At 42.5% G+C, this 288,358-nt stretch overlaps 1 protein-coding gene and 1 long non-coding RNA gene across 6 annotated transcripts; one reads left to right on the top strand and one right to left on the bottom strand.

The window, feature by feature from the left end:
* Positions 1 to 48,054: 48,054 nt before the first annotated feature.
* Positions 48,055 to 277,409, top strand: ADAMTS20 (ADAM metallopeptidase with thrombospondin type 1 motif 20). Of its 5 annotated transcripts, none has more exons than XR_011030416.1 (40): positions 48,055 to 48,185; positions 81,336 to 81,691; positions 92,366 to 92,573; positions 110,323 to 110,585; positions 124,933 to 125,016; positions 129,205 to 129,329; positions 130,827 to 130,867; positions 131,608 to 131,713; positions 136,382 to 136,528; positions 140,263 to 140,404; positions 145,206 to 145,310; positions 145,610 to 145,752; positions 152,355 to 152,536; positions 152,636 to 152,772; positions 158,937 to 159,054; positions 163,573 to 163,668; positions 166,221 to 166,387; positions 169,610 to 169,739; positions 170,214 to 170,340; positions 171,837 to 172,047; positions 176,719 to 176,883; positions 177,807 to 177,971; positions 178,521 to 178,631; positions 178,794 to 178,901; positions 181,866 to 182,030; positions 182,118 to 182,411; positions 184,976 to 185,137; positions 186,351 to 186,527; positions 231,972 to 232,136; positions 234,305 to 234,478; positions 236,469 to 236,639; positions 237,136 to 237,336; positions 240,379 to 240,508; positions 241,890 to 241,981; positions 250,212 to 250,306; positions 253,833 to 253,966; positions 254,476 to 254,567; positions 259,072 to 259,176; positions 263,631 to 263,905; positions 277,102 to 277,409. XR_011030416.1 is itself a non-coding variant. In XM_068276561.1 (39 exons), the coding sequence occupies exons 1-39, from the start codon at positions 48,095 to 48,097 to the stop codon at positions 263,724 to 263,726; spliced, it is 5,781 nt and encodes a 1,926-aa protein (XP_068132662.1). In that variant the 5' UTR covers positions 48,055 to 48,094; the 3' UTR covers positions 263,727 to 266,080. The 5 variants fall into 5 exon arrangements, 3 of the variants coding, with proteins under 3 accessions (XP_068132662.1, XP_068132664.1, XP_068132665.1); XR_011030417.1 differs by lacking the exon at positions 277,102 to 277,409 and adding an exon at positions 265,710 to 266,080; XM_068276561.1 differs by lacking the exon at positions 277,102 to 277,409 and having other exon boundaries at positions 263,631 to 266,080.
* On the bottom strand, positions 181,779 to 229,769 carry LOC137563718 (uncharacterized). Its single transcript, XR_011030418.1, has 3 exons — positions 229,687 to 229,769; positions 184,670 to 185,072; positions 181,779 to 182,028 (listed from the first exon to the last, which is right to left on the bottom strand). It is a non-coding gene; the product is annotated as an uncharacterized lncRNA (long non-coding RNA).
* Positions 277,410 to 288,358: the final 10,949 nt, after the last annotated feature.

Here is a 288,358-nt window from a genome sequence, read left to right as displayed (position 1 = left end):
AGAACTGTAGTGAGAGGTATATGGAGGCTGCCATATTTGTTTCCATTTAAGCAATACCAGTTGCCTGGCTATTCTGCTAATCATCTGCATCTAATACTTTCAGCCATAGGCCCTGAACAAGCATACAGCAGATAAGGTTTTTCTGACAATTTTGACAGATATGACAAGATTAGCTGCATGCTTGTTTCTGGTGTGATTCAGACACTTCTTCAGCCAAATAGACCAGCAGGGCTGCCAGGCAACTGGTATTGCTTAAAAGGAAAGATATATGGCTGCCTCCATATACCTCTCACTACAGTTCTCCATTAATACTATTTTATCAGCAAGATAGAGAACACTTAGAGACTCTGTAACACAATTTTCAGCCTTATTTCTTCTATCCTAGAAGTTCCTATACCTGTTCTAATGTGGTTTGTCTTACTGCAGCCTTTCCTAGTTGCACAGTGGCTGTATTATATCTGTTATATAATCTAATCTTCTTTCCTCTGACGGCTTTGTCGGACTCAGCAGGAATGTGCTGCTCTTCTTGTGATAGGATAGAAGTTATACACACCCTCTCCATGCCCCCTGCAGGCTCTGAGTGAATCACAGACTGAGCTCCTCTCCGCCTATCACATGCTGGTTAGCAGCCATGTATTTTGTTTGTAAACACTGCCTAAAACTGGCAATTACAAGCCAGGATCACAACAGGGAGTGGCAGAAACAGCACAGAGGGGCACAGGAGAACATAATTAATAGAATGTTATGCTTTTTATTGTAAGAATTTTAGAGTACAGCTTCTCTTTAATGCTTCATTCTAACCACAACTTACTTTTTTATATTTTGTGTATAACACAGCACTTACTACAAACTAAAAATCAAGACCATATTTACTTTTTAACAGCCACCCGACACAGATTTGTGCTCAAAATATTAACCTGATGCCTAATGGAGTAATAATGCAAAACACAATTCACCACAGCATAGGGTTCAAAAAACAGGCTGGACAATATGAAACCCCAACAAATGTGTTCAGCAAAGCCATTTGGACCTACTTAACCAGATGCACCAATTTAGCCCCAGGCATGGCTTGCTTGGGATGAAATTTCTATTGGCATTTTCTTTTGCAGTTCCTGAAACTGAGATACAGGTTAGATGTTTTCTATTATGCCTCTCAGCTGGCAAGTAATGCACTTATAATGAAACATTTGGCATTCGTGTACCCAGTGACCATTCATGTAAGAGCATCAAAATAAAATCCTCAATGGCTGTAAAGGTTCTCTTTATTCTAATTAGGATCTATCAAAAGAAAAATAAGGTGGTTTTAACTGGACTGCTTGTATTCTAGAAGAGTCTGTAAAAATTGTGCATGTCGGGACTTTGAGTTCCATCACTGCAGTAGACACAACGGACACTGGACAGAACAGACCTGTCAGCCCATGTTTAAATGGATCCTCTGTTTAAAGCGAACACGAGGTGAGTTATATGGAGGCTGCCATATTTATTTCCTTTTAAGCAATACCAGTTGCTGCTGTCCTGCTGATCCACTGCCTCTAATACTTTCAGCCATAGACCTGAAAAAGCATTTGCAGATCAAGTGTTTGAACAAATTGTCAAAACTGACAAGATTAGCTGCATGCTTGTTTTTGTTGTACCTCAGACACTACTGCAGCCAAATAGATCAGCAGGGCTGCCAGGCAACTGGTATTGTTTAAAAGGAAACCAATAAGGCAGCCTCCATATCACTCTCACCTCAGATTCACTTTAACGTTAGTCTGTTGTGGTCCGGTTCTGAGGTGAACTGAGGCTTCATATATATGTATCGATCTAGAAAAGTGTTTTATGTTTAGAAGGTTTTTTTGCCCAATTATTCATTTGATTAGAAAAACATATCTAATTGGGCATCACAAAAAGCGGCAATTTTTCGCTCTTGGTGTTGTCAATTGTAAAGGTGCTGATTGAAAACAGTTGTATATGGATAGCTTTTGTCTATTCAAACGAATACTAAACAACCAAGACCTGCATATTTGAATACTTGCATTCTGGCTCAGAGGACCATGTGTGCTTTTGTAGAACAACAACTTGTGTTTTGTCTCTAGTTTCATATTAAGTAGAAAGCATGTCTTTTGTAACATATCTTTCAAGTGTTTTTACCTTTGTACACCATAGTTGTATTATCTGTTCCTGTCTCTCTGATGACCCCCACAGAGTCATTGCCCTTGTGGAATGCATTCTCTATATCATCAAAATAAGGTCAGTGCTTTGATTTACGTTGTCCTGGTAGAAACATCTCTTCCGAGGTGACGTCCTCTCTCGAGTGAGCAATGATTGGATAAAACAATATATTTTAGGTTTAAACTGTCTTTCTGCCAATGTCGTGTTAGTTTTATTTTGATGCTTCAGTTAGTTATATTAGCGGGGGCTGGTTTGTTTTCCTATGGTTGAACAGATGTTCGCAATCAAAGGTAGAAGATAAAGATGACTTTCCAAGATGAGATAAGGTGAAGCGATCATTATTTAAAAAGTACCATTTCCTCAGCCTGCTTTGACCTGTATTAATCACTGAAGTACTGTAATGTCTCCACAACATCTGACTTCGCTTGAGCATATATATGTATAAAAAATGGTTTAAACATTGAAAATAGACAAGACTTTGCTTTCTTCTTTCTTGCGTATTAACGTACAAGCTCGTATCATGCTGCGTTGCACCATTTGCACTATGGTAAATCTGAGAGGCTGACACAGATAAAGTCTGAATTCTCCTGCAGATGATGAGGAGTTTGCTTTTCCAACTTGACAGACTAAAACATACATGGATTTGCCAAGTTCAGGAGTGATGTATTGGTCTTCTTTGTCTCCAAGACTGCTGCCTTATTTCAAGGATGTAAGACTGGCTGGATAGTGTACTGGTTAAGGTCACCGCCTTTGACATGGAAGAGCAGGGTTTGAATCCTGGCTAGGGTCAGTAAGGAGCTCAAGGCAAGACTCACTAACACTGCAGGGTCGCCTCTTGAGCGCGTCCCAGTGGCTGCAGCTCTTAAGCGCTTTGAGCCCAACAGGAGAAAAGCCCTATACAAATGTTCAGATTATTATTATAAGACATGATCTGATTGGCTGTAATGCCTATGTGTAAAACAACTGCAGGGGAGGAGAAAGCAATGTTGCACTAAGGTCCTCTAGTGCAGGAGATCATTGGAGAACACGTTCTGCATTCCTGGTCTTGATTTCTTTGCTTTTTAGAAATTTTGCAACATCATCTTGGTCATATTGGAGCATACAGTAAAACCTATGTGATTTTCTTAATGCGTTTAGTGGGGTGCAATCTAGCGGAGTGCCGCATCCCAATATACTGCATGCGGTACTGCTTAACCACTTTAGGATCCTTGGTACGCATATCCACGCCCCTTTAAACTTCACGTGCGGATCAGGGGGTAGATATGCGTACTGCTGCCTTACCGTCGCGTTCACGATCCCCGCGCTGTTGTCCGCCGATCCACTGTCGCAGCCCCCTCCATCTGTGATCAGGATGTGAGAATCTTTTGATTCTCAATCCCGATCACAGTTCCAGTGTCTTAGGAGAGCTTGTTAAGGTCGCATAAGCTCTCAGACCCGACACTTCTGTGTTGGGCTGTGTTCTATTAATAGAAACACGGTCTCAATAGCACCATCTTGTGGCCAAAAAGTAAAATACACCTATTTATGCCACTATACTGTTTTCCATAGAAAGTTTATTATTATTTTTATTTTATTTTATTACTTTTAACCCCTTCCATCCCTGCCTCACAGTTACAGAAATAAAACACTTGTTAAAATTTTTTTAAAAAAAATACATTTAATTTTTTTTACATAAATAGTTACCTTAAGGACTTTTGTAATACGGATGTCATGAGTATATTTTTTCAAAAAAAGTTCTTGTAATAAGTGAAAAAGTATTAAAAATCCCTAAATGGAAAAATGCTCCTTCATTTCCAGTTAAAATATTATCACCATACATTGTACTAGGGACACAATTTAAACGTTGTAATAAACAGGACAAATGGGCAAATAAAATGTGTGGGTTTTATGTACCAAAGCACATTTTATTTTAAAACTATAATGGCTGAAAACTGAGAAATAATTATTTTTTTTCTTTTTTTCCTTATTATTCCCTTTACAATGCATATAAAATAATTCAGAGCAAAAACTACCACCCAAAGAAAGCATAATTTGTGGTGAAAAAAACAATATATAGATCATTTCAGTGTGATAAGTAACAATAAAGTTATCGCTGAATGAATGGGAGGAGCGCTGAAATGTGAAAGTTGTTTTGGTTTTTAAGGGGAAAAACCTGTGATCCTGAAGTGGTTAAGGCATGTGTTGACAGTGAAGCTTTCATTGACTTTATACTCCACTGTATGCAATGCAAAGGTCATATATAACCTGCGGTGTGACTTTTCTGTCCCATTGAATTCCTGATTTTACAAGGAGCACAATGCAACTCCTACTGCGAATGTAGATTAACTACTAAAGCAAAAAAAAAAAAACTAAATTCAAATGGTTTCCAATTCATTGGCAGGCAGCTGTGTAAATTAATTAACTGCAATCTAATCGAGCGGAAGCTTGCAGCTTTCATTTACCAGCTGTGGCTTCTGTTTCCTCTTAAACTGAGATTTGCATCTTCCATGAGAAACACTGGTTTCCAGGCGATAATCCCCATAGAAATGTGTTGCCAGTGAGGGAAATGTCCTTGAGTTATGGCCCATACAAAAAGAGCAGAGCAGTTTCCACCTGTGGATCAGGGATCATTGGTAAGCATCTGCTGGCTGCAAATCTATTTGGTGTAGGTCAAGCCTAGACTGAGTGAAGAAATCATCATCATTATTTAACACCTGTGAGAGTTGCCTTACAGACAACGAGCATCAGCTGTTAAAACTTGATATACTGATTGCTGCATTAGCCAAGGGATAGCTAATAGAGAAAACACATGGTACCAAAGGCATTGGTAACAACAGAGAATTATACTTTTACCATGGTGTATATAATTATTTAGAAAATATAAAAGTATACCCAAAGGAACTATTACAGATTTCCAGTTAATTTGGAAGATTTACGTGTGTTACAGCACAGTACTCAAGCATGGCTTTGTATTAAAGTCTATGCCGGTCTCCATTGCAGTTCACAGTCATTATAAGGCGTGCATTATGCAACTGGCCACTGTTAATCCAGCCTTACAGTGGGAAAAGTGCATTGGATCAGTTTAGGATTTAATTAAGAATATGACAGCTAGTGTCATTGATTAAAGTTAGGGAAACCAGCGTAGTTGCCCCCAGTGTAGCCAGCGTAGTTACCCCAATTAGCATAGTTGCCCCCAGTGTAGCCAGCGTAGTTGCCCTATTAGCATAGTTGCCCCCAGTGTAGTTGTCCCCAGTTCAGCCAGCAAAGCCCAGTGTAGCCAGCAAAGTTGCCCCCAGTGTAGCCAGCATAGTTGCCCCTATTGTAGCCAACATAGTTGTCCCCAGTGTAGCCAGCCTAGTTGCCCCCAGTGTAGGCAGCATAGTTACCCCATTTAGCAAAGTTGCCCCCAGTGTAGCCAGCAAAGTGACCCCCAGTGTAGCTAGCATAGTTGCCCCCATTAGCATACTTCCCCCAGTGTAGCCAGCATAGTTGCCCCCATTAGCATAGTGCCCCCAGTGTAGCCAGCAAAGTTGCCCCCAATGTAGCCAGCATAGTTGCCCCCAATGTAGCCAGCATAGTTGCCCCCATTAGCATGGTGCCCCCAGTGTAGCCAGCATAGTTGCCTCCATTAGCATAGTGCCCCCAGTGTAGTCAGCAAAGTTGCCCCCATTAGCATAATGCCCCCAGTGTAGCCAGCATAGTTGCCCCATTAGCATAGTACCCCCAGTGTAGCCAGCATAGTTGCCCCATTAGCATAGTGCCCCCAGTGTAGCCAGCAAAGTTGCCCCAGTGTAGCCAGCAAAGTTGCAACCAATGTAGCCAGCATAGTTGCCCCCATTAGCATAGTGCCCCCAGTGTAGCCAGCATAGTTGCCCCCATTAGCATAGTGCCCCCAGTGTAGCCAGCATAGTTGTTAAAGGAGGGGCTAGAAGGAGGGGTAGGGGACAGCCCCCTCCCTCACCTGGGTCCCCTCCTTCAGCTCTCTCCCCCTCCAGAAAAGCCGGCGGCGATGCGGCCCTGTGGGCGGGCGGAGAATTACTCACCTTCTAACTCCCGCGTTCCAAGCGCTGGAACGCAGCGTCCTCTCGTCACAGGTCTCTGCCTTCAATGCTGCCCACTGTGCTTCCGCCAATCAGGAAGCACAGTGGGCAGCATTGAAGGCGGAGACCTGTGATGAGGGGATGCTGCGTTCCAGCGCTTGGAACGCAAACGTTAGAAGGTGAGTAATCCTCCGCCCGCCCACAGTGCCGCATCGCCGCCGCTATTCTGGAGGGGGAGAGAGCTGAAGAGGGGACCTAGGTGAGGGAGGGGGGGTTCTGACCCCCCTCCCCGCCGCTGTCCCCGTTGCCCCTCCTTCCAGCGCTTTTTCCCCTCCTTCCTGCTCTGCCGATGTAGGGGCCAGGGGGGCTTGGCGACACCCCCTTGCCTGTCAATCACCCGGTGCGCCACGCCCCCCTGCGCCCATTGATAGGAACGCCACTGGAGTGATGCGTTGTAATGGATCATGTTATTCTAACTTGCTGCATGCAGGCTTTGTATTTAAGTCTATGTCCGGTCTCCATCGAAGTTCACATGCATCACAACACGTGCATTATGCAACTGACCACTGTAAACCTAGCCTTATTCAATTAACTTTTTTCTCCTAGAAGATGCAGTTAATTTTTCATCTTCTGTTTGAAATAACTTTTCATCACTCTGCAATTGAAAAAGTACCAAAAAGTTGGTGAAAACGTATTGCCAAAATTATTCTGAGTATTTTCTTGTTTGCTGGTAGCTTAACGTGTACCTGTAACAAAAAAAAGAGCCCCTGGGGGGTACTTGCCTCGGGAAGTAGAAGCCTCTGGATCCTAATGAGACTTCCCCTGTTCTCTCCTGCAGCTCCAATCCAAAGCTGGCAGCCCCTGAAAATCCACCAACAGGACCATACCAAAGCCTCATGCAGGTGCACGTGCGGTTTTCGTTCGGGCTTTGGCGGAAATACCAAAGCCCGATTGGATCCGCTTTACTGCGCAGGTGCGAGGATTGTTATGGTCCTGAAGGGTTCGGGGGTCCTGGTGCAGGGTCGAGAGGAGAATGGCGGATGCCTCATAAGGATCCAGAAGCTGCCCTGGCCCCCCTCCACCCTCGAAGGAAGTACCCCCAGGGTCTCTGTTTCCTTTACAGGTTTACTTTAAACAGCATTTTATTGATACGGTGTTAAAAAAAAAATAACACCTAGGAGAAAACTAATGCTAGTCATACACGGTTAGACCCGGCGGCACGATTAGCCGCCTGATCGACTCCCGCCGCGTCCCCGCGGCTGCCCGGATCGATTCCTGCTCGTCCTTATCTTTCACTCGATTTCCGCTATTGTCCGCCCGTGGGTATCGCGCTGGGAATCGATCTGCGCGGTGATCGGACCTGTCGGAAATTATCAATCCAGCCATCAGCGGCTCGATTGATAAGAAGAAAACGCACCGTGTATCCACAGCATTAGGGCCCTGGTGTCAGATTGTAGTTTTGCTGGCCATACTTTCTCAACTAAAGAAATACATTCACAATAAATAATTACTGCTATGTCTAAACAGGAAATGCATCTCTTTGTTTTTCTTTTCGGCAGGTAAAGGACATAAATCCAAGAGATAACAAGTGAGTGAAGTCCCAACAGTATCATGAATCAATTAACTTTACACACACATCTGTAAAACATGCCTTTGTTTACATTTTGCATGGAGTGTCTTTCTTACACTAGCAAACTATTTTTCAGGATACAGGAAGCAGAAACAGAGTACTAAGCTAGATTGCTCAATGCCATGGCTAAATGCACTTGAATGCTCATTGATGTAGGAGCTATCTGAATGCTTATTGTAGTACCTACATTAATACTGCAGCTGTCATTCTCTTGAATGGCCACTCAGGACAGGATTGAAGCCAGGGAAGAGATTTGAAAATTCTAGCACAAGAGCCAAGTGCTGTGAAGAACTCATTACTCATATGAACAGAGCCAAGCTGAACCGAGGGCATAGATAATAAACAGATGAAGCGTGCAGGACAAGCTATTTTTAAGCAATATTAATCCAGGATTTTTACAACTGTCATAAATAATGTTACAGAGGTGGAACATGCAGTGGATTGCTGGAATGGTGCATCCCAGCAATATGGTTGGTTCAATTAGCAATGATGCTGCATTAAAGGTAGAGCTGGTCTTAGACTTTTTGGTGCCAGAGGCAAACTTGTGAGGATGCTCGCATCCTCTGGAAAAAATAAATACAATGCATTTAAAAAAAAAAAAACGCTCACGCAATTGCTTGCCAAAGCGATTTTGTGAGCGTTTTGCGTCTTTCCTATACCTCCCATTATAGTAAAAACACCCGAAAATGGCTCAAGCACTGCTTTTGAAAACTGACAGCACCCTGAACGCTCTAGTCTGAACTACACCATAGCACAACATGGTGTAAGCGTTTTCTGTGGCTTGAGCAGTGCGGCAGCCCCAGGACCGCTCCACGGCGATTGGCGTGAACGGCCTTCTATAGAGCAAGCAGAAGAGGGCATCTCCAGTTGGAAGGCGGAGTGGAGCCTTCAGTCTCCCAATGGCGATCGCCGCTCGGCGACTGTTAGACACCATCTACTAGGGTAGTACAGCGCTGCGATCTAAGGCAGCGCTGTTCTGGGGACAGCCGTGTGACACGGCAGTACCCCTGGGGGACACAGAAACGATCGGCGGTGATAGGCTGAAGCTTATCACAGCCGATCGCAGTGATTGGCTGACTGGGGGAGGGAAAATATTTAAAAGAAATACGTTTTTTTAAATTAAAAAAAAACAATAAAAATATTTGTATAACAAAAAAAAAATAAACACGGGGGTAACAATCAGCACCCACCAATAGAGAGCTCTGGTGGAAAAGGGGGTGGAGGAAATCACTTGTGTGCCGAGTTGTGCGGCCCTGCAGCGAGCCCTTAAAGCTGCAATGGCCTATTTAATTAAAAATGGCCTGGTCACTAGGGGGGTTCAACACCATGGTCCTCAAATGGTTACATTTATGAATACATTTAAAACATTGTGAAACTGTACAAATAAGGCGGACAGAGAGTAGCCAAAATCTAGGAAGAGGTTGGTGCAGGCAGCAGGCAGAGTAGTTCAAATCCAGGCATACATCGGTCCAGGCAGCAGGCAGAGAATAGACAAAACCCAGGCAGAGGTCGGTGCAGGCGGCAGGCAGAGAGTAGTCAAAATCCAGGAAAAATTCCATAATAATATGGCAGAAGCACTTAGCTCAGAAGCAGTTGGGAACCAAATGGCTATATTGTTAACATCCTGTGCTTTCAAATGAGCTTATCTGCCATGGCAGTCAGGTGGCACAGGGGAGAGATCAAATTACAACTTGTGATTAGACACAAATCTATATACATGCAGGCTACATTACTCTGTTTACCTTCTGACCAGTCCAGATGAGGCTAAAATATCTATCTATCTATCTATCTATCTATCTATCTATCTATCTATCTATCTATACACACGCACAACATGCTCTTCATTTGGTTGACAGCTTCCACTTTAAATGCCGCAGTTCTTTTGTTTTTCACTTTTCTGGTCAGACTTTCATTTGGTTCTTTTCTAGTCAGACTTTCATTCCTGAAAATGAATGCCTTTTTGTGACAGTTTTAATTTTCCTGATTATATTAGCATTGGATGAAGGGGAGGCTGATGCAATAATTAAGGAGTTCTAACACCACTGGAAATGAATAAATGAATACACAGGGGCTATTTTGTGACCATGGAAATATTTACTAGTTGTGATTGTCTGCCAACCACTATAACCCATAAATTCCATGGAACAAAGGACTTGTGTCATTGTAAGTCACAGTCTCATTGTACATACAATAATGGATATGTGTTGCCAGACTACTGTAGAATGCCACTGACAGGCGATCCAATAAATTCAGCTTCTTAATTATTTTGTCTTTATGTAATGACATCATCGCTAAGAATATCTGTAGCGTAATAAAAAGGATGAAGTGACATTTTCATATGTTTAGGAAATCATGGGAGGAAAATATCTTACAATCAGATGTCATACCAAGATTGAAAGCAGTGTCAGTTTTGTGACATACAATGACTGCTTTAAATGGATAGTGGTTACTACTGCTGTAAACCAAATGACACTCACCACGTGGAAGCATGCTGGTACTAAAGAATAGTTAACATTTATTATTACTGTATTGCACTATAAACATACAAAATAATAAGGGTTCGTACTGCGCATGCACGGCCTGGCCACGTTCCCATCACCACTGCTCAGGTGCAGAACATTCCCAGCAGTGGCAGGGGAGTGTGCACAGGCAGACTGCACCGACTGGCAAATCTAACGGTACATCTACCGGGCAATAGAGGAGGCGGAGGATGGCAGCAAAGGAGTGAGTGTCATGGAGGGGGCTGGAGGAAGCCCTGGGTATGTATAAAACTTTTATACTGTGTTGTCTCAGGTACAGTTTAAATTTCTTCTTTAGGAATTGTACAGAACCAATTCTGTATAATTCCTGAAGAAAAAGGATGTAAAGTACAAATGTACACTGCCTCTGATGAAGTGGCCAGTGAGCTGTGAAATGTTTGTTAGGTTCAAGAAAAATATGGGATGCACCTAGGAGCAAGATTGTTTTTAGATTGCAAGTGTCAACGGGTATATACTGAACTTGTTTTAAACAGATGAAGTAAAGGTTATTTTTTAACCAGTATTATGATTTGTTTCTATGCTCGTGAAAAAAATACTGTCCAACTGAAATTTAATTATAAATGTATATGTACTGTATATACTCGCATATAAGCCTAATTTTTCAGCATAAAAAAAAGTGCTGAAAAGTTACCCCCTCGGCTTATATGTGAGTCAGTGGAGCAAAACAAATGGTGAAGCAGGTTTTTGTTAATGGTTGAGGAGCGTAAGGATTGTGCACTAGTGATACTGCTCTTACCAGCTTGCACCCTGCTGTGTCCATGCCCTGCAACCCCCTGCAACATGGTGTGCAGAGTGCCCTGCTCAAGACCAGTGTACCTGTGCATACCTTTGTAGCTGAGCTTGTGGAGAGGAGCATGCAAGCAGCGTGTCAGCGGTATAATGATCGGGGATTCAATCGCTGTGTCTCATATCTATGACACCATTTAGTGGCTTCTTGAGACACAGCTGTATAATTCTGGGGCACATTTTGCTATGGGTAAGGGGGCTGACTTGTACTGGGGAACATCTGGCTACTATTGGGGGGGGGGGGGGGCTTTTACATGAGTGAATCAGTTTTTCCTTGTTTCTGGGGGAAAAGTGGGTGCCTTGAGTTATACACGGCCTATATGCGAGTGTATATGGTATATATACAGTATATTGTGCAATAATAGTAATATTTCCAAAGCTTGCAATAAACCGTGTGCAGTTAGTTATTCAGGGCCCTTTCACATATAACATGTTATATTGCTGTGTGGTATGCTCCACGTCACAAGGGCAATGAAAGTTTATGGAGACTTTTGTACTCATGCAATGCATCTTGCTGCAATGGAAGTAGTCAAATTGGTGCAATCCCTGATCCGTGTCTATGGCACTGATTATGCAGTACTTATGCAGTACTGCAAGTCTATAGAGACACAGAAAGTATAAATGGTGGAGCGTGACATGCGTACGCGGAGAAATGGGAAGCACAGGGATGTACTTCCTGTCCAGCAGGGAGTATGTCACCGAATGGGGGTGGACCTATGCAACATGACCCTGTCGGCGCATTCTGCCACATAGTCATATGAAGTATTGTTTTGTGTGGTCTGGTGTTCACATGGCAGGCTCACCTGTCCTGGAATCATTGCAAATGTATAAAAGCAGCCTCAAGGTATTACCCTAATGTTGGTTTGAGGTCAACATATCTGATTTTTAGTTATTTTAATTTTTTTCTATTTGTTTTAAGAAAGGTAATTGTTGAGGAGTGGAAGAAAAGAAAGTGACACGAGGACCTAAGTTGTATTAAAAATGGCAGTGTTTAAAAATGTTTTAAGATTTTGCTTTCCTTTAAATGACTGGACTAATATTTAGTCTTGTACACTGTTTCTGAGAACTGCTGTACATCTGCATTGCATGAAGTCAACCAACTTCTGGCACCTGTGAACAGGTATTCCAGCCCAGGATAATTGGGCTACATTTCACAGTTCTTCTCTATTTCTTGGTTTTGCCTCAGAAACTGCATTTTTGATGTCACCCCACAAGTTTTCTATTGGATTAAGGTTCGGGGATTGGGATGACCACTCCATAACTTCAATCTTGTTGTTCTGGAACCAAGATGTTGCACGTTTACTGGTGTGTTTCAGTATTCTGATGTATTCAAACTGATCCATGATCCCTGGCATACGATAAATAGGCCCAACACCATAGTATGAGAAACATCCCCATATCATGATGCTTGCGCCTCCATGCTTCACTGTCTTCACAGTGTACTGTGGCTTGAATTCAGTGTTTAAATTCAGTGTTTTGGGGGTCATCTGACAAACTGTCTCTGGTCACTAGACCCAAAAAGAACAATCTTTCATCAGTCCACAAAATGTTGCGCCATTTATCTTTAGGCCAGTCAATGGGTTCTTTGACAAATTGTAACCTTTCCAGCACATCTTTTTTCACCAATGGGACTTTGCGGGGGCTTCTTGCAGATAGCTTGGCTTCATATAGGCGTCTTCTAACTGTAACAGTACTCACAGGTAACTTAAGGCCTTCTTTGATCTCCCTGGAGCTGATTGTTGGCAGAGTCCTTGGCATTTTGGCTATTCTTCTATCCATTCGAATGGTTGTTTTTTATTTGCTTTGTTCCATGTCTTTCAGGTTTTGATTGCCATTTTAAAACATTTGTGATCACTATAGGTTAGCATCATTTTCTGCACTTCTTTATATGTTTTCCCCTCTCCAATCAACTTTTAAATCAAGGTACACTGTTCATCTGAGCAATGTTTGGAACAATCCATTTTCCTCAGAATTTCAGAGAGAAATGCACTATAACCAGCATGTACAACATTTGCTGCCTTCCTTCCTTATATAAGGGCAATAATTGCCACCTGTTTCTCAAATAATGAATGACCTCACTAATTGAACTCCACACTATTATCTTGAACATGTCCCTTTTAATTAGTGATTCAGTTACACAGAATCAGCAGCATGCATGGCATGACTGTTGGGTCTGTTGGCTTTTTATTATATCACTACACCTGCTAGTAACTTATTTGCCATGTAGAAATGTCATTTCTACCAAAAACGGTGAGTGATCAGGTTAGTTATGTCTGACAGCTATTATTTTGAAGAGTATATGTATATAAAACATGCAGATGGTTCAAAATGTACTAGACACCTATCATGATAACATTCAATACAAAAGGACAATAAAACACAGTGTACTGTAAATGTAAAAAGCGCCTTTATGGGGTATTCTGGTATGTATCCTGAATCGGTAGTAGGGATGATTAATGAGATGCAAATAATTGCCTTGCATTTACATTTCATATAAATGTTGTACAGCTTGAACCAATATAATTTACATGACATTTGAATGCAAGGAGAAATTATTTGCATCTCATATCAATATTTCTAGGTGATTTTTTGCCAGCAGTCTGGTCTCTTCTGATACTGTAGAGGTACTGAGTAGAAAGCACAGCAGTAACATTATCTGCTCTCTCTGTGGCTCTGTGATTAGTATGTGATCAGGCTGATTTTGTAACTTGGAGAGCACGGATTGACAGCTCTTCTGACAGTTACAGAACTTGCCGAAAGAGCAACAGCAGGTTCTGTAATTGATATGGAGTGTGGTTACTGCTATGCCAGTACAAGCACAGTATATATACAGCACTTGGCTGATAATTGACAAGCCATGCCCTGTATATATAAAACAGAAGTAAGCTCAGAACTTCCTGTCTGCTCTAAAAGATAAGCAACAGCATAATAACCTTTAGGGCCCACCCAATGTGGTGTTTCGGCTGTGTTGCGGTCCCCCATGAGGAAGCCGGAAGGCGGCGAAATCGTTGAGCCGCTCGCTCGCTCCATGGGACGCCACGCCACCCTGCACACGCGATGTTACGGAGGATTTGGCTTCACCATCTGCCTGGCATGACCATCCATGCTGTGTTTCTGGGCCGTCATTGCCTTCCCCAGAGCGCTACCCTCTAGCACATTACAGCACAGCCGCCCACCTCCTGGTTATTGCATGGTCCCTACTGAACTGCACACCCTGGATCAGTGCAATCTGCCTGTCTAGTGCACACTGGACAAGGGCTTTGACACTAGGAACTGGTGAGATTGTTCAATGTTCTGACATGCTGCTTATCTGCTCATCTATGCTGCTTGGCCTGGCTTTGTACCTGTGCCGCTGATGCTGCTTTGTGTTTGGATGGATTTGGAACTGGGCTGTTGCAATTGCTGATTGCAGCAATAGCAGAGACTTTGCATGTTATGTTTGCTACTTGCATCAATCATTGGCTGAGCTGTGCCATATAACAACTTCCCAGTAACTGTGTGGAATATAATCCCTTAAGCCAGACACTGAGGACCTTTTAAATTGGTAGCCTGTGTGGGTGGTGCACCTGGTGTGTTGTATGAGGTTGTGTGCATGGTGGGGTGGCCATCCCATGCATTTTTAATGTTGCTAGTTTTTAATATTGTTACAATAAAATTTGTTATTGATTAGATCAACTTTTGAGGTCATTGAACAATTATTTTCACACTAGTCAGTTTCTTATATACCACTTCCTGCTATCTTTGGACTGCGTTGCGGTAAGTGTTTTTACCGCAAGAGGCCACTTAATCGATGAAAGTCGCAACTCGGGAAAACTACCCAGAGAGCGCTGAAAAGCACAAATAACAAGGGGGAAACTGCCTTTACTCACCAGCTTGATTCCTAACTATTAAAAGGGTCACTACAAGACATAAAAGAAACCCAGCAAACAGCAGCCCACGCTTGTCTCCTCCACTAATCTACCCCAATGCCATCCTAATGTGACTATTCCACTACAGGCATAATCTCCTGATTATTAGCGACTACTAAGCTACAAAACCTCATTCTGACATTGCAATACCTTCCTACTCCCAGTAAAGTGCCCAAGCCTCTAACTGAAACCTACTATGGCTATAAAAAAGAAAGATGCAAAAAAACAGTTAAAACGTACTGATTTTTATGTGAATGTACCTCACAACCCACAAGCTAAAAAACGCTGCATATGGATACAAATATGTCATTAGACACTCGGTCACCCAATGCTCCTCTTGAGCAAAGAAAACGCGGACATCCTGGACAGTCCATTAATCAGAATTCAGTGACACCAGTCAATCATAACTCTCCTCCGAACACCCCGACTACACAAAGTCCAGCAAGATCTAAACTCAGAATAAAAAGATAACCTTGATTCAACAACACAAGATGACCATACCTTGGAAAGTGATGATGATGATACCTTAGATCCACTACAAGCACTACCAATCAGGGCCGTGCAGAGGATCCTCAAGAGGGGGGTGCTCAAATTTTTTTAAAAGGGTACCAATCAATTGTGAAACATTATGTATGTAATTCTCCGCCCCGAAAGCAGTATTAGACAGTTAGACAGTGACCCCCCCCCCTTTCCTTGATAGCAGTGTCAGGCAGATTTTGTGTCAACCCCCTTTATAGGTGGAACTAAAAAAAATTGAATATCGTGGTGAAAGTCCATTTATTTCAATAATTCAACTTTAAAGGTGAAACTAATATACTGTATGAAATAGGAGCCCATTGCAGGTGTTTTTGGATGAATTAGCTGATCAGAGTCTGACACTTGGAGCCTAGAATATGAAACATTTTCACAATATTCTAATGGTCTGAGATTTTGATTTTGGGGTAAGCCATAATCTTCAACATTACAACAAACAAAGGCTTGAAATATCTCTTGAGTCTATTTATGAATTTGACCTTTTACATTGAATTACTGAAACAAATGGACTTTTGCACAATATTCTAATTTTTCAAGTTTCACCTGTATAGCAGTATTAGGCAGCTTATTTACTCCACCACCCTAAATCAGCAGTGAGGTGCCCACTATTAGAGCGGCAACAGTGGAGCCTGATGAAGGCCGGACTCACCTATCATAAGTGGGACTTCTTGATATAGCCTCCCAGGCTATATTACAGGCGAAGAGGAAGTGGTTGCCATTATACAATGGGTGCTAAGAATCAGTAGGTGCAAAGTTGCAGTAGGTGCTAAGATGCTACGATCCAGTTTGTGCTCAGTTGCAGTGGGTGTTTGAGGTGCCAAAGTACAGTATGAGTCAAGTGTCAGTGGGTCTCAAGGTCTAGTTTGTGATAAGTTGTAGTGGATACTAGGTAGTATTGGGTGTTATTTTGCAATAAATGCTGACTGAGCAGCAGATGGTGCTAAACAGTAGTGGGTGCCATGTGAGTGCTGGGTACAGGCCAAAGGTGGGTACTGGGTGCATGTAGGTGCTGTTGATAAGACATGAGTGGGTAGTGAGTGCCATGTGGGTTCTAGATGTGCACCATGGGTCAGTACTGGATGTTATATAGGTTTGGACCATGGGTCGGTACTGGGTGTTATGTGGGTACAGGCCATGGAAGGGTACTAGGTGCATAATGACTAGGTATTGGGTACCATGTGGTTACAAACAATGGTTGGGTTCTGGGTATGAGCAATGAAGGTTATTTATTGCCATGTGGGTTCTCGCATAGGTGGGTACTGGCTACTGGGTGCCATATGTGAGATAGTTGCTAGGTATGGGAAATACTAAATCCCATGTGGGGGCTGAGTGCTGGCTATGGGGAAAACTTGGTGGCCTGTGATTACTGGATGCAAAGTAGGTGTGGGTGCTGGTTATGGTGGGGGATTGGTCATTATGTGGGTGTTGAGTGCAGGTACTCAGTGTCATGTGGGTTCCGGGTGCAGGTACTAGATGTAATGGGGGTGCTAGGTGCATGTACTGGGTGCCAAGCAAAGGCTGGGTACAGATGAAACTAATAGGTTCCATGTGGGTGGTGATTGCAAGTACTGCATGCCATATGGTGCCTGAGTGTGAGTACTGGGTGCGTGTACTGGGTGCCACATGGGTGTGAATAATTGGGGCCATGCCTGCTCTGGTTGCTGGTTATGGGTGGGCATTGGGTATTATGTGGGTGCTAAGTGCAAGTATTCAGAACCTTGATGATTCTGGTACTCGTTATCATGTGTGTGTTTGGGGATACTAGTTATTATGTGGGTGTTTGTAGATAGTGGGTGCCATGTCGAGGCTGGGTACAGGTACTAGATATCATGTGGGTGGAGGTGTAAGTACTGGGTGCCAAGTCAAGGCTGGGTGCAGGTACTGGATATTGTGTGGGTGCAGGTGTAAGTGCTGGGTGCCATGTCGAGGCCTGGTGCAGGTACTGGATATCGCCACTAAACTTTTGTCACTTACTTCCTCCTACGGCCTGTCTCAGTGGTCCACTGCTCCAACTCACTCTAATGGTCATACACTTGACCTCATATTCACTCGTCTCTGTTCTATCACTGATTTCACTAATTCTCCTCTCCCGCTCTCTGATCATAACCTACTAAACTTCTCTCTCTCCTCCTCTCTTCCTACCACCCTGCCTCAAGCACGCTCATATACACGCAGGAACTACCGCAACATAGACATGCAATCTGTCTCTGATGCCTTGGCACCTCTCCTCACACAACCATTTACTGACCCTGACTCAGCAGCTGCACACTATCATTGCTCAATCATGCAAGTCATGGATGAAATCGCACCCCTCACCAATGTCCGCCCGCACCGTGTCAGTCGCCAACCCTGGCTGACCAAAGGTACTAAACAGCTAAAGGGGTGCTCTAGGGTAGCTGAACGCCGTTGGAGAAAAACTAATACTAATGAGGATTTCATTACTTACAAAAAAGAGTTGAACAAGTTTAAAACCGCTCTCTCTTCTGCAAAACAATCATACTTCTCCTCCCTCATATCCTCCCACTTGCACAATCCAAAGCGCCTGTTCAGTACTTTCAACTCCCTTCTCCGTCCACCCCCTCCTCCTCCTTCTTCATGCTTATCAGCTGAAGAATTTGCAACATACTTTACAGATAAAATTGCAAAAATCCGTAGTGTGTTTTCCACGCAGACATCAAACTCCATCTCCACTCCTCTTGTTGACTGCTCTCTTTCCAGTTTCTCTCCACTCTCTGAACATTCGCTCTCTTCCCTTATCTCCAAATCCCATCTAACCACCTGTTCTTTGGATCCTATCCCATCACATCTCATTCCACAGCTATCTACATCCCTCATCCCTGCCCTAACATCGCTGTTTAACCTATCCCTCTCCTCCGGAATTTTTCCATCCTCACTCAAGAGGGCTGTTGTAACACCACTACTTAAAAAACCATCTCTAGACCCCACTGAACTTGCTAACTACCGCCCAGTGTCACTTCTTCCATTTGCATCTAAATTACTTGAACGCCACATCCATGCTGAACTAAGTCAGTATTTATCTGCAAATTCCTTGCTCGATCAGTTCCAATCTGGCTTCCGGCCAAACCACTCCACAGAAACAGCACTCACCAAAGTAGCTAATGATCTCCTCACAGCTAAATCCAAAGGCTATTATTCCATACTCATCCTTCTAGATCTGTCATCAGCATTCGACACTGTCGACCACACTCTACTCCTACAGATCCTTTCATCTATAGGAATAAAGGACCTCTCTCTCTCCTGGATATCTTCCTACCTGTCTGGAAGGTCTTTCACTGTTTCCTATTCAGATCAGGCCTCCTCTTCACATCCTCTGTCTGTAGGGGTACCTCAAGGCTCTGTCCTCGGTCCCCTCCTCTTCTCCATCTACATGCACGGTCTTGGTAACTTAATCAGCTCATTCGGTTTCCAATACCACCTATATGCAGACGATACACAACTGTACCTCTCGGCCCCAGACCTTAACTCCCTCCTCACACGGGTTCCCGACTGCCTGTCCGCTATCTCCTCTTTCATGTCCTCTCGCTTCTTAAAACTCAATATGAATAAAACTGAACTAATAGTCTTTCCACCATCCCTGTCCACCCCTTTGCCTGATATTACAATAAATGTTAACAACACGTCTATAACATCAGTTCCCAAAGCACGGTGCCTGGGGGTAATATTTGATTCTTCTCTCTCATTTACTCCTCACATTAACTCCCTAACCAGCTCCTGCCATTTCCAACTGAAAAACATAGCACGTATCCGACCTTTTCTCTCCCATGACACAACCAAAATGTTAGTACATGCTCTTATTATATCTCGATTGGACTATTGCAATATATTGCTTGGTGGACTTCCAACTAACCGACTATCACCGCTCAATTCTGTACTGAACTCTGCTGCTCGACTCATTCATCTCTCCTCTCGCTCTTCCTCTGCTGACCCTCTCTGTCAAGCTCTTCACTGGCTACCAATTAATGAGAGGATTCAGTTCAAACTCTTAACCATAACCTACAAAGCTCTCCACAATCTCTCTCCCCTGTACATCTCCTCACTAGTCTCCAGATACCAACCCAACCGCAATCTCAGATCTGCACACGAGCTTCTTCTATCCTCTTCTACAATTACCTCCTCACATTCACGTGTACAAGACTTCTCACGTGCCTCACCCCTCCTCTGGAATGCCCTTCCACAACACATCCGCCACTCTCCCACCTTTGAAATCTTTAAACGCTCCCTCAAAACCCACCTTTTCCGACAAGCATATTCTCTAGCTTAGGCCATGCACCCACTAAATAACCTAATTACGCACTGCCTGTACATATACTGTATACTTCCCCCACCTCTTGTTTCCACCCCATTCCTTCAGATTGTAAGCTCGCAAGGGCAGGGCTCTCACCCTTTTGTGTCATGGAATGTTATTAATTCAATTGCTTGCACACTGTTAGAAATTTATACATTTTAGTCATCCTGTTAAATCAAATTGTAATCAGCAGTGCTGTATCTTGTATCAGTGTTCATATTTCCATGTATATCATTGTCTGTATCATTATGTATCCCTTGTTTGTTTTCTTACATTGTACAGCGCCACGGAATATGTTGGTGCTTTATAAATAAATAAATAATAATAATAATAATAATCATTTGGGTGCCGCTGTAAGTACTGGGTGCAGGTACTGGAAATCAAGTGGGTGAAGGTGTAAGTACTGGGTGCCATGTCGAGGCTGGGTGCTGGTACTGGATATCATGTGGGTGCATGTGTAAGTACTGGGTGCCATATAGAAGCTGGGTGCAGGTACTGGAAATCAAGTGGGTGCAGGTGTAAGTACTGGGTGCCAGGTGGAGGCTGGGTGCAGGTATTGGATATTATGTGGGTGAAGGTGTAAGTACTGGGTGCCATGTCGAGGCTGGGTTCAGGTACTGGATATCGTGTGGGGGAAAGTACTGGGTGCCAAATGTGGGAGGAAATGGTGCGGGGTTCAGGCTAGCATGCGAGTGCTTGGTATAGAGGGGAGGAAGGGTTCAATGTAAGATGGGTGCTTGCTTGGCATGGGGGTGTCATTGCGGGTACAGGGGGGGGGAGAGGTCCCTGTGGGTGCTTGGAATGGGGTAGGAACTGTGGGTGCTGCTGGGACGAGTAAAGGTGCTGCCGGGTGAGGAAGAGGTCAGTGTGGATGCTGGTGGAGGAGGGGGAGGTCACAGTGCATGTCGGGGGAGAGAGAGGTCCCTGTGGGTGCCGAGGAGGGAGGACATCAGGGTCTTACCTGCTCTCACTCTTGGCTAGAGAAGGTCTCCTGTTGGGGCTGCCTTTCAACAAGTGTCCTGGTTGGAGGCGGAGCTACCTGTGGGCAGTGGGTGGGGCTTACCCCAAAAGGGCGGGGCTTATTTTGCGCGACCAAAAGGGCCTTTTTTATTCAAATTAAAAAAGGGGGGTGCCTGGGCACCCAGAGCACCCCCCTCTGCACGTGCCTGCTACCAATAATAGATCAACCACTTTCTACAGCTATCCTAAAAAGCATGCTGATATCTTTAAAAGATTCTCTACAATCAGTTCTTAAAGCAATAACAGATAGAGTTGATAAAAATATCTCTGACCTAGGTGACAGAGTATCACACATGGAAACAAGGATCTCTGAAATGACCACAGCACATAATGAGCTAGTTGACGCTCACACAGAAACCACAGACGAAGTTGCTCAGCTTAAAGCTAAAATAGCCGACATGGAAGATAGAAACCGGCGCAACAACATTAAACTTGGAGGTATCCCAGAAAGTGTTGCTGATTCAGATCTCAGGCCTTTCCTTCAATCTCTCATCAAAACAATCTTACCTCAAACCACTGATCTCGATTTTACAATTGACAGAATTCATAGACTGCCCAAACCTAAATTTCTCCAACCCTCAGTCCCAAGAGATGACATTGCCAGAATCCACTTCTACCACATTAAAGAGACATTCATGTATGCTACAAAGAATTTGGTGTCTCTCCCAGACCCATACCACCACATCAAAATCTATACCAATCTATCACAAACAACATTACAACTCAGAAGAGAGCTAAACCCCATCACTGCAACACTGAGAAACAACAAAATCATATACAAATGGGGCTTCCCGGTCAAACTTCTGATCATCCGCGATGGAAGAACACATGTGATCCGCACACCACAGGAAGGCAGAAATCTTCTCAACCTCTGGAACATCTTCCCAGAAAGAGAGCCTATACCAACTCACCACTCACAAGATATCTGCCTCACAGCGATGGACACCACTACACCTCCAGAGAAGATATAATTAACTCAGAGGTCCTCACCTGCAAACAGGAGTTATAATGCCTGAACCATGCTTTTTCACCCTAACCTTATGGTTAAACCCCCACTTCAGGCGAACTTAGCTCTGTTGAGCGATTTACACTCTCCACCATTTGTTAACCCTACAACAGTTATGACAACAGTTATAGGATATGTTATAATTTTATAACTTTAATTTTAGTTATGTTCTTACTTTGTTGTTTATATACATAACATTACAACCATATAAACTTGTTAATGTGATGATATACTAATATGTGTACAGGAAATGGACTAGGTTGTAATGTCAACTTCTGTTATTTTGCTTAAAATTTAAATAAACAAAGTTAAAAAAAAAAAAACAACAAAAAACATGCAGTCTAGATTTTTTCTGGGAGGTGGTATTTTAGTTGTAGCGCTAAAACTGTTTACTGTAAGTGATGTGTAAAATGAAAAAATTATATATACTTGACCATGCACTGTACATGAACATGTCTGTAGGCACAGCTGTACTGAAGCTTGGACAATCATCAACAAGAAAGACAAAACATACCTTAAAAACATCTGGAGCACTTTGTGGATCATCTTTGATCATATACTCTTGACAGGTGGCAACAATTTTTCTCAATTCACAGTGGAGTGTAATGGTTTGAAGTCATATTTCAGCCACAACATATAGCCACACATTGACTACCCGATATGATTAAACACTAGGATGACATAAGACTTTTAAAATGTGTTTTTTTAATAAAATTACTTTTTAAACTTTGCACACAGAGATAAATGAACTAAGCATCAGTATGCATGCGGTAACCTTTCCATAAATTTACACTGGCTACTTTAATGCAACCCCCAGGCCAGCTCTTGGGACAGAAGTCTGTACTGCATATTATGTGTTGTGGCCATACATGCCTGTTGTCACAGTTACCGCAGGACATGTACTGAAGAAAGCATATTTGGTATTTTAAAATAAAATAAAAATGTGGGGGCAACCTCCAGACATATAAACTGATATTAAGTAGGTAGATACTGAGCCCTGCCACAAGCAGAAATATATGTTGTTGGCAGAAATTATGTCAGTTGAGCACCAGAGTCTGAAGTTAGAAGATGATGGTTGCTGCATCTTTTCAATCAAGATTTGAAAGATTGTGATGAATAGCAGAGGATGCCTTGCTTCAAGCAAGATAAGAAGATTCTCTAAGCTGGAAGATTTTTAGTAACAATGTAGGACCACTGCTGCAATTAGATAAGATAAAAAGATTATTTCATCAAGTCAACAGATCAAGATGTGATGTCTGAAGGAGAACCCCAGTCTTAAAGAGACTCCGTAACAAAAATTTCATTGTGTTTTCTACCATCCTACAAGTTCCTAAACCTATTATAATGTGCTCTGGCTTAAAGCAGCACTTTGTACTATCACCATCTCTGTAATAAATCAGCTTATCTTTCCTCTGTCGGACTTGTCATCCTGTGTCTGGAAGGCTGCCAACTCTTCAGTGTAATCTGCTATGCATGCCTCCCCTGCAGGCCCCCACTATGCACACTCCCCTGTGTGTGTGTTAGTTACATTAGCCAGCTTTTCTCTGCTCTCTTATCTTTTACAAGCTGGATAAATCCTCTGTTCACATACTGTTGAGTCACATACTGCAGAATTACAGACAACCAGGCAGAGCTGTCTGCAAGAAGAAACAAACAGCTTGTAACTCTTCAGTGAGCTGCAGGAGGAAAGAAAACACACAAATGATCTCTTGAGATTCAAAAGGAATGCTGTATACAGCCTGATTGTGTATGGATGTATTTTCTATGTGTGGACATGCTGTACATCAACCTACTTCCTGTTTTGGTGGCCATTTTGTTTGTTTATAAACAACATTTTTAAAACTGGTTTTGACTACTTCTAATGCGATGGGGAGCGGCAAAATTGTGACAGAGGGTAATAGGAGATGTCCCCTAACGCACTGGTATGTTTACTTTTGTGCGATTTTAACAATACAGATTCTCTTTAAGTCAACATAAAGAAAATATAAAATGCTACAAAATTTCGCAATTTTTTAGTTTTTTAGTACTTTTTATACTCTTGAAAGTGCTGTATGTGAAAAATGCTTTTCCGAGGAACCACCTTTCCAGCGTTCCAAAACACATTCTATGTACCAGCAACCTGAGAGAACTGTCACAAGCCAAGTTATCTAAACTGACAACCCTTGATTACACAATCTAAGAACTCTGCCACCATTTGTTTTCCACAATAATCAGAATAATTGATAAAGTTTGAGAAGTTTTTATTTAAGAGGTTTTTTTTATCCTGGAGTTTTCCTTTTAACTTTGAATGTTTTTGTTTTCCTGATCAAGAATTCAGATATATTCCTCAACGTCTTCAGTTTACGGTTGTAAATAATCTCTGTCTGATTCTGTACTGCAATTAAATGACTTTTATGAATATTGAGTATGTAGCTTTATGTTTATATATGTTAAATCCCTACCTTACAGCAGCTTACTCTCTGGTGTTTTGAACGTTCATGCAGACCCACAAGGGACAGTTTTAAAGGAGGTAATTAACGTGGTCGGTGAACAAGCCTTGTGAATTTACTATAGAGGATTGATTGGGGGTCCCGTGCGCTCCTCACTTAGATCAAAAAAACACCAATAAAAATTTTCCAATAAAAAAATTCCAATAAAAAAAAAATGTACAACAAAGAATTACTGCAGTTGGATCGCTATGTACGTTCAGAGTGTGTAACTCAGTAAACAAGTTGAACCAGGAAAAATGGTATAGCGCTCAACAACCTAAATTCATGAATGTCAAAAAACTTTCCACATTTACATAACACATAAAAACTATATAATGACAGAACCAGTCCTGTGTGTAACATAAAAGACTAAGATAGTCTCTGCACTTCCATAAAATGTCGAACACTTGATTCCTTCATTCAACTGTCATATAAATATCTTCATTTCAGGGTTAAGAAATTTTATACGCTCACCAGATTTAAGGGCCAACCTGCAGTGGCGTATCTAGGCAAGACAGCGCCCATGGCAAATACTAAAATTGCGTCCCCAGCCCCCCCCCCCCCCACACACACACACACACACACCTACAATCATCAGCATCCTGTCTAACTTTTTTGGACAGGGTAACCCCTTCATGCATTCAGAACACACACGCATACACACAAATACCAGAATGTAACAGTCACTATGAAATAAATGAGGCTATCCTTCTGATCCTCTGCCTCTAATACTTTAAGGCAGGAAACATACTTGACTGTTTTCATACTCGTTTTCTGCACAGAAGAACTGAAAACTCATGTTATTCAAGGGGCTAGTTCACACTTAATGTGTTTTTCTTGCACACAAAAAAAAAACTGACATTCTGCATGATAATTCTGCTCATTTTGTCAGTTTTCTGTATCAATTACATTAGCTGTTGTGAAAAAAAAGCACACATTTTCTGCATAGAAACACGCTTGGTGTGCAGAAAATGTGCGCAGAAAAAGCCGAGTTCAAAACTGAAAAACAAGTGTGATCCCTGCCATAGACCCTGCACAAGCATGCAGATCAAATGTCTATGACACATTTGACAAGATTAGCTGCATGCATGTTTCAGGTGTGTGATGTAGACTCTACTGACCAGAAAGATCAGCAGGATTTCCATGCAACTGGTATTGTTTAAAAGGAAATACATTTGGCAGCCACCACTCTCATATGAATGAAAGCAATGAAACATTTGCAGTGACAAATATAACATAATAAAAGGCTGACAACCTATTAAATATCAGTAGATAGGTACTGAGCTAGAAATATAATGCATTTTAACAACTGAGGTACATTGTACAAGAGAGAGGTTGTTAAATCTGGCCACAGAGATGCCAGCAGCGTAATGGTTAAAGTGCAGAGAGTGTCATAAATAAAAGTAAGTAAACAGCACACTGAGATAAGGCTGAGGAATGTGTGAATGACAGAGCTGAATGGATGTGAGATCTTGTAACCTCCAGACCAGGAGCATCTGCTGCTATCTCCAGGGACTGAGACATGATCTCTATTAGGGCGTGAGGGAAAACTTTGGAGCTCACCTCTCAATAGCTTGTAATGTAGATATAAGACAAAGGCTGAGACGGGCAGGCTGCTGGATGATTGTTATTCCCTTAGACTCAGGAATGCTGTCAGCAGCACTGCGCCCCCTGATGATTGAAGAGGGAGGTCGCCTGGGGCACGTGTCATGCCTGCATCCCTCCAGATACGCGTCTGCCAACCTGCCCTATGAATATTGAGTATGTAGCTTTATGTTTATATATGTTAAATCCCTACCATAAAATGTCGAACACTTGATTCCCTACCATAAAATGTCGAACACTTGATTCCTTCATTCAACTGTCATATAAATATCTTTATTTCAGGGTTAAGAAACTTTATACGCTCACCAGATTTAAGGGCCAACCTGCCCTTAAATCTAAGGTAAATCTAAGCTTCCATAAAATGTCAAACACTTGATTCCTTCATTCAACTGTCATATAAATGAATATTGAGTATGTAGCTTTATGTTTATATATGTTAAATCCCTACCATACCCTACCTTCCTTCATTCAACTGTCATATAAATATCTTAATTTCAGGGTTAAGAAACTTTATACGCTCACCAGATTTAAGGGCCAACCTGCCCTATGAATATTGAGTATGTAGCTTTATGTTTATATATGTTAAATCCCTACCATAAAATGTCGAACACTTGATTCCCTACCATAAAATGTCGAACACTTGATTCCTTCATTCAACTGTCATATAAATATCTTCATTTCAGGGTTAAGAAACTTTATACGCTCACCAGATTTAAGGGCCAACCTGCCCTTAAATGTAAGGTAAATCTAAGCTTCCATAAAATGTCGAACACTTGATTCCTTCATTCAACTATCATATAAATATCTTCATTTCAGGGTTAAGAAACTTTATACGCTCACCAGATTTAAGGGCCAACGTGCCCTATGAATATTGAGTACCGTATGTAGCTTTATGTTTATATATGTTAAATCCCTACCTTACAGCAGCTTACTCTCTGGTGTTTTGAACGTTCATGCAGACCCACAAGGGACAGTTTTAAAGGAGGTAATTAACGTGGTCGGTGAACAAGCCTTGTGAATTTACTATAGAGGATTGATGGGGGGTCCCGTGCGCTCCTCACTTAGATAAAAAAAAAACAATAAAAATTTTCCAATAAAAAAATTCCAATTAAAAAAAAAAAATGTACAACAAAGAATTACTGCAGTTGGATCACTATGTACCTTCAGAGTGTGTAACTCAGTTAACAAGTTGAACCAGGAAAAATGGTATAGCGCTCAACAACCTAAATTCATGAATGTCAAAAAACTTTCCACATTTACATAACACATAAAAACTATATAATGACAGAACCAGTCCTGTGTGTAACATACAAGACTAAGATAGTCTCTGCACTTCCATAAAATGTCGAACACTTGATTACTTCATTCAACTGTTATATAAATATCTTCATTTCAGGGTTAAGAAACTTTATACGCTCACCAGATTTAAGGGCCAACCTGCAGCGATCGGCATAAGCGCTTGTAACACTAGTCAGTGAAAATCCACACGAACCAACTCGCCTTGCTCAGGTCATGCAAATAAACATATAGCCATAGGGTAATACTGTTTGGCACGACTTTTCACCACAACCACTACAATCTCAGCTCCAGTGATTCCCTGAGTTTATATAGCACCCAGTGTGCCTTCACCCGATTTCAACAAAGACTCACCGTATGTATATGCTGACCCAGCACAGACCAGCTAAAGCGCGTTTGTGTTGTTCAACCAGAACGTATTGCACACCCAGATCTTCCCCTAGAAGTCAAGCAGGGCCCAACATAGTGTAATACCGTGTATTGATAGTAAAAATATTAAAATATTACTTGTGCACTCACAAGTTCCAAATAGTTCATGCGCATATCTAAAATCCTCCTCACCTCACCACCATAGAGGTGCCTGGCTCTTCTAATGACCACATATGCTATTGCTCCGTTGTTATTGCCTGATGAAGCGGGATCAAACCTGCGAACTCATTGCATATTTGGAGTTCATAAATAAAATATATTGACTGTCTTTACTACAGTCGTTGTGTGTCTACTTGGAGGAGGTAAGTCCACCACTACCTCCTCTATTTACCAAAAATTAGTTTTTTTAAGCTCATTTAGCTTCCTTTTATCCTTTTGTCGCCTCTGTTCTCCTGCATAGTATAACGTTTCTTAACCCTGAAATGAAGATATTTATATGACAGTTGAATGAAGAATCGAATGTTGGACATTTTATGGAAGTGCAGAGACTTAATCCTTTCTTTGACACACAGGACTGGTCATTATATAGTTTTTAAGTGTTATGTAAATGTGGAAAGTTTTTTTGACATTCATGAATTTAGGTTGTTGAGCGCTATACCATTTTTCCTGGTTCTACTATTGAGGATAACCTAGTTGCTATTTGAAAACAGCAGAATGTTGATACAGGGGCAGGTGTATCAAGACAGGTTCAAAGAGACCAGGAGGAAAGGTGGAGCAGTTGCCCAGCTCAATGAATTAGGATGCAGATTAACATAAAATTTGGAGCACTTGGATAAATCCATCAAGGCAGTGTTTCCCGCTATATCACATGTTATATGAAACAAGGATTCTTGGTAACTGTTACTCTTTTACAGCAGTTTTCTATGCAGCTGCCTTGAATCACCCTTTAGACTTGTTTCATAAATATCCCAACAATAAGTTTACTGGAAGAACTATATAGGGAAGGCTTCAAAGTGTTCTCTCTGGTTGTCATGTAAGGCCCGGTTCACATTAGCGGTTGCTATCCGGAATCGCCGTGCCGGAGCCGGACCGCATGCGGACCGGACGAAACGGACGCACGGCATAGCAATGAAAGTCTATGCGACCGTTCACATGCGTCCGTTTCGTCCGGACCGGATCCGGACTCCGGCGTCCGTTCCAACATGCGCTATTTTTTGGTCCGGCTGACGTATCCGGACCGGAGCCGGAATGTTGCATCCGGCCAATGGAAACCAATGAGAACCGGAGAGCGCACAACACACTGGCTATAAAAACCGGATGTTATACCACACTTCCTATGCTGACTCTATGGTATGGTGGCCATTTTGGATGGGGACCACATGGCACCAGCGTTCACAGAGTGGAGCAGCAGTGACTTCATGCTGGAGCTGTTTGGCAGCAACATGTCTGACGATATGTCTGATAACGAGGGGGTGAGGCCCTACACATCAGAAGACCTCATCCTACAGGTGCAGCAGGTACCAGCCCTGTGGGACAAGGGGGATGCGGACCACAGCAACATCAAAAAATGCAGAGGCCTGTGGAAAAAAATTGCCAAGCTGTATGTGGAGGACTTTGAGCACTTGAGCAAGAGACAGCAAGGCACAGAGGGTATGTTGACTAGAAGTTTTTGGGGGGGCTTGTGGTTTAGCTTGTGATGTATTCCACTTTTGCTATGGATTTGTGTCACCCACGTGTTGCCCACCCACCTGTTCCCCACCCACCTGTACCCCACCTGTGATGTATCCCACCCACCTGTGATGTATCCCACCCACCTGTACCCCACCTGTGATGTATCCCACCCACCTGTACCCCACCTGTGCTGTATCCCACCCACCTGTACCCCACCTGTGATGTACCCCACCTGTGCTGTATCCCACCCACCTTTGATGTATCCCACCCACCTGTGATGTCTCCCACCCACCTGCGATGTACCCCACCTGTGCACATAAAACATACACAATGACCAATTATTAAACATCAATTTATTGTAAAAAATTAAGACATTTAAAATCACTTAAAAACTTGAAACTCCAAAATAAACACATTTCAACAAAACATATTAAAAACCAAACATTCACCCTCGTCCTGGTGGTGTGGTAAAATAAAGTCTCAGTTGGTCCCTGTTCCGCAGTGACACTACCCTTGGCCTGGTTGCATACCTCCGCAGGGGCATTAGTGGAAGCACATTCGGGGGTTCCGGAGTCTCTCTTTCCTCCTGCCGCACAAAGTTGTGGAGGATGCATGCTGCCTTCACCACGACAACTGCGTTGCCCGGTTTCAGCAGCATGGGCGTGTGGAACACCCTCCACTTTGACACCAGGATCCCAAATGTGCACTCCACCATTCTCCTTGCACGGCTCAACCGAGCATTGAAGTGTAGCTGGCTGGCATCAAGTCCCCTGTCTGGGTACGGACGCATTACATGGTCGGACAGGGCGAAGGCCTCGTCCCCCACAAACACATAGGGGTAGGCCGGTGCCCTTGTCCCAGGCCAGGGTCTGTCACGGGGGAGACGCAGTCTGCCTTCCTCCATCAGCCGGCAAAGGGTCGTACGCTGGAAAATTCCAGAGTCATTGGAACTACCGTACGACCCCACGTCCACGTACACAAACTTGTAGTCCGCATCTGCCACTGCCATTAGAACAATGCTGAAGTATTTTTTATAGTTGAAATAATGGCTGCCACTCCCCACGGGTTTCTGAATCCGGATGTGTTTCCCATCCAGTGCGCCAACACAATTAGGAAACTTGCACTCGGTCCAGAAGCCCTGGGCGATCTCCTCCCATTTCGTGGTGTCTGGCACAGGCATGTATCTGGCCCTCAGTCGCGTCCAAAGGATCCTCGAAGTCCTCACGACGATGCCTGCCACCGTGCTCTTCCCAATACGAAATGTGACATGTAGCGATGTATATGTTTGTCCAGTTGCAATGTACCTACAAGAGAAATAATCGAAATCAATTTTTCATGTCGTTACAGGAGAAAGGTTCAAGACAAGGTGGCGCAATATACGTGATGCATACGTGAAATGGCTACGGAAGAAAAAACTTGCCGAACGAAGTGGCAGTGGCGGGGGAAAGCGACAAAAAGACTACCAATTTGCCAAGCAATTGTCTTTCATCAATGCAAGCCTGGAACCTAGACTGTAAGTACCACTACTGTGGGCAGGAACTGAGAGCTCATTTTAGCAGACAACTACCATGACTTCGGCCATGTATTGCTATAAACTGGCCTCAATTCCCATGGCTAGCGAACTTTTCTCACAAGCTTTATCAAATGTTTGGTAGAAACGGTTGATAAAGTGTTTGCTAGTGTTTGCTAGCTCTGTGAATTGACGCCACATGCTGTTTGGCACACCAATAAATATTGTTTTTATCTACAGGACTGAAGACAATTTGGAGCAAGAGGAACCGACCCAGGAGGCACGGTTCAGCAGTGAGGAGAGCTTGGTGGATGATGACGTCGCCGATGTAACCTATGTCCCCGAGGAGAGGAGTAGGAGGAGGGAGTCCTTAGCTATCCCAGCTCTCTCCTTTGATGTTGACTTGGGAGAAGAGAGCTTGGATGTTGAGGTTGCAGGACCGAGTGTGGATGAAGCTGCACCTCCACAATCGACCGCTATGGAAGCTCCCGGGGAACAAGAACAAAGTGAGGAGCACCGAGAGACTGCAGCACAACCAGCGCGCAGGGCAACCCCGACACAGGCCAGAGGACGGGAAGATGCTGCCACACCACCAGTGAGGACCACCACACCAGTGAGGCGTCGAGGTACCCTCCCCCCAACAAGGAGAGAGACAGAGTCCGAGATGTCCGGGGCTGTCTCCGGACTTCTCGGGATTCTTCAGAGCCACCAAACTCTCATAACCTGGCAGTTGCAAGATGAGGACAGGGGCCATATCATGGAGCAGTACAAGTCCCACATCACTTCACTGCAATGTGAGCTCGACGCTGTACATGGGCACTACAGGGACGAGCTTAAAATGATGCATGAGATGCACAGAGGAGAAATCGACCAACTGCGTGCGCAGCATCATCAGTCGGTGGGCCAGCTGCAGAACATGATGCAGCAAATGCATCAACAAAGCAAGGAACTACTGAAATTGCAGGCACACCCGTGTTTTCACACTGTGATGTCTCTAATACCATATTTGGAAAAGGTGCCTTCCCAAAACTTGATGGCGTGCCATTCCACTTTGCTGGAGGTGATCAAACAGCACATGGACACGCCATTATTGCAACCACCAATTTTTAGACCCCCACAACCAACAGCGGTGCCCACCTGGCAATCATCACAGATGTACACCGGCTACAGAGGCAGTCAATATGGGCCACCGCTGTCAGGGTCCAGCTCATCCACGACCAGCACCCAAGAGAGTCCAGATTTCCAGGCAGCAACTCCCACCTTTTCTAGTAGTGGTGCCGATACAATTTGAAAAAAAAAGTCAAATTGTTCCTGGACATGCTCCTCTGAATACCTCCGATCCTCGGAGTAAGGATACCATCACAGGGCTTTTTAGCCCAACCTTTTCCCTGCCCCATCTCCTTCAACCAAGGTTCAGAGGTGTTCAGATGACCATGTCAGGGAACTTTTGGTTTTGCTGGACTTGAACTTTAGGGCCTGGTGTCCCCGAAAGACACTACCTGGGTCACAACCTTGTGCCTGTTGCACTGCACCTGTAGTCCTGCACCTGTGCCTTTGATTCCTCTTGTTCCTTACTTTGTTGTTCCTAATCACTTGCACAAGACCCTTGGAGCCATGGGTGAAGGATACCTTCACTGGTCGGTGAGAGGCCTAGCCTTTTCACTGACCTGTGTCCTTCATCCATGGCTCAGAGGGTCCTGTGCCAGTGGTTAGGTTTTAGAAGCACTAATAATTTAGGGCCTGGTGTCCCCGAAAGACACTACCTGGGTCACAACCTTGTGCCTGTTGCACTGCACCTGTAGTCCTGCTCCTCTGCCATCGGTTCCTCTTGCTCCTCACTTTGTTCTTGTTCCTAACCACTTGCACAAGACCCTTTGAACCATGGATGAAGGACACCTTGACTGGTCGGTGAGAGGCCTAGCCTTTTCACTGACCTGTGTCCTTCATCCATGGCTCAGAGGGTCCTGTGCCAGTGGTTAGGTTTTTAAAGCACTTCAATTTTAGGGCCTGGTGTCCCCGAAAGACACTACCTGGGTCACAACCTTGTGCCTGTTGCACTGCACCTGTAGTCATGCACCTCTGCCATCGGTTCCTCTTGCTCCTCACTTTGTTCTTGTTCCTAACCACTTGCACAAGACCCTTGAAACCATGGATGAAGGACACCTACACTGGTCGGTGAGAGGCCTAGCCTTTTCACTGACCTGTGTCCTTCATCCATGGCTCAGAGGGTCCTGTGCCAGTGGTTAGGTTTTTGAAGCACTAATAATTTAGGGCCTTTTGTCCCCAAAAGACACTACCTGTAGTCCTGCTCCTCTGCCATCGGTTCCTCTTGCTCCTCACTTTGTTCTTGTTCCTAATCACTTGCACAAGACCCTTGGAGCCATGGATGAAGGACACCTTGACTGGTCGGTGAGAGGCCTAGCCTTTTCACTGACCTGTGTCCTTCATCCATGGCTCAGAGGGTCATGTGCCAGTGGTTAGGTTTTTAAAGCACTTCAATTTTAGGGCCTGGTGTCCCCGAAAGACACTACCTGGGTCACAACCTTGTGCCTGTTGCACTGCACCTGTAGTCATGCACCTCTGCCATCGGTTCCTCTTGCTCCTCACTTTGTTCTTGTTCCTAACCACTTGCACAAGACCCTTTGAACCATGGATGAAGGACACCTTGACTGGTCGGTGAGAGGCCTAGCCTTTTCACTGACCTGTGTCCTTCATCCATGGCTCAGAGGGTCCTGTGCCAGTGGTTAGGTTTTTAAAGCACTTCAATTTTAGGGCCTGGTGTCCCCGAAAAACACTACCTGGGTCACAACTTTGTGCCTGTTGCACTGCACCTGTAGTCATGCACCTCTGCCATCGGTTCCTCTTGCTCCTCACTTTGTTCTTGTTCCTAACCACTTGCACAAGACCCTTGAAACCATGGATGAAGGACACCTACACTGGTCGGTGAGAGGCCTAGCCTTTTCACTGACCTGTGTCCTTCATCCATGGCTCAGAGGGTCCTGTGCCAGTGGTTAGGTTTTTGAAGCACTAATAATTTAAGGCCTTTTGTCCCCAAAAGACACTACCTGTAGTCCTGCTCCTCTGCCATCGGTTCCTCTTGCTCCTCACTTTGTTCTTGTTCCTAATCACTTGCACAAGACCCTTGGAGCCATGGATGAAGGACACCTTGACTGGTCGATGAGAGGCCTAGCCTTTTAACTGACCTGTGTCCTTCATCCATGGCTCAGAGGGTCCTGTGCCAGTGGTTAGGTTTTTGAAGCACTTCAATTTATTAGGGCCTGGTGTCCCCGAAAGACACTTGGGCAGCTATGCCCTGCAACTCTTCCAGCACAAAGTTGGTGGTTGGTGTTCCTTAAAACTGACCGGGCTATACCATAGATATGTTATTTTTTTGTCTTCCATGTTGGAAGAATGTTTCCATGTTGGAAAGTGGTTGTTTTTGCAATAAAAAAATTTGTTTTTACATACCTCAGTGTGATGAGTAGTTGTTCTTGTGGTGTGACTGCTCTCCTGAACGTGGTATCCTTCTTCCTAAGGTCATCCTTCACCATCTCCAAAAGGGTATCAAACCTGTCAGGAGATGTAAAGGAAGAAGCTGTAAAGTATGTTGTGGGACAAGGTGTTGGGTGGAGGATGGGGGAGGTGTGTTTACAGAGGTTTGGGAGTGTTGTGGAGGGTGGGGGTGTAGTGAATAGCTAGGTATACAGGGGTGTGGGGGTCAGGGTGGTGTGTTTAGCTAGGTATACAGGGATGAGGTGTTGTGGGGGTGAGGGTGTGGTGTTTAGGAATGGTGGGGGTTGGTGTATTTAGGCCTATATACTTACAGGGGAATAGACATCCGAGTGTAGCTGTAGAACTTCTGTGGGTGTCTTCTGAGGTCCCGGTAGAGGGCCTGGAACTCTCCCTTCCTCTGCCTCCTGGCTAGTAGAGGGTGCACCCACCATCTCCTGCGAGGAGCACGCCTTCTCCCCACATAGTAGTAGGTAAACAGGAAGGAGAGAATTCCCAGGTAATAAGCGTAAAAAATGACTGGATCCATGGTCCCAACTGCTGTCTCTGTATCCAAGGATGGTCTCCACACGTCCAGCTGTCTCCAACAATGACCCCAGAGCTTCTGCTGACCTCCCAGAACCCCAGGTATTTATACAGGTTGTTATCTCTTTAAGAATCCGGATCCGGACCGCAACCGTGTTCATACCGCACGGAAACCGTATGCAACCGGACCGGATCCGGACAGGAACCGTACGGTTCAGGTCCGATCCGGCTCCGGTGCGGTCCGGACATCCGGTGCGGTTTTCGCAAAACCGCAAGTGTGAACGGGGCCTTAGCCTCTGTTTTGTATAAGTGATGCTGATTCTGATATTAATCTCATTTAATCTTTGCTTACCACTATGACCTGATGGATTTTGCACATCATTTCTTTTTTTCACAGCCTTATTCCGTAAGCTAGAACGTTTCACATTGCTTGCTACGTAGGACCCGTTGATATGTATGAAGCATACTTTGAAGTCTGTAAATGGATTTTAATAGCAGTTCACATGCTGACATGTCTAATAACTGCTTTGGAAGTACGTGAGGGGGTGTAGGGTTATGTTCTGGCTAGGCGCCAGTGTAATGCATTGCATATTACAAATGTGTAATTTCAGTGAACTCTAAGAGGTGTGACATGTTATTGTGATGGTAATGATATCTAATTTCTGCAGAAAACAAACTCTTTTCTATGATCACAGAAGCCTGTAATTTGTCATGCTGGACAGGCTCGTACTAGTAGTATTGGCTTAATGTTATCTGCCTTGGAATAATTTTCTTGCAATTTACATCTCTATGCTGTGAAACTTAAGGAGATCCTGAATTCTGAAGGCCAAAAACCTGAGGAGACTGCTAAAACTGTTTATCTACAAGAGGTCAAAGATCATGTTTCAGCAACATTAGGAAAATATTAATGAAAAGCATCAAACACAAGTTGGATGTCATATTTGGGAATCAGACCACGAGAATCTTTTCCTAAAACAGTTAGGGGCATAAATTATTCAACATACTCCATAAAGCACTGCAGAGAATTTCTGTTAAATAAATAAGCAATAATGTAAATAAATAATAATAATGCTCCCGTATAAACGGATCTTCTAATTACTCTTCAAATGTTAATAAAATATTGAAGTATGCCTTTTGCGTGAAGAGGCAAAGCTTAAAAGCAGTAGCTGGATAGTGCACTAGTTAAAGGCTCTGCCTCTGACACAGGAGACCAGGGTTCAAATCTTGGCTCTTCCTATTCTGTAAGCCAGCACCTATTCAGTAAGGAGACCTTGGGCAAGACTCCCTAACACTGCTACTGCCTACTGAGAGCATCCTAGTGGCTGCAGCTCTGGCACTTTGAGTCTGCCAGGAAAAAAAGTGTGATATAAATGTTCTGCCTTGTTTAATTTCCAATATGATCCAGACAGTACCTAAGCTGTCCACCACCTTGCTGTCTTGGAAAAGTAAGCAATTCTACTTTAAAGCACTAAAGGTAAACCACTCTCACTTGCACATTAATCATATTATCTTACCTATTACCAGTTTTCTATTACAAAAATGTAATTTCCAATGAAATGAACCTGCTTCAATAAACACTTGACGCTGAGTTTAGCAAAGGTAAGGGTTTATTGTATGTAGCCCTGCTTCTTTTCTTCTTTTCTTGCAGTGTTAAGAGTCATCAGTGATCCCGTCATGTAAGTGTACTTCATAAATGTGGCATATGACCTACAGTGATTCTGGTCAATCCCCTTTCTCCGCCACTTGATCATACTTCAGACTTTGCATTGGAGCAGAGGCTGACTTAGTCTGCTTAGCATTTGAAACTAAGTAATTCATCAATTTAGAGGGTGGGCATACGTCTATACATAGTAGACATACGTGCATTTATACCAATATGTAAATCACATCTTAAAAGGAGAGACAGATGAAGAGGAACAATGGGCAAAGAGATTTAGCACTGAATAAGGGACTGTCCCTTTAATAAAAGAGGAAGGTAAGCGCTATGGATGTGCAGCATATCCCACTAACTCTCTGACTTTATCTCCCGTTCACTTTAGATGACTATGCTGTACAAAGATTTAAACAGATTTTTTTTATGAAGGTGAGTGCATCCTGGAGGAGAAGTAGAGCAGTTGCCCACCATAACCATTCAGATTTCAGTTGCTAATTAAAAAAATGTGATTTGTTTCTCTTGACACTTGCACCAGTGGTGTTCCAATTTTCTTTTCTTTTCTTTTTGCACTTGCGTTGATAATTCACCTCTTAGGCTGGGTTTACACATAAAAGGTATCCAGTCCTGTCCTTTCAGTTTGATAGTTTGCATCAGTTTTGTATGAGTTTTCTATGGCTTGGTTCACACATAAACGGTGTACATTCCCGGGCCAGTTCTGTCAGTTTTGTATCAGTTTTCTATGGGTGTGTTCACACATAAATGGTGTACAGTTACAATCTTGTCATATAAAACTGATAGAAATCTGATGCAAAACTGACAGGACTGGACCAGAAATGTACAGATTTATGTGTGAACTAAGCCTAACTGTATATAACGATATATTCTGGAATAAGCATTTTAGACATGACACAGCTTTGATGCATAAAAATAAAAACGTAATATAAAATTACCTGTATTTCTGTAAAAGTTGTTTTGTGCCATTTTTCTTGGCAAACAAGTGATATTTATGAAATATAATCAATCAAATGGCTATTTCAATATTCTAAATCTGTGCACTGTAAGTGTATGCGACCAGTTATAGCTGTGACCTACATTTCACTCTTGCATTTGTACTGTAGTTGACATTCCCACTGTCTGATACAACAGCTGCACCGTGCTAATGGAACACCAAAAAGGGTGAAGTCCATTGGCGCAGTTGCTGTTTCAAGCCTGGCAGAATGCAAAAGCACACTGCCAACTTCTGATCTTGTGGATCATATCCTTATAACTTATCAAGCAGCACATTTCTCTGTCATGTTTGGTTTACTATGGTACCTAACACCAATATATATTTATAGTAAAATTTTAATAGAAATTTTGAGCACTGCCATATTTCTTAAATTTAGTATCATTCTGGCATACAATCCGTGCCACTCTCACACATCCAAGTGTGAAATGCTATCATTTATTTCCCTCCATGTGATGCAGACCTGACCTCAGAATGGACAGACTTTATGCACAACCGAATAGAGAAGGGGTAACAAAAAGTCTTGTCATAGTTTCACTCTGTACATTTTCACGTAAACCTATCTGCTGCAGCATCTAACCTAGGGTGCCAAAAGAGGAAGTGCTTTACTGCTCAATTGTATTTGATTACAAACATTTCAAACATTGAAATTTGAACTATCACAGCTTTGTATAAAAGCTGTAGTCACATTGTTGCCCCACAATGCACTTGTGAAGAACATTCTTGTTTCTTCGCCTAGGCTAGTTACAAGAGCAGGCACATCCTGTATGGTATTATTTCAATCAGTATAGACTTCAGATTCATTGCCATCTATAAATAAATAAATAAAATCAGTAAATCATTTTAAATGAAACTGGTAGTAATGTGGTATACTGTGCAGCATTTCCACTTCAAGAGCACTCTCTGCTTTCAGTATTCAAGCTCTTCTGAGCATTTACAAGACCCTAAGGCTTGGTTCACAGTGATCTGTGAACTTCAACAGGGACTGGCCATAGACTTTTATACAAAACCTGCATGCAGCGCGTTAGAATAACGCAATCCATTACTGTGAACGGGCCCATTGCATTTTATGGGCAGTAAGTTACCATGCAGAATTATTCTGCTATGCAACTGAGCACTGTGAACTAAGCCTGAGTTTGGATCAAACCTTGAATGCAAAATTTGGATATTAAGCCGCTCAAGGTGACCACTGCCAAATCCAGGGACTTGCCACAGCTAAGGAAAGCCCCATTAATCACAGTGCCAGTGCTGCTGAAGTGGTAAAGCTCCAGTCTAATATACAGAATCCCCTATAGGACTGGTTTATGTTCTTAACTGCAAATATAAATTAGCACAAATTGTTAGTGGTTCAGTTAGAACATATGAACCATTTTATCACATGTTTATGTTATCTTGTGAGGAATGATAAACAAGCCTGGTTGAAGGCTACTTTATCTTTGCCACTGGCCTTTATCCAAGAATGCTAGTCACAACGCTTTTCTGTGTTTTGTGTAATTTACTGAGCTGTGAAGTATTTAGTAGGTAAAATTCACTCAAAGCCTATGGGGCTGTAGAATATTCATATATCTCTTCCTTGTATTTTTCAGGAGCTTCTGTTCCAGAATCCTCCAAGCAGTTCTGCTCAGTGTCCATGGTCATGCCCTAGCCAGACATCCTGCCCCAATGGATTTTCTGCTGTAAGTGGAACACGTGCAAGGCCTGATCTGATAACCAGTATTAAGAAACAACATAAATGTTTGGCTTTCTAATTACTGTGGGAGGGAGAGTACACCACCTGTCAGAGAATGTTGTGGTGAATTGTGAAAACAGTTTTAGTCAATCGTTATTCTCCTGAACAGGATTAACATCAACTGATGGGTGGGGTCATCCTTCCAGATAAATGAAGTTTGCTTAATTATATCAAGAATTACCAGATGGTAGTGAAACCACCACCACTGCAATCACTTTCATCATAATTGTGTTGGTTAAACTACAGTAGCTAAACAATTTGTACCACTGACTTGCTTCAGCATCGCTAGAACTTCCCTAAGCTACTGCAGCACCACACTTTAAGCAGCTACACCACTTCTGTGTCCCATACAGACTTATTCATACCCAGTGGCGTAGCTAAGGAGCTGTGGGCCCTGATGCAAGTTTTACAATGGGGCCCCCCTAGTGCTCTATACATAACAATTGATACGGCGCACCAAAACCTGCCAATGGCAACTACAGTGTCAGAGGTGCAGGAAGGAGATGGGGAACAGTTTGTTAATGATTACCACTATTCAAAGCATGTATAGAAGTGATTATTATGAGCACAGGACCAAAATAGAGCTAATACTGTAGTTGAGGGAGGGCCCTTTGGGGCCCCCCTGACCCAAGGGCCCCGATGCGGTCGCTACCTCTGCACCCCCTATTGCTACGCCCCTGTTCATACCCATACTGTCCTGCAGGCAGTGGTGGCTTCAGATTCCTATTTCTGTGGGGTACTACAAGGGCACAGCAGCTAGTTGATAAACACACATACCATGCGTACAAAAAAGTACACTTTTCAACAGAAATGTTTTATATGACAGGATTGAATACAGTGAAGGAGGGACTTTGATATAAACCATACACAGAATGAACTGCTAAACATTCCTTTGATGTGTAAATGTATTTGTTAACTGCACTCCACCATTGGCACAATCACATTTTGTAAGCAGAGTACTGACGCAATGTACAGAGCCTAAAGCTGTGTATGCCATTTTAAATTTGTATGAGGGGCCCCCTAAAATCGCTTAAGTATCTGGCATGCTGAAGCTTTAAATGGCTGCAACTCCTCAGAATCTAAAATCATTTGCCAATTGCGTCAGGGGGCATACACAGGCACTGGCATTTAGTGCAAAATCAACAAACATATGGAGCAGTGCACTAAACACATATTGTCAGGGATACATAAACTAAGGGGGGGGGGGGGGGGGCTAGAATTTAGGTGAAGGACAGGTTGGGGAAAGAAGCAGTTCCTGTGCCAGGTATGTCTGGTGGGGATGGTTCTGTAGCGGTGGCCCAATGGGAGGAGTGTATTATTCTGTTTGTTCAGTCTAGGGGAGTGGAAATGGTCCAGTGTTGGCAGGGGGTATCTCCAACAATCCTCTCTGCAGCAATGGTGACCATTTGAAGCTTGTACTTGTCACCTGCTAATGCCTTTGAAGGAAATGGAGTGTGGGGGGTTTCTTCTGAAGGCTCCAGTACAAGTGCTACCATTTTTTTCTGCATTCAGAACAAGCCCGTTGTTCTGTTGTCTTGCACCAATTTCAGATACATTCAGTCCACAGATGAGGTGCAGTTGTTTGTGTATAGGTAGAACAGGATCAGAGATACTAGGCACTCCTGGGGGGCACCTGAGTTGGTGGTTCTGCTCCGAGAGGAGAAGTTCCCAAGCTTGACTAGCTGAGTTCTATTGGTTAGGAAGTTCTTGATCCACGTGATCAGGGAGTGGTCAACCCCAAGTTGAGTCAAGTTTTTCTGCAGGATGGTTGGGCAAATGGTGTTGAAAGCAGAACTGAAGTCCAGGAAAAGAATCCTAGCACAGGTGACGGCTCTATCAAGATGTTCCATGATGTACCTCAGGCTGATATTTGTGTTGTGATGGATCTGTTTGCCCTATATGCAAACTGGTGAGGGTCCAGGAGAGCATTTGTGGCATGCTTCACCTTGGGCCATGTCTAGTCTTTTGAGGATTTTCATGGCTGTGGGTGACAGGGAAATTGACCTGAAGTTGTTCAGATCCATGTTTCCTGGCTGAAACTGGAAAAATCTTAATTTTTTGAAGCAGGATGGAGCTTTGCAGTCCGCCATAGATTTGTTGTAAATGGAGGTAAGGACAGGGGCCAGTGGGCTAGCACAGGATTTCAGACATGTTTGTGACACGCTGCCTGGGCCTGTGGCTTTCCTGGTGTTCTGAGGACATTGTTCCCTTCCTTATCACACCTGTCTAAAGCCGCTCCATGGTGCACCACACTGTCATTCCTCCTCCCCCTCCCCACAGCACCAGTACATGTTGCTCTTCTATAGCTAGCAACAGGTGGTCTGACTAGTAAAAACTAGATCTGCCAGGACTGTTGACTGGTGTAGGGTTGGATGCAGAAAAAAACACCCAACATCCAAAACAGGCATGCAGACTCTGCTGGGAAAGGCAGAATATTGTTACATGACTTATGTCACCCCAGTGCAGCCACACAATTGGATTGCAACCAGTCCTGGCATTATCATTGCTTCTCTCCAAACTTCAGTACTCCCGCGAGGCGATTCTTGCGAGCCTGCATATATGCTGCTTGTTACCTTCTGGCTGGTATAATGTATACATGTGATGCTCTTTCTCATCAAGGCAGAGAGGCTGCTCAAGGGGGTGAACAGTCACTGTCTGCACAGGCTTCATTGTAAAGTCACTTGCATGCAGGTACTCCATTTTCCTGACAGATGGTTTGAGAACATGCACAGTTTGTCTGTAAAGTTTACTTATAGTGATGCTGTGATGTGACAATATATCCAGTTATTCAGGAGGCTCGTTTGGAAGTCAGCAAAGTTGAATAGGCAATCAGTACCACATTTGAGATCTTTTTTCATTTTTAATAGGTTTCAAACACTAAACTTAATGATATTTTTAATATCAATATAATTATTCTGTTTAGCGCTTTCCTCCTGTTAGACACAAAGCGATATGAGAGCTGCAGGCACTAGGGCGCGCTCAGTAGGCCACCTACTGTTAGGGAGTCTTGCCCAATCACCCCTTACTGAACAGGTCCTGGCTTGTTGAATAAGAAGAACCGAGATTCGATCCCTGGTCTCCTATGTCAGAGGTGGTGCCCTTATCCAGTACACTATCAGGCCTCGTTCACATTGCGTTCACATTCGCTGCTGTAAGTGTTAAAGGGACCTGAGACATCAGATGTGCAAGGTTACTGTTCTTTCAGATGCCCATTGTTCAATAGTGATACTGCAATGAGACAGTATTGTTTGTAATGGACCCCTGTTAGGCTAAATTCACACTATTTTTGCACACATACCTAGGTATTTAAACACAAGCATCCTGTGCGATAATACCACACTTTTCAATGTAAAATACAGGCTGGAAAAGAAAGCAGCTTACTGCACTGTTTTTTTCTGCATTAAAAAAACTCAATTGGATGTGAACCAGCCTGCAAGGGTCTTTACTACACTTTTGGGTGCAGGAAAATGCAGAAAAGGACATGCAGTGTAAACAAGCTATTAACCTCAGATCTGATGTGACGTCGCTACCCAAAAGAAGATGTGGACAACTTATTTCTGGAGATAAATGTTACTTACGTGTAGATCCAAGATCTATGAAGACTTATGAGACATGTGCATTGTGCAATAAGGTTTTGTACACATCTAAAACAGCAGTGATTTTCGATTCTTTTTGCACGTTTTTTTTTTCTCTTCCCGGAGCTTAGCTGCAGGGATGCTCAACTTCGGATTCGGGAGATACCCGGATAGTTGCAATCCGGATATCTCCCAGTAATGCTGTGCGGGGTGGGCTGGGGGGGTCAAGCTTTCCTCTCTGACGTCTTCTTCGCGCGTCCTTCGGCGCCTCCCACGATGCGGTCCACGCGGCGGTCACGTGACTACAAACACTTCCTCCTTTCGGGTTAAAGGAGGAAGGGTTTGTAGTCACGTGATGCGCGTGGACCGCATCGTGGGAGGCGCCGAAGGATGCGCGAAGAAGACGTCAGAGAGGAAAGCTTGACCCCCCCAGCCCACCCCGCACAGCATTACTGGGAGATATCCGGATTGCAACTATCCGGGTATCTCCCGAATCCGAATTTGAGCATCCCTGCTTAGCTGTGCTGTGATTTTGTATAAAGCGCTTTTCAAAGCTCTTTTGCAGAGCGATTTGTTTTTCACTTCCTGACGCAAGTCAGGAAGTGAACTCTTTGACCCTGAAAATAATACATATAATGTATTTATTCTTAAAAGTGCTGGGGAAATGGCTTTTCAAAGTGCTTTTTCAAGCGCTTTGCAATTTCCCTATACTTGAGCAAAAACGCTCAGAAAATCATACAAGCAGCGCTTTGCTGAGCGGATCGGAAACAAACCGCTCAGATGTGAACACTCTCATAGGGAATCATTGCACAAACTTTTTATGGTGATTTTCAAGAATTCTTGAAAAAAGGGCAAAAAACGCACTAGGTGTGAACGAGCCCGACATGATTGGACCTGATGATTTTATTGTTCCTCGAGCATTCTTTGTAATGTAACATAATTTAGTCCAGTGCTAAGATTGACATTCCCTCATAATGTAAATGATGTGTTGGAGCTAATGTGGAACCCTCATTGACATAATAGCTGAGAGATACATATGCTAGCAGGTTAATCTGTCCACATCCACCTAAGAACATCAGTTTAGTCCATTAGGCTGTGTTCCCACTTGAGCGGAGTATGGACATTTTTTGTCCATTCTCCACTCATTGCTAAACTAACAGTTTACAACGGATGCGTTGTCAGTGTGCAACTAATCGGTGAGATTCAGGCACTTCTGTACAGTCCGCGATAATCCCGGGCAAGTGGATTTTTTCACCATATAGCCTATGGGGTAATGCATCTAGCCTGAGCTACAGTCGGTGCCAGTGCCACAGAAAGTAGCTTCAGGTTTCCCTAGTCTGTTATCTATTCATACATTCTTTTCTGTCAGGATGTGAGTTTGGCACAATCTTGCCAAACTCACTGGCTACAGTTATAACAATGTAACCTAGAAAATTAGGTTCTCATTTTGCATAAACTTATTAGAATCGCATGCTGCAATTTGCATGGAAAATAGCATATAATGTAAGTTTATGGGTCACACAAAAAATCATATTGGTGTGCAATCCATAGTAGTTTTCTTTTTCTTTTTGTTTTATTCCAATATCTGGTCTTAGAAAGATCAACATTTGTACAATACTGACAAACAGAATGTGCAGAAACAATAGTCAGAGTACAGCAGCACGGAGGTGGGAAAAGCCAGGCCTGATCAGCTCTGTGCTATGGAACAGGTGTGAGGCGGTACAGCCATGCTCAGTTATGGATGGGGGTGTCGCGCAATGTTTTGTTGAGTTTCCGGGGGTCCTAAGGCTGGAGCTCAGGTAGAGATGGCCCTGCTTAGGCGAACTCATGGAGAAACATGTGATCAGTTGGATCAGCTGTAGATTTGTAAGCTTCTGATTTGCTGTGATGACTTCCTGGTTTAACACATGATTATGACCAGCAAATCAGAACCTTACAATTCTATCAGCGTATCACATGCTTCTCCATGAGTTCTCCTAAGCAAGGCCATCCTGAATCTCAGGCAAAGCTTCTGGATTATCCAGAGACTCCCCACTACTGAGGTGTGTATCCAATTTTTTCCCTTCTGGTTCACTTTTCATTGATTAAATGTTTAATAAATCAATCATATTGAACAAAAATCAGTTTAAAACTGGTGCCTCACATTTTGCGTTTGGATTAATGTGAGGACAAGATCAATAAAAATGTTCTTGTGCGTTCTGAGATTTTACATTATGGTTTTGGGGTGTCAAAACAGTGTTTTATCACTGGAAAACCATCTGTGGAACGGAGCCTAGTACAAAGCACATGGGATACAATTCATAAGCTGACTTCATAAACAAAAATCTAATACATCAAAATTAAAATGAAGAAAGGGAGGGTTCACACTTGCAGCATGCACTTCCATTACAATGTACATTGTAAAACAAAATGGCTAATAACACACCCAAGTGTTTATGTTGCACTGCTGTTTTTCCCCGTATGTGGAAATTACATTAAAGCACACCTGAAGGGTGCAGAAAGTTTAAACAAAAAAAGTGGGGTTCTAATGCAAATATCCCTAACCATCCTCCAACTGCTCCTTGTGTTTGGGGTCCCACCTGTTCTCTGTTTTTAAGACCACTTCTCCCACAGTTTTCCGGATGTTCACCCAAATGTTAAATGGTCGATTCTGAGCATGCCCAGTGAAAGAAAGCGTTTTTGCATATCCTCTTTTGCGCATGAGCGCTTCCATTTACTGGGAGTGCATTTTTGCAGCTCATGTATGGGCATGGGCACTTCCTCTTGATTTTTTTGACTGAAGGGGCCAATGAAATATTAATGGGAGGCAGAATGGGGAACAGGAGGGACCCCAAAGATAACGACCAGTCAGTGAATGGTGAGCAGCAGGTAATCTAGTCCCTGGGCCGGGCCGAGGCATAGGCTAGAGAGGCTCCAGCCTCAGGGCTCAGTGTAGGAGGGAGCGCAGAATTCATTCAGCTGTCATTACTAATTGTGTTTGAAGCAGAAATAAATAAGAAAAGGGGATACATAGCAGTGACTGCAAGCCATATAACTAGATATTAAGGTGTTGGGGAGGTTGTGGGCCCTGTGGCGCCTCTTAGTCTAATAGTAATCAGTGTGTGATGGCTGGGGTGGCAGGGATGGAGGGGTGCACTTTGGTGTCTCAGCCTTGGGTGCTGGAGGACCTTGTCCCAGCTCTGTGACTAGTCCACCATGGACTTGAGGTCGCATTCACAGTGGGATGTTGCAGAGCTGCGTGATCTTATAACATAGCTTACCACACTGTAATGATAAGCCTATGGGACGTTCACAGTGCGACGTTAGCGTCACATTGTAACGTTTAGCGTTATGGTAACTCACTGCTTGCAGTACGTTACCTCTAAACGCACATGTTACAAAAAAGAAAAGCATACTTTTTATTGCCTGTATGCTTTCCTATGCCTACTGTATGCCACGGTAATGCAGCATTAAAGTGAATGGGAACCCGGTTTTAAATTAAAGTCCGATACTCACCTAAGGAGAGGAAGGCTCTGGGTCCCATAGAGCATCCCCTCTCCTCTCCCGGTCCCCGCTGTTGTCCTGGCACCCCCGTAGCAGTAATCGACCGTTTCGGTCAAATACCGCTGTTTCCCAGCCGAAGGGAGGCTTCAGAAATTCTTCGGGAGCCCGAGTGCTCCCGAAGACGGGCCGCTCTACACTGTGCACGCGCACGCCCTCTATGATGCACTCGCGCATACTACGGCTCCCAAAGACTTCCGAAGTCCCCTCGGCGGGGGATGTGAACGGGGGAGCCAGCGCAGCACCGAGGGCACCGGGAGAGGAGAGAGAAGGCTCATTAGGACCCAGAGCCTTCCCTCTCCTTAGGTGAGTATTTGACTTTTTTTGTATTTACATATGGGATCCCATTAGCTTTAATGTGCCTTACCACTTTTTTTTTACGTTGTGTTGTAATGCTGCGTTGTGACTTTAACGTCACATTACAACACAACGTGCCACTATGAATGCAACCTCAGGCTTCTTTTACACTGCAAATTGCAACTCTGATTTTTCCTGGATGCTAGCAACACAAGAAGAAAAGGGCAGAAAAAAACAGCATGCTGGACTTTTAAAAATCGCATCAAAATCAAAATCGCTTGTAGTGTAAAAGAGCCCTAACTCACATTATTCCCCCATTTCAGGGGTACTTTAAGGACCCTTTTCCATTGTGAAACGCGAGTCCAGTTCCATGTATTTCCACTACCGTGCTTCTGACGTTATTTTTTTTTTTGCAATTTGAGGGGTGTATTATGGCACGTTTGCTGTTTGCAATGGGAGGGAAAACACAAGCGGGAAAAATGTTGAATTACCGGAATTCCCAAATAAATGCCTAGCACTGCAATTGCTATGCAAATTTCCTATGTTACTGTACTTTGCACAGGTGCAAAAATGCACAAATAATGCAGTGGGGCCACCATTTGCAATTGGGCAAGATCGCGTTGAAAATGTATTGCGGGGTTGTTTTGAAAGAACCTAGCAATATGCGATCTGCAATCGATCAGAATAGGATCACAAAACGCTGCTGGTGTAAAAGGCCCCTTTTTCTTGAATGTGCCCATTGATTTACACGGACTGTCACATCTAATGTGAGTTTTCGCACGTGTGGGAATAATTGCACCCTGTGTGAACTTTCCCTATGACCGAAATCTCACGTTTATAGGCTGCAACCTTGTTTCAAACTGTGTGCTCTAAAAATAAAAAGTTATGTTTCCACAGATTCGTGATAACACATTCCCAATTCTGTACATCAGGGATAACCCTGATGGAACAGGTGGAAGGAGAGAGCGACTGTCCCAGCTCTACTCCCACCATGCAATCCCTGTATGCAGCAGCCTCCATGCAGTTGTAGAATAGATAGGCTTTCTTCCAGCAGAGTGCTTGCAGCCAGGGCTCGCCCACTAGGCGGGCTCTTGTTTGATGTCGGCTCCTGGGATGGTCAGAGTCAGAGTAGCTGGCACTGGTCTGCTCTCTTTGGGGTGAAGGTGCCGCAGCCAGGCAGTGTCCGCATGTCCCGTCTGAGCAGGACATTGGAGGGAAGGTGCAGGAGAGAAGCGATGCGGCGGCACAGCGAGGAGCTGACAAGCAAGCGCTGCCGCTGCTGCACAGAGACGCCCGGCTGCTGAAGCGGGAGTAGTAGCTGGGACGGCTACCCGGGGATCCGAGGGGCGCAGGTTGGGGGAGAGCGAACCAGGGAGGGGAGAAGAGGGGTGAAAAGGGTCCCTAGCCCTTCTTTGCTCCGCTATTTAGGAGAGAACATGCTGGTTGCAAATTGGTTGGCGGGGCTGATCTGTCATCTTTGCGTTCTGCACACTCGCTCCTTGGAAAGCCGGCTTCACCCCAAGCAAGGTAATGCAACAAGTCACTCACTGACAGCATGGGACTAACCACAGCACCGGCCTGCATGGCTAACCTCAGTCTGCTGATCTGCGCCACCTTCTTGAAATGAATGGAAGCCAGTGCCAACAACTTACACGGGGAGGATGGTCGAGCCAAAATATGTTTGTGTGTGTAGATATAATCATCTGCTCTATATGAGGCACCATCAGGGGAGAGACTGCAGCAGACGATGCTATATAACATAGCTGGATCTTACTCTGCTTGGGCTAAAGCGATTGAGTTCTTGCTGAGACTTGCAGTTCAGAGAGGTGAACATACAGCCTTTAATTGAACATTGCACATGGTAATCAGCATTCAGTTGTCTGTTCATAGTAAACAAAAGTTGTACCTCTTCCAGTGAGGTGTAAAAGTCACACCATAATGGTATCCCCTTTATCAATGGCAGCAGAATCACTTTATGAAATATAGAATGTTGCAAGCAAAATATAGTCACAGGTGCACAACTGAATGCCAAATAAAGAAAAGAAAAATCAGTTGTCAATCTACATTGTTTAGTTCTGAAATCTCACTGACAGGTCACCTGGTCTCTAACTTTGAAAGAGTTTCAAGAAGTGGCAAAGATGAGATTGTCATTTGTACTAATTCCTCGCCATGGGGTTAATTTACAAAACTTCTCATACATTATCTCACCTGACTTATTCATAAATTAACTGTCATCATCCATTCACAGTTTATCTCTCCTTGTCTCGTGATTTGTCTCCCAATAACTTTATCTCCCCTTACAGTGAAAATAAGAAAAGTGAGATATGTCAAGAGAAAAGCTTTGTGAATCAATTCCAATGTGTTTCTGCATGCTGCTGATACTTACCATGTAATGTAAACTCAAGACTGTAAGCTCCTTTGGGCAGGTTTCTTACTAATTTTGAATATAGGTATGTGTTATTCTTTCCTGTTCTGTATGTATTTGCCTGACATGATGTGTAAAATGTCTGATATATAAATCTGTAATAACTAAAGCACATGGTTTTGGTATGCAGATATTACATGATTACCTCATTGTTTTATTCTGTAACAGAATTCACACACTTCTTGACAATGTGTAAAGGACTTTCATATGTAACAAGAATTTGTCATTCATACTGAGTACTGTATGATCATTTACATCTAATCTTTATTAACAGTAACATGCATGAAATGATGTGCATTTGCCTGTAATTGACACCTGACCAGTGCATCAGCAGGTGTTGTGATGTAAGTTCTATAAGCTGAGCACCTGTGAAGATGTATTGAGCATTAGACCTGGTTTCCACTATGCACTTTGCATCATGAGCATGCTATGGAGAGTGTAAACTGTCACAACACATGCTCATCAACCTGTTAATTGCAACAGGATGAATGCTTTTTGTGTTTTGTTATCCAGAAATGCTGTGTGACGGTGTGTAATGAGCTTTGTTGGGATGGAGACATGGACATGTCCTTTGGGCAGCGCGTTCACATGCAAATGTTTATTGCGTTACACATAGGCCTCTGTCTGCAGTCCTGTCCAAAAAGGGGCAAGTTTGAATATTCCTTCTATCCAGTGATGCAGCTCTCCTCACACCTTCCCCTTTTATATCTGGGGAGAAACTGAAGATAGACAGGGAGGTGTTTATGGTGAACTTCAAGTGAAATGATTTCTGCATAATTATTTCATTTGCTCTTGCTGTCATGTAGTCAGTTTATATACTCAAAAAGCAAAAAAAAAATAAAAAAAATTAACACCTCAGTAGTGTGTCTGGATGGTCCAAAGGCTTTCCAGACCCTTCTAAAGCCCATTGTTCCAGTGAAGGGTCCACCCAATCCTGTTTGAGGAAAGCTTGTCAAATAGGTTTCTTCTAGCCGTGCTTCCTTCCGCAGATAAGCCCCTCTGGACTGGGCATGCATGAGTAAAGGTAGCTATATACCTGTCTAGCCGCGAGTAGATTTTCCATCAAATAATAGATCACTCTGAATCTTCAGAGAGGGATCAATTGAATCTTCAGAGAGGGATCAATTGCTTGCCTACACTCTGCAGACAGATTTCCAATAGATTTCAGCATGATTCCATTCAAGGGAAAGTGCACTCAAGGACTTTTCGTAAGCCCTGTAGTGGAAACGCCACCCTCCGAGCAACTAGCTGTCATCCGAAGCATACTATAAGGGGGGTCCCTGTTGGTGAGTTCACCGGGGTCGCCGTAATTGCTCGGAGACAGCTTGGCTCGGGGAGGAATTCAATAAAGTGGAAGCCAGACTAAGGGATAGGGGGTATCCCGATTGGATGATCAATAGAGGAAGAACTAGAGCCAATTCCAAAAGTAGGGACCAACTGCTTAAAACTTTGGGGGATAAAGACCCTAATGCCCCTAAACCCATGTTTGTAACAACTCATAGTGTCGAATTTGATAAAATTGTCGCAATTCTTAAAGGAATACTTAAGTCTGATGAAAAAAAATACTTTTACTCACCCGGGGCTTCCCTCAGCCCCCTGCAGCTGAACGGTGCCCTCGCCGTGTCCCTCCGATGCACCTGGTCTCACCTGGTCTCGGCTAATTACCCGCGTCCCCGGCCGCAATAGCATTATAGAGGGCGCTATTGCGGCCGGGGACGCGGTAATCAGCTGCGTTCCCAGCCTGTCGGCCGGTGACGGCGAAACCGGAAGTGGCCGCCGGGAAGACCAGGTGCATCGGAGGGACACGGCGAGGGCACCGTTCAGCTGCAGGGGGCTGAGGGGATCCCCGGGTGAGTAAAAGTATTTTTTTTTTCATCAGACTTAAGTATCCCTTTAAGATAAACCTTCTGGAGGGCGATGAGGATCTACGGAGTATTTTACGGCAATGGGTACGTTTTGCAAGTAGTTGGGCTCCACTGTGGCACGATTACTGTCTCCTAGTCTGTACGAATCCCGAACCAGATCGCCTACCTGGCTGAATTTGCTGGGCTCGTACAGATGTGGAGTGAAGACATGTCACCACTGTAGGGTACACACACACAAACTCGGGTGGCCACATTGGTTTCAAACGGACGTAGATTCCCCATTAAGCATTTTATTTGCGGGACGTCTAATGTGGTATACCTCATTACTTGTAATGAGTGTGCCCTACAGTACGTGGGCTGCACCACAAGACCTTTACGCGCCAGGATAGGGGAACATTATTGTGTCCCGGTTTTGCTTAACACTAATGTTTCTAACGTGGCGAGACAGTTTCGCCAGGTGCACCAGGGTGACATGTCCTCTTTTTCCTTTCACGTATTGGAAAGAGTCTCGCCTACCCAAAGAGGAGGTGACACTACCAAACTGCTTATGAGCCGTGAGGCGTTGTGGATTTTTAGGTTGGGTACGAGACGCCCTAAAGGTTTGAACTTCCGCTGGGACCTGGCATTAATAACATGATACCCGGCTTTGCTACTCATGCTGCTCTTTGTTTTTATCTAAATCTATTTTTTATTTTTAACTGTTTATATTTGATGTGTATGGTTGCTACATTAGGGTTAGGAGTAACCCTGTATGTTATGTAGTTTTAAAGAGAACCCGAGGTGTGATTCAATTATGTTTCTGGGGCACAGAGGCTGGTTGTGCACACTAAGACCAGCCTCTGTTGCCCCATGGTGTGCCTCCATGTCCCCCCTGCACGCCGCTATACCCCCCGCAGTGCTGGCGACACGCAGCGCGTCGCTAGCACAATGTTTACCTATGCGCTGTCAGTCAGCGCCGCTCCCCCGCCTCCTCCGCATCGGCGCTACCCACCCGCGTCACTTCCCTCCTATCAGCGGGAGGGAAGGGACACGGGCGGGTAGCGCGGAGGCGAGGGAGCGGCGCTGACAGACAGCGCTTAGGTAAACATTGTGCTGGCGACATGCTGCGTGTATAGCGGGTATAGCGGCGCGCAGGGGGGACATGGAGGCACACCATGGGGCAACGGAGGCTGGTCTTAGTGTGCACAACCAGCCTCTGTGCCCCAGAAACATAATTAAATCCCACCTCGGGTTCTCTTTAAATGGTCTCTCCGTGACAAAGTATGCATTTGTGTTACAACTGTCAATATCTATGCTGACTATTTTGTATTGTGAATATCCCTTCCTATATGTTGAGTTATGGGTGTGTCTGGGGTTTCTGAGAACCACCCACTCCACAGGAGGAGGGTATATAGGGGGCCTTTTGTGTTGTATCAACTCTAGCTATGATTAAGGACCAGTAGGACCAAAACATGTCAGCAGGTGTTATGTGATGACTTTTTGGACATGTCCATAAATAAAGGAGCTTGATTTTAGGGGCATTGTGTGGACATCCTTTCGTATTGAGTTAACTGCATTCATGTAAAATGGCGCTGGGAAATTAGGGAACAGGGTGAAGCCAAAAAAACAGCTCACCCTGCTATTGCAAATTTTCCTGGTGGCGTACATTACTATTCCTTCTCCAGGCTGCCAAGGACTCTGGTAAGATGAAGTCCAGTGGCTAAATTGCATTTTTTTCCCTAATGTGTGCTCTGACTTTTGCAGGCGCCCAATTACCATCTAAGCACTGCTATAGCCGTTATTTACATTACAGCCTATGGCTGCGCCCAAATGTCCGGCTCTCTTTTTACCTGTCTCGGATTGATTAACTTTTCTTACTTCCCACTTCAGATTTGCTTTAATATTGTATGATCTATGGTCTATATTTTAGGATAATTAATGTTGCTAAGGCCAACCTAGTGTAGTAGAGTACCTGTTATTCGCAACTCAACTAACCAGCAGTCTCAACCCCCAAGGCCAACCTTTTTTAGGCTGTTTTTGGGCTCTGCTGTGCATAAAGACCAGGTTCCACAGCTCCCCCAATGTTAACATATTACATTGTGGCTAGTGGCACACTAGGCAGAATCGCTAGTGTTTCAGAAAACACTAGTGTTTTTCCCCATAATGAAAGTCTATTGGCCACAGGAAAACCGTATATTGTTTTTCCTGTGGCCCATTGTTTTTTTTACAATAAATTTTTATTGAATTTAAAGCAATAACAGTAACAAACATTCAGGTATAAGTTGCATCATGGTTTGTTTTTTTGTTTTTAAATGTTACAGCTATCCTAGAAGAGCTGGGCCCACTAGAGCACTTTCTGGAGCATTTTATGCTTTCAAGGAATCACCGGTGGTTCCAATTCATTGGGGCAAAGTCTTTGGCGTTAATTCCACTGCAAAGTTTGGATTTTCCTAAATTGCAAACACACAGAGTTTTCAGAGCAATTTCATTCCAGGAATGTGATCTTGGACCCTGCATTCCTTGAATGAAATTGCTCCGAAAATGCTGAGGACAGGAAAGGGCTCATTATATTGTGTACAAATCATCATTATCAAAAATGCTCAAATTTTTATAGCAATGTGTGCTAAGGAGGTGAAAAGGGGATTATTTTTATCCTGCCCCTTGACTACAACCAATGTTAAGAAGCATGTGTGGTAGTATTGCCCAGGCACTAGTGTCCCATGCTTGCTGCTTCAGCTCTCCTGGGAAACGCCAGCCCAGCACCTGGGCACTGCTGCTGTCCACTGTGAAGCATTGACCTTTAATGCAAGTAAATGGGCCAATGGGATGAATTGCAAGGGACCAGAGCCACCCTGGGAGATGGCGAGGGACGAGCGGCCTTAAGAGGGCTTGAAGGGACTCTGAAAACAGTAAAAAGATGTATACATACCTGGGGCTTCCTCCAACCCCATCTGCTCGGATCGCTCCCACGCCGCCATCCTCCGCTGCCTGCAGCTTCGGGAACCGGGTACCATCACGTCAGTAGGCTCCAGTCTATGCAGAAGTGCGCTCTTTTCGTATCTCTCCAGCAGCTGCAGGAGTGATATGTAGAGGACGCACTTCTCCTGCGTAGACTGTAGCTGACTGACGTAAGTGATAGGACCTGGTTCCTGAAGCTTCAGGCAGCGGAGGACGGCGGCGGAGCAATCCGAGCGGATGGGGCTGGAGGAAGCCCCAGTTATGTATAGATCTTTTTACTGGTTTCAGCTCTGGTACACTTTAAGGAAACCCCAGGGAAGTATGGTACCTGAGACGCTTCTCGTTTAGGCTGGGTTTACATATGACATAGCGTGAAAAAGGTGCATTTTATGCAGGTGCGCGTTTTTTTTTAATATATTTATGCAAATCACTAGGAAGACAACAGGAAGCAGAAACACATCAGAGATCTTTACTTTGTAAGAAAAAATGCATAAAAAAAAATGCAATGCATAAGTGTTACCATAGACATTCATTATGTGCGTTTTGGCAGCCAGCCTGCATATTATGCAACACTACAAGCGTCTGAGGAACGCTTACTGTAAATCGCAAGTGCAATGCTGGTCCTTCTGCATCCCATAGACTGGCATTGCTGCATAAGCTGCCATGTGTGCACCCGTCCTGAAGATAAACTTTAAAGGGAATTGGAATATATGGAGACTGGCATATTTATTTCCTTTAAAGTAATGCAAATTGGCTAGCTTTCCTGTTGATCCTCTGCCTCTCGGACTGGGAGCATACTAGGCAGAGATTAAACCGCACACGTACACATTTTTACATGCGGCCCATAGACTTTCTTTAGCGGAAAAGCAAAAATGCTAGTGTTTCTGCCTCGTGTGGTCCTAGCCTTATATTTTTAGCCATCGACCCTTAAAAGAAACACTAGGTGAGAAACATATGGAGGCTGCCATATTAATTTCCTTTTAAACAATACCAGTTGCCTGGCAGCCCTGCTGATTTTTCTGGTCAGTAGTGTCTGAATCGCATATCTGAAACAAGCATGCAGCTAACCTTGTTTTTTGTCACGAACATCTTGATCTGCATGCTTGTTCAGGGTCTATGGCTAAAAGTATTATAGACAGAGGATCAGTAGGACAGCCAGGCAATGTGCATTGTTTAAAAGGAAATAAATATGTCAGCCTCCATATCCCTCTCTCCTCGGGTTCCCTTTAACAAGCATGCAGATCAGGTGCTCTGACTGGACCTATTTCCTACATTTAGTATATGTTTTTCCTATATGCAAATTTTTGTGAATTGATACAAACTTTCAATCCCGTATTTTGCGATTTTATAATTTTTATTTTTTTAAATTATTTATTTTGGTTCAGAAATTTTGTTTTCTGGGTGCTTTTTATACAAATTTTCAGAAAGCTATTTTTAATGCATACCAATAAAGTTAATTTTACTTAAATGTATCTAAATAACTTCGAATTTGCATTTTTGGGGGTTTATTTATTTATTTATTTTTTGCATTGCTAATGTAAAAATTTGCAGTTCACAATAACTTGCATTCATCTTATTTATTGAATTTATATAGTGCTAACATATTACGCAGTGCTGGACAATACATAAGATACAGACAATGATAATGGGGTAACAGACAACACAATACAGGAAATAAGCAGTGAGGCCCAGTGCACACCAAAACCGCTAGCAGATCCTCAAAACGCTACAGGTTTTTGGAGCAGATTTCAGAGCGATTCTAGGCTTGTTTAGAGACGTTTTCTAGACATGCCTAGCGGTTTTTGGAGCGGTTTTGTGTAGCAGATTTCATATATTGTTACAGTAAAAGCTGTTAATGAACATCTTCTGTAACTAAAACGCCTGGAAAACTGCTCTGATCTAACGTTTTCCAGAGCGGTTTAAGCTTTTCCTATGCTTTACATTGAGGTAGAAATGCTTCTGCAAACCGCAAAAGTGCTGCAGGACCCACGTTTGCGGTTTGCTAATAACCTCAAACCGCTGGTGTGCACCATCCCATTGAAATACATTAGCCAAGCGTTTTCACAGGCAGAAGCAGTTTAGAAAACACTTCAAAAACTGCTCGGTGTGCACCAGGCCTAATGGTGGCCACACACCATACAATTTTTAAAATATCTGTTCAATTTAAGAATTGCAAAAAATTTTTCTGACTAATTGTAACATTTCAAAATTATGACCAATGTACCACACACCTATGTTCAATTTTTTCCTCAATTATGATAAAAATGATTGGAAACTCAGAGAAAATTGCTAGGGTGTGTATAATAATAAATTAGCAATCCAACACACACCATACAATCTTTAGTAGAAATTGAAGAAAAATATCTGGCATTCCGGATCGATTTAAATCGAAAAAAACGGGAAATCCGATTGGATTTTTCAGTCGAATGAAAAAAAAAGCTTTCGATTTTTTTCAAGAGATACGATTGTTTTTATCAAATTACTGTAAAATCGGATCATTTTATTGTATCGTGTGTGGCCACCTTGAGACACACGGGGCCCTATGCAATTACCAAACTCGCCAGCGCTAAGTGCTGGCGAGTTCTTAAATTGGGCGTCAGCAAGGTCGCCTAATGCAATTGCATTTAACACCCCCCAGGGCGGAAAATAACTCGCTTGGGCGATATAATCGCCCAGCAAGTTCCTTTCCCCCTATGCAATTGCATTTTGCACCCCCCTGGGAAGCGATGCTTTCCGCCAAACATAGGTGCTAACTTTTCACCTGCTCTCAGGATGATTCTCATTGGGCCACCTAGTGGATGAATGGGGAGCGGGAGACTCAAAGATGCTTTGCGCCCGGCAAGAATACTCACATAGACAGAGATGAGCGGAGGAGCGGCGTGGGACATGCGGCGAGCCGGAACGATGGAGGTATGTTTTTTCTGAATTTCCCAGCAGCGACGAGCGGCAGGAGGCGACGGGCGGCGGGTAACAGCCTTGCGACGATGCACGCATCTCCCGGGGATCGAGGCTGCAGTGGTGTGGTGCTGAAGGACAGCTCCCCAGCACTAATGCCTCGCTCCACATCGCTGGCCACACAGGAGCATCGCTCAGCGAATACCTAGTATTTGCCTGAGTTATGCTCCTTTACGCAAGGACATCGCTCAGGTGAAACTGGCAATTGAATTTGCTGGTAAATCCTGCGCGATGTGAGGAGATAAGAAGCTCGCATGTTTTCAGCTTCTTATCTCCTTGAATTGCATATGGCCCACAATGTTAGACCATACCCTGGAGTAGTAGTTCCAAGTCATTTAAGTTCATGTTGTTCTGTGAGCAGGATGCATGATCAGGTAGGATACACGAGGGAGGTATGCATGTTAGCTGCAGAAAAAAGCATGCAGAAAATTTTGGATCTGCCATTGACTTGCATTATATGTGCAGCAAATACGGATTTCCCGCAAGCGTTTTGCCACACAATTGTGCATTTTGCAGAGCGTTTCCACTAGTTTTTCCATGGAAAATTGTATGCATTGTGCGGGGAAGTGGTTCAAGTTTATACTTTTCCTTTTTACACTATGCAGAATTGCATATGCCTCCAAAAAACACTGTAGCACCATAGACCATAATTATATGCGATTATGCATGCATATTTTTTTTTTTTGTCTGCGGCAAACGCTGTGTATTAGTTTTAAGTGTATATGGCACATAGAAGGATATGTCCTTAAGTTGTGCTCTGCACTGTCTTTACTTGATGCACGTCTCTAAGCTTGACTTGTACAGCCAATCCAGAGGTATGTGCGAATGAGGTGAAGATTCCGTCATCACGCTGAGCGCAGGCCCTTGCAGTAAGGCCCATCCTCTCAAGAACCAACCTTGTGGCGGGGCAAATTTTCCACTACAGTGTACGAATTAGTTTAAGTGTGACCCCAGCCTAAATGGAATTTCCAATTTTAATGTAAAGTTTGGTCCGGTATTAGTCTAGGACCAGAAATGCAGACCTCAAACCAACAAACGTTGATTCCGGTGATACCTATAATGACTGACTGTACATGGTTTATTTAGTCATTGAGGGTAGGAACACACTAGGCAGAATCGCATATGCATTTTCCACTATCTGCTATGGAAAACGCATATGCAATTCTGCCTAATGTGTTCCTACCCTCAAGACATCACCTCAATCAATGATAGTTGGTTGATGTCTCCAATTTTACTGTGAAAGAGTAGTCCCTTCCATTACTCTCTTTACAAGGGCTAATGACATTTCAGCTTCTTTACCTTATTTTTGTGTATGTATAAAAAACAGCAGTACTACAATGTTCCTTGCACATAGTTTCAAATAAACTAGTGGGCAAACAGAGGCGCCAGCAGGATAAAAACAATTATTACAATTTTTTAAATATGCTGGGAGGTAGTGGTGGACTTGCCTCCAAAGAGCAGACTAGACAACTGTCAAACACATGCAGCGCCTTCACAGAGGCGCTACACGTGTTGTTTGACAGCTACTGTTTTTGTCCCATGCCTATAGCCTGATGAAGCGGGCTTTGACCTGCGAAACGCGTTGCATCTATTGGGGTAACAATAAAGTATTTATGCCAGACAGTTGTCTAGTCTGCTCTTTGGAGGTAAGTCCACCACTACCTCCCAGCATATTTTAAACATTTTAATAATTGTTTTTATCCTGCTGGTGCCTCTGTTTACCCACAAGTTCATAAGCGTCCACCCTTGGTGGAAGGGGGACCCACCCCTATCTTTCTTCCTTTCTACAGAGAGCGACATTTTAACCCTGAGTGAGGACAGGCCTAATCTCCTCACCTGCATTTACAGTGGTTACCTTAGCGGTGACCTGTGTTTGTGAGTATAATTGTCTCACCTTTTCATTGTACCAACTTACCCTCTGCATACTACATTATATTGGGCTCTCGGTGTAGTTTCAAATAAGTATTACAGTAAATCCAACTGCCAATCACTTGATTGGTCCAGGTGATGAAAATTATTACAAAGGATTCCTGCTCTGTTCACCTGTACAGCAACCTGTGATACAAAGAAGAATCAAACAGGACTGGAGCTTAAAGGATAATTTAAGTGAGAAGAATATGGACGCTGCCATATTTCTTTCCTTTTAAACTATACCTACAGTATTGCCTGTAGACCCTGATTATCTATTTAGCTGCACTAGTGTCTGAATAACACCAAAACAATTATGCAGCTAATCTTGTCAGATCTGAGAATGTCAGAAACCCCTGATTTGCATGCTTGTTCAGGGTCTATGGCTAAAAGTATTAGAGGCAGTGGATCAGCAGGGCTGTCAGGCAACTGGTATTGCTCACAAGGAAATTTATATGGCAGCCTCCCTATCCCTCTCGCTTCAGTTGTCCTTTAAAAGAGTCAAACTACACTGCACACTGCGTCACAACGTGGTACTTTTCCCCACTGCAAGGGCCAATGCGAGTCTATGGAGACTTGCACACGTCGCGCGATGCAACAGAGTGTGCCAGAGTTATCCAAATCGCCGCAAATGCAGATGCAAATGCTGCAGCGTATTACCCCCTGATCCGTGCCTACTGCATGGATTATGCAGTATTGTAAGTCAATAGGCAATGCAGACAGTGTACACGATGGTAGCGTGACCCAGCTCGCATGCGCGGACCAACAGGTATCCCAGTGATGTACTTCCTACCCAGCATGCTGTGCTTCCAACAAATTTCAGTCTCCCGCTGCTCTGAGGACCTCTCCAGTCTGACGCTGGAATAAAGCTTATATCCAAGTATTCCACCTGTAGTAAAAGGACAGAGAGGGGGAGGAAAAATTGTGCAACAGCAGGAACTACAAAGGGTAGGAACACACTAGGTAGAAAAGCTATCATTGTATAAAACACTATTGTTAACGCATATAATGTTAGTCAACGAACCGCATGAAAAACCGCATGTGTTTGTGTTCTGCAATACGCGTTTTTAAAAACGCTGATCTTGCATATTTTTCCAAAACGCACTTAATGAAAGTCAATGGTGACGCGGAGGTATTGCATGTTAGTGTGTTTTCTTATGCATTTTCTATGCCCTTTTTTATGCGTTTAAAAAAAAAAACAAGTTTGTTGATGTGTTTTTGGTTCCGGTTGACTTCCTAGTAATTTGTTTAAAATGCAAAAAAGCATGCAAAATGAATACTAAATGCATATGCGATTTATATATGCAAACAGCAAATGCAAGAAAAACACATGTGCGGAACAAAAACGAAAACACACAGATGCATATGCAGCAAAATGCTACCTTTCCCGCGCTGCCTAGTGGGTTCCTACCCAAAAGAAGTAAAATAGCTGTTGGCTGTGTGGGATCACATATGGTATATTGATGAAGGGGAGAACCTACAGAACCAATCACTAATGCTGTTTCTGCATAGCTTTACTGTAAGAATGCTTACACTGTTACACTGACAGTAGTGGGGCTTGGCTAAGTGTGAGGCTAGTGGCATACTAGGCAGAATCACTAGTGTTGTGAAAAAAAACTAGTGTTTTTGCAGATGATGAAGGTCTATGGGCCACATGTAAAAAAAAATTGAAATGTATTCCCTGTTTGTGGCTGCTTATTCCTGCCAGGACGTAGATTTAAATTATGGCGCTTGCACAGACCCGCTGCTACCGCTGATCACGCCACTCACCCACTGCCTCAGGCCCCTCGCTCTGGCGTCGTGGCCTTAAGGGGTTCACAAGTGGTTAAAAACGCACATCTTGCTGCATCATTTTCAAAAAAGCACATAATGTATCTTAATGGAGACACAGAGGACTGCATGGGACGAGTAACTACCTCGCTCCAAAATCCCATATCTCCTTGTAGGGACATAGCTACTACATCCCTTCCCGATCGCCCTAGAAACCCATGCGCTCCGGTGTTCATTGATCTAAGTCCCCGTGTGAATGACTGCGGCCATCTGTGAGACGGCACCGTCATTCACAAAAGCCGATACTTACACATCCACACATAACTTCCTCTTTGCACCCGGGCCAGTTCTAGCTACAATGGGGCCCTAGGGGGCAAAAGTAACCTGGGGGGCACCATGAACTGGAGTGCTGTAAGAACAGTGGTGGAAATTTTGGCGGAACCGGTGCCACCATAGGCCGTAATAGGAATTACCGCTATAGCGGCGCTCAGACAGTAATTTGGGTACCTCAATAGACAGTGCCCAAATTACTTTAAAAACTGGTGGCCATAGCTGGCATCCGAATTACATCTTTCCCCACAATCTACAGCGACCTTTAGGGGAATATTAATTAACGTCACCGGGATGCATGAGCAAGGTGAGCCATTTTTCGGCTTTTCCCTGTGCCCAAACCTCCTGGAGGTTTAATTATAGGTACCGTATGCCCTTAAACTTGAACAAGGTGAGTGTGTTCCTGTCCTCACTGCCTCCCTAATGCTGCGGAGGGGGCGTGGGGCTTGGCCACATAATTTAGTGGATGATGGGGACACTTGGGGGCCCCTATGGATGCTGGGGCCCTGGGGCAAATGCACCCTTTGCCCCTATGGTAGCGCTGGCCCTGCTTTGCATACTACGCATAGGGACGTTATGCGCAGGGGCATCTTGTGGCCAAATAGTAAAATTACTTCTAAAAACATTTTTTTTATTAACCACTTAAAGAGAATCAGTACTCTAAAATTCTTACAATTAAAAAGCATACCATTCTCTTCATCATGTTCTCCTGGGCCCCTCTGTGCTGTTTCTGCCACTCCCTGCTGCAATCCTGGCTTGTAATTAACAGTTTTAGGCAGTGTTTACAAACAGCTTACTGTGTGACTCATGCAGAGCTTGGAGAGGGTGTGTAAAGCTTCTGCCAATGACAAGCAGTGCTGCACATTCCACACATTCCAGCCTCAGCCCGACAGAGCCAACAGAGGAATGAAGATTAGAATTATTACAGTGACAGTGCAACTAGAAAATGCTGCAGTAAGACAGACGACATTAGAGCAGGCATAGGAACTTATAGGATAGAATAAATAAGGCTAAACATTTTGTTACAGAGTCTCTTTAAGGACAAGCAGGCGTATTTAAACGTGCTGGAGCCTCTTAACGGTCACTCCATTGGTGGTAAAAAAACAAGATATAGATCATATCATTGTGATTAGTAGTGATTAAGCTATTGGCAAATGAAAGGGATGAGCACTGAAAGGTGAAAATCGCCCTTGTCCGTTAATGTAAAAAAAAGTTTGGTGTGAAGTGGTTAAAAGACATATTTTTACATTTAAAACTAACCCCTTACCTCCCACACTCCCTAATAGTTACCCCCCCAATTTTTTCGAATATATCTATCTATCTATCTATCTATCTATCTATCTATCTATCTATCTATCTATCTATCTATCTATATATATATATATATATATATATATATATATATATGTAATGATCGCTGCTGCAGCAGCTATTACTGGAAGTAGTAGTGCTGCAGCTCAGGCAGTTCTGATCTATTTCCATGCAAGCTGCATAGATTTGTCTGTCTTTCCCTGCTGTCAGCTTGTGACTGATTATCATTCACCTGTGTGGGAATCTGCATGTCTGCTCCCATTGGATGACCTCAGTATAAAGATCTGCTTCCTGCAGGGTTTCCTTGGGTTTTCATAGCTTCAGCTTAAGCCTGCCTTGCTGTCGCTTTAGCCCCCGATCGTGTTTCTTGTTATAAAGATACTTTGCTGGTCTTTGCATCATATATTGGTTCATTGCCAATATATATGCATACCAGCACGTTTATTATTTTCCTTGTATTTGTGTTACGTTGATACACCAGTGTCGCTGATGTATATGTACACGAACTGTTTATATCCTGTGTGCAGTTAGTCAGCCTTCCAGCACGTTTTGGTAGGTTGCGCGTACCGTGACCACCCGTGCTGAGGTAGTTACCCTGCTCCTGGTTCTGTTTGTGGATTGCGTTCATCTCTGCGAAGAGATAACGAATCCTTCTGACTCCTGTTCTGTTACCGTTTGTGGATTGCGTTCATCTCTGCGAAGAGATAACGAATCCTTCTGAATCCTGTTCTGTTACCGTTTGTGGATTGCGTTCATCTCTGCGAAGAGATAGCGAATCCTTCTGAGTCCTGTTCCCTGTGTTACTCCATTCCTAGTCAGCGTTCCTGCTTATGTCCTATATCGGTTCATTGCCGATATATACATATGTTAGTCAGACGTTACAAATAGTTTCATTGATAGCTGTAATTGTAATACGCTAGGAAAACATACTTATTGTATATTTATCTGTGTTACGTTCATCTATCTTAATCCTGCTATTTTCTGACTATCCTGGCCTGTCTTTGTGAGGCACGCCATCGCCGCATCGCATTGGCTGCCTCATTCCAGTCTGTCTGGTTTTGGACGCTTGCTGTCGCTAAGTAGCCGCTAGCTAGCAAGCGTTCATTCTGTCTACCTGTCCTGATCTCCTCAGTTCTGGTTTGTGCGCTCAGCGCTACTTTGCGCTGAGACGTTATAACGAAAGCATTGTTTGTGGCTGTCAGATCTGCACCGGCTCTGTGCGCCACAATCTCCTATTGGAGTCAGTCCTCCCCTCCACTATACTAGGGATAGCCTGTTTCCTTGTGCTAGTGTGTGTACCTCCTCCACGCCAGCTCATGCGTTGCATGCTGACTGTGGAGAATACACCACCAAGCCTTACATTATGAAAACCCCATTACCAATCCCCATTGTGGGGGGGATTCCCAGAAAGTATGACACTGTTAATTATGGTTCCTGTTCCTTTAAGAAATTTGAAGAACTTAGCTCTGAAACAGAAAATGAGTTTTTCTCTGAATGTGCCAGGTTCCTGACCAATCCTGATCTCCAAGCGACTCCTGTTTCAACCTGGGCACTCCAACTAAGTTATATTTTGTTTAAAGGGGAATTATTCCAGTGGGCATTTGATGTTCTCAATCATTCCGATTTGAAAGAGAGACCACTGGAATTTCTAGCGTTTGTGATCCATAACTGGTTGCGCATAGATCCATTGCCTTTTCCTCTTAATGAACTCCTGGCAGCAGGTCAACCAGCTACTCCTTCAATTGCTTGCAAAAATGTTCAGCAAGCAGAAAGTGTTACTGATAATTTTCCTGCAGCCTTGAATAAATCACCAAGAACAGCAGGGAAAACAGCAGGGTCTAAGGCCAAACGCAAACGTTCTAAGAAACGTGTCCGATCTGCAGAGTCGTTATCCTTAGCGACTGAGACCTATAATGAGATTCTGCCATTAACAGATAATGAAATGCAATTGTCTTTCAGGGGAGTTAAATGGACTTATGAAACTACTAATGAACTTTCCTCCCTGGCTAGGGAAAATAAAGATTTTTGTTTAAAAGAATTATCTGAGTATGATTATGAGGAGATATTACAGAGTATTGAACAAATCAACTTATTTGTGAAGCAAGGAAAGTTTGCATACACTACAGTTCAGCACTTGCTACAGGTATTGGAGATTCTTAGGAATAAGGAATCTGCCAATCACCTGCTAATTAACCCAATATATGTCCCTGCTACAATCATATCTGCAAACCATGATCTGCCTGTTAAGTATGCTTGGAATCCTCCATTTGAGAAAGGAGAGATGGAAGCTCTGGTCAATGAATGGAAGAATGATTCAAGTTCATTTTGTCAATTTTACAGTGCAAAAAGTGAATTAGTATTGAATGCATGCATTAAGTCTGCCTATAACCTAATAAAAACTGGTGTGTGTGGGTATGACTTTGTGGCTCCATGGATTGATGTGTGGGAACTGATTTTGGATGATTTTTATGTGACTCCGAATTCGCAAATTTGGCGTTCTGACCCGCCTGCTTCAGCACCTTTGGCTGATTCAGCAGGTGATTCGGAGCTCTTTTTGTGTGAAATTGAAGTTCCTGCAATTCCACCCTGTACCATGGATAACTCAGTGTTACTTCCCAGTAAAACAGAAGCCACTGATACATTCTTAACCTTGCCCTGCGCACATTTCTCAGCAGAGAATCCAGAGGTCCTGCTGACTTCCGAGTCCAGCCTAGCCAGTACTCATGACTCTTTGTTTAGTGAAACAGACACCAGAAAAATCTTGCCTGTCTCTGCAAACACTTCTGCAGAAATTACCTGTGTTAATAAAGTTCAACTCCTGTCTGATCCAGCAGATGCCAATAGATGCACTACATCAGTTTCCGAGTCCCAGCAATCCTGTCTAGTAAACTCAGAACCCCAGCATCTGAATTTTCCAATTTTACAAATGAATGGTGATTCAGATGCGCAAACATTGTGTCTTGATCTTCCTGTTTCTACACCTCGCTCTAGTTTCGTGAATAGCTCAGAGCATCTGCTCTGTGAACCTGAAATCGCAGAATTATTACCTTGTTCAGAAAATGTTCCAATAAATTTGCCCTGTACCATGAATTGTGCAGTAGATCTCTCCAATGAAACTCAGGTCACAGAATCATTATGCTGTCCAGCAGGTGCTTCCATGGTTTTGCCCTGCAATATGGACTGTTCAGTGATCCTGTCCAGTGAAGCTGTGGTCGCAGAGTCTTAGGCCCCGTTCACACTTGCGGTTTTGCAAAAACCGCACCGGATGTCCGGACCGCACCGGAGCCGGATCGGACCTGAACCGTACGGTTCCTGTCCGCATCCGGTCCGGATCCGGTCCGGTTGCATACGGTTTCCGTGCGGTATGAACACGGTTCCGGTCCGGATCCGGATTCTTAAAGAGATAACAACCTGTATAAATACCTGGGGTTCTGGGAGGTCAGCAGAAGCTCTGGGGTCATTGTTGGAGACAGCTGGACGTGTGGAGACCATCCTTGGATACAGAGACAGCAGTTGGGACCATGGATCCAGTCATTTTTTACGCTTATTACCTGGGAATTCTCTCCTTCCTGTTGTTTACCTACTACTATGTGGGGAGAAGGCGTGCTCCTCGCAGGAGATGGTGGGTGCACCCTCTACTAGCCAGGAGAGAGAGGAAGGGAGAGTTCCAGGCCCTCTACCGGGACCTCAGACGACACCCACAGAAGTTCTACAGCTACACTCGGATGTCTATTCCCCTGTAAGTATATAGGCCTAAATACACCAACCCCCACCATTCCTAAACACCCCACCCTCACCCCCACAACACCTCATCCCTGTATACCTAGCTAAACACACCACCCTGACCCCCACACCCCTGTATACCTAGCTATACAGTACACCCCCACCCTCCACAACACTCCCAAACCTCTGTAAACACACCTCCCCCATCCTCCACCCAACACCTTGTCCCACAACATACTTTACAGCTTCTTCCTTTCCATCTCCTGACAGGTTTGATACCCTTTTGGAGATGGTGAAGGATGACCTTAGGAAGAAGGATACCACGTTCAGGAGAGCAGTCACACCACAAGAACAACTACTCATCACACTGAGGTATGTAAAAACAAATTTTTTTATTGCAAAAACAACCACTTTCCAACATGGAAACATTCTTCCAACATGGAAGACAAAAAAATAACATATCTATGGTATAGCCCGGTCAGTTTTAAGGAACACCAACCACCAACTTTGTGCTGGAAGAGTTGTAGGGCATAGCTGCCCAAGTGTCTTTCGGGGACACCAGGCCCTAATAAATTGAAGTGCTTCAAAAACCTAACCACTGGCACAGGACCCTCTGAGCCATGGATGAAGGACACAGGTCAGTGAAAAGGCTAGGCCTCTCACCGACCAGTCAAGGTGTCCTTCATCCATGGCTCCAAGGGTCTTGTGCAAGTGGTTAGGAACAAGAACAAAGTGAGGAGCAAGAGGAACCGATGGCAGAGGTGCATGACTACAGGTGCAGTGCAACAGGCACAAGGTTGTGACCCAGGTAGTGTCTTTCGGGGACACCAGGCCCTAAAATTGAAGTGCTTCAAAAACCTAACCACTGGCACATGACCCTCTGAGCCATGGATGAAGGACACAGGTCAGTGAAAAGGCTAGGCCTCTCACCGACCAGTCAAGGTGTCCTTCATCCATGGCTCCAAGGGTCTTGTGCAAGTGGTTAGGAACAAGAACAAAGTGAGGAGCAAGAGGAACCGATGGCAGAGGAGCAGGACTACAGGTGCAGTGCAACAGGCACAAGGTTGTGACCCAGGTAGTGTCTTTCGGGGACACCAGGCCCTAAAATTGAAGTGCTTTAAAAACCTAACCACTGGCACAGGACCCTCTGAGCCATGGATGAAGGACACAGGTCAGTGAAAAGGCTAGGCCTCTCACCGACCAGTCAAGGTGTCCTTCATCCATGGTTCAAAGGGTCTTGTGCAAGTGGTTAGGAACAAGAACAAAGTGAGGAGCAAGAGGAACCGATGGCAGAGGAGCAGGACTACAGGTGCAGTGCAACAGGCACAAGGTTGTGACCCAGGTAGTGTCTTTCGGGGACACCAGGCCCTAAATTATTAGTGCTTCTAAAACCTAACCACTGGCACAGGACCCTCTGAGCCATGGATGAAGGACACAGGTCAGTGAAAAGGCTAGGCCTCTCACCGACCAGTGTAGGTGTCCTTCATCCATGGTTTCAAGGGTCTTGTGCAAGTGGTTAGGAACAAGAACAAAGTGAGGAGCAAGTGGAACCGATGGCAGAGGAGCAGGACTACAGGTGCAGTGCAACAGGCACAAGGTTGTGACCCAGGTAGTGTCTTTCGGGGACATCAGGCCCTAAAATTGAAGTGCTTTAAAAACCTAACCACTGGCACAGGACCCTCTGAGCCATGGATGAAGGACACAGGTCAGTGAAAAGGCTAGGCCTCTCACCGACCAGTCAAGGTGTCCTTCATCCATGGTTCAAAGGGTCTTGTGCAAGTGGTTAGGAACAAGAACAAAGTGAGGAGCAAGAGGAACCGATGGCAGAGGAGCAGGACTACAGGTGCAGTGCAACAGGCACAAGGTTGTGACCCAGGTAGTGTCTTTCGGGGACACCAGGCCCTAAATTATTAGTGCTTCTAAAACCTAACCACTGGCACAGGACCCTCTGAGCCATGGATGAAGGACACAGGTCAGTGAAAAGGCTAGGCCTCTCACCGACCAGTGTAGGTGTCCTTCATCCATGGTTTCAAGGGTCTTGTGCAAGTGGTTAGGAACAAGAACAAAGTGAGGAGCAAGAGGAACCGATGGCAGAGGTGCATGACTACAGGTGCAGTGCAACAGGCACAAGGTTGTGACCCAGGTAGTGTCTTTCGGGGACACCAGGCCCTAAAATTGAAGTGCTTCAAAAACCTAACCACTGGCACATGACCCTCTGAGCCATGGATGAAGGACACAGGTCAGTGAAAAGGCTAGGCCTCTCACCGACCAGTGAAGGTGTCCTTCACCCATGGCTCCAAGGGTCTTGTGCAAGTGATTAGGATCAACAAAGTAAGGAACAAGAGGAATCAAAGGCACAGGAGCAGGACTACAGGTGCAGTGCAACAGGCACAAGGTTGTGACCCAGGTAGTGTCTTTCGGGGACACCAGGCCCTAAATTATTAGTGCTTCTAAAACCTAACCACTGGCACAGGACCCTCTGAGCCATGGATGAAGGACACAGGTCAGTGAGAAGGCTAGGCCTCTCACCGACCAGTGAAGGTGTCCTTCACCCATGGCTCCAAGGGTCTTGTGCAAGTGATTAGGAACAACAAAGTAAGGAACAAGAGGAATCAAAGGCACAGGTGCAGGACTACAGGTGCAGTGCAACAGGCACAAGGTTGTGACCCAGGTAGTGTCTTTCGGGGACACCAGGCCCTAAATTATTAGTGCTTCTAAAACCTAACGACTGGCACAGGACCCTCTGAGCCATGGATGAAGGACACAGGTCAGTGAAAAGGCTAGGCCTCTCACCGACCAGTGAAGGTGTCCTTCACCCATGGCTCCAAGGGTCTTGTGCAAGTGATTAGGATCAACAAAGTAAGGAACAAGAGGAATCAAAGGCACAGGTGCAGGACTACAGGTGCAGTGCAACAGGCACAAGGTTGTGACCCAGGTAGTGTCTTTCGGGGACACCAGGCCCTAAAGTTCAAGTCCAGCAAAACCAAAAGTTAAAAAGCCCTGTGATGGTATCCTTCCTCCGAGGATCGGAGGTATTCAGAGGAGCATGTCCAGGAACAATTTGACTTTTTTTTTCAAATTGTATCGGCACCACTACTAGAAAAGGTGGGAGTTGCTGCCTGGAAATCTGGACTCTCTTGGGTGCTGGTCGTGGATGAGCTGGACCCTGACAGCGGTGGACCATATTGACTGCCTCTGTAGCCGGTGTACATCTGTGATGATTGCCAGGTGGGCACCGCTGTTGGTTGTGGGGGTCTAAAAATTGGTGGTTGCAATAATGGCGTGTCCATGTGCTGTTTAATCACCTCCAGCAAATTGGAATGGCACGCCATCAGGTTTTGGGAAGGCACCTTTTCCAGATATGGTATTAGAGACATCACAGTGTGAAAACACGGGTGTGCCTGCAATTTCAGTAGTTCCTTGCTTTGTTGATGCATTTGCTGCATCATGTTCTGCAGCTGGCCCACCGACTGATGATGCTGCGCACGCAGTTGGTCGATTTCTCCTCTGTGCATCTCAAGCATCATTTTAAGCTCGTCCCTGTAGTGCCCATGTACAGCGTCGAGCTCACATTGCAGTGAAGTGATGTGGGACTTGTACTGCTCCATGATATGGCCCCTGTCCTCATCTTGCAACTGCCGGGTTATGAGAGTTTGGTGGCTCTGAAGAATCCCGAGAAGTCCGGAGACAGCCCCGGACATCTCGGACTCTGTCTCTCTCCTTGTTGGGGGGAGGGTACCTCGACGCCTCACTGGTGTGGTGGTCCTCACTGGTGGTGTGGCAGCATCTTCCCGTCCTCTGGCCTGTGTCGGGGTTGCCCTGCGCGCTGGTTGTGCTGCAGTCTCTCGGTGCTCCTCACTTTGTTCTTGTTCCCCTGGAGCTTCCATAGCGGTCGATTGTGGAGGTTCAGCTTCTTCCACACTCGGTCCTGCAACCTCAACATCCAAGCTCTCTTCTGCCAAGTCATCATCAAAGGAGAGAGTTGGGATTAAGGACTCCCTCCTCCTACTCCTCTCCTCGGGGCAATAGGTTACATCGGCGACGTCATCATCCACCAAGCTCTCCTCACTGCTGAACCGTGCCTCCTGGGTCGGTTCCTCTTGCTCCAAATTGTCTTCAGTCCTGTAGATAAAAACAATATTTATTGGTGTGCCAAACAGCATGTGGCGTCAATTCACAGAGCTAGCAAACACTAGCAATCACTTTATCAACCGTTTCTACCCAACATTTGATAAAGCTTGTGAGAAAAGTTCGCTAGCCATGGGAATTGAGGCCATAGCAATACATGGCCGAAGTCATGGTAAATGAGCTCTCAGTTCCTGCCCACAGTAGTGGTACTTACAGTCTAGGTTCCAGGCTTGCATTGATGAAAGACAATTGCTTGGCAAATTGGTAGTCTTTTTGTCGCCTTCCCCCGCCACTGCCACTTCGTTCGGCAAGTTTTTTCTTCCGTAGCCATTTCACATATGCATCCCGTATATTGCGCCACCTTGTCTTGAACCTTTCTCCTGTAACGACATGAAAAATTGATTTCGATTATTTCTCTTGTAGGTACATCGCAACTGGACAAACATATACATCGCTACATGTCACATTTCGTATTGGGAAGAGCACGGTGGCAGGCATCATCGTGAGGACTTCGAGGATCCTTTGGACGCGACTGAGGGCCAGATACATGCCTGTGCCGGACACCACGAAATGGGAGGAGATCGCCCAGGGCTTCTGGACCGAGTGCAAGTTTCCTAATTGTGTTGGCGCACTGGATGGGAAACACATCCGGATTCAGAAACCCGTGGGGAGTGGCAGCCATTATTTCAACTATAAAAAATACTTCAGCATTGTTCTAATGGCAGTGGCAGATGCGGACTACAAGTTTGTGTACGTGGATGTGGGGTCGTACGGTAGTTCCAATGACTCTGGAATTTTCCAGCGTACGACCCTTTGCCGGCTGATGGAGGAAGGCAGACTGCGTCTCCCCCGTGACAGACCCTGGCCTGGGACAAGGGCACCGGCCTACCCCTATGTGTTTGTGGGGGACGAGGCCTTCGCCCTGTCCGACCATGTAATGCGTCCGTACCCAGACAGGGGACTTGATGCCAGCCAGCTACACTTCAATGCTCGGTTGAGCCGTGCAAGGAGAATGGTGGAGTGCACATTTGGGATCCTGGTGTCAAAGTGGAGGGTGTTCCACACGCCCATGCTGCTGAAACCGGGCAACGCAGTTGTCGTGGTGAAGGCAGCATGCATCCTCCACAACTTTGTGCGGCAGGAGGAAAGAGAGACTCCGGAACCCCCGAATGTGCTTCCACTAATGCCCCTGCGGAGGTATGCAACCAGGCCAAGGGTAGTGTCACTGCGGAACAGGGACCAACTGAGACTTTATTTTACCACACCACCAGGACGAGGGTGAATGTTTGTTTTTTAATATGTTTTGTTGAAATGTGTTTATTTTGGAGTTTCAAGTTTTTGAGTGATTTTAAATGTATTAATTTTTTACAATAAATTGATGTATAATAATTGGTCATTGTGTATGTTTTATGTGCACAGGTGGGGTACATCGCAGGTGGGTGGGATACATCACAGGTGGGTGGGATACATCACAGGTGGGATACATCACAGGTGGGGTACAGGTGGGTGGGATACATCACAGGTGGGGTACTGGTGGGTGGGATACATCACAGGTGGGATACATCACAGGTGGGGTACAGGTGGGTGGGATACATCACAGGTGGGGTACAGGTGGGTGGGATACATCACAGGTGGGATACATCACAGGTGGGGTACAGGTGGGTGGGATACATCACAGGTGGGGTACAGGTGGGTGGGATACATCACAGGTGGGGTACAGGTGGGTGGGATACATCACAGGTGGGTGGGATACATCACAGGTGGGATACATCACAGGTGGGGTACAGGTGGGTGGGATACATCACAGGTGGGGTACTGGTGGGTGGGATACATCACAGGTGGGATACATCACAGGTGGGGTACAGGTGGGTGTGATACATCACAGGTGGGTGGGATACAGCACAGGTGGGGTACAGGTGGGTGGGATACATCACAGGTGGGATACATCACAGGTGGGGTAGAGGTGGGTGGGATACATCACAGGTGGGGTAGAGGTGGGTGGGATACATCACAGGTGGGGTAGAGGTGGGTGGGATACATCACAGGTGGGGTACAGGTGGGTGGGATACATCACAGGTGGGGTACAGGTGGGTGGGATACATCACAGGTGGGGTACAGGTGGGTGGGATACATCACAGGTGGGTGGGATACATCACAGGTGGGATACATCACAGGTGGGGTACAGGTGGGTGGGATACATCACAGGTGGGGTACTGGTGGGTGGGATACATCACAGGTGGGATACATCACAGGTGGGGTACAGGTGGGTGTGATACATCACAGGTGGGTGGGATACAGCACAGGTGGGGTACAGGTGGGTGGGATACATCACAGGTGGGATACATCACAGGTGGGGTACAGGTGGGTGGGATACATCACAGGTGGGGTACAGGTGGGTGGGATACATCACAGGTGGGGTACAGGTGGGTGGGATACATCACAGGTGGGTGGGATACAGCACAGGTGGGGTACATCACAGGTGGGGTACAGGTGGGTGGGATACATCACAGGTGGGGTACAGGTGGGTGGGGAACAGGTGGGTGGGCCACGGGTGGGTGGGCAACACGTGGGTGACACAAATCCATAGCAAAAGTGGAATACATCACAAGCTTAAACCACAAGCCCCCCCCAAAAACTTCTAGTCAACATACCCTCTGTGCCTTGCTGTCTCTTGCTCAAGTTCTCAAAGTCCTCCACATACAGCTTGGCAATTTTTTTCCACAGGCCTCTGCATTTTTTGATGTTGCTGTGGTCCGCATCCCCCTTGTCCCACAGGGCTGGTACCTGCTGCACCTGTAGGATGAGGTCTTCTGATGTGTAGGGCCTCACCCCCTCGCTATCAGACAGATCCTGCTCCATATTGCTGCCAAAGAGCTCCAGCATGAAGTCACTGCTGCTCCACTCTGTGAACGCTGGTGCCATGTGATCCCCATCCAAAATGGCCACCATACCATAGAGTCAGCATAGGAAGTGTGGTACAACATCCGGTTTTTATAGCCAGTGTGTTGTGCGCTCTCCGGTTCTCATTGGTTTCCATTGGCCGGATGCAACATTCCGGCTCCTGTCCGGATACGTCTGCCGGACCAAAAAATAGCGCATGTTGGAACGGACGCCGGAGTCCGGATCCGGTCCGGCTCCGGTCCGGACGAAACGGACGCATGTGAACGGTCGCATAGACTTTCATTGCTATGCCATGCGTCCGTTTCGTCCGGTCCGCATGCGGTCCGGCTCCGGCACGGCTCCGGCACGGCGATTCCGGATAGCAGCCGCTAATGTGAACCGGGCCTTATGCTTCACCCAGTACTTTGGATATTTCAAACCCTCTAGCAGAAGGGTCTGAGGCACTGCTTACCTCAGTTGGTGTTGCAGTAATATTCACTTGTCTAGCAGCTGTTTTGGAATTACAGTCTGCTCTAATAAAACTTGATGAATTTCTGTCCAGCAAAGCAGAAGCCATTGAAATATTGTCCTCGTCAGCAAGTGTGTTAGATACCTTGCCCTGTACACAGTCTGATTTAACCAATGTTGAGTCCCTCTCCAGTGTTGTAACAGCCGAGGAACTCCAGCCCTGTCCTCTGAATGTTTCAGAAGTCTTGCCCTGTAACATGGATAATTCTGATTCTCTGGTCAAAATAATAGAAATCTCAGAATTTCAGTCCGGTCTGATGAGTGTTCCTGAAACCCAGCCCTGTATCCTGAAAGATTCTGGTTCTCTGGCCGCTGTGGCAGAGGTTCCAGAGTCCCCTTCCTGTCCAGGGAATTCCTCAGTTTTGCCTAGTCCAGTGGGGGCTGCTGCAATACTGACTTGTTCTGCAGCGCCTCATGAGCTCCAATCCAGTGTATTAAATGAGTCTCTGTCCAGTCCAGAGGTAGTTGTGGAGTCCCTATCTGGTTCAGTGCATACATCAGAAGATTTGTCCTGTCTTGTTAGTGCCCCTGAATCTGATTTGTTACTGACTTTGCTGGAATCAGCGACATCTAAGTCTGATCCAGCATTCTCGTGTAAAAGTCCAGTAGTTGCGAAGTTTAGTCATGATGATTTTTTTTTGGCCAGTCCTGGTTTTGGTCCTGTCTTGGCTGACCCTGAGGCTCACAGTTCCTTGACATGCCCAGAGGTTTCTCTTGTGCCGGTGTGCCCAGATGTTCTTTGTGTGCCAGAATGCCCAAGTGTGTCTAAGGTGTTAGCGTGCTCTGATGCTTCCTTAGTGGGAACACGTTCTGATGTTGCCAGTCTGCCTGCATGCCCAGAGATGGTTCTGGTCCCTGAAAGCCCTGATATTGATGTTTGTCCTTGTGGCCCTGACTCGGGAATTGCCCTAGGTTCCATAGGGGTTCTTGATAGTTCTCCATGTGAGCCTAAGGGGCATTCTGACCTATGGGGATCTCTTTGGAGCTTCAAGGTGTTCTGGGAGGTCTCTGAGAAAACTTGTCCTGGTGCCTTGGACTGGTTCAACAGTGGGTTTTGTCTTGGTAAAGACAGTACCGGTGGGCATTGCAAAGGCTTTGGCATTTCTGAACGGTTCCTGGAAGGCGGTGGGTATCGCTCAGGGAATTTCGGAGGGCTTTCTTCTGGAAATCATGGTTCTGATGGGTGTCACACTGGGGCTTGTAGTACTGATGGGCATGGTTCTGTAGGTTCTGGTTCTGATGGGTCCAGTCTTGTGGGGACTGATTCTGGAATTTGGTCTTGCCGGGCTGTCCCGGTCATCATGAATTATCAGTCAGACTGTTTTGTTGGGAATTTCAGTTTTGAAAAGCGTCTGGAATCCGCTTTTAAAGGCGGGGGTACTGTAATGATCGCTGCTGCAGCAGCTATTACTGGAAGTAGTAGTGCTGCAGCTCAGGCAGTTCTGATCTATTTCCATGCAAGCTGCATAGATTTGTCTGTCTTTCCCTGCTGTCAGCTTGTGACTGATTATCATTCACCTGTGTGGGAATCTGCATGTCTGCTCCCATTGGATGACCTCAGTATAAAGATCTGCTTCCTGCAGGGTTTCCTTGGGTTTTCATAGCTTCAGCTTAAGCCTGCCTTGCTGTCGCTTTAGCCCCCGATCGTGTTTCTTGTTATAAAGATACTTTGCTGGTCTTTGCATCATATATTGGTTCATTGCCAATATATATGCATACCAGCACGTTTATTATTTTCCTTGTATTTGTGTTACGTTGATACACCAGTGTCGCTGATGTATACGTACACGAACTGTTTATATCCTGTGTGCAGTTAGTCAGCTTTCCAGCACGTTTTGGTAGGTTGCGCGTACCGTGACCACCCGTGCTGAGGTAGTTACCCTGCTCCTGGTTCTGTTTGTGGATTGCGTTCATCTCTGCGAAGAGATACCGAATCCTTCTGAATCCTGTTCTGTTACCGTTTGTGGATTGCGTTCATCTCTGCGAAGAGATAACGAATCCTTCTGAATCCTGTTCTGTTACCGTTTGTGGATTGCGTTCATCTCTGCGAAGAGATAGCGAATCCTTCTGAGTCCTGTTCCCTGTGTTACTCCATTCCTAGTCAGCGTTCCTGCTTATGTCATATATCGGTTCATTGCCGATATATACATATGTTAGTCAGACGTTACAAATAGTTTCATTGATAGCTGTAATTGTAATACGCTAGGAAAACATACTTCTTGTATATTTATCTGTGTTACGTTCATCTATCTTAATCCTGCTATTTTCGGACTATCCTGGCCTGTCTTTGTGAGGCACGCCATCGCCGCATCGCATTGGCTGCCTCATTCCAGTCTGTCTGGTTTTGGACGCTTGCTGTCGCTAAGTAGCCGCTAGCTAGCAAGCGTTCATTCTGTCTACCTGTCCTGATCTCCTCAGTTCTGGTTTGTGCGCTCAGCGCTACTTTGCGCTGAGACGTTATAACGAAAGCATTGTTTGTGGCTGTCAGATCTGCACCGGCTCTGTGCGCCACAATCTCCTATTGGAGTCAGTCCTCCCCTCCACTATACTAGGGATAGCCTGTTTCCTTGTGCTAGTGTGTGTACCTCCTCCACGCCAGCTCATGCGTTGCATGCTGACTGTGGAGAATACACCACCAAGCCTTACAATATATATATATATTTAAAAAACATAAATAGTTAACTTAGGGACTGAAAGTTTTTAATATGTAGGTCAAGAGGGTATATTACTGTTACTCTTTAAATTATGGGCTTGTAATTAGTGATGGATGCACCTTTATTTCCAAATTATTATTATTATTATTTATTGTATTTATAAAGCGCCAACAATAAATAGGGATACATACAATATTTAGGGGTGACATACAGCAAAATGACAATACCTGAATACAAGAAAGACCAGATCATGCAGCACAGTATGAGTACAAGGTAATGCTTAGTCAGTCACTGGATGGAGCATGGAGATTAGGCAAGTTAGGCCAAATAAAATATTGCCGCCATACATTGTACTAGGGAAAAATTTTAAACTTTGCAATAAACGGGACAAATAGAGAAATAAAATGTGTGGGTTTTACTTGCGGTGGCACAGGCTGAAAACTGAGAAATAATGATTTTGTTCTTATTTTTCCTGCTAAAACACATTTAGAATAAAATAATCCTTAGCAAAAAGTAGCCCCCAAAGAAAGCCTAATTGGTGGTTATAAGTGAATGAATGGAAGGAGCGCTGAAATTTGCTCTGTTTTTTTAAGGGGAAAACCCTTGGAGGTGAAATATGATACTATATTTTACTCCATCATACTATTGTTCCAAGAAACAAAAATGTACAGTGCATCGCTCCTTCTGCCTGTCCATATGCTGACATTTTCAAAATCCAGGAAAATCAAAAAGCCCTCCTAAATTAATAAAACCCACCTCTTACAAAATTAAAGTTATAAATCAAATAGCTCTGATTTGCTGTCATCACATCCTGTTTTATTTAGCACATGATTATGAGTAGCAAATCAGATATTTACACATCTATCTCTCCTGACCAAATCAATCACATGCTGCTCCATGAGTTCTAGACATGACTATCACTAATCACTAAAATGCTATTTTCATACATTTCTAGAAATGATCACGGTCATGTGATCATTTAGATCAGAGTCCCCATCTAACGTGCCTGGCATACTGTAGTGCTGGAGAGCATCAGAGAACATTCGAGTATTCTTACTACAAGCAGTGCAAATAAGGAAAGCTCACTGGGCACAGTGCAAAAGCCACTAACATGAAGATTCAAGAGTACACACTCGTCTGGATTCACAGTGGTCAGTTGCATAATGCACGCGTTATGATTAGAGATGTCCCGAACGGTTCGCCCGCAAACGGTCCAGGCGAACTTTGGGTGGTTCGTGTTCGCCGGCGAAGGTGAACTTTTGCGAAAGTTCGATTCGCCCCATAATGCTCCATTGAGCAGAACTTTGACCCTCTACATCACAGTCAGCAGGCACATTGTCACCAATCAGACTACACTCACTCTTGGAGCCCCACCGCCCCCTTTTAAAAGGCAAGGTACTCCAGCCGTTTTACTCACTCGTCTGCCTACAGTAATTAGTTAAGGGACAGCTGCTGACAGACTCTGCTAGGGAGAGTTTAGTTAGGCTCTTGTAGGCTTGTTCCTAGCTGATTGTTATTCCTCCCTCTCACTCCTCCTGGAGGGAGGAGGGTCTCCTCTTCCATGGAATTGTAGTATTTCAAAAGCCAGCTCACATACCATGGCTAGTAATTGAACCCACTCTGGGCTGGGAATTGAACCCAGATCACAGTGTGTGGTAGGTAACTCACTTAACCATTATACCGCCAACAACACTACATGCTGAAGCCAGCCTAGCATGTACTATTATGATCAATCCAAGAGAAAAATTAGCTTGCTTAACCATTTGTAGCATGTCAAAAGCCAAATCACATTGGCTGGGAATTGAACCCGGGCTGGGAATTGAACCCAGGTCTCAGTGTGTGGTAGGTAACTGACTTAACCACTATACCACCAACACTACATGCTGAAGCCAGCCTAGCATGTACCATTATGATCAATCCAAGAGAAAAATTAGCTTGCTTAACGATTTGTAGCATGTCAAAAGCCAACTCACATTGGCTGGGAATTGAACCCGGGCTGGGAATTGAACCCAGGTCTCAGTGTGTGGTAGGTAACTGACTTAACCACTATACCACCAACACTACATGCTGAAGCCAGCCTAGCATGTACCATTATGATCAATCCAAGAGAAAAATTAGCTTGCTTAACAATTTGTAGCATGTCAAAAGCCAACTCACATTGGCTGGGAATTGAACCCAGGTCTCAGTGTGTGGTAGGTAACTGACTTAACCACTATACCCCAACACTACATGCTGAAGCCAGCCTAGCATGTACCATTATGATCAATCCAAGAGAAAATTTAGCTTGCTTAACAATTTGTAGCATGTCAAAAGCCAACTCACATTGGCTGGGAATTGAACCAAGGCTGGGCTGGGAATTGAACCCAGGACTCAGTGTGTGGTAGGTAACTGACTTAACCACTATACCACCAACACTACATGCTGAAGCCAGCCTTGCATGTACCATTACCATTACCATAGCTGGCTTTTGAAATACTACAATTCCCTGGACGATGAGACCCTCCTCCCTCCGGGAGTGCGGGAGAGAGGGATTCCTGATGTCATAAAGCAGTGTAGGCCTACAATTGAACATTCAATGAGATTTCTGACCTTAAAACACTGCATTGTAGTAAATACAGATTTTTTTCTGGGACTTTTGATGCATATTTTACTCAAGCATGTCTTCCTCCAGGTATTAGACCCATTGAGACATCTTTTCTATCATTTTTCCAGTCAGCAGAAATTGTTCTAAATTTTAAAGTTCGCCTCCCCATTGATGTCTATTGCGGTTCGCGAAAGTTCGCGCGAACCGAACCCTCCGCGAAAGTTCGCGAACCGAAAATCGGAGGTTCGATACATCTCTAGTTATGATTAGCGTTGCCACCTCATCCCTGTAAATACTGGCACATATGAATTATACATGCGTTGTGGCTAGTTAGATGCAGTTTAGGCACTGATTATATGTGAGTAGCCCCAGAACCTGTATAACTTAGATGTGCCAGTATTTAAAGGGATGAGGTGACAACCCTAGTTATGATGTGTGTGAACTGCAATGGAGACCGGACATAGACTTTAATACAAAGAATAACGTGGTCAGTTACAACGCAGCACTGTGAACAGGCCCATAGAACTGTATAGGCAGTGAGTTACCATGCAGAATTATTATGTAACACAACTGAGCACTGTGTACTAGCTCTCAAGCAGTAAATAAACAAAGATGGTGAGTTTCACCACATGGCAGGTCTGATGGCCTTTCCACATGTAGAGTCACTTATTCAAAGAACTGAAAGGCAAGATCACACTTGCTTCTGCGGAAAACAGCAACATTTTTGGCACTTGGCTAACTTTCAGCAACAGGAATCACATGTAGGGTGTGAAAAAAGGGAATTGAGCCTGTATATTTTTTGACATGGACAAACGCAGTTGAAAAGAACTTGAACACGATTGTCCATAAAGAATCATTAAGTGCATTTTCTCATGCAATTTTGCATCACAGAAAAACACATGCAATTCCCTGAAGTGTGATCCCTGCCTAAGTGATTGTCAGGCTGTTGAACTTGCAGTATTGTAACCAAGCACTGTAACTTGTATGAATTGTACATCTGCAGTTGGATAGACACATCAACCTCAAGAAACTTTTTTCGAATAAATTTAAATCGCCCTCATTTTATTATAAAAAACATTGCTTTCCCTGGGATTTTATCCAGTAATTATTTTTTTTATTTTCTGAAGAGCTGCTAACTACTCCACATGCCATCTATTGTGGTTGCCTCTAGCAACCCACCTTTGTAAGCAGTATTCTACTTGCTTTTAGCTCCATTGTCTTAAAGAGGAACTGTAACCAAGGATTCAAGGATTGAACTTGATCCCAATTAGTAGGCGATATTGCCTTTCCCATGAGAAATCTTTTCCTTTTCTCAAACGGATCATCTGGGGGCTCTGTATGGCTGATATTGTGGTGAAACCCCTCCCACAGTGTGATGTCAACACCTAGGTACTGATATCACACTGTGGGAGCCTTGTTGCATTGTGGGAAATAACAGCTTTTACCAATTGCCAAAAAAAGCAGCATCTCTGCCAGCAGTAAAGATGTCGCCATGTGATACATTTCAGAATTTAAATCAGGGAAAGGAAAGAATTTACAATGGGCAAACACTAACTAAATCATTTATAAATAATTATGGTAAAAATTAAGAACTTTTTTCATTACGTTATTTTCCCTGCAGTGTCTCTTTAAACTACGTTATATTGGCTCTTCTGTTCTTTCTGTTTTTTGTTTTTTTTTTGCCCGAGAGTTTATACTTGAGGACGCCTCACCGGATACAGCTATCGTATGTCTATTTTAAATGACTAGTTGTACAATGTCCCGAACCTGAATTGCCAGCAATGTGCATGCACAGTGCAATTTATGCTCATGTTCAGAACTATGTTACCTATATTAGTGTTTATGTTACGGCCAGAACCCGAAGTGTGGCCACTTCGCGTTCTGGCCAGCCACTTCGGGTTCTGGCCGGCCAATGTGCGAAGTGGCCGCAGCGCAGCGGCCAATGTTAGAAATGTAATGTTTACACTTATTTTACAGCCGTCTCGCTGCGGCCAAATGTATTAAAAGTTGCTTAATTTAATTAAATATAGCTGGCGGCAATGTGATAGATGAAGCCGCCGGCTTTCGCACTGCCTCCTCCTCCTCCCCCCCCCCCCCCCGCCTCTCTCCTCTCCCTGCCTTCCATACAATACGGAGCCGCCGGGAGAGTCGTTCGTCGTGGCAGGAGAGCAGAGCGGGGAGGCTGCAGACATTGCTTCTGCCCGCACCCGCTCTGCAGGAACGGCAGGATTCCCCTGCCGCGACGAACGACTCTAGGGGACACGCGTGTCCCCGCCCGGCTGCTCCGTATGTTGTATAGGAGGCAGGGAGAGGAGAGAGGCGGGGGGGGGGGAGAGGGGGAGGAGAAGAGGAGGAGGAGGCAGTGCGAAAGCCGGCGGCTTCATCTATCACATTGCCGCCGGCTATATTTAATTAAATTAAGCAACTTTTAATACATTTGGCCGCAGCAAGACGGCCGTAAAATAAGTGTAAACATTACATTTCTAACATTGCCCGCTGCGCTGCGGCCACTTCGCACATTGGCCGGCCAGAACCCGAAGTGGCTGGCCAGAACGCGAAGTGGCCACACTTCGGGTTCTGGCCGTAACATTTATAACAAATGTGCGCATGTATCTTGTTTACATCTGTAGATTCTGGCTATTCTTTCTATTTACTTTATTCTTTTTCTTTTTTTTTTAGCCGATTTTGTGAAAACCCTTTCATCATATGAGATTGTTATACCTTCACGAATAAATGACTTTGGAGACACATTTCCACAGACCCAACACTTCAGAAGAAGGAAAAGGGACACAGATGTTAAGAATTCACAGCCTCATGTCAATAGGACATACTACCATGTTGCTGCCTATGGACAGCTCTTTCATTTTAACCTCACCATCAATGCAGACTTTATTGCTGACTCATACAGTGTCGTCCATATTGGAGAGCCAGTGTACGGTTTCCTTGAATCTTCAGACCTCGAACACTGTTTTTATAGTGGCCATGTTAATGGTATGGAAAAGCATCCAGCTATTATGAGTCTTTGTGGCGGCATGGTGAGTTTATTATTGGCCTGCTATACCTTAATTACCTGTATTATTGTTACCCTGTGGGACTTATGTGTCTGAAAGAAAACTTGTCCAATAATTGTCTCTGGTGTACATCTCTAAAATGAAACTGAGAATTCTATTGTTCTCTACAGGGATAAAAAAAAAATTATTTGTTTTAACAATTTTTTTCGCTTTAGTCTACATACCTGCTTTAGATCATTCTTGCCAGGTTTACCAATAGCCACAGTCGGCATGTGCTTAGAGACAGCTAGTAATACAAAGGCAATTTGATACAGTAAGCACTGCCCCTTTCTATTGCTGCTGCTTTCTGCCCACTCTCTCATCTCTCAGTTCAGAGTTTTTCCAAGGAAGCACACTAAATTATGCAGAATGATGTTCTTCTGATGACACTTGTAATGTAGGACACATGTAATGGCTTCATTTGGATTTCTATATCTTTTTTTGTGTTTATGAGCACTTCAGGGTTCTGGCTGGCCAATTTGAGAGGGGGCCCGGTGCTGCTGCCAAGATATGAAGTATGCTTCTTTTTTCGTACTTTGGCCAACAAGTACGCAAAATGACTGGTCCTGGCTGGCCAAGTTCAGAAGAAAGCATTCCTGCAAGAAAAGAGAGTCCAATGGCATTGCTCCATGTCCTCCTCCACTTTTCACTTCTTGTTAGGATTTATGGCCCTATTCACAACCCTCTGTCTCCCGCTCTGTACTGATTAAAGAAAGCTCTGGAGATGGATATTTGTGGCCAGCACCATAAATCCTGGTGGAGCAGCAGAAAAGAGGTGATGACGGGAGACGCAGAGCAATACGGACAGTGGAGGACGCACACGGAGCAACACAGACAGCGGAGGGGGCATACGAAGCAACATGGACACCGGAGAGGGGACACGGAGCAACACAAACAGTGGAATGGGGACAAGGAGTAGCAGGGACAGCGAGGGGGGGGGGGGGGTGACACCTAGCAACTCAGACAGTGGATGCTTTTTGTGGGGTTTGGCCTGCTAAGTCTGGCCATCCTGCGTTCTTTCTCGCCACAGTTTGCAAAAAAGAAGCATTCTTCATGTATTGGCTGCAGCAGCTGGATACATCTTGAATTGGCCTGTCAGAACGTCTGCGTTCATGCCTGAAGAGGAGTGCAGCCCTAAAGTTAATACCGACAAGCGTTTGTCTGTAATTTTCAGGGGTCCATGCTTGGCAACAGTGGACTTCAGGATGGCGTGGGAAGCCTCTATAGGATCCAGAGGCTTCCTTCTTAGGTATTTCTTTTTGTAACTGAGGTTCACCTCAAGTGAATAGGTGGGTGAAGCCAATTAACTTACCTATGTTTTTGGGACGTGGAGGAAAAACAGAATCCAGTATTCCACTGTGCTGCCTGATTATAGTGTTTCTTTTTTAATAGCACAATGCATAGCTATCATATATTGCAGTTGTACTTGCACCACAATATAACTGCATCTTTTCCTCTGTGTTCTTGTAAATATAGATTAACTATGGGACCACCTGCTGCCTGTGCGCAGGGCATGATTAGCCTAATGTTCCTGAAAACTACCATTGTAAGGACACTTTTAACATGGTTTACAGGATATCATTTTAAGTTTCAGAAGAATTGTTTGATCTTGTATCAGTAAAGCTATTTAGATCATTTAGTCTTATGCCCCTGAGCAGTCATTACATCAAATTGTTGCTTAAACATATGATCACAAGAAATATAGTCTTTAGTAGTTTTGTAAAGTAGAGACATACCACTACAGTGAAATAATGTCTCGATTGTTTTCTCTCGGATAACCGCAAATATCCTATCAGCCTAACTATTAAAGGGAAGAGAGAAGAAAAGAAAGGAGCAAATGGATATGGATTTAATCAAAATATATTTCATGCACGTTAAAGACTAGTGTACATAAACCTTTGAGTTCATATCAAGGCCATTCTTCAGAGATAGGTAACCATGTTGAAACGTTGGTCTCCTTATATAGGCATTTAATCAAAAGAATCGCACACCTATAGTAGAGCAGTAATGGTGCTGGAACCCGTAGCAGCGATACTCCAACAGTCAAAAGAGGGATCCACACACAGTCTTCAAGGAACGACGTGCTTTTATTGTTCCAATGCACACATATAATACACACCAAATCGTCTCAGCCGACAATCGTTTTGGGGCCAATCAGGTCCCCTTTATCAAGGCATAAGCAACAACGAATATGTTGTCTGCTTATGCCTTGATAAAGGGGACCTGATTGGCCCCGAAACAATCATTGGCTGGGACGATTTGGTGTGCATTAGAACAATAAAAGCAAGTTGTTCCTTGAAGACTGTGTGTGGATCTCTCCTTATATAGGCATTCACCTTTTCACAGAAGCCTTTTGACTACTTTGTTGTTTGATTATGGCACTGTACATTTTGATTCATGCTTGTATGCTCTGTTCCTGGTGGCTTGCTATATATGACTTTGTATACATATTGTTTGCTACAGCAGCCTTAGATGTATTTGTATTCTCCTTTCTCTTGGGTAGTTTTTATATTTGCTTTTTGCATTTAATTATATCTTTAACTTTCTGATGTGTACTTTTGACCCAGATCATAACTTGCCTTAAAACATGCTGTACTGTGACTATTGGCATATACCATGTGTGTATTGTGCAATATGACTTATTTGTAACTGTGGATCGCTTGTATTGTTAACGTTTGTACCACATAATAGTGACTTGTTTTTAAATGCAAATTAGTCTTGTTTTGTTTCATTCCTCAGGTGTGTTGCATATGCTATTAGTACCTATACATCTGCCTCTGAGCATTATTGGTTTCCTTACTATAGATGAACATGCCCTTTTATTGTGTTACAATACCAGTCTAAAGCCAAACTTAACGCAAAAATGTTATTTTAGCTATTTTCTGCAGACAGATTTATATGGTGATATTACAGTTTGTTAATAATTGCATGAGGCAGTTATGGATGTGGACAAGCTTATGTTTGCGGTGGTGGTAATGTGAATTTGGCACACAGTAGAGTTGTTGTTTCTAAAGATGATGTCTAGTGCACATCTGTTTGGCAAATAGGCAAATGACCTGACGAAGGCGGGGATACGCTGAAACGTGTTGTGACGTCACCGACACATGTTAGCACCACAGCAGGCACCCTCGATACTCCCTCCAACTTGATCCCAACTGCCATTGGCTATGGCAGTTCCCAGTCTGCACCCCATTGGACACTGTTGTAAGGGCCTTCTAAGCCCAGATTTATGCTTGATGTTACCTTCTCATAATAAGTGCATTTTGTATTGCGCAAGCTTTGTAATTCATTAAAGCGCTCCCCTCTTTTGTTTATTTATGTACACAAGGTTAATGGGAATTTACAAGAAACGTTAGAATGTGACCAATGGTATTATAAGGATGAATTGGCACAGCTGCTGCATGGATTCACTTCCGACAATAACATAGCATGCATTGAGCAATTCACAGAAACTGCATTACCTAGATATCCTAGAAACATGCATTTTGCTACTTGCCTGTGCACAGCAATTTTACTGTAATGTAATGAATTTTCACACATCACGCTCCTCCCATTCATGCGCCAATAACTTTAATGCCACTTATGACACCAAAATGATCTATACATAGTTTTTTTCACCACAGGCTTTGTTTGGGTGGTACTTTTTGCTAAGGATTATTCTATTTTAGCTGCATTTTAAAAAAAGTAATAAGAAAAAAAAATGAAGAGAAATAATTATTTCTCAGTTTTAAGCCATTATAGTTTTAAAATAAAATGTGCCGAGATAAACACATTTTATTTTCACATTTGTCACGGTTATTGCAACATTTAAATCGTGTCCCTAATACAATGTATCTTCACAATATTTTATTTGGAAATAAAGGTGTATTTTTTCCGTTTGCGTTTCTTTATACTAGATCAATAATTACAAGCCCTAATTTGTAAAAGTCCCTACGGTAACACTTTATAATTTTCTTAATGCTGTCATTTTTTTTAAACAATAACAATATCTGTAATGATACAGACAGGAGGGAGGAATAAGGGGTTAAAATTGGGTATATTTTTTTTTTACCATTTATAGATGTATTTTTATTTTTGGCCACTAGATGTCCCCATACTATCCTGTGAACTGAACAGGACACAGGAAGTAGTGAAAAGATGTGAATCACTACAGCATCTCATTGATGCCAGAAGATGATTCACTGCTGGGTCAGTGATCAGTGAGTACCGATCAGTAATCTGCCGTGGGAAATCGCAAAAGACTCGGGGAAATCGGGGTTGCCGTGTGTGCGCGTGTCACTGTAAAAACCGCGGTACGTATATCTAAGCCCCTGATGCTAAAGTGAAGTCCACAGGGGCGTAGATACACAATACAGTGGTGGGGAACTGGTTAAAGGACAACTATTGCAAAAATTTGTAACATCTAAAATACATGTATTTGGTAGTTGTATATGTAGTTGTACATTTGTCCCAGAGTCAGATTCACTATAAAGTTATTTTTCCTATGTTGTTGTCATTCACAGTAGCTTGTAAAAATCGGACAGATTTTGAACTAATCCGTCTCGTCATGGGGAACTCCTAGTATTTTCTTTGCGTTTTGAAGCTGGAAAGCCAGTGTCCTCTTCTGCACACTGTTCTCGTAGTTGGATTGTGACACTGCCATCCATTGAGTGCTTTGAAAATAAAGGCATTCCTGAGAACCCCCTGTGAGGAGATGGATTGGTGCCAAATCTGTCAGATCTGTTACATTTCTACTACCTACTGCAAGTGATAGGAAAATAGGGAACAAGTAATTTATAGTGCATTTTATTGCCAAAGCCACAACTACCGGTAATTCACTTGTATTTTACTATTTACCCATTTTTGGGGATAGTTGTCCTTTAAAAATCCAAATATGACTTTGCGTTTCCAGGGAAGTCCTATTTAGGAGGTGAAATTCTCTATCTCATTAGTTTTCCATTCTGGTTTGCTTGAGCCTAGTTTAACCCTTGAATCTTTAAACCCTTGCTAAACTCTTCAGAATTACAGTGCTTATAAAACTTTTGGTGTCAAAATAAATTGCTGCTTTTAAAATAATGCAATAAATAATAGGGCCAATGTAAGCATTTCAATTTAGTTTATTTTGTAATGTAAACTAAATAATCCTTGAAAAAACATTGTATCTAAGTTTCAGTTGTTTGTTTTACAATTACTTAACACAATATCGCTAATCTTAACATATGGGTAGCATGAAATAAGGAGCCGTGTTGCTGTAATGTGCACGCTGCAATTACCATTTGCAACCTCTCAAAACTGCTTCTGGAATAGAAAGCTCATGTTACCATATACCTGTCGGTTACTGTTTCACAAAGCATTGGATTGCTGACTGATTGAACATTTGCAGTCTTACCTTGCACTATGCACTACCTGGAATCCCAGGTCCAAATCTTGATCACGATACAATTTACACAGCTCTGCGCATTTTAGAGTTAAAATTTAACCTCTCAAATGAAAAATAGTAATATGTGACACCAGGAAAGTAATAGATATTGCTACTACACATGCAATGAATTATCTCTTGAGTTTGTCTTCAGTTAGTTCTGATGCTGCGGATGTCTTTGACAGGTTTTAGTGCTCCATTTGAATTGCTATGTATAGAGTGCTTGACAGGCATACATTTAGTTTCCAGCTAATTTAGGCCCAAATGATAAATAACAATTTAATTCCGTGCTTGAATAAACTACCTCTGCATTGGAGTGCCGGAGTCCGTCATCCTTTTTTTCAGATTGTAACAATTTAATTGCGGTAGAAGAATATCGGTAGACTTACCGATATTCTATAACCTGATTCATATAGTGAAATATCGGCAATGTTTGCCGATATTTCACTATAACCTAACCTCTTCCTACTCTCACACAGGACTCCCTTGGTGATGCCTAACCTTAAGACCCTCCTGGTGGTGCCTAACCCTAAGACCCCCCCTCCCCAGTGATTATTAAACCCTCCCCGGACAACTAATAACTCTCCCTTTTTTAATGAAAGCTGGACGCCATTTAAAGTGTACCAGAGACTTCGAATTTATACTTACCCAGGGCTTCCTCTAGCCCTATAAGCACCTCCGGCGCATGCGCAGAAGACCCCGACTGATGCGACTGAGCCAGTTACCGGGGCTGACTGAGGCTGAACAGCATGGAAGCTCCGGGTAAGTATAAAATCTTTTGCTTTCGAAGTCTCTGGTTTCCTTTAACAATAAAACCATAAATCACAAATTAATTGGAGCCCCGATAACAATAAAAAGTTAATCGCAGCTGTCCACTTAATAGCTTAGCGGCTGGTCCCAGCGTCTTCTATTTAACTTGCACCCATTTTTGGCTGCACTTTTATTAACTCCTCGCTTGACAGGGCCCAATATAACATATACAGTGGGGCCCATAGGCCCTTGACTGTGTCACTGCAGTATGTCTACATAATTTTCCTTCCTCTATTTTGCACAGAGCACCAGTCTCTCTTGCAGCAAGGCACCCCACAACATGATGCGTCTACCCCCACGCTTGATGAGTGGAACTATGTTCTTTGGCTTGCAAGCCTCACACATTTTCCTTCACACTTAAAGGGAATCTGAAGTGAAAATAAACGTATGAGATAATTATTTTATATGTTTATTATAGCTAAGAAATAGAACATTAGTAGCACAAAAACCAGTCTCATATTGTTTCCAGTACAGAAAGAGTTAAGAAACGTCACTTATCTATGCAAAATGGGCTGTTGGGATATGGTTAAGGGATTCAAAAGCTGCTTTTGTGCCAAAGCATGTTCCTTTGAAGGAGAAAGAATACGTCTTCTTCCTGAGCGGTATGATGATGATTATTTAGTATTTATATAGCGCCAACATCTTCCCTACCATAGTCATATGTTGTCTATGTATGTATCGTGTAGTGTATGTATGGTAGTCTAGGACCAATTTAGAGGGAAGCCAATGAACTTATCTGTATGTTTTCGGATGATTGTCTGGTCCCATAGTGTATATACTTCCATGTCATTGTTTATACAGACCAATATGGTACCCAAGGGTGAATCAGATTTGAGAGGTCCACAATTTTTTTCTTAGGTCATGAGGGATTTCTTTTTTCCCCATTATGCCATGAAAAGAAGCAGTACATTTGATGGTAGGCATTCACATACATCCACATGTTTACTCTGATTACACTAATTAGCTGTCAGAAGCTAGTTATCTTATTGCCTAGGTGCTTAAAAACATTTCTGGAATTTTGCTTGCTGTTTGAACTTAAGGCACAGTTAACAAAGTAAATCTAACCTTGTGTCCCACTGGAACTGTAATATAATTGCATAGTTAGTTGGGTTGAAAAACGAGTTCCACCAGAAAGTATGGTACTAGCATAATAACACTAGCCTGCATCCTTACTGCCATATACCAGTTAATCCAGAGGAAGGCAAAAGCCCTTACAAGATTTGGATCAATTAGCCCTAAAAGGGAAAAAAAATCCCTTCTCCACTCCAGATGGCAATCAGATAAAATAATAATTCCTTTTTTTTTGTATAGCGCTTTTCTCCTGTCGGACTCAAAGCGCTTGCAAGACAGCCACTAGAGCGCACTCAGTAGGCAGTAGCAGTGTTAGGGAGTCTTGCCCAAAAAACTCCTTACTGAATAGGTGCTGGCTTACTGAATAGGAAGAGCTGAGATTTGAACCCAGGTCATCAGAGGCCGAGCCCTTAACCAGTACACTATCCAGCCACCACTGGATAGTCCACACTATCCAAAATCCATGGATCAACATCACCAGGAAATACCAAGTATAGCCATGGATGTATTTCAATGCAAGTAAAACTTCCAAGCCCCCTTTAAATGCAATTAATAAAAAGTCACATAATCTCTGAATATAATTTGGAAAAAAGTTACCTTTTCCCCATACAAAGCAGATCTGTTGCATCATAACCCAAATTTATAGTTTTTTCATTAGCATAAAACCTGTACAGGGGATATGAAGTAAGTATAAAAATCCCCCCAAAATGTATGTAACTTCCTGGAGATATAGGGCCATATTCTATTGCTGAACTCGCCAGCGCTAAGCACTGGCGAGTTCTTAACTTAGGCGATGGGGGCATCGCCTAATCTTACTAAACTTTAGACCCCCCCAGGCGGAAAAGAACTCGCTTGGGCGATATAATCGCTCAGCGAGTTTTTAACACGGTATCCAATTACCCTGTTCATGCCTCCGGGAAGCGATGCTTCCCGGCAGACATGAGCGTTAGCTTAGACCTGCAAAAAGCAGGTCTAAACCAGCTAACGCACGTCGTCGCCGCAGCATCTGGGGGTCTCCTTTAATAAGGAGACCCCCAGAGCTCCCCGTCGGGTCGCCGCACACTTTAGAAGCCCCCGCGCAGCTCTGCAAAGACTCCCCTGTCATTATACATACCGCGGCCGATCACCCGACGCCTCTCGCTGCAAAATCCGTCACGTAATTACAGTGTATCTGCAAGTAATTACAGTGTACTGCAAGTGGGCCGAATACTTTTGCAAAAGACTGTATATATACAGTATATCAGTATATCATTATGATATATATATATATATATATATATATATATATATATATATATATAATACATACATACATACATACATACATACATACATACATACATACATACATACATACATACATACATACATACATACATACACACACATATATATATATATATATATATATATATATATATATATATATATATATATATATATATATATATATATATATATATATATATATATATATATATACATATACATATACATATATACACACACACACACACACACACACACACACACACACACACACACACACAGTGGCTTGCAAAAGTATTCGGCCCCCTTGATGTTTTCCACATTTTGCCTCATTACTGGATACTGGAAGTATTGTTAGAATTGACTAATTTAGCCTACTTTTGTTGCTGGGAATGAGGAAGTTGTTCATGCCCAGCAACAGACCGCAACATGGCAGTGCTGACATGTCACTGATTAGTGGACTGACTTGAATGGGTTTCATTGTCCCAAACATGCTGCAACTGACAATGTGATTGGGCTGGTGAAAGCCTTGCAGTTTGGCCTAGTTAGCAGTGATGTGTCATCTGTTGCCACGGTGACATGTCACTACCAGACAGCATCACCCATGGTCCCTATGTATTCCCAGCCAGACGTGCACAAAAAGATCAGTGCTGACGTAGACCGAGATGAGGCCAGCTCTTATTAATCAATATAATGATGGGGGGCACTGTAGTCTAATTATTATTTGAGTGGCCCTCTTGTTTTGTTTAAGGCACTATGGTCTTGATTCTCTAAACAAGACTACTTAAATTGAGCAAAAAAAAAATTCCTGTGCTCATGCTATGTGTTGTAATGCTGCATAGCGTAAACTGCTAACTTACACCCACTCCTTTCTAAGTACCGGCCGCTTTTTTAATCCCACCCTGAGCCTGGTTGGGTCCAGTGTCTTTGTAGGATGTGTTCCCACACTTTGATTGGCCAATAATTGTTATTTTGGGGGCATTCTGCCTTTTTTTTTTTTAGATGGGCACACTACATAATTGTAATTTGAAAGGTGCTTTTCAAACTGTTATTTGTGGGGACACACTGCCTAATAAGGGGGCCTTCACTTTAAGTTATTTGTTAAGGTTGGTACTCTGCATAATTATATATAGCACACACCAGGCAATCTGTGCACCGCTTCCTTTAAACACTTGATTTATTCTCCCATACAGTACATCAGCAGGTATATAGGCAAAAGTCCAGTGACAGCATTTTCATGCACATTGACATTAAATTGATCTGAGGGCAGTCCTCCCCTCCCCTGGTCACCCTCCCGCACCCGTCCATGGCACAGGTCAGATCAATTTAATGTCAATGTGCATGAAAATGCTGTCACTGGACTTTTGCCTATATACCTGCTGATGTACTGTATGGGAGAATAAATCAAGTGTTTAAAGGAAGCGGTGCACAGATTGCCTGGTGTGTGCTATATACGAATTCCTGTTTCAACAATATCTGTCTGCACGCTTCCACACGTAGGACCCCAGGTACAGCAAGGAACAGGACGGGATTGTGTATTAATCTTCATAGGGTGCAGCAGACCTTACTACCCTCCTTATACTCAGTGCCGGGCAAACCAGCATCTTTTGTGTACTCTCTGCATAATTATGCTGTTAAGAGAGGAAGGGGGCAGGGTATTTTGGCTATTTATGTTTTTTAAGGGAATACTATGCCTAAGTATGTTGGCCGTGGAGACCTTTGCCCTAAATTTGTGGCTTAGGATGCTCTGCCTAATTGATGTTGGTATTTGAATACTCTCTCTGCATAAGCTGTTCCGTAACTTGCAACAGTTCCTGTAATTACTCAGTGAGACCCTCCGATATATTTTCCTCTAGAAGAAAGCTATACTGCCCACATGCACAGACAGCAACAAAGCCTTTTGGAAATCACAGTGTTGTTTGGGGACATTACTGTAGCCCCAGTATTTTGTCACTGCATGCCGTTGCAGCTGTTTTATCTTTAAAGATTTTGTTAGCCATCCAGACTGTTTAGGTCCACAGAGATCCTCACAGAGAGGCAAAATTCAGGTTGAATTGAACCCATAATAGAATGTTTCTATTGAAAATGCATCATTTTATTTTGTTGCATAGGTTGGCACTTTTAAAGCACATGATGGGGAGTATTTTTTAGAGCCGTTAATGAATTATGATTCCGAGGAACATGAAGATGAGCACAGCAAGCCACATCTCCTCTACAAAAAGCAGCAAAAGACCGGGGAGGCTTCTGAGAAGACTGGGGACACTTCTAAGAAGACTGGGGACGCTTCTGAAAAAGCCGATCCAAACTGTGCAACCTCAGGTACAATTACATTGCAAGACTTCCTCAATGATCAATATGTATTCATTAGTTCTCAAGAGCTTCTCAGAAGTGCTTTCATAGTTTGCATGATGAAATGTTGTGAAATGTGGATATCTCAATCTTAACAAAATGTACTGTTTAAATGGTCCAGAAGCAGGCATATGCCTGGGTTTAAAGATACAGTATGTGATCACATGGAGAGTTCCATATTTACAAAAAAATGCAGCCTATATAGTTGTTGCCCGCATACAGAATTGTTTTGAATCAGGGTGAGGCATATTTTCTAAATATTCGGATTGCACTGTATGTAAATGTTGTTTATATAGTTGCTGCAATAGTTGCTTATACGTATATAGAACATATTACATTACCCATGCAGAGGCGTAGCTATGCTTTTGAGCGCCCGGGGCCCAAGAATTTTTTTTGCCTCCCCCCCACCCCCGAGCAAAAAAAAAAAGGCGTGCCCCCCATTTTGGTGGCTAAAGAGCCTCCATGACACCCCCCCTTTAGGTAGTCATAGAACCTCCCCTGTAGGTAGCCAGAGAGCCCCTTCCATTTAGGTAGCCAGAGAGGTCCTCCCCCTTTAGATAGCCTGAGAGGCCCCTTCCACTTTAAGTAGCCAAAAGTCCCCCCCCCTTAAATAGCCAGAGAGTTCTCCCATTTAGGTAGCCAGAGAGTTCCCCCCCCCCCTTTAGGTAGCCCATGAGCCCCCCGCTTTCGGTAGCCTGACAACCCTACTGTACACAGATAGTGGGTGGAGGGAACATATGTAGAGTGTGCAGCTGGAGCTGTTACATTAACTCACCTCTCCAATCCATGTGCCACATATACTTCCGGTTTCTAGGCATCCCTCATCATCACCTAACAATTGTTCTGATCAGCATATGAAAGTGTAATTGGGCTGTGTGGGGTGACACATGTCTCTTCTGTGCAACATTTAAACAACTAAAGACAACCCAGCACTGACTCACTAACATTTAAACAGCTTCCACTGTGGACTGATATGGCACGGGTGGTGGTTGATGTTTACCTTCTGATAGACTATATATAATAAAACCTGGCTGGACTTGCTGGATCATATTGATTTCCTGCTTTCCCCCAGTCCTAAAGAACTTAGGTAAATCTGGTCCAGAGCTGTAAGCCCCTAGCTGTTGCTCCATTTGCATACATGGAGAGCCCACTCAAGAGGAGTGGAAGGGGGGAGTTCTGCTTACAGCAGAGCCACACTAAGACAGGAAAAATGGGGAACTCTTCTCAGCAGCAACATGAACTGACCAGACAGCACTGAAAAGTCCCTCAGAGGTTCTAACCTTACCCCAATCACTCCAAAATAAGAGAAAGCAACTTTTGGCCAGAGTTTCACATTAACGCCTGCTATGTATTGTGGTACATTGCTATACAATACACTGCAGTGAGAAAGTAGTGAGGTAATATGAACTGGATCACCATGCACATCACGGCTTCTTCTTCAGGCAGTTCAGTTGTTTTCATTGATTTTCCAGCTCTAAAGACAGGTTGACCTAGTTCTCTCTCTTTTCTCCTTTCATAATCACAGATAAAGAAGCAGTCAGGAGTGTTGAAGAGTAGTAAGACTTGAGAAACATGTGAAAACTGAAGCTTGCAATACTATATAGAAATAAAATCTATTTGTGCTGCTTCTATCTTCAATTTCAGAAACAGGAAGGATTTTCTTTATAAGTGTTGTATATATATATATATATATATATATATATATATATATATATATATATATATATATATATAATGTTTAGAAACATCTATTATTTAACCTTTGCAGGAGTTCTGAAAAGTTCAGGCAATGAGTCCTTTATGAACCAGAAAAAAAGAACTGTAGAATTGCATGGCTTGCGCTGCAATGCATTTAATAACTCTATTAGAGTAAGTGTAAGACATCACAATTCTGAAACAAATTAAAGGACCACAACTGCAAAAATCCTTTCTTTTGATCCATTCTGTCAACTAACATTGTGGTTTACTTTTTACATTTACCTGATGTGGTAAGTACCAGGACAGCTATTCCTGGACCGTCTTCACCAGTCAAACATGGCATTGCTTCCTGCTGACAGTATGGCTACTGGTGTTCCGGGACACCTCTTTTCTGTACGGAGCTCAGTCTGTACACTAGAGAAAACCGTTTCCATATACTCCACTCTCTGTATTACGTGGCCCTGGCCACTCTCTGTGTAACTTGGCTGTGGTCACTCTATACCTAAAATGAAGTTGGCCACTCTCTGTGTAACCTGGCTGTGGTCACTCTATGCCTAAAATGAATTTGGTCACTCTCTGTGTAACTTGACATTGGTTACTGTTTGCATACATTTGCTCTGGTCACTATCTGCATAACATGTCCTTTGTGGATTTAATAGCTATTATAATTTATTATGTGCATTTTATGCATCAAATTAATTATTAATGATTCAATTGTTAATGATGTGATAATGAGTGTTTGTAGAGTTCAGCATTATTACATTTTGTTTGTTATTGGATATTAAAGGATCATCTAGAGTCGCATCCTGGGCAGCATGGCTCTGATCATTTTTTGTGTAACATGGCACAAGCAACTCTGTTACACAGAACTGGTCTGTTTAATATGCATTGTACACCCTGTGTAACATAATCATGGTCACTTTGTGTAACATGGCTATAGTCATGAATTAGGACTGGTGAACCTTCTGAAGGAATAGACACTGGCAAAGCTTTACAGAATGTACTGCTGCAACTGGCTTCAGAATGGACTGGGAGCAGCCCTAACCCTACATGAATGTTTTTTTCTTATAGGCCAGTAGTTCAATACCTCCCAGAATAGGTAGCCAGAAGTAGTGCCCCTCCCCACCTGTATAGGTAGCCAGAGCTTCCCCCTGGATCGCTGAGTAGTCAAGAGAGGTCGGGGGCTGCTGTGCACACACTGCATTCTCAACAGAGAAGTTAGTTCTCTACCTGACTTGGCCGAGTTTTAGTTTTAGCGAGCTTGTGTGGATAAGGCTTCTTTACTGCTGGCAAGGTGAATTACTCTGGAATGTTTTTTACCTCTGTGAAATAAGCAGAAATATCACCTGTTCTCCCAGAGTGCTCTTGTGCAGAAGACTGCATGACATCGTAGCCTAGGCTAAACACAGGAAGGGTGGGGTGACATGCCTATATACAGAAATATACCAATATGAGAAACATTTATAAAGCTGAAACTAGGATACTTAAGGTAAAAATAAGTATCCTAAATAATACATTCAAATTTATGTCATTCCAATTCCTCTTTAAAGAGACACTCAAGCCTAAAAAGCCTTCGCAGTTACGATCGGATCCTTCTGTCCCCCGTCGCCAGCTACTTTCACTTTGCTGACAGGCCTAGCCACGTGTAGCCTTCTACACAATCCCATCCATAATAGCATCATCTGCAGGGCGCAATTGCGGATGGGAACGCATAGAAGGAGACGCGTGGCCAGGCTTTTCCAGAAAGGCTGTCGGCCGAAAATGAAAGTAGCTGGCAGCGGAGGACAGGAGGATCCGATCGTGACTTCGAGGGCACGGGACAGCTGCAGAGGGCTGGTAGAAGCCCCAGGTGAGTAAAACTGTTGTTGTTTTTTAGACTAAAGGATCCCTTTAAGTAACTTTATATTCACCCTCTTTTGACAACTTACCTTTCTGACTTAGGAAAGGGAGAGATATCTCAGACATAATCATCCCTACTATCATCACAAAGATTGCTTGTCCAAAATGTGCACCAGAGACTCTAAGGGTTGCTCTTCACACAAGAAACATTCACCTCTACATTCTCTTTACTGTACAGTTATTTGATCTATTACCCTGTTGGAGTGACCCCAAAACATTAATTCAAGTTTCTTATGAGAAGAATTTAATTAAGAGGAGATTTAACTAAGCTGACTAAATTAGATAGCTGGTTTACACTTTGGAGATATATTCCACTGACACCACCCAAAAGAACCTACTGAATCAACCAATAGCTTAGTTCTTCATTGTGCACAGGGGAATATTACTTGTAAAGGCATGTATTAGTGTGAACGGCTTTGGCTTAGAAATTGATAACATTTCCCACAGGTCATCATAAAGCAGAAGCTAAAAATGTGCAATATAACACAATGTTTTCCACTAACTCTGGCTGGCAACCTAGGCATGGAATAACCTGAGCCTAATGCATATTCATTCAGTAGATCTCTCTTACGCTACCTCTTCCTTCCTCTGGACTTGAATGATCACACTTTGAAATTGAACTTGGTTGTGACATTTGCTGACCTGATATCTTCAATCCCAGTTCAGTCCTATCATTTTTGCATTCTGAACAGGTGGAGTCATGACAGTAATTGCTATAAGGAATTGGATACAGTTGGTACAAAAGATGTTTTAAAAAGCGCATTTTAATTTTCATGAGTAGTATGATTAATAATTGTCTTTAGTTACCTGGGATTGTATCTGTCCTGTAAAGCAATGCTTTTAAGGACAAGTATAGTAGCATTGCTACTTAATTACAACAGGTCAGTTATATCTGTGATAAGTAAATATAACATTCAAATAATATTGCACTGTTCCGATCTGCTGCCTCAAAAAATCTACTGTGTCTGCATTGGCATGCTGAATAGAAACAGTTGACTAAATACGGTACCTATAAATATACATAGCCTATTAGTATATGGAGCTTCCCTGGTTTAGGGAGTGCTAAGTATTTCAGGCATGTGCTGCTACTCCATGTTATCTAAGTGGCACACATGTTCAGTGTGTGGACAACTGTACTTCCAAATAACAATAAGATCCTTCTGAAATGATTGCTTTCAAAGAGTATGAATATTTCACAAAGTTGTGCATTTACATAGCTGGATTTCTAAAAAAAAGCCACAAAGTCCTGGGCCTTAGGTGGCTGCTGCCCAAGGGGACAGCAAAACATGAAAGACAAGTTGTTGCATATTTGTAGAGAAGGCTGCAAATGGGTAGCAACGCATGGAAGAGAGATGCATGGGAGAAAAGGCTGCACATGGAATGGGAGGGTGCCTGCTGCACATTGTAGAGGAGCCACCAAAAAACTTGATCTGGAAATGCAAAAAGTATAAGGCCTCGTTCAGACTATACATGCTGCCGTTTTGGCAGCGCGTATAGTGTGCGACGCGCAAGAAAGGTAGAAGGGCATAGACAGCCCTTCTACCGTTCCCATCATATGCGCTGCGTGGCAGCGCGATTGCGCTGTCGCGTGCTGCACACATTTTTGGTAATCGCAGCGCAGATCCCATTCATTGTAATGAATGGGATCTGCAGCGCAGCGCATAGTAGCGCAGATGGCATGCGATCGGACGCGTTGCGTTCCGATCGCACATCCATCTGCGCTAAATGATGTGAACGAGGCCTAAATCAGACACATTTTGCATTTCAAGCTACGCTATACACATTTTGTTGTGGCATAACATAATTTTTAGCCACACAGCAACCCTCTGCAATGATTCCACAATCGGCACATTCACATTGTCACATGAATTAGTGGTGTGTTGCCATGCTGTCATAGTAACCCACACCAAACTGTGTGCAATAGGACACTGCAAACGTTTTGCTTGCCTTTTAAAGAGACACTGAAGTCTCAAAACAACATCTTTTTATTTAGCAAAAGTGTTTAATATGTTTGCCCTAACTAAACCGCCGCATTACCGCCGCTGTAATCTATCTAAATCTCCCCTAACTCGCCCTCCCTCTCCCTGCAATATCCACGACTTTCTTGGTCATGGATTTTGCTGCCCTCTACTCTTCCGTGTGAGGCAGAGCTATGAGCTGCAGCCCTGCCTCACACGCGTCTGTCAGTGATGGATCTCCGCCTCTCCCCGCCCCTCTCAGTGAAGGAAGACTGAGAGGGGCGGGGGAGAGGCGGCGTTCCAGGCTGACAGACACGCTGAGAGGCAGAGCTGCGGCTCATAGCTCTGCCTCTCACGGAAGCGCTGCCCGGATTGCCTCCTGGGGTGTTAGGGGGGATTTAGGTAGCGTACAGCGGTGGGGATGCGGCGGTTTAGTTAGGGGAATCATATTAAACATATTTGTTAAATAAAAAGATGGTTTTTTTTGAGACTTCAGAGTCTCTTTAAGTCGATGGTGACACATGCATTGCTGCAAGACTCCGGTTTTTGAAACCCATTGATTTAGCAGTGGCAAAGGTAGAGTTTTTTTAATTGCTGTGAAAATGTCCCTTATCTTTTTACATTAAACTCTAATAAACATATTTTACAATATGTACTTTTTGAAGTATTTGCAGAAAATGTATGTGCTTTACATGGATTTATGAATGTTTTTACAACATAGACCACTTCAATGACTAGTGCATCAAATGCTAAAGATATTGTTGATGTTTATATGGCCCTAGACACTCCTGACTGATGAGCCTCTATGGGTTCTATCCACCAAATGATTTCTGTTATCATATACCTAGTGATTTGTACCAGTCATCTTGATATACTGCTATAAAATTCTAAATTCAGCATTATAACTAGAACCTTATGCAAGAAATATGGCAGTATGGATGATGTAACTTAATTGAATGCAGCTTGTTAAAGGGGTACCCCAAGGAAAACTGTTTTATTTAGTTTAAGGTGTGGGGAAGGCAGCTCTAGCTGCAAAAAAATAATAAATACTTTGTTTTTTAAAAAGGCCTAGATTTACTTTGCTGTACATGAATGAAGAATGCTTAGGCCCGGTTCACATTAGCGGTGGCCGTCCGGAATCGCCGTGCCGGAGCCGCACCGCTTGCAGAACGGACGGAACGGACGCACGGCATAGCAATGAAAGCCTATGCGTCCGTTCACATGCGTCCGTTCTGCCGGACCGGAGCCGGGCCGGATCCGGACTCCGGCCTCCGTTCCAACATGCGCTATTTTTTGATCCGGCTCCTCCGGCAGCCGTATCCGGGGCGGAGCCGGAATGCACCATCCGGCCAATACAAACCAATGGGAACCGGAGAGCGCACAACACACTGGCTGAGAAATCCGGATGTTCTACCCCACTTCCTATGCGGATTGTTGCGGCGATATTGGATGGGGACACATGGGCAAGCATTTTGGAGTGGAGCAGCACAGCTGGATCCGGATCCGGAGATGTTGGCAGCATGTCGCAGGTGGAGGTGAGTGCTAAACAGCAGAGGGCCTGATTCCACAGGTCCCCCTTCTGCTGACCTCCCAGACCCCAACATTTTTTTTGTTTTTTACGTTACTTTTGCCAAACGGATCCGGATCGCATCCTGATGAACACCTGATGCAACCTGACCGGATCCGGATCGGATCCGGATCAGAACCGTACGGTTCCGATCCGGTCCGGATCCGGTCAGGTCATCCGGTCCGTTTGGCAAACAACCGCAAGTGTGAACCGGGCCTTAGTGTGGCATAGCTAAATTCTTGGAGCTCATTTTAGGGCTTGTTTTCATAAAAAAATTTAGGCATTTAGATGCATTGTAGTGCAGTGGGTTTGACATTCATAGGAATTTGATGCATTTTCTAGGACACTATGGCCTTGTTCACATTGCATTTGGCTCGCGCGTCCGTCCGTGGTGGGCTTTTTTCTCCGCGATTTTCTACGCGTTCGCTCTTTTTTGTGGCCATTTTTGTAAGCTCTTTTGCAGAGCACTTCCGTCTTTTGATCCGGAAAAAATAAATACAATGCATTTAAAAAAAAAAACTAAAACAGAAAAACCGAGAGCCCAATATGGTGCAGTATGTTAGGATGATTGATCAAGATGATTAAGTGAGACAAGTTATACTCACAAACATGGGTTACCATTCAGGCAACCACTATAGAGGCAGGTGAGGAATTTACACCTGTCCTCACTCAGGGCTAAGAAGTCGCTCTCTGTAGAAAGGAACCAAGAAAGGGGGTAGCACTCCCCTCCGCCAGGAGTGGACACAGTATATTTGGATGTAGAACAGAGGCGCCAGCAGGATAAACAGCATTTCTGTTTGGGGTACCGTACAATAAATCTGTTAATTTATATGAAAACAGGATCGCTTGTCTGCTTTTAGGAGGCAAGCCCACCACTTCCTCCAAGCATTTTTAAAGGTTTTATGAATTTTTATCCTGCTGGCTCCTCTGTTCTACACCCAAATTAAAAAAAAAAAACACTCACGCAGTCACTTGCCAAAGCGATTTTGTGAGCGTTTTGCATTTTCCTATACCTTCCATTGAGGCAAATCGCCTCAAAAATAACCCAAGCACCGCTTTTCAAAGAGCAGATCGCAAACGAACCGCTCTGATATGATCTCTCTCATAGAGAATCATTGCACAAGCGCTTTTTTTTTTAAAATCGCCCGTGCTTAAAATTTTACCAAAATGCCTATAATGTGAACAAGGCCTAACGGTCTGATTAATTTCCAACTAGTCTAATGTGTGCAAGTGTCCGACCTTATGACCCAGTCAGTCTCTTCCCTCACAGTACATGGCTGCATCACTGCAGCCTCACGTGACTTATGGAAGAGTGATTCTGTTGGCCTGGGAAAGGATGGGGAGCAAGGAGTCTGGTGCAAAGGAGGAGATCACTTGTGAATTGTCACCATATGATTTTTAGATTTATAATGCAAAAGCGAGTACTTCTATTTTAATACAATCTGTACTTTTTGAATTGTTATTATTCTTAACAAATACTAATTCAAATAGGAGGCTGAAAACCCCCAAGGTGAAACTTTTTGATAAGTTGGTCAAAAGTATTGCTGAAATACAGTTGGTGTTTAGTAGGCACTGACCAAGGGAGTATTATATCAGTTGCCAGTCTCAAAAAGAGTCTTGATCATAATTAGTCAGCAAGCCCTCATAATAACATAACAAGTCAGAGGTGATGCAAAATTAGAAAAAGAAGAGAGAAGAGAACACTTTAATAGTGTAATACCCTTAATTCAGTTTGCAAATTGCAAAAGAAATGCACGTACAAGATCGCAAAAATTTGCAAACATATCTCACATGCCCAATGTTCCACTCCTCGGACATCAACCATGGCCAGCGTGGGACATTTTAATATAGGGTGTAGTCCGCGTGAACTTGAGTGAGGTTAAAATGTCTTAATCAAAGAGAACCTAAGCCAAATTTTGGGCTCAGAAACACATACTCACCTAAGGAGAGGTAAGCCTCTGAATCCTATTGAGGTTTCCCATGGACTCTTCTGGTCCCGTATTGCCACTTGCAAACCCTCCAGCTGATCTGGGCTGTGCTCCTCTTCCAGAATGGAGCCGCTTGTGCAGGAACGGTTCTGACTTACTGCGAGTGCGCAGCCATACTTTGGCTCAAGTTAAGCATGGTTATAATATCCTAAAATGAGTCTCTAATCAATAATCCAATATGGCAGCATTATTGACTTTGATTCTCTTTTAAAATGTGCCTGTAGGAAAAAAAAGTAGAGGAAAGTCTCTGGATAATCCCAAGGTTTCCCTTGTCTCTCTCTTCCTTGCCGTTCCAGCGATGGGACCCTCCGAAGCTTGTTGACAATGCTCCCCGAACCCTGTGCAGATCACGTGATCGGGAGCCGGCGAATGGCAGCAGAGAGTACTCTACTCTGAAGCGGCGTCTGGAAGCAGGAAAACATTACACATGCTCCTGCACGCGGTTATTTAGGCGAAAACAGGGAGGTTTTTTTGCTAGTTGGCTGCACTAGCGGTTGGGGAGAGGGAGGATGAGGGGTCTCTAAAGCCTCTAGGCTCCCCTGCAATGGCTTTTGATGGAGTTCAGCCACATTGCACAAGTGTATGTCTTTGCAGTACGTCTGAAAGGTAAGTATGTAACTTTTTCTATTTCACAGGTTTGCTTTTAAGATAGCAGGCAGTCATACCTACTACAGTACAACTGGCTCCTCATTAACCCATGCAACTATTCAATGCTCATTAAAATCTTGATAAGACCATATTTTATCCCTAATGCTCGGTCCACACGATACAATTTTCTGGCAGATTTATCTGGCAGATCGACTATTTCCAACATGTCTGATCTGAGTTTCGATCAATTTGCCGATCAGTTCTATGGAAATCAATCAGAAAATCGATCAAAATTCAGATCGGACATGTTAGAAATAGTGAGTCTGGCAGGTAAATCTGCCATAAAATTGTATTGTGTATACCTAGCATAAGAGAGGAAGAAGGGAGAGAACATTTCAGAAAGAGTGGATGCAATTAAAAGCACAAGGATTCTACACTACAGCTAGTTTACTATCAGTATGGGCACAGATCGATAAATATACTGCATGTATTATGAGTAAAATTCTGGATTGAATCAGTAATTTAAGTATATTTCATTATTATTTAGTGCCCCAGATAAGGACATTTCAACACAGGTAATTGTAAGTACAATAACAATTTATCAACAGCTTTTTGTGTTGTTTTTGTCCTAACATGGAAGCCCCTTATTCCCGTGGCATATAATATCTTCATGCAGACTCTTTTTTTATGTACAAAACTTTATGTAAAGGCCTTAGAGGGTGCTGTCCCTTTAGGCTGTCTCGTGTTTAGCAGCAGCATGAGTGGCTTTTATATCTCCAGACTCCAGCCCTCATCCCGTGCTGCACGCGTCCTGTTACAGAATGCCTTGCAATTGGCAAGAAATTGAGACCCCAGTTCATCATGCCAGCATGTCAGCCACACATTTGTCATTTCAATCTACAACTCACAGAAGCTGCATGTGACCAACTTTCAATGCTGCTAAAATAAGATCAGCTTATCCTTATTTAAATATAGGTATTTAATATTAACAATATGACTTGTAACATTAGTACAGTCTGTAGCTTCCCTCTATTTTTAGCATCCTATGATCTTTTTCAGTTTTCTCTTCAGTAAGTGCACCTTATTCACTAAAATTACAGGTAACGCGGAGGGATCATCATTCAGCTGCAGTATTGTAAAATCGTCTTACAGGATTTATTTTAAATAAATGCTCTTGATATTCTTTACCTGCACATGATAATGATGGGCTGTCCACTACTTCACTGACCAATCAGCAGCATGCATACTGTTGAGCTGGCTGATAATGTGACTTAAAGGGGAACTGAAGAGAGAGGTATATGGAGGCTGTCATGTTTATTTCCTTTTAATCAATACCAGTTGCCTGGCAGCCCTGCTGGTCTATTTCTCTGCAGTAGTATCTGATTAAAACCAGAAACAAGCATGCAGCTAGTCTTGTCAGATCAGACTTATAAGTCTGAACCACTGAAACACCTGATCTGCTGCATGCTTGTTCAGGGGCTATGGCTAATAGTATTAGAGGCAGAGGATCAGCAGGGCTGCCAGGCAACTGGTATTGTCTAAAAGGAAATAAACATGACAGCCTCCATATTCCTCTCTCTTCAGTTCCCCTTTAAAGAGACACTGAAGCGAGACTAAATCTCGCTTCAGCTCTCATATATAGCAGGGGCATGTGTGCCCCTGCTAAAACGTCGCTATCCCGCGGCTGCACGAGGGTCCCTGACCCCCCAACCCACCCCCCGCAAACCTTGGTCGTCTTCTTGGTCGCAGATTCTGCTTCCTGGAGGCAAGGGCTAACGGCTGCAGCCCTGCCTCCCAGCGCGTCTATCAGACGCGCATCGCCGCCTCTCCCCCGCCCCTCTCAGTGAAGGAAGACTGAGAGGGGCGGGGGAGAGGCGGAGATACGCGCTAACAGACGCGCGTGGGGCAGGGCTGCGGCGGTTAGCCCTGCCCCAATGCGGAAGCGCTCCCCCGCATTACGGAGGGGATTTGGGGGGACAGGGACCCCCGTTAAGCCGCGGGATAGCGGCGTTTTAGCAGGGGCACACGTGCCCCTGCTATATATGAGGTCTGAAGCGAGATCTATTCTCGCTTCAGACTCTCTTTAAAGAGACACTGAAGTAAAAAAAAATTCTGATATAACGAATTGGTTGTGTAGTACGGATAATTACTAGAACATTAGTAGCAAAGGAAATATTCTCATATTTTTATTTTCAGTTATATAGTTTTTTTTTTAGAACATTGCATCATTCTTTTTTTTATAACATTGCATCATTCTCTAATATTTGCTGTTTACACACTACTCAGCATTCTAAATGATTGTACAGAGCAGGCCAGTGAACTGTCCTCTGGAGATAAAAAGAAAATACAGTGACTGACAGTTGAAATAACAAGCTTCAGAAGACAGAGCTCCCTACGTCTTTGAAAGTCGTGGAGCTCAATCGCTCCTTTGCATAAATAACAAATGGAGTTTCTTAACTCTGTCTGTACTGGAAACAATATTAGACTAATGTGTCTGCTCCTAATGTTTTATTTCTTAGTTGTACTACACATACAAATCATTATAACATAATTTTTTTCGCTTCAGTGTCTCTTTAAGTCTGGTGCACACCTTCAATTTTGATTGGCCAATCACTGACCAATTTTACCACCTCCATGTAGTGTGAGAGTTTATGTATACAGTCTGTTCATAGTATTCAAAATTTGTTGACCCTCATACTATAAAGAGGTGGTGAAGTTGGTCAGTCACTGGCCCAAACATTGAAGGTTTGTAGCAGTCTTTAGAGTTTGTAAACCATTCCCCAGTAATACCTGTCAATGCAGAGTTTTAATAGAATACACAATTTTACACAATGTCATAAAATGTACGTGGTCCATATATTTTTAGTTTTAAAGCCACAAGCATTGTATAACGGCTAGTTCACAGTGATCAGTTATGGGGCAGAATAATTCTGCATGGCAACTCACTGTCCATACAAATCTGTGGAGTTGTTCACAGTACTGCGCCGTAACGGATCACGTTATTCTAACTCGCTGCATGCAGGCGCAGGTATACCTGCATGCCGCTGATATGTCATTGAGTAATGCAAAGCAAGTGTAAATACAGGTAAAAAATTGCTTATTCCACAAAGATATTTAAAAGTGACCTTGGCATGTTTGTTGTTACCCCAGGAAAGGTTATAAATAACTGGATTACTGTGATTTTTCAAAACAACTTTTTTTTTTATTAGTAGTGTCACATTTGTCTCTAATCATGCTATCTGTCATTAAGCCTGTTTGAATGGACAAGAGTAGTCCCTCTGTATTGCACAGATATTATTCTGTATCCCACATTGAACATGGACTGGAGAAAGCAAAAGAGAGAGTCTGGATCAAACTGCTTATAAAATGGTGAAATGGTCCTTCCAGTTCTGGCCCCATGTTAGCAGTCACATGCACAGGAGCTCCGGTCCTCGCTAGAGCATCCGAAGCCTCCAGAGCGTTACCTCCACCCAGTATGTGCCTGAAAGGGAACTGAATTACCTGGGCTCCCACACCTACCGATATGGACAAATTCATTGCTAAAGTGCAGCAGACAAAGCGATCCCCCACCAGGCCTAAAAACCACTCGGGCACAAAATCCAAGATGGTGCCCGCATTGGACACGAACACTGGCAATCCAGCGCAGGAGATTTGGGCTCAGCCGGTGCCACCATAGACCGTAATAGGAATTACGGCTATAACAGTGCACAGTGAGTAACTTCGGCGCGGCCAGAAAACGGAGCTGAAGTTACTTTTAAAACACTGTAATTCACCTTCCAGCAATAGCTGGAAGCCAAAATACATCATTCCCCACCATCCATGTGGACCTAGAGGGTGAAAAGTATTTAAGGTCGCTGGGAACTTGTGCAGCAGCAGGATCAGCCATATACCGGCTGTATCCTGCGCCCAAGTCTCCCGGTATGGATTCCTCTCGTACGCCATTGGACATGGAGTCTGTAAGCGAAGTTGAGACCCCTATTACCTGGCAGGGTAAGAACTCTAATATTAACTATAAAAAGTTTGCTGCAGAGGTGGTCTCTCATCTGCACCAGGATCTCTCTGCAGCTGTTGCTAAGTCTACAGCTGCGCACAGGGCTCCATTCACAGCACAGCTCCGAGAGCATAAGGGTCACCTGAATGAGGTTGAATGCCACACCAAGCTCCCTAGAGGATGACATGTAAGGGGTGCAGAGATGTTTGGATCTATCAGATAAGAAGTAGCTCATTCTGGCCGATCCTGTCGAGGACATGGGAGACAGGTCCCAACACAACAATCCGAAGTTCGTGAGCATGCCAGAATCTTTTAAACAAGATGTTTTGTCCGAGTTGTGCACAGACATTATTCTGTACGCTTGTTGGAGGTCAAGGAGCACAAGGTTCTAATCTTTACAGACTTGAAGTGAAGTATCTAAAACTAGGAAGTAGTTTTCCTCGGCATGCCAATTACTTGTGCAAAAGACGATTCGTTTTGCACTTATCTACCCTGCAGTACTCAAGATTTACTTGCCAGATTATACAACGAAAACATACACAACAGCAACCGAGGCCATTTTGTGCAAAATCTGTAGGACACACAACTAAGCCCTGTCACGTCCTCTCCGAGGAACGCTCTACCACACTCTTTTGCTCAGGCCTCTGAGGAAGCACCCCCTAATTCACCATGTTTGCAAGATACTGTGAGATCTGCAGTATTGATTGCTGGCAAAAATTTATTGAAGGTGCCCATACAATACTCAGCCGACCGATCATCCGATTTGATGAGCTGATGGGCTGAAGTTAATCAGTCATAACTTGGTTGCCTAAAAAATGGAAAAAAGATTGGAGATGCAATATATGTTTTTCTTATGTTCTATGTCATATTCTTGGACAGATATTACTTACAATATTCTGTTTCAAGTGCCTTTGTCTTAAAATAAAAAGAATGTAAAAAAATGGTGACATTTTAGTATTCAACACTACTCTGACACTAAATTATGTTTTACTATAGAAGTTGTTTGAAATACTTCATATAAATAACACCCAGATCCTTAAAAAAATGAATGAAAAATAAACCCAGATAGTTACCCAGTCTGTTTGGTATGCATTTTATTGTCTTTTTTGATCAAATGTACATTCTATGTAACCAGTGCTTACAGTATTTTAAGAATTACGACGCTGCGCAGCTGATGACAAAGTATGGTACTGTTTAAAACTGACAGCTGGTTCCATGCCAGGCATTTATAGTTTAACTTTATTCTATACAGATGATGTAATGCTCTAAGAACTACGCTGTGGGAATGTGCTGCAGCTTTTTGGGAACTTCATGTTTTTGCATCTGTTGACTATGACGGAAGAGGAGCACATTTCTGGAAGTGCATCTTCTGTGGAGATTTATGCTTTCCAGATCTCCTCCTAATATCACAGGTGAAATAATAAGTAGCAGCAAGTTACTGGTAATGATCTTGATTCCTAATAGTTCTAAAGTACAGCCAACATTTGGTTCCCATTTAAGGGTAATGTTCTAACCACTTTTCTAGGCCTTAATTGATAGCAATATCTTCAAAAGCCTTCATTTATAAGGACCCTATTTATCTGTATCTTACAGTTTATATTCAGTTTGTTCTAAAAAATTGTATATTGCTGTGTGTATTTATGTGCATTATATGAATAGAACATCATGCTTTTATACATGTTAAAAAGAATGGGAGGAGTCACCCAGTACATTTGCTCGATGATTCCATCCTGTACTATTGTAAGAAGGAGTAAGAATGTCTTAAAAGGATTCTTTTCCCCTTTAAAGGAACCTAAATTTAATAAAAAAAAAATAGTTTCACTTACCTGGGGCTTCTGCCAGCCCCCTGCAGCTGTCCTGTGTCCGCACCATCACAGATCGGGTTCCCCGCTGCCTCTAAGTTTTGCTCTTGCTAATTCAGCCATGTGGGTGGCTACTGTCCTTGCATGGCCCTGGCCGCACGTGTCCTCGATCGCGCTCCCAGCAGATTTTCTCATTCTGCGCATGCACAGGATTCTCCTGGCAGTAGGAGCGTCATCGAGGACGCGTGTGGCCAGGGCCCATTGGCCAGTCGGCAAGAATGAAACTAAGTGGCAGCGGGGGACCGGAGGATTGTTCAGTGATGGCGCGGGCACATGGCAGCTGCAGGGGGTTGGTAGAAGCCCCAGGTAAGTGAAACTTTTTTTTTGTTTGTTTTGGTTAAGGTTCCTTTTAAAGTAATGCTGCAGAGCAGGGATGCCAAACTCCTCACACATTAATTTATGGGACTGAATCAGGACAGATGTGGTTCATCTAGTAGAACACATTTCTTTATTTCTCATTCCATCCTAAACACTGGTAGGGATCTGGCCCTCGAGGACTGGAGTTCGACATCCCTGCGAGTCTCACATCATAACTACAGTAACTCCTGGCTCCCCAGCATTAGGGGCTCCCTTGCAAAGGAGGGGGGGGGGGGGCAGGAAAAAAAGTCCCCCCATACCAAAGCACCATATTCACTGCTAGGTAACACAGGAGGTTCTTGGTCATCCCCTAGTCCATTTGCCTGGGGGTGTAGCCATTAGTGAGGATGGGAGGGGTTGGTTGGTGCTATCTATCCGCTCTGCTACCAAAATGATCTGATACACACTTCTACCCTTTCTAATGTGTACAGGGGCTCTCCATAGACCCGTGCACATTTGCCAGTGTTGTAAATGTTTAAACAATATTCCAAGCAGGGATTTTTTAGTATCTGCACCTCTGTTTGTTTTTTTTTTTTTTTTCTAACAAGGTCATTCTTACAGGATACCCAAGGCGAAAATAAACTAATAAAACTTCCTTCTCCTAAAAATGACTTTTTAAGATATTCCACAGTTTTATTTTATGTTTAAATCTATTTTTTAAGTTTTAACTATTTTATTGTTTTTGCTCAATGACACATACATTGAAGTATGCCAAAACTAAAATCTTTGAACTATTGATCCTTTTATCTCTTTCCTGCTCTCAGAAGCCATTTTTTGCTAGGAAAGTGTTTTATAGTAGGAATTTCTTATCAGTGAGGATCACACTGTACTCACTTTCTGCCAGTCAGGACTGAGTCAGCCACTTACATACCTGATATTTAACTCTTTCAGGTAGAGAAAAAAAAACACAACATAGTTATTTGTGTGCTAGGCACTGTACATACCCATGTCTAGCTCAGCATGTCACATGTCCCCTCTGGTATCCTTTAAGTCGAATGCAAAGTAAACAGAACACTTGAAAAATGCTTTACACTAGAATGTAGAAAACTATTCTTGGAATACACTTCATAACAAGTGATATTCAAAATATATATACATGTTTTAAAAACCTTTTGATTATTTGAATAATAAGGTTGGCTGTCAGAAACAAAGTATTTTTATGAATAGTTATTTTTGTGTATATGGTACAAAGGAAATACATCAATCTCATAAATGACTTTAAAACTGGTGATGGCTAATAAAATATAGTATATTTTTAGATAACTATGTATGGATCATGTTTTTTATTAAAACTGCAATGTGTTAAGATTTTCTTTTATTAAAAATGCAATATGAAACTATGAACATGCCCATGCAAAAGCTTGAAAGAAGGAGTGACTGACAGAGACATCTGGCATGCAGAAGCACATATGGTGGTGCTAGTCTGCTTTAGTGGACCCAGCAGGAAATCTCATAGGGAACAGTTCTTCAAACTCAAAACACTCTTACAACACAAAGTGTTGTGATTGGCCAAACAGTGCAGGTTGTAGTTTACAGCAACCTATTGGTTGAGGGTGTCGTCCACACAATCACATTACTGGAATTTCCCTATGAGGTCTCCTGCTGGGTCCCCTAAAGTAGACTGTAGCCCCATATGGTCACGAAGAGTCGGAGTTAAGTGAATGAGTGAGAAGGTGGAGAGTATTGAGAAGATGAAACAAAGTTTAATGTAGGCATCGTGAACTATTTTAGAAAAGGGTTGAAAGTGTAAATGAAAATATTCTAATACTTCGAATTTTTAAATGAACATTCTTTTTATGCCTTTGTTACAGAGTCAAACATGAAGGAAAATGTGGTTCCTGTGCAAGTTTCAAGCAATTTAGGACACGATATCACCATGTTTACAAATTCTGCACTACCATCAAGTTTGTTGCAAAACGGCACACAAGAAGCAAATGCTAGAAGGACTTCCATTAGAAGGAAACGCTTTATATCCTATCCTAGATACGTAGAACTCATGGTTACAGCAGATGCAAAAATGGTGCGGCACCATGGCCGAAATCTTCAGCACTATGTTTTAACGCTAATGTCAATAGTAAGTAACTGCAAAAAATAGTAGCAGATCTCAGTTTAATATGTGTAGCTAATAATTCATGCATTTGTCTGCCAGATTAATTGTCAACTTAGTTCAAAAGAATGTGGTAGTGGATATAAGTGAATGAGATCTAACTATGGACTGCACATTATGTACTTTGTGTAATTTGCACCAAACACTGAATGTGTGTTATGCAAATAGTAACTGAACCCATTCGAAAAACTCAGTACACATGAAGTGAGAAGCATATGGTGGCTGCCATAGTCATTTCTTGTTTAACAAAAACAGTTGCCTGGCAGTCCTGCTGATCTTTTTGACTGCAGTAGTCTGAATCACATACCTGAAACAAGCATTTGGCTAAGACTTCAGTCAGAAACATCTGATATGAATACTTATTTAGAGTCTATGGCTAAGGGTATCCATACACTATTCGATTTTGCGGGCCAGTAGACCTTTTGATCCCCAAATTTTGTAGATTTGAAGTGAATTGGTATCACAACATGGCCACCTGATTGACCTTCTGATCGATTTCCAGGGAAAATCGGTCACTAGAATTGATCAGGGAATGATTGAAAATCTTGATCACAGTAGCTCACCGGATCCTCGGCCACTAGAGCATGTAGTGACATCACTACATGCGCCATTGTTACTTGGTGCCGGCGTGTAACAAGCAGCGCCGGTTCTAGACTTTTTGCCGCCTAATGCAAACTTGTCAAGATGCCGACCCCCCTCTAAAGTAGTATAATTGCCCCAGTATAGGTAGGCAAAAACTTGGTATACAGAGGCGCCAGAATAGAGTAAAACGTTTTAAAAACCGCTTAATAGGAGAGCGGGATGTTAAGGTGGACTCACCTCCCTCTTACAAAAAAAGAAAACTCACTTGAGTCTCAATAAAACAGAATTGTCAAATAATTTATTCAACTCCAGTGGAGTTGAATAAATTATTTGACAATTCTGTTTTATTGAGACTCAAGTGAGTTTTCTTTTTTTGTAAGAGGGAGGTGAGTCCACCTTAACATCCCCCTCTCCTTTTAAGCGTTTTTTAAAACGTTTTACTCTACTCTGGCGCCTCTGTATACCAAGTTTTTGCTGATCTTCTAGTCCACCCTGGGTGGAGGGGTGCATCCCCATCTACTATCTACAGAGAGCGACTTCTTAACCTGAGTGGGGTCAGGTCCTAATGCTCCCCACCTGCATTTAAAGTGGTTGCCTATGGGTAACCCGTGTTTGTGAGTATATATATATATATATATATATATATATATATACATAAAATTGTATTGAACTCTTCATTTTACCTGACAATACTGCACCATATTGGGCTCTCGATTCTCTTCTTGTTTTTAACCAGTATAGGTAGCCTAAAGGGTAGCAGGCAGGAAGGGGGTAGCGGGCACAGCGGTGGGGAGGCGGGGTCAGACAGCGTCCACGGTTGTTTGGCAGTCAGTGTACCTCACAGATAAAAATTAAATTGCCCTCATTGCGCAGGCTGTAGGGGAAACGCCATCACGATGCTTTTTCAGTATTGCCAGGGGGACTTATTTGAGGTGTGTGGTGCTGTCTGTGGGTCAGGGCAGCTGCCGCATCAGGCACAAGACAGGCGAAGACACGAAGGGAGGACCTGCAATACCAAACTGAGAACTATATAATAGGACTTTTATTGCAAGCCTGGTTTTTATATATCATTTTTATATATTTTTATCTTTTATTGTTCACTATTTTAGTGTTTCATTATTTGGAAGGTAGCGCATTTAACCTTTGATGTAATATATTTTATGAAAGGTTGAAGTTGTTATAGCACCAAATGTTGTCATATTCTTTTCTGTTTGTAAATCCTGCTGTGTGTGCGTGAATGATCCTTGTCACTAAGTATCATATGTATGTAGGCACACACTGTATAGACTATCACATGCATGCAGACCATTCACTGCATTCCATACATTTTCCAACACAGTTGTTGTCCATAACAAAGTCCCTCTAATTATGGTATCTGGTGCACATAGATAGGAAAAAGTATCTATAGCCATCAGGAGGATTATCTGGCTGATATGAACATGGCTGTCTGACAGGTTTGGAGAAAAATACTGTTTTGAGGAGCAGCCATTGCTGTTCTCCTTCTGTGCAGACTATCTGCATTTGCATGGGAGTTATAGGGTTTATTTTCTGATAGCAGACTGAGTAAATGGCTTCTATCTATGGATACTATGTTGTGTGTTACAAGGAATGTAGTGTGACATTTGATAGGATCACTTCTGTGTGGAAGCCTTCTCCCACCCTTGACTGTGCGCCTCTGTACTTAACTCAAAATGGAAAGCTGTGGGCAGCAGTATTAGATAAGGAAAATCTTACTGAATTAATTCAACGAGTGTCCATATTTTACATTTTAATTAGCTACATAAAAATAATTCACTATTTAATCTCCACTCTTTTCTAATAACTTGTGAGGATCCTTTCTTTTTTATTTTCAGCATCTCAAGTGGGTTAATTCGTTTCTACTCTACTGAAAGACATTTGGTTTAAAGCGGACCTGAACTCAGAACGTCCTCTTTGCTGTAAAAGACACGCAACAGCACAATAACCATATAATGGTTATCATGCTGTTACAGCTCCTACAAATCCTGCAATAAATATGTAGTGTGTCTACTTCTTGCTTTTATGAAGCAGACCTGTTGTTAACATCCTGTGTTTGCAAATTAGGTACTCTGCCGTGGCAGAGGAGATTCCTGAGCTGACACAGCTGAGAGATCAAATTCAGGTGGTGATTAGTCATAGATGAGGGAGAATTAGACAGACTAAACTCTCTAAATACATACAGGGTGCATTTTTCTATATTTTCCTTCTGTCCTGTGCAAACGTTCAGGCCCACTTTAACCTTTTCAGCCGCACAAATGTGAGTCTCACGTCCACGGCTGCTGATGCTCTAGCCACAGGGACAGGAGACTCACGTCTGTGCAGTTTGCGGGGCTGCCCGCGTGATCGCGCGGGCAGAAGCCTGCGATCGTGATGGTCCTGGAGACAGGGGGGGGGATTGGTGGCAGGGGACCCTGAGCCAATCTGTACTTGTGCCGCGAGAATGATCACTGTTTTTGTTCAAAAACAGTGATAATTTTCAGATGTAGGAGCGATCGTGCCGCCGCGCTTCCTCCCTCTCGCTCTCTGCCGCTGCTCCTGCCGCCGATCATTAGATTAATGAATGGGATCTTTGTCTCCCCTCAGGTCCCCGTGATCGTCGGCATCAATGAGATGCCGGCATCACTGCCGAAGTAACACAGCCACGCATTACTTCCTATTTGCATACTTATGGTACACAATAGAAAATAATGCACAAGGACATCTTGTGGCCAAATAGTAAAATTACACCTACACATTTTCATATGTTTGTCAAGAGGGTATATTATTATTAAATTATATGCTTGAAATTAGTGATGAATGTTTAACTGAAAAAATGCACCTTCATTTCCAAGTAAAATATTGTCACCATACATTGTACTACGGATATAATTGAAACGTTGCAATAACTGGGACAGATGGGCAAATAAAATGTGTGGCTTTTATCCACAGTTTTACGTTTCATTTTTAAACTATAATGGCCAAAAACTGAGAAATAATGAATTTTGTTCTTACTATTCCCATTAAAATGCATTTAGAATAAAATAATACTTGGCATAATGTATCACCCAAAGAAAGCCTAATTGGTGGTGGAAAAAAAAAATCTATAGATCATTTTGTTGTGATAAGTAGTGATAAAGTTATTGGGGAATGAAAGGGAGGAACACTGAAATGTGAAAATTCCTCTTGTCCAAAAGGTGAAAAAAACCCGCAGGCTGAAGTGGTTCATAAGGGCTAGAAAATTCAATAGAAAATACTTAAAATGTAGAGAAAGTAAGACCTACAATATAGTGCTATAAATACTCATTTAGTAAGCATTTCCAGCAAAGGCATACAGTGAAAAGGCCACAAAGGCTATTGTTTATTATTATTATTATTATTATTATTATTAAGGATTTTACAATACAAAAGTGAAAAAAACTAAATAAATGTAACAAAAACAAATGGAGCATCTAATAAGACCTACAATAAGTACATGAAACTGTATGGAAGAGAAACTTTCCTTTGTGCTCTTACAAGCAGATGGGGAGTAAACGAGTTAAGGCAGTCAGTAAACTGTATATGCAGATACTCTGACATATTCAGAAAGAAGTAGAGCTTGGTCACTGGTTGAAGGGGACAGTCTACTTTGGATTAGGTGCCTGCTAAAAAAAATGAGTTTTGAGTGTACTGTTAAAGGGATCTCAGCAGCAAATATCGAGCAAAGTTTAAAATCAGTGGCAGACTTAATGCTTCACCAAATAACTTAATGGCAATCTGCAGCAGTGCCCTGGATTATTTCATCTTTATGTTCCTGCATTTCTTCCTGGATTCAAATTGGTTTAGGAGATACCATGTTCCAGGAGGAGTTACTTCTCACTGCCCTTAGCCAGCTTCCTTCTAGCTCCTAGTGCTGGCTTTCTGACTGGCTGCAATCTGCTTCAAAAAGCGGATCGCAGACGTTTTGCCAATCGCTAGAGCACCTCGATTTACATGTAAATTGCGGTGCACATTTCCCACTACTGCGCGTTGCTTTTTTTCTCTGCACGCAAACGTCAGACTTCACCATTCTCACAGCTATCGCTGTCATCAGAAATTTCTTTTTTCTTTGTTTCAAAGTTTTTTTTAAAGATTTTTAAAAGTTTAACAAGATGACAAACAACATAAGAATCACACGAAAAGCTTAAATGTAATAGACATTGAGGCAACAATACAGAATACTGTAATTTCTGGTTAGCCTTTAATAAAGAGAGTCGCCTGGAGCAACTGGAAAGAAAGGGGGGGGGGGGGGGAGTAGAGGGGACTGGGTCTTTGCTTCTGAAAGCTTGATGTACCTCAGAGGATATAAACCAACTATCTGGGGTATGCTACAAGGGTTATGGAGCGGAGCAACCGACCTGGGGGTGGGGGGTGGGGGAGAGAGGTCAGACCAGGGGAAACTATGGAGCTCTAACCAGTGAGCAAAAACTTCTGCTAGGGGTTGATATTAGATCATCTTCTCAGGAGGGGGGGGGGGGGAGTAGGGGGAAGGGAAAAGAGAGCAGAAGAAAGAAGAGAAGTAAAACGTAGGAAAGTGTGGAAAGGAGAGCAAGAGAAGAAAAGAGTAGAGGAAAGAAGAGAAAGAGAAGGGGCCCATCTCACAACCTGCTGATAAGCGTATCATCCATGGAAGGATGCTCAAGCTGAATCCAAGGATCCCAGGTTCCAAGTTTTTATGGGTGTCTCGGAGTATGCTTGTAAGTTTTTGGTTAAAGTGAACCCCCAGACTAAAAATCTACTCAGCAGAACTGAAAAGGCTTGGTGTTCTTTAACAGTTTCATATCATCAGAACTTTGTTTTTCTTATAGAAGTCTCATTTTTAGCTACATTTTTAGCTAAGCTCCGCCCCATCAAAGAAAACTGCCCGAGCTTTTTTTTCCTGATGCTGTGCAAAGCATGATGGGATTTCCTATCTTGTTGTTCACGTTGCCTAGCAACTGGGAGGGGTGATCAGGACACAGGACAGTTGGAACTGTGTCTCATGCTCCCTGTCACCTTCTTTCAACCAAACAGATGGCTGCCCTTATGAAATCACAAACCTTTGCCTAGACAGAGGTGCCATTCATGCTACTGACGAGCTACTGTTTGTCCCCTATCTTATTGCCTGATGAAGCGGGCTGTGCCTGCGAAACACGTTGCATCTTTTGGGGTACCAATAATACATTTATTTGTTTAATTCAGACAGTATTTTGAGTCTGCTTTCCGGAGGTAAGTCCACCACTGCCTCCCAGCAAATTTTTAAATTTTTATTACCTTTTATCCTGCTGGCGCCTCTGTTCTCTTACGATAAACCTCTGCCTGTTCTTTTAAAACAGGGTGGGTAAGAGATTATATTACCTATCTATTTTAATTAACATAACTAATGTAACTTAAGGACAGTATGTTTGTTTAGGCTGAAGTTCTTCTTTAACCATATATAGGTTCATTCTAGTTTTAACTTCCTCAAAATTAACAAAGGGCTTTTTCCAGTGTTTGGCTATGGTCATAGTGGCGGCTGAAAATATTAGAGAGGCCAATTTATTTTGTCAAGACGTAAGCGAGTCTATTTTGGTGTGTAGTAGAGCCTGCCAAGGATTCTTAGGAATTGATTTATGGAATAAGGAGGACAATAGTTTGAAAACTCTGTTCCAGAACCTGATGAGACGAGGGCATGACCACCAGGTATGTATCATGTCACCTATTATCCTGCAACCCCTGAAGCAAAAGGGGTTTGCTAAGGGGAAGATTTTAGCTATTCTGGCTGGGACGAGATACCATCTGGTCATGACTTTATATGCCGATTCCACAGTATGTAGGTTGTTGGAGGACTTTGAAACTCTCCCCCAAGGCAAGCCCCTTGCTTACAGGGGCGAAAAGGGATCATTTGCATATTCAGTAGTGGTGCATTGTGGGTAAGCACAAATGTTCACTTATAGCTGAATTATTGCAAATTTCCTTCTGTTTTAAGAATGCAAATCTCACCAAGCATTGCTTATTAGTAGTAGGGCTTTTCGGTCTCTTTTATCCCCGTATACATTTCTAGTGGTTTGGGTCACCACGAGCTGCTTGGTTACTCCGTTCTAGGGGGGAAAAAACACATTATAAGGCTTTAACTGTTAACAGTAGATTGTAAATAATGTATATGTCTGAAGTAATAGGTCATCTTAGAGGATAAGAGTAGCCAAGAGGTACATTTCACATACAGTTTTATGCTAGTTCTTAAACAAGATTTGTGAAATATTGTGATTACCAGCTTTATTCTATTAAAATGCATGAATCTTGTGTTCCATGAGATACTATTTTTATAAGCTGTTAAGAAAATAAATGCTTTGATATGACACAAGTGAATGCTGCAAACTGTTGTCACCTATTAACAGCCTTTTGTTTATTGAATCCATGCAAGCTGAGAAAATGTATTTGGCCCTCCACTGTTCTCCCACTGGAGAAACCCTTAAAGCAAAACAGAACTCAAAATAACTATTGAGATAAACAATTGTATCTACAGTACCATCCTATTCCTAAATAGAACTTTTCGAGAATATCAGTTTTGCTCTGTGTTTGAAAGCTAAAAAGACATATTTAATGTTTTTATTGCCTCAGGTAAATGACAGTCTTTAAGTGTTGCACAACCACAATAATTGAATTACTAACCCTTTTAGTCTATTCCCTGGAATCAAAAGTTGTTTTCCACCTGGCAAGAATGTTACCAGTGAGAGTCAGACTGATAGAGAAACTGTCATTCACATACATGAATTATTAACCCTTACAGTGAGAAAAAAAGAAAAAGGAAAACAGCCTATATCAATGGAGGCATGAGACTGTACATATACGTGTTTATCTCATCATGTCACATGTGTAATTCTGTCCAGGAGTGTGGCCAGAGCTGCGGTTGCTACTGGCTACTCCTTCTGTCTGTCTTGTGGTGAGGATCGCACTCGCTCTTGCGGAAGAGCAGTGGATTCTTTCAGTCCTGTTCCTGTGTACGGATCGGAGATCCCGTTCAAAGAACGGGATCTCCTGGAGGGCTTCCCCCATCGCCATTTCGACGGGCGGGATGACGTCACTGACGTCATCAACGCGTGACGTCAAAGGGGACTTGGATCCACCCCGCAGCGCTGCCTGGCACTAATTGAGCAGGCAGCGCACGGGGTCTGGGGGGGGGCACCCGCGGCGCGGCGGGTAGCGGCGGATTGGCAGGTAGCGGCGGCGATCGGATTTCACACGCAGCTAGCAAAGTGCTAGCTGCGTGTAGCAAAAAAAAAAATTATGCAAATCGGCCCAGCGGGGCCGGAGCGTTGCCTTCCGGCGGCATAGCCCGAGCTCAGCTCAGGCTTACCGCCAGGAAAGTTAAACCATTCCATTTTTGCCCTGGCTTTATGTTTAGGGTCATTGTCCTGCTGGAAGGTGAACCTCTGCCACAGTCTCAAGTCTTTTGCAGTCTCCAAGAGGTTTTCTTCCAAGTTTGCCCTGTATTTGGCTTCATCCATCTTCCCATCAACTCTGACCAGCTCCCCTGTCCCTGCTGAAGAGATGCACCCCCCGAGCATGATGCTGCCACCACCATATTTGACAGTAGGGATGGTGTGTTCAGAGTGATGTGCAGTGTTAGTTTTCCGCCACACATAGCGTTTTGCATTTTGGCCAAAAAGTTCCATTTTGGTCTCACCTGACCAGAGCACCTTCTTCCACATGTTTGCTGTGTCCCCCACATGGCAAACTGCAAACGGGACTTCTTATGCTTTCTGTTAACAATGCCTTTCTTCTTGCCACTCTTCCATAAAGGCCAACTTTGTACAGTGCATGACTAATAATCAACCCAATGTAAAAGTGCGCTCAACCCACTATTATCACAGTTATAACAACAATATATTAATGCCTCAGTCCGTAAAAACGCGTGTCCATGGATCGCAGAATCTGTCACCAAGCATGTAGTGTATAGTCCAATATCTCCACGTGATCCTGCGCTCTCATGTATCACTTCCTCTTCTCGTATAAATACCACTCATAAGAAAAAAGAAAAGAAAAAAACCATAGCGTAATACTGTTTAGGTGAATTTTCACTTATTAAAAAAAAAAAAAAATCTCCCAGTGCCATGCATACACTTGTAAGTTCACCGAGAGCTCTATTTCCATAAGCCCTCACCGTGTGCTATAGCTGCCAGATCACAGACAGCAAAAAAAGCCTCAGCAATGAACCCCACTTCCAGGTATCCCAAAACAGTGAAGCAGACACTCCAAAGTGCTTATAACAAGGACAGAGTCTCACAGGTCCTCACCATTTATCATGACTGCCAAGTGACAGACAGCAATAAAGACATAAGCCCACGGTCACACTTCACCTCCTCCTGTGTGTCAGTCTCATACACCTTCACCAGTGGCCTCTCACCTTATCACTTGCTGTCCAAACTATAAGACAGCAATCTCACATATGTTTATCCCAGGTAATATCCACAGCGTGTCATCAATCCAGATCACTTGTAGACAGATCTCACAGCTTCATGCCTTAGGCTACACCTAGCAACTGAAGGGACTTGACATAGTATAAAACCGTATTGTTTATTTAAAAGGTTAAAAGTAGTGCACTCACATTTCTTCAGTAAAAAACACGCATATCAGAAAGATAATCCAGCATGCCGACTTGCCCACGCCTGTAGCTCCGCCCAACGCGTTTCGTACCTCCGTACTCATCAGGGGCTGGAGGCGTATGGGTAATCTGCATTTTTATACTTAATAAAGTCTATTTCCCGTCCAATCAGCATTTTGCCTTTAGCTAGAATGACCACCGAGGTACTTCAGCCCTCAGAACCCTCCCCGCAGCTCTACGCTGCTTCCTGTTATGACTTTCCTCCTGCCCACATATGTAATGCCACGTCAGACCGGGCGTGCCTCCAACATCCATCGCAGTCTGCCATCAGGCAGTGCTCGGGTTCGTCCCATGTCAGGACGTAATGAGGCTCCGCCCACCCGCATCATACCGTGGCCCTTCAATAGTTATAATAGTTGGTGACACATTAACGTATGAGAAACTTAGGGGGGGTCCTACAAAGAGGTATAAAGATATATTGAGAAACATTTTGAAAGGGGGACTGGAGCAGAACATAATCAATGATACAGAGTTCAAATACCTCATGATAGATACACCAAGGATACCGGTTATTTACCAGAACCCCAAAATTCATAAAAATCTAGAGAAGCCCCCAGGGAGGCCCATTATAAGTGGGATAGAATCCTTAAACCAACGTGTGGGGGAATATATCGACAAGTTCCTGCAGCCGATTGTACGGAATCTTCCACACCTCATTGGTGATACGAAACAGATGATTCAGGAGGTAGAAAAATTACGGCTGGAAGATAGTGACCTACTTGTGACGGCCGATGTGGCATCTTTATATACAATAATACCACATGACCTGGGTTTGCAGGCAGTGGAGGATGCTTTAGTAGTGGACGGGACTCTAAAAGGGGAGCAAATTCTGTTTATTTTGCATCTTTTGCATTTTGTTTTATTTCATAATTATTTTTGGTATGCGGGCGACTATTATAGACAAATCACTGGATGTGCTATGGGGGCCAAGTTTGCCCCCAGTGTGGCAAATATTTTTATGGACAAATGGGAAAGGGATATACTAAGTGACAGTAGGAGCAGGCCAGTGAGAAACTGGTTTCGTTATATTGATGACCTCTGCATTATTGGGGGTGGGGGAGCAGAGGAGTTTGAAGATTATCTAAATTGGCTTAATTCCAACAATAAAGGGATTAGGCTTGCGGCAGAGTATAGCCAGGACAGAATTTGCTTCCTAGATTTGGACTTGTATAGAAGACAGAATAGACTGCAGATGAAGACACATTTTAAGAAAACTGACAGGAACGGGTATATTCCCTATTCCAGTTGTCACCATAGAAACTGGGTCACCAATATAGCAAAAGGTCAGATGCATAGAATCAGAAGGAACTGTTCAGGTTATTACTGACTTTAGGGAACAGACGGATATGATAATAGAAAGGTTTGTTGAAAAAGGTTATGAGAGGGAAAGACTGCTACAGATTAGAGATGCCACCGAAAAGATTGATAGGGGACAGATGTTACAGTGGGGACCAAGTAGGACACAGGACAGGGGGAAATTTGAGTATGCCATAGTATTGGATTACAACTCTAGGTATGATGAGGTAGAACGGGTGTTTAAGAGACATTGGAACATACTGAGGGCTGACAATGTCCTGGGTTCGAGAATACCTGCGCAACCGGAAAGCACAGAATTTGCAACAGATTTTAGTTCCAAGTTTTATAGATGGTCCTGAGGCTAGGAGGGGTGATTTGATGGGTAACAAAGGTTTTTTTCCATGTCATAACTGTGTCGGGTGTAGGGAGGTACAGGGGACAGAAATTTGTGGGAAAAGCGAATGGAAGAGAGTATGAGATCAGAGATTGCATTACTTGCAATACTAATCATGTGGTATATTTGTGTTGGTGTCCATGTGGATACCAATACATAGGGAGAACAACCAGGAAATTGAAGGAGCGTATAGGGGAACATGTACGGAATATAAAAAAGGGTAATGGGGCCCATAATCTATCAAAACACTTCTCTGAGCATCATGCAAGGGATCCGGCAGGACTGCGTTTTTGTGGGATAGAGAAGCTGAGACAGAAATGGAGAGGATGCAATAGGATGAGAGAATTGTCTAGGATGGAGTCACGCTGGATCTACGAAATGAAAACTATGCACCCAAGAGGTCTTAATGTCGAGTTTGATCTTAATTGCTTTATATCTGACGATTGAGAGGGATATATGGGACAATACATACTCTTCACCCCTTTTTTCTGTTTTTTTCTGCTTTTTCTACATTTTTTAATTTAAAGGTTTTCCAATTTTTTCTATATAGGATGTGGATTTACATAGTATTGGATATATTATATGCAGGTTTCCTTACTGTTGAGGGGTATGTATGTGTCCCAATGGGATGGATGGGGGGAAGGATATGAGGGATGTTAAGGGGCATGAGACCAAGTATTATTGATAACATTGTGCATTATTAATAATGATTCACTATATGGGTCAAGATAGTAATACATGTGATACTGTTGGAAAGATTGTATTAGTGGCAGTTTGGTTTATGTATTAGATTAGGAGTGTTTTACCAGCCTGCTTTGTCTTGTAAATAACCCGTTCATCGGGTTTGAGGAGAGGGTGTTTAAATAAATTGAGCCGATATTGGCAAGGAGGAGATCCGTAAACATGCGGAGAGACAACCGGTTCATGGAACTATGAGCCGGCTCTCTACATACGGTACGAGTATTGAAGGGCCACGGTATGATGCGGGTGGGCGGAGCCTCATTACGTCCTGACATGGGACAAACCCGAGCACTGCCTGATGGCAGACTGCGATGGATGTTGGAGGCACGCCCGGTCTGGCGTGGCATTACATATGTGGGCAGGAGGAAAGTCATAACAGGATGCAGCGTAGAGCTGCGGGGAGGGTTCTGAGGGCGGAAGTACCTCGGTGGTCATTTTAGCTAAAGGCAAAATGCCGATTGGTAGGGAAATAGACTTTATTAAGTATAAAAACGCAGATTACCCATACGCCTCCAGCCCCTGATGAGTATGGAGGTACGAAACGCGTTGGGCGGAGCTACAGGCGTGGGCAAGTCGGCATGCTGGATTATCTTTCTGATATGCGTGTTTTTTACTGAAGAAATGTGAGTGCACTACTTTTAACCTTTTAAATAAACAAACAATACGGTTTTACACTATGTCAAGTCCCTTCAGTTGCTAGGTGTAGCCTAAGGCATGAAGCTGTGAGATCTGTCTACAAGTGATCTGGATTGATGACACGCTGTGGATATTACCTGGGATAAACATATGTGAGATTGCTGTCTTATAGTTTGGACAGCAAGTGATAAGGTGAGAGGCCACTGGTGAAGGTGTATGAGACTGACACACAGGAGGAGGTGAAGTGTGACCGTGGGCTTATGTCTTTATTGCTGTCTGTCACTTGGCAGTCATGATAAATGGTGAGGACCTGTGAGACTCTGTCCTTGTTATAAGCACTTTGGAGTGTCTGCTTCACTGTTTTGGGATACCTGGAAGTGGGGTTCATTGCTGAGGCTTTTTTTGCTGTCTGTGATCTGGCAGCTATAGCACACGGTGAGGGCTTATGGAAATAGAGCTCTTGGTGAACTTACAAGTGTATGCATGGCACTGGGAGATTTTTTTTTTTTAATAAGTAAAAATTCACCTAAACAGTATTACGCTATGGTTTTTTTCTTTTCTTTTTTCTTATGAGTGGTATTTATACGAGAAGAGGAAGTGATACATGAGAGCGCAGGATCACGTGGAGATATTAGTGCATGACTAATAGTTGTCCCATGGACAGATTCCCCCACCTGAGCTGTAGATCTCTGCAGCTCGTCCAGAGTCACCATGGGCCTCTTGACTGCATTTCTGATCAGCGCTCTCCTTGTTCGGCCTGTGAGTTTAGGTGGATGGCCTTGTCTTGGTAGGTTTACAGTTGTGCCATACTCCTTCCATTTCTGAATGATCGCTTGAACAGTGCTCCGTGGGATGTTCAAGGCTTTGGAAATCTTTTTTGTAGCCTAAGCCTGCTTTAAATTTCTCAATAACTTGATCCCTGACCTATCTGGTGTGTTCTTTGGACTTCATGGTGTTGTTGCTCCCAATATTCTCTTAGACAACCTCTGAGGCCCTCACAGAGCAGCTGTATTTGTACTGACATTAGATTACACACAGGTGCACTCTATTTAGTCATTAGCACTCATCAGGCAATGTCTATAGGCAACTGACTGCACTCAGATCAAAGGGGGCCGAATAATTATGCACACACCACTTTGCAGTTATTTATTTGTAAAAAATGTTTGGAATCATGTATGATGTACGTTCCACTTTTCATGTGTACACCACTTTGTGTTGGTCTTTCATGTGGAATTCCAATAAAGTTGATTCATGTTTGTGGCAGTAATATGATAAAATGTGGAAAACTTCAAGGGGACCGAATACTTTTGCAACCCACTGTACATTCTGTCTCTGTGCTCACTCTCTCTCACTAGGGGCTATCTTGCCCTGTATTACTTCCCCTCGTACAATTCCTATCTGGCATCTGTGGCAGTGCAGAGGGTTTATTCCTCTGCACTCCACAGCTCCATCTGCCGGTGGGAATTCCCCTCTACAGGTGCATTGCACCAAAGCTGGGTTCTGTTATTCAGACGCTTGTGGAGGATATCCGCAGTGTCAGCGCACAGCTTGTGTGCTGACCACGGAGATAATTCCCCAATCGTTACAACATGTCAGTTGAAGTATCCTTTAAAACATAAAACTTGGTAGATAAGACCCAGTAAATGTGCTGTTTATAGCTAATTGAATAATCTTAGTGACTCCTTTTGTGCCATTATTCAGCCAATCTTACAACTGTAAATTTTACTGTATCTGAATTTTTGGATTATGTGGGTCAGTATTCTTTTTATCACATGTGGTTCCCTGTGTTCTTCTAAAATGTATTTGTTGTCGTCTGGCACCTGCATTGCTTCTATTACACTTTCTTTGTGCTGTACCATCCACAGCCTATCTTGTTGGGATTCACTGTATAACGGACATTGACCTTTTCAAAATCCTTACAACCAAGAATAAAGTACGTTGACTTGGGCACTGAGATAAAATCTGTTGAATGGAAATAATTTTGTAGATCTGGCTCTATTAATTATATGGTTTATTTATTTGCTTGTTAGGTTGCTGCTATTTATAAAGATCCAAGCATTGGGAATCTCATAAATATTTTGATTGTGAAGCTTATAATAATTCACAGTGAACAGGTACAGTATCATCATATGTTTCTTTTTAATGATAAACAATACAATGCTGTTGCTATGACTAGAATTTTGAAAAGCTTTTGCTGAAGTATAGCCGGTGAATAACATTTACATGTCTATAATATGGAAGTGATTTAGCGCCAGATGAATTTTAAAGGGAACCTGAAGTGAGAGGAATATGGAATCTGCCATCCTCATTCCCTTTTAAATAATGCCAGCTGACTGGCTGTCATGCTGAGCTTTTGGCTTTAGTTGTTTTTGAGTCAAACACCTGCAACAAGCATGCAGCCAGTGGAGTCAGACCAGAGCCAAAGCATCTGTTCTATATGCTTATTCTGAATAAGTGTGACTTGAAGTATGAATGCAGAAATGTTAGGCAACCAACATTGTTTATTAAAGAATGAAGATGGCAGTCTCCATATTCATTACACTTTTTAGATTCCCTTTAATTAGACTGAACAGTATATTTAAGTAAAGATGTATCTAAGGGAGCTGTCTCAGAAGTACTCTTTGATTAGGTTGGGCAGCAAAATATGTGAAGATAAATTTGCTGCAAAACTGATGATTTTGCCAACTGATTTTGAGAATTCTAGTAAATTCTAGGGAAAAAAGTATCCTATAAAACTGAATCCCAACCATGTAGCTCCTTTGGGGGATTTTTTTAAATTTCCAGTAGAGATGACCAATGCTCCTAGATGATTCTCTCCTGTAAGGAAAATGTATGTAGAAGCACATGATTGATTTACTAAGCGATCAATTTGTGTTTCAGGATCATGTGATCATGAGCCTCTTTTGCTTCCTGTGATCAAAATGGGAGGTGGAAATCGATCACCTGATAAACTGTCCTTCTCTTCTTCTCCTATTGTTGTAGAAGACTTGCTATGAGGACTAGTTTTCCTTTTGCTGTTTTTAATGTTCAACCAGTTTTAAGACATTTTTATCACAGTGATATTAGCCAAACAAGAAATGTTAGTTACCACAAAGAGGTTATTTTGCTACCTGCAGAAATGTATCCTGCAGGTCAAAAGGTTCTCCTAAACAGAACAGTAATTCTGCAATAACTAACACTAATTCTGCCCACCCTAAAAAACTTCCATAATAATAATAATTCTCCTAATGCTGATTGTGCTAAAGCTCACTCACCTTTAGCCCCCCTCCCCAATTCACCCAATTTTAATTTGTCAAACTGAAACTTTGTGTCTCCTGACCTAATCCTACTTCTTCTTAATTAGCATTAGAATTAGGTGAATTAGGATTAAAGTTGGCACAGTTAGGATTGAGATAGTTATAGTTTTGGAGAATAAGGAAAAATAGGGTAAGAAGAAAGAAGGTCAAAGTTATCAGAATCAGTTTACAATTGAATTAGGGTTACAGTTAGAAAAAAGGGGGGTTAACCGAAGTGTAGGGTTAGGAGAATTACGGTAGGCTTAGGCTTTAGGAGAATTAGGGTTTGGAAATTTAAAGGATAGGAGACTTGAAGTGAACGTGAGACGAGAAGCCTCTCAGGTTCCATACTTACCTTGGGCTTCCTCAAGCCACGTCAGGGCTGCTTGTCCCTCGCCGTCTCTGTGAGTGACTCCTTTCATTCACAATTGTCCTGGAAAGCCTGGCTGAGTCGCGCTCCATCATGCATGCACGGCCAGGTGTGCTCCCCTACCACGCTCCAGTCCCGGGGAGAGATCTGCGCTTGTGCAGTGCTTCTGAACAGACGCAGAGTGCTCCCAGGGATGGGAGCACGGCGGGGAAGCACACCTGGCAGGGCTACGCTTGTGCGACGGGGCACGACTCGGCCTGGTTTTTGGGGACAATTACAGGTGACAGGAGTCACCCACGGAGACGTTGAGGAACGAGCAGCCCTAACTGGACTTAAAGGACTTACGAGGCCTGTTTGCTCAACAAAAAAAAAGTTAGATACCTGTGTCAGTTTGTGAGGCACAGAGGACGCCGTCCGTGCCATTCCGCCGGGTCCCCGCCGCTCAGTATCCCCCCGAACGTCCCCTGACCGCATGGCCTGGGCCGGGCTCTCCAGCCTTCACAAAGATGGCCGCCGGGGCTGGCCGCGGCTGCGCAGTCCGCATAGCCGCGAGTGCGGCTGCGCAGCTCTAAGGCCAACCCCCCGATCCACGCTACAGGAAACAGCCTGTTACGTGGATCGGGGGCCCGGGCCGTGCGGTCGGGGGACGTTCGGGGGGATACTGAGCGGCGGGCACCCGGCGGAATGGGACGGAGGGCGCGGACAGCGTCCTCCGTGCCTCTCAAACTGACACAGGTATCTAACTTTTTTTTTTGAGCAAACAGAGCTCGTAAGTCCTCTAAGGAAGCCCCAGGTACTGTAAGTAATGTACCACAGACACTTCTCATCTCTGGTACACTTTAAGGTCGGATTTGGAGAAGTTAAAGATCAGTCACAGTTCATTAAAGCCTCCCTGACGATGTAGGCCATTTTTAAAGAGACACTGAAGCGAAAAAAAAAATGAAATAATGAATTGGCTGTGTAGTACGGATAATTACTAGATTAGTAGCAAAGAAAATAGTCTCATATTTTTATTTTCAGTTATGTAGTGTGTTGTATAACATTGTATCATTCTTTAATATTTGCAGTTTCCACACTACTCAGCATTCTGTTCTAAATTATTTTTCAGAGCAGTCTTGTGAACTATTGACCTGTCCTCTGGCAGAGAAAAAGAAAATTCTTCACTGACAGTTGAGATAATAAACTTCAGAAGACAGACCTCTCTGCGACTTTGAAAGTCGTGGAGCTTAACCTCCCTGCCGGTTATCCCGAGCTCAGCTCGGGGTAACCTGCCGCGGAGGATTCCTCAGGCCCTGCTGGGCCGATTTGCATAATTTTTTTTTTGTTACACGCAGCTAGCACTTTGCTAGCTGCGTGTAACTTACGATCGCCGCCGCTCCCCGCCGATTCGCCGCAACCCGCCGCGACAGAGGGTGTCCCCCCCCCCCCGAGACCCGTGCGCTGCCTGGCCAATCAGTGCCAGGCAGCGTCGAGGGGTGGTTCGGGACTCCCTCTGACGTCACGACGTCGATGACGTCGGTGACGTCATCGCGCCCGTCGCCATGGCGACGGGGGAAGCCCTCCTGGAAATCCCGTTCAGAACGCATACCCGGATGGGTATATGCGCCGGCGGCGATCGGCGCATTCGGGGGGACGCCGCAGGGAGGGGGGAAGCATGTAGCTAGCGCTAGGCTAGCTACATGCTAAAAAAAAAAAAATAATGCGAAAAAACACCCTCCCTGCCGTGCGCAGCATTTTTTTATAACGGCAGGGAGGTTAATGGCTTTTTTGCGTAGAGATAACAGCTGGAGTTTCTTAACTCTTCCTGTACTGGAAACAATTAGACTTATGTCTCTGATCCTAATGTATTATTCCTTAGCTGTACTACACATACAAATCATTATATCATCATTTTTTTTCGCTTCAGTGTCTCTTTAAAGTGGATCCGAGATGAACTTTTACTCATTGCATAATTGTGTTCCTTACATATAGTTTATAGGGCATTCCTCAAGCCAAATACTTGTTTTGTTTTGTTTTAATACCCTAATTTCCTATAAACTAAATAAGCCACACCCACAGCTTCTCCAGAGTGCCTTGGCGCTTGCAAGGGATTGTGGGATTTCAGTCTGAGCAGGTGAAAAAGGTGTTACTAGCTATAGATTTCAAAGGCAGAGTTTTCACAATCTGAGCTGCTGTGCAGATACAGATCAGTTGCCTGTGTAATGGAGGAGATAAGAGTGGAGTTTTCACAGAATATGCAGATTAGCATGCCTAGATTGACAAGCAGAAAACATGTCTGCTCCCATTGTATCACAGGAAAAAATATGAATATACTGTTGAAGCTGTTTGAAGATAGATTTGCTGTGTAAACTATCTAAACTTTAGATAAGATATATAGACAAGTCACTTGTTATATTTAGTTTTTCGTCTCGGATTTAAGCAGTGGTTTCAATTTAACACATTTCAGTTTAACACTGTAAACCACTCCAAATTCACCTTTGATTTCAGCGCATATTATTTTTGGAAATTTTAGGTGAAATAAAATTGTCCAAATTTACTCACCAATATTTTACATTAGCTTGTTTAGGATTTGGTTAGAAATGAATCCGATGATATGCATTTTTCTGTTTGTTTCTATTGTTTCTATTTCATTCACCTCCATGTTTTTTTCTTTTTAGGAAGGACCAGTTATTACCTTTAATGCAGCTACAACACTTCAAAATTTTTGTGTTTGGCAAAGAACACAGAATGTTCCTGATGATTCCCACCCCTCCCATTATGATACAGCTGTTCTACTTACCAGGTGTCACTGTATACTGTAGAATTCATCCATATAAATCCTGATGTTGGGTCATGCTTTGGATGCTGCTTTGTCCAGCAATCTATCAGATTTCCTATCCTAGTGTTCACTTTTTCTCTCTAGCATTTACGGTGATGAGAGGTCAAGCAGGAGTTGAAGTCAATATGCTCTCACTTAATCTAACTATACATGTCTGGATTTAGCAACACCCATAGTGCTTTGTGATTTCATTTGGGCAGGTAAAATGCAACATGCACAATGTTTATGATCACAAAAAACACAATCGCAAAGTGTTAGTTTAACCTAACACTTCAAAAAAAATGCCCAAAAAAATCAAAGTGCAAAACCACAAACATAATGTTTGCATTTGCAGTGTAAGAGAGCCCTTAGGGGAACATTTTCCCGCATGTTTTTACTACCAAAAAACGCCACTATTTTGTATTGTAAATGTGAGCAAGCCCATTGATTAACATGGTTTTTCAATTTAAATGTATTTACCTAAGTGTGTGCCCAGCTATCAAGACTGTGTTCAGAACATTGTGATCAGTGAGCGACTCTGAATGGTAATCTACCTCAAGGTTTAGTCATAGAAGCATTCCTTTGTAATGTGTTTTTAAAGGCAGTGTTGCCTTTAAATTAAAGATACTGGGCCATATGCAATTCACTTTTTCTCCTGAGTTTTCTCCCAGGTGATATTTTTACAACTTGTAAATAAAATACCCTTTAAACCACCAACAAGCAAACTATACTCAATAATTTTGACGGTACTTTTTCACTTACTTTTTGGTTCTTTTTGTGCTAAAAGGTTATTTTAAGTTGAAGATGAAAAATTATCTCCTAGGAGAAAACTCAGGAGAAAAGTGAATTGCAAATGGCCTACTGTCTTCTTTTTTGTATGTGACACAAAGCTTTTTTTAGTGTAATCATTTTTAGATGTTTTCAAATTTCCGGATGACCCAGACACACAGGCCCTATCCAATTCACTTTTTCACCTACGTTTTCTTCTAGTAGATACTTTTTCTTCTGTTTAAAATAACTTTTCAGCGCTCTACAATTGAAAAGGTACCAAAAAGTAGATGTAAAAGTACTGTCAAAATTATTCTGAGCATTTTATGGCTTGCTGGTGGTTAAAAAGGCATTTTATTGATAAGTGAAAAATGTTATCTAGGAGAAAACTCAAGAGAAAAAAACAGAATTTCTACATTTGTATGATAAAATGTGTGTGTGCCACATAATGAGTGAGGGACTGAGTGATTCAACTTCTACAGAGAATTCAGTCAGGGAGTTCTTGCAGATCCTAGAATTGGTAACAAACAGTGACAGTCTGTGGGTGCTTTAAAGGGGGTTACCACCATTGTCAGTTCAACAGAAAAACCATTCTTTGTGTGTAAATAAATGCCTGGCTGACCTATAAAAACTGCTCAAAATTGCAAATGAATCTTGTATATCATTGACTGTATCAAATAATCTAACACAGATGTTCTTTTTCCTTTTTTGTAGAGAAGATATATGCAGAGCCAGTAATAAATGTGACACTTTAGGTAACTCATTTTTATCAACATTGTTTATTGAAGTATGTTATATTTATTTCATTAACCTCCTTGCCGGTAATCCCGAACTGAGTTTGGGGTAAGCCGGCGCGGAGGATTTCTCAGGCTCTGGTTGGCCGATTTGCGTAATTTTTTTTGTTACACGCAGCTAGCACTTTGCACAACCCGGTCGCTGCCGCTCCACGCCGATTCGCTGCGCCGCCCCCCCAGACCCCTTGCGCAGCCTGGCCAATCACCGCCAGGCTGTGCTATGGGGTGGATCGGGACGCCCCCGACGCCATGACGTGGATGGTGTCGATGACGTCATCCCTGTTCTGAACGGGATTTCCTGTTTGCTCTGATCGCCGGAGGCGAAGGGGTGGGGGGATGCCGCTGCACAGCGGCTATCATGTAGCTAGCGCTAGGCTAGCTACATGATTTAAAAAAAAAAAAAAAAAATTAAAGAAAAAGTGCTGCGCCGCCCCCCTGCCGATTTTTTTTGTAACGGCAGGGGGTTTAAAAAAAACACTGTTTTATGGTCTACTGTAACCGATTAATGATTTTATCAAATAATCCTAAAAATTGAACAATTTGGTTGTATAATGTGTAGCACCACAAGGAATGTTATTGACACCTACAAACACATAGTGCTGATATGTTTGCTTTGGATAGTTTTGATGTTGTTTTGTTTTCATAGGATAGCTGTATAGGATTCGAATTATACATGAAATTACTTTGCAATGTCATTCTAGGTCTTGCAGAATTGGGAACAATGTGTGATCTCCATCGCAGCTGCTCTATCAGTGAGGAAAATGGCTTAGGGGCTGCATTTACAATCGCTCATGAACTTGGGCATGTGTAAGTATTGCCTCTTCATGTTTTTATTAGAGATGAGTGGGAACAATATCATGAGATGTGAAATTGTCCTGGCATGTACTGGGGCACTGTTTGTGGTAGAAAGGGTTAACTTACCTACAGTACAGACCAAAAGTTTGGACACACCTTCTCATTTAAAGAGTTTTCTTTTTTTTCAGGACTATGAACATGGTAGATTCACACTGAAGCCATCCAAACTATGAATTAACACAAGTGGAAGTCTAGTACATAACCAAAAAGTGTGAAACAACTGAAATATGTCATATTCTAGGTTCTTCAAAGTAGACAAGACACAAGACAAATAACATTTATATCACGCTTTTCTCCTGGCAGACTCAAAGCGCCTGAGCTGCAGCCACTAGGGCGCGCTCTATAGGCAGTAGCAGTGTTAGGGAGAGTAGCCACCTTTTGCTTTGATTACTGCTTTGCACACTCTTGGCATTCTCTTTATGATCTTCAAGAGGTAGTCACCTGAAATGGTCTTCCAACAGTCTTGAATGAGTTCCCAGAGATGCTTAGCACTTGTTGGCCCTTTTGCCTTCACTCTGCGGTCCAGCTCACCCCAAACCATCTCGATTGGGTTCAGGTCTGGTGACTGTGGAGGCCAGGTCATCTGGCGCAGCATCCCATCACTCTCCTTCATGGTCAAATAGCCCTTACACAGCCTGGAGGTGTGTTTGGGGTCATTGTCCTGTTGAAAAATAAATGATAGCCCAACTAAACGCAAACCGGATGGAATAGCATGCTGCTGCAAGATGCTGTGAAAGCCACGCTGGTTCAGTATGCCTTTAATTTTGAATAAATCCCCAACAGTGTCACCAGCAAAGCACACCCACACCATCACACCTCCTCCTCCATGCTTCACGGTGGGAACCAGGCATCTAGAGACCATCCGTTCACCTTTTCTGCGTCGCAGAAAGACACGGTGGTTGGAACCAAAAGTCTCAAATTTGGACTCATCAGACCAAAGCACAGATTTCCACTGGTCTAATGTCCATTCCTGTGTTCTTTAGCCCAAACAAGTCTCTTCTGCTTGTTGCCTGTCCTTAGCAGTGGTTTCCTAGCAGATATTCTACCATGAAGGCCTGATTCACACAGTCTCCTCTTAACAGTTGTCTAGAGATGTGTCTGCTGCTAGAACTCTGTGTGGCATTGACCTGTTCTCTAATCTGAGCTGCTGTTAACTTTTCTGAGGCTGGTGAGTCGGATGAACTTATCCTCCGCAGCAGAAGTGACTCTTGGTCTTCCTTTCCTGGGGCAGTCCGCATGTGAGCCAGTTTCTTTGTAGCGTTTGATGGTTTTTGAGATTGCACTTGGGGACACTTTCAAAGTTTTCCCAATTTTTCAGACTGACTGACCTTCATTTCTTAAAGTAATGATGGTCACTCGTTTTTCTTTACTTAGCTGTTTTTTTCTTGCCATAATACAAAATCTAACAGCATATTTAGTAGGACTATCAGCTATGTATCCACCTGACTTCTCCACAACGCAACTGATGGTCCCAACCCCATTTATAAGGCAAGCAATCCCACTTATTAAACCTGACAGGGCACACTTGTGAAGTGAAAACCATTTCAGGTGACTACCTCTTGAAGCTCATCAATAGAATGCCAAGAGTGTGCAAAGCAGTAATCAAAGCAAAAGGTGGCTACTTTGAAGAACCTAAAACATGACATATTTTCAGTTGTTTCACACTTTTTGGTTATGTACTATACTTCTGCATGTGTTAGTTCTTAGTTTGGATGCCTTCGGTGTGAATCTACAATGTTCATAGTCATGAAAATAAAGAAAACTGTTTTAATGAGAAGGTGTGTCCAAACTTTTGGTCTGTACTGTATGTTACCACCTCTCGCCAGTAGACTACACACTGTTCTCCATTTTCTTGACACTTCCTCCTTAATCTTTTCCAGACCGATGCAGTTGAAATCTACGTCCTGCATGTGGCAGTGAGGATCTGACAGGACGTAGACTTCAACCCGCTACCCCTGCTTCTGCCGATCGTGCTGCTCTGTCCCTGCCGCAGATCACTTGCCATGTCGTCTATATGATGGCAGAGCTGTGTGAGCCGGTCAATTCCATTGGCTTACATTGATTGACAGCGTCAGGAGCCAATGAAAGCGGCTCCTGACCTGCTCGCACAGCTCTGCCATCATAGTGACGGCAGAGAGAGGGTCCTGCAGCTTGGACAGAGCGGTGTGACCAGTGGGAGAGGCGGATCTTTGCGGACATTTGTCGGTAAGCGGCATTACTGTACTAGCAGTCTCTACTAGCAGTCTCTGGTCCTTAAAGGGACACTTAAGTCAAACAAAAAAAATGAGTTTTACTCACCTGGGGCTTCCAATAGCCCGCTGCAGCTGTCCGGTGCCCTCGCCATCTCCCTCCAATCCTCCTGGCCCCGCTGGCAGCCACTTCCTGTTTCGGTGACAGGAGCTAACAGGCTGGGGATGCGAGTGATTCTTCGCGTTCCTGGCCACAATAGCGCCATCTATGCTGCTATAGCATATATCATATACCATATAGCAGCATAGAGGGTGCTAATGTGTCTGGGAACGCGAAGAATCGCTCGCGTCCCCAGCCTGTCAGCTCCTGTCACCGAAACAGGAAGTGGCTGCCGGCGGGGCCAGGAGGTACGGAGGGAGACGGCAAGGGCACCGGACAGCTGCAGGGGGCTATTGGAAGCCCCAGGTGAGTAAAACTCATTTTTTTTTGTTTGACTTAAGTGTCCCTTTAAGGGGGCAGAGACTGCTGGTACGGAAGTAGTTAACAACCACACATTTGGCTAAGAAGGAGGAACTATCGGGAAGATGGAGAGAAGTGTAGAGCAAAGCTGCGAGGTAAGTTAACTTCCCTCTTCCCTGTACTGCACCCCTGTACACACCAGGGAAGTTTCGCATTTCACAAAACTGTTCCTGCTCATTGTTAGTTTGTTGTTTTTTTTTATGCTGAAATTGTACTTGAACTATGGATGCTTTTTTCTTTTCTTTAAATAAAATTTACTTGTATATTCCCTTCTGGAGTATGATTAGCTTTGTACCTTTACTTTATCTCTGTGAAGTCCCATTCTTCAGACATTTAAACCTCCTGATTGTCAGGTTGCTGCCAGTCTATAACAGTAGCTAAACCTCTGAACCTGCCCCGCCACCCCTGTCATTTTGTTATGTAAATATTTTTGTCTCAGAAAAATTTAGAGGCAGAAATTAACTGTTCAGAATTGTAAAAAGATTGTGAGTTGCAGATAATGCTATTTGCAGAATTTCCAGAAAATTTAGACGGCAGCCCCATTACACAGTTATATAATATTTTGTGGTACCAGCCAGCAAAGTGAGACGACACTGTGCATTAAAGGTATACAGGACATGCCAGAGATGAGATCAAGCTTAGGAAACATTAGTAACATTAGTTCAGGTTTACTTTAAGGAAGTCAGCATATTAGTCCAACTTGCATAACTACAAATAAGTGGTATGAGTTTAAGACTTAAAGATGAAAACAAAACACAATACCGAGGCCTCCTTATGGATATTTAGGTCTGGTACTGATTTACCCAACACAAGTAATTTCAGCTTTTCCAGATGTGAAGGAAAAGAGAATTACAGACTTTTTTGTTTTTGATAAGTTTTATTTACAAAATTAAAAAGGCATGTGACCCTATTTGAACAGCGTCCTTGTAGTATATAACAGGAACGTGTGAACACAAGTAACTTAAATGTATTTATTTACAGATTTTTTTTAAATGGGAATGTTTTTTTCACAGTTTTACAGATTGAACACACATTGCTAGTGCGCTGTTCTAGTCTATTCCTAAGCAGCTCTTATATTCTGTTCTCAAGCATCTCAATGCAAATTTGACAAATAGGCTGAAAACTGTCTTGTTTATAAACATTCTACTATTTAAAGGATCATGAATCTGTAAATGAGCACCCCGGGACTTGTATAGGGCAGAGAGAGAGGCTCACAACAAAGGTAGGGTGGGCTCAGTGTGTGCCCAATCCTGCAGGCGGCAGTGTGGGCAACCAATGAGTGTGGGCAACCAATGAGTGTGTTCTGTTGATATGTGGAAAGTGGGAGGGACAATAGAGTGACCCACAATGGAGTGGCTTCTGGCATGCCAGGTAAGAACAACGGCCTAAGCTGAGAACAAATAAGCTTTGTACAATCCTTGATTTGAGCCGATTTGTATGGGCAATGCGCTGTTGTTTACAAGTAATACGGGAAATGTATTTTATTACGAAAAACAAAAGTTTGCTTTCTTAAAACAGAAAGAATTTGCGATAATTCAGGTTGGAGTGAGCTTGAGATGTCTCCCAGTGCATCACTGCTGAATACATGCAAATTAACCATTGTTACCCTTAGAAGCTAAACACACCTCCAGAACCGCTGGAATGCAATGGTGTGTCAGCTTGTTAATTTGTACAGAGCCATAATAATCCAACATGCATACAGACTGTTTCGGATTGTTTGATCCTCATCAGTGCATGGCATGGATTAATTTGGCTCTGTGGAGTAGGGCTTGTAACACCGAGAGGTACAGACTAACCAGCAAGCTCATGGTATTTTATTACAGGGTTTTATTTGTTCTGCAGATGTAATCGCTTTTAAACAAGTGGTGTTTCGTTATTCATACCAATGCTATTTGTTACTTTCTTTTCTAGATTTAATATGCCACATGATGACAGCTCAAAGTGCAAAGACATAGGAGTTAAAAATGAATTCCATGTGATGTCTGCAATTTTAAGCCCTGACACAAGCCCATGGACATGGTCAAGATGTAGTCAGAAATATGTGACTGAGTTCCTTGAGTGAGTATACTAAAAATCTCCATTCTCTGCTTCTGCTATGCTCATTGCAAAGCCAAATGATGATCTCACCCTCCTCAAATAGATGGTCCATAGTACAACTGTGAGAGGCCCACACATGAAATTTTATGTGACATGGCTAATGTGGGGTTACAAACTGCACGGGGGAAAATGTTCCCTCTGGTGTTTCCTGAAGTGGAAACATTTAAACATTTCCACTCTCTTATGTTGTCAACAGTGTTGTCTCCTTAAAGGACAACTGTAGTGAGGAGAATATGGAGGCTCTTACATTTTATTTCATATTAAACAATGCCAGTTTACCAATATTCAGACTATGGCTAAAAGTATTAGAGACAGTGGATCTGCAGGGCAGCCATGCACCTAGTATTGCTTAAAAGGAAATAAATATGGCAGCCTCCATATCCCTCTCATTTCAGTTATCCTTTAAGGCTGCATACAAACAAGCAACCTTGATTGGCCAATAACTGACCAATTTTACCACCTCCATTTAGCATGGGTGCCAACAGATTGTGTAGGTAAGCTCTGATACTACAGGGAAATGGTAAATTCAGCCAATCAAAATTGGATCTGTATACCAGGGTTAAAGTGAACCCGAGCCGAAGCTCAGGTTAAAAATCACATACTTACCCTAAAGAGAGGGAAGCCTCAGGATCCTATTGAGGTTTCCCTTGGTGCTCAGAAGTCCCCCGCTGCTAAGCACGGCCCTCCTTCACATCGGTGCCGCAAAGCTCCTCCTCCTGGATCATGGCTGAGCAGCAGCGGCGCTTGTTCGCCCGCGCATGCGCAGTAAGCGGCCTGGTCGGCTGTTGCCCAGCCATAATCCCGAAAGAGGAGCTGCGTGGTCCCAATGTGATTAGAGACAATGGCTTCAATTCACTAAGATCATGCTGAGATAATAAGGCAAGAGAAAACTTACCACCACACATTGATCTTGCCTTTTTAACTTCTTGCTGACCGCTCCACGCCAATTGGCGTGAACACGGCGGCAGCCCCAGAACCGCTCCACGCCTATTGATATGAACGGCCTTCTATGGGGCTAGCAGGAGACCGCCCACATTGATGCACACGCATCTCCACTTGGAAGGCGGAGCTCAGCTCTGCCTTCAGTCTCCCAGTGGCGATCTCCGCTCTGAGACTGTTAGACGTGGGACCGCTGTCTAAAATATACCTGTACAGCGCTGCAATCTAAAGCAGCGCTGTACTGGGGACAGCCATGTGACACGGCTGTCCCCCTGGGGGACACAGAAGCGATAGGCGGTAATAGGCTGAAGCCTATCACCGCCAATCACAGTGATAGGCTGACTGGGGGAGGGAGGGAGGCGAAATTATTAAAGAAATAGCAATTTTTATTAAAACATAAATAAGAAAAACATTTATTAAAAAAAAAAAAAAACATTGGGGGAGTGATCAGACCCCACCAACAGAGAGCTCTTTTGGTGGGGAGAAAAGGAGGGGGGGAATCACTTGTGTGCGAGCGCTTAAAGCTGCAGTGGCCCAATTGAAGAAAAATGGCCTGGTCTTTTGGGGGGTTTAACACCGCGGTCCTCAAGTGGTTAAGGTGTAGAGATAAGTTGTCACAGTGAGAGAGTTATCTTATAATTTCTGTCCTTAAGTTACCTCCTCTGTAGTTATTTTCATATGCATTCAATTAACAGCCTATCTTTAACTTTAGAATTCTGTCGTTATTTTAAGGATTGAAATGTTAACTTTAGAGATCTCTCCTTAACCTAAAGACGGGAGAGTTAAGTTTACTACATGCCTTGTCACCATGGTGATAACTCTAGAAACAGCTCAGAAACGTTATTAAAGACAGGAGATAAGCTTAGTGAATTGACGCCATTGCCTTGTCGCTAATCTTCCCTGGTGCCGTTCTCAGTGACGGGGTACAACAGAGTAGCAAGGGAAGCCTCAATAGAATTTTAAGGTTTCCCTCCGCACGGTGTCCGTCCATCTCGCCGGTGACAGCTGCATACATGCTAGCGGCGCATAGCGTCTGACGTCAGACGCTATGCGCCGCTGGCGTGTATGCGGAACCCGGTGAGATAAACGGAAACTGCATGGAGGCTAACACCGGACAGGTAATGTATAAATGCACACACACTACATACATTTATACATTGCAGCGGGGGTTTTGTCGTCTCGTCGCTCGTTCGCAATTCGGCCGCCGTACCGCTGCGCACCCGACCAACCAGCTTCGGACCGACATTTTTCAGCATGCGCGATCGACTGTGCGGTCAATTTCTTTCCCGAAATTGGTCACTTTGTCGGTTGGGCATGCACTTGGCAGCACCAATTTTCATCCGATTCGATTATAATAATCGAATTGGATGGTCGATTGGTTTGTTGGTCAGCTAATGTATAGTAATGTAATGTATACTGTTATAGGTGCAGTTAGTATTCAATTTATTAGTTCTGATATATACATTAGATGCTTGCTTGCATGCTTTGTGTTTTTTCAGGTAGCCTGAAGTAAGAGGTATATAAAGGCAAAGTGGAATATGCTGACAATAGGAGTAAAGCAAATGCTAGACCATACGAAGCATCAGTCCTCTGTAATAGTATGATGATATTCACTAGAAGGCTTATACAATTACAGCTGCATTCCTAGTTGTATAAATTGTTTGGTGTGTAGTATTGGACTTTACACAGAGGCTTACAGAAGGTCTTGTGATAATATCAAGACTGATCTATAGACTTCAAAAAGAAAATGTTAGAAATGTTAGCATGTTAGCAGCCAGATCTACAGATAAACTCACACTGGAGAGATAGACACGCACAAGTACTAAAGATTAGTTTGTAGACACATCCAGACGGTTCCTAGCAAAAAATGTGGACTGAAGGTGATGATGAAATGACACAGCTAAAAATGTGCCTTATTCTTAACAGGCTGTACTTGATTGCTCAGTTGCAACATAGCCTATTTTTCCTAAAATTAATTCACAATTCAGTCAAAATTTTATTTTAATTTTGCATGATGTGGAAAATAGAACTTCTCTAAGACTATTATTTGACTAACTTCATGTTCTCTCGGAAATCAAAGAAAACATCACATCTCCAACAGGGACAGAAACAACAGCAAATTATTTTTTGTAGTTAGGCCTCGTTCACATCTCTTCAGTGCAAATGGCCGTGCAATTAGAATGCAACGTGTGCGATTGCACACCATCTGCCCCGCTGCGCTACTGATCCCATTCATTACAGTGATGGGATCATCTCTACGCTTGCGGGCAAAATGCAGGCAGCAGTACGCAAGCGCTTCATAGCGCATCGTACTGCTGCGCAGCGCAGTAGATGTGAACGGTAGAAGGGCTGTCTATGCCCTCCTGCCGTTCCTGCGTTTCAGCACATCATACACGCTTCCAAATAATAACTTGCACAAATGAAGTGAAGGCCCACACTGCCAGAATAGTTAATCCTAAAACCATACATTTTTGACACTTTTAGGTCGTCACATCCGTACACAGTCACAAAATACTGATTTGAATATTTACTTTCTTGCTGGACATGATACTTTGTGGAAGTAACGTGGCAGTAACTTTCTGCTTATGAGAAGCTGACTTAATTGTTTAAAAATAAGACAACGGTTACTGGTTTATTACTGGGTCATCACAGGCAATTCACTGAATTTTCAGGCCCATTGCTGTTTTTAAAAGGCTATTTTTTTCTTAATCTATTTATTTTTCATTCATATGTTTACTTTTTATTTTTTATTATAGCACAGGCTACGGGGAATGTTTGCTTGATAAGGCCAGTGGACGAGTGTATGAATTTTCACATCAGCTGCCTGGTATAATTTATGATGCAAATAAACAATGTGAGCTGATGTTTGGTGCAGGGTCACAAGTTTGTCCCTATATGGTGAGTTAATGAATAATGAAATATTGCGTGAATTCAAGTAAAACATTTTTTTGAACAGAATTTCAATGATGAGATAAATGGATGCAAGCTACCATACCATTGTGTTTGGTGCAGGCTTAAAGCACACCTGAACTCAATCAAAATTTAGTTTGCCATACCTGGGGCTGCTTTAGAGTCCCCATTAAATGTTTGCCCCCTCAGCTTCACTGACCTCCTTTCATTGTTAAGGCAATGTGCCCCCCTCCTCCCCTGGTTGTGCAGGGACCTCGGTGAGAAGCGGCCAGGGCATGCATGGTTATGAATGTAACCATGCAAGCCCGGAACAAACCCGTCCATCAGGCACGTGCAGAGAGGGGGCTCTGGATGCTCAGGCACCCCCCCCCTCTTTTATATTATCAATAAAGAGACCCCTTTTGGCCTCTGTGAAGCCTCGCCCACAAATCACGTGAAGCTCCGCCCCATGTGGAAAAGTGTAGAGTGAAGAGATGGCACGTTATGCAGGAAGCTCTGATTGGCTGCTGCTGAGAGCTGACACTGACAGCAGCTTCTGTGAGTTGTGAGCGAGTGAAAGCAGCGCTATAGCCTCCTCCCTCCCTCCGCTAGTTAATCAGAGCAGGAAGAAGACAAAACTGCAGTTCAGCAGTCTCCCTACCCTCCTCCTCCTCTCCCTGCAGTAGAGACCTCTAGGGTGTGCAGATCGTGTTCTGCCTCTATATGACTGCAGAGAGAGCTTGTGTGCCTGTGATCAGCTTGTGTGCCTGTGTGTGGCTCACCTCCCTCCTCCTGTTATTGGTGCACAGCTTGGAAGCTTTCATCTGTGTCCAGAACTGCCTGTCTGTGTCTCTTTCATCTCTGCTCCCAAATCTTCAGTGCAGGCTGCAGTCTGATGTTCCATTGCCAGGACTAGATAAAAGGAGAAGTCTGAAGCAACGCATGCTTCTTGCAGGGTACCCCTCTCTCCTGGCTTGGGTTTTAGGGATTTGAATTTGGCTCTGAGATTCTTATTGCTGGCAACTTGCTTTGGTAAGGAAGTAGTAAGTGAATGAACTGTATATCTTTCTTTTTCACGGTAAGTTGCCCAATTACACATTATTTACAGGAGATGAGGTTATTGCCATATCTGGCCATGTTAGCAGTGCCTTACTGTACCAACTTTATTTAGTCACTTTGTTTAGTGCATGCGTTCCCAACACAAAGGTCCATTCAGCGTAGAAATGAATTATTGTGCATGCACAGAACTAGTTCTTCTGGGTCAAGGGTTGGTGACTTATAAAGTTGTGTGCACTAACAGAGCCTATTACAGAAGAATGGACCCCCTCAAGAGTAATCAGAAACTACTCTATGGCTCTGCAAGCATGCCCCCATCTGTCAGTAGCCTAGTTTTCTCCCTTAATGTTTGCCTCGGATATCCTTTAAAGAGACTCCGTAACAAAAATTCCATCCGGTTTTTTATCATCCTACAAGTTCCAAAAGCTATTCTAATGTGTTCTGGCTTACTGCAGCACTTTGTACTATCACAGTCTCTGTAATAAATCAACTTATCTCTCTCTTGTCAGACTTGTCAGCCTGTGTCTGGAAGGCTGCCAAGTTCTTCAGTGTTGTGGTTCTGCTATGAACTCCCCCTTCCAGCCCCCTCTATGCACACTGCCTGTGTGTTATTTAGATTATAGCAGCTTCTCTCTTCTCTCTTATTTTTTACAAGCTGGATAAATCGTCCTCTGAGCTGGCTGGGCTTTCACATAGTGAGGAATTACAGACAAGGGCAAAGCTGTTTGCAGGAAGAAAAGAGCAGCCTGAAACTTCAGTGCATGAGAGATGCAGGGGGAAAGAAACACACAAATGATCTCTTGAGATTCAAAAGGAAGGCTGTATACAGCCTGCTTGTGTATGGATGTATTTTCTATGTGTGGACATACTGTACATCAACCTACTTCCTGTTTTGGTGGCCATTTTGTTTGTTTATAAACAAACTTTTTAAAACTGTTTTTAACCACTTTTAATGCGGCGGGGAGCGGCGAAATTGTGACAGAGGGTAATAGGAGATGTCCCCTAACGCGATTTTAACAATACAGATTCTCTTTAAGGTGATATCATGTAAAGCTATAGCCTTGTTCACTCAATAGGCCTCAGCTGAGAATCTAGAGTGCCCACAGGTGTCACATAAAGTTGTTGACATCATGACTGCGAAGACGCGGCTTCCTAGGACACAGAAAAGACGAGAACGTGTGGCCACCAGTGACTGATCCGAATGACTCCACACTGTTGAATGCAGCCAGCGTCTGTGTGACTGTATGTGTGTCTCATGGAGGCTCAAGGATAGTTTGGGACAGTGGGAGAGCTTGGGGGGAAGATCACATGTCACTGCAGGGCAAGGGGGTTGGGGAGAAGGTTCCCGCACCACTTGTTGTTACTACTGTGTATATTTTTTTCTTTTGGGGGGGGTGGGGAATAAGGCCCCTTTTTAAAATTTGAGCACCCCCCATTTAAGGACCCTCTGCACGGCCCTGCCGTCCATTTAGGAGCACGCTCAAGGAGGGTGTATGGAGTAAACAGATTATGCACCCCACTCCAACTTGGTCTAGGGGAAGATTTCAATAGTGGACATGGCTTCAACACAGAGGTGAGGCCTGTGAAGCTGAAGAGCTATGCAGTTTATAGGAATGCTAAAGAAGCCTCAGGTACAGTCACCTCATAAGTTTTGACTGAGTACTCTTTAAGGGAAGCCAATAGACATCCTTAACCACTTTGTGTGTAGAGGTTGTTTCACCTTGTGGACCTTTACCTGGGTACCTATACCTATACCTTGTAACGATCGGTGTAACACAGAGAGGGTCTGATTACCGGTGATCTGCAGTATCACCGAGAATACAGATATATACCCAATTATAGATGATCTGCAGTATCACCGATAATCAGAGATATATCTCTAACCTCTGGACACCTGAGTAATACCTTGGTGCAACAGTAATACTTTGAGGAGAGCACCCGTACAAAGGGTGCAAGGCAGTAGGAGGTACTGCCTAAAGAACAGATTCCTTCCAATGGCCTGAGGCTCCCCAAGGGGCGGAGCCAGGCTGAGAGTGGGAAGGACCAGAGTGTGAGTGACACCAGTGACACCAAGTGTCACTGACAGGTCTGTGAACTATCTCCCAACTGGGGAAATAGTTCTCAAGGCCGGACAGGCCAGGTCGGCAATAGACAGACAGATCAGGTACAAAGACAGGAGACAGAATCAGAATCCAAGGACAAGCAGAGTTCGGCAACAGAGTATCAGATATAGCGAAGTACCAATTCAGAGATCAAGAGAGGGGTCAGGAAAGCAGGAAGTCATAACAAATAATAACAATGTCTATTCTTTAGGTGTGAGCTCCGTGATCATCAACACCCTGGAACTAGTCTGATATATAACAGAGTGGTAATACAGTTCCCTAGTCTTGGGTGTGAGTTCCTTGATCATCAACACCCTGGAACTAGTCTGAAGTATAACAGAGAAATAACAACACAGATTTTAGCAAAAGGTCTGAGTGCTACCACGTAGTGATCGCAACGGCAGACACCAGAGAAATGACCAGCACCTAGTATATATACCCTAGCACTCTCCAGCGCCTCCCCTAAGTGCTGGACCAATAGGAAGTGGTAAAATTGGCAGCTGACCGGCTTGGTCAGCTGACACCCTTCTGGCTGTCATAAAAGCTCTGCCTCTCAACGCGCGGCGCGCGCGCGCCCTTCTGAACCTGTGTGGACTATCTCTCCCAGCCACACCAGAACTGTTTTGCAATGTATCCGCTGTGCAGTATGCAGAACCAGCCGCACCGCTATCCGAGCACGCGACGGTTTCTCCGTGTTCCGCCATGCGGACAGATGTAGGCCTATGCGTGCAAACCGCCGCGTCAGACGTGGAATCCGCCTCCTTATTGAACGCGGAATCAGCCGCCTTACCTTGAGTACTCGCGGCGGCTTTTCCGCTTTTTCTCACATACCTATAATGTTATCACTGCGTATGGCACCTAAGAGATATCTATATGTAACTATTTATTCCATCTATCTCAAAGCTTAATCAAATTTCTGGTACAATGGATAGTAAAAATGTTTGATTTTGAATAAAGGAATATTTTTTACTTCTTGTGTATTTTATTGTCTTTGAACTGTAGCAATAATGAAACCATTTTAATGATAATAATTGGGGGGGGGGGGGGGGGGTAGGAGAGTAATATGAAGGTTTATTTATTATGTGGAGGAGCAGTCTCAAAAGTGAGCATAGTTGTAGTAGGTGTATAAACTGCATTTTAATTGTAATAGCCCTATCTTTTGTTCCCATTGCAATTATTCCACTATTTTATGTTCCCCGTCCCGTTGTCTTTATATGTTGAGCTCACTTATATTGGCCCTTATGTTGTGCCCCCCCCCCTACAGTGGCCCCTATAATGTGCCCTCTCATGCTGGCCTATGTGCTTTGTGCCCATAAAAGTGTCCCATAATAGGTTCCGGGAAAGATTTCCCTGGTGGTCTTGTGGTGCCCCTTTCCCTTATAGTTTTCCCTGGTGATTTAGTGATCTCCCCTCATATTATTGTTTTGTTTTTTTTCTGGTGGTAAAATGTTTCACATTCCCCTTATAGGTTTCCCTGGTGGTTTAATGGTCTTTTATACACATTATGGTTTTGATGGGTAATTGGGATGGAGGACATATATCTACACCCCTAAGGCTTAGGTGAAGTCCTAAGGATATTGATATATTGATATATCATCCATTAAACATTAGATGGTTCATTTGTTAAAAAAAATATATTTTGTTTAAATCAGAAACAGTGCAAGAGATTGTGGTGCACAAGTACAGAAGGAATGCATAAAGGATGTTACACACAGCATATGCCTCTGGCAGATGGAAGTGACTGTGGACATGGAAAGGTAACCAGCTACGCTGTTTGCTTGTTTCTTTTCTTTTAAGTAAAATGTGTGCAATTGTGCAAAAAAAATGTCCCCCCACTTGTACAGCAGTGTACGGCACTTGCGTTGGTCTCCAATGCAGTGAAGATCCCATCCTGGCCCAATTTAAATCCACATACAAACTGTAATCTAATTTGCATCAGCTCAGGAAATTTGCTTATTCATAGTGAGATTAATAAATTAACACTTATTTATTAATATTAGAATTCCTGAAATGCTTGCCTTGTCTGTGTGATGTCTCTTGTGCTTTCACTGAGCAGCATTGCCGGAGTGGCCTTTGCGTTGACAAAGTTGATGCCCGCGCTGTTGATGGTGACTGGGGACCTTGGGAACCATATACATCGTGTTCAAGAATCTGTGATGGTGGAATTAAAACTTCTTCCAGAAACTGCAATCAACCTGAGTAAGATTTACATTTGAATATTTATATTTATGTGACTTTTCTGTTGTAAATTCATTGTGATCTGCAACTGGTAATTTCAGGTTTATATAGCGTGGCAGCTCTTTAATGAAAGAAAATGTGTCTAGCGGTGTAGCACTAGCCATACCGGCTGTTATGAGTCCCAGAAAAATTTGGGGCCTATTTGGCCTTAAAGGGACTCCGAGCAGTGCAGAAACTATGGAAAGATGCATATCATTTTAAAGTTCTCTTTCTCCTCTTTCCAATGATATATAAACCTCCGCCCTAGGCCTTTTAGTTTTCGCTATTTCCGCGATTAAAATTGCCGCGGCCACGATTTCAATTGCGAAAATAGAGAAAACTAAAAGGCGTAGGGCGTCAATTTAGGTGTCGCCAGAAAGAGGAGAAAGAGAGCTTTAAAATGATATCCATCTTTCCATAGTTACATTGTATTACACAGGGCGACTTTTTCCTAAAGTCATCAGCTTCATTCTGCTGAATGGAGCTGCTGACACTGAGGAAAGTGTCGTCCTGTGTAATACAAGTAACTATGGAAAGATGAATATCATTTTAAAGCTCTCTTTCTCCTCTTTCTGGCGACACCTAAATCGCCGCCCTACGCCTTTTAGTTTTCTCTATTTTCGCTATTTGAAATCGTGGCCGCGGCAATTTTAATCGCGGAAATAGCGAAAACTAAAAGGCCTAGGGCAGAGGTTTATATATCATTGGAAAGAGGAGAAAGAGAACTTTAAAATGATATGCATCTTTCCATAGTTTCTGCACTGCTCGGAGTCCCTTTAATGTTTACCCTTGAATCCTTCTCACCCTGTGACAATCAGACACTTACTGTACATTTAAACTGAGCTTTAGAGTTCTGAGAGGGGATGCAGTATGTGTGCAGTTTGTGTCTCTGGAGAAGCTGTGCTGAGTATTGCAGCATTTCTCCAGTGCACTCTAACTGCATAATGTGCAGTTATGTCTGCAGAAAGTGATACAACTGGTCACAACACCAGGAGAGGCAATAGAATTTCTAATACTGTAGAATTGGAACACATACTGTCCAACACAGGTACCTTATTTTTCAGACCATAAGACCCAAATGTGGCGGGGAGATCAGTGTGTTTTATGGTCCAAAGAATACAACTTGGACCAACGCCACATGTGCTCCCACATGCCCCCAGAGAATTGCCCGCAATGTGGCACTCACCCGCCACTGTTATCATGCCCTCGGATTACTATAGGCCACCCACTAACAGGGCCAGATCTCCTTGTGCCCGAGGACCACAACCCCGAGTCTGCCTCCGGCCAATTGCCCATGTTACTGCGCACCCCCAGTGCTGTTGCCACGCCCCTGGATTACTATAGGCCACCCACTAACTTTGCCTGGCTTCCTCATTCCCAGGGACCATACCCCCCCCCCCCCCCCCCCCCCGGTGTCTGCCTCTTGCCAATTGCCCACGTTGGTGCGCTTACCATGTCACCAGATTACTATACAGGGAGTGCAGAATTATTAGGCAGGTTGTATTTTTGAGGAATAATTTTATTATTGAACAACAACCATGTTCTCAATGAACCCAAAAACTCATTAATTTAAAAGCTGAATATTTTTGAAAGTAGTTTTTAGTTTGTTTTTAGTTTTAGCTATTTTAGGGGGATATCTGTGTGTGCAGGTGACTATTACTGTGCATAATTATTAGGCAACTTAACAAAAAACAAATATATACCCATTTCAATTATTTATTTTTACCAGTAAAACCAATATAACAACTCAACGTTCACAAATATACATTTCTGACATTCAAAAACAAAACAAAAACAAATCAGCGACCAATGTAGCCACCTTTTTTTGCAAGGACACTCAAAAGCCTGCCATCCAAGGATTCTGTCAGTGTTTTGATCTGTTCACCATCAACATTGCATGCAGCAGCAACCACAGCCTCCCAGACACTGTTCAGAGAGGTGTACTGTTTTCCCTCCTTGTAAATCTCACATTTTATTATGGACCACAGGTTCTCAATGGGGTTCAGATCAGGTGAACAAGGAGGCCATGTCATTAGTTTTTCTTCTTTTATACCCTTTCTTGCCAGCCACGCTGTGGAGTACTTGGACGCGTGTGATGAAGCATTGTCCTGCATGAAAATCATGTTTTTCTTGAAGGATGCAGACTTCTTCCTGTACCACTGCTTGAAGAAGCTTTGACTTGAAAAAGCGGGGGTTGTTTCCCCGCGAAATGCGTTGCCTATGTCCTTGCATTAAATTATATTTTAACATATCCCCTGTATATGTGCCTATTTGCACTACTACCATCCCCATATTGCTATCCTGCCATCAGCGGAGGACCGGACGCCGCTCACCACGCTCTTCCGCGTGTGTTAAAGGAAGCGTCCAGGTCCCCATAGCAACTGCCGCTTGGATCACTGGGAAGGTGACGTCACGGACTTCCGCCCCGCCGATACGGAAAGCCCGGTCCCCGGCTGGCTTAGAGGGACGACTGCTTATCGCGGCTGTGTACGCTGTGCCAGCCAAATTACGATTAGGTGAGACCATTCCACCTTCTTTCTGTACCTTGTTGAATCGACTCTCAGAGCGCTCCCTTCTTTCTCTTCTTGCTTGAAGAAGGTGTCTTCCAGAAACTGGCAGTAGGACTGGGAGTTGAGCTTGACTCCATCCTCAACCCGAAAAGGGCCCACAAGCTCATCTTTGATGATACCAGCCCAAACCATACTCCACCTCCACCTTGCTGGCGTCTGAGTCGGACTGGAGCTCTCTGCCCTTTACCAATCCAGCCACGGGCCCATCCATCTGGCCCATCAAGACTCACTCTGATTTCATCAGTCCATAAAACCTTAGAAAAATCAGTCTTGAGATATTTCTTGGCCCAGTCTTGACGTTTCAGCTTGTGTGTCTTGTTCAGTGGTGGTCGTCTTTCAGCCTTTCTTACCTTGGCCATGTCTCTGAGTATTGCACACCTTGTGCTTTTGGGCACTCCAATGATGTTGCAGCTCTGAAATATTGCCAAACTAGTGGCAAGCGTCATCTTGGCAGCTGCACGCTTGACTTTTCTCAATTCATGGGCAGTTATTTTGCGCCTTGGTTTTTCCACATGCTTCTTGTGACCCTGTTGACTATTTTGAATGAAATGCTTGATTGTTTGATGATCACGCTTCAGAAGCTTTGCAATTTTAAGAGTGCTGCATCCCTCTGCAAGATATCTCACTATTTTTGACTTTTCTGAGCCTGTCAAGTCCTTTTGACCCATTTTGCCAAAGGAAAGGAAGTTGCCTAATAATTATGCACACCTGATATAGGGTGTTGATGTCATTAGACCACACCCCTTCTCATTACAGAGATGCACATCACCTAATATGCTTAATTGGTAGTAGGCTTTCGAGCCTATACAGCTTGGAGTAAGACAACATGCATAAAGAGGATGATGTGGTCAAAATACGTATTTGCCTAATAATTCTGCACTCCCTGTAGACCAATTACTAACATAGCCAGGTCTCCTCATTTCCCGGGAACATGCCCCCCCCCCCCCTCTCCCCAAGTCTTTCTCCAGCCTACTGCTCACATTGTTGCACTCTTCCAATGAGGTTAATATGCCCCCGGATTATTATAGGCCAACTACATACATCGCCAGGTTTCCTCATTCCCAGGGACCATGCACCCCCTCCTCCCTCCTCTCTCCAGCCTATAGTGCTGCAGTATTCATGATCACTATGATGATCAGGGGATTAATGTTTGTGCGCTATGAGGAAGTACCCCGTGCATCAACAGAGTGGGACAGGGTAACTATGGTTACCTTTCTTTGGCACCGCAAATAGCTAGATGTTGGGAGGGTATTACCAGGAAAGCCAATAGGCTATTCTGGTGTATGTATCCTCCCTTCTTCAGCACCATCCCGATGACATACATAGCAGGCATAGTGGCTTGGGGAGTGGCACATTTTTTTGAACAGCCAGAGGCTGCCTGTCCATTGGAGCAGCAAAACGTGATCATGGTGGTGTCTTTCAAGGTAGCAGATCCATAGACTACAGTGACTGGTGAGCAATAGTACAGTATATGTACAGTTCAGCAGGCATTACAGTCAGATCTTTGCTATTGATCATATGTTATGTGATATGTTATGTGTGATATGTTACATTGATATTTATGATGGTGTGGTTCTTCATTATGCATGTGGGTGTTTCAATTTATATTGATTATAAGCACTTATGTTTGCAGTTTTCCTGTAACTGTTTACATTGTGCTTTGAGAAGCTGGTGTTCTAACCTAACTTGGATCTTAAAGAGAAACGCCGACCAAGAATTGAACTTTATCCCAATCAGTAGCTGATACCCCCTTTTACATGGGAAATCTATTCCTTTTCACAAACAGACCATCAGGGGGCGCTGTATGACTGATATTGTGGTGAAGCCCCTCCCACAAGAAACTCTGAGAACCGTGGTACTCCTGGCAATTTCCTGTCTGTGAACCTTGTTGCATTGTGGGAAATAGCAGTTTATAGCTGTTTTCAACTGCCAAAAAAGCATGCAGCAGCTACATCACCTGCCAACAGGGCAGCCATCACGGGGGGACAACTGACACTGCAGTGAGGGGCTCAGGGCTTCTGGGGGCTCTGGGCCCTCCAAAGCGCTGGAAGGGCCACATGTGCTGGCTGCGTGCCTGTGGCCCACTAACCAGCACACCGCGTTTCAGCACTGAGAGAAGAGTGACATCATCGCTTGAACGCGGGGAGCAGATGAGTGAGCCCGCTACAGCGGACTTTCTGCACTGGGGCACCACCTATATCTGGCTACAGGCTACCTATACTGGCCCACCACCTATACCTGGCTATCTATACTCGGGCTGGAACCACCTATACCTAGCTACCTATACTGGGCCGACACCTGTACCTGGCTATCTATACTGGGGCTGGAACCACCTATACCTGGCTACCTATACTGGGGTACCACCTATACCTGGCTACCTATACTGGGGTACCACCTTACTTGACTACCTATACTGGGGCACCACCTATACTTGGCTACTTATATTGGTTTACCTATAGCTTGCTACCTACACTGGGGCACCTGTACCTGGCTAAGCTATACTGGTGCACCACCCATACCAGGCTACCTATACCGAGGCACTACCTATAGTTGAATACCCATACTGTGTGTACCTGTATCTTGCTGGCCTATACTGGGCCACCAGCTATACCAGACTACCTATACTGGGGGCATCTACACCAGGCTACCTATACTGGGGCACCACCTATAGCTGGCTACTAATACTTAGGGAACCTATACCTGGCTACCTATACTGGGGCACCTATACCTTGCTAGGACAGGGGGATGAGCTGAGACAAAAGGGGACAAGAGGTAACACAGGGGGATAAAAGAGGCGGACAAAAGAGGCACAGGGAGAAAAGAGAGGATACGGGAACATGAGGTCACACAGAGAGAAACAAAAAAACACAAACTGAGGTGAGACAGAGGGGGACAAAAGAGGCACAGGAAGAAAAGAGGGGGACAAAAGAGAACGGATAAAGGATAAGAACGGACCTACAAGTCCCTATCTCATTTGTTAACCGGGGACAACCTGTATTTTGCTAATATTTAGCTCCACCCACAACATGCCATGGTCATGCTCAATTTTTGCAGCATCATGCTGTGCTTGCCGCTTTCTTCAGTGTCGGAGCCATGCACATTTTTCACCGCAGCGCACTTCGCACACGGACACGGGGGTGGAGTGGCTAGTGGGCGGGCACAGCAACCAGTGGGTGGGCCCAGAGAGGGGGGCCCAGGCCTGATGATGTGTGAGGGGCCCCAAAATTTCTGATGGCAGCCCTGCTTGCCAACAGTAAAAATGTCACCATGTAATAAATGACAGAATGTAAATTAGGGATTTAAAAGATTTTACAATGGGCAAACACTGACTAAATCATTTATACATAATTATTGTAAAAATGAAGCACTTTTTTTTACATTATTTTCACTGGAGTTCCTCTTTAAGTGTAGCTGGGGGGCAGTGGGAATTAGGGTAGGTGGGGGGTATTGTAGCTGGTGAACAGCTATGGTTATTTTAGCTGGGCAGTGCCGCTTAGAACAGCTCCATAAGATGCCCCTGCACCATGGGCGCACCAGGTCTAGCATATTTTCCCTGGTTTTGGTTCTCTAAACTTAGGCGCATCTTATGGTCCAAAAAATATGGTATTCCGAAGGCCCTGTGGTTGGGTAACTATCATGCTTTATCAATTACAGTATATATGGCTAGCTAATCAAATCCATAGGTGAGTGTGCCATCACCCTTGTATTCCTAGGCCTAGAAGCACCATGAAAATCTGTGGGGGCCCTGTGCCTTGTACATTTCTGTATGTTTCGTATTTATTTTGTGACACCATTACGCATGCCTTTTTAAATGGGTTTCGTTAGTGATCCCAAAACATTTGTTATATTTATAGTTTTGGATGGTGGCCAACAATCTCAGGTCAAGCACCCTGCAAGCACAAAGGGGTTGAATGATGTGCCTTCACATGATTGGATATGTTAATTCCTTCTTAATGACTGAACTTTTCTCTCATAATACGTGATTGCACTTACCTTTGATTCTGTTGCTTTCAGACCAAGAAATGGGGGCAGGTATTGCGTTGGGAGAAGAATGAAATTCCGATCTTGCAACACAGATTCTTGTCCCAGGGGGAAGAAAGACTTTAGAGATGTGCAGTGTTCTAATTATGATGGTAAACATTTCAACATCAATGGCCTTACAACCAGTGTCCGTTGGATTCCAAAATACAGCGGCAGTAAGTATTGGATGTGAGATTTTTTTTCTTTAAATATGAAAAGAGCAACTGAACTGAAGCTTCACAATAACAGAATAAAATGTTGTATTGTTTGTACAGTCTTAATGAAAGATCGCTGCAAGCTATTTTGTCGTGTTTCTGGGACGTCATCTTATTACCAGCTGAAAGACAGGGTTGTTGATGGTACTCCTTGTGGTCCTGAAACGGATGACTTGTGTGTTCAAGGGTTATGCAGGGTATGAATAAACCTACATGTGTGTATGTTTAATGTGTGCATATGTGTTTGTACATAATTTAATTCTTTGTTACATTTTATTTGTCTGCAGGTATTTTGATGTTTGTGTTACTTTAAAGATTACTTTAAAAGGCAGGTCATATAAAAGCAATAGCTTCTATACTGATGGAGTTTAATGGGCTATATTTTGGGGTTCTATCTATCTCTAGGGGTTCCTGCAGTGAGAGCATGTTCCTGCAATCTGGGGAATTTTGAGGAGTCCTTGCTCCATCCTCCACATCAGTCAGAATATAACATATCTTGAAAGGTCAGCAGGGGGATGGGACCTCCTGATTATATATGTCACTTGTGTAGACCTGGTAGAATCAAGTGTGGTTGTCTTGCTAACAGAGTCTCCAATGAATCCACTATGTGTAGTATTTACCCCAGCCTTGTTCCACTAACTGGACTGCCAGTTATAGGGAGATTATCTCTTTAAAAGTTTAAGTAGCTGACAATATTTAACAAAGACATGATTGCTTGGTGATTGCTCCAAACGACATCTTCTATCTTAATAATATATGCCAGATGTGCTTGTAAGTTGTTTGGCAGTGTGCAATATATATATAGTGGTTGGTGAACTCTGACCTCTGGTATACTGCAGGGCTGTCCTGCATTGGAAGAAACATGACAGAGGAGTGAGATTTGAAGTATGTTACATTTTTGTTCTTTCTAGCATGTCCATTAAGTACTCATTTGTAATTTATACATGGGTACAGTGAATTCCAGTTACATAACTAAGGAAAATAAGCATACCTGAAACTCGGGGAAAGCAGCCATATGTGAAAGTCATTGCTGTGCTTTTCTTTTGCAGTCAATGCACTTTTGCGCTTTTTTGACATTTAACCTGCACTCATCTTCATAGTTAACCTGCACTCATCTTCATAGGCAAATGCTGCCAATCATTGAAATACAAATGGAATTGCCATATTAAAATTGATATTGTCTACAGCTGTTATGTGTATCAGTGCTGCAGTCTTTGTGTTCCTCTACCAATGAAGCAATAGGAGATGGCTGAACATGAAAGATGCTGATGAGGTGGATGCTGTAGTAGGAGATGGCATCTCTTTTACAAGCGATCAGAGAGGGTAGTGGATGAGTGCAGCTCTTGTATGAAAAAAACACAAAAAAACGGTGCACATTTAGTGTACAGAGCTGCCCATGGAGGACGGATCTCATCTGGTTTTGTTGGCTGGAAGAACCACTACAGGTTACCAGTATGTATGCTTGTGTCACTCTGTGACGGGAACGGCCTGTGCACAATCGCCCGGGGCTGATGGTTAACATCATCTCCTCTGGTACTCTTTTTTTGGCTACAGCTGATGGACTTAAGCTACATACACATGGGGGACCGGCGACAGCTCCGCCCGTGCAACAGCTGTCTACACGTCTCTGCCCAAAGGCAGAGACACGGCGGAAGCTGTCGCCGAAGGTTCCTCCCCCCGTGTATGTAGTTGCTGTCGCTAGTCCGCATACACACGGCGGACTAGCGACAGTTGCGGCGAAGTTGCGGTGACAGCTGTTGCTGGCTATTGAACAAGTCAATCGCCTGGCGACGGTTCGGGGCGCGCACGTCATACACACGGGCGACCTGTCACCGCAACACGTGCGTGCCACGTGGTTGCGGCGACAGCCGTACCCCGTGTGTATGAGCCATTAGAAAGATACATAGCAGCTCAGATGGCTACACTAGATATTTCACTGGGCTATGGCAACAGCTGCAATAGCAGCGCTAGTGAGCAGTGCAGTAAAGAGCAGCTGTATGCTAGTTTCTATATTTTATTGCAATCATTATTATTATAATTTTTACAGATCTATAGAGTTTGTTTTAATATGCTATAATTTTTACATTAGGTAACATTTTGATATTGCACATGAGCAGACTTTATATCTCTGTAAATGACAATTTTTTCATTTTTTTTTACACACAATTGTCCATTTACAGAGACATTTCTCCCACTCAGCATGGGTATGTGTAAGAATACACCCCAAAACACATTATACTACTTCTCCTGAGTACGGCACCCTAATGCGCTAAGGGGCCCAAAGTCCAATGAGTACCTTTAGGATTTCACAGGTCATTTTGCGACATTTGGTTTCAAGACTACTCCTCACGGTTTAGGGCCCCTAAAATGCCAGGGCAGTATAGGAACCCCACAAATGACCCCATTTTAGAAAGAAGACACCCCAAGGTATTCCGTTAGGATTATGGTGAGTTCATAGAAGATTTTATTTTTGTCACAAGTAAGCGGAAATTGATTTTAATTGTTTTTTTTCACAAAGTGTCATTTTCCGCTAACTTGTGACAAAAAATAAAATCTTCTATGAACTCACCATACTCCTAACGGAATACCTTGGGGTGTCTTCTTTCTAAAATGGGGTCATTTGTGGGGTTCCTATACTGCCCTGGCATTTTAGGGGCCCTAAACCGTGAGGAGTAGTCTTGAAACCAAATGTCGCAAAATGACCTGTGAAATCCTAAAGGTACTCATTGGACTTTGGGCCCCTTAGCGCAGTTAGGGTGCAAAAAAGCGCCACACATGTGGTATCGCCGTACTCAGGAGAAGTAGTATAATGTGTTTTGGGGTGTATTTTTACACATACCCATGCTGAGTGGGAGAAATATCTCTGTAAATGGACAATTGTGTGTAAAAAAACAAAACAAAAAATTGTCATTTACAGAGATATTTCTCCCACCCAGCATGGGTATGTGTAAAAATACACCCCAAAACACATTATACTACTTCTCCTGAGTACGGCAATACCACATGTGTGGCACTTTTTTGCAACCTAGGTGCGCTAAGGGGCCTAACGTCCTATTCACAGGTCATTTTGAGGCATTTGGATTCTAGACTACTCCTCACGGTTTAGGGCCCCTAAAATGCCAGGGCAGTATAGGAACCCCACAAGTGACCCCATTTTAGAAAGAAGACACCCCAATGTATTCTGTTAGGAGTATGGTGAGTTCATAGAAGATTTTTTTTTTGTCACAAGTTAGTGGAAATTCTGAGTGAAATCTGAGCGTGTGGGCGGGTGATTGGGTGCCCACAAGGGGCAGATTAGGGTCTAATCTGATGGGTACCAGTGACAGGTAGTGATAGGGGGTGATTGATGGGTAATTAGTGGGTGTTTAGAGGAGAGAACAGATGTAAACAGTGTACTTGGGAGGTGATCTGACGTCGGGTCCGTAGGCGATCTAATGGTGTGGGTGGGTGATCAGATTGCCCGCAAGGGGCAGGTTAGAGGGTGATTAATGGGTGATTGACAGGTGATTGACAGGTGATCAGGGGGGATAGATGCATACAGTACACAGGGGGGGGGGGGGGGGGTCTGGGGAGAATCTGAGGGGTGGGGGTGATCAGGAGTCCCCAGGGGGCAGTTTAGGGACTAAAAAAAAATAACATTGACAGATAGTGACAGGGAGTGATTGATGGGTGATTATGGGGGTGATTGGGTGCAAACAGTAGTCTGGGGGGTGGGCAGGGGGGGGGGGTCTGAGGGGTGCTGTGGGCGATCAGGGGGCAGGGGGGGGGACAGATCAGTGTGTTTGGGTGCAGACTAGGGTGGCTGCAGCCTGCCCTGGTGGTCCCTCGGACACTGGGACCACCATGGCAGGAGGCAGCCTATATAATACACTTTGTAAACATTACAAAGCGTATTATACGCTTCCTATCCGGCGATCGTCGGGTTAACAACCCGCCGGCGCTTCCGATTGGCCGGCGGGTTGACGTCGCGGGTGGGCGGAGCCTATTGCCGGCGGATGCGCGCGCATCCCAGCGCGCGATCCCCGGCAAAACAGTGCCCCAGGACCTGACGCCATTCTGCGTTACGTGGTCCTGGGGCTGCCACTTTGCCGCCGCCAATATGAAGTAGGCGGTCGTCAAGTGGTTAAAGCACACCTGAAATAAGAGAAATATGGAGGCTGGCATGTTTATTTCCCTTTAAAGTGGATCCAAGATGAAAAACTAACTATAACAAGTAACTTGTCTATATATCTTATCTAAAGTTTAGATAGTTTACACAGCAAATCTAGCTGCAAACAGCTTCAATAGAATATGATTATTTCTTCCTGTGATACGACAGCAGCCATGTTGTTTGTAAACATTACACAAAGCAAGCTTGTCTTTATCTTCAGCACTCAGCCTGTTAAAAAAACCTAATCCCACCTCATCCTCCCCTCTAGCTAGTAATACCTACCCCTCCTCCTGTCCAGACTAAGCTCCCATGAGCCCTTGCTACTGTCTGAAAATGCCAAGGCTCTCTGAAATGCTGTGGGCGAGGCTTGTTTAGTTTATAGGGAATTAGAGTATTAAAACAAAAACAAAAAAGTATTTGGCTTGAGGAATGCCCTATAAACAATAGGAAAGGAACACAATTATGCAATAAGTAAAAGTTAATCTCGGATCTACTTTAAACAATGCAGATTGCCAGGGTGTCCTGCTTGGCCTCTACCTCTAATACTCTTAGCCACAGACCCTGAACAAGCATGCAGATCAGATGTTTCTGACTGAAGTGTGACTGGATTAGCTGCATGCTTATTACAGGTGTGTGATTCAGACACTACTGCAGCCAAAGAGATCAGCAGAACTGCCAGACAACTGGTATTGTTTATAAAAGAAATAAACATGACATCCTCCTTATCCCTCTCAGTTAAGGTGTACTTTAACTTCTCACTCCAGTCAAGCCAGTCTGTGTCAGGGGCGTAGCAGTAGGGGTTGCAGAGGTTGCGACCGCATCGGGGCCCTTGGTCCAGAGGGGCCCTGAAGGGCCCTCCCTCATCTACAGTATTAGATCTCTATTGGTACTGTGCTCATAATAATCCCTTCTATAGATACTATGTATAGTGGTAATCATTAAAGCGAAATATAACCCAGCATTTATTCTTTGCTCAAAAAATATTTACAGCATATTATATGCAACCAGTATTTTTTTTTTTACTAGACCAACATTTGTAGAATTACACACAGAGCTTGAAAGTTCAGTGCATTGAAATCTGGGCACATCCGAAGTTGTAGATAATGTTATTTTGTGTTTACTTAAATGTATCAAGTGAGGAATTCTGTGACTGTGCGGAAGCAGCTGGAGACAGACACTGAAAGCCTGTCTGCCTTCAATACATAATGAAAAAAAGCAGTTATTAATAAAATGCAAAATCAGCTCACAAAGCAAAAAACTGTAATTTTGGGAACCTATAATTTCTAAATGAATAATAATACTTATGCACGAATGCAAATATGATAACCGTATGGCATATAAAAAGTAGAAAAACATGTTTTTATTGAATATTATGTCAGGGTTTTAAAACGTTTTAACAAACTATTCCCCATCCCCTTCTTGCACCTCTGACACTGTAGTTGCCATTGGCAGGGTTTGGTGCACGGTATCAATTGTTATGTATGCCAAGTTATGGGGCTTGGGAGCCCCATTGTAAAACTTGCATCAGGGCCCACAGCTCCTTAGCTACGCTACTGGTCTGTGTTGTATGTTTAGCGCAGTAAAAAAGAAGTCTTCGTGCAGTGATTACACATTATTTCATATTTACCTGTATGAAAAGAGATTGAATGAAGTAAATGATTAGACTTCTGAGTATATGGCCTGAATCATGTTATATTCAGTTTAAATTATTTTTGAAAGTTGAATAAACGTAACAGCAAAAAGCCTCTAATTACAATAATATTATTAATTACTATTGGCTAATGCTGCCTGTACTATATTGGCCTATTTAATTTAAAATGAATGGTCACATTTGACCTACAGTATTTACCCATTTCCTGTTTTGTGAGCCTTGTACATATTTATAGGGAGGGTTGTTTCAGAAAACCCACAGCCAATCGGATTCAGTCTTTTACTCTGAATTAGTGGTTTGTGTCTGAACAGATGACATGTATTTTCTCAAACTCTTCTTCCCCCAGACTGTATAAGTAAAGCATGTGGTTCGTTGAAAAGGCATGGCCATTTGAAACTTAAGTAATATGCAAGTTTAAGTAAGCGCTGAATCTAAAGTATACTGTGTGACTTATTTTATATAGAATGTTTCACAGAAAAGGTAACAGCAGAGATAAGTTATATCTTATTTTATTTACATTACACACGGTATTAAATTACTTTTTTTTCTTTTCTCCCTAGCAAGCGGGCTGTGATCATGTTTTAAATTCCAAAGCAAGGAGAGATAAATGTGGTGTCTGTGGGGGAGATAATTCCTCCTGTAAAACCGTGGCGGGAACCTTCAATAATGCTCAATATGGTATGTTACCCTGCTATGTCTGATGAGGCTCAGCATGATGTCTCTCTATAGTGTTACCATGTGATTGGTCATCTGTACATGCGTTATGCTAGGAATACACCAGGAGATTTTTTGGCAGATAGATGGTTGGATAATTTCCGACAGGTCTGATCTGATTTTCAATCGTTTTTTTGATCCATTTCTCATAGAAGTGAAATCAATCAGAAACAATCATCAGAAAATCGATCGGAAAATCAATCGGACAGTAAATCTGCTGCAAAATCTCATTGTATATTCCCAGCATTAAAGCAAATTTGTACTGCCTTACGTCTGGAGTCATTTACATGTTTGTGTCCAAGGAGCTATTCGTGTGTTTTACTCCATCAGTGGTTCCTGTTAGTCTATACTGTATTGTACAAAAATCACAGAACATAAAGAGAACCTGTTACTATTGCAAGCATAGTGTTCTGAACCCTTGTACATGGGAGGTATTTACTGTGTATGTTAGAGAAAGAACTGTTTACAGAATAAGAAAAAATGTTAACTCTTTGCAGTATCACAATCTATGAAGATCTTTCACCCCCTACTTATTAAAAAGAGCAGAGCTAAACTCACATTCTTTTTAGACAGCACAGAGCCAGTTCGGCATCTTCTGCGCCTGCGCAAGCACGCGGCCGCGCTGCTCTCGGTCACGCTCATGTGGCCAGGAGTATTCTACACAGGCACAGAATATGCCGACCTGGCGAGGTCAGCATCTGTAATGGTGGGGACTCCGGGACACCAGTTGGGAGCGGATCTGCGGTGAGGGACAGATAGGCAGCCAGGCGCTGGAGGAAGCCCCAGGTAAGTAGATTTTGTTTTGATTTTTTTTTTAAATCCGGACCTGTCCGTTAAAGGGACCATAAGCTGTCAATAAAAATGAAATTGGGACTTATCTGGGGCTTTATTCAGCCCCAGTGTAGGCCGCGAGGACCCCCGACATCCTCCTGGCCTCTCTCCCGGTTCTGCTGGTGGGACTCGTCATCATGCCGACTGCTACACATCATCACGTTGGCTGACTGTGCATGCGTGGTTCAGAATTAGAAATCCAGCACTGTTACGCCAGCCGTGATGATGTGTAGTGGCCGGCGTGATGACGCGTAGCATGCCAGTCCAGGAAGTGTACTGCCGACCTTCAGCCTGAAAGTCGCCGGTAATGGAGCACGACCGGTAGAGGAGCCAGGAGGATGGTGGAGGACCTCGCAGCCTACGGTGGGCTGGAGGAAGCCTCAGGTAAGTCACAATTTAATTTTTATTGACGTTCAGGGTCCCTTTAAGACACAGAAACAGCCATATGCAGACTGATAGAAGTATCTTTGGCAAAACAATTCCACTACACTCTACTGTCAGCTATATAATAATGTTGCAACCCTGGAAAAAAAGTTTGTTATTTACATTGGAAAAGTAGATTTGTTTTCTTTGCATGAAGTTCTGATTCAATGCAATATTTTATTAAAGAAAAGCCATAAACCACTAGTTCTAGTAAGCACCATCCATACGGTCCACCAATGCTTGGTGCCTGAGTGTGAACTGCTGTTCATTATTTTTCACATTCTTTTTCAAGTGATTTCTAAATGAGAACCTGAATAAGCAGGGCAATTTGAAGGGAGAAGAATACTGCTTAAACTGCTTGAGAGACCTAAACTAACTTACAAAAGCTCACTTGTGGTTTGTTTAGTCTACAGACAATCTGACTACAGATTACAAGTTTATCAGATATCTGATGATAGTAGCAAAAAAGTTTCTGTACCGTGTTAGCCAAACAAATTATATAGGTAGAAAAAAACAACGTTTTGTAAAAAATAATACCTTTTAATGGCTAACTAATAGAGTTAAATGATGCAAGCTTTCTGGGATCTAGTCCCCTTCTTCAGGCATATTTCCAGATGTAAGCTGAAGTAAAACACTGATGCAGATAAAGTAAATGTAAAACCATAATAAAAAATGTAAAACCATTTATCTGCATCAGTGTTTTACTTCAGCTTACATCTGGAAATATGCCTGAAGAAGGGGACTAGATCCCAGAAAGCTTGCATCATTTAACTCTATTAGTTAGCCATTAAAAGGTATTATTTTTTACAAAACGTTGTTTTTTTCTACCTATATAATCAGATATCTGAAAAAGAGACATACCAGCTCATGGAGTAAATCACAGAAGAAATACTGTAGTTCTCACCTATTGCCATGGAGGCAACCTTTTAAAATGTATTACATCAGTCTGTGCATGCCTGTGTCGTTGTTTAAAAATTATGGATGATGGTGACTTGTGTCAGTCATTGGAAGTTAGGAAATTGAGTTAAACTGTCCCTTTTGACACCTGAAGATGGGGATGCTGTGTTATTTCACCATCTTCTAAGAGAGGATGCTGTTCTTTTGCCACTCACCCCCTCCCTGCTTCACTGATTGGAGGGGAGATGTGGCTGTGTATTGAGTGACATGGGCACTCATGTGAAGTTTCTGGGGAAAGGATGGCTTGGTAGAGAAATAATGGAGTGACACAAGGGTTTCTGGGATGTGGCTTAGCGGAATGTGGGATGAAGATGAGTCAGGACAGCATCAATCCACATCAGACCAGGTCCGATTGCTTTGGGCTGCATGGCTTTTCTGGCTGGATGGTGGGGTCATGTGATTCTTAATTGTCGGATGAGAGTATGGTGAGGTTTTTATGTCTGAGGGGTTCACAGAGAGGGTGAATGAGGGGTGAGGTATAGATTCAAAAAATAATCGCAATGGATTACCAAGGTTATCTCTGGATCTAAATGTTCTGTGTGAAACCGGCTTCTGCAAGTAAAAATCCCATCCTAAAATGTAGTCACCTAATCTGAAGAACCTGCGTTTAGGCAGTCAGAAGCAGACTCTGTTGGCTTAGTTGCTTCTACTCTGAGTTCATCATCCTTTTATTCAGACTAAAGAGGGGCAGGGGAAGATTACAGCCATACAGCTCCCCCCCCCCCCCCCCCCGATGCACTATTAGACAAAAGGAAAAGATTTCCAATGGGAAAGGGGGACCAGCTACTGATTGGGAAGATGTTCAATCCTGGGTTAAAGTTCTTTGGCCTTCATGGGTGCAAGGTGAGAATTGATCTCGCTCAGTGGGCAGGATCTGGCTAACAGGAATTTTACAAAAACTGAAGTTACGTTATGGTGACCCAGAACCAATAAGATTTTGTGAAGGACTAAACAGAACCTAAAAGCGTTGCAAAAAAAAAAATTGTGCTAAATATAAATTTCCCTCCTTAAAACAGATGGAGATTAGTTATTCAGCTAACCTAAGCCTAAAACAGCTGTCTGCAAATTGAATGAATTGTTATTGCTTTGTAAAATCCATAAGCTGTTGGCACACTTTCAACCCGCAGTTCTGGATATATGTTAGTCTTTTTGGGGATATAAAGTAATGATTTGCACATTCACTCACTGAGCAGAAGTAATGCTTCATGGGAGTACCTTACTGCTCACATAATGCTGAATAATTGTAAATACCTCTGTTCTAGGAAAGAAAATTTATTTTTGGCAGGTTATTCTGTTAAACTTCAGCACACAAATATTTTTACTCACTTTTAGTAAACTACTGCCATCTTGTGGCCATTCTTTAAAATGCATAGTTCTTCATTTTACAAAAAATACATTGATCTTTGTATTGGGCCCTACAGTAATAGAAAATAAACTTGCTTTGCCAACATGTAGCAATCAACATTGGATCAAATGTTATACATTCTTCAATCCCCAGAATGAATTATGAGACTTTATGTGAAATTAATGGGGGCTGCTATTGCTTAGTATACTAGCTGTGTTGCTGTTGCTCTGGCTATAATGTATTTCCAAGGCACCAACTTGGAATGGTTGCATCAAATGACATTCTGACTTTCTTGATTAGCTTATGTGTTCCATATGAGCAACTTTAAGGCCCTTATTCAATTCACTTTATCTCCTAGGTGATATTTTCATACCTTATCAATAAAATGCCTTTTAAGCCACCATCAAGCAAGAAAATACTCTTTCTTATACTTTTTTACCTACCTTTCAGTATGTTTTCAGCGGGGCTGTGGAGTTGGTATAAAAACCATCCGACTCCAACTCTGACTCCTCAGTTTATGAAACCTCCGACTCCAGGTACCAAAAATTTCTCCTACTCAACGACTCCAACTCCTTAGTCTAATACATACCAGGCTTGTGGAGTTGGTACAAAAATTATCCGACTCCTCCGTTTATTGAACTGACTCTAACCCCAGGTACCCAATATTGCTCCGACTCTGACTCCACAGCGCTGGTTTTCAGTTGTAGAGTGCTGAAAGGTTATAAGCAGAAGAAGTAAATGTATCTCTTAGGTGAAAACTTCTTAGAAAAAGTTTTTTGAATGAGGGCCAGTAAGTTTGAGAATAGCTGATTATCATTTCAGCCAAATGGAAGGAGACAAGCAATGGAAGGTTCCATGAGTTTATGATTCTTTGTTTTCTTTATCTTCTATTATCAAAAGAAACTAAACATGCTTTGTTTTGTCAGGGTACAATATCATCATTAAAATTCCTGCTGGAGCAACACACATTGATGTACATCAGCACAGCTACTCAGGAAGACCAGATGATGACAATTACTTAGGTAAATGAGTAAGAATATTTCAATGTTACCTAATGTGCTACACTACAAAATATTATTACTGCTGTTTTTATTTATCACTATCATCTTCTGTGGTGCTGAACACAGTACGTTTTAGCCAATAGTTAGTACCATAAAGACATACCACATACACAATACACTGGAACATCCAGCAATACAAGTCATTAAATACTTGCCTGGTTGATGGGTTGAAGACCATCATTTTTTGTTTTGTTTTAAGCTTCTTTATAATATGCTGCTTTGATTGCCTACTTCAAAATCTAGCAATGTGCATACTCAGGAATGATTCAATTGCAACAAACCTTAGCACTAAGGGCTAAGCAATATTATAATACATTTGAATGCATCATCTACACGGGTGATACAAGCTGGATAGAGAGAAACCGTTATTGTGTTCTTTTCTCTTGATGCGTGATTGCATGTTGTGCTTTTTTATATTTTTTATCTAAAAAATGACATCAATCAGAGAAAAGCCTTTAATCTGCTCTGCCTAGAGGAAAAGACAATTTAATTTGTCTCAGGATTTTAAACTTTGTGACTTGATTATGTTTAGCCTTGTTTAAAAATATCTTTTAAAAAATTGTATAAAGAACATTATAAATCTAGCATAAACCTAGCTAAGCATTTTCAACTTATTACCACTCTCGAAACAACCCACATGGTTCTTGACTGGAGAGGTACATTTCAAAGAGGGAGTGGAAATCCTCCCAACCTTCAATGCACCCTTGTCCATTATAAAGGTCAAGAGGCATAACCCCAATCTAGTGCCCACGAGAAGTTGTAAGTAATTACCCCTATGCATGTGAGTGTAAGCCCAGTGGGTTAACTTTTAGCTTAATCTTGATGAAGTAAACGGGTATCTCTTGCCCACTCCAAAGTGTAGTGTACCAGTGTGGAGTATGTACCAGTATGTGGAGAAAATGGACATGAAAAGATTCTATGGTTGATTGGAATACAGAATTTTTTCAATCCGATTGTTAGATTTTAAGATAGTTTCTGAAGAGAGAAAATGCCCTAATCAAGCTATTTATGGAAACAAATGTTAATTACCTTTTGATTACTTAAGATACCACAAATCTGAATAATCACATCTGAGGAGAATAATGTACATTAATAGGCACCTTTACAGAAGATCCCAGAAGACTACAGCGATTGAGAAAACTCCTAACACTTTAAACTTGGAATACAGCAAGGGACATAACATTTTTTTCCCCTCTTTATTTTAGATTTTTTTAACAGAATATTTTTCAAGGTGTTGTTTTTACATTTCACTACTTTTGGGAATAAATACTCCATACGTGGAGTGGTTGTACAGATATCTGGGGCCTTCTTGTTTTCTCCATAATTCACCCCAGAGCTTACCCTACATGCCTTAGGGTACTTGCCTCAACCCTCTCCTGAGAAACAGAGGTTTTTCTGTAGCCAAAGGTGCTTTGCAGGATATTTTTTTCTTCTACTTCAAGCAGCTGTAACTAGTCCTCTAAAATAAAACTTTTTCCCCAAGTCCAACTTGAATCTCCCACTTAATGTTAACCATTTCCTAATGCCTAACCCTAACCTCGCTTTTCAAAATCCACCCCTCTCTAATGTCAAATTCTCCTTAATGTGTGGGCCCCTTTATAAACACCTCCAGTAACCCTAACATCCTACCCTTAGCATTAATCTTCTTCCTAATGCCAAATTCTAACATTTTAATGCTATTAAATCAAAGATCTCCCTACCCTATCCCATAACCCTAAACCTCTTAATCTACACCTACCCGTAATCAGTACATGCCCATTATTACCTAGCATGTCAGCTTATAACAGTTTTAAACGCTCATCCAAATTAACCCCTAGGAGTAGATATTTTCACTACTAGGGCTTTGAATATGCCATAGTCAAAGACTGTTACTCAAACCAGTATTATACATCTCTATATATAATTTGCAAGTGTCCCTGCATCCTGCTTTGTCTGCGTGTCAGTGCTTTTTTGCTCTGCGCATGTGCAGGGATGCAGAGACACTGAAGGCTTGCAGGGGAGGATGGGGCCAGAAGCGACGGGCGTGTGCACGCGCATGGCTGTGTTCGCATGCGCAGGGACAGACCTAGCCTAAGGCTAAGGTCACTAGTAAAATAAGCTGCTGCAGGATTACCTGCTTTAGTGAACACTGCTTCTTGTTTTATTATAAGTATGCTATCATTGGTTCTGTCGTCTCTAAGCATGCCATTGGTTTTCTCGTCTTGAAGCATGCCATTGGTTTTACTGTCTTGAAGCATACTTGGCTTCTTGTCTTGAAGCATGCCATTGGTTTTGTTGTCTTGAAGCATGCCGTTAGTGTAATGGGATTTGGTGCATATTTTTCTTGTAGGGTAGAGTGTGTGTGTGTGCGTGCGTGCGTGCGTGCGTGCGTGCGTGCGTGCGTGCGTGTGTGCGTGTGTGTGTGTGTGTGTGTGTGTGTCGCATGCCAGAAACTGATGTTAGATTTAAGGTAATTGGTCCATGTGTAATATAACTATTATTTTTATTGCCTAACACATATATATTTATTGCAGCTTTGTCTGACAGCCAAGGAACCTTTGTCCTTAATGGCAATTATATTGTGAGCCAGTTTAAGAGGGAAGTCAATGTGAAAGGTACTGTTGTGGAGTACAGTGGTTCAGACAATGTTGTTGAAAGGATAAATTGTACAAATCGTCTGGAGGAAGATTTAATTCTTCAGGTAACTTTGTTTTTTTGTGTGTTATCACCTAGCCTTTGACTTTACTTGTTATAAAATAATGCAGATACCATACTCAAAAACTTTTTATCTTACAAAGCTTTATACTCTACTACATTATTTTCCTACTTTTAAGTTTAGTTGCTACAACTTTCTATAATGTATTTCCTGTCTTCTCCTTAGTCTCTGCCACTTTCAGTTTTTTGAAACATGGGTGCATTGCCTAGATGGTATCCTAACATTGTAAGTTTATGAATATGTCTTCTTCTAAAACCAAGCATGGGTGATTCCCGAGAACTATACCTGCGCACTACTGGATTCAAGCATGCTTGAGAAAGTGGGAAGGCAGAGCTGGGCTCCTTTCACTCTCTCAGCAATGAAACCCCTGAGAGTCACATATGTATTTGTAAGTGAATGCACAAGATCAATAAGATTATAAGTACAGTACCTCTGCTTATAAATAAAAATCTCAGCAATTATCATGGAATTAAGTATCATTTGAATGTATATTTGAGAAAAAAACACATTTAATGAAACTTTTTCATGATCCCTTTTGTTGCACCCAATGCTAACTCCCTCCTGCCCAAACTAGGCTGAACACTAATTTTAATTGCTTTTAATTAACTTAAAGAGGAATGCCAGTTAAAATAATGTAATAAAAAGGTGTTTTATTTTTACAATATTTATGTATAAATGATTTAGTCAGTGTTTTCCCATTGTAAAATCGTTTAAATCCCTGATTTACATTCTGGCATTTCTCACATGGTGACATTTTTACTGCTGGCAGGTGATGTAGCTGCTGCTAACTGTTTTGGCAGTTAGAAATTGCTGTAAACCGCTATTTCTTATAATGCAACAAGGTTCACAGACAGGAAACTGCCAAGAGTACCATGGTCCTCAGAGTTTCTTGTGGGAGGGGTTTCACCACAAAATCAGCCATACAGAGCCCCCTGATGATCCGTTTGTGAAATGGAATAGGTTTCTCATGGTAAAGGGGGTATCAGCTAGTGATTGGGATAAAGTTCAATTCTTGGTTGGAGTTTCTCTTTAACACTTAACTTGACCTTGACTATTGTTATTATTATAGTTATGGATTATTATTATTATTATTGTTGATTTATATAGTCCTATCATCTTCAATAGCTTTATATGGTATACTTACAAGACAGGCTGCATAAGACAAAGGAAGTACAACATAAGTATGATAATCCAAAATGTTCTACAATACAAAAACAACAGTTTCAAGAAACCATAGGGGAGGTGACCTGCAGAAGATGAACTGTGGCTGACATAAACCCTAACATCACACTAACTATAAGGGCCCTTTTCCACTGCACTGTCATTCTGCAAAATCGCAAAATGCTAGCGATTTTTAAATCACTAGGGTTGCTACTTTACCATAGGAATCACAGTAGGTATTTTCCACTGATTTTTTTACAAAGCACAACCGCTTTCTGGAGCGATTTTGTGATGCAAGTGCATTGCGTATGTAAAATCGCAATCGCTTAACTAAATTAATGAAAATATTCAATTACTGGCATTTAGCGATTGTGATTACAATTGCTAGTGGATAAGTGCCCTAAAACCTGGTGCTCTGTCGCTAAGTACACACATGAGATAAAAGCCTTTGAAAATGAAAGATCACAGACCAATTTTACCACCTTCCATGTAGTATGAGAGCCATACCTACACAGTCTATTCTGTTAAACTGAGTGCATCCATCAGATAAAAATCTTTGCAAATTGAGGAATTAATCTGTCACATAGGTTTGTCAGAGAGGTTTGAAAGATTGTTTTTTAAAGATGCTGTACACATGCAAAAAATCAGTTCCTGCAAAATGCTTTCATAGTCTATGATATCTGCAGATCTCATACACACCTTGTTTAACAGACAGTCATCTGCAGATCAGATCTACCATAATGAATCTGAAAGATTGAGAGATACATATCTTTGGTCTGGCTCTTTTAAGGTCTTTTGTGAACTTTTTTTACAAAGATTATCTGCAGATTTGATGTTTGATCTTTCCTTTTTCAAAGATTTATCTTGTGTGTACCCAGCTTTAGTATTTACAATCGGTTGGCCCGCATACTACATGGAAGGTGATAAAATCAGTCTTTGATCTTTCATTTTCCAAAGACTTTTATTTCTAGTGTGCACTTAGCTTAATCCAGTTTTGATTGGCCAATGATTGACCAATTTTACCACTAGCCTGCACAATCTGTTCATAGTATCTGTTGGCTCTAATACTACGTAGGCTTAAGGCCAGGTACACGGCTTCAATTTTGATTGCCCATTCTTTGACCAATTTACTGTCTACAGTCAGTACAGTATGAAAATGTAAGGGGCTTAACAGTTTTTGCCCATGGCCCCATTTTTCCAAAAACCAGCCCAGACGCTTGTGCCCATCTCTGATGCCTGCCCGCGCAGGTAAAGATACTGGAGTGTAGAGGACACGTAGGATTAAGATTGTCTTGAAAAAGCCCTGATTGGGTGGAGAAACATTTGTTGGCCCATCATCCTCCATCTACTTATACCAATGGGTGCCAACTGTAAGTGTACTATTGTAGATGTCTTTTTACTGTCAAACGCAGGTTTTAAAGATGTATAAATAATTATGATTTTTAGGCTTATGAAGATGTGATGTTCCTGGGTATCCTCTCTCCTTTGGCTATAATTTTTTGTCATATATTAATTCAATGATTTCTGCATACGTGGCATTGAATGCAGTAGTGTGCACTATTTTCTTTCCTTTTAGTTTCAGTTTGTATTCAGCTGGGGATTGAGTCAATCAATATCGGCAGCAACTGCATTTTCATTGGCAGAATTGCAAGCTGCATACCAAATGCAACCAAATTTGCATCATTTGTGGAAAAATTTGTAATTTATTGATCTAATCTCTAATTTGGGTATGTGCAAAGAGGGTGCAGCATCTGCTGTTGGCTCCTTTTTCTGTCCTACTCAGCATCTACATAATGTGCAGGCAGCAGCAACTTCATAATGAAGTATGCAATGAAAGAATGCAATTCGTATTTCACAACTATTTGGCACCTAAAGTGCATGCTCCTTAGAAACAGTACTGTCTATCCTTAAGCAAAGTTAGTTTTGGGTAAACAAACTCTTTTAAGAACTGTACCTGAGTCCTCAAGTAACATTGCTTTACTTTTCCTTACATTAAATGTTTGCTTATAGGATAACATACATTATAGACATATATTTGTTTTTCAGATCTTATGTGTTGGAAATTTATACAATCCTGATGTTCGGTATACATTCAACATTCCCATTGAGGATAAAAGTAATCAGTTTTCTTGGGATCAGTATGGACCATGGCAAACCTGCAATAAGTTATGTCAAGGTACAGAAACTAAACTGTATTTTTGTTGTAGTTTTGTACAGAGTGAGTGATCAGGAGGTAAACCTGATATAGTTCTCCCTGCAAAGGCATTTTCACTTTGCTTTCTCTGTTACATTCTGCTTTGGTTTTGAGTGAGTAACTAAAAGCCTGAGACTATAGCGGCAGATTTACTTTTACAGCTTATTGGGTATGATTCACAAAGCTTTTTCACCTTATCGATGTTACATTTTAAGCTCCCAAAGAGCAAAAATATAATATAATTAAGGTAAGAAAAGTAATATTGAAATGCATTTAATCAGGAACAACTTACTTTGAGTGATAATTTTGCTTGTAAATGTGCTGAGAGGTTATTGTTATCAGTTAGCTGATAAATAATTCACTTATGAGAAGTTTTGTGAATAGAGCCCATCGTGCCAGTGTTTTAGTTTATTTGTCCCCGATTTGTATATAGAAAATTTTCTGTTTGATTTCTAGGTGTTCGTAAAAGAAAGGTGACTTGCATACGTAGAAGTGACAGCGTTGTTGTTTCTGACCAGAGATGTGAACATTTATCCCGTCCAGAGTCTATAACTGAGCCATGCAATACAGACTGCCAGTTGGGGTAAGTATAACTGCAGAATTCTTGTATAACTACACATTTATATTCATATACCTGCATTCTTTCTGTTTTCAATATATATTTATAATATATATATATTTATATGTGGCCCAATGCAATCAAATAAAGCATTAATTACAATATTATTTATTACCTCGCCTCCTTATATCATGGGTAAAGTCAAACTCGCCAAATTTGTGTCAGGTTTAAGTTCTAAGAGTTTTCATAATCATTTCTAGTGGTCATGTGGTTTGATCTGTACTCAGTGGTGTAGCTGTGGAGCTGTGGGCCCTGATGCAAGTTTTACAATGGGGCCCCCCAAGCACTCTATACATAATTGATATGGCGCACCAAAACCTGACAATGGCAACTACAGTGTCAGAGGTGCAAGAAGGGGGTGGGGAACATCTGTAATGAAAAAAATCCCTGTAATGAAAAAACTCCCCTGGGGGTTACTCACCTCGGGTGGGGGATCCTATTGAGGCTTCCCCGTCTTCCTCGGTCCCACGGCGGTGGCGAAAATCCTCCTGGAGCGGCAGCGATGTAAATATTTACCTCTCGGGGTCCAGCGCAGGTGCAGTATCCGCTCTTCCCACGAAGATTGGCGAAAATAGCCGATCTTTGTCGGGCCTCTCTACTGCGCGGACCCGACGGAGATCGGCTATTTTCGCCTATCTCCGTCAGAAGAGCCACAACAACGCCCCCGCTGGAGCCTGTAAAGGTAACTATTGAACAGGCTGTCGGATTTGTTGCCTGTGCTTTCCGGGGGCTGCAGCGAGACCGCCGTGGGACACAGGAGGACGGGGGAAGCCTCGATAGGGTCCAGAGGCTTCACCCTACTGAGGTGAGTACCCCCCAGGGGAACTTTTTTCAGTACAGGTTTTCTTTTAAGATTACCACTATTCACAGCATCTATAAAAGTGATTATTATGAGCACAGGACCAATAGAGAGCTAATACTGTAGTTGAGAGAGGGCCCTTCGGAAGCCCCTCTGGCCCAAGGCTCCGATGCGGTTGCAACCTCTGCAACCCCTATTGCTACGCCCCTGTCTATACTAAATTACATGTTTAATTTTTATTTAGTTATGGAACTCCACTTTAAAGATTTACTCCAAGCACAATTTTTTTAGACTTGTGTAGTCACGTAGCTGCTTATTTTCATCTCTGTATGATCTCTCTCATCAGCTGATATCGAATAAATCTAAAAAAAAAAAAAAAAATTACGTCACTCTTTTTTACTGAGTTTAGCAGTTTCCTTGATACAATACTTGCAGATTTATAAAATGTACCGTATATAAAACAGAATGTTTGAATTTGTCTACTTCTTCTTTTAGTTTATCATTTTTAATGATGGTATCATCCTGATTTACAACTTCTCATTTTGCTTAGCATTATCCCTACCGATGCTCAGTTTCATTGCATAACTTGAAAAGCATATATATTTTGTGTGATGCTAATATTATATATTCATTTAGCTCATTCTATTGGATTGCCCAATAGGTGGTATGTGATTGGTAAAAGCCAATGCACATCACAGTGTGGACCTGGGCACCGGTCTTTAGACGTACGTTGCATTAAGTATTCTTCTGTAAGAGGACTAACTACTCCAGTGGAAGATAAATTCTGTAACAGCCACTCCAAGCCTGCACAGCAAGAGCCTTGCCATGGTGACTGCCTCTCTGTCAGCTGGCACTACTCAGAATGGTCCCAGGTGATTATGCATTTTAAGTAATACATTCTATGGTAACTATGTTATGTTAAATGGAAATGACCCACAACATTCATATAATGTGAATCTGAGCATATCTGCCAATATGGGTAGATACACCATGCCTCCTTGCTCAAAACCTGGCAAACTTCTTTACCATTTATACATTTTAGACGCTTGTGAAGTGAAAGTGTGCAGGCATTTCTACTGATTTTCTTTCCCTTTTTATGACCTTTATCACGTATCTGCTCTTTACATTGGTGTGCTACTAATGTTCATAGGAAATCATAGCCGTTCATACAGCTCAGCTAGTCGAAAACTGCTCTTATTGATTGATTGCAGACCCTTCAGCCCCTCTTCCACATTGGCCTCAATTCACTAAGATCATGCTGGAGATAATAAGGCAAGAGAAAACTTACCTCCACACAGTGAGAGAGTTATCTTATCTCTTCATTCCTTAAGTTACCTCCTCTGTAGTTACGTTACCTCCTCTGAAGTTATTTTTACACGCACTTAAAGGAATACTGTAGGGGGTCGGGGGAACATGAGTTGAAGTTACCCGGGGCTTGTAATGGTCCCCCGCAGACATCCTGTGCCCGCGCAGCCACTCACCGATGCTCCGGCCCCGCCTCTGGTTCACTTCCGGAATTTCAGACTTTAAAGTCTGAAAACCACTGCGCCTGCGTTGCAGTGTCCTCACTCCCGCTGATGGCACCAGAAGCTTACTGCGCAGGCCCAGTATGGTCTGTGCCTCCGCCATGCACTCCTGGTGACATCAGGGGAAGCGAGGACACGGCAACACAGGCGCAGTGGTTTTCAGACTTTAAAGTCTGAAATTCCAGAAGTGAACCGGAGGCGGGGTCGGAGCATCGGTGAGTGGCTGCGCGGGCACAGGATGTCTGCGGGGGATTATTACAAGCCCTGGGTAACTTCAACTCATTTTCCCCCAACCCCCCTACAGTATCCCTTTAATTAACAGCCTGTCTTTAACTCAAAGAGGAACTCCAGTAAAAATAATGTAATAAAAAAGTGCTTTATTTTTACAATAATTATGTTTAAATGATTTAGTCAGTGTTTGCCCATTGTAAAATATTTTAAATCCCTGATTTATATTCTGACATTTATTACATGGTGACATTTTTACTGCTGGCAGGTGATGTAGCTGCTGCTTGCTGTTTTGGCAGTTGGAAACAGCTGTAAACAGCTATTTCCCTAAATGCAATAGGGTTCACAGACAGGAAACTGCCAAGAGTATGTACTCAGATATTCTTTGTGGGAGGGGTTTCACCACACTATCAGTCATACAACGCCCCCTGATGGCCTTTTTGTGAAAAGGAAAAGATTTCTCATGTAAAAGGGGGTATCAGCTACTGATTGGGATAAAGTTCAATTCTTGGTCGGAGTTTCTCTTTAAGAATTCTGGAGTTATTTTAAAGACAGAAGCGTTAACTTAAGGTTTGCCTGAGGTAAAATGTTTCCTGAATACTTCATGCTTTATCACCATGGTGATAACTCTAGAAACTTCATTAAAGACAGGGGATAAGCTTAGTGAATTGAGGCCAATGTGACATAAGTGGGGAATTCCTGGGATCTCCTTTCCACCTCATTGGTTATTTTGCATCACCTGTTGCAATAAACCTGGAGTTGAGTGGTGAAAGATGATAAGTTCCTTTTCTGGCAATATGCAGGGGAGTCTTCAATATCAACCCTTTGCTAATGGAACTAGAAACTGCTGCTTATGTTGTTTGGCTAATGATAAATCATGCACAAAATATATTTATTTGACATCAGCTAACAAAACAACTTACTAAGGGCTTGAGCCCACTGACGCAGTTGCATCCACTTCTGTCCACTTTTCAGCATCTTTAACATTGATGTGTAACAGAAAAAACGGAGACACAACGGCGATAGTGGGCTCAGGCCCTAATAAAAACATGCTCTGCCTGTAAGATCTGGGACAATATGTGTACCTGGAGTTGGAGCAGAACATCACAAAGTGAATTAGTATCTACATAGTGATTGGTGAATATTTATCAAGGTCAACACCTGGCTGGTATTGCTGTAAACATAGCTGTAGTTGCAGTGCCTTATTCTTCTAAAAAACAGAAAGACTTGCTAAATCAGGCTTTTACTAAGTATAATTTATAACTGCTGAATTGGTTTCTATAGCAACACCTACTTTTATTTGCTAAATCAGGCTTTTACTAAGTACAATTTATAACTACCGAATTGGTTTCTATGGCAACGCCTACTTTTATAATTGTTCTGTCTCAACACTGCTCAATGTAGACTGAGGCTGAAGCTTTAAGCAACATTTGGTTTTCCTGTGGAAGGTGGCAAGTAACTTTGAGTGAGAATAAATACTTAATAATATTGTTTGGTAAGCAAGTGGAGAGGGATTAAAGTGGAACTCTAACAAACTACTTAAAAAATATAACAAAAATTGCTAGTGTAAACAAAAGACATGAAGTTTGTCAGAACTAGCACACATACCACACTATATAAACTTTCACAGAGTTTGGCAAAGGAGGAGAAACTTTCCCAGATTTTTACGGCCTCCCTGCCCCTCCTTACCCCTTCCCACATTTTTCATACCCTTGAACAGTTGTTCTCATTGTCTCTGACATCAGCAATTCAGCATAGAGATAAATAGTAATGAAGTTAGGTGTTTAGACCCTTGTTACTTTCATTCCTGATTTTTTTGTTTGGTGTCTTCATTCATTTCAGCTATTCCCAGAGAATCACTTACCATAATACATTCAGCATGATTCATTGAAATCTCATATTTTCCTTTTTTTTGTTTTACCTTTGCCTACCCAATCATGTTCATAAAATTGTTGCCCAAGTGTAAATTTTTGTCTTTCATGAAGTGGGCCCACTGTGTCTCTTACAGCCCTAGAGTGTACCTTAGCAGGGTCCAGGTTAGTGGTCTCGGCACAATGCTATAGTGCGCATCCTGCTCAAGGGTAATTCGGGGCTCCAGCAATTGCCGAACGCCAAATTACTTCACCCTCCATGTTGCTACAACTCGGAGGGGGAATAGTATTTAATGCCGCTGGGAATTTGAGTGGCAGCAGGGTGATCCATCTTTCGACTCATCCTGCGCCCAATTCAACAGTGGCATTATAATACATACATGGGCCCAGGGGCTACTTGAACTTGCCATATTCAAGCCATTATAATAATTTTTTTAGATAAAAATGAGAAACCATACTTAAACTTGAATAAGTATTTATAGCTAATTCAAAGCATAAATTAATGTTTGAAAAGCATTCATAAAACATTATGGATCAATCTTAACAAGCATAAATGCATTAAGGGGTACTTGAGAAGATGTAAGTCACAATACAATACAATAACATTTCTATAGCGCTTTTCTCCCATAGGACTCAAAGCGCTTAGGCTCTCTCAGATTCAGTAATTGGTAGTAGGATGAAGTATTCACACAACAAAAGTTATAATTCTGCAAATGCCAAACAACAGGTGGGTTTTCAGTCTGGATTTAAACACTTCCAGGGATGGAGCTGTCCTGATCTGTTGAGGTAAGGAGTTCCAAAACGTAGGAGCAGCATGGCAGAAGGCTCTGGGACCAAAAGTTTCCAAGTGGACTCTGGGTATGACTAGATTATTAGAACCTGTGGATCTGAGAATGCGGGGATTGCTACGCAGCTGCAACATTTCTTTCATGTATCCAGGGCCCAGATGATTAATTGATTTAAATGTCAGTAGGCCGATCTTGAATAGGACCCTCCATTCTATAGGTAGCCAGTGAAGGGAGTGAAGGACTGGCATTATGTGGCAGTGACGGGGTTGGTTGGTTAACAGTCTAGCAGCAGTATTCTGTAACAGCTGTAGGCGGTAAAAGTCCTTTTTTGGAAGGCCAGTGTAGAGAGCATTGCAGTAGTCCAGTCAGGAGGTAATGAAGGCATGAACTAAGGTTGGTAGATCTGGGGGAATGAGGTGCTTGATTTTTGCGATGTTCTTCAGGTCAAAATAGGATGACTTTAGCACAGCAGAGATGTGAGTTCTAAAGTTTAAATCCCCAACAATTAGAACTCCCAGGCTACGCACATGATCAGAGCTGTGTAGATCCGTGCCTCCTATTCCCAGTGGTGAAGACTGCAAGTTAGGTTGTTTTGTTGTCATGTGCTGCTCTCCGATCAGAAGGACTTCAGTTTTGTCTGCATTTAGTTTCAGCCAGTTGTCACTCATCCATTGCTGTAGTTCACTTAAGCAGGCGTTTATAGTTGGAGTTGGGTCTGTCACACCAGGCTTGAAGGAAAGATATAGTTGGATGTCGTCCGCATAGCAGTGGTATGTCAGGCCATGTTTTTGGATTAGTTTTCTCAGCGGTAACTTGTAAATCGTGAAAAGCAGGGGTGAAAGGATTGAGCCCTGGGGCACCCCATACTTAATCGGTACAGAGGTGGACAGGAAGGGCCCCATAGACACTTTTTGGGTTCTGTCACTCAAGAAGGATTGGAACCACAATAGGGGCTAGGTGGCCACCACAGTTAGTCATATAGAGGTACATGCTATTATAATGTTGAGAAACACAGAATATGCATTCATAGATGCCTTATTTTTCAAATGTATTGCTTAGATGTTTTTCCTCCTCTTAAATATAATATTAGTAGACCAATGTGTGTAAACAGTGTTGTATGTATATTCTAGTGTTCTCGAAGCTGTGGAACTGGAGTGCAGACAAGGGAATCTTACTGTCTGAACAACCTTGGACAACGTTTGTCTCATCAGGACTGCAATGAAAAACATAAAATTGTGTCTAAAAGTTGTAATGAACACTCTTGCCCTGAGTGGGTTACCAGTGACTGGAGTGAGGTAAGATATTATTTTCCATATACTGTACATAAAACTAATGTCAGTTTTACCCAAATTAAGTCTAACAATTTAATCACCCAGGCCCTATGCTCTGCCACTGCGCCACATAAAATAAATGTTGCATAGTCACATTTGGGCGGCCTGCACCACTGCGAGGTCTAGTTTGGCATGGCATAGGGCTACTTGGATCTGACGCATGTCTGCAATCACAGTGTGAGGGGGCACTAGCTGTGATGATGATAGGACACAGGATGGAGGAGCAGGCGAGCTGAACAGATAAGGGCTTTGGTTGTACTTTGGTGGGTCCGCGGGATCGCCATTAACTTGGGATGGAATAGAGACAGCATAGGGGGAAGACCTGGTGCTGACCGACGCTACTGTTTTAGGGCCTCGAGGGAGCAGGCCTAGATTAGGAGGGGAGACAGCTTGGGGGAAATGCTCCATAAGATGCCCTGCACCATGAAGACTCACCAGGCTGAGAATATTTTTTTTTTCAGTTTTTGGTTCTCTAAACCTAAGTGTGTCCTATGGTCAGGTAAAGCTTATGGTGTAGAAAAATGGTATTGGTCTTACCAACTGGGTAAACAGGTGATAAGTTTGGTGCTCATCTGCTGTCATTTTTTACTTTAAACAAATCCTCCCCAAATGTAAAACACTAACATGAAAAGAACACCTGGAACATAAAAGAGGCATTCAGATGAGTTTCTTCTGTGTTCCTGGAGCCCCAGTGCAGTTGCAACCTCTGCATCCTCTCTTGCTATGCCACTGCTCGGGAGTCACCAGCTATTGCTACCAGGCCATGAGTCTCCAATTGCCCAGCAACAGCTGTTAATTACAATATAGTAGCTGTCTCTATAGTTGATGAATTTGCTGTAAAATATCTTTAGAGTAAACAATGCTTTATTGGCTTACTTACCTCATAGTGCTTAGTGACATGTGGAAAAGGTACCAGACACCGACATGTGACGTGCCAGCTAATTGATGAACAGCTGAAAGATGATTACTGTGACCCCCATAAGAAACCAGAATCAATTACAGCTTGTGAGCTTCAAGAATGTGCATACTGGCATGTTGGCCCTTGGGGAGAAGTACGTATAAATGCATGATGTTTTGATAATTAATTATTTCAAACAGTTCAAACCTTTGAATTGGTAAGGTATATTTACCAAGTACACAATTACTTACACTATTACAATCTTCTCCAGTTCTGTATATTTTGCCTAACAATTTTATTAGTAATTCACTGCAAAAAATAAATAAATAAATATTTTTTCTCCAGAGCAGCTTTCTTATTCCTTTTACCTGTGTTTTAAAGTTTAATATATAAACTGGGAAATAAGGCAAATGGTGTTGGCCTTTTCAGCGAATTAGATTAGATTCAGCAATTTGCTGTCTTGAGGCAGTAAATAAAATATTAAGAAAACATTTATACATTTTGTTTAAGTTCCACTCTAACCAATCTTTTTTTTTCATAGATTTTAAAAGAGAAATGAAAGTTTAAAACCTTGTTGGACTTTTATTGCCTAATATTCCTCAGTTTGCTTAAAGATAGTTTTATCTGGAATTTAATTATTTTTTTAAAAAAGCAAATACCTTTCAAATACCCAGTAGTAATTGGCAAATATATTCTTTAACAGTGTTCAGTTACATGTGGGCATGGCTACCAATTACGTATGGTAAAATGCAGCACAGGAACTTATGAGCCAACTTATGAATGCAATGCTGCTTCGCGACCTATAGACACGCAAGTAAGTATTCTATTTTAACTGGATTTCTAGAAATCGCCTAAGCTAACAAACGTGTGGCGATAAATAAACCTTGTTACATCATTTTTTTTTCTTGCTGTACTTTTTTGTCTTGTTGACAATGCTGTACTCATAACTATGGAACTATTCTGTTCATATCTGCAGGATTGTGAACGGCCTTCTTGTCCAATACATTCCCGTATATTACCGACTATCTTTCCTACTGATCATATACAAAAGAATGCACAGTGGAGATTTGGGTTATGGACACCAGTAAGTGAGTCAGTGGCCTCAATTCACTATGCTTATCTCCTGTCTTTAATAACGTTTCTAGAGTGATCACCATGGTGATGAGGCGTGTCATATTCAGGAAACATTTTACCTCAGACAAACCTAAAGTTAACTCTTCTGTCTTTAAGTTAACGCTTCAATCCTTAACCACTTGAGGACCCACCCTTTACCCCCCCTTAAGGACCAGCGCTGTTTTAGGTGATCTGTGCTGGGTGGGCTCTGCAGCCCCCAGCACAGATCAAAGGGCACTCAGAGCGATCAGATCGCCCCCCTTTTTTCCCCACTAGGGGGATGATGTGCAGGGGGGGTCTGATGGCTCCTCCTGGCTGGCATTTTGCGGGGGGGGGGGGGGCACCTCAAAGCCCCCCTCCGCGGCAAAATCCTCCCCCTCCCTCTCCTACCTGCCACCCCCGGGAGATCTGGGCTGCACAGGACGCTATCCGTCCTGTGCAGCCAGTGACAGGACGTCCCCTGTCACATGGCGGCGATCCCCGGCCGCTGATTGGCCGGGGATCGCCGATCTGCCTTACGGCGCTGCTGCGCAGCAGCGCCGTACAAATGTAAACAAAGCGGATTATTTCCGCTTGTGTTTACATTTAGCCTGCGAGCCGCCATCGGCGGCCCGCAGGCTATTCACGGAGCCCCCCGAGCGGCTGCTTCCTGATTAATTAGGCTGCAGCTGGCGACGCAATACTGCGTCGCTGGTCCTGCAGCTGCCACTTTGCCGACGCACGGTATAAGCGTGCGGTCGGCAAGTGGTTAAAATAACTCCAGAGTTAAAGACAGGCTGTTTATTAACTGCATGTGAAAATAACTACAAAGGAGGTAAATTAACTACAGAGGAGGTAACTTAAGAATGAAGAGATAAGATAACTCTTACTGTGTGGTGGTATATTTTCTCTTGCCTTATTATCTCCAGCATGATCTTAGTGAATTGAGGCCATAATCTTTATTACGTCTACAATAAAATATTAAGTTGCTTGCACACATTTGTCTTCACATAGGCCTCAATTCACTAAGATCATGCTGGAGATAATAAGGCAAGAGTAAACTTGCCACTGCACAGTGAGAGAGTTATCTTATCTCTTCATTCCTTAAGTCACCTCCTCTGTGGTTAAGTTACCTCCTCTGTAGTTATTTTCACACACAGTTAATCAACAGCCTGTCTTTTACTTTAGAACTCTGGAGTTATTTTAAGGATCGAAGAGTTAACTTAAAGACAGAAGAGTTAACTTTAGGTTTGCCTGAGGTAAAATGTTTACTGAATACTACACGTCTCATCACCATGGTGACAACTCTAGAAACGTTATTGAAGACAGAAGATAAGCATAGTGAATTGAGGCCATTGTCTAAATGTGTTTTGGTCTTGTATAGGTTATGCATGTAATTTTTAGCTTATTCTAGCTCTCCAGTTTTTCTGCTAGTGATAGTCTGTTGAATAATGCAAATGACAGTGGGATATACTGTAGTTTAGGTAGGAGTGAACCACTGCTCAAACCGCAAATATGAAGGGAGGACAAATCTAATAAAAAAAAAAAAAAAAAAGAACGCGTTACTACTGATGTTCCCCGAAACATAATGCGCTGATTGGCATCTAGGTTGCTTTCTACACAAGTGAGGGTTTTCCCAATGTTTGTGTAACTAAAGGAACCACTCTGATTGGGCTTTTTTTAGTCAATAGCTTTTTTTGTTCACCACATAGTTGCTGAATTTTATGTAGCCCTTATAAAAGCAATAATTTGCATTTCCCCAAATCACCCTACCCTTGCTCAGCTATGGAAAGAGTTTTTCTCTCTCTTTTCGTTAGAAAAGCTGAATTTTCTTCAGACACATGAAAAATGAATTAACGCTTTCTGTACAGTGTGGAAAAAATACATCTTGGTCACTTTTTCACCTGCAGAAGTAAATCTATTGATAAGTGATTTTGTTCATACTTCATGGTACTGCTTGGATCAATTAGGTGAAACATTGGGGGCACTGTAATACAAACAAGTAGTTTTTTGAGAAATGTTTCTATGCCATGGCGATGGATGTTAGTTTTTGCCTTTATTTAAAGGACCACTATCGCAAAAAAGTGTAACATTTGAAATACAGTACATGTAAACAAATACAAATAAGAAGTACATTTCCTCCAGATTAAAATGAGCCATAAATTACTTTTCCCCCATCTTGCTGTCACTTACAGTAGGTAGTAGTAGGTAGTAGAAATCTGAAATCTCTCAATACGGGGATTCTCAGCATGGCCTTTATTCTTTATAAGGACACTCCTTGAAAATTATTTATATAAAGATACTGGCCAGCCTCCCTGCTTGCCAAGCACTTTTTTTTACCAGTTGGACAGAGCAACTGCCATTCTGTAAGTGCTTTTGGAAATAAATAAAACCCTGAGAATCCCCCGTGGGGAGATGGGCTAGTCTGTCAGATTTCTACCTCCTATTGTAATTGACAGCAACATGGGAGAAAAGTAATTTATGGCACATTTTACTCTGGAAGAAATGTACCTCTTATTTGTTTGTGTTTACATGTATTTTAGGTTTAGCATTTTTTGCGATAGTGGTCCTTTAATATGCAACTAGCACAGTGTTCTTTCCCAATTTCTTTTTCATTTTCTTGGTTAGTGTGCACTGAGAGAGTGGATTTTTGTCATGTTTTCGCAGGGGTTCTCTGGGGTGGGTTTTTAAGTGGGGGGGGGGGGGGAGATGTTGGTCTGATTTGTTATTATCCTGTTCAGTAGAGGTGTTCTGCCTATTGCTTTTTGCCCACTGATGCTCTTTTTCTCTAGTACTTTTTCTTTGAACATTTTTGAATAATAAGAGATAAATAATGAGGAAAAAAACACATTTCTATAGTACCCCTTTAATAATAGACTTAGTGTGGATATATACCTTATTAAAAATATGATATACTAAGAAAACATTTGTAATTCAGATTATTTTGTAATTTCAGTGTTCTGCGTCTTGTGGAAGGGGTAATCGTGCGCGATATGTCAGCTGTAGAGATGTACTGGGTAGGGTAGCTGATGATTCCTTCTGTGCCCATTCACTACAACCATCTGAATCTTCTGACTGTTTTACACCATGTGGGGAATGGCAGTCTGGTGACTGGTCTCCTGTAAGTAAAAGTGACAATGTAAACATTGTGTAATTTAAAAAAAATGCAGTCGTGTATCATCTGGATTGTGCTCTTATGTTGGAACAGTGCACCGTCACATGTGGAAAGGGAAAGGTAATAAGACAAGTTGTTTGCACCAGCTATCATGGGATCATTGATGAAAACAATTGTGATCCTGACGGCAGACCTGTTTTGGAACAAGACTGTAATAAGGCACCATGTCAAGGATACAACCATTTTCCTGGTAGTCATGACCACCCGATGAGATTTCCACAACCAGAGAGCCCACACAAGTCTAGAGAGCATGATATACACAATACAATTCACCAACCCAATAAGCATTCTCGTGGGTACCAATGGAGGACTGGACCATGGGGAGCAGTAAGCATGCTTAATATGTCTATTTAGCACATGATAAAATACGTTTTAATGCATAATTTTGAAATCCTTCAGCAGATTCAGCATCTAAAGCTTTTCTTTGTTTCTGATTTTTTTTTTTCAAATTTTAATGTATTTTTTATACTAATTTCTTATGGAACCGGATTTAAGGTTACATAAGAAATTAATTTCTTATGGAACCTGATTTTTCTAAGCTTTAGAAAAGACACATGTGAGCCTTCATTTTGTGTCACAGGCGATTGTAGCTGCTAATTTCACAGTAATTATGCAGTGTGCAGGATAAGTAGCATAATGATGTACAGAGATCCTAACTGCGATTTAGATTATGGATGTCTTTTTTATTTAGATCCCTACCTTAACCACTTCCCGACCACCTAACATAAAATGGCGGTGGGACAGTATCTCTCTCGTTCCTCCGCGGCACATATGTGTGTCATTTTGCGAGGAACGAGATTTGGCGGGGGCTCGCGCTTGCACGAGCACGCTTTCCCGTCACTGTGCACAGGGGACCCCAGCGATCAGCCTGCCAGACAGCGATCATCGCTGGCAGGCTGTTTTTTTAGGTCATTAATTGTTTGGATAATTATATAGCACTGACATCTTATGCAGCGCTGTACAGAGTATATTCTTGTCACTTAACTGTCCATCGGAGGTGCTCACAATCTAATCCCTCAATCCCTGCCATAGCCATATGTCTATGTATGTATAGTGTAGTTTATATATCTTAGTCTAGGGCCAGTTAAAGGGGAAGCCAATTAACTTATCAATATGTATTGTTTTGTTTTTTTACAAAATGTAGGTCTTTTTTTAATTAATTAAATAAAAACTATAAATAGCAGCAGCAATCAAAAGCACCAAATGAAAGCTTTATTTGTGAGAAGAAAAGGAGGTAAAATTAATTTGGGTGCTAAGTTGTATGACCGAGCAATAAACCTCTGAAGTTGTGGAGTGCCGAATTGTAAAAAATGGCCTGATCACTAGGGGGGTATAAACCTCTGGGGCTCAAGAGGTTAAATATAAGTTTACATATGTATCTTTGTGTAATTACTAGAGGGTAGCTTTGATCTAAGGAGTTCATGTAGAATAAGAAAGACATTTTCTTCCAAATGTGAAGTAAAATTACTACATCTTCCCACGAGGTTTGTTCTTCCTTCCTCTGGACTAGAACAACTAGCACTGAATAGTAAGTTTGAACTATGAAACTATGTAACTGTATGTAAACATTAATTCGTCTCCAAAGTATTTTATCCATAAACAAAATTGTATTACTCTTAATTACTATTAAAATCATTATCTGGCTGAAATGAATAGAAGCTCTTTCATATTAGCTCACAGTTTCACCCTATGACATGTGCACCTCCTGAAATTACATTGCCTTACAATGCATGCCAAAGTTATGTTTATTTAATTAAACATTGCTCTGCTTATGCATGGTGTGCAAAATATAGGTTGACTTAATTTAAATTATTTTTATAAGAATACAGATGTATTAGTTTACAACAGCATAATTATGACTTTAAAAAGTTCCATTGTGATTATTAAAATGACTACAAGCTGCAGCACAGTGTAAACACATATACGCTATAAAGAAATATTACTATAAACCTTGATGATCATTGCAGCCTCTGCTTTTGTAATTTTAGGACAAAGTGGTGGTTTGTGAATAGTTAGTAAATGCTCGATCCCACATAAGAATAGACATCTATGTCTAAGTATCAGCCCTCTCTGATGTCTAACCTTTATACAATTCAGGAGGGCTAAATTGGTGCTGTATGCATGTTCCTGATTGAATTTGAAGTTTTGATCTACTGAGCTTATGTATTCGGTGAAAGTCTGTGCTTCACATTTTGATTTTGATCTATGTGTCATCCACTTATGTGAACTAGGGATGGTGCATGAGGTTCTAATCATTCTTAGTTCATGGGGTTTTATGCAAATGGATGCATCTTGACAATGGACCAGGCAAGTGCAGCAATTGCTGTGATTGATTGGTTCATTTCCATACTGTATAAGTTTGCATAAAATTTCCATAAAATTAGATTTAACTTGAAATGATAATAGTTTCACTGACTATGCCTTACCTGAACCAAAGACTTGGTATTGTTCCCTTGAATATGGTCTTACCTCGCCTTTTCACTTGCTCCATTTACTTGCTGGCTACAGTCGGAGGGTTCAGCTACCTAATTTTTCTTTTGCATACTGTATAAACAAAAACAATATAAAAAAAAGACTTTACATACCTAGTACTGTGTTATTAATCCTGCATGCAATGCTCCTGCTCCAACTGTTGAATTCTCAGTGAGATAAGATCGCTAACAGCCATGTGACCATTCTTTTTCACTAGGAGAAAATGTATTTGGGTTTCTTTTTTTTTTTAATCCGCATGCCATGAGTTTGTAGTGAAAATTTGGGGAAAGCCCAAAGTTGGTTTCAACTGTTCTTAAATTCTTGTTTCAGTACCTTGTCTAGTATTTTGTTTTGTTTTTTTATCTTAACTTTTCAACATGTGGACTAATATATGAATATTTTTTAAACTTTTTTCATAGTGTTCCAGCACTTGTGCAGGTGGTTTTGAGCGGCGAGTTGTGGTATGCCAAGATAGTGAAGGACGGGATAGTCATTTCTGCGATGAGACAATTAAACCTGTGGAAACAAGACATTGTGATTCTGGATCCTGTCCTCAGTGGAACTCCAGAAGCTGGGGAGAAGTAAGAAATGTTATTTATAGTAGGCAGCAGTACTCTAAATGTGTGAATCTATACAGGGACATACAACAGCATTTAATGATATGACTGTACAGGCAGTGGGCTGTCACCTTAAAGGAGAACTGTAGAGAGAGGTGTATGGAGGCTGCCATATTTATTTCCATTTAAGCAATACCATTTACCTGGCTATCCTGCAGATCCTCTGCTTCTAATACTTTAAGCCACAGCCCCTCAACAAGCATGCAGCAGATCAGGTTTTTCTGACAGTTTTGACAGATATGAGAAGATTAGCTGCATGCTTGTTTCTGGTGTGATTATTATTATTATTATTTAGTATTTATATAGCACCGACATCTTCCGCAGTGCTGTACAGAGTATATATAGTCTTGTCACTAACTGTCCCTCGAAGGAGCGCACAATCTAGTCCTTACCATAGTCATGTCTATATTGTGTAGTGTATGTTTTCTAGTCTAGGGCCAATTTAGGGGGAAAGCCAATTAACTTATATGTATGATTTTGGACTGTGGGAGGAAACCGGAGTGCCCAGAGGAAACCCACGCAGACATGGGAAGAACATACAAACTCCTTGCAGATGTTGATCTGGCTGGGATTGGAACTGGGGACCCAGCGATGCAAGGCGAGAATGCTGCTGATTCAGACACTTCTTCAGCCAAATAGATCAGCAGAGCTGCCAGGCAACTGGTATTGCTTAAAAGGAAATAAATATGGCAGCCTCCATATACCTCTCACTACAGTTCTCCTTTAAAGGATCACAAAACCCAGTTTCAGTTCAACATAATACTATAGTCTGTGTTAGAAACCTTTGTCAATTTACTTTTTTAGTATGTTCCTTCACAGTGTCTGATTGCAGCATTTTTTTATCTAAAGTGGGTACATGTGTTCATTTGACATGTGGGATCTATTATGTTCGATCCTACTGTCCTACTGAGCTGATGCCTATTTTGGTTATTTCTGCAGTGGGACATCTGTATATCTTTCTCCTCTCCTTACCATAGAGAAAGGGAGTAGGGCAGGTCATTGGTTTCCTGAACAGAATGTCACCCAAAGTATTGATTTTGGGTGACGTATATTCTTTCTGCATATGCAAATTACATTTTCAGTTCTAGTTTATTAGTTTACTAGTATTTTGTATTTAGATGTTTTTGTCTCAAACACACCTATTTAAAGTAACATTTGAATTCTGTCTTTACTACAGTGCACAAAAACATGTGGCGGTGGAATGAAGACAAGGCAGGTGGCATGTCAGCTGACAAATGGACAAGTTTTAAATGATCAAAACTGTGAAATCCTTGATAAACCGCCAAACGTAGCCCAATGTAATGTTCATGCTTGTCCTGCTGGTGCTTCTTGGCATCCACGACCATGGAAATCGGTACGATAGCATATTTATGTTACCTCTATGAAACATTTTGTGTGTGAACCACCAATTGATATCTGATGTACAGTGTTATTTAAATGTATATTTAATTCTAAAAATGTATTTCTACTTGGGGCATTTCTTTGTGTAAATCATATATGTATATTTAGCTACACAGAGTTGTGTTCAAATCATTGCGCATTTGTAAATGTAAATTTTCAGAGTTTAATTTAAATGATAAAAATGTATTTAATATTTCAGGCTTTTTTTATTTTATTGTTATCTGTGGCTTTGCTTGCAAGTATTCAGTAACACAACAATAGTAAAAGTCTAAAAGACTTTCAGTTCAAGCATTGTATATTTTAAAGCACTAATATAAAATGCTGTTCTTTATTATTTTACAACTCGTATTTATACGTCCAAAGGTGTAAACTGAAGGTTGATATGCCTTACATTTTCAGTACAGCTAATGTGGGCTGGGCACAAACTCAGAAAAAAAGTTCAGTACATGCAAAGTTAAATTAAATGTTGATTATACATTACATTGTGGTATGTAACCAGGAATGTAATGTACACTTCTCTGGCTGTAGCTGCATCTCAACAGACTAATATGGCATCTCCAATTTATTTTCTCTGCTCTTAATGATTTTTGGGACTACGGTCTTTCCATTATTTATTATCTTCACCTGAGGGATACTGAAAAACAAACCTCGGTTTACTTTATGTATTTTTTGCTTATTTGTGATTTTTTTTGAATTCATCTTTTAAAGGGAAGGTTCAGGGACTAGCAAAAAAAAAAATTCCAAATCCACTTACCTGGGGCTTCTTCCAGCCCGTGGCAGGCAGAACGTGCCCTCTGCGCCACTCCGCAGGCTCCCGGTGGTCTCCGGTGGCGCGCCCGGCCTGGCCAGGTCGGCTGCCAGGTCGGGCTTCTTCTGCGCACCAATCTGCGTCTCACTGGTGCGCGCTGACGTCATCGGACGTCCTCCGGGCTGTACTGCGCAGGCTCAGGACTACTGAGCCTGCGCAGTGCAGCCCGGAGGACGTCCGATGACGTCAGCGGAGACCACCGGGAGCCCTGCCTGCCACGGACTGGAGGAAGCCCCAGGTAAGTGGATTTGGATTTTTTTTTTTTTTTTTGCTAGTCCCTGAACCTTCCCTTTAAAGAGGAACTCCAGTACAAAATAATGTAATAAAAAAGTGCTTCATTTTTACAATAATTATGTATAAATGATTTAGTCAGTGTTTGCCCATTGTAAAATCTTTTAAATCCCTGATTTACATTCTGACATTTATTACATGGTGACATTTTTACTGTTGGCAGGTGATGTAGCTGCTGCATGCTTTTTTGGCAGTTGGAAACAGCTGTAAACAGCTATTTCCCACAATGCAGCAAGATTCCCAGACAGGAAACTGCCAGGAGCTTCTTGTGGGAGGGGTTTCACCACAATATCAGTCATACAGAGCCCCCTGATGGTCTGTTTGTGAAAAGGAATAGATTTCTCGTGTAAAAGGTGGTATCAGCTACTGATTGGGATAAAGTTCAATTCTTGGTCGGAGTTTTTCTTAAAGTCATCTTACATACGTTATACAATTTTTATGACCACATTTTTACATGTTCTTTCAATGTCTTATCTTTAATATTAGAATAAGTGAAATAACTTGGAAAGATATTCCCACAGCCTTTACAAATTGGTGGTAAAGCACGGCAAAGGGCGAACAATTTTATAACTAGGCCTAAACTGATTCATGTTTAATGTTGCAAACCAATGCATGGTACTACCACCATTAATAATCTAACCAATAACTAATGGTTACAGAAGAGGAAAATGCAAATATGTAATATAATATATGCTAAATCTTTAGATTTGGTTTATTAATACAGATATACAGTTTTTTAAATTTTAGATGTACATGTGCGTTATGCCTAATGTAAATAAATATACCAATCTTAATGATCTTAAAACCTTGTTTCTTTGTATAATTTGTAATGAGATATGTAAAGTTCATGAGACAGCAGTATTTGCTACTGACGTATGCAACTCTGCTTTAAAGTTCTGCCTTACTACTTATCTTTTTTATTTTTTACTTATTGTTACCTTGCCAGATCCTCTGTTCTCTGCCTGCATTGTCTAAAAATGACAAACACACACAAGGCTCCTCCTCCCTGTCCTGAGTCTTGTGATTTTGCCTTAGCTCAGGCATGAAACAGGATGTAGAAATTTGGGACAAATTTTTATTCATGGCAAGATAGGCATATATCCTCTCACCCTCATGGTTTTACTTTTTTTTTAACTAGAAAATATTAAATATCATGAAATGTGATATTTGACTAGAGCTTTACCTTCTGGATTGATTGACAAGCTTTAGAAGTACAAGAAAGGCCTTGTTTTGCTACGGCACAATAAATATTAGAACGCTCCACAAAGTTGCTTAGTCTTGAAACTATGTTTTTGTGCTCTCTTATGCTTTGAAGCTATTACTACTATAAGGTTAAAAGTGTGTTTCAAATATTAAAATGTTTATTTGTAATATTTCCTTCACTTCTAAGCTGTATTGTATCCACTACATAATTCAGAACAAAGTGTTATATAGCGTACCTATAACCTTTACCAATGTTTTTTTACCATGCCCTAACCTAACCCTATTCTCACTCAGAACCCTTCCTCTTGATGCCTAGCATTAACAGATGCCCCCTAGTGGTGTCTAACACCCCTCAAGTGGTGCCTAACACTGAGGGCCCCCAAGGTGGGGCTTAACACTAAGGACCTTCCCTGGTGGTACCTAACACTTAGGACGCCCAGGGTGGTGCCTGACATTAAACCCCCTAGTGGGTGCCTAACCTTAACCCCCCCGAACGCCTATCCCTAAGGGGACTCCTAACCTTAACATTTTCCCCACCCCCATCACCTAATACTATCTTCCCACAATGGTGCTATTGTGCCTCAATCCTGTAGCGGATAATTTTACTATAGGCGATAAAAGGATTAGTATAGGCAATAAAATTTGCTTCTTTTAGCAATGCTGTTGCTTTTAATTTTAGTGTAGCTGGTAGCCAATATACTGTGTACATTGTAGCTGAGAAAAGTTTCCAATTGTGCCCAAATTTAACTGGCTGCACCACAATTAGTGATATAGTAAATACATTTCTTCGAAAGTATAGCCATACTCAAATTTAATTGCGGCCCCATTTTTTGCACGTATAGAAATATCAAGTATTCCAAATGGTTTTCAATATAAAATCCTAATAGGGAGTCCCAGCATGCTCCAATCACTTCATTATTCCAAACCAGTCATGTACAGGGGGAAATTTAAAATTTGGTGTATGTATTTAATATTACCATTAGTACCAGTCCAGCATGACACTGATATTTGAGATATTTTGTTTGCATGGAATAGGACTGCTTTGTGCTTTATTAACTTGTACTACTTTTTTTTTATTAATTACAATTGTCCAAGCAACCTGGTAATGTGACTGTAAACTAACAAGTCTTAATGTACAGTATTTGATTGTAAAAACTAAATGTAAAAAAATAAACAAAACTTTTTGTCATTTCTCCCTCAACTTGTTTTGTTATTAATACGTTTTTTATTAATACTTGTCAAATAGTAATGTAAGCAATTTTTTTTTAATGCTAACACAGTAGTGTGGCAATGATTAATGCTTGAGTGTAGTATGGGTTTCACAATTCCTATTATTAACTGTTTGAATGTAGGACATTGTTCAATCACCTGTTCCTGAATTACCTTTTGTCTGAATTTTCTCCCAGAAGATATTGTCAGGCTTTATCAATAGAACAACATTTAAGCCCCAGCAAGCAAGAATATACTCAAGATATGCCTGACGTGTCTTAATTACTTATTTTCTAATATTGTTTCAATAGCTAGGTGCAGAAAAATGATTTTGTAGTTAATATGAAAAAATATCTCTTGGGAGAAAACTCGGGAGAAAAACTAATTGAATTGGGGCCTTAATGTCCCTGATGAACATTTATTGAAGCAATGTTTATTGTATTTTTCCACTTTCATACCTGATTCTCTTCAGGGATTTTACTAGAGATGAGATTGGTCATTTCATTTCTGGCTTACTGTGATGACTTTAAATTTGGTTGAGGTACTTAAATGTGTCTGTAAATAATTTTAATTCACTTTGAATCAGTGGCTTTTCCGGTATGTTACTTTACTTTCCATGAGAAAAGCAACGTTGATACTTCACCATTTTGCCGGTTGGACTTCACAATTAGACCATCATTGTGATGGATTTGCGTTCACACTGAGCAGGCAGGTGATGTGTGTTGGACCTGACATGGTCCTTTTTCATTAGCAAGCAGTTAATGACATGATCCCCAACACACTAATTGGCTATATAATTATTCAGCTGCAGCGAGGGACAAACAATGGTGAGGTTTAATAGTAAGGTATTATTTTGTTATATAAAAATAATAATTTTACATGCAAATTTCAGTTCAGATCCTCCATTGACTGAATTTGTCTGTAATCGTGATTTACCACCATAGCTTATTACAATCTTTAGGGTAAGAGTCCTTTCACACAATGTAATATTTTCAATGGGGCTTCCATATTGGTGCGTATTCAGTGAGACAAATGAAACCAGATGCCACTATAGTAGTCATTTTATAGTGCAGAGGGCACATAAGGGTAATCCTGGGCTCCAGCCGGACCCTGAATTACATATCCCTTCGAGTTGCTACAACTCAGAGTGGGTAAAGCATTTCACACCACAGGGAATTCGAGCGGCAGCAGGGTGAGCCGTCATTCGGATCACCCTGCGCCCGGCTCTCCAGCGGCGTACTAATCCGTACACACAGTGCAAGCATAAGACTATAAATATATGCTGCGCTATATGCATTGCATTGCACCAGCAACATGGGATGTGGTTTTTCATCACAGTTGCATTGCAATCCTATTTTTTTGTGTGAAAGTACCCTAAGTGCAGATGGCTGACGGAAGCAGAAGCAAGTTCAAATTCTGATTTTGCAAATATGAAGTCTGGAAAACAAAGAGAGCTTTTGAACGGTATTGGGTTTTTATTTATTCAGCATTTGCATGGCATTTCCATTAACCTTAATGCAGTGACAAAAGCACTTCAAATGTAAAATGAACACTTTGCGTTTGGAAAGATGCATGCAACGTAGATGAAAGCTTGTCATAAGTAACTGTGAACATTTTACACTTTACCATTCAAAAATTCGCAATCAAGAAGGTGTCCATCATGGTTCAGAAACTCATGTCAAATCAAATTACTCACACCAATTTATATAAGCTCTTATGTTGGCAACATAAGAGTTTAAGGTTATAAAGTTGCCCTGTGACTAATAACAAATTAAATCCCAACAACCTCTAAAACTGAACAAGGCAGACATTCTAATAGCAATCAGGATAAGAAGTGACTAGGAACAATGTATTGAAGCAAATAACTGCAGTGACTTTGCTGTAAACTAATGCTGGATACACACGGTTCTCGCACTCGATGCGCCCGACGATTCGCGTCGATTATTTCCGAGCATTTCCTAGTGCATTTCAATGATTGTTAGGTCGATTTACATGTAAAGTATGTCAAATCAACCTAACGATCCATCCAAACGCGAATCGGACATGTCAGAAATAATCGAGTCAACGCGAATCGACGGGCACATCGAGTGCAGGAACGCACCGTGTGTATCCAGCATAACACATTCAATTATTGGTATAAAGCTATGATGAAAACCTCAGTATACTCTTAAAGGTTGCATTTATTTGCATACCTTTTGCAACATTTTGCAGTGCAGAGACCACTACTAGCTGATATCACATTTCACATAAATCACAGACTCACCTCTGCTAATGAATCGCTCCATTATTATTTATTTATTGTATTTATAAAGCACCAACATATTACTCAGCGCTTACCATTAAGGTTACAGACAATACTTAGGGGTTACATACAGCAATAAGACAATACAGGAATACATGAAAACCAGATCATGCAGCACAGTATGAGTACAAGTTAATGCTTAGTCAGCCCCTGGATGGGAGCATGGAGATTAGGCAAGAGTACAATCAGAGCCATAGGATAGGTGTAGGGTAATGGAGGTGCATGAACAGGTAGGAGACATAAGGAGGAGGACCCTGCCCGAAGGCTTACAATCTAGAGGGAGAGGTAGGGACACAAAAGGTAGGGAAACAGAGTTCAGCTGCGGGTTTAGAGCTCCAGTGGGGGGGGGGGGAGTTAAGCCAGAGTGAAAAGGTGCGTTTTGAGGGCCTTCTTGAAGATGGTGAAGGAGGGGGGGAACCCTAATGGGGGGAAGTAGGAGCAGAGTGAGTGGCTCGGTGTGTACTGAGTAAGATCAGAAATGTAGGTTGGGCAGGTTTTGTGGACAGATTTGTAGGCCAGACACAGTATCTTGGATCTGATTCTGGACTAGATAGGAAGCCCCAGTGAAGGGATTCACAGAGGGGAGCTGACGTGGTGGAGCGATGGAAGGAGTGAATAATTCTAGCTGCCGCATTCATGACAGGCATTATAGCTAAATCTTGCACCGAATAATTTTTAACATGAAAAGTGGGAAAATGCTTGCACAGCTGTTAAATATTACTGATCCATGATTTGCACATTGTAGTTTTATACCCCTTGGTTATTGGCAGTTGCCTTTTAACCTGCTTCCAGCCAGACAGTGTCCTGCCAGCCTTTCTTTGAGTTACTGTATTTTCTGTGACTGCTGGGGTAATCACAAGGGTTCATGACCGGTTTGCCATCAGGCAACAAAGTCATCCATTGCCCATTACTGGTGGCTGCCCATCATCCCTTGTTGGGTGCTCTGGTGCAGACCTACAGTGACTATACAGTGCAGATCTATAGTAACTTACACCCTGTGCCAAGAGAGCCTACACATACTACTAGTGCCAGAGATCAACAGTGATCCCAGGGGTGTAACAATTGCACCTGCAAGTGATGCAGGTGCAGGGGGGCTCGTGGGGGGTGAAGGGCCCAGGGCCATTTTAAGTGGCAGGAAGGCAGCATTCCTTGCTCCCCCCGCCAGAAATAATAGCAGCGGTAGCAGACTGGGAACTCACCTTTTCCGCATTCCGGGTGGCGATGGAGCTCTGTATGCCTCCGTCTTCTATGTCTCCAACACCACTGACTTTTCGTCCTGTCAGCGGCGTTGGAGACGTACAAGATGGCAGCGCATAGAGCTCCTCTCACCGCCTGGAACCAGGAGGAGGTGTTTCCTGCCTGTTGTCGTTGCTATTATTTCTGGAGGGGGAGCCAGGAATGCTGAAGGGTGGGGGCCCAAGGTGAGGGGTGGGAAGTTGACCCCCCTCCCCGCTGCTGCATGCCCACTGCTCTGCCCTCCAGGCTACCTACACGGGGAGCACCTATACCTGCCTAACCTATGCTGTGGGCACCTATAGCTGCCTAACCTATACTGGGGGCACCTATAACTGGCTACCTATGTGGGAAGCAACACTACCTGACTAACCCATGTTGGGGGCATCTATAGCTGGCTAAACTATACTGGGGGCACCTATATGTGGCTACCTATATTGCTGCTTCTAACCCTGACTACCTATACTGGAGCACCTATGCCTGGCTACCTCTACTAAGGGCACCTATAGCTGGCTACCTATGTTGGGTAACCTATATGTGGCTACCTATACTGGGGGCACCTATAGCTGGCAACGTATACTGGGGGCACCTATGCCAAGCTATCTATACTGGGGGCACCTATGCCTGGCAAAGTGTACTGGGGCACCTATGCCTGGCTACCTATACTGGGTGCACCTATGCCGGTCTAGCTAATACTGTGGGCACCTATAGCTGGCTAACCTATCCTGGGGTACCTATACTTGGCTACCTATACTGTGCTTTTTCTGCTTTTTTTTTTTTTAAATATCCTGCCTGGCCTGCCTTTCCAATTTCTGTTTGGGGTAAGAGGGAGGTTGGAGTAGAGGAGAGGAAGCGGACAAAGTTTTGCAGGAGGGACCAGTAATTTCTGGTTATGCCCGAGTGAACCAGTATAGTAATGGGCACAAAGGCCTCGATTTATAAAAGTGAGTGCGGTAGTTCAGAGAAGGGCGGGAAATTACTGCTAGCAGTAAACGAGGGTTTTTTCAGTGAATTCATTAAAAAAATTCTGAGTGCGAGGTGATTGCGATAGCAGTCGGTAAGTGTGCGGTGTGGTGCAGAAAGCTGTCGGTATAATTTGCTGAGTGCGGTAGTTTGCCGCTGACTTCCTAATGACAAGGTGCATGCGGGTAGAAATGGGCAGTTTTAGACACACGTGACTTATGTATTATAAATGATATATATATATATATATATGTTTATTATTCAAAATTATCTAACTGTGCGATTTCTAAAAACCTGGGTGATATTACAACCACCCTTCCTCCTTAGAGTTGGGCCGAACCTCCGATTTTAGGTTCGCGAACGTTCGCGTAACGTTCGGTTCGCGAACCGCAATAGACTTCAATGGGGATGCGAACTTTGAAAAAAAAAAAATTATGCTGGCCACAAAAGTGATGGAAAAGATGTTTCAAGGGGTCTAACACCTGGAGGGGGGCATGGCGGAGTGGGATACACGCCAAAAGTCCCCGGGAAAAATCTGGATTTGACGCAAAGCAGCGTTTTAAGGGCAGAAATCACATTGAATGCTAAATGACAGGCCTAAAGTGCTTTAAAACATCTTGCATGTGTATACATCAATCAGGTAGTGTAATTAAGGTACTGCTTCACACTGACACACCAAACTCACCGTGTAACGCACCGCAAACAGCTGTTTGTGTAGTGACGGCCGTGCTGGACTGGTGCGCACCATGGCGAGAGTGCAGGTTTTGGTGGCTTTACAGCCCATATGGTCGCCTGGCTGATGTAGCTGAATGACAGAACAGTGACTGTCCAGCTGATCAAATTTGGTCTGACCACAATGAAGCAACGACCTTATTATCTTTTGTGTGCCCCCCGAGACACTCATCTAGGCGCCGGTTATTGCTTCATTGTGATACGCAAGCCCCTTCACCACGGCAAGGTAATGATCACGAAGGGGAATGGGCGCATATACATGCCTTTTCTTTTGTTGTTGCAGCTGCCCGCAGTGCAGCCAGAAAAATTAGGCAGTCATGTACACGCACCAGAAAAATTATTACAGCTGCCGCTGCTAGCAGCGGCCTAAAAAATTCAGCAATCCGCCTGGAGTCCCGGACCCTGTTGGTGGTGGCGGAGAAGGTAGTCAAGCGGCCTGCAGGCAGACATGCTGTGTGGAGGGACTGGGAGCGACTTAGTCTTCTTGGGGCAGGCCAGGCAGCCAGTCACACGGCGTGCAGGCAGAGATGCTGTGTGTGCGGGGACTGACTTAGTCTTGGGGCGAGCAGCAGCCCTCCGGGATCCATGCCTCATTCATTTTGATAAAGGTGAGGTACTTAACACTTTTGTGACTTAGGCGACTTCTCTTCTCAGTGACAATGCCTCCAGCTGCGCTGAAGGACCTTTCTGACAGGACGCTTGCGGCAGGGCAGGAGAGAAGTTGGATGGCAAATTGGGACAGCTCTGGCCACAGGTCAAGCCTGCGCACCCAGTAGTTCAAGGGTTCCTCATCGCTGTTCACAGCAGTGTCTACATCCACACTTAAGGCCAGGTATGCAGTGGCGGGTTCACTGAACAGTACATGTATACAGTGGTGGGTTCACTGAACAGAACAGGTATGCAGTGGCGGGTTCACTGAACAGAACAGGTATGCAGTGGCGGGTTCACTGAACAGTACAGGTATACAGTGGCGGGTTCACAGAACAGGTATGCAGTGGCAGGTTCACTGAACAGAACATGTATGCAGTGGCGGGTTCACTGAACAGGTATACAGTGGCGTGTTCACTGAACAGAACAGGTATACAGTGGCGGGTCCACTGAACACAACAGGTATGCAGTGGCGGGTTCACTGAACAGTACAGGTATGCAGTGGCGGGTTCACTGAACAGTACAGGTATACAGTGGCGGGTTCACTGAACACAACAGGTATGCAGTGGGGGGTTCACTGAACAGAACAGGTATGCAGTGGCGGGTTCACAGAACAGGTATGCAGTGGCAGGTTCACTGAACACAACAGGTATGCAGTTGCAGGTTCACTGAACAGGTATACAGTGGCGGGTCCACTGAACAGAACAGGTATGCAGTGGCAGGTTCACTGAACACAACAGGTATGCAGTGGTGGGTTCACAGAACAGGTATGCAGTGGTGGGTTCACTGAACAGGTATGCAGTGGTGGGTTCACAGAACAGGTATGCAGTGGCAGGTTCACTGAACAGGTATGCAGTGGTGGGTTCACTGAACAGGTATGCAGTGGTGGGTTCACTGAACAGGTATGCAGTGGTGGGTTCACAGTACAGGTATGCAGTGGTGGGTTCACAGAACAGGTATGCAGTGTTGGGTTCACTGAACAGGTATGCAGTGGTGGGTTCACAGTACAGGTATGCAGTGGTGGGTTCACAGAACAGGTATGCAGCCAGGAACAAGCTAAGCCTAACTAATCTTTCCCTATGAGAGACAGTCTGCAGCAGCTCGCCCTACTCTCACTAATGCAGGCACACGAGTGACCGTAATGGCCGCCGCTGCCTGCCTTATATAAGGGGGGTGGGGCTCCAGGGGCTAGTGTAGCCTAATTGGCTACACTGGGCCTGCTGACTGTGATGTAGAGGGTCAAAGTTGACCCTCCATGTGCATTATGGGGCGAACCGAACTTCCGCAAAGGTTCGCCTGCGGGACGCGAACGCGAACCACGGAAATTCGCATGAAACCGTTCGCAGGCAAACCGTTCGGCCCAACTCTATTCCTCCTCTGTATCCTTTAAAATTCCATAACATTAAGTTCAAAAGGATCCATTTGTCACCTAAAATGCTACTGTGTAGAGCAAACTCGCCAGGTCTGTGTTGGCGATAACAACATGTTGTTTATCGCTTCCTTACTCCCTCCTTTTTTTTCATGAATGCACTTCATTCAGTTTACCGACACAAACAACGTTTTCATTACCGCACTATTACCGCACTATTACCGCGCTATTACCGCACTATTACTATGCGGTAAAATGTTACATTTTATTAATCCACTATCAACAACATACCATGTGGTAATTTACCACTTAGGCAATAACACATGCGGTAATTCTTTATGAATCGAGGCCAAAGTGGGGGAATGCTGGACATGTGTCATCTCAGGGCAGAAATCAAAGGAATGTGTGTGTGTGTGTTAAACACAGTTCTGGATTTAGTGCTTGCCTAGTGCAGCAATTAGTGTGATTTTGGGCAGTGTGCTGTAATTTCCAGTAGCACATCCCTATAGCCCACAATTCAAAGTAAATGACACCACTCTAGTGCGTGCACTAGAAAAACACTAATCATCACTAATTCATCAGTTTCTGATTACATTCAGCCGCTTTACTGCTCATCATTGAAAACTCTTGTGCCAATCTGAAGAAAGTTGATTGATCAGAGCTGACAACACAGATAATGGCCTCAATTCACTAAGATCATGCTGGAGATAATAAGACAAGAGAAAACTTACCTCCACATAAGAGAGAGTTATCTTATCTCTTCATTCCTTAAGTTACCTCCTCTGTAGTTATTTTACCTCCTCTGTAGTTAATTTACCTCCTCTGTAGTTAATTTACCTCCTCTGTAGTTATTTTCACATGCAGTTAATAAACAGCCTGTCTTTAACTGTGGAGTTATTTTAAGGATTAAAGAGTTAACTTAAAGACAGAAGAGTTAACTTTAGGTTTGCCTGAGGTAAAATGTTTCCTGAATACTACATGCCTTATCACCATGGTAACAACTCTAGAAGAGTTATTAAAGACAGGAGATAAGCTTAGTGAATTGAGGCCAAAGTGTATAAGTAACAGGACTAAATCCAGACAAGGTAAGATTACCTGCACCTGGCAAGGAAGTGTGTTGTTTATCCATGCAGTAACCTAGGTGTCTGTATTTCGTGCATTCTGTCTTGTGAGGCTTAAAGGGATACTGTAGGGGGGTTCGGGGGAAAATGAGCTGAACTCACCCGGAGCTTCTAATGGTCCCCCGCAGACATCCTGTGTTGGCGCAGCCACTCCTCGATGCTCCGGCCCCGCCTCTGGTTCACTTCTGGAATTTCTGACTTTAAAGTCAGAAAACCACTCCGCCTGCGTTGCCGTGTCCTCGATCCCGCTGATGGCACCAGGAGCATACTGCGCAGACACAGACCATACTGGGCTTCTGCTATACACTCCTGGTGACATCGGCGGGAGCGAGGACACGGCAACGCAGGCGCAGTGGTTTTCTGACTTTAAAGTCAGAAATTCCAGAAGTGAACTGGAGGCGGGGCTGGAGCATCGGTGAGTGGCTGCGCCAACACAGGATGTCTGCGGGGGACCATTAGAAGCCCTGGGTAAGTTCAGCTCATTTTCCCCAAGACCCCCCTACAGTATCCCTTTAAGGTGAACACAGATTTAGCTTAAATGTAAATGGAAAGATATGTCCTTTTTCCTTATGTTGTTTAACCCTTTCACTGCCAATGTGGCATTATACTTTCTGGTCTCCCCAGTTATACGTAATACATAATAATAATAATAACAACTAATGCTTAGCAGGCTTGCTGTGGGGTCGGTATGCAAAACAGTGTGACTGCATTAATGCATTGGTGGAGTACCGGTAGTTGGTGACGTTATTTGTAGAAGAGCTTTGATCGCTCCATGGGCAATGACTCAGTCTTTGATGAGCGTATTTAGATATAGTCATGTCTCTTCCTCTCCTGTGACAGTGTTAAAGTGAATTAAAAATAAAGTAAAATGTGATCAGCTGGTTAGGAATTAGAAGAAAGCATATAGTGTTTAAAAGCAAGGGATGATTTACATAAATGTATGTTAAAGTTGCTTTATTGAAAAGGCGCTCTGCTTTTGCTTACATCCCTTTGCGTGCCATCATGAAGGCCTGTACCCACCTCATGCTTTTTCAGCCGATTTCTTGAGCGATGAGCGGTCATTTCCACGATCTCTCTACGTGGTTTCAGGTGCGCAATCATGCGAATGTCATTTAGCGTCGCCCACTGGGGTCATTTTAGGGTCAGAGTGGGTACACACAGCGGTGGGGAGGGGAGCTCGACTCCCCCCTCCCTCACTTTGGGCTCCCACTTCAATGTTACCCCCTCTATCAATGACAGTAGCGGTCAGGGAGCGCAGACTCACCTCCTCCGCGTTCCATGCAATGTCCGCCCTTCTCTACAGAGCCTCACTCTACTTCCTGAGTTAATCAGGAAATAGAGTAAAGCACTGCAGAAAAGAGCATGAAGGGGGAACTCAAGTTGGGGGTAGGGGACTTGGGCCCTCCTCCCTGCTGCTGTGGGTGCCCACTGCTCCCCCCCTGGGGCACCTATAACTGTCTAACTTATACTGGGGGCACCTATAGCTGGATACCTATACTGGGGCCACCTATAGCTGGCTACCTATACTTGGGGGCATCTATAGCTGGCTACCTATACTGGGGGCACCTATAGCTAGCTATCTATACAGAGGGCACCTATAGCTGGCAACCTATACTGGGGGCACCTATAACTGGTTATCTATACTGGGGGCACCTATAACTGGCTATCTATACTGGGGGCACCTATAACTGGCTATCTATACTGGGGGCACCTATACTGTGGGCACTTATACCTGTCTATATTGTGGGCACCTCACTGTAATCACTTCAAACATAAAATAAAGTGCACAGACACATGATTGAATTACTACATTTATAATAGTGCGATGTTACTGCTGTTTGCTGCATGTCCCTTTGCCATTACCACCAAAAAAGTGTACACAATCAGAAGTTTACATAATGCCTGTTTAGGTATTTAAAATAAATAAGTAGGTCCAATACATTTTTGGTGCATTGAATAATTTGTTTTACAAATATGCACAATATTAAACCCTATGTTTTTAATTAGTGAAAATTTAAGAAATGGTTTAGATACTGGAATAGCCCTAATGTACAGTAAATCTGTAAAGTACAGCAGTGTTTTGTTTCCTGGAGTGTTTTACTGTAGAACTACCATCTGCTAAGAATACATCAGCATTTATTTGGTGGTAAATGGTAGTTTCAGTTTATTTTTATGTCTTGCTTTTACTTGTCCTACTTTTCTGATAATATATATATAAAAGCTTATGGAGCAGCAAGTCTATAAACAAATGTGTTAATCTTTGGGTTCATATTTCCCCATCCCCTATTAAAGAAAGCAGTGTTTAAGACTACAGAGTTAATCTATGCATCAGTTTATAAATAGGTTCTGAAAAATAATATTTGTTCTGGAAGTACTAAAAAGGCAGAAAAAGTATTAAAATGAATAATAACTTATATGGGGCATATGTATGGCAACCAGGTGTTGTGGTTTAAAATTCCAAGACGTGATCTGTGGTTTGGAAATGCAATTCTAGGTGATGGATTCAAAAGACTGCCTGATGACAATTACATGTTTTGTATATTATTTTAGGCACAAGTAATATATACTGAAACCAAAATGGGTTTTAAGATATAAATCTTTCTATACATATCATCACATACTTAATGTGATATCCATATTTAACTGTTTTATCTTATAAGCTATAGCATTTCTTATTATGTAATCTCTCTACCTTCCATGTTAGCAAGGATTCGTAACATAATAATATAGTGCTGTGCATGATATCTGTCACATCTGCACTTGGGTGGGGGCAAACATATATTAGCTTCCCTACTGCTGCCTACATTTACCTGCACCCCCACACTTATTTAACTTATACCGAGGGACTCCTATGCCTAGCTAGCCTATACTGGGCAACACCTGTATCTACCTAGCCTATACTGGGCGACACCTGTACCTACCTAGCCTATACTGGGAGACACCGGTACCTACCTAGCCTATACTGGGGGACACCTGTACTTACCTAGCCTATACTGGGGAACACCTGTACCTAGTTAGTCTATACTGGTGGACACCTGTACCTAGCTAGCCTATACTGGGGGACACCTGTACTTACCTAGCCTATACTGGGGAACACCTGTACCTAGCTAGCCTATACTGGGGGACATCTGTACCAGGCTACCTACCTACAATAATCTGTAGGGGATTCCAAAGATAGATGGGCACCGCAAGTGGATGACACAGGACAGGTAATGTATAAATGCATGTACAGGGGTACTTTTATACACTGGGGGGGGGGGGGATGGCGGCAGCGGGCAGGCAACATACGCGGCCGATTCATGTTGAAATTGATCGGGAATTGGCCTGCGGAGTATAGTTAGCCGACCGATCTCTCTCTAATCAGATTCGATTAGAGAGAGATTTGTCTGTTGGGCGAATCTGCCCATCATCTCTAGATGTATGGCCACCTTTATTAGTGCAGTTCACCTTTATTAGTGCAGGTTGAGCAGCTGCAGCTTGGAGGTATAAATGATCTGAGATTTGGGGGAGTAATTTTGAACTTTAGTTTAGATTTTGTGTTTCAAGCTTTTATTAAACTCAAAATGTATACTGACCCTTGATTGACACATTTTGGTAAGTTACAGGAAAAACTGTTATGAAAATTAATTGGATCACTTTTTGCACAGAAATCCAGCAGAAACTAAATGCCGAGGAGGTTAAGTTAGCCTCATCAATGGTATCATCCTGACTCAAAACTCCTTGCTTTTACTGGTAGCTAACATGGTACAATACTTTACTGCTACTACTATGCTTAAAGATACCACAATGTACTGTCCACGTTTTGATTTCAGTGAATTTTATGTAGTAAATGAAGAGAATTCTGTTCCTGGCAGGGGCCATGTCTTTTTCCCATAGTGTGAAGCTGAATCCTGATGTCCTTTCCTTTTATTAAGTTTTCTTTTCTTTTCTCCTCCAACCTGCTGTGTCATCTGTGGCTTGCTTGTAAACATGTGTGAGCGTAGGATCATGTTGCAGCCTCAGCCTGTCACACTGAAGTGTGCTCAGACCAATCAGTGAGAAGCAGGAATGTGGAAGGAGAGAGGAGTGGTCATGACAAGATTTCTCATTGGCATCGGCGAGACAATAGAGCCTGGGTGACTGAGAAAAGATAACTACAGTAGAGAACACTCTGAATAGATTGAAGAGCTTGCACTGCAGGGTGAGATTCCTGGCAGAATTACAAACACATTGCAGTGTTTAAATGGAATTTTTTGGCTGACAATCCTGGGTTTAAGTCAGCCAATAACTGGTATCATCCTTACTCTTGGTATCAAACTTCTTCCCATATTTATGTAGGACCAACGCAATATACAGAAACATAGTTTTTTATATAGCAAAGGCACAGCATTGATCGTCACTGGTCAGAACTGTGTTTTTTCTGCATGAACAAGCTTGTGCATTAGAATGGACTTTTTGCCAGTGCAGTGGAAAAGAGATATAGTTGACTTTCAATCCAGTGGTAGTTGAAGCACATTGTCTTAGGGGTCTAGAAGTTGCCTTGGGTGATAAATAATTAAGTCTGTCAGATTTTTGTGTTTCTATGTTAATTTCAGTGATAGTCGAGATCTTAATATCACAAATTGGTTCCAATAATGGGACCATTGCATGTGTGAACGACTTTAAAGTGCAACTGCTTATCGTTCATTTTTTTTAAACATCTATTATGACTTCCACATGAAAAGTAATTTTACTCAACTTCCTTTGTATGCATTGTCTTCCACCCTTTCCTCCTGTTTTTCCTCCTATTTTTTCCTCCTATTTTTCCCTATTCACTGAAAGCAAACATAATCATAATGGTAACTATTGTATCTGTAGTCCTAATTCTGAAGGTAACCGTACATCTGGTGATTTGATTCAATCAACTATGCGATCAACTTTATTGGTGCAATCAACTTCAGTGTGGTTGATCAAAATTCAATTGACTTGTGGCCCACACACTACAAGTGATATCCTATGCAATTCACCTTCACTTATCAATCTGACCGATGTTGTGCCTCTATGCTCTGGATGCAACAATCGATTCCGTGTCAATCGAATGATACGAGAACAGTAGCCTATTCCTGTGCGATCGACTGATATCTTCCATCCTGCAGTATCGACTAGGATGGTCAATTCAGCATAATATTGACCACTTTTCATCGGTCGAGCAACGGAAATACACTCCATTCTCAATTCAATAAAATGATCAAATTAAATGGTTGAACTTATAGCCAAATTGCTAGGTGTATGGTCAGCTCAAGACTTCCCTGGAATCCCATTGCCTCATTTTGTGTTTAAAATATAAAAACATAGGATTAACCACTTTGTCCTCCTTGACGTATAAAAACGTCAAGGAGGACAGGCGCGCTCCCGCGGCCGATCGCGCACGTGCACGCGCGCTCCCGGCCGCGGAGTCGGTAGCTACGGAATCAATGTGTCGGGCTATGGAGCCCGATCATTGATTCCTCTCCCCCGCTGAAAAAGCGACAGCTTCTCTCGGAAGCTTCGCTCTTTCTGAAGCTGTGTCCCTCTAAGCGTACATTGTACGCTTAGAGTGACGTCATGTAAAAAAAATCGAGATTGCCATCTTGTGGCCAAAAAGTAAAACTACAAGTAAATACCCAAAAACATTACAATACAAGAATATTTCCCCAAATAAAACACTTTTATATCCCACCCTCCCAAAAATGCCCACATAAAATGTTTAATAAAAAAAAAAAAAAAACACATAAATATTTACCTAAGGGTCTAAACTTTTTAAATATCTATGTAAAGATGAAATATTTCTCTCTATTTTTTTTTTATAAGCTTGTAAATAGTGATGTATGCAAAACGGAAAAAATGCTCTTTTATTTCCAAATAAAATATTGTCGCGATACATTGTGATAGGGACATAATTTAAATGGTGAAATAACCGTGACAAATGGGCAATAACAATACGTGGGTTTTAATTATGGAGGCATGTATTATTTTAAAACTATAATGGCCGAAAACTGACAAATAATGAATTTTTTCATTTTTTTTCTTATTCTTCCTGTTAAAATGCATTTACAATAAAGTGGCTCTTAGCAAAATGTACCCCCCAAAGAAAGCCTAATTGGTGGCGGAAAAAACAAGATATAGATCAGTTCATTGTGATAAGTAGTGATAAAGTTATAGGCTAATGAATGGGAGGTGAACATTGCTCGGATGCATAAGCTGAAAACGACTGAGATGTTAAGTGGTTAAAGTTTTTATTGTCTCAGGAGAATGGCAACAGTTCTTAATGTTTTACAGTTCCCAGTTTTACAGTTCCCAGTCTGAATCAGTTACAAAGGTGCCGTCATAGAGCCGAATGTTAACTACATTGGCCTCCTGGACGTAGTAGCTACGCCCAGGAGGCCATGTGCGCGTCCGCGCGCTCCCGGCCGCGGTTCGTTAGCCTGGCAATCAGTGAATTGGGCTATGGTGCCCGATCACTGATTGCTCTCCCCCGCTGAAAAAGTGACAGCTTCTCTCGGAAGCTGTGCTTTTTATGGCTGTAACGTCCCCCATACGTCGCTCTAAGCGTATGTTACGCTTAGAGTGACGTCATGTAAACAAACTCATGGCCGCCATCTTGTGGCCAAAAAGTAAAACTACAACTACAAGTGAAAAAAATAAAACTCAAGACACATTTACATTATAAAACTATGGCTTACATCCCACCCTCCCAAAAATACCCAAATAAAATGTTTAATACAAAAAAAAACAAAAAACATTACAATAAAAAAACAAAAAACATGTAAATATTTACCTAAGGGTCTAAACTTTTTAAATATCAATGTAAAGATGAAATATTTCTAATTTTTTTTATTTTAAGCTTGTAAATAATGATCGATGCAAACCGAAAAAAATTCTACTTTATTTCCAAATAAAATATTGTCGCCATACATTGTTATAGGGACATAATTTTAACGGTGTAATAACCGGGACATATGGGCAAATACAATACATGAGTTTTAATTATGGAGGCATGTATTATTTTAAAACTATAATGGCTGAAAACTAAGAAATAATGAATTTTTTCCGTTTTTTTCTTATTCTTCCTGTTAAAATGCATTTACAGTAAAGTGGCTCTTAGCAAAATGTACCCCCCAAAGAAAGCCTAATTGGTGGCGGAAAAAACAAGATATAGATCAGTTCATTGTGATAAGTACTGATAAAGTTATAGGCTAATGAATGGGAGGTGAAAATTGCTCGGATGCATAAAGTGAAAACGACTGAAGGCTGAAGTGGTTAAATGCCGTGATTATCAGCTAACACCAGTAAAAAGGATGCTGCAAGTGCCCAATAAAATACCGGTTATCGCAGGTGCCCGTTCAGTGGTTATAGCGGTTGCCCGTTATTGTAGCCATCCTTTGCTTGTTTCTATTAGCTAAGCTATCACTATCCATAACTATTGAATATAAACTTTGCATTGCAACTACAAGAAACTGTACAATGAAATTAAAAAGTATAATAGTATGTACTACTAAAATAATATTTATATTTGTGGCTACTGCTACATTGAATTTGAACTACTACCTTGACTATTGAATATGAACTACTATATTTTAGCTACAAAAAAGCTGTTTTTAGAATGAAAAGGATGCTGGGAATGGGGATTAAGGCTAGGTACCACTAGGGTTTTTTTTTTTTGACTGGTTCATTGATGAGCTGAAATATTTTTAATGTAGGAACCTTATTTACTGTCTATAGATTTTAGTTATAATAAATCTTGATTTTCAAAATCATGTTTTTGTATCTTACAACAACGTATAAAGGTGAACCTATACTGTAATATACAAAGTTCGAAATCACCTTTAAAAAGACCTAGCAAAAAGGTACCCAGAATAAAGACTGATGCAGCCTGCCAATGCAAAATAATCTTTTGTGACTCCGCCTTGATGGAGGAAGCTATATTGTTGTCCTGTAGTATAGATTGACATTTTCCTCCTGTAAAGCACCTATGGATGCATAGTTTACATGCCGCAGATTACATCAGTCTCCCACAATGCTCCTGTGATTCAGATGCTGAGATTTAACCTGGGCGTTCCACAGATGCTTTGTATTTCTTGGAAACATTTTCCATAAGATTGATCATTAATAGATCCACTGAGTTCCTCTTTTTTTCATTGTTTCACCAGCTACACACAATTTCTTCCTCTGAACTGTTTTCTTCATATCACTATATTCCCTTAGGACACGTGTTCACAGCCGATTTAGATGCAGGTTTATTCATACATTATTAGTATGGTTTTCTAACCAAAAAGCAACATTTTTTTATTGCTCAAAATTGCTACTACATAATTCCACCAGAACTCTGCCAGTATCCTCAGTTCCCTCCATTGCTCCAAGGTTGCCTGAACTACTGCCCATTGATTTCTACCTTTTTCAATTAGACAAACCTAGAAGACTTATAAGAGGCACATGAGATGGAGTGCAAAGAAAATGTTTCAGATTGCAGATCTCCCTCAGTTATGACACCTGAGGGTTTTCTAATGACTTGTTTCATTTGATAGCATATGAAAGCTGGAATTGGGGTCAGTCAAGACAAGAAATGACCACATGTAACGAAAACATTGAATGCAATACTGTGAAGTTTCTGTGACAGAAGATGCTTGAGTCAGATCACCAGATCTACTTACTTACCATATTCGGTGTCAGTGACTTGGGAAGCATTAAAGACAGAAGATCAACATGCCAGCTTAACACATTTTTTTAAATAGTAGTAAAGATGTTTCCACTCACTAAAGGGTTTCTGAAGTGACATATACAGGGGGATGCAAACGTTTGGGCAACCTTGTTGATTTGTCATGATTTTCCTGTATAAATCGTTGGTTGTTGCGATAAAAAATGTCAGTTAAATATATCATATAGGAGACACACACAGTGATATTTGAGAAGTGAAATGAAGTTTACTAGATTTACAGAAAGTGCACAATAATTGTTCAAATAAAATTAGGCATTATAATTAGGTTATTTTATTGATTCCAAAACCTACTAACTAATTATTGGAACTCAAATTGGCTTAGTAAGCTCATTGACCCCTGACCTACATACACAAGTGAATCTAATTATGAGAAAAAGTATTTAACTACCTGGGGACCGTCTAACGCCAATAGGCGTGGCCGTGGCGGCAGCCCCAGGACCACCTAATGCAGATTGGCTTCAAGTGATGGGGCTGCTGTTTCCCAGGGAACGGCTGTGCGCATGCGCGATCATTCCCTGCCGCTTCACGGAATGGAGTTCCATGATTAGCCTGCTAGCCACAGATCGCGGCTAGCAGGCTGTTTGTAAACGAAAGGGGAAAGAAATCCCCTTTGTTTACATCCGTACATAGCTGCGGTCCCCGGCAGCGCTGTATGAGATCTGCGATTCCCGGCCTCTGATTGGCTGATGCCTATGAGAGGTCGGAACAGGACGGATCGCCGTCCTGTTAAAGTCTCTGCATGGAGGGGAGGAGGGAGGGAGAAACAGCCTCATAGAGGCTTAGAAAAAGAAAAAAAAGAAAAAAACAGCCACAGCGATCTGACACCTCCGGCGGCATGTCCCCTTAGGGACAAAAAAAGGAGGTGAGTCCGATCGCTGGGCTCCATAGCTGGGCTGTGCAGGAGGCTGAAAAGCTTGCACAGCCCAGCTTAACAAAAAAGAACCTGGTCATTAGGGGGGGAGGTTAACACTGCGGTCATCAAGTGGTTAAGGGGGTCAACTGTAAGTTTCCCCCCTCTTTTAATTTTCTCTGAAGAGTAGCAACATGGGGTCTCCAACCATTCTCAAATGACCTGAAGACAAAGATTGTTCACCATCATGGTTTAGGGGAAGGATACAGAAAGCTGCCTCAGAGATTTCAGCTGTCTGTTTTCACAGTTAGGAACATATTGAGGAAATGGAAGACCACAGGCTCAGTCCAAGTTAAGGCTCGAAGTGGCAGATCAAGAAAAATCTCAGATAAACAGAAGCAACGGGTGGTGAGAACAGTCAGAGGCAACCCACAGACCAGCACCGAAGACCTACAACATCATCTTGCAGCAGATTGGAGTCACTGTGCATCGTTCAACCATTTGGCTCACTTTACACAAGGAGATGCTGTATGCAAGAGTAATGCAGAGGAAGCCTTTTCTCTGCCCACAGCACAAACAGAGCCGCTAAAGCACATTTGTACAAGACAGCTTAATTTTGGAATAAGGTGCTGTGGACTAATCAAACTAAAATTGAGTTATTTGGGCATTATGCATGGAGGAAAAACAACACAGCATTCCAAGATTCCAAGAAAAACACCCGCTACCTACAGTAAAATATGGTGGTGGTTCCATCATGCTGTGGGGCTGTGTGGCCAGTGCAGCGACTGTGAATCTTGTGAAAGTTAAGGGATGCATGGATGCCACTCAGAATCAGCAGATTCTGGAGACCAATGTCCAGGAAACAGTGACAAGGCTGAAGCTGCACCAGGGCTGGATCCTTTAACAAGACAACAACCCTAAACACTGTTCAAAATCCACTAAGGCACTCATGCAGAGGAAAAAGTACAACGTTCTGGAATGGCCATCTCAGTCCCCAGGCATTAATTTAATTGAAAATTAGAAGCCCCAGGTAAGTTCAACTAATTTTCACCCGACCCCCCTACAGTATTCCTTTAAGCAATTATTGCACACTTTCTGTAAATCCAATAAACTTCATTTCACTTCTCAAATATCACTGTGTGTGTGTGTCTCCTGTATGATATATTTAACTGACATTTTTTATTGTAACAACCAACGATTTATACAGGAAAATCATGACAATTAACAAGGTTGCCCAAACTTTCGCATCCCACTGTATCATGATGAGATAAGCATGTCATCAGTTTGTTTTCATTTCAAATTATCTTCACATTATACTAATCAGTCCCATATTAGGGACAATCTACAATATACTGTATATACATTTTTAAAAAATGTACGCTACTTCCAATAACTAGAAATGCTGTAAACTTGTGCATTGAAGATGTCTTTAAAAAGAACTGGGGAAGATGTGTTATGCTGGCTTCATTACAGCGTGGCCAGGTCCCCAATTATAAAAGCAGTTGTCCAAAACCTGATATTAGTCTCAGGCTGACAGTAATTAAAAGCACTGCTATTCAGACTAATTATTAGCAGAATATCCATCAAAATTATCCATATTGAGCATCTATGGTTCATCTAATGCAAAAAATATATACTTCCCGCTGTTATCCACAGCAAAAAGCATCCAGTAGTGAGTGTCTCTTAATGCGGCATCACTTTTCGGAGCACACCACTAGTGCTAGCAGTGGTCCCACCACCACAGTGAGACTGGGTCATAATTTGTAGATAGAATGAGTCATTTTAATATGCCAACAAGTGAAACATGCCCAAGTTGTTTTAAAGTGTTTGAGTTTCTTCTCATTTTCATTCTATCCACTGTTTGCACTAGATAACAAAAACAGGTGTATTCTCTTCCACTTGCTTGCAATTACAAGGTGTTTACATGTAGCATGCACAGTATATATATTTCCCATGTTCTTGTATATGTTACAGCCAGAACCCGTAGTCTGGCCACTTTGGGTTCTGGCCGGCAAAAATGCGAAGTGGCCGTCTTACTGCGGCCAATATGAGGAATGAATTAATTCCGGTGGCTCCATGCTCCTCTCCTTGGCTCTGGCTCCTCCCCTTTCCCCTCCCCAGGCTAAAGTTCAGCACCCGATAGCATCGATGGATGCCGCGGGTTTACGGAAATGCAAATTGCAGTATTGCATAGCTGGCACGGAGCTAAGGTTCCGGAGAGGGGTAGGGTAAGGTGCTACGGGGGTAGGATTAGGCACTATGGGGGTTCTTAGGGTCAGACACCACCTGCAGGTTTTTTAGCTCTAGGCACCCCCCCTTCCCCAGGCATCACAGCGGGGAGGGGGATTAAAGATGGCCCACACAGTTCGCCGGCTCCCGGCGAACTTCCGTGGTTCGCGATCGCGGAGAACCGCTAACTTTTCCGGAAGTTCGGTTCGCCCCCATAGTGCATCATGAGGGTCAACTTTGACCCTCTACATCGCAGTCAGCGGGCACATTGTAGCCAATTAGGCTACACTCCCTCTTGGAGCCCCCCCCCCCTTATAAAAGGCAGGCAGCATCAGGCATTGGACTCACTCGTGTGCCTGCAGTAATTAGAGAAGATAGCTGCTGCAGACTCTCATAGGGAAAGCTTAGTTAGGCTCTTGTAGGCTTGTTAGCTTGCTCCTGGCTGATTGCTATTGCTAAAAAAGCACCCCTCAACAGCTCTTTTGAAACCTAATTTTGTTCTTGTGATATATTTTGTGTGTGTGTGTGTATGTGTCCCACAGACACTTGTGTTGCATAGACAGCCTTGGTAATTCCTACTGTGTGTGCCACTGCCAGGCCCAGCACATTCAGTGACTACCTGTGTGTGTGACAGGTGTACATTGTAATACCCATCACTGCATATACTTACTACCTGTTGTTCACTTCAGTGCACCCACCTACCTATGTGAGCGCACGCAGTGTCACTGTGCCTGTCCGGTACCTGTCTGTGTGTGACAGGTGCACATTGTAATACCCATCACTGCATATATCTACTACCTGTTGTTCACTTCAGTGCACCCACCTACCTATGTGAGCGCACGCAGTGTCACTGTGCCTGTCCGGTACCTGTCTGTGTGTGACAGGTGCACATTGTAATACCCATCACTGCATATATCTACTACCTGTTTTTTACTTCAGTGCACTCACCTACCTATGTGAGCGCACACAGTGTCACTGAGCCTGTCCGGTACCTGTCTGTGTGTGACAGGTGTACATTGTAATACCCATCACTGCATATACAGGTGTACATTGTAATACCCATCACTGCATATACCTACCTGACAGTCACTGTTGTTCTATCATTGAGCTACCACAGCCCGGCGACCATATGGGCTTGAAAACTGCCACGGCCTGCACTCTGGCCATGGTGCGCATCAGGCCAGCATGGCCGTCACTACACAAACAGCTGTTTGCGGTGCGCTACACAGTGAGTTTGGTGTGTCAGTGTGAGGGCCCGTTTCCACTATCGCGAATCCGCATGCGGGCAACGCATGCGGATCCGCACAGTCAGTACAAGTGGATGGGACTGTTTCCACTTGTGCGTTTCCCCGCACGTTTTTCTGTGCAGAAAAAATCTGCAGGGTAGGGGCCTCAGAATTCGCCTGCGTGTGGAATGCAGGCGAATCGCACACAATGTATTTAATAGGGAAATCGCATGCGTTTTCCCCATGCGTTTTTTGCCGCGATTTCGCATGCGATTTCGCATAGGTACCCATGTTAATTCACACAGGCAGTGACATGGTTAAAATCGCATACAGCCTTACCTATGCGAAATCGCATGCGAAATCGCGGCAAAAAACGCATGCGGAATCGCACCCGCATGCGATTTGCCTGCGGTGATTCGCCGGCGATTTCGTAACGCTACAGTGGAAACGGGCCCTGAAGCAGTACTCTAATTACACTCCCTGATTGATGTATACACATGCAAGATGTTTTAAAGCACTTTAGGCCTGCAATTTAGCATTCATTGTGATTTCTGCCCTTAAAACACTGCTTTGCGTCAAATCCAGATTTTTCCCCTATACTTTTGGCGTCTATCCCACTCCGCCATGCCCCCTCCAGGTGTTAGACCCCTTGAAACATCTTTTCCATCACTTTTCTGGCCAGCATAAGTGTTTCTAGTTTTCACAATTCGCCTCCCCATTGAAGTCTATTGCGGTTCGCAAAAGTTTGCGCAAACCGAACTTTTGCGGAAGTTTGCGAACCCGGTTTGTGAACCGAAAATCGGAGGTTCGGGCCATCTCTAGGGGGGATAGGTTTAGGTATTGGTAGAGGGAGGGTTCTGTGTGGGAGTAGGGTTAGGTTTAGCCATAGTAAAATATCGGTAAACATTGCCAATATTTTACTATCGGAATCTAGCCGTAGAATATCACTGATTGTAGAGATATTCTACTGGCGGCAATCTCCTGCGGCTTTTTTTCCAGGTGCCTTTTTTCAAATGAAAGTACTTTTTTTTTTTTTATAGCAGGTTGAGGACGTTTTGATTGTAGTTTGTGTTTTTCTTTAGAATATTTCTTCTTACTTTAAAGAGAATCTGTATTGTTAAAATCACACAAAAGTAAACATACCAATGCGTTAGGGGACATCTCCTATTACCCTCTGTCACAATTTCGCCGCTCCTCGCCGCATTAAAAGTGGTTAAAAACAGTTTTAAAAAGTTTGTTTATAAACAAACAAAATGGCCACCAAAACAGGAAGTAGGTTGATGTACAGTATGTCCACACATAGAAAATACATCCATACACAAGCAGGCTGTATACACCCTTCCTTTTGAATCTCAAGAGATCATTTGTGTGTTTCTTTCCCCCTGCAGCTATCTTCCACTGAAGTGTCAGACTGTTTCTTCCTGCAGAGTGCAGACAGCTCTGCCAGTATGTAATTCCTCAGTATATGAAAGCCCAGCCAGCTCAGAGGAGGATTTATCCAGCTTGTAAAAGATAAGAGAGAAGAGAGAAGCTGCTCTAATCTAAATAATACACAGGCAGTGTGCAGAGAGGGGCCTGGAGGGGGGAGATGCATCACAGAACCACAACACTGAAGAACTTGGCAGCCTTCCAGACACAGGCTGACAAGTCTGACAAGAGAGAGATAAGTTGATTTATTACAGAGATGGTGATAGTAGAACGTGCTGCAGTAAGCCAGAACATCTTAGAATAGCTTTTGGAACTTGTAGGATGATAAAAAACAGGATGCAATTTTTGTTACGGAGTCTCTTTAAGTCCAGGTGATTCAGGATTCTTCTACAGGAAAATATACATATTAGTTCTAGATCTGATACATGAAGCAAATTAAAAACAAACACCAACAACTGAAGAACAACAATAATACAAAAAAAAATAAATTCTGAGTTTGCTCAACCTCACTCTAATCATAACTTAAAATATTATGCACTGAATTGCAGTTTAAATGTCTACAGTTAAAGGATAATTGTACTTATATACATACATTTGAGCTACAAACCCATATATCTCCTGTGAATGCTGTGAAAATCTTAACTATCCCACAGAAATGTAAAGACCTCCTAAGATTCCTGTTACTTACAAACATTTACAATATCATCATCAGCAGTCTGTACTCCATATTAAAAGAGCTCTATCAACCACGGGCGTGTCTTCTGCTTCCTTTACCCTCTGATATCCATTATGAGCATTAAGTCCTCTGCAATCTAAATCCTATGTCTGTCATCTGGTATTTGCTTAACAGCTGTAATATTGCTCTCTGTAATCCACTTCCTTCCCATCTTAGATCTAACATGCAAACAATAGATCATAGATAGGAAATTCAGAGTGCTGTCACATGTGCAGGTCTAGTTTAAGCAGCACGGGGCCCAGGCAAAGGTAACCAGCGGGCTCCCCACCCTAAGGCAGAGTCAATCCCCCCCATATCTACCTGGCAACCAGTCCCCCCACAGCAAAATTTCAAATTCCCAGTAGTCTCTCTTCATAGTTAATGTGGCGTCCCCAGTATAGGTAGTAAAGTGCCCCAAGTATATGTAGTATGGTGTCCCCAGTATAGGTAGTGAGATTCCCCCAGAATAGGCAGAGTGGTGCCCCCAGTATAGCTAGAATATTGCCCAAAGTATAGGTAGATGATGCCCCCAGTATAGGTAGAGTGTTGCCCCCAGTATAGGTATAGTGGTGGCCCAGTATAGTTCCAGTATAGTTAGAATGGTGCCACTAGCATAGGTGGAGTATTGCTCCAGTCTAGGTAGAGTGGTGCCCCAGTATAGGTATAGTGGCGCCCCAGTATAGGTATAGTGGTGCCCCAGTACAGGTATAGTGTTGCGGAAGCAGGAAATTTGGGCGCATGAGGCAGGTGGACAAAAAGGGCGCCGCCATTCACTCCCATAATAAATATCGTTTAATTGGCGCCCAACAGGAAAAAAGGGCGCCGGAGAAAAATAACGTTTTAAAAGCGGCGCCCGGAGACTTTTAATGTTTTATAACTGCTTCTCATGATTACACATTGTTTAATGATTTATAATTTTTTTACACATTATTTTTAAACGAAAAACAGTACAATATTTTTAAAACATTATTTTTTAACGAAAAATTGTAAAATGTTTCTTTTTCAAAACATTATTTTTAAACGAAAAACCGCACAATATTTTATAAAACGTTATTAATGCTTATCACAGGGGGTCTTAGGTTTAGGCACCACCTGGAGGGTCTTAGGTTTAGGCACCACCAGGGGGGTCTTAGGTTTAGGCACCACCAGGGGTTTCTTAGGTTTAGGCACCAACAGGGGGGTCTTAGGTTTAGGCACCACCAGGGGGGGTCTTAGGTTTAGGCACCAACAGGGGGGTCTTAGGTTTAGGCACCACCAGGGGGGTCTTAGGGTTAGGCACCACCAGGGGAGTCTTAGGTTTAGGCACCACCAGGGGAGTCTTAGGTTTAGGCACCACCAGGGGGGTCTTAGGTTTAGGCAGTATAGGTAGAGTGTTGCCCCCAGTATAGCTAGCATGGTGCCCCCAGTATAGGTATAGTGGTGGCCCAGTATAGTTCCGGTATTGCCCCCAGTATAGTTAGAATGGTGCCACCAGTATAGGTGGAGTATTGCTCCAGTATAGGTAGAGTGGTGCCCCAGTACAGGTATAGTGTTGCCCTCAGTATAGGTAGCGTGGTGCCCCAGTATAGGTAGCATGGTGCCCTCAGTATAGGTAGAGTATTGTCCCCAGTATAGGTATAGTGTTGCTCCCAGTATAGGTAGCGTGGTGCCCCAGTATAGGAAGCATGGTGCCCCCAGTATAGGTAAAGTATTGCCTCTAGTATAGGTACAGTGGTGCCCCCAAGTACAGGTGTCAGAATTATAGTGTTTTTATAGTAATTTGTGCTCCATCTTCTGACGTCGCCCAAATTACTCACTGAGCGCCGCTATTGCTGTAATTTCTGTAATGGCCTATGGTGGTGACGGCTGTGTCCAAATCTTTTGCACTCTTTATACAGCGCTCTCCCACAGCAACTATGTGCATCACATGAAGGAAGTGACGAGTGATGTCACTTCCACATATGAAGTCTATGGTACCGTGCACTGCTCTCTCTGCGTCGGGTCCCGCAATGAACTGCAGGTCTTTCTGTTGCCCCATAGATCTGGAGGTCTGAACAGGGCAAAAGGTAGAGCAGCAGCAGGATATTTTTTTAAAGAGGCAAAGGGGGATGCCTGTTGGGTCCCTACAGACCCTGGGGCACCAGGGCAATTACCCCGTTGCCTTTATTGTAGCTCCGGCCCTGCACATGATCCAGTCAGATATCAGATAGGTTTACTTAATAACGTGTTTATTTCCACTGTATGGAAAGTCACAGATGTATAGAGAGTAGATAAGCTTTTGTATGATTCATAAATGACGGAAGAGGCCTTGGTCTGCATAGAGTTTGTGTGTTCTCCCTGTGTTTGCATGGCCTTTCTCCAGGCACTCCTGTTTCTACTCACACCCTAAACAGAAAAGTGAATTGGTTTCCTTACCAATTGGCCTCATTAATATGATAGGGTCATTAAACTATGGCAGGGATTAGATTGTGCAATCTCTGACAAACTCTGCTAATAGGGAGAATTGTGTTAGTGCCTGTATGGATGCATACCATAAGCAGGAGACATAATACATATCCAATGTGTATGAATGGCACTCATAGCTTCCAACTGTCCCTCTTTTGGAGTGACAGTCCCTTTTTGGGAAACCAGTTCCTTTGTCCCTCATTCTTCCTCATTTGTCCCTCTTTCATCATTTGTCCTTCTTTGTATTTTTCTACTGAAAATCTGTTTAATTGGCTGCAAACTTTATCCCCATCCTTTAAATTGATATATTTCTTATTTTCAAATGTTAATATGAAGGAAAATGAGCCAGTATAGAAAGAATCAGTGTGTCTTGAATTATAAAACAACATAATTTTCTTTGTAGTATGTGTGACTAGGGGTTTGCTGGGGGCGTGGTTAGGGGTGTGGCAAGGGCGTGCCTTAAGTTTTCCTTTTTCTTATCTCAAAAAGTTAGGAGGTATGATGGCACTCCTTTGAACGTCTCACTCTGCCATGCTGTATTCTTCCACAGCATATCTCTGAGGTTCACTTCAAATCAATATAATCTTGTAATAGTGCTGACAGTAGATAAAAAAATAGAAATACGATGTTACACATCCCCATTTATGATAAAATAGCTTTCTAAAGCAAATACAGCTGATACTGTAGCATATCGGCTGTGTATTTATGCATTATTAAATGTAGCTATAAAGAGCTACTTTGCTGCAAATACAGACATTTAATGAAGCATTTTTATGAGAGGCATTGCTAGTCCAGGATTATATTGAGTAGACTTATTAGCAACCTTTCGCTATCCCTGCAATAGTAGTACAAACACCTTTATCATGCCCGCATCAAATAATGAGAAAGGGGACTGGATTGGTCCTATTGTCATGGATTTCTATGGAGTACCACTACCTCCATACCCTCATCTGCTCTACACCACTGTCATTCAAAACAAGTGTAACAGGAAAGATGGCAAGGTTATATACTATGAATGTGATAGTACAGGCTTTCTGTTTTCTTAATCTTATAACCTGTAAAGCCTCTACAACAATATAACATCAACTTTGTCAAAAGTCCATACTTGCATGCATGATTACATTTGCCCAGTTTGTATTTCATTTATAGTTCTGCAAAAAAAAAAAAATATATAGGTTATTTGGCATGTAGATGCTCCCATGGTAACACAACAGTTTTCAGGCAATATTAATTGTTTTTTGCTTACCGGTAACTTTGTCTGTCTGGTATAATAAGTAGTACTAAGGAAAGCAGTTTATATTAGGGTCATCTAGGGTCTGTTTTCAGTTGCATTTGATTTATTTTATTTTAGACACGCTGCATCTTCTGATAATTTCTCCACATAATTAGCCCTTATTTAACTGCTTCAGGGCCACACGTAGTACAAACTACGCTGCACTTGTGGCTTTTGTTTAAAATGTACCTGAGACGGGTTAATAAAGGAAGTTTTGATACTTACCCGGGGCTTCCTTCAGCCTCATAAGCACCCTCGCCTTCCTCCCGAGTGCCTTTGTTCGGCCGCAATTAGCCCCAGTAACTGGCTCAGTCACGTCAGTTGGGTCTTCTGCGCATGCACGGACTTCCTTGCATGCGCAGAAGAGCACGGCTGAGCCAGTTACCGGGGTTGATTGCGGCCGAACGAAGGCCCTCGGGAGGACGGCGAAAGACTCAGCAGTGCTCATGGGGCTGGAGGAAGCCGCGGGTAAGTATAAGTATCAAAACTTTCTTTATTGGCGTCTCAGGCTTACTTTACCACTATTGAGAAAATTTAAAATACACGTAAACACATACAATCAAAGTTTCTTCCAGAGTAAAATAAGCCATACATTACTTTTCTCCTATGTCGCTGTCGCTTACAGTAGGTAGCAGAAATCTGACAGAACCAACAGGTTTTGGACTAGCCTATCTCAGGGTTTTGTTTATTTTCAAAAGCATTTAGTGAATGGCAGTTGCTCTGTCCAACTGCCAAAAAAGTGTGCATCGAGCAGGAAGGCTGACCATTATCATTGTATAAATGATTTTCAGGGAATGTATTTAAAAGAATTAAAAGCCTTGCTGAGAATCCCCCTTGAAGAGATGGACTTGTCCAAAATCTGTTGCTTCTCTTAGAGTTCTACTGCCTACTGTTAGAGACTGCAACACAAGAGAAAAGTTATTTATGGCTGATTTTACTATGGAAGAAACATACTTCCTATTTGTATATGTGTACACTTATTTTAAATTTTAAAAATTTTCACGATAGTGGTCCATTAACCCTGATGCAGCACAGTTTTTACTACACCAGCTCCCTCGCATGGGACACTATCGCGCGTCCCTGCTGGCACTAAATTAAGCTGTCTAATGTCAACTGAGCTCCATATTAAAGTCAGGAGCCCTGTGATCACTGTGAGCCAATCAGTGATCAAAAAGCAAAAAGTGAAAAAGAGGCTCTGGTCCAAATTGGTTAAGCATGTCATAACTTTTAACAAGGTTTTCAATCCCTTTGTTGTAGTAGCATTACACTCCTCACCTGTGAGTTGGAGGAATTAGGGGCTCTTCATGTTAATGCTTCTAAACAAACAATTACCTATGTTCTGCAGACACGTGCTATGTTTCAGAGGAGAGAAGGACAGCCTCCTGTTAAAATTACTGTATAGTTTTATTTGTGATTTTGAAGTTTTCAGGTATTTTTTTTTAATGTTGGAAATACAAAGTAGACCTAGACTCTCAAATATGTTTTTTTAAGGTAATGCATTCTGTATGTTCCCACATAGATTATAAATAAGGGTCAATGTACTGGTTAAAGACACCACTTTGGCCACAAGAGACCAAGGTTTGAATCCTTGCTGGAGCCAGTTACCTATTTAGCAAGATTAAGGAGTGCACCTTTAGTAGCTGCAGCTCTCTCAAGCGCTTTGAGTTCAACAAGAGAAAAAGCGTTATATACAAATTAACATTATTATTCTTTTTCCCCCAAATGTGTAATATTTCTCAGTTTGTGCCCACCTCACTTGCCATCTCTAGGGCCATTACTGGTCTGTGTATAAATAGCTTTTGGAGAACTGCATAGCTTCAGCATGCTATAAATAATTCTGCCTTAAAACAGAAGGTATTTGCAATAATTTAGCTATAAGGGAGCAACTGTGGTCTCCTATGAGACAAAAACAGTGTCACCTGAAACCCTTATAATAATTATAATAATAATAATAATGATATCCTGTAAGCATAATTGCATGACCAAGATCCCAAGATACTGATTTATAGTGGGATTTGTTGTTGATGATAGGTGTGCTTTAAAATAAATAACATTGAACTTTTTGAGAGATGAGATTTTGTTAAATGATTGGCAAAGACAGGTAGTCCCCGACTTACGAACCACCCGCCGATATGAACGGCTTGGATTCACCGCTTCCATGGGAACAAGCCAAAAAACTTTTTCAAATTGGACTTGTAGTTTTTGAGAAAATCGATTTTAAAAAATTCAAATAAAAAATGGCTTTTAAACTTGTATAAGCAGGTAAAGAGGGCAGAGGTGACACAGAGGGGGACACTGGAGGCACAGGGGGGCACAGAGGAGGTACAGGGGACAGAGATGGCACATTATTCCGACTTAAGAACAGATTCAGGTTAAGAACGAACCTACAGTCCCTATCTCGTTTGTTAACCGGGGACTACCTTTATTAAAAATAGTGGAGCAGTACAGTAAAACAATTTTTATTGTTGCATTAACAAGGCTGTTGAGTCAGTTCAAAATCATCTCTGACTCCTCAATTCATGATTCCTCTGACTCCAACTCCTCGACTCTGACTCCTGTAATTTGTATATAACAATCTTGTTGATTGAAAGTATGTAACATACTACCAAAGATAAGGAATTGTAAAGCTATATTAAGGTGGCATCTGCTTTTGGGAACAAAACAAAGTTCCTTGCCAGGACCTACCAGTTCTTTGACAGGTCTACCCTGTTGACCATCCAAGCCTGTTATTACCAACCTGAATTCTCTGGCATGTTGCCTGTATAATAAGATTCATGTAAGCCTCATATGAGCTGGATTCTGGCACGTAGCCCTCCCACCTTGACGAAAAAGGCCTCTTCGTTTTCTCTTTCTGATATAGAATAGGCCAAGAGGATAGAGCTATGCACCAGATACGGGCCCAGTTAATACAGGCTTCCAGTAAATCTTATTAACCATTTAGGGCTCTTACACAGTGGGACGTTGCATTGCAGGGGACGTTAAGGTCGCATAACGTTCCCCTAACGCAACGAAAGGTGGACGCTACATAAAGCCGCGTTATGCTGCTCTTGGTGCGCCGTTTTAGTTCGATAGAACCGGCAATGATTCATATGAATCATTGCTAGCAGGCAGAAACCGAGAATGATTCATATGAATCATTGCTAGCAGGCAGAAACCAAGAATAATTCATATGAATCATTGCTAGCAGGCAGAGAATGATTCATATGAATCATTGCTAGCAGGCAGAAACCGAGAATGATTCATATGAATCATTGCTAGCAGGCAGAAACCAAGAATGATTCATATGAATCATTGCTAGCAGGCAGAGAATGATTCATATGAATCATTGCTAGCAGGCAGAGAATGATTCATATGAATCATTGCTAGCAGGAAGAGAACCGGCATTGCAGTACAGTGAATATTAATTAGCCATGTGGCTAGGCAAAATAGCGGACTCTCCCCTCCTCCTCTCCTGCACATAAAAAACGATAAAACAACATTACTGAGCATGTGCAAACAGTCTAACGCAGCTAAAACCACCTATAACGCACAGCATGCAGCACTTTCTAAATATTGCTACACGTTACACACAAAGCAACGTGTGCACTGTGAATGTCGCACAGACTTTGCATTGCTGTGCATTAGTCTGCGTTGGAACATTTTCTAACATGTGACTTTAACGTCGCACTGTGTAAGAGGACTTAAGGACGATGCTAACCGCAATCTACACCCTGTTGTTATGCTGATCTGGCTGCCAGGGCGTAGATTTCAATTCACTGACGCCGCATGTTCTCGACGTTTTGGTTGCTCCCGACGATCTCGCAACTGTCTCCCCGCCACAGCTCACATGCTCTGCTGTCTCTATAATGGCAGAGCACTGCTGTCTCTATAATGGCAGAGCACTGAGAGCGGGTCAGGAGACAATCTTGACACTGTCTATCAATGTAAGCCAATGGGAGTTGCTTACGTTGATAGACAGGAGACAATGAAAGCGGCTCCTGACTGGTTCATAGGAACTCTGCCATCATAGAGATGGCAGAGTGGGTGGCTGAGGTTCCCAGTGTGCGGTTGCGGAACTTGCGGCGGGTATGTGCAGCGTTTTGTCGGTATTTGTGGGTGTTCCATCGTTTCTGGTACCAGCGGTCTCTGGTCCTTAAGGGGGCAGAGATCACTGGTACTTAAGTGATTAAACAGACAATGTATTGGGGCATTCTATCTAGCATTAGTGTTCCTCTAGAGACGCACTTTAAACTTAGGATATACAGTAGCTGCAGAGTAGCTATTAAATAGAAAAGAGTACATGCAGAGGGTGGAGACAAGAATAAAGATAATACATCAGGCTCTAGGCAAACTATCTAACTATATGGGTATATCTAAGAGAGATGTGCAGGTACTTTGCAGGAAAATGAGGGGATTCTTCCTCTACTACACATTCATCATGCACGATCTGAAGCAGGCTATAGAAAGACACCACTGCATTCAACGTGCACAATGTCCCTTAGTGAATTCCCATCAGCCCTACAAGGAGTGCATATTTAGAATATAGTGCTACTGTATAACTTAATTTGTAGCCACCAACTTCAAATTTAGTAACATATAAAATTGATTGATTTCATGAGCAAAGGGAGTTTGACGACAACCTAATGCTGTTTGGGAGGAAGAACAAATGCCATTAAATGCTGCTATCAGGAAGGGGGGGGGGGTATAATTGCCACCTATTGCTGCTATCTGGGGGTGGAACAAAGGAAGGCCACCTAATGCTACTGTCTGCTGGGGGGGGAAAGGAAGAGGGGGTTAGGAAGGGGAGGAATGGAGGCCACTTAGCAATCATAGCAGTGGATGTTCTAGTAAAATATGAAATCACCCAAGTTTTGCAAGGCTGACCCAAGCCCTTTTAAAAGCCACTATGTGTGAGTACAAATTGCTACTGCTGACACCTGCCTGCATCTGCCTTTTATATTAACTCAAACTTATGCTTCTGCAGCACACCGACAGTGACAGTGTCCGTCCATCAAGCAGTCCCAGTCACAGACCTTCCAATCTTGCATGACTAGCAGCGGTTTGGGCATCTTGCTGAGTCATATTCACTATCAGAAATAAGTTGAAGGGATGAACAAACCTTCATGGTAAATGGCCATGGGTCAACTGTTTTTAGCGCACCCAAATGGAAGCCTTAGCTAGTGACAATTCATACTTGTCATTGAGTTTAATTTTCCACAGTTTTGATATACAGTAGATGTAAATTTGTGAAACAAAAAAAGACTAGGATTTTAACCGGTTCAGCACCGCAGTCCGAAAATCTCATGCATCCGAGCAACGTTCACCTCCCATTCATTCGCCTATAACTTTATTGCTACTTATCACAATGAATTGATCTATATCTTGTTTTTCTGCCACTAATTAGGCTTTCTTTGGGTGCTACAGTTTGCTAATAATTTTTTTTTCTAAATCTATTTTAACAGGAAGATTAAGAAAGAAATGAAAAAAATTCATTATTTCTCAGTTTTTGGCCATTATAGTTTGAAATTAATATACGCTAGCGTAATTAAAACTCATGTATTTTATTTGCCCATCTGTCCCGCTTATTACACCATTTAAACGATGTCCCTATCACAATTTATGGTGCCGATATTTCATTTAGAAATAAAGGTGCATTTTTTCAATTTGCGTCCATCACTATTTATAAGCTTATAATTTTAAATAATATAATAACATATTCTCTTGACATGCGTTTTTAAAAAGTTCAGACCCTTGGGTAACTATTTATGTTGTTTTTGTTTTTTTTTAATTGTATTTTTTATTTTTAATAAAAAAAAAGTGTATGTGGGTAATTTTTGGTGTGGGAGGGAAACTGTTAATTTTAAATGTAAAATATATTTTTTTTAATTAAAAATGAATTGTGGTGCAGTTTACTATTCGGCCACAAGATGGCCACAGTGAAAAAAGTCCTAGATGCGAACGATTTCGCATCTAGGAACTTAAAAGCAGGGGAAATGTTTCCTGGGGGCAGAAATACAGCGCTCTCTGGAGAGAAAGCGTCGGTATTTCTGCGGGGAAGATAGATCGGTGAATGGGAATTATATTCCCATTCACTGATCGGGGGGCTAGCGGCGGGCAGCGGGAGCGCGCGGGGGGGGGGGGCGCGCCCGATCGCGCGCACGAGGCGGCGGCAGCAGCAGTGCCTATCTGGACGAGGAAGCTCGTCCAGATAGGCCGAACTGGTTAACATTTGTTTTCTTCATATAGAAGTAAAACACGCAGGGCCCTCATCACAGAGTATGTTGATCCTTTATTATAAACATGTGCATAGTACATGAACAGTAGTGATGAGCAGAAATTACGCCCATGCGAAATTACGCATCGTAATTGTAATGCGACATTTCAGAGGAATAGTGTAATTCATTTCGTAGTCAATTGTTACCATTCGTAACAGCGTTTTGTAGTGAGTTCCAGGCTGGACCTGTGTTTTTTATTTACCATGCTGTCTATAGTGACCAGAAGCTTTCTTAAGACTGCTGGAATGATTGTCAGTCACAAGAGGCTACATGGCAATGTACCCCAAACACTGTTCACAGAGGCTGTTACTATGTAATACATGCAATCCTACATACTGCTTTGTAACAGTGGTACTCAGGGTGGGATTTACCATAAGGCACTGTAGGCACTGTAGGCGCCTGATGATAAAAAGGCAGCGTGCTCCCTTCCCCAGTGCCTCCCTTTCTCCTTCCCTATGCAAAGTCCTAAGCAGAGTGTAAATGAGAGTTTACTCACCCAACTCTCGGCATTCCACTGATGAGATATCCCTTCAATCAGGTACACTACTCGCTACTTAAAGAGGAGTTGTCAGCCATACTATCTCAGAAAAAAACACATATATAAGTAGATAAATACTTGTTCTACTTACATAACATGTGTATTGCACTGTCCACATTTTGATTTTAGTGATTTTTCTACAGTAATAAACAGAGAAATCCTTCTTAGCATTTCCCATTTTAACTGTGGCTATTTTGAAGCCAATCCTGATGTAATTTCCTCCCTTACTCTCCTCTGGTTGATTGTGTATGCATTGCCCGCCCTCCACTGTTGAAAGTACGTTGTCTCAGCATGAGAAATATTGGCCAATTAGAGAGGAACAGAGGTGTGGGAGGGGTAAACAGAGGGAAAGAGGCTTCAGCCAATCAGGCTGCATTAGTTAAGTCTGAGGGGAAATAGAGAAGCAAAAAAAGGACAACCCAGCATGCCCTGCAACTTCCTTTGTGCGTACCAAATGTTGTGTGTACTAAATAAGAGTCAGGTAAAGGGGGGAATTATCATTTATAAACAAGAAAAGTAATAGTAATTTTAACTTTTGGATTGCCTGGTTAGCATCCTTATTACTTGTTTACCAGATACAAATAAAGAATTGATTTTATGCCCGCCAGTTACACTTTAATACTGAGGATAGCTCTGGCTACCTAATACTAAGGCACACCTGTAGATACCTATGACAGGCAAGGGAAGTAAGGGAGAAGTGACAGCTGGGCCAGCCACCACGCTTGCGGTGCTGTTCGGCGGGGGTTTGTAGGTTCATGGAAGTTAAAGTATAGGGTGCCAGGACATCTGTGCCCATAGGCTCCTGTGATGTAAATCTGGGCCTGGTGATACCTCTGCCCCACATTGTGGAAAGCTGCCCAATGTGATGCTTTTGTTTGTAGGACGATTTTATAGGTATGTAAATGTTGGCACAAATACATTATTCATAAATATTGCTTTACTCTTTTAACAAATTAGAAATAATGTGCATGAATTTAAACTCCCAGTCATATGTGATTATAGGGAGTTTGATGTGTGTGCTCTTTGGCACAGCTGTGGGTCAGCATGTCACCTAAAGCTGTGCTGTATTGAGTTCATGTTACCTTTACTATACCAGTCCTAATCTCAAATATGTAGACTATGTCTTACAAAATCATTAGGCAGATCTGTGTTTTGTCTTACAGGCACACTCTGCTGAACCTTCACATACTTGAATACATCCTGTGCCAAGAATGTACTAGCTCTCTCTCTATTACAAGCAGTCTGTTCTTTTTTTTTCTTTTCCTAATGTTTATGTCAATGTAACATTGATTAAAAAAAATACTTACTGTTTTCAATACAAGAATTTAAGAAACATAATTGTCAAGTCAAACTGGATTTTCAACTAAATTGCCTCTAGTCTTATTTTTGTAAATGAGGCTTAACAGGAATTAAACGATATTACATTTTTGGTGGGTACATCCTTCCACCCAGTATTTGTTTTAAATACTTCTCTACTAAAGAAAATACTTTTTTGGGGGGTTTTCACATACACATACAGTACGAGGCACTGAATACACAGACCAACCCTTGTAGCTGAAACTGTAGCTCATATTAAATATTACTGAGGTTGGAAAGCAAGAGGAAAACATTTGCAACTTCATCGGTATCTAGTAGTATTAATATTTAGTGGGGTTGCAGAAATTTTAGTTAATTAGCGATTGTTTTATAGAAGTCATGTGGTGCATCCACAGTGACAACTAAATAAACATAAATCTTCTCTTTCTTTCTATTTATTAACCTTCTGGGGACCGGCAGCCTACCTCCTCCCCCCCTTAAGGACCAGAGCATTTTCACATGTGGAGGGGGGTGCATTTAGATAGCCAGGCAGCGGTATCCCCAGTATAGATAGGTGTCCAGAGTATAGCCAGCAATCTTTACTTACCTCCCAAGCTCCAGCGATGAGCAGCTCTACCCCCTTTCGCTCTGCCCAGGATCCCCGATCGCACTGCCGCTAAGTTCCGGGTCCCGGCTTGATGACGTCATCAAGCTGTCACCCAACATTAGAGTCAGAGCGAGCAGGGATGCAGGGCAGAGTGGAGTGGAGCAATGATCACCGAGGGAATGGTCAGGAAGGTGTGTCCTCTTCTTCCACTCCTACCGCTGCTGATTTCAGTGTTCACTACGATAGGCCGGCGATGGTAGTGATCACGTGATCAGGAGTCAATCGCTATGGCTCCTGATCAGTGAGGGGAGATGTCAGCTCATATACGACAGCTTAATCTCCCCTCTCAGGTGAATGCAATCATGTCGGGAGTACTAAAGGCAGGTGGTGTAAATCCTACGCCACATCAGGTTTAAGCAGCCACAAGTGCGGTGTAGTATTTATGCTCGGCAATCCCCAGGAGGTTAAAGACAAGTACCTGCTGTATGTGCATGCACTGTAAAGCTATGTACATATGCTGGATTAAACTGGACTGAGGTGGCTGTTACAGATCATCTGGGGGAGTGAATCTAGAGTGTTTACAGGAAGTCCCCCAATGTTGCTTAACCTGTTGCCGACTGCTCCACATGAGCAGTGCGACAGCCCCAGGGCCGCTCCACGCCCATTGGCGTGAACGGCCATCTATGGGGCTAGCAGGAGAACATGCGCATGCTGCGCGCGCATTTCCTGCTCGGGAAGCGGACCTTCAGTCTCCTCCCCACCTTCAGTCCAGTACAGCGCTGCGATCTACAGCAGCACTGTACTGGGGACAGCTGTGTCACACGGCTGTCCCCCTGGGACACTGGGAAGCGATCCGCTGTGATAGGCTAAAGCCTATCACAGCCGATCGCGCTGATAGACTGGCGGGGGGAGGGAGGGAGGGTTATACAGTTAATTAAAAAAAGCAGGATTTTATTGAAAAATAACATAAATATTTATAAAAAAAACAAACAAACACTGGGGGGTGATCAGACCCCACCAACAGAGAGTTCTGTTGGCGGGGAGAAAAGGAGGATGGGGAATCACTTTTGTGCTGTGTTGTACGGCCCTGCAGCTTTGCCTTAAAGCTGCAGTGGCCTATTTAACTAAAAATGGACTGGTTACTAGGGGGGTTAACACTGCGGTCCTCAAGTGGTTAAAGTTTAGACTCTTTAGCAACATCCGACGCACAACTGACTCCTGAGTGCATCTTTCTCCTACTCACCCTGTAACAGTAGCTCCTTCGTAATGCACTGTGTGCCGTCTCTCCATCCCTCTCCATACTAACAGAATACTGCAGGCTAGCGATGCGTTTATATACACTTGACCCCAAATTGTTGCCCGAGATATTGAGTAAGAAACCCTGCAGGTGATAGTTCTTGTATGTGTGTACAATGCTCAATTCAATGACCTTGCTTAAATTACATTATATTCTGACATGACACAAGCAAGATTAGTAGCAGGTAAAAGCTCCTAATAGCAGACACTGGTTTCCAAGTGTGTTCCCCACTGCTCTCCAACCTCAGCAAATCAGCCCCCATGCATTACACTACTATAAACTGTGTTTGTAAAAGGAAGTAGTAAATTGAAGAAAACAGATGGTAGTTATTATTTGTGTATGCTATTCCAGTGCAATACATACACACAATTTTTCAGGGGTACATTTCATACATCTTTTTAATCTGATTGCCATGTCTTTCCTTTTACTAGTAATAAATGTCACTATTATGCAACAGTATTCCAGTGCAGAATGGGCACCCCTCTCTGATCCAGAGAAAGAAACATAAGACACAATACCAAGGCTATTAACAACACTCCTAACAAACATAATGGCCTCAATTCTGGTAGCTATGTAAGGTAAATATTTTTTTTGTAGGTAAAATACCTCATGAGGTATTTTTCTCTTCTTTTAGCAATTCTGAAATGTTTTTCTCCATTTCATAACATGAGGTAAAACATGAGGTAAATGCATAAAGTGAGGTAAAACATGAGGTATTTCAGTGGTAAGCTTGCAGTAAATAAATAGTAGTCTTTAATTGTCTTCCATAAGTTAGGATAGTCTTTGGAAGATTTTTTTTTTTTTGGAGGGGGGGAAGATTTATTTGATTGTAAATAATTATTTATTTGAAGTAAATTTATAGGCATCCCTTATATAAAAAAATCCAGTAAATATTTGTAGTTTTATTTCTAAGATTCTTTTCTATTACACAGCCTGAATAGGAACTCCACTAAAAACTGCAAAATGCATACAAATTGACTTTACCTCCAGGTACAGGCAGGTCTTAAAGAGACACTGAAGTCTCAAAAAAGTCTTTTTATTTAACAAATATGTTTAATATGTTAGCCCTAACTAAACTGCCGCATTCCCGCCGCTGTACACCATCTAAATCCCCCCTAACTCGCCGGGGGGGGTGGGGGGCAATCCGGGCAGCGCTTCTGTGAGAGGCAGAGCTATGAGCCGCAGCTCTGCCTCTCGGCGCGCCTGTCAGCTCGGATCGTCGCCTCTCCCCGCCCCTCTCAGTCTTCCTTTACTGAGAGGGGCGGGATAGAGGTGGAGATACGTGCTCACAGACGCGTGTAGAGGCAGAGCTGCAGCTCATAGCTCTGCCTCACACGGAAGCGCACAGGGCAGCAAAATCCACGATCAAGAAAGTCGTGGATTTTGCTGGGGAGAGGGAGGGCGAGTTAGGGGGGATTTAGATAGATTACAGCGGCGGGGATGCGGCGGTTTAGTTAGGGTAAACATATTAAACACATTTGTTATATAAAAAGATTTTTTTTTTAGACTTCAGTGTCTCTTTAAACTGATTGGTAAATTATGTGCTAACATGGCCGCTAATTTCCATGAGAATAGCTATTTTTGGTAAATTACCTCATAATTTACCTCATGAGGTAAAACATGACTAAAACCTACCAGAATTGCTAAATGTCATTACCTCATGAATAAATTACCTCACAAAAGGTCATTTGTTTGATAACCCTACCAGAAATGAGGCCAGTTGTCTGTACATTTTACAATGAGAAATGTCTAGCATTTAACAATGACTCTGATGGCCTTTACTGAATTCCAATACATATAAACCTTGAATGTGCATGATAATATCAAATCCTTTGGTTACCTTAGCATGGCATTATGTTGAAAATGTGCAAAATTATGCAGATAGCCACTTTATAATATTTCCACAGTTTTTTTTCACAGATATTAATAAAATGGTAAAATGCCTAACACAGGTCTATGCACAGCTGAAGCAACACCATATAGAAATCAGAAGAAAAGCCTTTTCTGATAGAACCCATATTAAAAGCAGCAATATGGCTGTGTCAGTTAGTAATAAGATATATTTACTCACAGAACATTTATATTGTGCTTTTCTCCTAGTGGACTCAAAGCGCCAGAGCTTCAGCCATTAGGGTGTGCTCAGTAGGCAGTAGCAGTGTTAGGGAGTCTTGCCCGAGGTCTCTTACTGAGTAATTGCTGGCTTACTGAACAGGAAGAGCTGAGATTTGAACCCAGGTCGCCTGTGTCTGAGGCAGAGCCCGTAACCTTAACAATATCCAGCCATAGCCATGTAAAGTTAATGACATGCATAACTTTATAAAGGTTAGGTAGGGCTGGGCAAAAGGCAGCTATTATTTTAACATCTGTATATTTCTCTTCTTACCTGGGAGTGGGAAGGAGTTGGCAGAGCAGTGCTGAGTGCTACAGAAGTGCAGGAGAAAGATGAGCCACAGTGCAACAGGGAGGTTTCCTATGTAAAGACCTTAATGCCGGGAAATGCAGCTTCTTGGCAGATGGGAATCTCAGAGGGAGGAGAAAGGGGCCCAGTCTCTGTGAGTGTGTATCTTCCCAGTTAATCTTAGGAGAATAGCGCCTGGATTTCTGTTTGCTGATGTCAGCAAAGCTGGAAGCATTTCTGAAGTTTACACACTGTTCATATAACTTTTCCTTTTTTGTGCACAATATAAATGTCCAGATTGCTGGAGCTTGCAGCTGTGATAATGATTCCCACGTTTGCTGTTTGCACTACAAGATATATTTATTTGTATGTATGAAGGCAGGAAAGTACTTGGCTGAAGAATATTAAACCTTAATACATTCCTTAAGGATTCATATCTTGTTTCTGCAGTGTTTGGCTGATCTATACATCTAGCATAGCCACAGGCATCAAAGGGTTCCCTTCTTAAAGGGGACTCCCAGATGCCACCATGAACCCCCCCAGGGCATTGTCGGCCCCAACCTCCTCCTGGGGCACCGGATGTGGGGAAGAGCCCCTTGTCCATTGATTGGATAAGGCTCCATGGGAGGGGGGGCTTGGCCGCCCCTCTTCCCCAGAGCCCCCCATACTATGGACCATGCAGGCTGGTATAGCTCAGGGTGTAAAGCCCCACTCGGCCAGTGCTCCGCATTCTGGCTATCCCAGCTTGCATGGGGGACCAGGGGTTAGAGAAGCTCAGGGGGGAACCCCACATCATTTTTTTTCTTTCCCACACTCTAAACATAATTTATTTGTTTTGTTTTTTAAATGTAAATTTACACTACCATTAGGTTGCTACTGTACATTATCTGTCATTTATCGAATTTAAATGTATTCTTTTTTTCCTATTGAAAATTTTAAATCGATTTTCTCAAAACTATAAGGTGTTTTTGAAAAAAAAAGTTTCCTCTTGTACCCACTGTCTCCCTCCACATACCCTGCAAATTTGGTGTTTCTAGCATGTTAGGCAGATTTTCTATTAACCGCTAAAGTCGGCGACTGCTCGCCTGCCATTAAACCTGCCAATCCAACACTGGGGAGCAGGCCCTGGATCCACTTGGGGACCAAAGGCCTAAGTGGGCCTGTCATGTTGCCTCTCCCACATTTCCTCAGTAGATGCCACCTAGAATGCACTTAGTGCACTGAGTAGTGGGTGAATATGGCTTCATTGTGGTGGGGATGAAGAAGATAACACGGCAAGGGAAAATTATGATACTGGTGGAAGATGGTACAGCTAAGTATATATTGCTGTACTGGGCCTCCCTCTCCATGTCCCCATCAGTGCTTCCCTGCCCTAACTGTGCATGGGGTGAAGGTAGATATGGGGTAGGGAATGACATTGATGGGGGAACATAACCTTACTTATTGGAGAGGGACAAATGGCACTGAGTGCTAAAACTGGGTGCCACTATAGCACCAGTACCATACTACGCATCCCGCGCAAGGGTAATTCAGGGATCTGGTGATCTCTGGATGCCGAATCGCTTCTCCCTACGAGTTGCTATGACTCAGAGGTGGAATAGTATTTAATGCTGCCAGGGATTTAAGCAGCAGCAGGGACCCAGCTCACAGGCGCCATATAATATACATACAAATTTGGTTTGAGGGAGAAAATTTTGAAAGTTCATATGCATGTTTTACCTGTTGGTTGAAAGTGATGGAAAACCGAATAAAACATTTTTGAAAAAAATGCATCTGAAAGTGGTACATGTGATCGGTCAGTAGTCATCAGGTCTAGTTCATTTCCATTAATAGTGGCTCATCCAATGATGTCTTTCACAACTGGATTTCCATACATTGCTTTGGCTGCAATTCCAAACATGCACCCTATCGTTTTCGCTGAACAGTGAGGTCACTAAATAAAGTGTGCTTTACACTATAAAAGCAAATCAGAATTAGCTTATCTAAGCCAAACTGGTCCAAGTGGCTACTGTTCAGTTGCTGCTAGATATATTGCTTGGGGCTCTCCCAGAATGAGTTTTACTGTGGTAACTTTTACTCACAAATCAAGCTCCTCTGGGGACAGATGTGAATGATTCAGTGTCCTCTAAAAATGCTGCATAGTGTGTTGGAACTACATAAATAAAGCATTTTTTAGGTGGAATAGAAAAAAATATTATGTGCATGAAAATAACAGCATTAATTTTGCTTGTTGGCAGATAATACATTTAATATATTTGCTCTTTTTTCAGTGTTCTGTCACATGTGGAAAAGGAGTCAAACATAGAGATGTTTACTGCATGCTCAATGGTGAACCTGTAAATGAATCACATTGTAATCATGTGAGGAAGCTTCGTGTGCAGAAGACGTGTCGCATGGGCAGATGTCCCTCGTGGAAAAGTAAGAAGTGGTCAGAGGTAAGAAATATATACAGTACATCATAGTAACATTATACAGTATACACATGCTGTTTAACTAGGGATGTGCAGCTAAAAGTCCTGTTTTAAAATGTTGTCGTGTGACCTGAACTTGTCTGACTGAAGTAATTGACTCAACTTCATCATGCAGTTCAAGTTGCAAAGGGGCGGAGCACAGACAACAGGGTGGGCTGAGGATTTATAGGTCTGTTCTAAAGGAAATGGCTGACGAATGGCTTTCATTTAAAAATTATTTATTTGAAATAAAAAATCAAAAAGCCTATATTCGAAAATACAAAAAAAATGAGTGCCCACTAAAATCTAGGAAAATCAACAACCCACCCAAAACTTATCTTAAGTTTTCCAAAGGACTAGTGCTACAAATAGACACCACCCACCTCACAGAGCCACTTACAGTGATTCATCTGGAATGGCCATAAGCTGCAGCACATGTTCTAATTAATTTATGTGAATGGAGCTGCAGATTATGGAGAAAAAAAAAACAAAACCATGAAAAACTTTTAGTATCCATAGATATCCTGTAGATTGAGTTTTTTCTTTTCCATTCTATTTTTTTCAGCGTTAAATCCAGCTAAGGCTACTTTCACATTACATTTGTTTCAATACAGTTATTGAAATGCATGCACTTTGGTGATCGCAAGAACGATCCTTAAAAACAACGTGCGGTGTGCCCACTAGTTCGATCCAGTTATCTGCAATGGTCAAATATACTGCATGCTGCTTTTCTGGTGCAATGCTGTTCAGCCCCATTCAATGGAACTTTGGAATTGTACCAAAAATCAAGCGCACAGGTAAAATTATTACGTTGTTCATGTGCTTTATAGTATGAAAGGGCCCTACCAGTTTTTTAAATCTCCCTGGGAGCCAGATGGTGATGTGTCAGCGGACTTGCCATTGAAAACTGGAGGGGGTTCTCTCTATGATGGATTTTTTTAAATTTTAAGTGGCACTATACTGACATATAGTAAAATGCAATAAATGATTCAGGATACCCACTTTTATGTTAATTGTTCTGGTTCCAGCATTAAAAACACTTTCTATATGTATATATTGTTGTATATTGGATTGTAACGCTGCCCTCCCAGTGATTTCAAGTCTAGGCTTTTTAGCTGGGAGACCAGGGGCCATGTGCAATTCACTTTTTCACCAAGGTGATATTTTCACAACTTGTAAATAAAATGCATTTTACACAACCAGCAAGCAAACAAATACTCATAATAATTTTGTCAGTACTTTTTCAGCTTCTTTTTGGCCCAGGTGTTTTTTTTATTCAGCTCAGAACTCACAGCCATTCCTCAGTGATTCACCTTGCCAACAGTAAAGATGTTGCCAGAATATAAATCAAGGTGAGGAAAGATTTTAGGGTGGGACTAAATAATTCAGTGTCTTAGAAAAGGAACAAATAAGAAAGGAAGAGGGGCAGCAGGATTTGATCCCAAAAATGGGGCTGTCCCTCTGAAAGAGGGACAGTTGGATAATGTATAACTTGTAGTTTACAAGATATTTTCTAAGCCAAACGTATAGCATTCAATTATAGTTGTGCTTAAAAATTAAGTGGCATCAAATTGTAGCTGTGCTTAAAAATAAAGTTAAACTGTAAAATTGACATAACAGCCCACAGGAAATGAAAAGAAATCTATTATGAAACCATGTGTTCTGCAGACTTTATTGATGATCAACTTCATCTCTTAGCTTTCTGCTGAATAAAGGGGCCAGGAGGTGCACAGACTTTCTCTTTGCTAATTCTAAATCAAAGATATTTACTCTACTCTCCACTTCCTCTAGTCATTAGAACATTAGAGGCTCTTTGCAATAATATACTGTAGGTAGTTTAGAGGGATAGGCCTGAAGAGACAAATTGCTTCAGGAGAAACCACACCACACACCATTTTCTTGTAGACATCCAGGAAACTTCACCAGTATGGTGCAGAAACGTTTCAATAAACAGTAAATGTTTTTCTGGAATGGAAACCATCACTTCAAAGTGCAGCACACATGTTCTTGAACTTTTACCCAGTAAACATTCCCAGATGATGTCCAAAGATAAACTATTACCTTGATGTGTTGCAGGTTGTTGTTTCTTTTTTATGGTAATTGGCAATGATGTGTGCAGGTTTGTCCCATTTTTTTTTCTTGGCTTGCATCAGTGTTCTGTGACCTGTGGAGTGGGAATCCATCACAGACATGTGTACTGCAGGATGAGAGGGCGAGGTCGAATACAGGACGCCTTCTGCAATTCCACAGCTCGGCCGGAGAGTCAAAAGTCCTGTGCATTACCAGAATGCATCCTTTATCTCTGGGAAGCAGAAGAATGGCCTAGTGTAAGTGTCACGCCAGTGTCTTTATGTAAAAATATACTGTACTGTATATATATATATATATATATGTATGTAAAAATATACTGTATATATGTATATATACAGTATATATATGTGTGTGTGTGTGTGTGTGTGTGTGTGTGTGTGTGTGTGTGTGTGTGTGTGTGTGTGTGTGTGTGTGTGTGTGTGTGTGTGTGTGTATAATATTTTTTTTTTCCTGTCAGGAATCTTAAAATATTACATTATTTTTGTTGGAGCTCAGCCTGTAAGGTTGACTAATAAGCTTTACAAAAATACAAAAAGTTGGCTTCTGCAGAGATTTGTGTAATAAAACCAGCAGATGGATCTGCTGAAAGAATTGAATCTGAGATATGTTACTTATTTAAAAATATAAATGTTTAGTTGTAAACATACACTACACATTCCTTTTAATATTTATTTGTAAATTCATTTTTTAGTTTCATTCACTTTTTATATAATAATGTGTCTTTAACCACTTAAGCCCGAAGGGTTGAAATTTTTTTACATCCGAGCAACTTTCACCCCCCATTCATTTGCCAATAACTTTATCACTACTCATCACAATTAATTGATCTATATCTTGTTTTTTCCACCACCAATTAGGCTTTCTGTGGGTGGTATATTTTGCTAAGAGCCACTTTACTGTAAATGCATTTTAACAGGAAGAATAAGAAAAAAATGGAAAAAATTCATTATTTCTCAGTTTTCAGCCATTATAGTTTTAAAATAATACATGCCTCCATAATTAAAACTCACGTATTGTATTTGCCCATATGCCCCGGGTATTTCACCGTTAAAATTATGTCCCTATCACAATGTATGGCGACAATATTTTATTTGGAAATAAAGGTGCATTTTTTCCGTTTTGCGTCCATCACTGTTTAGAAGCCCATAATTTATTAAATCATATTGATATACTCCTTTGACATGCATATTTAAAAAGTTCAGACCCTTAGGTAACTATTTATGTTTTTTTTTTTTTTGTATTATTGTAATTTTTTTTTTTTTATTTAAACTTGTATGTGGGTATTTTTTGGTGTGGGAGGTAAACAGGGTTTTTTTTTATATATTTATATGTTTATCTTTAAAACTTTTTTTGTAAATTTGCTATTTGGCCACAAGATGGCCAGAATCAAAAAGTCCTGGGAGCGATCGATCTCGCTCCCAGGCAGAAAAAAGGAGACCAGAGCTCAGAAAAGCCGCGGCGTCTGAAGAGACGCTGTCGGCTTTTCTCCGGGGGGTTCCGAGCAGCGAAAGGGATTTATAATCCCTTTCACTGATCGGTGGGCTAGCGGCCAGCAGCGGGGGCGCGCACGGGGGGGGGGGGGGGCCCGCGGGAGCACGCGCGACCCGCGGGAGTTCGCGTAGCCCAACTGGACGAGAAATCTCGTCCAGTTGGGCTTAAGTGGTTAAAGTGTGACAAAAATACAGTCTTCAGTTTCAGTTTTACATTGTAGTCTATTCACCCTGTCATCTGACATCATTTGCAGAAGCAGTTTATTTTTCCTTCTATGTTTGTGCAAACTGGGCATCAGTGTGTCCAGGGTGAATTGTATAAAACAGGAAGTGCCCATAAAGTCTAATTAGCTGTTCAGTTGTGTACAAGACCTTCTGTCTTAACTTTGGTGTTTTATTTTAGGTTTTTTTTCTTTAACAAATAAATATTTTAAAGGTAACCCGAGGTCCCACTTAAGTGAAGCGCTGCAGCTTTTTTTTTGCCAATGAAGGGATGGTTTATGGGAATTTTTTAGGAAGAACGCACTGAAGATTTCCCATAAATGAATGGGACATTGGCAAAAATGTCGCTGTGTGGGTTGGAATCAAGTGAGCCTCAGACTGGGTATATATGCTGCAGCTTGTATAATTTTATATGTCTGTCTGGCTTAGAATGCATCAGGGCCAAGAGCACAAAAATGGTTTATTCTGTGAATAGTACTGTGAAGCGTACTCATCATAATATTCTTTAAAAAAGTGTTCCACAGACTGTAAAGAAGAGGAGGTCACGAGGAAGATAAAGTGTTTGGATGTCATGGGTAAACCGGTGAATGAGTCATACTGTGATGCTACTGCTAAACCAACTGCCACTAGGAAATGCATTAATGCTGCATGTAAGAACATAGTTGTCACTGAAGACGTTTCTCAGGTACCTCCATGAATTCTGAAAAGAAGCTGGGTATTTAGTTGTGTCGATGATAAGCACTAACATGTATTATGCAGCTAGTAGGAATACCGTGCAGCGCAATCTCTAATAACCCAAATTGTGATTCTATGGGGTTGATTCACAAAGAATCATTTTATATCCATTTGGTAAATATATATCACAAATCTACTTTGATCAAAGATCAGTTTTAAGTAACACACAAACTGCATTCATTAGCATGTACATTCTGATTCTTTGTAAAGCATACAGACTTATGCAAATATGTTGTTTAATATTAGTTTACCAGTAAACCAGTGAACTGTGTTTTTTTCTCCGATGACGTTACTTTAGAAAAAAGGCAGCTAGGGTTGCTATATAATTAATAAGTAGATGGGAGACAAGTTTTTCTATATATTATGGCTATAATTTCCCTTTAATTGTTATTAATGCTAACAATTCTCAGCCACTATCCAATTATGATTTTACTTTTGTTTTCTAGTGCCCCAGAAGTTGCTGGATTGGCTACAAACAAAAACTGACTTATTGTAGAAGAGTACTGTCAAAGCACAATCACTATGTTAATGGATTACGAGCTGTCAGCTATAAAAGTTGTCCTTTGCGGCAGTATTCAGTTCATCACAAATGTAGTGGAAAATCTTGTGTCCAAACCATTTTTTGGAGAGTGGGAAAATGGAGCAAGGTTTGTTATAGATTCCAATCTTTTAACTCTGTGTGCATTCAGTTCTGTACTTATTGTCATATTGAGGAGAAAGAAGTTCTGGGCCTGATTTACAAATCTTGTCCTGGGCTTAAGATCATATGACAACGTTAGTCATCTTGCAAACATGACCTGGAACTAGGAAGACTTTGCAACGATCACCTGGGTGATGTTGGACCATAGCGCTTTGAGTCCTATGGGAGAAAAGCGCTTTACAAATGTTATTGTGTTATTATTGTATTGTATTGTATAGCAAGAACTATTGAAAAGCTGGTGAATTTATAGCTGTGTGACTGCAGAAATGCATACAGTGGCTTGCAAAAGTATTCGGCCCCCTTGTAAGTTTTCCACATTTTGTCACATTACTGCCACAAACATGAATCAATTTTATTGGAATTCCACGTGAACGACCAATACAAAGTGGTGTACACATGAGAATTGGAACGAAAATCGTACATTATTACAAACATTTTTTACAAATAAATAACTGCAAAGTGGGGTGTGCGTAATTATTCAGCCCCCTGAGTCAATACTTTGTAGAACCACCTTTTGCTGCAATTACAGCTGCCAGTCTTTTAGGGTATGTCTCTACCAGCTTTGCACATCTAGAGACTGAAATCCTTGTCCATTCTTTTTTGCAAAACCGCTCCAGCTCAGTCAGATTAGATGGACAACGTTTGTGAACAGCAGTTTTCAGATCTTGCCACAGATTATGGATTGGATTTAGATCTGTACTTTGACTGGGCAATTCTAACACATAGATATGTTTTGTTTTAATCCATTCCATTGTTGCCCTGGCTTTATCTTTAGGGTCGTTGTCCTGCTGGAAGGTGAACCTCCACCCCAGTCTCAAGTCTTTTGCAGACTCCAAGAGGTTTTCTTACAAGATTGCCCTGTATTTGGCTCCATCCATCTTCCCATCAACTCTGACCAGCTTCCCTGTCCCTGCTGAAGAGTAGCACCCCCAGAGCATGATGCTGCCACCACCATATTTGACATGACATATTTGGGGATGGTGTGTTCTGAGTGATGTGCAGTATTAGTTTTCTGCCACACATAGCGTTTTGCATTTTGGCCAAAAGGTTCCATTTTGGTCTCATCCGAGCAGAGCACCTTCTTCCACATGTTTGCTGTGTCACCCACATGGCTTGTGGCAAACTGCAAATGGGACTTCTTATGCTTTCTGTTAACAATGGCTTTCTTCTTGTCACTCCTCCATAAAGGCCAACTTTGTGCAGTGCACGACTAGTAGTTGTCCTATAGACAGATTCCCCCACCTGAGCTGTAGATCTCTGCAGCTCATCCAGAGTCACCATGGGCCTCTTGACTGCATCTCTGATCAGCGCTCTCCTTGTTTGGCCTGTGAGTTTAGGTGGACGGCCTTGTCTTGGTAGGTTTACAGTTGTGCCATACTCCTTTCATTTCTAAATGATCGCTTGAACAGTGCTCCGTGGGATGTTCAAGGCTTTGGAAATCTTTTTGTAGCCTAAGCCTGCTTTAAATTTCTCAATAACGTTATCCCTGACCTGTCTGGTGTGTTCTTTGGACTTCATGATGTTGTTGCTCCCAATATTCTCTTAGACAACCTCTGAGGCCGTCACAGAGCAGCTGTATTTGTACTGACATTAGATTACACACAGGTGCACTCTATTTAGTCATTAGCAACTGACTGCACTCAGACCAAAGGGGGCTGAATAATTACGCACACCCCACTTTGCAGTTATTTATTTGTAAAAAATGTTTGGAATCATATGATTTTCGATCCACTTCTCATGTGTACACCACTTTGTATTGGACTTTCACGTGGAATTCCAATAAAATTGATTCATGTTTGTGGCAGTTATATGACAAAATGTGGAAAACTTCAAGGGGGCCGATTACTTTTGCAAGCCACTGTACATACAACTTTTTTTAAATTTAGGACAGCCTTTATTTATTGGTAAACAAAAATAGTTACTGCAGATACTTCATTGTGACTGCAATGGCACAACTGCTGAGTACCGTAACGTACCTTTCTGGAACCCTTACAAATGTCTGATATGGTAATGCTGCATGCTCTTAACGCCTTACAGACCTTTTTCTGTTTATGTTCTCTTAAGTACTAAAAACACTTAGCAAATTGGACACTGAGCTGAAAAATGTTCCATTATGATAAATAAAAAGCAGGATAAATAAAAGAATGTAAGCATGAGTCTAACTACAAATTGCTGGGCTTTACTGCAAAACTTTCTCTGGCCTTCTCCCAGCCCTGCCAAGGCCCCAGCCCCCTCCTATGAGTCCTCCAGACATGCAGAGTAGTGCAATGAGCAGTATCCATTACCTGTTCTGAGTGCTGGGTCAAATCCTTTATGACCTCCCAGCACTGCCAGTGTGCAGCAGCATACGCCATCTGGGTTTACAGCTAGGTGCCATACGATGTTGTGCAGCTGCAGACTGGGGGTGCTCTGAAGAGAGGAGAACAGACCCAACACTGGAAGCAGGCACCGTATATTGCTCCCTGCACTGCTCTGCATGTTAGGCATGGAGAGAGAAGTGCCCCCCCCGGCTCCCTGGTTATTGATACACGCCTGAATCTAAGAACAATTTCCCTTGCATCCCCTGTAACTTTTCAGCTTTTGAGTTTGGCTTTAAAGAGACACAAAGATGAAGAAAGGGGCAGTTTTTTTACTTACCCGGGGCTTCCTCCCGCCACATACGCATGGATGCTTCCCTCGCCGTCCTCCCGCGTGCATCCTTTAAGCTGCAATCTTCTCTGGTATTCGGCTCACGTCAGCAGGGGGCTTTGTGCACATGCGCAGACCTTATGCGCATCTTCTGAGCACGACTGAGCCGAGTACTGGGGGTTGATTGCAGCTGAACAGAGGATTGTGGGAGGATGGCAAGGGATGCACCCATGCTTATGGGACCAGAGGAAGCCCCGGGTAAGTAAAAAAAAAAAAGCTTCCTTTCTTCATCTCTGGGTCTCTTTAAGGGGAGGTAACACCATTTGGTTACTGATTGCTTTTTATCACTATCTTTGGACAGTGTTCAGCTTCCTGTGGCATTGGAATCATGGAAAGAAAAGTGTTATGCAGGACAGAAAGCAACCACGCAAGTAACTTATGCCCATCACGTGTGAAGCCACGATCTAGGAAGTCGTGTTTGTCTAAGCACTGTAAGCATTTATTTCAGTTTACATTGATGCTCTAAGTTTATTTGTTTTTTTTTTTTTAGATCTTGAAGATTCTGAAAACGTTTGTCATGTGTAATTCTTTCTAATTCAGGGCACTTATGTGGCACTTAATGTCCCTTACAGCAGCATGTCAGCATTGTCTATCCACCAAGGCCTCTGCCTTCCAATCCCTTTTCCCATAAATCCCTACTTCATCAAACCAATATGTCTTACCATTGCTTTCTTAGTTTTTTCCTTAGATCTCTGCCTCTTCTATATTTTCTTGTCTTTTCTCAACATGGCTGATCCATCGCATCCTTCCAGCTGTTCTACATTTTGCAGTATTGTCATGATTTAGTAATTCTTTAAATTCATTTTTATTTCTAACTCTCCAGTAATCTCTGTCCGGCAGATATATTTGTCCCATTGAGCATGTACATCGTAAAGCTTTATATGTATAAACATCTTCTAGTATTCTCTCCTTCCAAGGTCCAAGAGTGCTAAGTGTGACTCTTGGTCAGAGCACATCGTCAGTATGAGGTTTCATGTTCTTCTTGAGTTTACATTGCTACATGGTTACACTCTACCCCAAATCCTTAAAAATGATCTATGTTCATGGTAGGGATTACCATAGATTAGATTATGGGCTTTTTGGATAGACAACTGGTGACAGTTGTTACTGAAAATAGTAGTGATGTATAAATGTATAATAGTAATAATATAACTGATGGAGTTTGAACATTCAAGTATAATACTAAGGCTATGATCATACCAAAGTTCACAGCATTTCCCAGTCGTTACAAGGGTAGAGAGCATCTCTATGGTGCAGAAGGGTGTCATGATTGAAATAAAGTGAAATGACACAGTGTCAGCAAAAAGAATAGATAGTTTCTACTAGCATCATTTATTTGTTTGTCAGCTTTAAAGCCTACGTAAACCCTGGCAGCAAAATTATCCCAGGAGATGTGGTAAGTAAGGTAGGACTTACCGTACTTGCTAAAACAGCTTCTGCTCAGGGCAGGATCACTCATAATTAAGGCTAGACAGGAGCCCAAGGCCTAGTATGTGTGTCAGGGGGCCTAGCCAGAGCAGGATCATCCACAAGGCAACCTAGGCAGGTGCCTGGGGCCTAGTGGGCATCATGGGGCCCAACTGCCACTTTCTCTGTCCCGTCTCCTACCTCAGATTGCCAAAAGGACCATAAGGATAAGCCAAAGCAACTAAATTTCCTAGGGCCCAATTTTGTCTTTATCGTTCTCCACTACTGCTTTAAAACAACAATCATTTGAACAGTGCTAATATGTTCAGCCATTCAGCTATAGCTGTTATCAATGTGCTGCATTATGTTTCCCTGATTTCATTTTTTTTTTTTTGTATTTTTTAGGTGACTACAGTAGTTGCAAGGAATTGCGCCTTATCAATAACACACACACTGATGGTGATTATACTCTGAAACTTAACAACAGAAAAGTGAAGGTAAATAAGTCAAATTCATCTTTGATATGTGACTTGAAAAGTCAAAAGTTTTGCCTAATACAATTGTTATTATCCTGTGAATTTTTGACAGGGGTGTTGCTAGGATCCCAGAATATCTGGAACACCTCTGGTCATCAACAGAAAAACAACATGTGGGTGTGGACTCACCAGATTGTGGCCTTAGTCAAATATTGGGCATGATATAAAAAGTATATTAATCTAGATTGTATGCTATAACACTATTATTGTGTCATCCTTAAACCATACATTACTGGAGAACAAACACACAATATCAGTCACTGGCAAATAATACCAAAGACATGCAGACAGTGATAAGCAGACTCTGTATTTTACCAACAAGTAATTAGTGGGTGGTAGATTTTAGAGAAATGCTTTGTCACTGAACAGCCGTGAGAAACGCAGGTGAATCTAGAGAATTCCCAGTCGATTTCCTGATTGCTCCCTGTCGGATCTGTGCAGTCGTGCAAGCGATCAGAAAACGACTTCTTTGTGTTTTTTAAATCCAGAGATTTGTTCCCCTCACCCCTCAGGAATGCCTCCCCCCCCTACCCTCAGGAATATCACACGTGGCCACCTTCCCTGCAGGGACCAGCTCAGTCCCCCTACAGCCAGATGTCTTTATGAAAAGGACTAGGAAGCTGGCTCCCCAGGGGGGCCCTGAGGAAGCCAGACTCCCCGGCACCGACCAGAGCAGACCTGAAGTTATGTGATGTATGATTTCCTGTCGGTATACGAAAACCGTATATCGCACAGCTATGAAATTCATATAACTCAATGGATATACAGAGGCGCCAAAAGAGTAAAAAGGAATAAAATGGTTAAAATATTTTGGTGGCGGTGGTGGACCAACCACTCAAAAAAGGACGTGAAACTGTCGCTTGTGGTACAAACAGTTTATTCATATACTCCACGACCAATATTGCAACGCGTTTCACGGGCAAGATCCCGCTTCATCAGGCATTCAAACACGGGAGTAACACACTAAAAATGACAGAGGTATACATAAATCAGAACGCTATAGTGTTGTACAAGTAAACAGAGACATACTGCTATGATCAATTAAAATGCCAGAAATACACATGTATCCGAACGCAATGAGTAGATCACATGAATAATGACATATTGCTGTATAGTATATAACATAGTATATGTATATACACAAAAAGAAACAAAATAAAGTTGCCAAATTCATATTAAGAAAGAAACGAACATAGATAATGTGGCTATAGATGGTGATCTGTTATATTAGACAGTGATTGGTCAGACGGGAGGGCCTGTATGTGTTGATTGGGGATATGGATTATACGACAGTGGGTGTGTTCGTGCGCAGGGAAAACATAGCCAGCAGGGGTAGAATGGGGAGTAAGTTATATATTCTATACACATGGAAAATACTATGCAGGTAGATGGTAGTGGGAGTGATGTGCAGCGGGGGGATGTAGGGGGGATTTTAGATTCTGTGGTGTGGGGGCACGGGGGTATATGCAAAGGACATTGGGGAGGAGGTATACAGTAGAGTAAAAAGTGACAGCACTTACCCAGCGTAGGTCCGTTCTATGTTTGGCACCTCTGTGCGGTGGAGCCTGCGTGGGGCTTCTAAATAGTTCTCTGGGAAGCTGATTGTGGGTGGGCTGGTGGGAGGGGCGTGTGGGGGGCGGCAATAGTGGGGACGGTGCCGGACGTGTTTGGAAAAGTAGAGTAGATGGGGATGGAGTGCATCCAATGAGTGTCAGTGATGGGCGGGGACAAGTGGGAGTAAACATAGCTGGAGCAAATGGGAGGCTGCGTAAGATGAGGCGGCAAATTTAGGGGCCGGAGGCGGGCTAGTAAGCGCAGCAACATCAAAAGGAATGGCGCACGCGTGGAGTGCGTCATCACGTATGATGAGCCCTGCGTGACGCGCTGTGGTCATGACGCGCATGCGTCCCTCAGGGCAGCATGTTGCGTCGGCCATGTTAGTTGAGGGAAAAAATACCCTTATAGTGGTGTGTACAACGGAGGGGGCGAGCGCGGTGTTACTAAGAAAAGTTTTTTGCGCCCCTCATAGAGGGCTTAAGTTCCCAGGAGGTAACTGATAAAAGATGTCGGTGTAAGATATTAATTAATATATAAATGGCACTAAAACTCAGGAAATGTATATTCATTCGTGGGCTACTGCCCTCTAGTGGTTAAACAGCATAAGACATATAAGAAAAAGACAGAAGAAAAACATTTGTCACAATTGGCTGTGAGTTAGAGGGCATTTTGACAAAAAGCTATATATATTTTTACACGTTTTAGTTGTTCATGACGGAGTAAAAACAGGATGAATATGTTATTAATATAAATAGTCACCTCATAATAAAAAATAGTAAAAATGTCTTAATAATAAGAAATAGTAAAAGTATCAATAAACATAGTAAACAATTGTGTATATAAACAAAGAAAAAAAAAAATTTTTGGGATGAATAAACAGAATGTCAGAAACATAAAGGGACATATAATCTTAAAACACATATAGACGTTATTATAAAGGCATTAAGATCCGTATGAGAAAGAGCGAACAAGTTAAAAAGAGAATATTGTTATGACGATTGGATTAGTGGATTTTTTCCAGGATCTCATTGAGACCGTCCGGAACTAGGGTTTTGAGGATTTGAATCCAATACATCTCACGTTTTTTAAGCGAGTCAAAGGAGTCCGGACAGTTATACGGAACGGATTCGATAAATGTGATTCGGAAAAGTGCCGGATTGCTATCGTGGTGGGTGGAAAAGTGGCGTGATACGCTGTGTAGGGGAAATTTGTTTAGGATATTTCTTTTGTGTTGTCCCACCCTGCTTCTTGCTAGCTGTGTGGTTCTACCCACATATTGCAGCTGGCACAGACATGAGATAATGTATATGATGTATTTGGATTCGCAATTGATAAAATTTTTGATTTGGTGTTCTACGTTAGTAACAAAAGAAAAGAAACTGGAGGATGTTTGAACAAACTGGCAGGCTAGGCAAAGAAACAAACGATAATCGCCCCCCCCCAGTCCACCCTCACCACTGTGTCTAAAAGAAGCATCTTTAATTTATCCAGTCACGCCACTTTTCCACCCACCACGATAGCAATCCGGCACTTTTCCGAATCACATTTATCGAATCCGTTCCGTATAACTGTCCGGACTCCTTTGACTCGCTTAAAAAACGTGAGATGTATTGGATTCAAATCCTCAAAACCCTAGTTCCGGACGGTCTCAATGAGATCCTGGAAAAAATCCACTAATCCAATCGTCATAACAATATTCTCTTTTTAACTTGTTCGCTCTTTTTTATACGGATCTTAATGCCTTTATAATAACGTCTATATGTGTTTTAAGATTATATGTCCCTTTATGTTTCTGACATTCTGTTTATTCATCCCAAAAATTTTTTTTTTTTCTTTGTTTATATACACAATTGTTTACTATGTTTATTGATACTTTTACTATTTCTTATTATTAAGACATTTTTACTATTTTTTATTATGAGGTGACTATTTATATTAATAACATATTCATCCTGTTTTTACTCCGTCATGAACAACTAAAACGTGTAAAAATATATATAGCTTTTTGTCAAAATGCCCTCTAACTTACAGCCAATTGTGACAAATGTTTTTCTTCTGTCTTTTTCTTATATGTCTTATGCTGTTTAACCACTAGAGGGCAGTAGCCCACGAATGAATATACATTTTCTGAGTTTTAGTGCCATTTATATATTAATTAATATCTTACACCGACATCTTTTATCAGTTACCTCCTGGGAACTTAAGCCCTCTATGAGAGGCGCAAAAAACTTTTCTTAGTAACACCGCGCTCGCCCCCTCCGTTGTACACACCACTATAAGGGTATTTTTTCCCTCAACTAACATGGCCGACGCAACATGCTGCCCTGAGGGACGCATGCGCGTCATGACCACAGCGCGTCATGCAGGGCTCATCATACGTAATGACGCACTCCACGCGTGCGCCATTCCTTTTGACGTTGCTGCGCTTACTAGCCCGCCTCCGGCCCCTAAATTTGCCGCCTCATCTTACGCAGCCTCCCATTCGCTCCAGCTATGTTTACTCCCACTTGTCCCCGCCCATCACTGACACTCATTGGATGCACTCCATCCCCATCTACTCTACTTTTCCAAACACGTCCGGCACCGTCCCCACTATTGCCGCCCCCCACACGCCCCTCCCACCAGCCCACCCACAATCAGCTTCCCAGAGAACTATTTAGAAGCCCCACGCAGGCTCCACCGCACAGAGGTGCCAAACATAGAACGGACCTACGCTGGGTAAGTGCTGTCACTTTTTACTCTACTGTATACCTCCTCCCCAATGTCCTTTGCATATACCCCCGTGCCCCCACACCACAGAATCTAAAATCCCCCCTACATCCCCCGGCTGCACATCACTCCCACTACCATCTACCTGCATAGTATTTTCCATGTGTATAGAATATATAACTTACTCCCCATTCTACCCCTGCTGGCTATGTTTTCCCTGCGCACGAACACACCCACTGTCGTATAATCCATATCCCCAATCAACCCATACAGGCCCTCCCGTCTGACCAATCACTGTCTAATATAACAGATCACCATCTATAGCCACATTATCTATGTTCGTTTCATTCTTAATATGAATTTGGCAACTTTATTTTGTTTCTTTTTGTGTATATACATATACTATGCTATATACTATACAGCAATATGTCATTATTCATGTGATCTACTCATTGCGTTCGGATACATGTGTATTTCTGGCATTTTAATTGATCATAGCAGTATGTCTCTGTTTACTTGTACAACACTATAGCGTTCTGATTTATGTATACCTCTGTCATTTTTAGTGTGTTACTCCCGTGTTTGAATGCCTGATGAAGCGGGATCTTGCCCGTGAAACGCGTTGCAATATTGGTCGTGGAGTATATGAATAAACTGTTTGTACCACAAGCGACAGTTTCAAGTCCTTTTTTGAGTGGTTGGTCCACCACCGCCACCAAAATATTTTAACCATTTTATTCATTTTTACTCTTTTGCCGCCTCTGTATATCCATTGAGTCAAAATTCTCCACCCTTGGTGGAAGGGTGACCAAACCCTTTTTCTTCTTCTTCAGAGAGCGACATCTTAATCCTGAGTGGGGACAGGTCTAATCTCCCCACCTGCCTATACAGTGGTTGCCTTAGCGGTAACCCGTGTTTGTGAGTATAATACTTACCTACCATTTTTCTCCCCCATCTAATCCAATACATACTACACTATATTGGGCTCTCGGTTTTCCTCTTTCAATAAAATTCATATAGTCTTATTCGGTAAAATCTGGCCATCGTGCTGATATGAAATTCATTGTGATAGTCCGTCCGGTTATTGAGGTATGACCCTTCTCAAGAACTGGGTCCGTTGCACTAGCCATGTCTGATGTCATATTAATCTGTATTTTCTGACAAGTATGAATCTGTTATCCACCTTAATATGACGTGTATCGTTTGTGGGTTACGGCAGTTTGTAAGTTTAAAACCTAAAATCTCTCAGAGGAAATGAACTGCCATTGGTTGGTAATTCAGAGGGGCCGGCATTGCCACACCCCCAAACCAGCTTCATCAAAAGCATATGCGAGGGGCTCTTCCCTCAGTCCTCCACATTCCATCGGTATGAGAGCTGTCTGGTGCTAGCCAGAGGACACATGGCTAGCGGCCATCTTGATCTGCCATCTTGTCTGAACTGAAACAAAGGACATTTTCCGTTTTGCTTGGATTTTAAACTTTGCTGAAACTGAACAAAAGGAACTCTACACGTTTTCCCAGAACGGACATATTTCCACAAACCCTAAGTATTTTCTCTTTTTTTTTAATTTCATACTGGCTATTCATGTTTCAATAATTGTTGATTTTAATAATTGTCTGTATATATTAATTATTTATATTGCCGTGAATAAAAGACTTTATCAAAGTCATTCACTGTTCCGCTACCCTGCTTTTCAACCATACACAGGAACTGATCCCGGGTCTCTGGAGAGACGCTACTACTATTGTTGATATCTAGACAGAATAGAGTGTGTTTAACTGTTTTTATTCGCAGGACTAGTCAGTCAGTCGGGTCCACTGGCCCATACCAGTGGTGGTGGCAGTTATACCCTGAAATCGTGTGTAAGTTGTATTTCCATAACACCACAGGCTCCCTTCTGGTCGGGCTGCTGCCCAAATTTCTGTCGGTTTCTGCGCAAAGATCGCGACCAAAGCTTGCATGGTCTGTGTGCTGAAACCGATTGAAAGGCAATTTGCGGTCTGACCACTAGGGCTCCTGTGACATGCTTGCTAGCGATATTTAGATTCTAGTGATAGGCAGCGAGTGGTAGGTCAATTCAATGACAGGTAGGAAGTGATGGTTAGTTTAAGTGGCAGGCACATAGATATTGGTAGAGTTTAGTGACAGGCAGGTAGTGACTGATTACATATACAGACAGTGATAAATAGATTCTAGTGGCAAACAGTAGGTGAGAAGCAGTAATGGGGATAAGTAGTGAGAGGTAGCAGGTCACAAGTAGTGACAGGCAGTAGCTAACAAGTAGTGACAGTCAGTAAGTGATGAGTAGAGACATAAAGTAGATTTCAAGTAGTTAGCGGGTGATGAGTAGTAGCAGATAGTGGGTGATAAGTAGTGATTGATAGTCAGTGACAAGTACTGGGTGGCAGGCATGGCCCCTGGTGGTAGTGGATGGCTTGGAAGTAACTTGCTGATGGACAGGAGACAGATTTTCATGTCAAAGGTGGCATCTTTCTCTCATCCAGGCTCCTGCCACCCTTCTCCCAAACATCTTCCTTTCGTGAGGGGCAGGACTTCTCTTTTGCAGCCACATGTCAGATTTTTCTGCTCATCAGACCACATTGTCTAGTCATGTGGCAAGGCAGAGAATGAGTGAGGAGGCCCGGCTGAGTTTCCATGGCTTAAAGGGGACACCCCATGGTGGAAAGAGAGAGGGCAACGGAGGGCATCTTGGTCTTGATAAAGCCCCAATGGCGGGGTGAAACGATCGTCGACCGTGATCCTCCAGCACCCCCCATTGCCTTAGGAACACCTTGCTGCTAGTGTGCCTGAAAGATTTGATAAGTATCATGTTGATGTTTTTTACTGCCATGTTTTAACAAGGATTTTTTGAAGTAACGTTTTCAAATTTTATATGCTACAAGTGAGCTCCTGGTTTCTTTTTTTTCTCCCATTTGATGTTACAATTGCACCTATTTTCTACTGGATGTGAAGTTTGTAGTTGATGAATCAGGCAGTGTATCGGTGTGCACTCACTTTTTTGATCTACTTTGGACAGTCAGTGACAAGTACTGAGTGGCAGACATGGCCCCTGGTGATAGTGGATGGCTTGGCAGTAACTGGCTGATGGTCAGGGGACAGATTTTCATGTCAGAGGTGGCATCTTTCTCTCATTTAGGCTCCTGCCACCTTTCTCCCAAACTTCTTCCTTTCGTGAGGGGCAGGACTTCTTTTTTGCAGCCACATGTCAGATTTTTCTGCTCATCTGACCACAATGTCTAGTCATGTGGCAAGGTGGAGAATGATTGAGGAGGCCCAGCTGAGCTTGCATGGCTTAAAGGGGATTCCCCATGGTGGAAAGAGAGAGGGCAACGGAGGGCAATAAGACACTTTATCTTGTATAAATACACCCAGCATTTCCTCAAAAGCATGACAAACTGGGAAAAAATCCTTGCTAAGTACTTGCAATCCATATATGCAGCTGTGTAATATTGTTTTGTTACAGCAGTGGCACAAAATACATAGGTAAAGCTGGGCCCTGGCACAGATTCAGCTCCAGTAGAAAGTGAAAGAAAGTCAACAGCGTACGAATAAAGAAATTAAGCATACAATTGTTGGCTGACTAATTCAGTCTCTGTGACTTGTTACTGAACTTGTCTCTAGTGTGTTGGCTCGACAATCCTTTACCGTAGTCTAAAACTGCAGTCACCACAATCTCTGCAATGCCCTTATTTCCAATATCCCTTTCAATACATTTTTTTATAAATAATAATAATATTTTTAGCTGCACAGGATGAGTTGTAGCCCTATCAACCGATTTTTTGTGTGTGCTGTTAAACTGATATTAAATTACTGATAAAATGACTACCAGGGCAGCAATTTCATTTAGAAAGTTTAGATCCACATTAACATGTTTCTACACCTATATCATATTTTTTCTTTCAGATTTACTGTTCGGGTATGCAGTCAGATAGCCCAAAAGAATATATTACATTGATGAAAGGGGAAGCTGATAACTTTTCGGAAGTCTTTGGATACAGGTATTTTAAGACTTTCGGAAGAATGATGGTAGATATGGTTTAGGAAACAAAACACCCTATAAGCATATAAACACCAAAAAAGTAATACAACATTCAGAATACCCATGCTTACCTTTTTTATCCTGGTTTTGACATCAGAAATGCTTCTTATATCTATATATGGCTATATATTGATGTGTAACCATGCCCCTCCAGTGATGTTTAGCCTTGGCTATGATGTTAGTCAGTTTCCCAAAACATTCTTGGAAGGTCATGTGAAGTCCCTGCTTACTTCACAAAGAGAAAAAAAAAAACATTTCACAGTGAATCACCTTGCCAGCACCAAAGATGTCACCTTCTCTGATCAATTTAAATATAAGGCGTGAGGTAAGATTTTATAATGGGCAAACACTGACTAAACGATTTATGAATGAATACTGTAACCATTAGCAATTTTATTCATGACATTGTATCCAGTAAACATAAACTTTAAGTTTTTACTGTAATTAATTAAGGTGATATGGAACAAAGGAATAGGGGTGAAGGAGTTAATGAGAATTAAATTATTCAGGTTGGTGAGCATAGCGTTGGGTTGTTAATCATTGTCAATAATGAGTGGGGTATCATGATTTCTTGTTGTCATTTTCAATAAAGCAAAATTCTATTAGCCAGACATACTGTACATCTACCAATCAGCAACTATCTATGCAGTCATGCGAAAACTTAATACATCACATATAAAGTTTTTCTCCTTTTTTATGGACCTATGAACATTTTATCTTCATTCAAACTGTATATTACTGTAGAGGATACAACTGGTGAAAATGAAAAAAAAAATAAAATAAAATTTAAATTACCTGGAGTTTTTTCCCCCTTAAATTTAAGTACTGTACAAATATAAAATACCAGCAGTGTAACGCTTGGCGGTGTATCCTCTACAGTCAGCGCGCAATGCACACTCTGACGTAAAGGAAACACACACACAAGACGCAAGCAAGGCATAAAACTATGAATCTCAGGGTATAGTGCGAACGCACTGGTGGAGGAGAGGACTGACTCCAGCAGGAGATGTGGCGCACAGAGCAGGCGTAGCTCCGAGCAACCACAATGACACTTAACAAAGTTTGCTCAGCGCAAAAGCAGCGCTGAGCCTTCTTAACCAGAATTTAGATAGAAAAGGACAGACTGACAGAATGAATGCTTGCTAATCTAGTCACTCCTCAGTGACAGCAAGCATTCACAAACAGGACAGACTGGAACTAGGCAGCCACTCGCGACCGCAGCGATGGCTTAGCTCGCAAGAACAGGACTGAAAGGATTCGCTACTCCTCCACAAGAGATGGCGCAATCCACAAGGCAAGACAAAGGCAGAGCAAGAAACAGGTACAGGAAATACACAAATATATACAGTAATCCGCGTCGCAATATGGAAAATAACAAACGCTCTAGTATGCGTATATATTGGCAATGAACCAATATATGACACAAGAATAGCAAAATAACAAATCTAACTAAGATACGAATATACTGGCGAACCAATATATATGCACGTATCAGGAACTAACTACGGTCCTGAAGGACACACATAAACAAGGACTGTGACAAACGGAATGAACGCTTGCTAATCCAGTCACTCCTCAGTGACAGCAAGCGTTCATACGTAGACAAACAGACAGGAGTGAGATAGTCAATAGCAACCGCAGCTATATGACTAATCTCCAGGAACAGGACTGGAAGGATTCACTGCTCCTCCGCAAGAGCCAGTGCAATCCACACGAGAAACACGAGAACCAGGAACAGAGGCCCAGGAGTAACAGCTTAGAAAGACTGAGACTGAAACTATGACGAGCGGGGAGCACAGCAGGAAGCAACTCTTTATACTGAGGTCATCAAATGGGAGTGGACATGCAAATTCCCACACAAGTGAATGGTAATCAGTCACAAGCTGACAGCAGGAAAAGGCAGACAAAACTATGCAACCTGCATGAAAGGAATTGCAGCTCAGCTGCAACAGGCAATGTTTGAATTCACAAGATCATCTCAAGCTGCCATGAACTGCAGAGCTATTGCAGATGGAATCAACACTTTTAGTGTGAGTGCAAGCAAAGCTATGTAAGCAAATGCATGTAAAGAAATCAGAACTGCTTGGCTGCAGTACCACTGCAGCCAGCATTACATGCTGCAAAAGCGATCATGACAAGCAGTAGTTGTAAAACTTCATCTAAAACTAAAATAAATTAGAACAGTAGGGCGGGAGGGGGTACGTTTATGTTTGTACGCCTTAAAATAACATTGCTGGATTGCAAAAATTTGCTGGATTGTAAAAAGGGTGGAAACAAGTGTGGCATTGTTTTCTACAAAGTGACTGTTATTGTTAAATGAGAGATGTATCAGTATATTAGATATATGTATACTGTGTTTTGCAAAGTGTAAGGTTGAAGTGACTTCTTTAGTATACTAAAATAGGTAATATATGTTGTTGTTGTTGTTTTTTTATTGCAACATCAGTAAAAAAAATATAAATTTTGTATAATTATTACGTTACCCTGGGCCTGATGCATTCAAATACTAGCAAGGGGGTAACACCGGCCACTAACCCATTAGCAGCACATACGTTACTGCGGTAATCCATGCACTGCTATTGTAACGTATGTTACCATACCAGTGCACGCATTACCACACTCGGTGATCCCCCTTCGTTAGTAACCGTTACATTTCTATGCTCTCCCTGCACATGGCAACTTTTCCATACTTTGGTGGATCAGGCCCCTTTTCTCATAACATTTTGAATGTTTAAAGAGAGTCTGAAGCGAGAATAGATCTCGCTTCAGACCTCATAGCTAGCAGGGGCATGTGTGCCCCTGCTAAAATGCCGCTATCCCGCGGCTTAACGGGGGTCCCTGTCCCCCCAAATCCCCTCCGTAATGCGGGGGAGCGCTTCCGCATTGGGGCAGGGCTAACCGCCGCAGCCCTGCCCCACGCGCGTCTGTCAGACGCGTATCTCCGCCTCTCCCCCACCCCTCTCAGTCTTCCTTCACTGAGAGGGGCGGGGGAGAGGCGGCGATGCGCGTCTGATAGACGCGCTGGGAGGCAGGGCTGCAGCCGTTAGCCCTGCCTCCAGGAAGAGGGAAAAAGCGACCAAGTCTGCGACCAAGGTTTGCGGGGGGTGGGTTGGGGGTGAAGGGACCCCCGTTAAGCCGCGGGATAGCGGCGTTTTAGCAGGGGCACATGTGCCCCTGCTATATATGAGAGCTGAAGCGAGATTTAGTCTCGCTTCAGTGTCTCTTTAAGCATATTTTATATTTATGGTACTTATAAGGTTCTAGGATTCAGGTATACTGTTTGTAGTCAGAGCATTTCTGGATAAGCCCATGATCTGAGACAAGCCTACGCACTTTGGGTCCTATGGGAGAAAGGCGCTTTACAAATGTTGCGTTGTCGATTACTATACCTTCTCCGTGAGCTCCTTTCTGCTAATATTCAAATAACTGCTTTATCACAGTGCTTTTCCCCTCAAATCTAAGTTCTAAAATCTATATCTTTGTAGGCTAAAAAATCCATACGAATGTCCATTCAATGGGAGCAGAAAACAAGACTGTGCGTGCAAAAATGATTACCTTGCAGCTGGAGTAACCGTTTTCAGTAAAATAAGATTGGACATCATTTCAATGCAAATTAAAAGTGAGTATGCAAGTATAAAATTACATTGTAAGAAAATGGAGTGTTCTCCTGCTTTTATTTTATTGTTGCATTCTTGTAATTTTAGAGACTTCTAATGATGCCTATATAGCAGATTTATACCATGTTAATGAACGTTAAGGTAAATTGCATAGGAACAACTTCTGAAATGTGAGGCTCCACTTGTGTATCTGAGAACAGAGCCCCTTGAAACATTGCAACTAGAAAAGCATTGCTGAATTTTTGAGTTGGGTGAGCAGGGAATGTTAGGGCTGGGGGTAAATGTTAGATGCGTATCAAATTTAAAAGAAAGAATGTCCATAGTAATGCCTGTCCATATTGGAATGTTGGATTATACAATATACACCTTGAAGTGTCAAAAAGGTCGAGATCTGGGCATATTAATATCCCATAGGTGCAGATTACAACTAAATCTATTATTGTATAAAAATAGTTTTTTGTTTTTTTTTAATAATTTAACTGTATTCTTTTTTGAATCCCTTTTATTTCAGCTACAGATCTTATGTTTGCTCGGACTATTCTTGGTAGAGCTGTCCCATATGCCACCGCCGGTGACTGCTACAGTGCTGCTAAGTGTCCGCAGGTAAGCTCATATTTCTTATGGTTTTCACCATCAAAATGTATTGCGAGTAAAAGCAAAATTTACGGTAACTTGAACACACTAAAAGCGAATTATTTTGTGTATGTATATTTGTTTCTTCTAGGATGTACAGTATTTGTAAAGATATTTTATTTGTTTTAATTTTCTTACTAAGGGACTTACCACTAGAGATGGCCCGAATGGTTCGAGGCGAACGGTTCCTGGCGAACTTCGGTGGTTCGGCGGTTCGATTCACCTCCTATACTACATCATTAGGGTCAACTTTGACCCTCTACATCACAGTCAGCAGGCACAATGTAGCCAATCAGGCTACACTCCCTCCTGGAGGCCCTCCCCCCCCCCCCCCCCCCCCTTGTAAAAGGCAGGCAGCGTCAGGCTTTTCACTCACTCGTGTGCCTGCAGTCATTAGAGAAGGGATAGCTGCTGTGCAGAGACCTATAGGGAAAGCTTTGTTAGGCTATTGTAGGCTTGTTAGCTTGCTCCTTGCTGATTCTTATTGCTAAAAAAGCACCCCTCAACAGCTCTTTTGAGAGCTAATCTTGTTCTTGTGATCTATTTTTTTTGTTGTGTGGCCCACTTGCATTATATACAGCCCTGTCAGTCAGTCACAGCTGGCCTTTGGCCCCCTGGTGGTATAATTACTACTGTGCCAGGTGCACATTATAATACCCATCACTGCATATGCCTACCTGTTGTTCACAGTCCACCCACCTACCTACGTGAACGCACGCAGTATCACTGTGCCTGTCCGGTACCTGTCTGTGTGTGACAGGTGCACATTGTAATACCCATCACTGCATATACCTACCTGTTGTTCACAGTGCACCCAGTGTAATATACCACTCCGGGCATACCTGTTAACTGCACCTGTGTGACTGACTGCACATTGTATTAGTCAAGTCAGTGCATACCTTTCACTTCATCCCCCCCCCCCCCAATATGGACAAAAATGAAAGGCAGAGGCAGGCCACCTGGCGGATCTGTTTGAGGTCGCGCTGTCGTGATTTCGTGCGACCCTCGACCAAAGTACAGTGTTCAGAAGAAGGCACGTGCCATCAACCCCCAATATTGTCAGGACATAGTTGACTATTTAACACAGAACGCCTCATCTTTCTCAGCTTCTGCACGGAAGCATGACATATCTTCCTCCTCCTGCTCTGATTCTGGCACCCCACTTAACACTCAGTCGGCTGCCACCACCAAAGTGCCATCACCCCAGGGCTCAGAGGTGTGGAAATTTTTTTGTGTGTCTGCCTCAGATGAGAGCAATGCCATCTGTACTCTTTGCCACTGAAAATTGAGCCGTGGAAAGACCAAGATCCGCGTAGGGACAGCTACCTTACGAAGGCACATGATTACAAAGCACAAACTGCAATGGGATGACCACCTGAGGTAAAAGGCGATACCTAAAGTGTACCGTGATGTTGAAAGGCAAGTGGTGACATCTCTGGCACACAGCGTTGGGTCAAGGGTCCATCTGACTATGGATGCCTGGTCTGCAAAGCACGCTCAGGCCTGCCCGAAGACTAAGTCAGTACCCACACACAGCATCTCTGCCTGAACGCCCTGTGACTGCCTGCCCCAAGACTAAGTCACTCCCCATACAGCATCTCTGCCCGCAGGCTGGTTGACTGCCCTCTTCCGCCACCACCAACAGGGTTCAGGACTCCAGGTGGATTCCTGAATTTTGAAGGCCGTTGCTAGCAGCGGCCACTATACTACTTTTTCTGGTGCGTGTACATGCCTGACTAATTTTTCTGGCTGCACTGCAGCTGCAACAACAAAACAAAAGGCATGTACATGTGTTAAATCCCCTTCATGATCATTACCTTGCCTCAGTGAAGGGGCTTGCGTATCACAATGAAGCAATGACCGACGGCTATATGAGTGTCTCGGGGGGCACACCCACGATAATAAGGTCGTTGCTTCATTGTGGATAGACCAAATTTGATCAGCTGGACAGACACTGTTGTTCTATCATTGAGCTACCACAGCCCGGCGACCATATAGGCTTGAAAACCGCCACGGCCTGCACTCTCGCCATGGTGCGCCCCAGTCCGGCACGGCCGTCCCAACACAAACTGCTGTTTGCGGTGCGTTACACAGTGAGTTTGGTGTGTCAGTGTGAAGCAGTACTCTAATTACACTCCCTGATTGATGTATACCCATGCAAGATGTTTTAAAGCACTTTAGGCCTGCAATTTAGCATTCAATGTGATTTCTGCCATTAAAACGCTGCTTTGCATCAAATCCAGATTTTCCCGGGGACTTTTGGCATCTATCCCACTCATCCATGCAAAAACTCAGATGTTAGACCCCTTGAAACCTCCTTTGCATCACTTTTGTGGCCAGTGTAAGTGTTTCTAGTTTTCAAAGTTCGCCTCCCCATTGAAGTCTATTGCGGTTCGCGAAAGTTCGCCTCGTGAACCAAACTTTTGCGGAAGTTTGTGGTTCACGAACCGAAAAACCGTTGCAGCACAGAAGTGTGGACAAGCACCATAGAATTGTATGGGCAGTGAGTTGGCATGCAGAATTGTACTGCAATGCAACAGATATAGTGTGCGAGGGCCCTTAGTGCAACCTTGCCGTTTTCCCCACATAAGTATACACGTATGTATTTGAGATGTTTTTATATCTTCACAGCTGGGATTTCGGAAGCTAAGCCACGACCCGGAAGTACTTCCTGGGTTGCAGCTTAGCTCCTGATTGGAGGAAGCTTTCAGAGATGGGGAGGCAATGCAATAGAGGAGGGGGGGGGGGAATGTGGAGGGAGATGGAGGAGCAGAGATTGACAAATACCAGGTAAATAGCAGACCAGCGACAGGCAGATTGTCGCTAGCCTGGTGCTATTTCCCGGGGGGTTAGCAGAGCCGTGGGGGGGGGGGGGGGGGGGACTGGCAGTGCACCAGAAGGACACAGAGGCATGTCATTGTGCAGAGAACATGCCTCTGTGTCCTTTTACCTTTAGTAAAATCACCTTGGGTTCTCTTTAACAGCGAATACTATGGGCTGTAGTGATTTTTTTTTTTTTTACTGAGATTTATGGAAGTGGCTTCATACTTGTGCCAATAAATACTCTGGGGATCTGGCTTGTCACAGGCACTAATTGGCAATATACAATACCAAATATGGCACTGATCATGTATTGCATTGTCTATTTCTAAAAAGTCACTGAAATGGAAGTATGTAGTCTCTCTCCTTGCAGTGCTGCTGGGTCCCGGTTTGAATCCCTGCCACGACACTATCTGTACAGAGTTTGTACGTTTATCCCGTGTCTGTGTGGGTTTCCTCTGGGCATTCCAGTTTCCTCCCACATCCCCAAAAACATACAGATAAGTAAATTGGGCAGCACGGTGGCATAGTGGTTAGCACACATGCCTTGCAGCTCTGGGTCCCCACTTCATATCCCAGCCAGGGCACTATCTGCACGGTCAAGAGTATGTTCTCGCCGTGTCTGTCTGGGTTTCCTCCAGGCACTCTGGTTTCCTTCCACATCCCAAAAACATACAGATGAGTTAATTGGCTTCCTCCTAAATTGGTCCTACACTGTACATTTTACGATACATACATAGACATAGGACTATGGTAGGGATTAGATTGTAAGCTCCTCTGAGGACCAGTTAAGTGATAAGACGATATATACTCAGTACAGCGCTGTGGAAGATGTTGCCTCTATATCACATGTAACAAACTCCAGGCCTGTAGGGCCAGATCCATGCCAGTGTTTAGCATGGACTGAGAAAGAGAGGAAGGTGTTCTACCTGATGGACCACACCTTTCCTGATTCAACCCCATCAATTCACTTGAGCTGTATCAAAAATGTGTGAGGATCTCGGCCCTCGTAGGACCGGTTTGACATCCCTGCTCTATATAGATGCTAAATAATAATACTATGTACTCTTTGTTATTTTTTAATCCAAAAGAGCAAAAGTGTGTGCACACCAATAGACTGCCCAACACTGACTTATAAACTTGACCAAGCTGTGCAACTTCCGGTTAGAAACAGATACAAATAGTATACAATCCACTTTAAAGATAGATGGACCAGGAGCAACTCACTTGTAGTCTAAAAAACTTCAACACTTTAATCATCAATCTTCTTAAAAGCAGCAGACAATATGGCAGTAAAAAATCAGATAATACTTATCACGTTCAAAGAGTCAGCATTGCAGCGTTTCAGTGAAGTCATGAAGAGGCGCGGAGGAGAAGTGGTTATTTTCCCTGTGTATGGTCTCTGTGGTGAGTCCTAAAACAAACCTGGAATACCCAACATCATTCTGGTACAACATTAAAGTCACGGCGTGTTAACATTAGTCTCATGGAAATCTTGGCAACCTCTTGCTAAAATCAATCACATCTTCTGCCTTAAAACAAATGTATTTTATGTTTTTATTTAGATTTATGCAAGCAATCACAAATACCTTTAAGTCTATATAACATTCATATAAATGCAATATTAAAAAATCGCACTTAACTTCTATTTAAGGGGCAGTTCAGCATCAATCTTACAGGAACAGGTTTTCGAATATCAGAGGCCACAAAATGGATTGCTCAAGGAAACTACGCAACTGCTAATGTACACAAATCACAGGTGGGTTTAAGCCAACAACAGTCTGGAAAAAACAGTTGTGACTGAGTAAAACACATTCATCGTAAGAACAGAATGTAACTAAAATGCATAGGGCTACATTTGCAAATGGTAAACCATTGTGATCACAGATTGACAATTTAAATTACACTGGTCTCACATGGGTGCTGGTATGACCCTCAATGGCACATTGGGAATTCACAATGTGAGTCTCAGCCATCGCTATGCTTCTGCTGATGGCTGCACTGATCAGCAGCTAACAGACCCGTGTTCAGGACAGATGGGGTTAGTCTTCCCCAATTAGTTCCTGTGGTTGGGATGGGGGGGGGGGGGGTGTTTAGAGGTATATTGCGGACTAGTGGCCATGCTCCCTATTTCCAGTGTCGAGCCTCCAATGGGATGATCTCCCCGGCTGGCCTAATTGGGGAGCTTGTTTCTCCTATTCAGAGCAGTGCTGAGCAAATGGCTCTGGTGATAGGATGGCTGTGATGACTAGGAGTTTCCCTTTCAATGTGGTATAAAGATGGGGGCGTGCCGAATACCCTTAGCAGGAAATAGAGACCATGCCAAGGCGGGGGACGTGGCATGACCAAACACTGACCGTTTTGCATACAGGTAATTACTGTTTGTAGGCTAACATTTATTTAAAGAGAAACCATAACCAAGAATTAAACTTCATCCCAATCACTAGCTGGTACCCCCTTTCCAATGAGAAATCTATTCCTTTTCTCAAACAGATCATCAGGGGGCTCTGTATGGCTGATTTTGTTGTTAAACCCCTCCCACAGTGTGATGTCAGCGCCTCACAACTCTGAGGTCCTGACATCACACTGTGGGAGTTTTGTTGCCTTGTGGGAAATATTAGCTGTTTCCATCTGACAAAAAAGCAAGCAGCATCTCCTTCCACTATCACCTGCCAGCAGTAAAAATGTCACCATGTGGTAAATGTCTGAATGTAAATCAGGGAAAGGAAAGATTTTACAATGAGCAAACACTGACTAAATCATTAATACATAATTATTGTAAAAATTAAGCACTTTTTTTATTATATTATTTTCTCTGGAGTTCCACTTTACTGGAGGACCACAGTGTTAAACCCCCCTAAAGACCAAGCCATCTTTCATGAAAAGGCCACTGCAGCTTTAAGGCCTCGCTGCAGGGCCGCACAACTCAGCACACAAGTGATTTCCCCCCCCCCCCCTTTTCTCCCCACCAACAGACCAACAGAAAGCTGATCGCTCCCCCAATGTTTATTTATTTTTTGCCAAATATTTCTTTATTTTTTTAATAAAATTTGTGTATTTCTTTAAATTTTTTTCCCTCCCCTGGTCAGCTAATTACAGCAATCGGCTGTGATAGGTTCCAGCCTATCACAGCGGATTGCTTCTGTGTGCCCCAGGGGGACAGCAATGTCACAGTACAGCGCTGCAATCTAAGGCAGCGCTGTACTAAGTAAAAAGTTGGCGGTTTCAGTGTCTAACAGTCTCCTAGCCGCTGGGAGACTGAAGGCAGAGCGGAGTTCCGCCTCCCAAGCGGAGATCTCCTGCAAAACAGGCCCGCAGGACCTTACACCGATCGGCGTTAGGTGGTCCTGAGGCTGCCGCCGCGGCCATGCCCGTCGGCGTGACGCGGCCAGCTAGTAGTTAAAGAGAAACTGTGACCAAGAATTAAACTTCATCCCAATCAGTAGCTGATACCCCCTTTTACATGAGAAATCTATTTCTTTTTTTACAAACGGATCATCAGGGGGGCTCTGCATGGCTGATATTGTAGTGAAACCCCTGCCACAGGAAACTGTGGAGTGAGGACCATGGTTTCCTGTCTGTGAACCTCATTGCATTGTCGGAAATAGCTGTTTACAGCTGTTTTCAACTGCCAAAAAAGCAAGCAGCAGCTACTTCCAGTGACATCACCTGGCAGCAGTAAAAATGTCACTATGTGATAAATGTCAGAATGACTAAATCATTTATACATAATTACTGTATTGTGAAAATGAAGCCCTTTTTTTTAATACATTATTTTCACTGGAGTTCCTCTTTAAAGGACATCCGAGGTGAAAATAAACTGATGAGAAAAACAATTGTATCTATCCTCCTTCTCTTATAAATTACTTTTTTTTAGATATCCCACAGTTTTACTTTATATTTAAATTTAGTTTTTAAGTTTTTACTGTTTCATCGTTTCTGCTCAATGACACCTTCATTGAAGAAAGCTAGAGCTCAAATCTATGAATTACTGACCCTTTTTATCTCTTACCTGCTCCAGGAAGTCATTTATTGACAGGAAAGTATTTTATGGCTGCAATTACTTAACAGTGAGGGTTATGCTGTAGTCTAACCCAGCTCGACCCGGATTGAAACTGCCACTTGCATACCTGATTTTTAACTCTTTTAGGCAGAGAAAGAAAAAACGGAATGCAGCCTAGTTATTTGTGTGCTTGGCACTGTACATACACATGTTTATCTCATCATGTCACACTTCACCTCAGTTGTCCTTTAAGGTGTTATGCTTCAGTTGCTCATTGTCCTGACAAAGCGCCAGTTGGTCCCTGTGAAATGGCTGTTACAGAGGAACTGTCCCGAAAATCTTAAAATTTAAAACACATACAAATAAGAAGTACAATTCTTCCAGAGTAAAATGAGCCATACATTACTTTTTCCCTATGTTGCAGTCACTTACAATAGGTAGTAGAAACGTGACATTACTGACAGGTTTTGGGTTAGTTCATCTCTCCATGGGGGATTCTCAGCATGGCCTTTATTCTTTATAAAGACATTCCCTGAAAAAATTTTATAAAAATATGCTGGCTAGCCTCCCTGCTCACCGTACACTTTTTTTGGCAGTTGGGTGGGTGGAGCAACGGCCATTCACTAAGTGCTTTTAAAAATAAAGAAAACCCTGCGAACCTCCCATGAGAAGATGGGCTAGTCCAAAATCTGTTGTTAATGTCACATTTCTACTACTTACTGTAAGTGACAGTGGTATATGTTTACATGTATTTTAAATTTTAAGATTTTCGCAACTGAGGTCCTTTAAACCTGTACTGATTTGTTCCCACTTTTCCATATGTATAGAAGGCAGTAAATTGATGTTTTAAATGGATGTGCGCTGCCATTCTATCTACTTTGATTGTATGTGCTGCTGCTAACTGTTGGGAACCGGACTTCTTGTTGGTTCTACTAGACTTGTGTGCCCTTATTCTCACCCATTGCTCATGAATGCAGCAGCCAGAATCATTCACTCCTCTCATCACTCCGCCTCTGTAGCGCCCCTCTGTAAATCCCTCCACTGGCTCCTAATCCACTTCAGAATCAGCTTCAATATACTTTTGTCTGGCCTACAAATCCATCCACAAGTTTTGCTTGACCTGCATTGCTAAACTCGTTCACAAGTACGCACTTGGTCACCCACTCCAATCCTCCAACAACCTACATCTGACTGCCCCAGTCATTACCCACTCCCATGTATGACTACAGGCTTTCTCTAGAGCTGCCCCTACTCTCTGGAACTCCATTTCACCTTCTATTAGGCTCATCCCTCCTTCAACACCTTTAAGCAAGCCCTCAAAATTCACCTGTTGGCCTTGTCTCCCTAACTATGGTCCTAATCCCCTCTGTTGAGAACCCATTCCTTGGTCCCCTACATATTGTGTCCCTACCCCTCCCTTTAGATTGTAAGCCTTTACCAGGGCACCCCCCTTGTGTATCCAGCTAAATCATACACCCTTATTATCATGCACCCATCTCAATGACTGACTTGAATTACATCGTCTTTAAGACCATTACTAACTGCATGAGCATCGCCTCACACTCATGCCAATTTCCTGTGCTGCATAATCTTGTATTCTTGTTTTGACCTAGTGCTGTCTGTAAACCTATTTATTGCTGCCTGTAACCCTATTTATTGTCCAGCACTGGGTAATATGTTGTCACTTTATTAATAATACTAGACCTAAGTCCTGTTAACATAACGGGTGCTAGGCCTCCCTCACAATCCCCCTCCCGCCCCTGTCACCATCACAGTTGCATGGCAGCACACACACCCACCCCTTGGCCTCATCCTCCTCCTGTCCCAACAGCGCATGCGCGGTTCGGCAAAAGCACAGACACAGGAGAAGGATGCAGGGACACAGGGGTTTTATTAAGTAGGATAAATTATAATTTCCTAGTCCCTGTGTTGCATTCCAGTTCTTGTGTGTCTGTTATCTGTGCAGTAATCCTTGGCCAATGCTAATATATTTCTGGCAGTGGGGTGTTTGCTCACAAAGGTTGTCTTGCCTAGGGAACAAAATATGACATAAATAGTCCTAGACTAGATTAAAGTCGCCAGAATCTCAATTCTATAGAAAACTTGTGAAGGGAGCCAAGTGTCAGTGCTGGGGAGCATGTTAATACAGTTTTTGTGAGAACTGCATATTAATATAGCATTCTATTTAATACTGCTTGTTTTTTCTATAGGATGGAACAAAAATATATGGAAGATGTGGAGGCTATTGTGGGAAGTGTGTTCCACATTTAGCTGCTGGCCTCCAGGTTCAGTTGCAAGAACGCTAATGGAAGAACAGTTGAGCAAGCTATAAACAAGATGGCTAAGATGACTACACAGTCATACTGTCTGAGTGTCTGTGTGTTAAAAGGACATAGACTGATATCCAAATTGCGTCAAGAACAGTTACACATTGGCTGGTATAGTTGGCAAAAATGACTGGGCTATGATCATACATGACTCAAATGTGAGTAGTGCTTAGTTGTACGGATGTCACTGAACTCAGGTCATTGTCTTGGATTTATCAGATTTGTCTTAATTATGTATGACCAAACCTGACATTAATTTGACCACTACTGAGTGGTGCTAAACAAGTTGATCTCCAAGTCATATTCACTGGAGCTATTGCTTGTCAGCAATGCCTCAGAGATTGTTAAAAAGTCAACTTATCAGTTTTGATAACAAAATGCAGCAACACCATTTAATGTGTAATAGCCACTGATGTCATAAATGTTTAAAATTACTTACTGAGGCTCCAGCGATGGCTGTCAGTCTCCCCAAAACTCCTTGCGGGCTCTGGGTGGTTTTCTGGCTTCCCCAGTGCACGGAAGCTGGAGTGTCAGCTGACCTACATCGGGTCATTTGACAATCCGGCTTCTGTACACAGATGCTGGAAGCCACTAGGAGCCAACAAGGCAGTTCAGGGAGGCTGACAGCTATCACTGTAGCCTCGGTTAGTATTTTTAAGCCCCCCAAAAAAGGTCCCCATTATCCTACAGGCATACCGGTTAGTTGAGACTTCTGGTTACCTGAATTCCGGATAACGGGGACTTTGCTGTTACTGGTGACGGCATTTTTCATTTAAGGTTATGATTTCTAGAGTGGAGTACGTATTACTTTTGTCTGCATAATATTTTTCTGCCATAAGTTGTGTACTTTGTATATGTATAAAGACCTGAATGAATAATTTGAGTCCAACCTATGAATATATAGTTCAGCCAACATTCCCTTATGGCGTATTTGGGACAAATTAGGCCAAGATCCCCTGCACAAAAACATGCCTATTTTGCCAATTAAGCGCATTGCTTTTATCTTTGGTGTCTTTAGTCGGGACTGTTGGCAAGTATATATAAAAATGAATATTGTACTGCAATGTTTTCCCAAACATGTCCTCACTTTTCACCAACTTAATATTCATACAGATAGCCTCACTCATGCACTGATGGTCTCCGTGCCACAGCAATGTGCACTTATGTGAGGTCTTAAAGGAAAACATAAGTAAAATAAATGATTTTAACTTACCTGGGGCTTCTTGGAGCCTCCTGGAGTCGTCCTGTGCCCACAACATCCTCCTGATTCCCTCCGGCCAGCAGTGGTGACCCCTGCAAAGTTGGCCCATTGACAGCTACAGTGCATGCACAGCCCCGAGCCGTGTGCACCCTGATCGTGCTCCCAGGAGCGCTCTGCTCATGCGTAGTATGCAAAAATCCAGGGGGCTGCAAGAAGCCCCAGGTAAGTTAAAATAATTTTCTTGTACTTAAGTACTTCTTTAACTCTTGAGGACACAGTTGTGAAACTCTGTTATAGCACATGCCCTACCTCCAAATAACTGCTATACAACTATCTACTTTATTGTAATTATGTATATGATACGCTTACATCTTTGCTTATATTTTTGTATTTATTTAAGTTATTTTTAAAGCATTTGATATACTGGAAATTACAGATGTTCTTATGCATTTTACTTGGAGAAACCTATATGCCGGCCTGTACTGGTAAACCAGAATCTTATAATGTAAATTACAACACGCTAAATATTTAAGATGGATTTACACACAATTGTGATTATGGTGCTTTGGATTTTGTTTGACCAGGGCAAATTCTCAGGTATTAACTTACATTTCAAATGTGAGATGCTCAGTGTTTTCTAACAAACTTTGAATGAGTAAAATTAAGTTATTAACTGAAATCTGATAACAAGCAATCATCCGGTTATGGCAGCTGTTACATAACAAAGCACTAAAGAAATCTTAATATCTTTGCATTCTCAGATGTTAAATATGACTCTACAGTGGATCACCACCCAGTGTTCAACTTCTCATTTTACGTAAACAAGTCAACAAAAGAACACAGTATAAAAAAAAAATATATCTTTTTAAGTCATTGTAGCTTATGACTAATCTGAATTTAACTAATAAAATGTAAAGTGTTTTTTTTTTCAAGTTATTGTAAGATTTATACCAAGAACCTAAATTTCTTGTGCAAATTTCCACCAGCTGTCGAGACTGTACACACATCAGCTCCCTCTGCTCTTCTTTAAACAGCTCCAAAACTACTATCATATGAAGAATGTTGGTCTTGTCTTGGCAACAATGACAAAATATATTTTAAAAGGTGTCTAAAATTATTTTATATCATCAATCATCCAGTTATATTGTATTATTAAATCTGCTTCTGACACTGGATTAATGCTGTGTTGTTCCAAAACCTATTATTATTATTATTATTATTATTAGGAGCACCACAAAAGATAATGGCACTATTTAAATTCAAAATAGTAATAATAATAATTATTATTTTAAATAATAACAATTATTTTTACAATGGCATTATCTTCAGTGGTTCTGCACAAAGTAAAATGCAAACATCAGTGCACAATATAGAGGTAGTATACAGCAGCAAAAGTATGAAAATATCCAATAGAGGGTCTAACAAAACATACCTAAAGTACAAGAATCAGTGTAGAAAGGAAAATGTAATCTACCATTATTTATGCATAGTACATTGTAAAAAAAACCACCTTTATTGTACATATAACTGTCACAAACCTGAACGAAGAAACAGGATTTGACCACAGTTTGCAACAATACAGACACTAAGACAAGGAAATTAGGTGCAAAATAAGGTTTATTGCAAAGCAATATAATGCAAGCATGCATACAAATGTGAATGCAAATAAAATGTAACCAAATGCACAGCACACGACATGTACAGATAACCCGGGAATGCAGTGACACAATATATACAACACCCTGACTAATATATCTAGCTGAGCACACCATAATATATACAGAGGATATATACAAACATAAAAAACGTGCTAATATATATAGTACAATCATATGCAGTACCAAAGGATCAGGCAGTATCAGAATCAATAGGAGAGCAGTGTCAGTAGCAGGTAATCAGACAAATGCGGTACCAAGGATTAGGCAAAAGCAAGGTCTCAGACAGAATATACAGAGTTCAGCAACAGGGAGGCCAAGACAAGGTTCAGGACAGGGAAGCAGGTACCAGGTTGTCCAGAAATTCAGGCCTGGAAGCACAAAGTTCTGGAAAATGGTTGGAGCAGAAGGCAGCCCTTGAATAGTCCATGTGATAAACAAGATACATTTGGTGGATTGCAGAATATCTGGGTCTGCTCAAAGTCTACAGAGCCCTCTGCTTGTGGCACAATGGAAGTCTATGAAAGTCCAGGTCAATGCTGCCACCAGCAGGCAGAAAGTGTCAGAACATGGTTCCTGACAATTTTGCTCTTTCCTACTTAGGTAACCCTGTTCTGCTATAATATGCTGCTGCAAATATGCAAAAAATCCACTTTAAGAGCATAGATTGCTCAATGTTGGAATCAGCAAGACATCAGTTTGTTTGGTGTTCTTTTAGTGCAGTCTGCCATTCCATTGTTATATGCCTTATTATCCAGCTAATGCTAACTTCTGTACTGAGTTCCTTGCTGGGGAAGGTATAGTAAGGTAGAATGATGCACAACAACAGGGGACCACTTAGCAGGTAGATGTCTGGCTAATCCCAATAGTGCATAGCCTAAGGATTTCAAGTGAATTTTTGGGGTGTGGAAGGACAACTAAGTGATGGGTGTCCAGATATTGGTTTTCCATAAAGCTTGCTGTATGTAAACAATTCAAGGTGTTGAGCAGTGCACCACATCCAGTTTTAGAAGCAGTAAAAAAATGCAACATATTGGAATTGTTGGGATAGGTAGGGGGAGGGGTGGGGGGTAACTTTTAATGGCTTTCCAAAAGTCCTCGGCTAGGGCTGAAAGTGAAAATAGGCTTGAGATACAAGCTTAGGGTGTAATTAGCTGATCGGTGAGGTCATCAATTATGATCATTCATTATTTCCAAAAACACTGGGTGGATTTTTGTGTAAATTAGGTGCAAAAATTACTGAAACAATTGCTGATATTTTTGTCTAATGACATCTTCAGGAAGAGAATGTTTGCACTAAGTCTGATGTATAATTTAATAGGAGGTGTCTACCACTGTAGAAAACAATTGCATTTATATTTGGAATACTGTAACTTATAAAAATTATTTATGGGATTTTAACTGGTGTCATCATTGCATTATTACATTTACAAATGTTGCTTTGTATGGATGTCTGTATAACCGTATACTGAGATTACATTCCTTTACAATTTCTTGTAACATTTAAAGAGGAACATTAGTGAAATGGGGGAAAAATAAATCAATATATTGCTAAGTGAGAAGTTAAAAATATAAGAGAGATTAAAGGGAACCCAAGGTGAGAATGATTTGGAGGCTGATATATTTATTTCCTTTTAAGCAATACCAATTGCCTGGCTGCCCTGCTGGTCCTCTGCCTCTAATACTTTCAACCATAGACCCTGAACAAGCATGCAGCAGGTCAGGGGTTTCTGACAATATTGTCAGAACTGACAAGATTAGCTGCATGCTTGTTTCTGGTGTAATTCAGTTCACTACTACAGCCAAATAGATCAGCAGGACTGCCAGGCAACTAGTATTGTTTAAAAGAAAATAAATATGGCAGCCTCCATATCACTCTCATCTGGGGTTCACTTTAAGAAATGATTGATATTTGGCATGTAATTTGTTCACTTTGTTTGATCCACAATCAGCCTGCATGTAATCATCTTTACTACTGGCAGACATGAAAAAAACTAAACACACAGCACCACCTGATCTTTATCCACAACCCCTAAAAATGTAATAGGCTAAAAGGTTGTTTTTATTAATAGAGATACATATGCTCAGAGGGAGATACTGGTTGCTTGGCAGTTTGAAACAACTGTTATTTCCCACAATGCTACAAGGCTCCCAGACAGGAAACTGTCAGGACCTAGGTTCTCACATTGTGGGAGGGGTTTCACCATTATATCAGCCATACATATATCCCTGATGATGTATTCGAGAAAATGTAAAGATTTCTCATGGTAAAGAGGGTATGAGCTACTGCTTGCGATGAAGCTCAGTCCTTGGTTACACTTCCTCTTTAAAGTAAAGCCACTTTTTTTGTTTCTTCCAAGGCAAATAAAGATCTGCTACATACAGTATATGTAGTTCAGGATATATTGTAGAAGCACTTCTTATTTTAATATTATCAGTCGCAGCCTTAAACCCCAGCCCTAAGGTGTCACACATGCCAAATCACACCCTTTTTATGCTGATAAAGATGGTGAAACACTTATGTTGAAATGAATGAGAATAAGAGTTAACAGTGCCATACAAAAGCTATTACATGTGCAACCATTACACATTTCCCAAAATAACTAGTGCAGACATTAGGCCTCTTGCACACTGCACGCGATTCCGATTCAGATTCCGCTTTTTAATCAGTTTTTACATCCAATTCAGATTCCGATTTGCAGTGTGCAAGGAGCAAACTGCAAATCAGAATCTGAATCGGATGTAAAAACTGATTAAAAAGCGGAATCTGAATCGGAATCGCTTGCAGTGTGCAAGAGGCCTTACAGTTATGTATCTCAAACCATCTTATAACCACCTCCCCCCTTGCCACAAATGACAACTGCTTTTATCCTTCCACTTATGTAACACATTGGCCTCGATTCATCAACACTTAGCAAATTTGTTAACAACAGTTTGGTAAAATACCGAATTTGTTAACTTCATTTCAAGATTCATCAAAGTTATCTACAGCTGTTAGCGAACATTCGTTAACGATTCGGTAACGATTCGCTAAAACGAAAGAAAGTGCAATTCATGAAAAAGAAAGTGGGCGTGGTTTAGCGTTACATTTAGGATTAGTTATCTCCTTCACTGCTCTGTCGTTATTCCTGTCAGATCATTGCTGACAGAGAAGATGGAGCCATTTGAAGTGGTTATGTATCAGCTGAGAGTGATTCAAAGGCGCAGAAGGGCAAGAATAAGGTCTGCAACCATATAAATTTGTAAGAGAATAGATTTATTTGCTATAACACGACATCTGCATTTCTCTTGAATCATCTTGTAAGAGAACACAGGCAGTGCCAGGGTTAACTAATTTTGCTAGCTGCACTATAATTTTTTAGAAAAGGCTCCTATCAAATTGTGGGATTGTCCCAACCATTTCCAGAATCCTGGTCCAGGTGTTAAGCCCTATTCAGAATGTTGCTACGTAGTGCTCAAAGGACTGCCTTTTACCCACAATTCCATGGGAATCCTATGGCCTTGTGTTAAATTACCGCTGTAGAATGGAAATATCGACACGTTACCGAATGTTTACCGAATTGTTATCGAATTCACACCGAATGCCGAAAAACCTTGATGAATACAACTAGAAATCGCTAAACTTCAAATTCGGTAATTTAACAAACTGGAAAAAGTTATCTCAAAGATAATGATGAATCGAGGCCAATGTCCCCAGTTACAAAGGCTGACATCGTTGTGTACCATGTACTGTATAATAAATGTCCCTATATAACGGATGCTGCAATACCCCTCCCTACACACACATGTAACAAGTGTTGCCCTCCTCTCTCCTTATTTAACAAGTATTACCTTCCTGTTCCTGACCCATATAACAAGTACAGCCCATCTGCTCCCCCAATATAGAATTTGCTTCCCTTTTGATACCCCAATTTATGAATAGTGCTTCCCTTCTGCCTCCTTTCCAACATGTAACATGTGCTATCCTCCTGTCTGCCCCCTCCCCACAAAAACAAATGATTATGCCACCACCATCATTGCAAAGCAGCTTGGGGAGCAATAGAATACAATTACCTGCTGCACCCTGAACTTATCTACTCTCCTTCATTGTCTGCCCAAAGCCAATTGGTCAAGGGAGATAACTACTGCAGTCACATGACCAGTGGCAATGCTCAGCTATGAACCCAAGGCTGGAGAAAAAGGAAAAGGATCAAGATACTGGAGAGAAGTAGTTCCCACAGGAAGAGCAGGTAATTATACTCTCTTAAAGCACCCTATGGGAAACTCTGCCTTGACGGTAGTGAGGGAAGCATTTGTTACATGGGGGTGAGGCAAAGATCAGCCATTCTCTCTATATCATTAGCCTCTAGGCATGTGCCTCCAATGCCTAGGGGGAAACCTAGCCCTGCCAATAAAACACCATAAAATATATTTGGGCATTTTCCAAATGACTATTATGTACTACTAATAGACCTAAGCCCGTTTAAAAATGGGCTCTAGGTCTTTTTTTTACCACCGCCGCCAGTCACTGCGCATGCGTGCGTGCCCGCCGTGCATGCAGTTGCCACACGTATCTCCACTGAAATGCTTGTGTGTTTCTGTGAAATACATGTGTGGGGCCTATGTTGGTTCAAAGTACTCTAGATACTACACTGGCTTATGTGGGTTATGATCCAGCAGCTAAAATATACAGCTCGTGAATTGTATCATGTTTAGTCTTGTCAGGGTGATTGTTGATGTGAACTTTGGTATTAGAATTAAAGCAGGGATTTAGTTCTGCAAAACCTCATCATTTCTATACCTATAGTAATTTAAGCATTTCACTCCTGCAGAAATGTTGAAAACTCCTATGCCATTTTTTCTCATGACCACAAAAGATTATTTCCTTATGTAGAGTCAAACTAATATGTAAATGGACATTAATTGTTATTGAAGCATACAGGTAGATAAAAACTGAATAATGCAGCACAAAGCTCTTTATTTGGTTTTATTGTGCGCTGGAAAATCTATGACTAATGTCAAAGGAAATGCTGACATAAAATTCTTGGAATGCGTGAAATTAAGGATTAGTAAAGCCTTCCTTGATCTCAAATAACTTAAGACATCTTTACATTTGTAATGTACGTACATCTCTTCAGTTTCCGGTTCCAGAGATTTACCCTGGAGGTAAATATCATATTCTCATTCCTCTTATATACTTCCTTAGTACTTCAACTCTTTGTTAATTAAATGCATGAAGGAAAGGTTTTACAGTACCTGCACATTTTACTGAACAAAACCTGTGAAGTACAGTACTGGGTTCTTAAAACAGAAAGTCTGTGGATATCATGAATTCCAGTACAAATCCTAAAGAGAAGTAATATATTCCTCATTCCTTAGGGTAAATAATAATTAAAAGTATGATTAGCATAACTCAATCCATCCTGTTTATGGAATGAAAACTTGAACTCTTTCTCCTCTTGCTTTGAAACAGCAATGCTATGCATTACAGTGTCTTTAATGGAGAATGTTTCAGGTCTTTGTGCCCCTTCTGTCTTACAAAATATCTAAAACAAATGTGCAGGAACCAAATGCTGACCTCCATACATCTATGCAACAGCCACAGCTACCCATGTACAGTGGGATGCGAAAGTTTGGGCAACCTTGTTAATTGTCATGCTTTTCCTGTATAAATTGTTGGTTGTTACGATAAAAAAAATGTAATTTAAATATATCATATAGGAGAAACACACAGTGATATTTGAGAAGTGAAATTAAGTTTATTGGATTTACAGAAAGTGCGCAATAATTGTTTAAATAAAATTAGGCACATAAATTTGGGCACTTGTCATTTTATTGATTCTAAAACCTTTAGAACTAATTATTGGAACTCAAATTGGCTTGACAGGCTTAATGACTCCTGACCTACATACACAAATGAATCTAATTATGATAAAGAGTATTTAAGGGGGTTAATTATAGGTTTCCCTGCTCTTTTAATTTTCTCTGAAGAGGAGCAACATGGGGGTCTCAAAACAACTCTCAAATAACCGGAAGTCAAAGATTGTTCATCGTCATGGTTTTGGGGAAGGATACAGAAAGCTGTCTCAGAGATTTCAGCTGTTTCCACTGTTAGAAACATACTTACGAAATGGAAGACCACAGGCTCAGTTCAAGTTAAGGCTCGAAGTGGCAGACCAAGAAAAATCTCAGATAACCAGAAGCTACGAATGGTGAGAACAGTCAGAGTCAACCCACAGACCAGCACCAAAGACCTACAACATAATCTTGCTGCAGATGGAGTCATTGTGCATCGATCAACCATTCGGCCCACTTTACACAAGGAGATTCTGTATGCAGAGGAAGCCTTTTCTTCACCCACAGCACAAACAGAGCCGCTTGAGGTATGCTAAAGCACATTTGGACGAGCCAGCTTCATTTTGGAATAAGGTGCTGTGGACCGATGAAACTAAAATTGAGTTATTTGGGCATAACAAGGGGCATTATGCATGGAGAAAAACAACACAGCATTTCAAGAAAAACACTTGCTACCTATAGTAAAATATGGTGGTGGTTCCATCATGCTGTGAGGCTGTGTGGCCAGTGCATGAATCTTGTCAAAGCTGAGGGACACATGGATTCCACTCAGTATCAGCAAATTCTGAAGACCAATGTCCAGGAATCAGTGATAAAGCTGAAGCTGCACCAGGGCTGGATCTTTCAACAAGACAACGGCCCTAAAAACGGCTCAAAATCCACAAGGAATTCATGCAGAGGAACAATTACAATGTTCTGGAATGGCCATCTCAGTCCCAGACCTGAATATAATTGAAAATCTGTGGTGTGAGTTAAAGAGAGCTGTCCATGCTCAGAAGCCATCAAACCTGAATGAAGTAGAGATGTTTTGTAAAGAGGAATGGTCCAAAATACCTTCAACCAGAATCCAGACTTTCATTGGAACCTACAGGAAGCATTTAGAGGCTGTAATTTCTGCAAAAGGAGGATCTACTAAATATTGATTTAATTTCTTTTTTTGTGGTGCCCAAATGTATGCACCTGCCTAACTTTGTTTAAACAATTATTGCGCACTTTCTGTAAACCCAAGAAACTTCATTTTACTTCTCAAATATCACTGTGTGTGTCTCCTATTTGATATATTTAACTGACATTTTTTATCGTAACAACCAACGATTTATATAGGAAAATCATGATGATTAACAACGTTGCCCAAACTTTCGCATCCCACTGTATATACCAATACTCCTTTTTGTTGTGGCTTTTTTTTTCAGTCTGTCAGGAAGGTAGCAAGAATGTGGACCTGAAGACATGCTTAAGGTGACACCCAGACAAGAAAAAAAAAGACACAAGAATGAAATCTTTAGGTCTCACCCAGCAGGTCTGTACAAAGTCACTGGCCCATATGCAATTACCTTTTCTTTCTGTGGTCTCCCCAGGAGATACATTTTCATCTTCGTTTTGAAATAACTTTTAATCACTTTACATTTGAAAAAGTACCAAAACGTGGGTGAAAAAAGTAGCATAAAAATTTTGTCTTGCTTGCTGGTAGTTTAAATGGCAGTTTATTGACAAGGTGTGAAAATATCACGAGGAGAAAACTCAGGAGAAAAAGTTAATTGCATATGGGCCACTAGCCCATATGCACTTAACTTTTTCTCCTGAGTTTTCTCCTAGGAGATAATTTTTCATTATCTATTTAACTACCTGCCGACTGTTTCACTCCAATGGGCGAGGCCGTGGCGGCAGCCCCAGGACTGCCTAACGCCAATTGGCATCAAGTCCTGGGGCTCTGTTTTGCAGGAGATCGCGCGCAGGCTGCGCACGCATCTCCTGCTCAGGGGTCAGAGCCCCGCCCCGCCTTCAGTCTCTGAGCGGCAATCGCCATCTTTACATATAGTACAGCGCTGTGATCAGCAGCAGCACTGTACCTGGGGGACAAGAGAGCGATCGGCTCTCATAGGCAGAAGCCTATCACAGCCGATCGCCATGATTGGCCGCCTGCGGGGAGGGAGGGAGGGGAAATATAATAATTAAAAAACTGTATTTTTTATTAAAAAATATATAACAATAATATTTGTTAAAAAAAATAAACACAAGGGGGGTGATCAGATCCCACCAACAGAGAGCTCTGTTGGTGGGGGGAAAAGGGGCGGGGGGCAGGAATCACTTGTGTGCTGTGTTGTGTGGCCCTGCAGCTTGGCCTTAAAGCTACAGTGGCCACATGAGGATATATGAGGGAGCTGGCTGGTGTTGTACTTTGTTCCTTGGTTGAACTCGATGGACGTATGTCTTTTTTCAACCCAAGTAACTATGTAACTATTTCAGCAAAAAAAAGGCCTGGTCTTTAGGGGGTCTAACACTGCAGTCCTCAAGAAGTTAAAATAATTTTTCAGCACTTTGCAACTGAAAAAGTACAAAAAAGTAGGCGTCAAAGTACTACCAAACTTATTTTGAGTGTTTTTTTTTTTTTTTTTGCTGGTGGCTTAAAAGGCATTTAATTGACACTTTTGAAAATATCACTTAGGAGAAAACTAAGGAGAAAAAGTTAATTGCATATGGGCCACTGTCTCTAATTTTCATGTATAAACAGGATTTGTGCTGCACATTTGCAAATTTACAATAAACTATGGTGGTGCAACAAGAATCTTATTTCAACTGTGGTGCCTACTCTAATGTCCTAAAAGTAGGTTTGAGCATTGCAGTGAACAAAACATGCCAGATACTCACATGAAGGCTGCCTACAACTCCATATAGGAATATGGAAACCAACATTGCATTAGCCTGCTGCAGAATAAAAACAGAAAAAAATGCTTTGAACAGGTATGCAGTGATTGGTATTACAAATGTGCAGCTGTCACACACACAGGTACCATGAACAGGTGCAGTGACTGGTATATAACACTGCGTGCGATCACATAGGTAGGTGCACTGAACAGGTATGCAGTGATTGGTATTACAAATGTGCAGCTGTCACACACAGGTACTGTGAATAGGTGCAGTGACTGGTATATAATATAGCACTGCTTGTCATCACGTAGGTAGGTGCACTGAACAGGTATGCAGGGATTGGTATTAAAAATGTACAGCTGTCACACACACCGGTACCGTGAACAGGTGCAGTTACTGGTATATAATATAACACTGCTTGCGGTCACGTAGGTAGGTGCACTGAACAGGTATGCAGGAATTTTTATTACAAATGTGCAGCTGTCACACACACAGGTACCGTGAACAGGTGCAATGACTGTTATAGAATATAACACTGCTTGTGGTCACGTAGGTAGGTGCACTGAACAGATATGCAGTGATTGGTATTGGAAATGTGCAGCTGTCACACACACAGGGACCGTGAACAGGTGCAGTTACTGGTATATAATATAACACTGCTTGCGGTCACGTAGGTAGGTGCACTGAACAGGTATGCAGTGATTGGTATTACAAATGTGCAGCTGTCACACACACAAGGACCGTGAACAAGTAGTCACTGAATGTGCTGGGCCTGGCACATTCCCTTCTCTAATTACTGCAGCCACACAGCAGAGTGAAATGGCTCACGCTTGCCTGCCTTTTATAAGAGGGGGGGGGGCTCCAGGAGGGAGTGTAGCCTGATTGGCTACTATGTGTCTGCTGACTGTGATGTAGAGGGTCAAAGTTGAGCCTAATGATGTAGTATAGGGGGCGGGTCGAACTCGCATATAGTTCGTGGTTCACCGCAAACGCGAACCACCGAAGTTCGCGTGTTCACGTTCGAATGCGAACCGTTCGGGCCATCTCTGGTCTCTAATTGTCACCCAAAAAAATACCATACACACTGTGTATGAGGAGGCTCGTTGTGCTGCTGTAGCTTAATTTGTGTTTGTATGTGTGTTACAAGCAACTGATCTCAACAAAGCTAGAGCAATACCACTGCTATCAAACACAACCTTAAAAATGTGCAGCAATAAGAAATAGAGCTGTTCAAAAAGCTTGATTGCATCAATAGAAAACTCTAATGAAGGCTTTGATTTGGACAACAACATCTGTCTTCCAGCTATCATGAGCAACATGATTGGGGTTGATTTACCAAGATTTTCCAGGGCTGGAGACCATCAGAGAACACAAGTGATCCTGCGAGGTTGACATAAATTAACAAAAACTGTCTGCTGATAATGGCAGACATTTACGAAACTCTCCCAGGTCATATTGGATAATACCGAGGATCACTGGAATTAGAGGTTGTGTGACTGTACATGTGTGCAGTGAAAATGTCCAGAACAGCAATCTCCACTACGGTCCAGTATAATGCAGATGGGGGTTTCCTGCCTAAAAAACAGAACCTTTTTTAAATAAATCCCAGCCAGTAGACAGACTAGTCATCCCATAAGGACTACATTTTTACTCAAAAATATATGAAGCCAATTCCCCTGTGGTTATATGAATAACGGGAAGTCTCATTAGGATAATCAATAACATAAGAGCATAAAGAAACATTGCATATTATCAATTCCTTATGCTAGAAAATAACTAATTTTCTGTTTTTAAGGTGAAAGCTTTTAACCTGTTAGTTTCTCTGATACAATTAAGAAATTAACTGAAGTAAGACAAGGAAATTGTCTGGATATTGAAGGAAAAATGAAGATTCAAAACAATGATGGAGACTGATCGGAAGAGCGATGTCTCTGCTGACTAAGCTACAGTCCCAGAATATATCTACAGCATAGGCTGGCTGCCATCAGAAATTCCTGGGCCCCATACTGGGAAAAGGTCAGGGGACATACAGAAGAGCAGACAAAGGCAGAGCAGAATTATCAGAGGGTTGCAGGAGAATGCAGAGAAGAGAAGACTTCCACACTGTGGCATTAGTTGAGTAATTTATTTATTGAAATCTTTATATAGCGCTGACATATTACACAGCACTGTACAGAGTATACAGTATTGTCTTGTCCCCAACTGTCCCTCAGTGGGGCTCAGAATCTAGTCCCTACAATAGTCATATGTCTATATATGTATGTATCGTGTAGTGCATGTATCATAGTCTAGGGCCAATTTAGGAGAAAGTCAATTAACTTATCTGTATGTTTTTGGGATGTATGAGGAAACCAGAGTTCCCAGAGGAAACCCACACAGGCACGGGGAGAATATACAAACTCCTTGCAGATCTTGACCTGGCTGGGATTCAAACTGGGGACCCCAGCGCTGCAAGGCGAGAGCACTAACCACTATGCCACCATGCTACCGAAAGTAATGAACACAGTGCTAATGATCTGCTTTCACATTGCACACACTCCCCCGTCTCCCTCTTCCGGAGTTGCACATCCCAGCTTTGGCTGATCACAAACTGCAACTGGCCCCATGTAGCACTGCCATCGGGCCCAACCCTCACCTTGAGCCCCATGCTGATGTACCTCCTGTGATGCCCTATCGGCGGCCCTGCTGTGGACTCCACAGTGCACCAATTATTCAATACATTTATGAAAAGGTGTGCTTGTTTAAAGTCTAGCTATCCAAAACGGGAGAAGGAAGGGAACATGTGGCTTTATATATGGGGAAGGGGGCACATGTGGCTATCTATGCAACATTTGACTCCATCCACGACCACATTTTGATGTGTGGCCACGCCCATCTTGTCTAGAAGGGGGAGCAAAAACTATCTTTGTCCCCAGGCTCTGAAAACCCTAGCTAATCCTCTGCGACTAATTATATAGCTATTTCTGAGCTAAAAAAATGAATGAACAAATACGTAGGAAAGCTATTTTTCTTGAACTAACTAGATTTCTGCAAGAAAATAACTAGTTCTGGGTATAGAAGTGTGTGTGTTGATTCAGATTTTAATTCCCCGATGTTTTTAAGATCTCTCCTGCCAAAAGCAAAGGAATGTATTATGCAGATTTTGCATTTAGGGTAAACATTTTTCACTTAGCATTGCGTATTCAAGCTTGCTAGAGGGGCTCTGCATCCAGGAACAATTGCATCAAACCAAAAAGATTGTAAGAATTATTTTTACCTGAACTTCTACTTTACAGTAGCCCAGCCAAGTGTCCATGCACATTTCAACAGCCCCCCTGTGTAGCTAAAAGTAAGTGAACAAATACAAAAGAGTAGCTTAAAGTGCTAAATGGAAATACAAAATGTATCTATTATACACTATAGTTTATTGCAACATTGTAAGGATAAAATAAGGCCTGAGCTTCCTTTCATATTTCTAAAATTTTATTTAACCACTTGAGGACCTAGCCTTTACCCCCCCTTAAGGACCAGCGCTGCTTTTTCAGATCTGTGCTGGGTGGGCTCTACAGCCCCCAGCACAGATCAAATGACAGGCAGAGCGACCAGACCGCCCCCCTTTTTTCCCCACTAGGGGGATGATGTGCTGGGGGGGTCTGATCGCTCCTGCATGCTGTGGGTGGCGGGGGGGGGGGCACCTCAAAGCCCCCTCCACCGCAGGATTCCCCCTCTCCCTCTCCTCCCTCCCTTCCCCGAGAGATCGGAGGCTGCACAGGAACAGATCTGTCCTGTGCAGCCTCTAACAGGCTCCCCGCTGTCATGTGACAGCGATCCCCGGCCGCTGATTGGCCGGGGATCGCTGATCTACTACAACGCTGCTACTGTAGCAGCGTTGTAAAAATGTAAACAAAGCGGCTTGCAGGCTATTCACGGAGCCCCCCGCCGTGAAATGACAGGAAACTGTTTCCTGATTAATTAGCCTGCAGCCGGCGACGGCAGATCTGCGTCGCTGGTCCTGCAGCTGCCACTTTGCCGACGCGCGGTATGAGTGCGCGATCGGCAAGTGGTTAAAGGGGAACTTCATTGACCAGAAGTGGGCCCGGACAGAACAGTCAGAGTACATGCAAAAAGGGTGAATGGAATTTGGGTGCCTAAAAACTCAATAGTATAATATCAGTAAATTAACCAATGCTCTACTATTTCAGTGCAAATGATAATAGTAAAATATTGGTAAAAAACTTGATATTTCACTACAGCTATATACAAACCTATTCTTACACCCTCCCACTACTGACGCCTAACCTTAACTACCCCCTCCCCATGCCTAACCTTAATCACCCCTATGCTTCACCTTAACTACCCAACCTTAACTGCAACACCTCGCCGCCCCCCTCCCGCGCTCCAATTGCTGCAAATATAAGCGCCCATTGACATACCCAGTCACCACAAAAAAAATATATATTTTTTTCTAGCTCCACCATAGTCGCGCGATGAAAAACCGGCATTGAGGGTAAATTCGGATATATAAACCGATACATGAGATTTCAAGCATATTAGAAAAAATTGTATATCCCAGAGTATACAGTTAATGTAAGTTTATACAGTTAAAATGAAGGGAATCAGATATTGCAAAACTAATATTTTTATTATGCGTTTCTACAAAGAATGATAAATGTTATCGGGCGCCCAAATTTCCACTTTGGTGCCCAAATTTCCACTTCATATTAGTGTCAATGGCGGCACCCATTTTGTCCATTGGTGGTTGTCTGCTTCCTGGCAGTCATCTGAAAAATGGTTGAAGGATCTTCACCAATGTTTCAGCGATTGCAGGTAGACACCTGCAGAATATATCTGACATGCACCAAGAACTAGAAGGCACTTTCTAGAGGTCATACACATTGTGACTGTTACCATACATTTAACTGTATTTCCCAGAAGATGGGGTTGGATACAGTGTATGATTTTCTCTCAAGTACAGAAAATGCAATTAATTAAAAAAGTGAACACCTTTGTTTGTGTTTGAATTGTGCTTGAATAACAAAAATCCCCTTAAATTACAGCAAAAAAAATAATATCACTGGACTAAAATGCTAATATTACCATTCAAAAAATTTTGGCTACACTGTCTTGTAAAAGTAATATTTTCACCCAAGCTGTGACTACTGTTTGTGGTTACAGTACAAATGGGGGACACAGTTGGAGAATTCCTAAAGTGTAAGTCACCTCAGATCTGTCACCACCAGAGGTTATATACAGTATATCTACTTATGACCTCTGGTGGTGGCAGACCTGAGGTGGCTTACACACAATCTTCCCTGGTCATTTTTCTAGTTGGCCTGATGGGTACAAAAGTTTTTCTTTAAAAAAAATAATCATATGCAAACCAAAATACATTTTACTGGAATCCAGGCCAGTAATATGTTAAACAAAAATAGAAACATCTCACTTGTTGGAGGCCTTCACAGATGCTATGAAGCCACTCCAAGCAGATGTTAGGTGTAGTTCCTCTGTGTCATAAAGATAGGTTTTTCATAGTGCGTGTGTTGCATTAAATGTCTTTGATGAACAGATGTTGGTGAGTACAAATTACAACTATTTTGATGCATACTGGGAAAACCTTATCTGCTACCATAAAATTAATTAACTGTTTGTTATTGCCACAACTAATTTCAGCAAAATATTTTAATAATAGGTTGTGTTGAAATAGAGCAAACCTCTGTTTGCATCTAAATCTGTAGTAAAAAATTTTAAAAAATTAAACCACTGTAGAAGGAAGACTCTGGATGCTCAACAGGATTCCCCAATTCTCCATGGGCCCATTACTGATGATCGCAATCTACTAATTATGTTTATGGCATACCTAATTAGTGCTGGTTGGAAATGCAGATTTCCATTTCCGCAGAAAATCCCATTTCCACCAATGCCAATTACCAATTCTGCTGATTTCCGATTGATTTCTGAGTTTCGAATTCCGAGTACCGTATATACTCGCATATAAGCCGACCCGCATATAAGCCGACCCCCCAACTTTTCCCTGAAAAAACTGGGAAAAATGATTGACCCTCATATAAGCCGGGGGTAGGAAATGCTGGATTGGTGCAGCCCCCCAGTGTGTCCCAGTATAGCTAGTATAGTGCCCAGTATAGGTAGGTAGTGTCCAGTATAGCTAGTATAGTGCCCAGTATAGCTAGTAAAGTGCCCAGTATAGCCAGTATAGTGCCCAGTATGGGTAGGTAGTGCCTCAGTTTAGCTAGTATAGTGCCCAGTTTAGCTAGTATAGTGCCCCAGTATGGCTAGTAAAGTGCCCAGTTTAGCCAGTATAGTGCCCAGTTTAGTTAGTATAGTGCCCAGTTTAGCCAGTATAGTGCCCAGTTTAGTGCCCAGTTTAGCTAGTATAGTACCCAGTTTACAGTATAGTGCCCAGTTTAGCCAGTATAGTGCCCAGTTTAGCCAGTATAGTGCCCAGTTTAGCTAGTATAGTGCCCAGTTTAGCCAGTATAGTGCCCAGTTTAGCCAGTATAGTGCCCAGTTTAGCTAGTATAGTGCCCAGTTTAGCTAGTATAGTGCCCAGTTTAGCCAGTATAGTGCCCCAGTTTAGCTAGTATAGTGCCCAGTTTAGCCAATATAGTGCCCAGTTTAGCCAATATAGTGCCCAGTTTAGCTAGTATAGTGCCCAGTTTAGCCAGTATAGTGCCCAGTTTAGCTAGTTTAGTGCCCAGTTTAGCTAGTTTAGTGCCCAGTTTAGCCAGTATAGTGCCCAGTTTAGCCAGTATAGTGCCCAGCATAGGTAGGTAGTACTCCCGGCTCCCCCCCTCCCCGCCGCTGCTATTACCTGCAGGCAGCGGCCGCTTCCTAATCCGCGTTCCTCTTCTTCAACTTTTCAGCGTGTATCACAGCAGCGCGCCCGGCGCTGCTGCTGTGACGATGCAGAGTGCAGGAAAGAGCGCGGCTCCCTATAACGGCGATCTGTATCGCCGTTACCAAGGGAACCGCTCTTTCCTGCCCCTGCATCGTCACAGCAGCAGCGCCGGGCGCGCTGCTGTGATACACGCTGAAAAGTTTAAGAAGAGGAACGCGGATTAGGAAGCGGCCGCTGCCTGCAGGTAATAGCAGCGGCGGCCGCGGGGGGAGCGGGGAGGGGGGGGGAGCGGGGCGCGGAACACCCACCACCCACCACTATACCACCAGGGAAGACTCGCATACAAGCCGACCCCCCAACTTTTGACCCCCTTTTTGGGGGTCAAAAATTCGGCTTGTATGCGAGTATATACGGTAGCTATTTTTTGGTAATTTTTTGCATTCTCTGATTGGCCAAATACTCCTGCATTGACTCTGCATTCTTTGATTTGTCCAGTCCTTCCAAGTTTAGTGATTAGTCTAAAATTACGGAGTAGGTGTAATGCAGTATTTCCACCAAAATCTGGTTTCTGAGTTATTTCCAAGTTCCGAGGAGTACATTTTTTTCAACTTTCTTTTTATTTTAAGAATAAAGAAGTAGTACAAAGTAATGTAACAATATATGCACTGTCCAATAAGGACATTTAGAAAAAACAGATGCAAAGTCCAATGTTCTTCAAGGATTTTCTGCTGTTAGGAAGAAATAAAAATAGAGCACAAAAGATGAAGAGAGAAATATGAACACAATAAGAATAAGAACATGTATCAAACAGGTAACTATCCATCGGAGCATATCATACAACAGTTGCAATCGTAACCAATAATTGTGCAGTTTAACCACTTCACCTCCAAAGGTTTTTCCCCTTAAAAAAACCAAAGCAATTTTCACCTGACATCACTCCTTCCATTCATTCACCTATAACTTTATTACTACTTATCACAACAAAATGATCTATACCTTGTTTTTTTCTCCACCAATTAGGCTTTCTTTAGGGGGTACTTTTTCCTAAGAATTATTTTAATCCTGAATGGGTTTTAACAGGAAAAATAAAAAAAAATGGAAAAAATCATTATGGTATTTCGTAGTTTTCTGCCATTATAGTTTTAAAATAATCCCTAATTACATCCCTAATTACAAGCCCATAATTTATAAAGTAAAAAGTAATATACCTTTATGACATACATATTAAAAAAGTTCAGTCCATAAGGTAACTTTGTATGTATTTTTTTGACTGTACATTTGTTTATTTTTTTTTTGCAAAAACATTTTTGGGGTACTATTCGGGAGTGTGGAAAGTAAGGGGTTCATTTACAATGTAAAAATAGGTATTTTTATTTAAAAAAATATTTTTAGATGTAATTTTATTTTTTGGCCACAAGATGTTCTCGCGCAAAACTTCCCTATGCGTAAAAGAAAAGTGGGCACACCGAGAGCCCAATATAGTGTAGTAAGCAAAACAATGGGTTGGAATTAAAAAGTATATAGTGTATATACTCACAAAAGTGGGTTACCTCCTAGGTAACCACTGTACAGGCAGGTGAGGAGATTAGACCTGTCCTCACTCAGGATTAAAAGTCGCTCTCTGTAGATCAGGAAAAAAGATGGGGATCGACCCCTCCACCGAGGGTGGATATTGGTAATATAAGAGTGAACAGAGGCGCTAGCAGGATAAAAGGTACTAAAAAGTTTAAAATTCCTCAGGAGGTAGTGGTGGACTCGCCTCCCTGAAGTAGACAAGATACTGTCAGCTTTTATACAACAGGTTTATTTATATACTCCAAACAAACAATGCAACGCATTTCACGGGCATATTCCCGCTTCCTCAGGCAATAAACATATAGGAGTACACTGAAAAAGACAGAGACAAAAAATCGTGTCCTTAGACCAATACATATGTGTTGGATATTGTGTGATGTTTTATGCATAAATAGTTTGTGACAAAGGGATTCAAGATGTAATTGTAATGGAAAAAGTTGGATTGATGGTGAGTGGGCTGTGAGGAGGAGATAGGATAGAGGTAAGGTAGTAAGGTTGGATCTATGGTAAAACAATGGGGAGGAAAATTAAGGGGGGACATGAAATTTCAATACAATTTATATTATTCAGACTCACCAGTACAGTGTCAAGGTCCCGATAAGCACCTCTGTACTGGTAAGTCTGAAAATGGCTGTTTAAATACCTATGTGGGTGTGAGTAGCCCAATCACCTGGTTGTTGGGGGGAGGGGGTTGAGTGATGGACAGGAAATGGTATCATATGGGTAGGGAGGAGGCAGAAGGGGGGGAATGCCCGTGAACCAATGGGAGCCAGGGAAGGGATTATATAAGAAAAATTAGCCAATCCCTTGAGGAAATACAATTATGTAAGCTATGAATAGGCAGTGCGCTCGGATTGTCGCACCGCCTTCCTATCTATGGGTAGTGTGACGATAACGTCGCACCGCCAGTGAGTCAGAGTGTGGGCAGTGTGACAATAATGTTGCACCACTCATGCGTCATGGTAAGGGCAAAGGCATCAATAGTGATGCCTAGATCGTTACTGTGCCCATGCGTGAACACGTAAGTTATGCCTCACGCTGATAATAGCAGAAGAAGAAGAGGGGATGCCGCGGGCGCATGGGTATAAGCTCTAGTGCGGCCCTACGCACTAGAGCTTGTTGTGCTGCATAAAAAAAATCTATGAACCATGTGTTTTGTATATACATACATACATATAAACAATAAATTATAGACAAATGGAAATATTCAAAACATTAAAACAATAATAACAACCTTTAACCTAATAACATTCCCTATGCGTAGTATTACTACGCAAAGAGGAAGCAATGCGCGGACGTTTAACTATCAGGTTTTGTCAATGACAGCCCCATCCCGTCACACAGGGACTTAGATCAATGAATGGGATCTGTGTTCCCATTCATTGATCTCCCAGCTAACGACTGGCATCGGGAAAGCGCGCGGGGGGGGGTGAGCTGGAGTACACGGTGGGGAGAGACATAGTAGCTACGTCCCTGCAAGAAGATTTGAGGAAATAAAGGGACGTAGTTACTCGTCCCGGGAGAGGGTAAGTGGTTAAAAAACATTATTCCTTTGCGTTTTTTAAATCCATTTTCTCGAACACTACAGGGTCTTTTTGGAAATTATTTTTTTTTTTGCCTTGTTCCCTTAACATGCACAAAAATTTTGGTGGTGACCATAGCTTGTATGGGGGCTTTGCTATAAACAGCTAAAATTGGCACAAAGTCACATGAAAATTATGCAAAATCGCAGAATTAACGGTCTCCAAACAAAATTAGTTACGACTGTATCCGCATTACAATGTTGCATCGTAACTGCAAATTCCATTGTGAAGTTTCGATTACGCAAAGTTTGATCTCATTACTACTTGCCATTATCCTCTTCCTATTCGCGGCTACGCTTTTCTCTGCATATTAGCGAGGACACACTGCGCAGGTGCCACCAGGGTTCGCGCCTGCGCAGTAGTGCAGAGCCACTCATGAATGGAGCAAAAATCTGAGCACGAGCAGCCACATGCTACTGCACAGGCACGGGACATACTTTGTGCAGCCGTTCACAGAGGGGAGCGCAGCCGCGAGCACCATATTCAGCTTTATTGTTGAACATATTTTAAGGGTCCTATTTCAGGGAGGAAAGAGCGTAAGACAATCAGGGAAGCTTCCTGACTATCCAGAGGCTTCCCCCTACTGAGGTAATTATCTTACGTTTTCTTTTCCAAAATTCAGTTACCCTTTAAAGCATAAGTGTTTTTGTGTAATCCTGCAAGTGCATCATTTCCTTAGACTGGGCTACTGCACAGAGTACACTGACATCACTAATAAGCACTTATAATTGTAATATCTCTATCAAAGTCTAGAGCAGTTTGATGAAAAGTCAGCTAGCTAGCCAACCATCCAACCCTCCAAATGTTGCTCAGGCAATAAGCAGGGGACAGAGGGGTCCAGGGAGTGGCTCTGTCACAAGTAAGAGGCTGGGATTGGCAGCTGGCTTCTGGGATGCTGCCTTACTTTTTCTGCAAGATAATTTCTGGGGCTGACCAGTGCACTGTAAGGAAAGCATTTTGCTGTGTGCACCACTGAGGCATTCGCTTAATGTGAACCAGAGTAAGCTGACTCCCCTTAGAGAGACACACATATATTGTTTTTATAATTAAACTAACACATATCAATTTAGAAGAACAATGTCTTGTGACAAGGACTTAGTGACAGTTTTCTATCAGTCTGGGCACATTGGTGAAGAATCGTTTACACCACTCCCTTACCAACCCCCCCACAGTTCCACCTTATCATGCCCTCCTTAATAATAACTCAAACACTGTAAATTGGATTGAAACAGCCACATCCGTCTGTTTACTAACAGAAGTAGTACATACATTAAACATATTATCATTGATATGTATAGCAATATAAGTATATATTTCAATAGGAACACAATTGAGGTGAGGAGACCATGTACGTATAAATGCCTGCAGCACAGCCCATACCAGCTTGTGAAAGCACCTCCTGTCACCAATAGAGATGGCCCGAACCTCCAATTTTCGGTTCGCAAACTTCTGCAAAAAGTTCGGTTTGCGCAAACTTCCGCGAACAGCAATAGACTTCAATGGGAAGGCGAACTAGGAAAGCTAGAAAAAATTATGCTGGCCACAAAAGTGATGAAAAAGATGGTTCAAGGGGTCTAACATCTGGAGGGGGGCATGGCGGAGTGGGATACACGCCAAAAGTCCCGGGGAAAAATCTGGATTATGCGAAAATTTGCGTTTGTGCGTGAAAACGTTTAATTGCACGTGAACATTCGCGATCGCGTGCAGACTCGAAAATTCAAGCGAAAAGGGTCGTGCTAACAGTTAGCACTCTTTTGTGAATGAAGCCAAGGGGTTTTATAGGAACAGCATCAGTCTTTATTCTACACAAATATAAGTTCTCCTTGATTAGAGATGGCCCAAACCTCCAATTTTAGGTTCGCAAACCGGGTTCGCAAACTTCCGCAAAAGGTTCAGTTCGCGCGAACTGTTGCGAACCGCAATAGACTTCAATGGGGATGCGAACTTTGAAAACTAGAAACATTTATGCTGTCCACAAAGTGATGGAAAAGAAGTCTATAGGGGGGCATGGATGAGTGGGATAGACGCCAAAAGTCCCGGGGAAAAATCTGGATTTGACGCAAAGCAGCGTTTTAAGGGCAGAAATCACATTGAATGCTAAATTGCAGGCCTAAAGTGCTTTAAAACATCTTGCATGTGTATACATCAATCAGGGAGTGTAATTAGAGTACTGCTTCACACTGACACACCAAACTCACTGTGTAATGCACTGCAAACAGCAGTTTGTGTAGTGATGGCCATGCGGGACTGGTGCGCACCATGGCCAGAGTGCAGGCAATAGCGGTTTTCAAGCCCATATGGTAGTTAGGCATAGGTAGGTGTCCCAGTAGTTAGCTAGGCATAGGTAGGTGTTTCCATATAGGTAGGTGGGTGCCCCAGTAGTTAGCTAGGCATAGGTAGGTGTTCCCGTATAGGTAGGTTGGTGCCCCAGTAGTTAGCTAGGCATAGGTAGGTGTTCCCGTATAGGTAGGTAGGTGCTCCAGTAGTTAGCTAGGCATAGGTAGGTGTTCCTGTATAGGAAGTGGGAGCCCCAGTAGTTAGCTAGGCATAGGTAGGTGTTCCCATATAGGTAGGTGGGTGCCCCAGTATTTAGCTAGGCATAGGTAGGTGTTCCCGTATAGGTAGGTGGCTTCCCCAGTAGTTAACTAGGCATAGGTAGGTGTCCCAGTATAGATAGTTAGACAGGGCCTGGCACAGTATAGCGATTACCAAGGTCCAGCTGCAACAGATAGGGCTGTATAATGCAGTGTCAGTGGGCAACACAACAAAAGAAATAGATCACAAGAACAAGATTAGCTCTCAAAAGAGCTGTTGTGGGGTGCTATTTTAGCAATAAGAATCAGCAAGGAGCAATCTAACAAGCCTACAAGAGCCTAACTAATCTTTCCCTATGAGAGAGTCTATAGCAGCTGTCCCTTCTCTATTTACTGCAGGCACACGAGTGAGTCCAAAGCCTGAAGCTGCCTGCCTTTTATAAAGGGGGGGGGAGTGGCTCCAGGTGAGAGTGTAGCCTGATTGGCTACAATGTGCCTGCTGACTGTGATGTAGAGGGTCAAAGT

The sequence above is a fragment of the Hyperolius riggenbachi genome, chromosome 3 (genome assembly GCF_040937935.1).
Source record: "Hyperolius riggenbachi isolate aHypRig1 chromosome 3, aHypRig1.pri, whole genome shotgun sequence".
NCBI lineage: Eukaryota > Metazoa > Chordata > Amphibia > Anura > Hyperoliidae > Hyperolius > Hyperolius riggenbachi.
Note: the sequence above shows the minus strand (reverse complement) of the source record. Positions and strands in the feature narration are given on the sequence as shown.

Excerpts from the sequence above, each read along its gene's own strand:
- ADAMTS20 (XM_068276561.1), top strand. The coding sequence starts at position 48,095 with ATGCTGGTTGCAAATTGGTTGGCGGGGCTGATCTGTCATCTTTGCGTT. Across the intron at positions 81,692-92,365 it reads TGAGTCTTTGTGGCGGCATG|GTTGGCACTTTTAAAGCACA; the intron begins GTGAGTTTATTA and ends TTTGTTGCATAG. Across the intron at positions 185,138-186,350 it reads ACTCCAGAAGCTGGGGAGAA|TGCACAAAAACATGTGGCGG; the intron begins GTAAGAAATGTT and ends TCTTTACTACAG.